Below are 288,358 nucleotides of genomic sequence, written 5' to 3'. Positions count from 1 at the left end.
CTGTGGACCTTGCGTTACTCACACTAGCTCACATGCGCTGTAGTTTATGTTTGTGTTTTTGGTGTGAACAATTGCTTCTGAAAATTATTTCTGATGCTGAAACATCATCAAGATTTGTTTTGTCACTGTCTATTTGTGGCAAATCCAACCGTTAAATTACTACATTGTTTAAATAGTTGTTTGGTAATCATTATTAGAAAATAACAGACATTTTCTGCTAAAGTGCTTGAATGAGCAAATATAACCTCTGACCCTTATTTTCTGGTTGCCGTGCTACTAGCCAGTAGCAACCAAGCCTGTGGAGCTTCCATGCAGTGCAATATTTTGCGAGGCGAAGTCAGCCCAGCCATCAGGCACTAACAACAGAGCCAGGGTTTGCTGATGCTGATTTAAAAAAAGTCCTAAATAAAGCATTTTGTTATTATCAGTTTCTGCCAAGGTAGTGCTGACATAGCATGTGCTCTGTTCTCATGCCAACAAAGTTGTTGTTTCCATCTACATCTGCCAATGAAGATGCAGAATGATGATAATGATGATGCTGAGTAAATATCCAAAATGCACGATGTACTTCTAGTTATTTAATCATCTCTTTTATGTACTTATAAATACTTATAGACATATAGCAATAAACGTCTGACAGACTGAAAGTGAAACAATGAGGGAATAATTGTTGGAAGCATCTGCTTTGAATGTGGTGGTGATACGGATTTGGAACCACTTAAAAGCAAATTGTGTTATTTTGTTGTTATTGTGAGGTGGCCACACTGGATAGCCCTGTTGCCTTACCACAAAAAGACCTGGGTTCGTGATGCAATCCAATTGCATGTTCTCCCAATGTGCGAATGGGTTTTTTACAGGTTCTCCGGTTTCCTCCCAAAGTCCAAAAAACTTAATCAATTAATCTAAATTGACCGTAGGTGTGAATGGTTGTTCATCTCAATATGCCCTGCGATGCTAATGTGGAGGATAAAGCGATAGTTGTATATTAACACTTTACTAACCTTAGCAGAGGTTTGTAGTCTCTGAGTGTGTTCTTTAGGTGAAGCCATTCCATTGGTCTCTGATTATACGGTGTTATGTTAATGTTGTTGTGAAAATGTGATTTTCTTTACGTGATTGGAGGCGGGGCTCTGTTTAAGGTGAAGTGGCCCCTTTATCCGCTACACCCTTCTCTGTCACTATGCAGATATTCCTAATTCCAACAATGTCTTTCTTGTTGTAATTTGGAAGTTGCATGAATTTGCGGAGTGAATTAAATGCACAGCTTGACTCTCCAGGGAATGGTGGTATTTCCCTGTCTACAATTGAATGTTATACATAAACTGACTCATGCAGGTTTGAGTGGAGTAAGAAATAAAGATTCAGCACTCTCGATGAGTTTCTTCCATAAATTAAGGAAATTAGGTTATATTTTCAACCCAGATACATAGTAACATTCACTGTTCTCTCAGAGGCAGTTACAACAGTCATTGCTCTTTTTATTCTCTACTACTTTATTTATTTATTTATTTTTTTTTCTTCAGGGAAAGGAGGACAACTTCAGGCAGGGAAGAGAGAAATGTCGAGGCAGATGAAGTGAAGGACGTAAATGGACAGGATTACAAGTAAGAAAGAGAGATTTTGGCACCAATCTGGTTGATTTGAGGCCGGTTTGGACAGCTAATCTGGCCAAATTATCCTGTAGTGTGAGATTTCTGTGTGAGGACTGATTCTATGTTATAATTAGTGCATGGCTCATGGTGGATTTTTTAAAAACCTGTAGAATATCAATGATTTAAAACGTTCCTTGGATGCAATTCTTAGCCCCTCCTCTGAAGGATCAGTGGCCATATTTTACATTATATGTACAATCAGCCAGGGGTGGAGTTGAACTTGCGACCATTGCGACCATGATGTCTTTTGCACAGAGGGTACCGGTCTTAACCACTGAGCCACTCCTTAGCTGTCTGGCCCCGATCTGTCTGATTTGAGGCCAGTTTGAACAGCTAATCTGGCCAAGTTATCCTGTAGTGTGAGGGGTTAACGCACATGATTTAAAAGTCATCGGATGACTCTGAGTCTTCCCAAATTAGTATCAAACACGTTGGATATTGAACAGTGATTGAGGGCGTGATCAAACCCCTACTATGAGTTGACGGGTAAACGGATGTTGCTTACTTCTGTGTAGAACTGAAACATGGCTGAAAAAGAGGACAAACTTGTTGATTTATGGCAACAGTTTGATTGCTTGTTTAACAGGTCCTGCAAAACGAATGGAGAAGTAACTGATAACGCAGATGGTCCGCCACCATTGCTGTTTACATTCTGAAGTCATGTTTTATTACACAAGTACTAGCTCCAAATCCCTGGAATCTTCACCATGAGATAGTCTGATCAAACACCAAGTTTGCAAATGGATATTCTCGGATTAAAACATTGAAAATCAGTTAAAAGTTCTTTGTGTTTCTAGTTTCCCAGTTTTTCGAAATCAAAAACAAATTGAAAATCCTCAATATACTGTGGACCTTGCGTTACTCACACTAGCTCGCATGCGCTGTAGTTTATGTTTGTGTTTTTGGTGTGAACAATTGCTTCTGAAAATTATTTCTGATGCTGAAACATCATCAAGATTTGATTTGTCACTGTCTATTTGTGGCAAATCCAACCGTTAAATTACTACATTGTTTAAATAGTTGTTTGGTAATCATTATTAGAAAATAACAGACATTTTCTGCTAAAGTGCTTGAATGAGCAAATATAACCTCTGACCCTTATTTTCTGGTTGCCGTGCTACTAGCCAGTAGCAACCAAGCCTGTGGAGCTTCCATGCAGTGCAATATTTTGCGAGGCGAAGTCAGCCCAGCCATCAGGCACTAACAACAGAGCCAGGGTTTGCTGATGCTGATTTAAAAAAAGTCCTAAATAAAGCATTTTGTTATTATCAGTTTCTGCCAAGGTAGTGCTGACATAGCATGTGCTCTGTTCTCATGCCAACAAAGTTGTTGTTTCCATCTACATCTGCCAATGAAGATGCAGAATGATGATAATGATGATGCTGAGTAAATATCCAAAATGCACGATGTACTTCTAGTTATTTAATCATCTCTTTTATGTACTTATAAATACTTATAGACATATAGCAATAAACGTCTGACAGACTGAAAGTGAAACAATGAGGGAATAATTGTTGGAAGCATCTGCTCCTGTCACTGTCATCATCACTCTTCCACTAAATATTCTTTCCCCTTGTCTCTGACTCTAGGACAAAAGCTGCAGCAATAATAATAATTATAATTTATCATGCAATTTCATTACTCCATGATTCACTTACCGTGCATTAACAACTTCCCAGCTCCACTTAACATCACTTATTACTTGCTACTACGTCCTGTTTTATAACTATAGACACATTATCTTAATATAAAAGCAATGTCCTCACTGTCCGTCTGTAAAATTCCATCCAAAAATGGGCATATATCAAGTATGTGTGAATGGGCAGACATGTTTGGCAGTGCCAGAGGACAATCAAACTTCCGCTTGCTCTTCCTAAATCAGTTTGACACTTACATCATCATGTTTTCTGCTTCCTCTCTTTAATCTCACTATTTTTGGTGTACTCCCCACTATCATAATGCTCTTGTGTACCTGGGGGACGTAGGGAAATGAATGAACGGACGACTGAAGACAAAACAGGACAGAAGACAAGACATCATAAATCATTGAGCAGACAAGAACAGGTGGCTCTCTCCTACCCCCACATCATCTATACTTTCAGTGGGTAAAATATTTATCGGGCTGCCGTGAAAGGAGGCACTCATAATTTGGTTTCCATGCATGGCGGCACTAAGGCTCATTACAAGTAAATATTCTGCACCGTATGCGTTAATTGTTACCGAAAATGTCTTCATAACTAATGTGCTATTACCAGAGGTGGGTAGAGTAGCCAGAAGTAAAAGTCAGTCAGTCATCATCTAACCGCTTTATCCTCCACCAGAGGGTCGCGGGGGGTGCTGTGCCAATCTCAGCTACATCGAGCGATAGGCGGGGTACACCCTGGACAGTTCGCCAGTCCATCACAGGGCCACACACAGCCCCCAAACAACCATTCACTCTCAGTCAGTCCTATGGTCAATTTGGAGTGTCCAATTTACCTAATCCCCACATTGCATGTTTTTGGACTGTGGGAGGAAGCCGGAGAACCTGGAGAGAACCCACGCACACACGGGGAGTACATGCAAACTCCATGCAGAAAGGCCCTTGTTCCAACCGGTGCTCGAACCCGGGTCTTCTCGCTGCAAGGCGAGAGTGCTAACCACTACACAACCGCGTGTCCCCAGAAGTAAAAGAAATAAGTAGTAAGTAGTAGTAAGAAAATAATTGCTCGAGTAAGAGTAAAAAATATGCAGTGAAAAGAAGTATTGAGTTTCTCCGGATTTATTTTTGAAATATTCAGAGCAATGCAAACAGTACAAAATAGACATAATATAAAACAGCTTAGTTTAAATTAAGATATGTTAAATAATAATGTTTTAAGTAAAACAATAAATACAGTCTTAATAAAATAAATAACCTTTGAACTAAAACAATAATATATTAATTATTTGGGCAATGAAATACATTACCGTTTAACTAAAATTTCTACAAATTAATAATATATTAATACTAAATAACAGCTGGTGCCGCGGCATGTGACTCAACTGGCTGCATTTGATTGGCAAGTTTTCGTTAGCCATAGCCAACAGGGAGAGAAATAGATCACACATGTAATAAATAAAAATAAAAATAAGAAAAGTAAGTCACTTAGCCAAAATGGAACAGCGTAAAAGTACCGTTCTTTCTTTAAATATATACTCAAGTAAAAGTAAAAGTACTGTATGTTGCAGTAAAACTACTCCTAAAATTACACATCAACCAAAATGTAACGGAGGATATGTTGCATGTTACCTCTGGCTATTACTATGGGAGGACATTGGATGAAAGAGGAGGGTTGGCTTTGTTAAGACAACAAAAGAAGGAAGGAGTGGCAGAGAAAATGACTGAGTCAGTAATCCCAGTCAGCACTAGTTGGTGACAGTCGGCATGGCTTGTTGGAACAGAAATCTGTTAGTAGGTGAGGGAATTGGCAGGTGTAGATGCAATAGGGAAGTGTCATTAGCAGTTGCCAATAGACTGGACAGACTAATGACTGGTATGTCCAGTGTCATTCAGTGTCTGCAGAAGTTACCAAAAGTATTTTGCGACTCATTATAGAATTTAGCGGAGGCTGTGCACAGAGGGATAATAACAATACTCATACTAATAACAGCTTTAATTTATAAAGTGCCTTTCATGAAACCCAAGGTCGCTGTACAAGTAGAGAAAAAGACAAAACAAAAGCACAAACAAACAATCAGGTGGCAAAAACCTGCAGGAACAATTGTTGCTTCAACATTGATTTAAATGACTTGGATGCAGCAGTGCTCTGCTATTGTCCCCTCATGATGCTAAAATGTCAATGCCTTTTTCATTTTAAGCCATGAATCCCTCAACAACAACTAAAAGACATTGTACACATATTTTATCGATATTGAAAGTTTTAATCGCATAGTACAAGTTTTCCCTTACTGAACAATAGTTAAGGGATTGGTTTATATTTTAGCTAGATAGAATAGAACAACATATAATAGAACATGTCTACAAAATAAGGGGAAAAAACAACATATGAATAAAACCACTAGGTTTGTGGAATAAAATAAAATAAGCCAGGATTGTAAGGTGCAGAGGAAAAGGGTATTGTGTCCTTGGCTCTGAGTGCGTGTCCGTTGGGTTGTGGATGGGATTTGTTCAGGGATTATTGGTAGTCTTATTATTGGTACTGGTGGCGTGGGATTTGATTCACCTGAAGTGCTGTCCAGAGGGCAACAAGTCAAACAGGTGATGGGTGGGATGTGAAGGGTCTCCTGTGATAGCCCAAGGTTTTGTGAGGCAGCAAGATTTGGATTTGTCATCCGGGGAGAGCAGAGGGCAGCCGACCCTCTGCACAGCCTCCCTGTCCTCAGTTGAGGAGCCTGTGTACCACACACCCAGACAGTATGTCATTACACTCTCCTCAGAGGAGTAATAGATGGCCACCAGTAGCTTGTTGTCCAGCTTTTTCTTCCTGAGGACACGGAGCAACTGCAGCCACTGCTGACACGTCCCCACTAAGGCCCTCAATGTTATGAGTTCAGGAGTTGTGTGTGGTGCTGCGTGAATATAATAATTAATAATAAGTGTACCCAGGCATTGACAATTTTTTTTTTTTTTTAAATAAACAATACAAATGGATGATCTGACATCACAGTACAGTTGCATCATTTAGTCTACAGCTGAAACTGTCATCTGTGTGTGCCCAATCTCAATTAAGACATGTTTTAGTCATATTTAAATGTAACATCCCATTACCATCCATTTAGTAGTGCATAGTTAAATTAGAAGGCAATAATCATAACATGATGAAGTGACCCTGTCAAGTATCATAGCACTTGCTGAAGGATTGGGAACATACACAAATTCAAAATCGAGAACACATCAATTATTATGACTCCAGTCACTAAATTGAAAAAAAATAAAAATAAAAAATACATTTTAAAAAAGGGTAACTTTGAAAGTGTGTGACTTTTTTAAATGCATGTCAGTAATACTGTCCATCCCTGATGGTACCTTTGCTCTCAACTTCTAAACATCATCCAATGCTGGACGTATTAATTACCTCAGCATTAGAAGTGTGCATTTGATTAATTGTTCCCAATCCTTGACAGATGTCTGGATGGCCTCACTATTCAAGAAGTTATTTGCCTCAGGTCAAGTCGGCCTGTGTTGAGAAATGTTATATTATGGATGTGAAAGTATAAGTGATTCTTGTGTGTGTTTGAGTTACACAAATATTTTCTGACCTCAAACTCTGCTCAAGGTCCTCATTTATAAACTAAGTTTGCCGACCTAATATTCAAATGAATGACCGTTTTCATCTTTCAAACAGAAAGCCTCTCAGCCTCTCACTCTTCCGGAAGTGAACTTTTCTTCTGGCTCGAGGACTCTTCTAAGGATTCTAGGGTCTTTATTTTTGGATGAGAGTGAATTGATGAAAACATATAAATTAAGTACTGTAAGTATGACAGCAGTAATCTGGGCTGTGATAGATGGAGGGCCATCATCAGGAGATTGTGAGCATCAAGCTTTTGTCTTGCTCATATGGCAAACTGCTGAGGTGCACAAATCCATCATCTCTGAACAACATTAACAGTCATCAAACAACTTCAGAGGCTTTACCATTAGTGTCTGGATGGGGGCGGGGTACAGCGAGGAAACCATGGAAGATCATTTACTTTAGATAGAGTTCTGCACTTTTTTTCATATGAGTGGTGGTCGATGAGTGGAGCTCACTAAGTATATCTGTGCCAGAAGCATTCACTAATGACAACTATTAGACAGGCAATCGATGAAAGCTCAAAAGAAAGGTAAAATGGTCTTTGAACTTTGTGAAGAGCAATCCTGAAATAGAGAGATTGGATGTGACAGAGTCACAGTAGAAGAACTGTGAATGCAGAAATCAAATGTGTCCACTCATCTGTACCCAAAGGGCATTTTGAGTTGAGGCAGTGCACTGATGTTGAATATGAGGACTAATTGACTCATTTTACATTTGAAGCAGGCACTGTACATCCTAATTAATATAGTGATACTGCACCACTGAGCCTCTTAGCCAGTGGACAATGGGCAGTTAATGGCTTCTACTGTAAAGGTGCCAAAACCAACTACTGCTGTGTAGGAATTAATTTTCTTCACTGGTGTGTCCCCAGGAAAAAAATTGAAGCTTCGGTTGTCACGTTGCCTAAATACATTTACATACAAGACATTCTTGCACTTGCAAATTGATGGAGGTGGGGTGTTGTAACATCTCCAAATCCCCCAAACATCTGTTTACAGTGAAGGTTGACAGCTGCTTTAAGTCATTTAGCCATGCAGACCTTTGAACAACTGGTCTGGAACATGCTCATCCCAGGTGAGTTTTTCTTTTTTCAGCTGCTGCACCAGTGTTTTTGCAAGAAGAGTGAATGGAGACAAGAATGAGAATGTGAGATTTTATAGACCACATCGTGATAAGACTAGCTTGTGAATCACAGTCGGTTGTGGCTATGGTTATGGCCTCACACAGCAAGAAGGTCACAGGGTCATATCCTGGTTAGGAACTGGCCTTTTTGTATGAAGTTTTCCCCTGTGTGCATGTGTGCTCCCTTGAGACTATGCATGTTCTAGCTGTTCATAGCTCTAGCTCTCCGTGTGCTGGTCCTGTGATTGACTGGTGACCTGTTTACCTGTGCACATTTTCTCTCACCAAGGTCTACTGGGATTTACTTCAGTTCCCCTTGCAACCCTCAAAAGTTAAGTAGTAGATAATGAATACATGTTTGGAAACAGAACTGCTCAGGATTTTACAATGATTTAACAGTAAATGACAAATGTTCCACTCCAAAAGAGGCAAAATCAATACAGGCACTCTTTAATTTGTGGAAGAATTCTCTTTTCTGTTTTTTTTTTTTGTTCAATCAATCATCACTTAATATTATTTAGCTGCTATGAAATTGGTACATCATTTAGTATTGCACTAAAGCACCATTATATGAGTTGGTGAGGGATATCAGCCCCTAAGATGCAGACACCTAATAAGGGTAGGTTGTTCCAATGAAGGTGCATTTGGAATGAAATAACAAAGTTTTCCAGAAAGCTACTAAACCAAACTACACAGAGGAAAATGAGGGAACAATATGTACACTATACAATAAGTAACACTGTGAAGATAAATGCATTCAATTGAAAACACAATTCAGTGCATTTCCATGCACAGTCAAATCGAGACACATCCACTGTTCAGTTGGGCTATTACCTCTGCCCTGCTGGGACACACACAAACACACATACACACACACCTCCTTCCAGCTTGTTAGTACGGTGATCTCTTGTTTAAAATTGTTGGCTTGATTTGATTTATTTGACAAAAATAAAAAAAAATGACGTAGAACAGTTATAGGACTTATTATCAGTACGGTCACCTACAACAAGACAAGAGGGTGACACATGATACAGATGCTCCACTTCATTGTTAAGAAAAAAATAATATAAAAACACGTGCACAGAATACATCCTCAAATGTTCAAAACATTTCACAGTAAACCAAACAAAATAAATAAAAACATGTAATTCATAACTAACACCACCATGGATGCAAGCATGCAATGAAAACTGTGACTTCCTGGACAAAATTCATGCTTTCTAACATTCAGTATCTTATCTAGCATCACTATTCCTTACATGTATTACATATTAAAGTACACACATAAATCCAGGACAAAAAAGGCAAACATGTAGTGAGTGGCATGTCAAGCACCATGAGTCTTCCTACCATCCATTAACTTAAACATATCCCTGTCTTTAATCTCTGTCACTGTTGTCTTATTTGTCTGTGTACCAGCTTCTATTATTTAAAGCTATTAGATGGGGATGGGGAATGTGATGCATGTGCAGAACACAGCTTGAATCTGATTCTGACTGAAGTTAAACATGTTGTAGGAGCACAACTCCAAATCCCATCTTGGGTGTGCCAACTTTGAGAAATCATAAAAGTTTAGTATGATTTCAGTGAGACTGACATGTTTCTTTAATTTCATAAGTCTGGTACAATATTTTGTTATTTTTTCCTAATGTAATGCAAACATACTGACTGTAGGACAATCAGGCCAATGTTCCCCTCCTGACAATCAATGGCAGGGACGTTACCTGATTCAAGTCAATCTGAATAGATTATCTTTTGTCGGAGGTTCACACACACACGAGATACTGTTTGTTTTTTTTCCGTTTTTTTTAAGTGGAATTATAAGGGTCCAAATAATAACAGTACAAAGAGTCAATGTGGAATCCATAGATAACCTCGGACCCCAGCTGTTAGCAATTTATCCTGTTACAGTTTGGAGGGGGCCAAACCCAAGGCTAAGTACTGCAACTAAATACTAACACACAGGTCAAGCAGCACTGACTATGTGTCAGTACTTCATACAGCCACACTTCAAAAAGCTGAACTACGACATTGGAGTCTGTCATCATGCTAATTTCTTACTTTTTCCATGTGTCAGCCAGTCTATTAACCCTCCTGTAATTGCGTGGCACCATTCAGCTAAACTGTAAAGAGAATTCTGTATTTCGAGCTGGCTCCTCATCAGTGGAAGACATCAATAAGTCATCTTTCTTGGCTAAGAATCTTCGTTGCATACTAATTGTGGTGATATGTGCCTGTATGGGATATTTTTACTGTGAAATTCATGCAATGTAAAGTAGCAAATCAATCTTGAAAAAATGCCATTTCTCTGATCTCATACAATTAATATTAAAGAACATGGAAAAAAAAATCCACAGAAACAAGTGTTTAATCTCTGGTGAGATGAAAAGACCTATTTTTATTGCATTATGGACATGCTTTGCCACAAGAGACAAAAAAATTAACACACTTAAATGATGTCCCATCTGTCACTTCTACAGTAAAAATATATTTCACCACATCCATTTAGAGTTTAGTTTCTCACTGAGTCAGCCACTGAATATCACTGTGATGTGTAGGCAGTATGAAGTCATCAATGGCTGACAATGGATGTTGTGTTTTCCAGGAAGAGGACTAACAAGTCATGGAGTTTTCATGCAGTGCACGATAAACATGACAGTAGGAGTGACCAAGAAACAAGTACAGACTTTTATTTTACACCAGACAAAATTATTTTTGTCTGGTGTCATGAGAAACAAAAAAAGAAAAATGTGAATTCCCAAGAAAATATATTGTAACAATATTAATAAAAGAGAATTATGTGTATATATATATATATATATATATATATATATATATATGTATATATATATATATATATGTGTGTATATATATATAAATATATATATATATATATATATATATATATATATTATGAAAATTGCATATAATTTACTTACTGACCTAATGTGGCCCTTTTTAGAAGTGCATCCATTACCACAAGGTGGCAGCAGCAGTGAATTCATTTTTGGGCTCCTTGAATGCATCTTGTAGCTAGTCCTCTAAACAGAGCAACAGATCACCACGTATTGTGTATCCAAAAATAATCATAATTTACGATCGATGACAAAAGCTAAATGTATTTCAAGCAATAACATCAGACATTGTCTACATCATGTGGGTGAGAACCACTGACCACTGACATATTCTATGAAAAGGAGGTGTGTTAACAAATGGGGGAGGAGCTGGTACAGTATTGTTGCTGCTTGGATTCTTCAAAAACTGCCAAAAAAATGTGTTCATTGATGACTAAAAAAAAAAAAAAACACACAATTACTGTACTGCTCCAGTATTTCACATTCCACAACGCAATAGTGCCACACAGTGAGTGCAAGCTGTCTTTCCCCTCAAAATAAAAATAATTTTGTCTTGATAAGAGTGATTTATTTCATAATGCACATCTTAAAATGTGTTTAATTATGAAAAACAAATAGACTTTTTTATTACCACCCACTAACTGCCCGCATTGCCCATGTGAATTCATTATATAATGTATTATATAACCCATAACACCCATTACATTGCCTTTTTGCAGGTCACCTGTGCAGGACACCACATGCAGTCATAAAAATATCAAATTGATGCCAGTAAACAATTTTCCCGTTTGCTATTAAATGCATAATGACTCCAAAAATACCAAAATCATGGTTAATAGACAGTCAGACAAGACGATTGAAACAGCTTTGACTTCACTTAAACTCCGCCGCCCCAGTGTTGTTTATCTGTCCGTTCCGTCTGCCATTTTGTTATTGCTTAGGGAGCCATAATGCCCCCTTATCGTCTCAAATTTTTAAAAGCTCTGGAGCATCTCCCCCACTAAGTTTCAAAACTTGTATTGATTTGGTCTAAAATACTTGCACTCGTTGTCTTTTTTTAACACAAGGAGGATGTAAAAGAAATTGACCTGTCCTCAGCTGGTAAACCTTTATTGATCTGCGAGCTCTCAATCAGGCAGAGGTTAAGTGATGGAACAGGAGAAATACAGTCCTTCAGTTTACTGTATTTGATTAAGTAGCAGTGCAGTTGATTTATGCCGCCAGACACTTCAATGTTTCACTCAACTCGGAGTAGTTCTTGTACCAAAAGATAAATCAGTTTCTAAACAGTCCACAGCATACCAGGAGCAGATACAAAAGCTAAGTGGCATCACAAAGCATGTCATTTTTTGGGGATTTTTTTGAAAATTGGAATCATTGTTCAAGAAGAAACAATAATTGATTTGAGTTCAAGGCAAGATCCAGGCAATCCAAACAAAATAGCAAAAGCAGCTTTACAAGGCTTTTTTTTACTAATAGCTAGCTCATATTATAAATAGTCCATATTTCAAACAGAGATCTTTATCAGGGCTACAGTCAAATCATAAGCTACAAAGAAATGAGGTGAAATTGAAGTGAGTTATTTGACTCTTCCAAGAGTCTTGCATTTAAACGTGTTCCCTTGTCACTTTAATAAAATCTGTGAGAGTCTAATGACTAATGATTTTCAGCACTGAGTCAAGGATGAACATTTCTTCCCTCTGCAGTGGTTGCTCTCTGACAACTGCTGTTTATTTTTTTTCTGGCACTGCACTCCACTGTTATCACATCCACGTCTTTAAATATGAGGGATAAAAAGAAAGAAAGAGAGAAGAGTTCCCTGGGACAGGTCAGGAAGTCCTGCTGAGCAAAATGATCCCTGCAATTGGCTGAAAGCTACAGTTGAAAATGGCTCCTCTCTGAGCTAATGTGTTCCGCAGTACACTTTGTCTGGATTGTGCCAGATTTACTGGGGCCGCACTCTGTCAGACATCCTGTAAAAGCAGTGTCAAAATTCATGTCAAACTGACTAAAGCTTGGGAAATGTGTGTGAACTACTGTATATTGTCAGAGTTTTAAAGCCATTTGCACTCTAGTTTTGCAGCACCTTGCTTTTTCCCCTCCATCTTCTACCAGAAAGCTTAATTTTCATCAACTCCGTCCCTACATCTACATTTTGAAACTAGCTGATGGTCAATCCCATCCTCTTCTTCAAAGTCACCGTCAGACTCTGAATATTTAGAAATGAAACCTCTTCCTCTTGATCATCATCAAAGGCTTATCTCTCTTCCAAAATGAAGTGCAAGACCATAGAATATTTTGGCCTTCTTGATCAGTCGAATATCCTGTATGTAATGTAAGTGTGTGTGTGTGTGGGGTAGGGGGCTGGGTGTACAGTGTGTGGTTGATAAAAATGCGTTCAGATGTTTTTCAAAGAAAATGAGCCAAGGTCAATGAGTCTGAGAAAAAAATAAAGAATCAAATCTTTTGATAAAAAAATGATAAGACCAAAATCTAAACGGAAACTCATAGGGGACAGAGCTTTTTCTCATGCACCTACATTGTGGAACGATCTTCCTCTGCATGTTAGACAGGCCTGTTCACTATCCATTTTTAAAACTTTGTTTTTTTTATTGCTGTTTTCATATTTTCTACAGTATTTTATTGTTTGTTTTTCAGCTGTTGTTTATGAATAAAGTTCGGTTGGATTGGATTGGATTGGACTGGACGTTACCAGTATTGGTACATTTTGATATTGGTATTGAGTGTTTTCCACTGCAGTTAATGATAGGGCTTTAAAAGTGTGCAATATTACTACTCCATCACCATAAACTAATTTACAGCAGCAGAGATTTAGGGGTTGTCCACATAAACACATGAAAATGAGTCTAGGTGAATGTGTAATTTTTTTTTATATTGCCATTTTATCCACATGTAAACAGCATTTCGGGAGCCCTGAAATGCTTTTTTGGCATATGAACTGCAGCGTTTACAGTTGATCTGGCATTGCATGTGGATGAAGAAAAAGATTGTTTACCTTTTGCTCTGTTACCGTTTTTTTACCTGGATGTGTCTCACAAAAACACAAAAGAAGTAGATATTTAAAACAAATATATGTACTGGTATGGCCAAATGCCATTTTTAGATTAATAAATGATAATAACTGATCTTTATCATTCTTTTGCATAGTGTATTTTAAAACCCCATGTTCTATCTGATGGTGGAGGACTGTGACAAACCTTTCATAGCAAGGTCCTATGAGATGCAAAATGTTTTGTCCTGTCCTGTCTTCTCAAACATACCATTATGATTTGATGTGAATCCTCTGTCCATACCACATTTGGGTCTTGAGCGAGTCGGCGCCACAGGCTTACCTCCCTGTGGAAAAAAAGTACTCAGCAGGCTGTTCCTCATGCTCTGGAAGGACTTTGTGCTCATTCAGGGGTCATTATATGAAAGTGAGAGACAGAAGAAATTCTGCCCCATCCCAACACTCATCAGTTTGAGTTTAATACCGCCATGCCTGTCTCTGTCAGTCTCAAGCTCCTACTCTCTCTGTGGTTGTCACTTACAGCTCCCAACACTCCCATTTTATATATAGTGTCACAAGTGCGGTGGTTTGGAACATAGATATGAAAGACATAAAGCTGTGTTTTATAATTGGGTCGTTGAAAGTGCTTGAATTTTGTGCAAGAACAAAGTTAAGTTGATATTTAAGTAAACGTCTCCCACCGGCAATGTGCCCTTGTTTTTACAACACCACCTACTGTTCTGTGCCCTGCATTGCTTGATGAATTGAGTAACACCAAGCAAGATAGAGCAAATTACTTGACGCTTAGGAAATGCAAATTCCAAGATCTGACTCACCAAAGAAAATGAAAAAGACTGACTTGCCCAAGATCTCAAGCACAATCACTTTAGAAAGTCAATAAAAGTGGACACCATGGGTTAAGTGAATCTTACAAGTTGCCCTTGAATTTGAGAAAATTGGTCCTGGAAAGTACTTCAATTTGATTTCAACCAAGGTGTGGGAACGCTTTCTCTTGTAAACTACAACAGATACAGTAAATATATATACTGTATCTGATATACAGGACCACAAAGTGACACTATTCTGATTTGAAAATGATAATTGATCAGGTTTCTGTGTCTCCAAAGCCCCAAAAAATCACATCTGAATCACATCAGCAGAAATACAAATGGCATATGAGTTACTTCAACCTGGTAATCCACATATAGCCTATCACCTTCCTTTCCCTGCCCCCTTTCCATCTGTAACAAACACCTTTTTACGTCAGCTTGGCTTGTCTTTCTCTTCCTTCACATCGTTCTTTCAGTCTCTGTTGTGCGTCGACCCAAGCCTCACCCTCCACTTCCAACCCACCCATCTGTCTACCGCCACACTCGCAATCCAACGCACCGCCTTGGCCCAACCCTCTCCCGGGGCCTAATTAATTTACTGAAATCTCAATCAGCCTTCCATTTCATTAACATAACCCCGTATCTTGTTTGATACTCTTTGCTCTCTGCTGGGGGGCATTAGGATGATTAAGTTCAGGATCTGATCTATCTCTTCTACAGTGATGGCATCGTCGCGTTCCTTTAATAAAACCACACAATGATGGGATACACGCCCTTCGCTCAGGTCAGAACAAATTGAATGTTAATGCCGTAGTTCTGAGGCTTCCGAGTTCAATCAGAGAGAACTCTGTGTGGGTGGTGAGTCTCTTGGGTAGACAATGAACTCATCTGAAGTCAGGAGGGAGAAATAGAAAAGGGGAGATGGTGACGAGAGATAAGGAGAAATGGGAACAGGGGGAAAAATGGAAAAGGGCAACAGAAAGAAAGATGGCAAGAGAGCAAAGTTGTGACAGACAGGAGGAAGATCAGGAGAGAAGCAGAGAGACAGGAAAGGCTTTGAGGACACATGCTTCATGTCTTATTCATACATCGAGGCAGGCTCTCCTACATGCTTTCAATACATTCACATAATAAGCCAGAGTGAGCTGGGGAGATGGCCAGGGTAAGTGTAGGAATGAAAAAGGAAGACCCAGAGGAATCAATGCAATCAGAAGAAAGGAAGTGAAGGACAATTAGTGAAAGGGTCAAAAACAAGAATAATAAAAAAAAAAGGTCTAAGAAAAGGGGATTGCATTGACACTGCATTGATATTAATATTCATGGCAATATCAAAAATGTACAAAACCAAGCAATGTTTTATCACAGAGGTAGAAGAGACACTATTGTGCCTCTTTGATGACTCCTGTGGCGTTGAAGGAGAAGGACAGGTCTTCAGCTAGGTGTACGCCCAGGAACTTGACACTGCCAGCCCTCTCCACAGCAACACCGTTTATGGTGAGATGTGTGTGGTGATGTTTGCCAGATTTCCAAAAGTCAATCACCTTCTCAATCTCTTCTTTGTCTTTTCCACATTGATTGCGAGGTTATGGGATCTGCACCACAGTCCGAGTTGCTCCACCTCATGGACTCATCGTCATGATGATGAGACCAACCACTGTGGTGTCGTCCGTGAACTTAAAAATGTGGTTGGTACTGGATCTGTCAGTGCGCCAAAACTTGAACAAACTGATTTTGACCTTGGAGAAAAGTAAGGCATTCATCAAAGTCACCTGCAATATTGGATCTCAATAGAAGGTTGTAAAGTGTTTACTCTCCCGTACCAAAGTCCATAGACAAAAACATTTTGTCTTTTATTTTTTAGCTTTTAATTATTTGACAAGACTCTCCAAAAGTGACATTTATGTGATTGTCCTTGTACCATTGCTAGCAGCCATAAATCCATTGAGAGCGGTCCTCAGTATGTCAAGCTGGTTCCAGGTTCAGGTGGTTAGCCTTTAGCAACAACTATACCACCACTTTTTCAAAGACTTTGAACTGTCCCTTTCTTGTGTGTCAGCATCAGAAGAACCAAGCACAATATACTTGGACATACCCCGGTGGTCGCTGTATTTAGGTCTTTGTGCAGGTGTCTCTTCCATCAGCGGGTTGTCTACTAAATGTCCTTCATCTTTGGAAGGTCACTTCAGGTCCATTAACCTCAGGTCAAATGCAGGAATAACCTTCAGCTATGTGATGTTGGTGCAGCTCTTTTGTTTAGTTAGCTCTGTGGGGAAAAATAATCTTTTTGTATTCACCATATTAACTGAATAATCTTTGGAAGCCTCAATAATTATGAACAAGTGGCATAGGTACAGACACTGTATATCAGCAGCACATCTGCCAAGAATGAAATATCTCAAACATTTCACCAAATAGATATTAATTACACACTCTATGCCAGCCTGTCTGTATTACACTCTCTCACACTAAATCGCACACTTAATCCGAAGATTAATCCTGTCAAATATGTAATATTCTACACTTAAACTCCAGCATGTGAGAGCTACTGAGAGTCGGTGTGTTCACATGCATGACACACGACTCTCCACTCTCTTCTTTAAAAAAACTTAGTGAGGGCAACAGTGTGTGACTAGTGCACCTGCATTATCCTCTTTAACTTCATACATGTAATTGCTATGCATGCTACTGCTTCTCCTGACACCTTGCAATAAAAGAAGCACCACAAACATTTTTTTTATCAATGTAATAAATAATAAAAAACTTTTTTTTTCAGTTTGTTAAATATAATGAGGGATAGTAATATTTACCAATATACCTTTTATACACAAAAAAGACCTTCAATAATCCAATATTCAAGAACAAGCAGTAAACCCCAGCGACCCTTGAGCTGCATTTTTGCACTGCTATAATCGCAACTTGGGGAGAGGACAGCTCAGTTACATGGTGCCACTCTTTGAGAACCACCACCAACCCAGGGACTTTCACAGCATCAGAGATAAACAGCATTTCAAACAAGAGCCTTCTTGCCTTATTCGGCGAGTGATTTGTTGCATGAATGTCAAAAAAGAAAAATTGCAATTTTTTTTTTTGTTTTTTTGGCAGTGTTTAATAAACTATCATAAGAATAAGAATAATGCAAAACATGAGCAACTCCATGATTGACAAAATAATACTTTGGTAATTAAATACAGTTTTGCAAATATGTTATGTTTTATTTTTTCTAAAAATAGGTTTTCCTGTTTTGGTTTTACATATTTGAAATTAATTGCAAAAAAAAAAAATAACATTATAATGCTAATTGATTTTGGCAATGCTAATGCATTTACAAATTGACAAGTCATAACTTAATTTGGTATTTGTAGATAGAACATTGGTGAATTAAATATTTTCCTTTTTTAATCATGTTCCATTTGGTGATATTAAAATAAGTGGTAATTACTTGAGACTGTACCACACTGCAGATGTTTTATAGGAAGCACATTACAAATATAGCGATAGTTATTTGCAACACATATACATTATGTGAATAAAAACATATTTAAAAAAGAAACATACAGTAGCCTTAAAGAAAGAAGAAATAAAGCCTCTTTATTACTCCATTTATTCAGACAGAGGTTTTACTATGGGGAGGAAATTAAGTTTGCTGCATTGGGAACATTCAAAAGGCTTTGTATTATGGCTGAAAAGGCTCTTAGTCTGAGTCATTCTGCTGGAAAATATCAGACGTATTTGTCCATTTTTCCAAAGCAGAACTAGTACAAACAATTGCATCAACTCATCAATGTAAACCTCCCTGACAGCTTAGCATGTGTTCGTCCATCATGCATGACTAAATGAAGGATGAGTCCAGCCGTTCATTGGTTTAAAGAAGACATTCCCATGATGCCTGATCCCTCCTGTCTGAGGTAAAACTTTGAGGTAAAGGTACAACTGTTTCTGTTTGATCCTTCAGCCTCGATCATGGCTGCTGCTCCACGCAGCGATTTAGACATTTATCTAATTGCACTTGGATTGGATCCATTGTTCCAATGAAATTACATTTTTGCTCTGCTCTGTTATGATAAAAGGAACTTCCAACTAAACTTTATGTCCCGACTATGTGTAGTGTGTCTTCTTATATATATATATTGTTTTTTAATTAATAGATGTGGATGTTTCAAGAATTTTGTTTTTCGTAAGGCATAGCATTTTTGTCCTGTTATTAGAGGTTCACCCACCACTGAGATCCAGACTGAAATTACTTAAATTTCAAGTGTTTACACATATTTAGCACTTGATGAACTGTGCCCCTGCTGCACCCTGCACTAAGAACCAGCATCACAGTCACTCACTCATTGTCTACTGCTTTATCCTACACACAAATGTCACGGCGGCCAATCAGCTGATCAGCTGACATTAGGCAAAAGATACACGTCACCAGTCCATTGCAGGGCAAACATACAGAGACAAATAACCATTCACACATTCACACCTATGGTCAATTTACAGTCTCCAATTAACCTAACCTGCATGTATTTGGACTGTTGGAGGAAAGTGGAATACCTGGAGAAAACTGCACACATGGAGAACATACACACGCAGGACAGCCTTTGGTTGAAGCGGGATTTGAACAGGTGACTCTGTTTCTGCGCTAGCCACAATCCCACCATGTGGCCACCATATCCACATATGTCAGTGCATCTGCTTGTGAATGATCTCATAATAAGAGGCAATGGCAAGGCGACAATACCTAAATGTAAAAGAAAAAAAAAACATATAGGAATAAAATATCCACCAAAAAGTGTATTAAATACAAGGGAAGTGAGAGAGAGTGCATTAGGTAACCTTGGCTGAAGTTCCCCACATTGTTTCCCTGTCTTGGAGAAAAGTATCCACATTGTCTTTCACTGTGTGTTGTCAACTTCTCTCATTTCATCTGTCTATATTTTAGACCCTCGTTTTTCATTTTGTCTGGCCAAGACACTTTTAAGAGGGCTACCAATGATTTTGAGGTCCAGTATCATTCAGTATTTGTGATGGTGCTCTCTGCTCGCCATTCAGGCATCCAGTGTGTCAAAGGGCTATGTGATGTGTTATTGGTTTAGTGGGGGTTGTTGGCGGCGGTAAACAGTTTGCAGTCTACAAATTCAAATTTATTTTGTGAGAATATTGTACTGGCTACACCATTGTTATCAGTGAATGTTCTGTCTTAATACGATACATTTATTAGGGTAAACCTCACTCAAAAATCAGCACTGTTAGTTCAAGGGGACCATAGGGACTGCTGATCAAGTGTTGCATCATTTGGTACTTTAACAACACATGTGTGTGATGCAAAATAGAACAGAGTGCATACTTCAGTGTCTACAGTAGTTGGAGAAGACAGACTACATATTGATAAGATATTATTACTGGGGGTGCAATAATGACCTCTTGGTAGCAGCCCCAAGCTTGGATGAATTGAGACAGGTATCAAAATTGTAGATAAAAGGTGTAAGATGAAAAAAATCACTATTGTGACCCTATTCAGGAGCAAATCAATGACAAATAAGTTTGTAGACTTAAGCAGGTGTATGTTTCATTTATTTTCATGACTCATGCAACCTCGAGTAAATCACCAAATAATGAGTCATGACTTCATTTATCCAGGACACGAAGGTTATGGATGGCTATTATGTGAGCTGAGAAATGTAAAAAGCCCAAACCACACTTTTACAGAACATTGTTGAATCTTTGTTTCTACAGAATAAAAAAACAACAATCTTACTTAACAAGTAACTTTGTTAAAAAAAAGTGACGCACAATTATTTTTACACTGAACTGAAAGGTTTGTTGCACATAAATGTGTCTTTGCTGCAGCTGCCAAAACTGTAAATAAAGCCTCTGTGTTTTTTGTACGTAAGTACACCACATCCAGTTGTTCAATCTTTTATTTTTAGACAGAGATTTGTTTATTTATTTAATTATTTAAATGGTTACTCTTCAAAGCTTTGGTGACTAATTATTTTTGCAGTTGTTTTCTGTCTGTAATGGAGAAAGGACACACATGCAAAAACACACACTTATTTTGCAAGAGTGATTCTTGGGACAAATGATAAATTATAGAAAGGATATATGAATATATATATATATATATATATATATATATATATATATATATATATATATATATATATACATATATATAAAAGTGTGTGTGTGTGTGTGCCTGTGTGTGCACGCACCCGGGGTTATAGTTCTTTATCTCTTTTATAAAAATGATATACAAGCTCCAAGCCACCCCCTTATTAAGTCCACTAATTGCTAGAGTGTAAAATAAATGCACATGCTTACTGGCTCCTCATTAAGGAGATCATAAATGACCACTTGTAATATTTTACTGCTGCTGCCCCGCAGGCTGCCCTCTGAAGTGACCTCTCGACAAGCTCATCAAACCGCACCGAAGAAAAGGAGAGCGTCTCCTCGGTCTCCGCTCTCACTTTAAAGATTCAGCAGCGCTTGTGTGGCACAAATTACAAAGGTGGGGAGAAGGTTGTTTCTGCAAGAAACTTGAACAAGCACATTTGCACTTGTATCATCTGCAGAGCAATAGCAGGTAAATCAGTCTTCAGAATCCACAGAAAAACTTAAAATCTTGTAAAAGGAGATTAATACACTACTTGGCACCTACAACTTCTTAAAACCCAATGTGTTTCATTTGAAGATAAAAATGTTACATGTTATGGCTTGTGGGTCTTATCTAAAGGTCCTATTTACTCAATCAATTAGACCATTGCAACCCAACTGGTTTCTTCAAAAAACAATGACTTGAGGTTGAGGAATGAAATACAATGCCACCCTAGGCGCTTCCAGCCTGCTGAGACGACCCAGCCCAGTTCGGACAACCTCGCAGCCTTGTGAGAATTTGGTATCGTGTGCAGCATCAATGGTATCTGGGCACGTTACCGCATTCTTTGATACACTGAACGCCATCCATAGTTTTATGACAGGAACCTGTAGACATGCAAGGTTTGTGGAAGTGCAAAACCAGCTCCATCCAGAACGGCCAAGCTTGGAACTTGAGTGATCCATAGACATGAGCTGGAGCTCCAAAAATGAAATCACAAGCTGGGACATCACAGCTAGCACCAGAGGTAGAAGGCCTCCGGCAAGGCTAGTGGGACACATGGTCATAACTAGTTTGGGGAAAGCAACGTGTGAGAAATGAGGATGACCTACAACACATCTGGAACGATATCTGTGACAGACAGCTGACAGAGCTGGACAAGTCGTTTCCGGGAGGATCAGTATGGAATAATGAGGGCAGCAGCAACTTTTCTCCCACAGTCTAAGACAGTCTAGGATGGGGTGCTGTGAGTGGATCTTGACTTTAGGGGTCTCACACTCAAATTACCTGTAGTTCAAAGAGCACACTGGTCAGGACGGGACCAGTCAATCAACAAAAGTTGTTTTGATACCAAAATGTGTGATATTTCACAAAATTTCAACATAAATGTGTTAATTTTTATATGGTAAGATATGAAGTCCTCAATAAAAAGGAATCTATAGATATCAAAAAGAGACTGCATCAATTCTGGATGCCTTTCTGTTGTACATGAAACATAAGACAGTCATTTTGTTTCAAGCTGTCTTGGCATGAAAATAGGTGACACAAGCAAACTAAACCATTCTCCTGAGTGGAAAATAGAAACAGTTAAGTATCTGAAATGTGGCCCGTGAAAGTCATTTTGGTTCTGTCTGTGGACATGCCTGTTAGCTTAGCTGTTAGCTCCACCTGACTAAGGCAGTGGAGGAGGCATCACAGAAGGGCAGTGCAACAAGTGATAAACCTGTGTGTGAGCAGGGGATGTGATATCAGGCAGGGGGATGGGAAATCCCAATATCTCTGTGGGAATAGCTTGTAACATAATATTTGTTTAAATTTAATTTCTGGAAAGTGTTACATTCCTGGGACTGATGTATACAGTCCATCATGTTTGTGAGCAATCCTCTTCAAGTCGCCTAAGGGTTGGAGCTGAAGCTTGTAATGAATTGCCCCACGGATTGGTGACGTTCTGAATTTTGCAAGGGAGACAGGCGATTTGACAAGTATGCAGTATGCAAAATGTGAAGCAGCAGCTCAGCTTTGTGCTCACAGCTGAGTTAGCATACTCAAAAAAGCACATCCATCTGCTGGCAACGCTAACAGCACAGCTCTCTGGGCTTCACTGAGTTTCTTTAAAGTTGTTAAATGGCTTCACTGATAAATGCTTATAGAAGTTAAAAAGAAAGTAGTGAAGTACAAATATCACTTTATTTTATAATGTAGTGCCTGCTTTACCTCAATTTCTGCTCTTTAACTGAACTCCTGACTTTAAAAACATCTATATTTTACTTAAGGTTGTCTTTGAATATTTTCTTTAATAATATCATCTTAGATATGCCTCCCTTCTCAACCGCAAGGACTCAGTAGTCAGTATGAAGTTGCACATGTTCTGGTCCTGCAAATACTGTATGTTAAAATAAATGAATGGATTTAGGGAACTGAAAAAATTGGAGTGCTACAGACGGTGTTGTACTTGTATAATGTCAATATCTGTCACACATGTCACATCTTCACTCTATAATTTGCCATAAACCGTGTGTGGTTTGCAGAGGAAATACCCAAGAGCTCTTTGCTTAATTTAGTTTATGTCCAATTAAATATATGGAATCATTGGCAGTGTATCCAGACATGTGTCACATAGACGTCAGTGATGGATGCACACATCCCAGACGTTACTGTACATAACCACCTCCTGTCTGTGAAGGTCCTTGGTCATCCAGGTCATAGTATTCGGGAGATGGACTTACTTTATTTTTCTTGAACCACCTACTGCATATACTGTAAAATAACTTCTTGCATGACCTGTAATGCTTGTTTTAATGGGTTGTATGAAATGTCTTTTTCTTGTCTTGCCGATGTGTCCTTTGGCAAGACACTTAACCCCACATTGCTCCTGACGGCTATGCTGGCAGTGCTTGAACGGGTATGAAAGATAAGAAAAATGCATTATGTAAATGTAAGTGTGAATGGGTGAATGGCAAAACTAAAGAGTAAAGCACCTTTGTGTAGTCATCAAGACTAGAAAAGCGCTGTATGAATACAAACCATTTTCTATATATGCTGCTGTACTTTTTACGAGCTTGGAAACAGCCAGGGAGGACATTAGTCAGTATCCTTCAACTTCCTGATTAACTTCCTTTCATCTTACTCTAGAGAGTCACTGAAAATTTACAAGAGTCTGGGGGGAAACAAAAGGACAAAATCAAGTTTTGTGACAAAAACTCAACACTGGAGTCAGGTTTTGGTTCTCTGCTTTGGTCTTTTGCACCACCTACTGCCACCCATCCAGTAATGCAGCTTGTCGCGCATTGACTCCCGGATTTCCAGGAGAGTTCCTTGAACACAGTGAGCTGCAGACGTTGGTCAGAGATGCTGAATGTTAGCAAACCTAAAAAGCCTCATAACCTGTCTCAAAAACATCTTGACAGAGGAGAAGACACATGATTATTTGCCCTGGAGATGCACTCAAATATAGATGAGTGAAAGCAGAGAGAAAGCTGAGCTATGGCAAAGGTTAGCTAAGTCTCTCCCTCTCTCTGGTTGTTGGTGAATATTTAAGTTTTCTCTGCTTCTGTGACTCACTGGCAACCATGCCCTACAGTGTTTTGAATTTATATTGCTGTAAACGCTTAAGCTCGCTGTTGTACGTATTTTACATATATCCCTTCATGAAGCTGATTCTCGTTATAATCATCAGGGACATGATATGATATTGAAAATGAAATACCGTTTTTTTATTCTGATCACCTTTTTCACAGGAGAGGTGAAAATCAATGGTAGAACTAATAAAACTACTGCAAGCCCCATTACTTGAAGTGTCCCATTGATCAGTTTTAGTGATAGAGTGCGCACCAAGCTTTTGGAAGATGAGGCTCACCAAAATGTAATGCAACCACCACCATCTATCACACGTGTGCTACAATATCTGCTATTAGTACTGCAGCAGGAGAGTAATGCAAGTGGTGAATCACAGATTACAGTCTGCATCTGTTAGGAGCAAGATGAGGAAAAAAGGTTAACACACTGTTTCTCCATTAGCACATGTATACAAGGGAACATTTAGAATGACTTTGGGGGCTCTTGATATTAGAAATATGTATCTATATTTGATCCTTCCAATTCTTAAGTTTAATTTTCTTGAAATGTATATTCATATTTAGTTTTTTCTCTGGGAACCCCCTGGGACCTCTTCACCCTTGGGATCTCTAGACCTGCTATTGATGACCATTATGTCTTATGAACAAATTTACTCTGATTTAAATCGCGATTTGGGCCCAGTCGTCCTTACAAAGTGAGGGTCTATATAGGAAGTTTGAGAAACAGTTTGAACATGCATAGCAACATTTGTGAATTTTCAAGTTTCATCTCTTGAAACTAAAGTGATGGGGGGGATACACATTATTTAAAACTGATTACACCGGCCATGATTTGTGTCCCCCTTATAAAGGTCAGATGTTGCAGTAACTTAATATTTTTAGTGATTTCCAAAGACTGGGTCGGGGCCCACAGATGAGTCTCATACGGTTTTCAGGGGATTTAATTAATGTACTAAACATCTTGTGGAAATTATGCGTTTCCCAATTCAAAGTGATATTAGGTTTTAGAGATATGGCTGTAATTAGTTGCTAGCAGAAATTTGCTCTTGTCATGTGATTTGGGTCCAGGTAGTTAGTCATCTATAAAAGTGGGTCCCTATATAAAAAGTTTGGAAAAAAAAACACTGTATTAAAGTACAAAATTATTACATTATCCAAAATAGTGCAGAGAATAACCTTTACCCGATAGCTGCACAGAGAGTGTGTAAATATTGCCTGGCTAGTTCTTGTGCCTTTGATGTTTGGAAACAGGAACGGTTGCTCTGGGACAAGATGATCCTGTGTGTCGCCTTTGTAAAGGAACTGAATATTCTTTAAGCAGCTGTGTCTGCAAACTGTAGCCCTTAATTCCAATTATTTAGGGTCCCAAAAATAAGACAAGGTGTAAGAGGTTGAGCTGGGTGTTCATGGGAGCTTGAGTTCTGAGATGTATTAGAAGAACTTTACTGCAGTTTTTCAGGTGGTTGTGGGACTGAGGGAATGCACTGACTGACAGGTTTCATACCATAGCAACCCAGTCATTTGTTTGAGAACCGCTGCAGTCGGCGCATATGGCAATACATCATTTTATCCTGAGTTGTGCATTGATTTTTCTTGTGTGTCTAGTGCAGCAGAATCAAACTAATTTGGACATTTGAATAACACATGGGAAGACAACTTCACACCCCTGCCTTCAAGCTCTGCATACATGGATGAGTTAGCGTCCTTTCTCAGTCAAAAAGGAAAAAGGCTTGAGAGGAAAAACTGTGAGCGCTCGTGGGAGTTACAGTTCTGAGCATAAAGGTTTTGATACGAATGCTGCTGCTGCTGCTGCTCCTGTTATGGAGGAAGGGACTGAGGGAATCCACTGACTGACAGGTTTGCACTGGAAAGGAGCAGAGCTGTTAGCTCTGTGCTCTGTGCCCGGTGTGCTGCGGCACACACCACAGTGCTGGGGCAGGGAGGTTAACACACACACACACACACATCCCTCCACACACAACAGATGTTCACACACAGGCTATATACACAGCTTTTTTATGAGTAGTTGCAAAGGTTTTGCAAATCAGGACAAGATAACCTTTAGCTGTGTTGAAGAATGTAATTTGGAATATTACCAATACAAAGCTGCAGTCATTAGGCAGTTTAATGTCCAATATAACACATATAACAGGTAAAGCAAAGCACTTGGATGCATTCCACTCAGGTGTGAAGTTTCATGGCCCTGTACTGTGACTGCCTGCTCAGTTTTGTTGGCAAACCTCGTTGAAATTTAACTTCCATTATTGTTGTTAGAGCGTGCTTTTCCTTCAATGCCGAAAAGTGATAGTTCTGTTTTTTTGAAGTGTGGTTCAATGAAGCTATGACATCACTGTTTGTGCCTCCGACTAGCTTCTGGAGCTTGTTACTGAGAAGCTCACTCTCACTGAAAACTTGTCTGCCAGCAGGGACACAAGGAAAATCAGACCATGCCACTTGACAAAAGGCTCAACTAAGAAAATCGACAAATGCTTCAGTCCTAAATCTCAAAAGAATATGTTGGCTGCTTAATCTTGCCATTATAGACAGCCTGTTCCAACTGGAAAATTAGGTCTGTAAACAGCTCTCTCCCTCCCATACCAAAGTCCATAGAGAAAACCAGTGTTTTGAGCTCATGGGAACACAGTGCTGTTCTACTGCTGTCTCAGTTGATACTTTTGTGCCACTGAGATACATTCGAACACATGATTTCAGTCACCAAAGTCTCAAAATAACACATCTGAACTCACTTAGGAGGCAGAAGTGGATCAGCATCTCCTTTGGGCCGTGATGTAAAATCTATGATTTCCTCTATGGATTTTAGTGCAGGAAACGAGTAGTTTGCACAGTGACACCAATTTTCAGTAAGAAATGTCTATCTGTGAACATAATCCTTTAGATAGCATGGATTTGACCAGGCATAGATTTTGTTCACCCTCCTGTTCACCCTCCTCAAATTTACTAACCTTTGAGGCTCAAGACATGTGTTAAATAGTTTCCTAAGTTTATGTGACAGGTATTTTAGGTGTTGACTACCTATATAGCCCTTTAAATAAAATATAACACAACCCCTTATACATCCAGAATACCTATTATGCGATAAAGAAAGAGACATATGAACATTACAGTAATTTTACCTAAACCTGTTTTAATCGCATTACATTATTTATAAGTACAGTTTTTTATTATTATTATTATTTATAACATTTGGAAAGAAAAACAATGTCAAAATATGTTTTCATGCTATTATTGAGAATTAGCATTTGTCTGTCAGTAAGCGCTACTAACCATATGAAAGTACCTGATCCAAGCTCGCTTAAAAAAAAAACTGAAACTATCCCTTTAAAGGGTTTTGGCAACAATGGCTACACTAATCCTAGGCAATTTTTTTTAGAAATTATTTGTCATGTATAAATAGTTTTTGTATTAGACTGTGTGCAGGATTTGTTTGCTGTGTTGGACCCTGTTTTTCTTGGGAAAGAGCTCCCTATCCCTGCATGGTTTTAGAAGCAAGCAAGGTTTGCTATAAAGCATGAGTGACACTGGTCTCTATTACACACAATCTCTGACAATAAGTCACACCATTTTTACAGTTGTTTTTTTTTGTGGTTAAATGTAGAGCGTAGCTCCTCACTTAACTGAACCCAGATAATCTCGACATGGCTTTCCCCCTTTGGACCCTGGGATGACAGACATAGTTAATCTTTTAAACCACCATAATGTCATGACAGCCTTTCAATTCTTGATGGACCTCACAAGCTTCTCTCTGGAGAGGCTCTGTCAGAAAGTCATAATGGATCCATCACATTAGGGTGGTACACCAACGGTCTCCACAGCACAAAGCACTGTGATGGGGTGAATTTAATGCATTTTGAGGACGCTGTCATACAGAATTTCCTGACTTTGACAGATATGATGCACATTTCTGATTCCCCTTTAAAATATATTTCTAGGGAAATTAGAAACATAATACTGAATGCAATTATGGATCATTACGTGGGCATAAATGAGAGACTATTGAAGTGCGTCTACTCTTATCCGTTATAACTTTTTGTATAGGTTGCTTCAGTTTTGTCAGACAATCTGTTAACCTCTGTTTCCTAATGGTCTATTTACTGTGTAATATCAGGATCAGGTTGTGTTTCAACAATGGCAAGTACTTTTGCCTGTCAAAAAGTCACAGAGGAGGGTGTAGAGTTGTGGAGGTCAGAGTACAGCAGGAACTGGCAGTGGTCCGGATCTGAGATCTGCCAATTGCTCTGCTCAGCCAACTCGAAAAAGGAAATTTGCATCACAGTGTGTGAAGAGCAGATAAAGGCACCAAATTAAGTTTTCAGACATATATATCTAAGCATCCAATCATCCCAGATAATTGTTGTGTTTTTGTAAATAATTTGTGTTTCTCTTTTTTTATTTATTTTTTTTACTCCCACCCCTTGCCCTTTGGAAGGCCTATCCCCTCATGGGCAACTGTTTTAAATCCATCCCTACAAAATGGGACGCCCTTTCAAGAATGTGACTTGAGTCCAGTGGCTTTAATATAAGCTAGCATGACTATGATTTTTTGAAAATGTCTTCATCAACTGGGGATAAATAAGTCTTTACATGGTTAGCATAGCTACAAAACAAGCAGATCAATAGCATTAAAACATTTCAGAAAAATTCAAATGTAAGTAAAATTTTGGCCAACACTATTTACAAAGAATGGTGGACATATAACAATTAATTAACACCTAAACAACAAGACCAACTCTGAGACAGAAGCACAAGTTCATAAACAATCCATATAAGCAGATTTACTAAGTACATGCAAAACTATCAATTTTATTAGCCCATGAAAAGACACAACACAGGGGGTTTGTTCAAGACCTCTTCTGCCATCCCCATGGTCATAAATGAACTAGGCCAAATCCCAAGTGACACTAAATCTAAAATTAAAACAAGGCAATCAGAAATGGCAGACTTCACCCCATTCACGCAACAAGCCTCTGGCGGCCTCTGTTTGTCATATTGGCAAGTGCAAGTACGGAAACACAAAGCAAAGCAGAGCCACCAAAAACAATACTTCACTCCCACTCCAGGGGGTAAAGTAAAAAAAAGGTCGATAAAATTCAATAACCTTTCTTATTCTATTATATACATCATCTACAATCAATACAACACGTGTAGGAGTAAAACTGTGGTGGAGCTACAACTAATTACTATCACAGTGTGAAAAACACCAAGCTCTGCTTCGCCTGTAAACCACCCACTGGGAGGTTTAGAGCAGGTAATGTTTCTGTGGTGAAATGAATGTGTTCACTTTGTGCGGAGTTGCTAAAGTTTGTGGACAGAAATCAGAATACCTAATGGCTTTTAGAGAATAAAAACCCATTCCAGTAGCCGGGGGTACATCTGCCTTTTACCATCCAAATGCTCACATTGGAAAAAAGAGGGGGCAATTTTGTTTGTGTAGTGTTTTGATTATCACTGTTGGCTCCATTAAAAGGAGAAAACTGCATTTAGCAGAGTCATTGATTGGTTTCCTCAGTGGACTCAACAGAAATGTTTGGCCTGTACACTTATAGAGTAAAAAACAATGTTACTTTAGCATTGGAGGCCTCTCTCATCATTTGCAATGTTTCACTAATTAGTAATTTAAAAAAAATCAAATTATGAAATGACAGTTTAATTGGAAAGATGCCGCTCATAATCATCAATGGCAAAGGGACAGATATCCAAATGTCTGCAAGCATAAACAACAACTGCACCATGTCACATAATATAGCACTGTGCCTCTTTACAAAGTAGTTCCAAAGTATGGAATGTATGCCAACTTTTTTCTTAAATAGAAATTTCCATTGATAACCTTTTAACTTTGAATTGAGATCAAAGTTAAACAATTGTATGTATAATTGTACTTCAACAGCTAGTAGACTTTCAAAGAGAACACAAGAAGAGATATGAATCTATTTCAAGAATTGAAGGTATGCTGAGTAGGTTGCAGTCTATAGCTGGAGCTCAAAACCGTGCTACTGTGGACTAAACTCAGAGCCTCATATTGAAAGTCCTTTCATCTTACAAAAAAAGTTAGTGAGTCACAATTTATAAATTTGAAGGTAATGGAGCAAAGGGATGATATTACCTTGAGGCATGCTTGCACACAAAATACTAAATGGGGCAAATCAATAGATTCTTAAGTTTCTGTCATTGTCCTGCAGTTGCAAAAAAAATGTGTTGTTATCATCTACACCATTAGTGCCCTTTGCTTCGGAAATGTTATCAATAGTTACGGGGCATTCTGCTCCTGCTTGCTGCGTTTTCTCTTGCCATCTCTTTCTAAAGACATTACTTAGCATTTAGCTGGGGATCTGTAGTTAAGGACAACATTTTTGGACATCCTTTTTTGGACAACCAGGATTTGGTTGGTGAAACACTTTGACTGAAATACATCAACTCTTACCATTTTCATTTATATGCATTCATATGCTGATAGCTAATTTTTGATTTTAAAGGCGACATAGACCGGAATCTCCAATTAACGCTGCACTTGTGTGTGTATCTGCGTCATTACCTTGTTTATGAAACCCTAAAGTTTCAGAACAAACAGTTCAGCCACTGCTGAGAAAATAGGCTTTTATTGTATTCCTGGGCTCTGCGAAGCAGAGCGGCACTTCCATAGGTTGATGTTGTCATCAGTATACCTCACCACTCCTCTCACCACCGTAGCACCTCCTGGTGCGGGCACTAGTCTGGGCACATCCGGTTGCGTTCATTCAAACGCAGAAGAAGAACTACTCTCGTTGTAGCTGCTGAGATGCAGAGCATCCACCGTACCAGAGGGGGAGCTGTGTATCTGAGAGCTGGCCTACCAATTACGTCACTTCCAGATACCTGGCCAATCACAGGAAAGTGGAAAGCTCTCATTGGCTGGCCAATCACAACACAGTCCACATTGTGGGCGTGTGATTTTGGTCTGAAACAGCGCGGCTGACAAGAGCGTCAGTGAGGAGATATTTTGATCGGCTCGTTTGCAGCGACTAGGAGGTTTTTAACCATGAAAACAAGTTAATATATGTAAGTGGACCTCCATAACTGACATATATGTGCGATACAAGCATTCAATGTCACCTTTAAGTTCACAGTTCGATTCAATACTTGATCATTCATACAATTTTAACTCTTCTTAAATTTCTTAATTCCCATTTCAATTGTCTCCAAGGTGTCAAGCGTGATATAATGTCCATCATTTGTTTACAATGTACCACATGAGGTCTTATTGTCAGACAAATAATTAAATAATTGATGAACAATATGAATGTAACATAACCAGTAAATACTTATAACCACTCAATAAGGTTGCATGTCTGATGCTACAAACACATTTTAAATTTATTTTAAACTTGCACAAGTATCCTGGGCATAACCTGATAAAGTTATGTGAGGGTATGACATACATAGTTCTTTAGAAATGAAACAAGCTATGCCAATCAAAACTTAACAATCATTGTATTGTATTATCAGATTTTTTAGTAGTTTTGAATCCGTTTAGAATCCATGAGCACAACCATTTTTACATGAATCATTTTGTTTTACATCTCTACTGTAAACGGATTAAAGTGAACTGTTTAAGCCCAGCTCGGGGGGAACGAGAAGCAACATTAGATCAAGGTTTAGGTTTGTTCAAATAAAGAATTTATTTTACAAAAGGAGTGAAAGGAAGTAGTAAGTAGTAATAAAGTGGCAACAACAGTGGATACTGTTAAACAAAACAAAATGCAACCTGAAAAAGGACCCTTCAAAAAAAGAGGTAATCTACTTCATCAGTCAATGAAACAAACCCAAAAAAAACTCATAATAACTTCAAATCAACCCTATTTGGTTAGTAGAAAGTAACAAAAATACAGTTGGGAACAGCATCAAGAACATCATCATACACCCAGTGTATCTAGATATGAATTACAATCTGGAATGTTAAAATCCTGAAACTTGGCATGCTTCAAACACAAATCTCAGGATTAGGGTGGAGAGGATGCAGGCAGCGGCCCTAACGTGAACAAAAAACAGAAGTCTTGGACACTGTTTATTGTGAAGCCTCAAAATATTTGCCCATACCCTGGGGGCAAATTTTTCATCACATGATAGTCACTGGTTTCGAAGATTGAGTTTAAATCAAGCAATCAGTTGATTTATTTTTCATCACCTTAGATGAATTTGCAGTGTGAGCAAACTTTTGTTTTGTTTTGTTTTTTACAACTGACTCTGTAATGTGACGTGACACATCAATATCTGGACCTGTAGCCCTTTTTCTGCTTGCAAGACGTGAGCTGCTTCTGTGAAGTGTCCTGGGCCTTGACCCTGAAATGCCTCCTCCCTCCATGGATATTGCAGAAACAATCTTGGAAATAAAGAAATCAGGAACTCAAGGTAGTCAACAGGCGGAGTCATTCACCTTGCCGCCCCTGTGGACTTCTTGGCCAAGCACTGAGCCAAAGCACTGAGTGGCAGCAACAAGGAAATGAGTTTCACCCTGGTACCACAGTCTTAAAACAGGCTCTGATTCATGTTATTCTTTTTAAATTAGTTGGCAATGTTTGTTGCCCATGATGTGATGCCCTTTAGTTTCACACCAGGGAGCTGTCCAACAAAACCAGTCTGAAACAGAGAGGTTTGGCTGTCACTACACTTATTTCATGGCAGCACCTGGTATATGGTGAACTTCTCCAGTGAGACAAGTGCTTTTTTTTCCTAATTTCTCCATCTAATTTGATGTTTTGGTGATTCACTGTGAACTGGAGTGGGATGAGACACAGCAGTAAGCCAAGCTGTGCAATGTCAATCTGGTGTTGGAGATGAGTGGGATTTGGACTCACGCTGCCTACCCTGCTTAAATATAGTTTGTTGCTTTCACAAGTCCTCCAAAGTTTGACAATAATTAAGATCTCCAGTTTGTGGTTGTACCAAAACAAAATCATAAAAAAGAATGCCCAATTTTGTTTGGATACATAAAATGGCTGATGTTTTGTGTACAGATCTATGCAAACCCAAATGGACTTTGTTAGCCTCAGTAAAAAACCCTGGTCGTAATTTGTGATAAGCTAAAAAAAAATTCAAGGTTGTGCAGAAGTTGGCCGATTGCTTACCATGCATTCTGGTATTAGCAGTAAATGATGGTTACAGAATGGCACTAAAGACCCAGAGTCCTAGAAATGTAATATTTGTTTTATCTTGTAATAAAAAAAATACTTATCTTGGGTGCTTAAGATCCATATCAAACACAATAAGATAGTGGTGTTTTTGGAACATGTTGAACTCATCTTATTCTTGCTAAGAGCTAGGGTAGCAAGAATGTCTTTGTCCCTTCCTCCAGTGTTTGTAATCTGATGTGTAATCTGACCAAATCAACAACTATAAACTGTTAACTACTAATATAATGTGAACAAAGAGACCAGCAGTGAATCCAAGAGACATCATTTTCCAAAGCAAAGTAGCATGTTGGTTGTATATGCTACTTCATTCTGGGACCCATTTAAGGGCTACCAAAACACTGGTTCCTTGTGGATGAAAAGCCCGAATGATACATCTCTTCTCATGTTTACAGGCCCTAAGTGTCCATGCACACCTCACAAGGTTTGATTGTCAGATCCTGTGTCTCCTGTTTCCACCCCCAGGTCAAACACAACTTCCATTGCAAATCAAATGTTAGTAACAAGAACCTGTCTCTCTCTCTCACACCCACAGATGTTACACAATATTGTTTCATATTTGAAACAATATGAACAACATGTAGTGATGACATATGTGTGTTGGTTTAAGAGCAGTAAAATATACTGGTGATATTTCAGGGTTCCTCAATCCTGGTTTTGGGAACCCACTGCCCTGCATGTTTTAGATGTTTCCTTGCTCCAACACACCTGCTTCAAATGAATGGATTATTATCAGGCTTTTGCAGAGCTTCCTGATGAGCTGCCCATTTGAACCAGGTGTACCGGAGCAGTGAAAAACATGCAGAGCAGTGGGCCACCGGGACCAGAACTGTGGAACCCTACCCTTTAATGACATTCCGAGGTGAAAATAGACTTTTTTTAATTTATTTTCACAGAGTATGAGGGGCTGTATAGGCCATAATCCATAATCACTAGTCTATGTGAGAGGTTTTACTAGTCTATGTGAGAGGTTTCAGTAGTTTATGTGAGAGGTTTCACTAGAATGTGTGAGAGGTTTCAGTAGTATATGCAAGAGGTTTCAATAGTATTGTTCTTTCACTGGTGAGAGGTTTCACTGTGTGAGAGGGTTTCACTAGTCTGTGTGAGGAGGTTTTCAGAGGTTTCACTAGTATTTGTGAGAGGTTTCACTAGTCTATGTGAGAGGTTTCACTAGTATTTGTGAGAGGTTTTAGTAGTATATGTAAGAGGTTTCAGTAGTGTATGTGAGATGTTTCAGTAGTATATGTGAGAGGTTCCAGTAGTATATGAGATGTTTCAGTAGTATATGTGAGAGGTTTATGGATTATGGGTTTGGATTATGGCCTATATGGCCCCTCATACATATTGATCTCCCTCTGATAATTTATGTACTTATGATCACTGTTACATATAGTTTATTTTGTTCAACAAGAAAGCTTAAAACAGAGTTTTGTTAAATAAGTAATGGTTGTAGGTTGTATCCCCAATCTTTGCTTCCCCATCATCTTCTGTATGACATTTAAGTCGTAAAAAATTACAGCAGATGTGGTTTCTGTGACCTCCCCCTCATAACTACATCACCCTGTGAGCCTGTGTTTTCATTAAATGTGACTTCAATTCATCAGCTTCCTCTGCAGCACAAAAGTCACGATGTCAGCTCACTGTCATGCGACAAGAAGTAGAAAATGTACAAATTGACGGCTTTTTTTCATACATTCCACCCCTGCTGCCTCCAGCAGTACGTGTCAGGCCAGCAGCAGTCCATTTCTAAAGGCACCTAATGCCACCAGCTGCTATACAGCAGCTAATTACCACCTGACCCTGTCATGGGTCAGAAGGGGCTCCTGCTGAAACGACTGACCCTGTCGTCTTCTGATGGCGATGGCGAACAGAGGATGGCAGTGTCATCATCGTTGGTTAGAAGCAGACGATATAAAGCCCGATTATAATGACATTACTCTGGAACATAATCACTTGTTTCGTGTTTCAAAGAACAACCCCCGGTCGGAGGTCATCGAGCTATTATTCACTGTTAGCTGGTTACTATTTGACATTTTGATTCCCATTATATGTACATATGAAACAAGTGTCTGGACATTTTTAGGTAAATGGTGATTTCTTCCATTGTTTAGTCATTTAATTTGCACGTCTTTGTGTTTTCAGTCATACTTCAACCTGTTTGCAGCCATCTGGCTTTACTCGCACAAGGTTAACGTTGCCTCCATCTGTCTGTAGTGACATTAAGCAAATCACTTTCCGTCTGCAGTGCTGGGAAGTCACTGAATGACATGCCATCTAAACACAGCTAAAGTGAGAAACTCAGTCCTATGGAGCTGAAAGGATTAATAAGCACTATGTGACCTCATTTGACAATTACGGAAGAGGATTAGGGCCACACCGGAAAAAAGGAGTTCTTTAAACTCAGAATTTCTGACTTTATTCTCAGAATTCTAAATTTATTCTCAGACTTTAATCTCAGAATTCTGACTTTAAACTCAGAACTCAAATAGATTTTTTTTTTCCTGTGGCCCTAATCCTCCTCTGTAGACAATGGATTGATTGTACAGTAATAGACAATTTATTTTTTTTAATGTTATGCACCACAGTGTTTAAATAAATGTGCACGCACTGCAGTGTGGAGAGGACAATGTGGACACTGTAGAATAGAGACATATTGTTCATTGGCTGCAGTGATTTCTAAAGACCTGAGTCTACCATAAATCTCATATTGATCTAATAAGATCTAATAATTTTCAACTTGTCCAAATATTTCCCGCTCATTATCAACATTTTTCGCCATAATGCAAATTACATATGTCTAAAATCTTTAATTAAAAAATATGGGACGAGTGATTCACATGTTTAATTTGTTACGTTTATAAATTAACTTGTGACAGATAGTCATGGCAAACTGATTGGCTTTATTAAGCCCCCCCCTCCCCCCACACCTTGTCTGTTTGCTGGGCTCTGCAGTGCAGTGCTGGCTGTGTGGCAGTATGCAGGCTGCCCTCTCTCTGACTTGTCTCTATTAAATGGATGGTTCTTTTGGCAGCAGAGACTGTGTGGCTTGCTTGCTTGCGCTGGATATAAATGATGTCTGGTCTCCTCAGCAGGCTACAGACACTGCTGACTGCTCATTACAGAAGAAAATCCGGCCCAGCACCACAACAGCTAGATGGATTTCTATGATCCATTAAACCAAAGGGGCCTCACATGCTGTTGCTTTGCACCAAAGATGACAAACGGACAGCTGTGATTGGGGAAAAGTCATCTTTTTGCAAAAGGGAGGCATTGTTTTTGTCTACTTTGCATTATTTCCCCAAAGAAAATGTTACAAATTGCACATCTATAAAGCTATTGTTCTCACATCTTGAGTCAAAAGGAAAGAAGTAAATAAAACATGTTTCCATCGCCCTTTCTGTCTTCTGTGCTTTGTCTTGATCGAGACTTGATTCATTCTGATCACAGGCTTAGAAGTGTCACAGACTTGACTAAAGTTAGGGAAGGATTTAAGATTGAAAGACTTGGCTCAAATTGGTCACAGGCTTGTTATTTACCTGGAGCTTATCTAAAGCTGGTAACAGAATCGAACTCTGTGGGACTTGATTTACTCTGGATGAAGACCACGCGGTCGTTCAAAGGTGAAACCTACAGGCAAACTTCCTGCTCGATATGGGACGGATTACTTTACTCTGCAACAGTATCCGCCAATGATCCACCAATCCCTTCATTCCAATGTTCGTATTTCTATACCTTTTGCATTCTGTTTCCATGGAGAGTTGAGTCGAGTAGTGCTATGATGGAAAAGCACCCGAACCTGAAGACATTCAGAAATTCCTCCGACAACCATTTTGCTGAGTTATAGTGATATTTCAATGGAACTAGACATCAATTAGATATAAATCTGTGAAATCCCAGATTATTTCCTTACGAGTCAGTGTCGGTGTTTCCCATATTCGTGTGCCCTGCATGTTTTAGAAGTTTCCCTGCTCCCCACACCTGATTCAAATGGTCAGCTCATCATCAAGCTCTGTAAAAGCCTCATAACGACCCATTCAACCCTGAAAATGATGAAGAAGAATTGAGTCAGGGCGGAATCCTGCTTGCTCTTCCTGCGTGTGAAAGCCTGCTGCGTCAGATTGCTTTAAAACGTTCACAAAATCTCAGTCAAATTACAATTTACGTTAAGTTTGGCGAGTTTTCGTGCATGGCAAGGTCTTCAAAAGTTCCCCTTAAAAAGTAAGTGAAAGAATGATGATGAAAAAGAACAATCAGAACAGATAAAATGGGGCCTTTTGTACCCATTGGTGCTTGGGCCCTTGTGCATCTATATCAGTAATCAAGAATCTCAATGTGTCTGCTGCACCATGAAATTGTCTTTGTTGCACAGTCGGAAGTTTGATATATCGTTTTTGATTCAGTTTTGACTTTACCAAATAATTTAAGGAATTTACCAAAATGTTAGCAGTGATTTGAACCTCAAAAGGAAGAAATACAAAAAAAATAAATAAATAATAAATAAAAATAAAGATCACTTGTTGTGAAATCAGTGCATGAAAATTCTTGATGATGACAATTCAATAGAGGTAAGCCGAGTTCCACATTGGCTGTGTGGCAGTAACAATGAATGCTTTGAGCTCAGCTCAGACACGTTCACATCCTTCACTGCCTCCTTTAGACAGAAAGAGAATGAACAACGCTATTGTTGCTGCTGGAGGAAGGAAGCTAACTGACATGTTTTTCTTTTCCACTGAAGGTGTCAGACAGTAATAGTAAACATCCATACCTAAGGTTTAGACATGCACATATGAAACCATTTTAATGTCTCAGAAATAACTTCTTAAGGTACATTAGTTAATTAAAGCTGCAAACACAGCTGTGCGCTAGTTCAGGAAACTGGACAGACAAGGGAGATGTGATTTCCTTCTTGTACGCCTTTGATTTGGGTTGCCGTGGCTACCCAAATAAGGTATTTCATCTGTCCTTGATCTGTGCAAGGCCAATCACACACAAGGTCCCCAGTAGAAAAGGGAAAAATGGAAGTTTAATTAGCCTAAATGGTACTTTTTTCAGGCTTTTGATTTTTGAAACAAGAAGAAAAAGAGGAAATAAATGATGAAGAGACAAAGAGAGAGAGCATTACACTCATTTTCAATGCTGAAACCATCCATCTCATTATGTTTATTAATCAATCAAACAACGATATGTTGGTTTTCAGTGTGTGTGATGAACATATTTTGTTATTATTATTATTATAAATAACAAAATACGTTCATCAAAATTTCGTCATGAAATTTTGCAAATTAATTGTGTATCTTGTAGGCGAGAGGATGTTGTCATCAGGAATATTGAGTTTCATGCAACAAAATACAGGCCTGTTAATAAATATTTGTTCTTTTGTGTTCAATAATTGAATGTGTTATTGCATTGAGATTTTTCTTGAGCGTGTTTTATGAAATGTTGGTATAAGTATTGCGATCAATTGTCCTGATTGTCTACAATCTTATCTTATTTATGCCTATTAAAGTATTTGTGTTTGAAATCATGCTCAAAGTATTTTTTTGTAAGGATTTGTGCATCTAGCCGGAGTTTATTTATTGACAAATGCCTCTTTTTTTAATATATTTTCCTGCCTTGACTAAAATATGCATCGCAATTTGAAGAAATGGCTCACTTTGGGAATTTACTGTTCCTGGCCATAAAACCATTCCTCCTTGGCCGGCATCAGGAGCTGAGAGGGGGTCGGGACAGACAGGCCAGACAGAAATTCAAATGTTGGGACTGAGCAGATGCTAGAAATATTGGTGGAGAATACCAATATGAATACTGTGATGTTGCCTGGCAAGGTTAATATGATTGCAAAATTATTGGCAAGGTTGGATAATGGGAATGGCACTGAAATATAAGTGGTGAAATGCAGGAAACAGTAGCCAGACCTGGTGTCTTTGTTTTCTCTGCTGTCCTTTCCCATCACTGAGGTTATTCCTGAGTGTTTTATCTCTGTTTGGCTTGATGGATGAGTGGACAGTTGTGGAGACAGCTGGATGGGTCAAAGATTCAGACAGTGGTAGGCACTCAGTGGCGTGCTGTGACAAAGCCAAATCCCCCACCTACCCTTTTTTTAACAGCGCTGTTTCATTTTTAATAGCAGGGTCTGACATATGTTTAAGCTTTGTCTGCTTTTTTTTCAACACCAGTTCCATAACTGCAGCAGCAGCAGAGACAAAATGTGAAACCATGCATAAAAGAAGGGAGCCGTGTGGTCCAAATAAACAACTCAGACCACAAAGTTCCCTCATGCTTTTTCCTTCCTCTTGTCCCCTTGTCTTCCACCTCCTCCTCCGTCAGCACAGGCAAACTCAGCCAGCCAGCCGCCATCCACTCCTCACATCTCCTGGGCCCATTTAACTGCCAAGAGCCTCAAACACTCGTCTGAATCTTAATTAAGGGCCATTTTGTGTGGAGGATTTTTAACAACATGAAGTGAGAAGAGAAAACACTCTCAGGCCAACACTTAACCTTCCAGTGTGTCCTAGTTTATCTGTGCTGTAAATTCCATGGTGGTGCAGGGAGGTGACTGGCATCTATAGCTACACTACTATGTGTAGTATATAGTCGTGGAGACCAAAACCTGGTCCTAATGAGCCAGAAGCTTCTTCTTTTTTTTTTGGTTTCCTTGAATGCAGAGTTATACATAAGTGGGTACCAGTGGACTTCCTCATATAACCCGGGTATGAACTACTGAAAAGAGTAAAGAGAAAAGTAGTGAAAGAAGTGTATTTTCATTCTGCTTTGGTCATTCAGTGTAATTATTAATTTTCATAATTTCATTCATGTGGAGTCAGAGCCAAAAGAAGCTTGTTTTTCATTCCTTTTGTTATGAAAGTACTGAAGTGGGCAACGGTAGCTCAGTGGTACAGCGAGTCGTCTTTCAACTTAAAGGCTGTGGGTTCGATTCCTGGCTCCACTAGTCTACATGCCGATGTGTCCTCAGGCAAGACGCGTAACCCCATGTCGCTGTGTGTGAGTGAATGTTTGAATGGCGAAACTTTATCGTACAGCAGCTTTGAGTGGTTGTCACGACTAGAAAAGTGCTATATAGATACAACCCACTTACATGACGAGTAATGTAAATGATTACGTTTGATACCATTTAACAAGAAACATTGTGACACCTTGCTATTATTAATATTGTTACCCTTTTCATTAAGTGATTTATTATGTCTTGACTATGTGTATATTTTATTAATGCCAAAAGAAAATGTCCCTAAATGTGACAAATGTGGACCTTGAAATACTTTAAAGTTAAGGCCATAGATCTTAGGACCTAAAAATTCCTTTCATTTAACAAAATAAATGAATGTGTGCACAAAGGAGAAGCAAGTCAAACAATGCTGTATTGTGTATCACCAAATAAACAAATACATCTAAAATGATAACTTTTTTTATATGACATTGTCCCACAAGCTGTTTATCACCTATTTCATTTTAATGTGTTTGCTGTCTTAGTACTTATTGTTCACGGTTCCTGAAATTGACTACGTTGTGCAGTTCAGCAGTTATGAGAATGTATATATAGATATATATAACTATCTATCTATCAGTGGCATTCAAATCTTTTGGTGCTAAGACTCCTCACAATGATGGAGTGGGTTCGGGGTCTCGACACTGGTGGTGGTTCAAGCACATCTCAAAGAAAAGGCCTAGAATATTTTTGAGACACCTACAAGTTTACATAATGAGCGAGCACTTGGTGACACTTGTGAGAAAAATCCTCCCTTTTAACAGCAGGAAATCTCTGGCAAATTACACTCCGATGTAATAATGTCACAGCAGCGATGATAGCGGCACGAATAACGATAATTAGAGTGATATCTATTGTAGTATTATGCTGACGTCTAAGCTGGTATTGATGCAGAGTCTGGTGGAGACGAGGGTGAAGGAGTGTCACGGCACATCTGAAATGACAGCTGACTGTGGAAGAGAGGAGCGCAGACTTTACATTTGACAGCAATGATGAATGTTGATTGCCTGATTAAAGTTTGGCAGGGGAATCTGATAGGGTTACTGAAGATGTCTCATGTCAGTTTATTAGATTTCAAGAGCGAGTTAAGGGGGGACTGTACACATGTGTTGTTTAGAAGAATCTGCTAAAGTTATGCATCTTTTCTGCTTTTTAACCACATGGAACAAGTGTTTTAATAACCGAAATGCAACTTGGCTGATTTTGGAGTCCTTATGCATTTTGTAGCAAACATAATTATTGTTTACTGGCATCAATGTGTGTGTGTGTTTGTGTATGTGTGTGTTTGTGTAACAACACATTTAACATGTTGTGCAAGTGTAGTAGATAACAAAAACAAACAGACAAAAGATTAAAAGGTGCTGGCTCTGGAGAGGGGCGGCGGCAAGAGTGAAAGTTGAGTAGGTTGGACTTGAATGGTCTGCTGCAGCACTGGCTCAGGTGCTCCACATCAGGCTGCCATCACAATCAACCAATCAACTCCTCATACCTCAGAGACAGACCGAAAAACAAAGATGTCATCCTCACACCAAACAAACACCTGCTGGAAACAACAAGGCTTAGAAATAAGCATCTCCTGGGTGGTCACAGAATGTGTGTTCTGCCAATAGAATGCAAATAAAAATCCAAGTGAAATGTGACTTCAATATCAATCTCCTGATAAAATACTTTTAGAGCATAAAAAACATTTCCAGAGCAGCAGAATCCTGTAAACACATGGAGAAAGCCAGACGGAGTGGTGTTGTGTTTAGTTGCCTTCAGCTGTGTTCAGTGCACCGTCTCATCTCGACAACAACAAACACAGAAGGGTTGACGGGGGGGTCAAAGGAAAGGGAGGGGTAGATGGATGACAGGTAAAGACAATGATAGAGTGGGAGTGTACATGCATTCAGCCCTGTGCAATGTGCTCAATGCTAACTGCTTGACTTGGTTTTCTGCCAGAGGCTGATTCAGAACCAAGGACAGCTCCCCTGCTCTCTGAGCCTGCTCACCGGGGAGCGACGCACAACGTCTCCCCTCCTCCTCGTTTTCTGTCGCCCCCTTTGTCTCTGCTCCAAAGAGCGCTCCGTCTCACAGGGGGAAGCCCACATTTAGCTATGCTCTCATTCTTTGTCAGTCTTTCTATTCAAACTCTGCGCGGAATGTCAAATTTACCGCCGACCTCACCCTCTTTCTCCCTCTCCATTTGCGTCTCTCTGCTCAATTTCCCTTTGGTCGCTCAGCAGCCAGGCAACATTTAGAGTCTGCACCATGGGGGGACACCGTGGCCTTTACCTCTTTTTTCAATTAAGCTCTGTCTGACACACACACGCATGCAATTACAGCCTACTGGTGTCTGGAGACTAATGGTTCAGAGATATGACCTCAGAGAAATAGGCAAAGAAAATGTGCTTCAAAGAACATGCACACACAATACAGCTGCTTGATTTCTAAAGTAATTTTCAGATAGCGAATCTCTGCGGTAATTTATAACAGAGTTGTTTTTTTCCGGCTTTCTGAGCTTTTTTCTGCCCCTAATGGGCCTGAAGTATTTAAGTTAAACACACACGGGCTGCAAGCACACTTTGTTCCACTGTGTTTTGGGAGGCGATTCTCATCAGGATGAAATTAAAAGGAAAAGCCCACAAAGGCAAGTAGTGTGTTCTTATAATGAACAAGAACAAAAAGGTTGGGGGATCATAAAACCTGCAAATCACCTGTGCAAAATATCAAAGCAGGCACTCACAATAGAATCAGAATCCAGTCATGGGGTCTTATTTCGGCAGATTTACGAACATGTCTGTGTCCATTTCAGACATTAAACGTGAAGACGTGGAATTGTATGTACAAAAACAAAGTACACAAGTTTAAAATGCAGACAGAGCACAGACAGGCAAAAAGAAGGAGAACCTCGTCTTCAGTGTGTAAATAACACTTCATAAATTGCAATGTGCTCATGTTCTGCAGCTGTATTTCAGTCTGGAATCTCAACTCTGAACTAAAGATTTCAAACACGAAAATCACAATATGACACGTTTGCTCTTACTGATCCAGGCAGCAGTGGATAAAACACTGCTTTGTAAACAGCAGTGGCTGTTTACAAAGTAAAACAAACTGCATTTTCCAGTTGAAAAAAAGGGCCCTGTAACAGTGAGAAAAAGGAACTAACATATTGTTTAGATTTTTAAGACTCACGCAGAGATGACTCAGACTGCACACGGTATTTTTTTTTTTTTATAAAGCTGAGTGGAAGAAAAAGAACACAGCCAGCAGGAACTAAACTCACTGCATATTCAAAATAACAGGAAAAAGAGTTAACAGGGAATGACAGAACAGGACAGGAGGTTTCTTTGTGAATCTTTCTCTCGGTGGTCAGATCACAGCCGCTTCTGTACCGCTGCCGACAGCTGCTGCTGGTTCAGCACTCTGGACAGAGGCCATAACAAAAAAGCTTACTGAGTGTGTTTTAAAACTCCATTAATAACCTGACAGCAAATCACTGCATGACCATTGTTTATAAAACTGGACTATATGGAGCAGCTCAAGAAGTCGTGGCTATGAATCAGCACTAAGGAAGCTTACGCTGGCTGTAGAACAATTGTTCTCCTCTGACTTTGAAATCAGAGTCATTATGAATGCTTAGGAGAAGATAAGGCATTTTAGCGCACACGTTTTTTTTCAGCTTGGCACAATGGCATATTTCTATCTGTGAGACCATTTCGAGTTTATCGTTAATGGTCGTACATTCGTCTTAGAAGCCGTGGAAATGATTGCATTCACTTCCAGGATTTCTATTTTATTAAATGTCCCAAAAAAGGTCTGGACTGAATTGAATTCACTTTGCCGCTCCTTCAAAGACACCTGATCTCACTGTGAATAACGCGGAGCAAGACTGTGCATGTTTAAACTGATTCACGCTGCCTTGTTAAATCACATTTAGCACATTCTGATACTTTATTATTCTGTGTTTTAGTCCTCTTGAATGAATCATTATTACAGTATTTCATGTTGCTGTGAATATCATCTTCAACACTGAGAGAGAAAAGGCAAAACACACACTCACACACACAACAGCCTTACGGCAAATCCACACGAACATACTTTCCCAAACACATCAGCCAACACGGAACAGTTACTATGGTTACCATCAACCTTATTCAGTCAAAACAACAAAAGCACCAACGCATTTTAAACACTGGTCTTGATATGCATGTCTGAATACATGTGAATAAACAACATCATTTAGGCTCATTATAGTTCCAGTGTCGAGCTACTGTCCCCGTGGAATTCCGGGCAAAAACATTGGTAATTGCTGCTTCACTGAATTGTGACTTCACTGGAAGAGTCAGGAGTGTGATGTCAGACACAGGAATTAAACCGAACAATCCCGGACTGTAGATTAGTTTAAAAGACTTAAAAATCCTGAGGAAATTTATATAATTGCAATTTTTAACAGAGGGTACTAAATTGAGTAGAGTAGAGCCGAGTAGTGCTAGAACTGTACAATGCAACATTCATTATGAAATGTATTGAAATTGCACTAAAACTGTGCAGGCATATCATTTGTAAGTGACCGGGTTTCTTCCTGCAGTTGTTGCTTGTTACCTGATAGGAGTCTTTCAGCTCCTTGTGCCAAGGTGAGCCAGTTTGATGAGCTTCAGCGTCATTATGGAAGAAGCTAAACTGAGCTGTCATGTGAGGTTGCCAGTTCTTTCAGTTCTTTGTGAACAGAAATTATGTAACATCATTTGTATTCTGTGTCCTTCATCTGAAAACCGGCTCTGTAAAGAAAAACTATCAGATTATCAGACCTGACGTGTATGTACCGGCAGTGCAGGTGTGGGAAACATCTCTTTCAACAACTCTTCTGAAACACTCTGTCATACGTCAACCTCTTTGCTACTGGCTTACATAACTGTTTTGTTGGGCTTTGTTTACTGTTTGAGAGTTGTGTGAACTCATGTGACACCGGTTCCACAGATTTGGATAAAAACACTTTCATTAAATACACTTAAGATGCCCTCAGACGTGCATTGAATTTCCTGAAACTCCCTTGAGTGGTTGCAGGTAAATGTCCACAAAAGTGGCACTGGACAAATGCCAGACCTTTTCCTGCCAACTGCCCTATCACATTTCCATATAATGCCTGAGTGAAATGTTCCAGGTAATAAGAAAACAAATTTAAAATATTGGCCTGAGTCAACACAGATGAAGAATATTAACTTGACATGAATAAAAGAAGCACCTGTAGGTGTTGATACATGCCCGTGTTTTGTTTCCTTTGTCTAGACCTGCAGTATCCTGACATCTTCAGCTTCCTGATTAACGTCCCTTCATCTTTCTCCAGAAAGTCTTTGAAAGTTTACAAGAGCCTGGAGGGAAACAAATGGACACAATGTGGCTGTGTGACGTCAGCATTAGCAGCGGGCAGTGTAACATAAGTAATTGCTGCATTAGAGACAACAAATCATGGACTCAGACTAGATTTACCAAGCGCTAATCACAAAATGTGTTGCTTGTGGGTTCCCATCGCTCCGTCTTCTTCTGCTCACTGTGAACACATTGCATGGCAGCAGTTCACCGATGGTGAACCACCATCTTCACAACAGCCGATGAAGATATCGCCTGGTTTCGTTCCCTTGCTAGAGAGTGTTACATTGGTTGTTTGACGTCATCGACGAGAGCTCCATAGCATGCAATGTAATGCTTTTTGAAAAAAGTGACAGCCCTAATGGAAACCCATTTAAGTGAAGTTGAGGAACTGAGACGCGAGTTGAGAACAGTTTCTAAAGCTCTAAGTCACGATGATACTCGGTGCGAGTGCGTGACGGTGTCTCATTATAAAGCCGGAGTCCTGCAGGTTGACTTGAGCTCGCACTTCATGTAAATCAAAGTTGACTCCGTTTTCGCCCCTGCGCGTCAGAAGACATTAAACGCTACGTCGTGACAACCAGGTCCAACAGTCAACACTGTATTTTGACAGCCAATTAACTCCAGCCAGTTGCCAGAAACCTTGTAATGCAGGTGGCTCCACTGTATTTCTGATTATTGAGCAAAGAGCTCATGTGTTATTTATTCCAAGGTCACTCTGGGTTCAGGGAATATCCCTCCCTCTGGTAACATCTCTGGCACTAACGCGCCCTCTAATGGTCCTGGGTTTTATTCATTTATGCAATTAATGCAATTTGGCTGCTGGCACCAGGAAGAGGTCGAAGTCCCTACACACTCTACACACACACACACACACACACACACATATGCTCACACAGACAGGCAGACCTTTTTCCAGTCAATTCATTGTTGCTTCTCCAGAAAGGTTCCCCATTAAATAAAGTGGCATCCAAACACCGCAGCACCTACTTAGAGTGAGAGAGGGAGAGAGAGAGCAACAGATAGAGAGCGAGCCAACGTGGAGGTAGAGAGAGCAAACAAATGAGAGGAGAGAAGATGAATTGCTTCTCGGCTCAGCTGTAGCTCTCTCTTTCTGCATGTGTGTGTGTATCTGCGTGTCTTTTCAGCTCCCACTCTCTGACTCACATACTTCATTGTTCATATGCCGAGTCCTTTAGCACGTTGATACTGATTGCTTCACACACACAAAACAAACACACTCTCTTTCTCTCTCTCGCTGTATTTCACACACACACACACACATTTGTGCAGGTGCAAACTCACAGTCTGCTGAGAAGCGTCGTGATTCATTCACACACAGCATGAATGTAAAAAAAAAATGTAATGAATAAAAAACAGGGACACACTGGCATACACACCCACAAATTCACAACATTTTGAGAGTGAGAGGCTACTTTTGTCCTCCTCATGGAGACTAAAACCTGGTCCTGATGAAGAGGGCCTTAGAACTGCTTAGGTTTAGGACTAAGATTTGAATTGGGATTAGGTTACGATTAACTGGTTATGATTAATTTTAGGGATAACACTTTGTACAGGCTGTCTTGAATGTAAGTCAATGTGAGTCTTAAAAATATAAAATACACATCGCATCAGATATACAGTATACATCTGATGTGATGTGTATTTTATAGCAGGAATAGCAGGAAAGAAAACATGTCATAACCACACAAGGTGTATGGTTCACCGCTGCTGTTCATTCCAGAAACAATATCCTTTTTCTTTAAATCCCTGCATCTTGCTGTTTTTATATGTGACCGCTTTCCGTCTCAGAAGATCATTTTTACGTTGAGCTTCTGAGCACAGATATACCTGCGCTGCACTTTCTGGGTCACCACAACTCTTGAGGTGAGGAAATGAGATTTGAGCTGGCATGGTCTAACCTGACCCCTGCACTTGTGGAGGTGGCCTGTATTCTCTCCGTGATGAAGGCTGGCCTGAAGACACACTGCTCTGTGCCAGACTGAAGATGAAAACATCACAAGCAATAACACTCCACCAACTACAGCATCTCTCACATTCCTCACTTCTGCCCCATCCTCCTTCTTTACCCTCAGATATAGTTACTCACGCTATTATACCCTGTATTTTCTTGTCTTAACTTTCCATTTTCAGTCTCCTTCATTCGCTGGGATGTCACATGTCCTAATGAGATCTTGCTTGTCCTTGATGAAGTGTGACTAAACCCCTAAACCACTTTCTTTGATTGCAAATCTTCACAGTATGATGTAAAGTATTGAAACCATACATTCAAAAATTCAGTGTATCTACTGCCTCTCTGGGGCCAGAACAAGAATTAGATTTTGGGGGCCCCTCCCACCACCTTTGAGTAGCCAATAGGGCTGGGCGGATCGATCTAAAATATCGATAGTATCAATACTAACATTGGTATTGGGTATTGATCGATACTTGTGTGATGAGATTGATTCTTAAGTACAACTCCAGGCATTTACAGAGTGACCGACTGGCCGTACAACACCGCTCTTCTCTTACTTCACTCATGCTCAATTAGCTCCTCCACTCCCCTTTAGTCCGCTGCCAACCCCTTCCCCCCTCCACTGCACTCACTCACTGCGAGGCGAGCAGGGCACTGTTGTGGCTGCGTGATGGCAGAGCAGAAGAGGAGTGCTGTTTGGAGGTTTTTTTTACAGCTGTAAATCAAACCACTGCAACCTGCGATGTTTGCGTTGTTGGTAATTGCAAATGCAGATTACCATCGGAAAAGGGAAATTTAAGTTTTAAGTTTTCTATAAACATTTCTGAGTTACTTAATAAAAGTATTTTTTTATATATATATTATCATCATAAACATGGGCCACAAGGTGTAGTGGTTAGCACTCTCGCTTTGCAGCGAGAAAACCCCGGTTCGAGCCCCGGTTGGAACAAGGGCCTTTCTGCATGGAGTTTGCATGTTCTCCTCGTGTGTGCGTGGGTTCTCTCCGGGTACTCCGGCTTCCTCCCACAGTCCAAAAACATGCAATGTGGGGAATAGGTAAATTGGACACTCTAAATTGACCATAGGAGTGAGTGTGAGAGTGAATGGTTGTTTGTCTCTATCTGTGCGTGGCCCTGCCATGGACTGGCGAACTGTCCAGGGTGTACCCCGCCTATCGCCCGATGTAGCTGAGATTGGCACAGCACCCCCCGCGACCCTCTGGTGGAGGATAAAGCGGTAGATGATGATGATGATCATCATAAACATGATTAATTAATGGAAAACTTACAAAATAATTAAATATTCATGAAAATTCAATTGTTCAGTCAAATTTGCATATTGATGATGCATTCACTTCATAAATTATGATACATTGCTCTCCCCTACACAAAAGTAGATGGTAGTAGTAAAAAGTATCGGTATTGGTATCAGTATCGGCAATACTGGCCCTGTATTTACTTGGTATTGGATCAATACCAAATTTTGCAGTATCGCACAGCCCTTGTAGCCAATGCTTGGAGTTTGCGTTATTTATATTTATGTTACTTTGTGTCACGCTTTTTTTCTCTTTTTTTACCATAGATTAAAGGGGACATATTATAGCCTATTTCCCCCATTAAAATAGTTCCCTGGTGTCCTAATGAACATGTCAGTGACATGCCTTCTTCAAAATACCATAAGGATAAAGAATCATAGCAGTTCAATAACCCTGCTAAACCCGCCCCTTTCAGAACACTCGGTTTTCGTACATGGTCCCTTTATATGCAAATGAGACACAGGCAAACACACACCCACTTCTTCCAGGGGGTTTCTGATTTGTCCTCTTTACAGCGCTTTACAGCTCTGTTCGTCTCCCCCTCCCTCCACAGCACCACTGATCGACACCGCTGATCGCCAGCGGCGCACGGCGAGCTGAATATACTGCCACTGTATGTTACTGTATCAGACCGGAGACTGTGCGCCGGAGACCTCGCCACCGCTGATCGCCAGCGGCGAGTTGCATAAACTGCCGTTGTATGTTACTGTATCAGACCGGTGACTGTGCTCCGGAGACCTCGCCAACGCTGACCAGCTCTGGTGCTCCGGCGAGCTGGCGATCAGCGGTGGCGTCCCTAAGTATTCATGTGTCGGAGGTCTGTTCCTGTGACGGCGCTCACACATACAGCGACAGTTTAGGCAGCTCGCTGCTTGTTGCTCGCCACTGGCGATCAGCGGTGGCGAGGTCCCTATGCCCTTAACTGACTTTCACAGAGAATGCAGCACCGCTTCACAGAGAGTGCAGCACCGCTGATCGCCGCCGCTGTATATGTGACTGTATCAGATTGAGTCTGTGTTCCGGTCATGGAGGACGTACTGAACAAATATTTTTAATTAGGACGTGTCAGAATGGTCAGTTATGAGCTCTGTGTGACCTTTTCTTAACAATGTGTGTGTTTGTACGTCAGTGAAATATGTTCACTGACTAAATACAGCAACCGCTGGCCGCAGTCTGATGTGAAGTGGTACGAACACACGAACACACGTTTGCTGACTTTATCCGGCACATTAGCTTCATATATAAAATCCTCTGCGGCTGGAAGTTTGTGTAAAACACTGTGCTCCACTGTGAAGCCACGAACAGCACACTTGTCCCTCGCGTTGACATAATACCGCTCTTCCTCCCTCACCTGCACTCTTGCAGGGACAAGGTGAAGCTAAGGTGGAGCTCTCTAAGTAAACTTACTGGTGGGCGGTAACATTTGCGGTGAAATGCGCATGCTGCCGTCATAAGCACAGGGAATTCAACATTGAGTGTTTTATCGCCTATACTTACACTAAGGGGGACCACGAAAACATGACTGAGAATTCTTTTTCCACACTTTGGCGACTGGTAGGGCCTCCAGAGTCCCAAATATAAGTATTGAAATGGTTAAAAAGTTGATTTAGCATAATATGTCCCCTTTAATTTGCACTAAGTACTGTATGTGTGTCCAGAACTGTTGGTACTGGACTTAAATCAAGCAAGTAACCCAGTTTACTGGCTTTGGTTTTTAAAACTTAGTGCACATTTGCACATCTGTTCTGAGTGAGCAATCTTAACTTAAGCCAAGCGGCATGGCCAGTAATGGACCAGTGCCACCCCCCATGACTCACTGGCCCACTCAGCCATCTCGTGTCAAAGAAACATTTTCTTCCAAAAATGAAATGTTAGAAAGAGAATAAATGATTTTGTAACTTGTTCTGTGTTTAATTAAAACTGAACCACTGAAACGAGTGGTCGGACAACTGGGGAATACTTTAAAAGAGTTGAGGAAGAAGGTACACGGCCTACTCCATCGACTAAGCCAACCCAACCCATTTCAGACACATTAGATCACTGCCTGTCGTTGTGTCCTCTCCAGGTCATGCTGACCCACCAATTAATCTGCAATTGATGAACCACCATCAAAGCAGCTGTGAGAGCATTTACTGTTATTCATGAGCTGTTTGGTGATATTTAAGCTGCAATGGCTTTAATAAATGCACGAGTCACGATATCACACATATCCGGTATTTCAGTACAATTGGCCTGTTTGTTTTGCGACTTGTCCGTGGTTCTGAAGCTGCAATGATGCAGGAACGTTGTCTGCTGTATCTCATGCTGCATATTCGTTAAAGCATTATCTGCTAAGGCCTTTGACAGCACCTCAAATCAGACCTTTTTCTAGACAATGTCAATATGGACACACACATATCAGATTTGATCACTTGCAATATAAAACAGTCGTTGGATGATCAGATTCTGATCGGATATGCTCACTAATCCAATTTGTGTTGCAGTCTGAACAAGGCTGAAAAATACTGCTCTAATAAGTATAAGTTGGCAACAGCAGCAAACATTTAAAACACAACTAAACACAACAAAAGAAGTGATGACATGTTTGAGATTTCTCAAATGAATAAATACATTTACCAGGGTCTTTGAATGCATCTCTTAAGCTGCTCCTGTCAGCTGAACGCGTTGAGCACCGCATTACTTTCTCTTGTTCTCATGTGCTAGAGTTTATATTATTTGAATATTCTACAAAATGTATTGTTATTAAAATAGCATTTTTGCTCGGAATGGCCATAGTTCACAATAAGATACTGCCATCATATATGGATATTTAGATTACTTTTACTGAGTTGCTATTGTTGCAGTGGTGAATTTGGGTGGGCTTCAAAAGTTGTTTGATCTGTCTTTGTTCCTGGATTTCTCCGTTGTTGTTTTTTCTTCATGATGTCTTAGTTTCCTGTTTTATTTCATAGTGTCTTCCTTGTGTGCACCTTGTCTCCTTTTACTTCCTGTTTTCCCCTCTGTTGCAATTGTCAGCCCCGCCCTAATGTGTTTCACCTGCGTTCAATTAGTCCTGCCTCCCTGGAGCATTTAGTCCCTGTGCTCATCAGTCTGTTGGTTCATCTGTTCCATTTCCTCGTTCCTGCTCCTTGTGTTTCTGCCTCTCATGTTCCCCCAGGTATTTTTTTTTTTTTTCTGTTTGTTTTAAACCCCGACCTACACCTGCTTCCTCATTTACTATTCTAAGTATTTTTGCCCCTTGTGTTTTGCTGTTTTAGTAGTTTCATTAAGGGCACTTTTTGTTTAAAAAAAAAAAAAACAACTCAACCCTGTATTAGGGTTTTACTTGTGTTGCAGTCTGGCAGAAACCGGAAATGTCAGCGTCTAGCCAATGATTAGCTGGTACTTTTACTGAAGAAAAAGAAAATCAAAGAAATGTCTGGTAAAACCAACACTGACAAAATTACAGCTACCAAACATAGATTTATTAGTTTTTTTTAATGTCACATCATTCAACAACACACACTCTATTTGCTTAGATGTTAACCTGTCATTTCAACAATCACAATACTGAATACAGTACAATTTGCAAAGAAATCACACGTTTTGTTTGCAGAGGACTTCTCTAATTAATCTTTTAATCTTTTTATTCATTTATTTGTTTGTTTCAGATGATTGAGGCCCCCTCAGGACTATATTATGCCAAATCAAGTCAAGAAACTACTCCGGTACCACACCCTCAAAGACTACAGAAAACCTACATCCAAAATTGAAGGTATGACAGTGACCACTAATCAAACACTGCCAGTTCAAGGAAATTGATATTTAACAAATGGCTGGCTCACTGTTAATATGACTTATTTATTTAGCCAGTTTAAATGACATTTTAATCCTAAAGGGTCTTTGGATAATATTCAGTGATGTGTCAGTTTTGTGCCATAGTTTTATTATATTTTAATCAAAATCATGTCTCCTTCTATAATTTGAGCACTAGACTTTTTTTTTTATTGACTGACATTAAAGGGTAGACATTTGTTTACAAATGTGTTTTCCAAATAGAGTTTTCAAAATAAAATTAATGTGCATATGTAATTTGCTCCCCCTGTATCGAGAACCAAGATATTACCTACTCAACAGATGGCTCACCCAATAAATATATTTGTTTTGCGTAAATCGAGGATATCTTAAAACTTTGTTTGCCACTTTACCTGCAGTGAGACAGAGTGCTGAAGTTTGTAAACTACTCTCTCTCTCTCCCACACCAAAGTCCATAGAGGAAATGTGTATATTTAACACCCAGGGACACTAAGTCCTGGTCTTCTGCTGCCTAGTTTGGTAAGTCTGTGCCTCTTAGGTAAATATAAATGAAGGGTTTATAACACTGAAGACACTGAATGAAACATTTGCATTTCCTGATGGAGCCAGCAGTGGAGCAATAACTCCTGTGTGCCACGATGTAAAATCATTGATTTTCTCTATGGACTTTTGTGCAGGAGAGAGCGCGAGAGAGAGTGGTTTACAAAGCAACACAAAACAACCACTCTGGAAAAGAATTGAATTATGAAACTATTCTCAATAGAATTTAGATTTATTTGTGATGGAAAAAGTTTGAAAATATACAAATGCCTAATCCCTTTAGTGCATATTCTTTGCAGTGTTTCAGACACTCCGTCTGACTCTTTAAAAAAATCCCTCAGATTGACTCTTTTGTGTGTGAGCATGAATTTATTTGCATGTGTATTTGTTGTTTTATTAAAACCTACTCTTTTACATAGGAGATCAAACGAGGAGCGTGAGAGCCTGCTAATTGGAGGTAGATTTTAGTGTCTTTTGTTTTCACTAATTCCCTCCTGTGCCCAGGTGTACAGAGAGGAGCGGGGGTGGAGTTGAATAGGTAACAACAACATTTGAGTGGTTGATTAGCTTTGCTAATTTCCTCTTACAGGTGAGATGCAGGAATTAGTCAAACTAATTGTGAAGGGAAGCGTAGTATTTAAACAGCTAAAAGATTAAACTTGTATTCACTTGGCAGGAATAAGGGCATACAATAACACTGATCAAGGAGAGACATAGGGCAGAAAAAAAAAGAACGGCTTAATTAACACCTCCTCTGCTGTGTTTTGAAGTTTTCATGGCATAATTATATGTCTAAAAAAAAAAAAAATCAAAGGTTAAAGAGTCGTGTGGGGAATTTGGGGTGCTATATCATTTATCAAGTCAAAACACTCGCCCACTCAGATGACTGCGGGTCAGCGTGGCTGGCATTTACCAGGCCTGGAATCTAAGTGGGCTGAGGAGAACGATGACTTGTTTCATAACACAAACATAGCGGAGGGAAAACATGCATGAAAATATAACGGTGATTTTTTTTTAAGGATGTCCTGTTTTTTTTTTTCTGCTAATATGAAGTCCAGTGCAAAGACAGAGGGTGGACATATTGATGAGTTAAATATATAGCAATAATGATATTAATAATTAATAATACTGCAGCTTATTCATTTAATGCTGCAGATTTAAAGAGGCAGATGTTGACATGTGCCCCTTATTACCACACATCGGGTTGCATGTAGCGTCTCTGTCGCGGTGTTGGAAGTGAGACACATCCACTTTAGTCAGTGTGTACCGACTCTGGCATCGTGCTGTGACTCCGTGTTGTGCCTGAACATAACGGAACAACAGGCTTCAATTCAGCAGCATGAGCGTGACAGGAAGTCAAGCATTTTACAGAATAAAAGGCCCCGTGTTCCCGTGTTGACACCATATCCCTCACTTAGCTATCAGCGCCACCATTTCCACAACTCACAGCAGCTTCTCTTCTGATCATAGCAATGGTCTTTTTTTGGTGCTGTAGAAAAACAAAAAAAACACTGTCAGTCCATCAATAAATAATTTCTATTCTTACTTGTGTTGATCCCACAACAGTGAAGGGTTACATGACTTGATGTCAAAGGTGCAAAGTTAAATATCGAATTGTCGACCCCCCAACCTTCAACCTGAAAATGACAGGTGTATGGATGGATGATTTTACTAGTATTTGCTGGACAAAAATGGAACAGCCCTCATGGGCAATATGTGCACAGTATGCCATTTCTGTCACTAGGGGTCTCTCAATCAAAACAATGACAAGACAGCATCGAGAAGCAGCGTTGGATCTTGACAGCAAAACGTACTTGTGTTCCATGACACAGGTACTGCATCCTCCATGTGCCACTATTTGGTGTATTTGATCGCTTAGTGATGTGTTTTGACTTCCTGTTCTGGGGTAGACGATGTATAGTTTTTAGGATGACTCAGGAAAGTGTGTTGCGTGATCTATTTTGCCAAATTGGCCCTGATCTTTTTGCTCTCATTGCCTTCTGTATCTGCTGTATTTTTACTTGGATCCACCTGCAGTGTTGTTAAGGCAACAAATTGGCACTGCTCTCACTGTGTGTGTGCTTGCGTGTATGTTTTGCTGTTCTCTTTTAAGGGATAGGGTTTGGAAGGATGTACACAGCGCTTTTACATACACGGCACAATCAAGCTACGGCCATAATCCGGGCAATTTGGCGAGTTTACATGCAGAGAGAAAAAACTCTGACTGAGTATTGAATCATTTCGTGTTGGCCTCTGCGAGATGGATCGTGTAGTGCATCTATATGTTCCGTATACAAATTAAATCAAGCATGGCCCTTGTGGTTGCTGTGTTGTCTAAAGAAAGAAGCCGCCACTGTGTGATTTCCGGTGACAGTACTGCAGTTTATACATTCTCTCAATCTACTTCTGGGTCAAAGACCAGGGAGTAAATTTTGGTGCCAAGTCCGATTCCAGTCCGACTATACATGCAGGAGTAATCGGACTATGAATCACATGATCCAGGTATGTTAGTCCAACTTAGACTAGCTTGATTTAGTCCCTAGACTTTGGGACAAAATTGGACTTGCATGTATTTAAATGTGATACCAATTACTTATTTTCAGAAAGGCATGGTTAATGATCAGTGGTCAACTTGACTCAGTAGGTGTAGGTATGGACTGACCTGAATTTTAACAGCCACATAAAGATGATTACTAAATCAGCCAATGAAGATTGCTTTAAGACAGCAAGGGAAGCTTCCTCTAAAATGTTGTCAAATATGTACAGTGTTGTATTTACATCAGCAACCAGCCACTGAAATCAGCCAAGAATAAAGGGATTTCTATTAAAACAAGACAGGAAAACATGTTCATGCCTTTATTTTCTGTAGGTTAAATTACTATAATGGTGTCTTCACTGGTCTCAGTTCAAAATGAATGAGGCAGCTCTCATCCAAAATCCTGCTGCCAGAGTCCTGTACAAAACCAGGAAAATAAATTGGATCATACCTGTCCTTGAGGCCACACGGTGATGTAGTGGTTAGCACTCTCGCCTTGCAGCGAGAAGACCCGGGTTCGAGCCCCGATTGGAACAAGGGCCTTTCTGCATGGAGTTTGCATGTTCTCCCCGTGTGTGCGTGGGTTCTCTCCGGGTACTCCGGCTTCCTCCCACAGTCCAAAAACATGCAATGTGGGGAATAGGTAAATTGGACACTCTAAATTGACCGTAGGAGTGAGTGTGAGAGTGAATGGTTGTTTGTCTCTAGTTGTGTGTGGCCCTGCGATGGACTGGCGAACTGTCCAGGGTGTACCCCGCCTATCGCCCGATGTAGGTGAGATTGGCACAGCACCCCCCGTGACCCTCTGGTGGAGGATAAAGTGGTTAGATGATGACTGATGACCTGTCCTTGAATCACTGTCTTCTAGTGTGTAAACAGATGGATTTCTACATCCTGTTATTGGCCTACAAGGCATATCTCAGACTTACTAGTTAGGTATACAACATCTAGACCTCTCACATCATCAGTGACAGGTTTACTCACTGTTGGTCAGAACCAAGCAGGGTGAATCAGCGTTTAGTTTCTGCTCCTTGTCTGTGGAACAAACTCCCTGAATACATGAGGTGTGCACAAACAGCTCATATAAATTAGGGCCAAACATTGTTTAGTTGTATTGTCTGCCTCTGTACAACACTGTTATATAAATGTTGGATTCAAATGCTTTACACTTTTGCAAGTTAACACAGACGGACAACTAAAAATATGGCAAATCAGGAAATTCCAAAGTGCTTTCAGTGGTAAAATGTTATAGTGCTAATTGTATTGCATCTTGTTTTGGAATAAATTGCACATTGCTTTGTTGTGTTAAGCTTCAATATTAATATGCAGGCACCACAAAACCTTTGTAATAAGATATGTTAACAAGTAAGGTTTTTAATTTGACGCACAGAACCAGTCCAGGAAACATCAGTTTCACCAAAACTGGCACATCTCCCTCTGTACTCTGTAATTCCTAACAGAGGATATGAAGGCTTACATATTTGGAGTCAGTGCAGCTTCCTTATCCACAGTGAGGGGCTGCATTTATGTAGCACTTTTTCTTTTTCCTCTCCTTCACCGTGGCAGCCAGCCACTATGCAATTTAGTGTTCTGTGTCTCATCAAAGGACATGTGGAACATGTGAAGCCAAGTGCTAGCCTTTGTGATGAGTAGATCAAGCAGTTTGCCACAGTGACAGTACTACGGTCATGACCTAACTCTAAGTATCAATGGATCAGCTGACAAAAGCACAATCATGTCTTGCTCGTTTTCTCTGAACACATGTTCAACATGACTGAAGCGAATGTCTCTTTGTCCATACCCAAGGACTGTTTTCAAAGCCTCCTCCACATGAGAGTAAATGTTTACTGTGGTTGTTCAGAAAGTTAATAAATTGGGTTTTGTGATAATTTTACGAAAATAACTGGCCCTGGTTTGTAAAATTATATTTGGATTTTCATAATTTTGATTCTGCAGTTTAGTGGTCCAAGGTTTGAACTTAGATTATCTACATGCCTGTCCCTTGCCTACATAGATTTCCTGCTGTGGTAATAGACATGCAGGTTCCCATAGCAACTCAGGAAGTGTTAAAGCAAGGCTGTGCAAACTTCTTTTGCGATCAGCCAGAAATGATCATGTGAAAATATCTGAAAGCAAATTACCCTCCTAGTAATAATAAACACCATACTTACAATTTGTATTGGTCTTTTGCTCAAACTAACATCAAGTAACTTGCTGAGCAACAACTGCCGTTAAAGCCACAAGTGGTTACTCATTCTGTATGTGGTCATCTGATGAGAGAAGCTCAGGATAAGACCCAACAGTCAACTACTTTCCTAGAGATCCTGCCTGCTAACACTTTAAGGCAGACTTTTTTAGTAAGTTATATTTACATAAGACTGAAAGTTGTTGCTAAGTTCTCCACTTTGGGGCAATGCAGTAAATGCATCATTTACCTTCACATTCCAAAGTCTCTGTGGCCACATGTACCGTTTGCCTTCTATCATCGGTGTGCATTCTCACGCTGCCCTTTCCAGCAGAGCAGCTGCAGGATCAGTGAATTGTTCAAAGTCACCTTGACAGCATTAAGGGAAGCTGGGGCACATAGCTCAGACTCTCTCTATCCACACTTGCACTGTTAGCCTGAGCATTTAAATTGGACCCAAGGGTGCTGAACGTCAAATAAGTTACGGCGCATGGCTTAAATCAGCTGAATTGCCCAACCCTACTTAGATAGATCAGTGACTCACTGTCTGACTCATGGGTAAATGTCACAAAATATAATTTTTATGTCCAGGAAACTTGAATGAAACGGGGATAAACAGAATGGAGAAGTTGGACGCTGGCCCTTATGTAGCAATCATATCTCAAACTATGAAGGGATGAGTGAAATTGCTGAAGACAATGAATGTGAAACAATTACAGGAAAGTTTTAGATTGGGAACTGACCACTGCCAGCTCCAGGAACAGCCATTCGGGGTTGAGCATAGGCATTCATTGTTCCACTCAATTCGAGCATGCAATACACTCTGGTATTCAGGATTCTAATACAATTCTATGTTCCTTTCTTTCCCCTGGCTTGGTTCATTCGGTCTCTGCCTCAGTGATGATATAGATTTTAATGTGTATAGCATCTTCTCTATTTTTGGTGTACTGAGTTGTGAGTCATTTTTGGGGTTTTTGTGTGGATGGAGACAATTCCTGAAACAATGCTGTGTTCATGGAAAGGTTTCGACAAAGAAAAAGATCGTTTGGATGGCTATATCCTGTGGTGTGCATTGTTGTGTTTAAACTTCAACTTAATTGCTCAGAAATTTTGTTTTTCTATAGTTTCTCCCTGAAAAAGGCTCCCATATTTTCTCTTATTGACATTTTTATATTGTTTACAGTTTACATCTAATGTGTACAGTAATCTTAATTGCATATTCTCTATCCCTGACATTCTGAAAATCATATGCCACTCAAAGATACTGTAGTTTATTGGCACTGTGGTGCCACAAGAGGGAGCTGTAGAGAGAGACTGAACTGTGTTCAGTTTCGCTAAAGCACTTTTACACCCAACAGTCCGCTAGACTCGGTACGATTGGGGACTTGGTTCAATAGGGGGTTTGCAGAGTTTGCTTACGCCTGAGACAGTGCTGCTTCAAGAATAAGAAAAGAAGGAAAGGACAAGACAAACAATGAAAAAGAAAACACGTTCATCTGTTTCCTCCACATAAGAGCCAAACATGGAGCTGCGTCAAATCCTTTCGTGTTTTTGGTTGTGTTATACCCACAATGCCCTGCATTTGGTTCACTTAACGCGAACCGAGACCTACGTTTTTAGGCGAACCAGAGTTCGCTTCTTTGTTGAGCGTTCTCACCTCCCCGAATGCAGTAGACTTTCCAAGCAAACAAACTAATATTTGAAGTAACATTTCTCTTGTTTCTTTTGGATTCATTTCACTGTGTGCTAATGCCAAACTGACCGTGAAATACTCTAACTAGCCTAAAACTAAAAACACTCTTGTGAGATCTAGAGAAAGTTAAAAACCTCATGTACATCCCTTCTGGGCCTCCTTAGACCAGTCAGAAAAAAAAAGTTGCTCAGTCAAACTCGATTCCACCACAAAGCTAGCATTGACAAACAGGCGCAATCCACATGCATTGCACCAAAACTAAAGTTCTTTATCTGGTTTGACCTCCAGCAGTTTGTCTTCACAGTGTCTACATGCCTATATACACATGAAGTTGCTACTTTGCTGATTTATGGCGTGTTCATTAAGTTGCATTTGAACTAGTACATGGTACAAGGTACTTATTCCTGCTCTGGTGAGGTTCCAACCACGCTGAGTAGGTACTATGCATGATGGTACTCTGGCCAATCAGTGGCCGGCAGTCTGGCGACTGGAAGAGACAACCGACACAAAAATCAAGCCGAACAATTCCAAACTGTAGATCAGTTAAAAATACTTAACAATCCTAAAAATGTTGGTTAATCTCCAACAACTACCAGGGAAATGTCTGAAATTTCAAGGAGGAGGAGTCTGGTTGCGACCGCTGAGAGGCGAGCTGCATAAACCCTGCTGCTGTATGTCAGTCCAGCAACTATGTCACATGTAAAACAAAGTCACCGCACACACAGCCGTGCAGTGATGACTCCGCCCACTTTGAGTAGGTACTCTTTTTGTAGTGGAGATGCAACCTGTGTCAGCCATTATATAGAGATCTATATTAAGTAATTCAACACGTGTACCTAATGAGTTGGCTTGTGGGTATATTCTGTCAGTTGTAAAAAATACATGATTTTACAACTACAACTACCAAACCACCAATTTTATACGCTCATTATCAGTAGACTTGTGTGTCCCATGAGTCATAAGTCATAATGTCATCGGCATATTGTGAAATAATTACAGGAATGCATATATAATAACAATGAAAAATACAGTGTATTCTTTATGAATTATTACTCAAGGAAAGTTCTCTGGAAGTTGGTGTGAGAGAAGTGGAAACCAGTGGCTGAGTGGAGAAGTATCCAGACAATGGAGAATGATTGACAGGATGGTGATTGTTCAGCCTTTTCCTCACAGAATGTAGCAAACTAATACAAGTTAATGTTTGAATAACCAAATCTCATTTTTCAGAACATTCCCTTGATGTGTGATTAAAAAAAGAAGAAGTTAACTTTTTTTTGTTCACCTAACTTTGCTCCCTCTATTGTACGTATTGTAAGTGTCTATAGTTGAATGAGCTAATATTCAGGCTGGGAGCAGAGGGAACAGTGAGTTTCTATTGTCATGTTCAGGGACCGGTTATATCATCACCGACAGAAGCTTCCTCCTTCAGCTTCTCTCTGGCTGTTTGTGGCTGGTGTTACTTCTGGTTTTTAAAGGCTGTATTATTTACAGTGTTGTCGAAAAAAACTTGTGATGCTTAAACCTCCATACGCATATGGAGGTTTAACAATAACTAGATGGTATAGTTTCTATTTGTGTGACAAGCTGGCAACTATTCCAAAAATAACGTTTAAGAATAACTTGCTGTCACAAGGCAATAATAAGAGAAGTCCACTTTAAACTACACAGTTCTGTAATTATAGCTTTAATTAATTAATTTATTGCTAGAAAGTAAAACAACATACATATATTTATGTGTATGTATATATATATATATATATATATATATATATATTCATTCATTCATATTAAGATTAATTCGCTTTGTGTATGTGGATGTCACAGTTTTAACAAACTAATGCTAATGGGAACTCTTATGTAACAGAATATAACCAAGTGTCTTTAAAATAATTAATATTTGTGCTTGGTTTAATTTGAGCTGTTACATAAATCTCACCCTTATATAAATATGCATCACTTACAATTGTGTGGGTTGTTAATCTCATAATCTTCACGATGTTATATTCAATTAAAATTTCATTTTGGATGTTGTTTTCATACGAAAACAACATTTTTAAAGTAAAGAGGAAATGCCACAAAAGCAGCAGAATTTGACAGATCCCACGCATTTGATGAAAGTAAAACTGTCTTAAGTATCAGTGCAGTCTTCCCAGGATACGTTTCCAGAAAGCAATGTGTTGATTTCCACCATAAAGAAGTGTAATTATGGCACTACAGGGTGCTACTGTTAAACCCTTTATGCTTGTAAGCACCGTGACATACAACAAGACTTAACTACATTGAGCCGCATAAATAACTTAAATAATGAGCTGAGCTGCTCGTGATTCTGCCGACTGTCCTTACAAAATAGGAAGTAACAGTTGGTGATTTAAATATGAAAGGGAAACAAAATTGATTTTGATTTTGATGTCGTGTGCAAAATAAAACCATGATTTATGAATGACTCAATTCACCTGATGTGAACAACCATGATTGACTATAAATCTGTGCCTCTTCCCTCACATGTCTTGAGGAAAGGAGGAGGATTTTTATTTTTATTTTTTTTAAAAACATGGAAAAACAAATAAATCATATAAAAAAAAAATGAGCGATTGTTAAACCTGTATTTTTATCACTATATTGACTCCAGGAACAAATAAGACATGACGAGAAAAATCTTGCCTCGAAAGAAAGGGAAAAAAATGCCCTATCTTCATCGTCGTAGTCATAATCATCTGTGTTTGGAGATTGTTTCCAACTACTCTATTAATGAAAACTAACTAAAATCAGGATGAAGATATGTTAGATATCACTAGAACTGGCATAAAAAATGTACAGCCTACTTATTTTGGTGCATATATGTATGTATGTATGTATGTATGTATGTATACTGTAAGATAAGGGTACGCACATAAAATCTTAAATCTAAAGTCTCTCTTCATGTAATGACTTTCATTATATATGTTATATGATTATACATATTCAGACTTTCATTAAAAGTATATAAATTGCAAACAGCTGCCTGTGCTTTATGTTGTTTTGTTACTGCGTTCATAGACAGTGTTTTTTTTCTCCAAAATATGATGCAGTCTGAAAGGAAAAATCATTAAATTTAATTATTAAAAAAAACACACACAGCTAATGCATATTGGCAGGAGTTGACTTGTAAAAAAATGTTGCTGTTATTGCTGGAGTGCGCTGAAAATGAAACTGCACTGTCCTCTAACTGGTCGTAAGTATTGTGAAATTATCCAGCGCTTGGCCTCCTGTTCGGCAATCACTGGACTGGGGCTCTTTTAATGCCACGTCGCAGCAATTTGAGGTTTTGGAGAAATTTTCTACATCTCTGCTTTTCAACCTTTTAGTTTCACTCACATAGACTCTCACACACACAAGTCGGTGTAGCAATTCTTGTCGCTGTACTGTAGCATAATGTGACTTAATTTGAGTAGCCTAAACAAAACCTAATCCCATTAATCCCACTAACTACTGTGTAAAATCTAATGGTGAGACTGCATGATGAGGGCTCTTCTGCTTACCCCTCCATCTCCCAATCACATTATGAATCAACGTTGGCCTTCATACACCAGAAAGGGCTTAGTAGGCTCCTATACTACTGTACATCCACTGCAACCCAACCACAATTTAATAATCTAATCTATAAACAGAGCCTCAGACAATATAGTAACAAAATATTAATAAAATATATATATAGTAACTGACTATTTTTTTTAAAAAGACAATTGACACAAACCTTTGCACTAACACAGTAATTTTGTCCAAAAACGTGCACATGGACTCTACCCAAATGCCTGATTCATCCATCCTACCACCTATTCATCACTCTTCACCTTAAAAATGCATAAAATATGATGTATATTGTCTCTCATCTCTCTCTTTCTCACACACACTTAGCCACCATCTTCAAGATCTCCGAATAACGAAAGTCGGCTGCCCTCATGAAAATCCCCTGCTCTTTTTCTTTCCTTAACGAGCTTCAATCAGCTAACATCCCACTTTGAAGTAGTGACAGACTCAAATAATTAGAGCACTGAGGAAATGATTGGGGTGGGGGGGTATGAGGCACAGAGGACTAAAAAGGAAAGGAGGATTAAAACAAGAAAATAGGCAGAATTGGTAAAAAAAAAAAGTGAAAAATGAAGGATTATTTGTTTTCCATCCTGCATTTTTACAACTGTTGCCTCCAGGAACAAGCAAGAGAGTAAAATATGGCAATGAAGACCGAAGGGGAAAGAGGGAGGAATGAAGGAGTGTCTTGGAGGTGGAGGGAGAGAGGGAGGATGCTGCCAAAACCGTTTCTCTTTAGTACACGGGAAAGGAAAAGGAAAACGCCTGCAGCAGGCAAACGAATAAACACAGCAACAACACGAATAAAGTGGCAGAAAAGGCAGACCTCCACTGTTCTGTATGTTCACTCATGAGGGCAAAAAGGCTTCAAAGTTGAGAACAGAGCACACACGTGTGAGTGTGATTGTGGGCGGATGAAGCTCAGGTATGGTGACGATCAGGTAGAGAAGGCAGGAGGGTGGTGGGAGAATGAAAGTGAAAAATGAATAAAGGAGAGACGGTACAGAAATGAATGAAAGCACACTCTTATCAGCTGTGACAAATAGAGAGAATAGTTTTATCTTCATGGGTCGTATTTGAAACGCTCCGCTGTTTCCATTCTGCAACGGTGCAAACGTTTGACATCGGTCGCCATGCCGCTGACAGCGTTTCATAAAGGGAATTAATGGCTGAAATGTATCATCTTGTATCGTGTCACAGCAAAGGGAAGCTCACATGTTGATTTCCTGCTTTTTGAAAAAGAAGGTATAATCGTTCATGGTCAGAAGCAGAGCAGAGGATGTGAAGGTTGGACTTGGTTTCAAAAGGGTCACATTGATGTTTCCTGCTTCATGTCATAGACATGAATGTGTCAAATCTGCTATTTTAATGAAAAGGAAAAATCAAGTAACCAAACCAGGGATGCACATATTAGTTGTTTCCCCATACCATTTGATGTGTGGTTGTATAGGTGCCGACACACGTACACTATGTGGTGGAAGCATCAACAGAAACATTGCTCAATTACTTTGAATGGACAGGAAAAGTCGAGAAGGTTTGGTCACATGCAAAGTAGAGATAGTGATTGTGTTGGGCAAGGACGTTGAAAATCGGGCAGGAGGAAAAGAGGAAGAGCACAGTGTTGAGCAAGCCGGCGTAGACTTAGCCCCCTGTGCTGGTGAACCAGTTTGAGACTGGGATGCTCACTGTTGGAGCATAAGGTCAGTGACCTCTTAAAAATATGTTTGCCACTTCGTTTGTGTCCCTTTAAACTTCTCACTCCCTGCACCAAATTCCACAGAGAACATCTGCAGTTTTACATCATGGCATACAGCAGTTGTGGATCCACTGCTGCCTATGTCATTATGTCCAAATGTGTTATGCAGAAAAACTGACAGTTTGGTTGGGATTGGCCCGTGTAACCCTGAAAGGATAAGCAGTGTAGATCATGGATTGACATTGATGTAAAACAAGCAAGTGTTTTTTTTTTTCAGATCATTTCTACCTGTGGACAAATCTCTGCATGAATCATAAAAAACAAAAACTCCACTGTTTGTTGTTTTCACAATGTTTACATGTATTATAATCAACTGATTGACTGTTTATGCAGAGGAACGTGTGTGTCTGCGTGTGTTGCATTTTATGCAGATCTGCAGGTTATGTTACGCTCCGTGTGTAAACAAGCCCCATGGTTTATCGCAACTGTTCATCCTGTAGTTTGGCAATGCTGCTGCGTGACGGTGTGCTGAGCTTGTGCTAATTAAAAGAGCCGGCAACTCATCACGCTGCGCTTGTCCCACTGCTCCATTCCTGCAACAACATACTGTGGCAGAGGAAAACAAATGCACATTTAATAGGCCAATGGTAGATGATGTAGCGTGTGTTTTATTTAATTTATTTTTATTTTTTTTCCCTTTTTTGTTTGAGTTGAATAAAATGAAACAATATCAGCAAAAACAGTCCAAGGTCAGCAGAAAAAGAAAACAAGTGATAAGGCATGCAGACCTTTATTATTGCTGAGCCGTGACCTGGCAGCAACTGCTAAATCAAAACAAAACACGAAGAAATGCAAAGGGCTTTTTTAAGCTTTTCAGCCTATGACCTGAACATTTTAGAACAGAACTCATTAAAACATGTCTCCTCTTACACAAAGCAGCACAGACGGGCATTATTTTTGGACCCGCCCTCTCAATTTTAAAAGTGCAAGTTAGTGATTTGTACATCAATACCATCATTATTACATCTAAACTCTGAGATACTGGTAGATGGTTTTGGTACAGAGTAGTTGCCAGGACAATTGGCAGCAGAATTGAACACATTTTTTACTTTTTTTTGGAAAACATTTTATTTATTTATTTATTTATTTATTTGGCAGGCCATCATTTAGTCTTCAATATGGTACAAACAAAGAGAATAGAGCTTTTGTCAAAGCTGTCAAAAATGACTTTTTTTATTACTTATCTTCATACTTATATCAGTATGACGATTGTCAAAAAATTTTTTTAACATTTTTGATTTAAAGGTCAGTTACTGACTACATACAGGCACTGATAAAGATATTTGAATATATATTGCACTATCATGGTTATAGCTGTTATATATGTTTCATACCCTTACTTGTTTGTTTTTTTTTTCTCTATCTGCAGCTCTCCTAATTTAAACCTTCAACCTCTGCTTTAAAATCTTCAAAATGTGTACACTGTGTGAGAATTCACCTTAAATCTCCATTCAATTACATTCAGTATCGTCAATGTATTAATGGTTAAAATAATTAGTTTACCAAAAACCCAAATGGTTGTTACACATCCTACACCTTCACTTCTTTAGGACTATTCAGTGTTGTCATTCCCCAACTCACTCAACCCATTTCCTTCAATGTTGCACTCAATCACAAAAGGCCTGAAAACCAAAAAGGTATACATATCATAAATAGGTGTATAAAGTTAGTTTTTAATTAATCCCCTTAGGGAAAGTATTCCTCTGCATTTTGACTCATCCTAGAATTAGGAGCAGTGGGCTGCCACACTGAGTGACGCCCGGGGAGCATTGGGGGTTGGGTACCTTGCCCTTTTTGGCCAGGTGGGGATTTGAACTGGCGACTCTCTGGTTACAAGTCAAGTTCCCTTTCCACTTGGCCATGGGCTGCCCGTATGTGTGTCTACCAAAAGCCTCCAGATGTTTGGGAGTTTGAGTATAGATCTCATGGATAGAGCTCTCAGATTTTGGACCTGTTATCTGCTGCAGCCACTCTCATTTACCACTGGCACCACTGCTGCCTTTCCCCCCCATATCTTTTCTAGCTCTAGTGTGCAGTGCAGTATCATGGTCCAGTTGGTCTGCCATCACCGGTTGCTCAGTTTTGGGTCTGGAAGTGGTGTCATTCAGTCTTACCTTGGGAGTTCAAGGCCATACTCAGAGCAGATGTTTCTGTTTACTATTCTAGCCACCTGGTTATGGCATTCCATGTACACTGTTTCTGCTTGTGTCTTACATCCTGCTATCTCCTCAACTCTTTCAGAGGCCCATTTGTACAGTGTGTACTTGGGTTCCTGTCTCTTGTGGTAGACCTCTGCCTCTATTGATCATGTACTTAATGCTCTTGTGCAGCCATGATTAATGCCTCTGTGGTCTTTCTATCTAGGCTTTTCTAGCCACTGTCTTGATTTCTTGATATTGACATATTTTGTCTCTATCAGTGGTACATACCATGTACTGTCTTGTCCCTCATGATGGTTCATCCTCTTCCTTTGTATTATTGTTGGATTTCTGTTGTCCATTCAGGTATTCACTGAGTACTTCCTGTTTGGCGGTCATATTCCTGATGTACCTGAGGGGTTTCACGCTGGAAAGTGTCAATTTGAGGAGCTTAGTTTAAGTGATTTGTTTGAATTAAGTGACATCCAGTTTATTAATCCAGCATGGCATGTGATGTGTTGATGGCGTTCTTCCTATTCAGCTGACCACATCAGAACTGGACCATGGAGTAATGAAAGAAGGTGGCCTCGTCTGATGAATCATGGAAGGAACCACTTTGTGTGTATTGTGTTTTTGATTATGATTTTAATTGAATCAATGACTTATGATTACATTTAGTGGTTCCCTCTTTGGTCACTCTAAAGTGTCTCCTAAAAACCTGTTTGCGTTGGATCATTAACACATGTGAGCCCACTTCAAGCGTTGTGTGTCACATGGTCTCAGTGCGAGAGGTGATTGAGTCTGGGTGGTTCATTGTCGTATACCTCCGATGATTTAAAGGTCTTCAGATTAATTGTGTCTTGATGCAAATTTCCATTTGGTAAGTATTTGGGAGTGTCTAGGTATGTCCTGGTTGGATATTTAAGCAAAGAAAAAAGACCCACTCTGGGAGTTGAACTGCTTACCAGAACTCCCACACACCAGATGTGTTGTAATATCCATTCATTCTTGATATTACATTGCTGTGATTTTATTTGAGTAGCAAAGGATCTGTTTTCTGTTATTAAGTCTTTAAGTTAACATGTATACACTGTAAGGAGGTTAGACCTCTTTAAAAAAGTGACATGATGTGTTGCATCTGTGATGACGGAGGGAAAAAGATCACTCAACTCATCAGATACGTTCTCAGAAAAAGCTGAAAACCTTAAAGTCCTCACATCTTTCATCTGAATATAAGTCCTTGTTATCATTGCTACAGTTCAGGAACTGATCCAAGACTTGAGCAGCAGAGAGGCGGCTGTGTGCCATCGTCCTCATTCAGTGCTAACTGCAGGAAAACCCCCAAACTGCTGCTCAGCTACAGATGTTAGTGAATTATTTTATTTGGGGCAATCAACAGCTGCACGCAGACTTAGAAATTGCACATTGTTCTTTTTGTCCCCCCTTTACACAATACTACAAAATAAAAGTACTTTCTAACTATGTACATTTTTGGGGTGTGTGTGTGTGTTTGTGTTTCTAGGATATAAACCCCTACCTTTCATCCTCAGATTCACAGTTCTTACCCAAGAGGGTTAAAATAAAATAAAAAAAAACACATAGCAGCAGAAGCAGATATCTCATGTTTTTTTGTGCCATCCATTCTTCTTACTTGTCAAAACCTGGCATCTACATTACCCACAGTGCACACTTGACTGCTGACAGTTCACTCAGACATTCAGTTGGGTTAAGCTTGTGAGCTAATGTAGCATCAACTGCGAGGTATTCCTCTATATGTCACAGTGTTGCCTTCATATGTCATATTGTTTTACCCAAAAAAGGAGGAAAAGAAAGTTCTTTTTAACATTTCAGAGGCTTTTTTTTCTTTTTGTAAGACACTTATAGCTAGGAAACTGAGTGTTCACTGGCTAGAATTGTGTTTGTTGTCTGGCAGCATCAGCTCATCCAAAATTCTATCAGGTTGCATTGGGAACTGGAGGCTTCGCAGACTTCGGTGGCAGATCTGTTTTAGATAGACGCCTCTAGCCCTGGCATATGCAAGAGTTTTGAAAGGGGAAATGGAAAGTAAGCAGAGAGCAATAAATAAGTAATTGAGTAAATTCTGTCTCGCCCTCAGACCCGGGATCAGTAATAGCACGGTGTGCCGAGATTCAAACAGCTTAAATTTACTCTTTTCCCCTGTGAACAAAACCCAAGGCAACTCTAACCATCAGGCATATGTATTATCCGAGGGTGGTGAGTACAAAGAGGGGACATCATTGCCACAACATTGTTCCTTATTATTCTACAGTCACTTGTCTTTGAGAGTAACATGCCTCTCTGCTGTAAGAGCCATAAAAGAAGCAATAGAACAGAAAACTAATTTTCTCTTAAATGTAAAAAGCACAAGACAAGAATAAGGTCTCTCTCTATATGTATAGGTGTGTGTGTGTGTGTGTGTGTGTGTTAAAGTACAGATGAAGTTCCAATTTTCTATCAGAACAAGACCCAAACCTGGAGCAGTTTAATGGTTTAGTTCTTGTAACCGAATCCTTAAACCACCTTTTTATAGGTGTATACTAGATACCCACTGGTTATGTTATTTGTTGATCCCAGTGCAAATCCTCACAGTTTAGTGTGAAGTATTAATATGTTATGATACAAATTTGTGTACTGCAAATGGCTTTTTAGTCACTTTTGTGTCTTGTCAAACTCGTGCAAGGCTTGTTGTCCCAGACTCCTCATCCTTTAATAGACGTCTGACCTTTTGCTTCGTCCTCTTCCTTCCACCGCTGCTTGGAGTGCGGTGTGAGCAATTGAGATGCTCACCTCACTGAGCACCTCACTCGGCTACAACCTGGTGTCAGATTTCACTACCAGACCATGTCTCCTGCACCGATTCCCACTCTCTTTCCCTCACTCACGCTTTGTGACATTTTTCAAAATAAGGCACTGAGCGAAGTTATCCTAAGAAGAAGGGGTTTAGTTACCCTTTAATTCATTTGCAATTGCATCAACCTCAGCTGTATGTCCTTCTGTCAGCTTGGTTATTGTATCTCTATCTGCTACATTTTCTGGATGAATGTGAATCCCAGTACATTGGTTGAAACAATCGCAGGGAGAAAACATTTCGGTTAAGGAAAGGCTCTTTGCTACTAATGACACATGTCCATCCGTCACGACTATAGTTTGACAGCTGAAGATTAAATATGTACATGAAAACAGTGACTGCCAACCTGAGTGTGTGACTGTGTCTGTGACACAAAAAAATTACTTTATTTATTTCAATTTGACTCCTCCTAACACCCCCACCTGTCTTCAATTCTCAGTCTTTGTTGTTGTAAAAACCCTAAGACTAATTTTAGAATATAATAACAGCTGTTGGGAATAAACTGCATTTTCATGATGACACATACACACACATAAATTTGGAGCATTTCTCATCTCTAAACTCGGGCCTCCATAGAATAAAATTCCAAATGACTCATTCCCTGCATTCATTTAAAATCAGTGATGTAAAAAATTCCTCCTTGTCATTGTAATACGACTGCACACATCCCATTTCATGTGATCTATTACGATATGCAAAACATGCAGACTGAACTTAATGCATGTTTCTCTCTCTTCTGATTAAATTCATGCATATTTGCATTACAACTCACTTTAGATTTATTTCTTACATTAAATTTATTTTGTGCATGTTAGTGCTTCTAAGACTGTAGCCGGGACCAAGGGCAATTTGAATTTACTTGATGTTCTTGCTTTGAGAATTGCCTCATGATTGCATAGAGTTGTGACGGCAGAAAATGGTCAATTATGGTTCAGGATGAATGGAAACTGTCACAGAATCCATTCACAACACACAGGGTGTAACAGCTTAATGAATGTGCACAGCTACCCCACTAAATGTTTCATGTATTGGTTTCACTTTCTTTAATGGTGTTTATGCCCAAAAGTCTGGGGCTCATAACTCCAAAAAAACACATACTTGTCTCGTAATTAATTAACTATGAGGCGTGGATGCGACACGGTGGCATGGGTGTTGTTGTTGTTGTTGTTGTTGTGGTTGTAGAGGCACTCACTTGTGAAAATCATGTTTCATTGCAGGGGTTGTATTTAGGGACATTTACAAGCAGCGTCTACCAGAGCTGTTTTTAGCCAAGGCACGTGTGACGTGGTTTCAATTAAGTTTTTTTTAAAAAAGAGGTTGGGTCACCAAAGCATCCAGTGAAGCAGGTGTTGGATGTGTGTCCTGTAGCTCGTCGACTCAGTCAGGTTTTTATTTTAGTAGGTTGAATCTGAGAGATAAGTAAAATTGGTGTGTGCAATCATTTTGGTTCTGTGAACAGATAATTTTCGGAAGACGTTTCGGAAATGAATTATAAATGATAAATGATAAGTTGGCAACTGATATATTCAGTTGCCAACACAAAGACAACAGAAAGACATGTAAAAGCAGAAAATACATCCTTAAGGGAGCTTAATGCCTTGCTTACTTCCAGCACCTCATTGGATTTGTCTCTATGTAGTGCTTTATCTGTCACACATCTATCACACCTATTAACATGCTGCTAGCATAGCTGCCAGGAGCACTTTTGGGGTTAGATTACAGTCGAGGGATCAAACCACTGACCTTCCAGTGAGAAGATTATCCTCTCTAAGTATGATCCACAGCTCCCGTTTGTGCTTTTCTTTTTGTCTACTCAACTTCAGGTGCTGGGCAGCAGAGAAGAAGACATTTTTAGTGCTGCTGTTGCTGTGAGAATAAAGGAATCAGAGTGGCACAGCAGACATAGGTTCTCAGACTATTTTACACAACCCCCCCCAGCAATAATTGTGTGGAGCACCTGAGCTGTTTGTTCGCAGCTCTATGTGGAAGTGCTGTCCACAAGCTGACTTTTACACTTCTCAGTGCTTGTCACAACAGTGATCACCACAGTTTTCTTAATCCTCATGGTAAACATTTAATTGTATAGTAGCACAGTCTCTCAGGATCTAATGGTCCAGTGTGTAAAGCCATGGTAAGATATTTAGATTTCTCAGAAGTTTTGTTTCTTTGTCTTACAGTAGCCAACTAAACATACTTTTGAGTTTTGATGCTAACGGAAGGCTACCTTTGTTCTCCACCACACCAAGCATTGAATTGTGAAGAGTTTGAAGGGGAATTTGGAATCCCAAAAGATACTGATATCATGGTCTTATTAAGATTTTGCCACAACACTGTTCACATTAAGGGTGTCAAGATTAGGCAAATAAAATATATTTAAATGTACAAATACTTAGAATTAGACGTTTAGAGGACATGTACACTATTTTTCTGCATTTGGAAGCCAGTTGACAATGACAATAATATATAACCACACACGCTGTTGCATCAATATAATCTGACAAAGCTGCTACAGACCATTTGTGTTGTTTTTGATACAAACATGAAATATCCTTTGTCCAATTCCAGCACTGTGATTTAAAAAAAATAAATAAAAATACACGGCACATATTGTAATCCCATCAGCCTCAGCTGTGGAAATAAAACACTCACGAAGATAGCCAACATGTAAAAGCAGCATGTTAGCATCTCAGTTGTGGGCACATTAGCATGCCAATATTCACAAATGGCCTAAAACACTATCTGGCCTACATTTGCCCCCCAACCCCCCCACCAAAAATCACACACTATGATCATCGAAAGCGCCTGACTGTGTGCGAAAGATTAACAGAAACACTCAAAACAAATTAGAGACGTTAGCACCTTCCAGCTAACAACTTCCACAGGCTCTAATGCATGGCACACTTCTAATAATTGCTAATTTTACAAGCGTGAAATGTTGTGCCGAGCAGAGTTTTGCACTCATAGCCTAATTACTGTGTGTTGTGAAAGCTGGTAGTGGGAATTGATAAGAGGAGAGGACAATATAAATAACACCCAGATTGACATTAACTGTCTCTGAAATTCCTACAATATCAGCAGTGAGCAGCAACAGGACGACTCCCGGGGATGTATAGTTCCATTTTATCTCATTACCGCTTTTCCTTTAATGGTCTAATTTTAAAGAAAGAAACAATAATGTGTCTTTTTCTACTGCCGGAAAAGATAACCAGAGCTCATTTAAGTGGGGCGGCATGTCCAAACATAGATTTTTTTTTTTTCAGTAAACTTGCTGCCCTTTCCTCATTACAGCTGAGCAAGCCTTTAGGAAACGTGGTGGCTTTGCAGTCTGAATAAGATACACTTAATTTTCCCAGCCTAATTAATCATGGCTCATATTTACAAACCGCAGCCAGAGACAATTCTTTATCTGATTATTCATGAACTAACCTTTGAGGATACATTAAACACAGTAAACCTACAATGAAAACTGCGGACTAATATGTTATGTTTCATCTTATTCCCTTTAATATATGCTGAAGTCCCAGAGAAAGTGTGTCTTGCGCTGCCCTCGTTTACATCAATCACAGGGGCTGTTAAATTGGGTACAAAAATTAAAGACATCTGCCTGTGCCAGTGTTTTAGTACATGGCTCAAAGCCCTTTAGAGGAAGTTTCTCTATCTCTCTCTGTCCCAGATCCATTGAAGGGACCAGATCCTAGTGTTCATGCTGGCATCTGGCATTAACAAGTGTCCTGGGTGTTAAGACTGTTGTTCAGACTGAGCACAGACACATCAAACACGCAAATGCACCCAAGACGCGCTGGAGGTACAAGTAGATTTCCTCTTGGAGGCGATCTGACTGAAAACACAGATTCATTACAACACGTCCTGAAAAGGGAAAATAAAAAATGCTTTTATTTAAAGGTGACATGGAATGCTTGTACTGAAACTTTAGGGTTTCATAAACGAGGTAATGATGCAGATACACACACAAACGCAGCGTTAATTGGAGCTTCCTGTCCATGTGGCCTTTAAGTAACGTCTGAGACGTTGTCTATTTTGTTCCACTGAATTTATTGTACATTAAGTTTACAGTGCTGCATCGATATGTATTTATATCAATTCTGCTTAGAGGGTAAAACATCAACATTTAAATTGCAATATTATATCGTATATTGCATTGTCAACATTCTCTATAGATTTATATGCTTTTAAATGGTTACTTCAATAATTCAATTTTCCTGTTGTTTGAGAAACACAAGTAAAACTAAGTAAATACCGTCAAATTGTTGCGTTTTATGCTTGTCCTGTCATCCCTTAGGAGATGCTCTCCTGTTATAAGTTGCAGTGGGAGATAGATTTAAAAAAAAAATATATATATAATATGCCACTAACCTTTAAATCTCTGAGAACAAAACAATTGTATTGAGTAAAGTCTGTTTTATGTCTTAAGTGGCAATACTTTAGTCTTTAGACCTTTTCTCCCTAATGGGAGATGTGGTTTGGGGCAATAAGCCATATAATACAATAGACCTCAAATACATTCAAAGAAACTCTCAAGACATAGGGAAAAGAAAGAAAGAAACATCCATTTAATTGAACTTTAGAGCTTTTAGTCTCTATTCTTGGCTCCTCACTCAGACATGTATTTTTATTCAGGGCATTAATGGTTTGACCTTTTTTCTTACTTCTTTGGGAAGTGATGCTGACTTTGTCATCTTACGCACATTGGGCAGAGTGAACAGCGTGGTCAGGGTTAGAAATGAGCATATTTGAGGGAAATAAAGTAACAGAGTCAAGGTTGACATGGTTTGGTCAGAGTAGGGATGTCAGTATTGGACAAAGGGAGTTGAGGATGACCACGGAGGTCCATGAATGTTGTGAAAGAGGACATGAGGACCAATGTTATAACAGAAGAGGGCACAAGGTAATTCACAGCACCTATTTGACAGTGCCATTGAGTTATTTTTGCCCCACGGTGGATAACTGCTACTGTGGAAGACAGTTGAAGGACTTCAGAATGCTCTTAAAAGTGCCATCTAACTTTCACACAATGCTTCCTCGAGAGTATCTTGTTGGGGAAACACCCCAGCCTGGTTTTGGAATGACACCAAGCAGGGCCAAAGAGCTCTCAAGAGGGTGGTGTGTTCACTAGAGCGCATTATCCACCCTGAACTCCCTGACCTACAGGATATATACAACAAGCCATGTTGGACCAAAGCCAGAAGAATAGTAGAAGACATTAGCAATCTTTACAATGGACTTTTTTTTCCCCTGTTGTGGTCAGGGAAGTGCTTTGGCACTCTGAAATGCCAGCACAGAGAGAACGAGGACAAGCTTCTTCCCGTAGGCCTTTCTGGCCCTGAATAGGGTCTGACTGTTTTATCACAATAACACTGACTGATGCTTCTCTGCACATTTGCACTTTTAAGAAAACTGTCTTTTTGATCTATTTTTTAGTGTTTTGTCATTTTAGTGTATTTTCTAATGTTGGGATTGAGACATACTGCGATATGAAATAAATAGAATTTAAAGAATTCAAATTTTGAAACAGGGGCAGCTGTTTCAGCAGAGCTGCTTGTCTTCTAACCTGGTGGCCAGGGTTCCAGGGTCTGTCCTGGGCACCCCAAAGTTTTCTTTCTTTGCCACAGAAAGCTTATATCTATGTATAGGGATGTCACAATCTTGATTGTAAATCGAATATTGATCGAAACAACGTCACAATCTCAACCTTCCTCAAAAGCAAAGGTGGAATAGTGGATTTAACCGGACTTAGACGTAACTATGAAAACAACTCCGTAAAAACAGGCAACTCTTCTGTCCTCATTTGGAGCGCAACATCCTCAAAATTCAACTTGTGCTAAATCGATAACTCACGCTATAGGAGGTGTGTTTGTAGCATCAGACATGTGACATTATTCAGTGGTGTAAAACCCTGGATTAAAGCATTCAGTTAACATACTGGAACCACGCTGCGAAATGCCAAGCAGGTCACATCTTACTACAAAGGCATTTCCTTCCATGTATGATAATGTTATTGGAGGTCAGTGCAGATTTAGTGGCCTTAACGACAGATTGCTGGACCTTCAGAGCTACATGACTCTCTTTGATTTATCTTCTTTTTCCAGTAAGTTTCCAATTGACTGGTTATTGTTACATTCATATTGTTAATAAATTATTTCAATTTGACAATACGCACCTTGGTGTGGTATACTGCCAACGAATGATGGACATTATACTGGTCATGATACCATGTAGACAATCAAAATGGGAATTAAAATAATACATTTATTTTATCCTGACATAAAACCAATAATTGTATGAACCTCACAGAGCAACTGGCATGGTTGTATACATTTACCAATTCCAATCTTTGAAATGTGTTGGAAATGTAGATGCATAAATAAGGTACAATTTAATTACATTACACACACAGTTTTGTATAATATCTCTTGATAGGACACTTTTTAAAGAAAGCGTTTTCTCTAACCATAACCATAACCACTTCCTTAGAAATTAGGTTTTGCCTCATTAGGACCAGATTTCTGTCATAAAAAAGGCCAGAAAAAGGCCCTTAAGAGGTAACACATAACAGAACATGCACACACACACACTAATATAGAGTTTGCCCCGCAGAAGCCCTTTACATCTGTTCATGTCTACATCTGAACATACAAACAACCTCCATTAAAGCTAAAGCTAAAACAAACAAATCTGACACTGATTCAACACTTTACAGAGCTATTTATGATAAACAGATCATGAAGCCACGTTCTGTCGGATGACAGTTGGATGTAGGTGGAGTCCATCTGTATGTAAGGACTCTGCCCTCAGCGACAGGCAGCTGCCAGCTGGCAGACAGTAATGTACAACCCTGGACAACACACAGCACTGGTGAGGCGGGGGGGTTGGCGGGGTTGGCGGTCTCACTGGGTGGGTGAACAGATGCAGGGCAGTGTCAGAGACTTCTGTGTGTGCAGCAGCATGGATCAAAGCACAGCCACACAACATCACCGTCACATGCATCTGCTGATATTCGATGTTACCTTCCCCATTCCATTGGTCTTTTTCTTTCTCCAACCTAATGGCTTAATATTGTCTGATATGTCTAATATTGTGTGATATGACACAATATCACAACCTTGACTATGTTCTGATACTGATATACATTAAGCTGTTTACAACAGATATATATCTTCTGATGCCTTTACCACCGACCAGCCAATATATAATTAATTCAGTGATTCTGACCAGTATCTGACCAAATCTAAGTATTGAATCAGCTCATCCCTAGTCCAAACTCTTTTTCCAACTAAAGTCCAGTGTGAAAATTATTAATGGTGAGACTGCAGTTTCAAGTATGTCTAATTTCTTACTTTTTCTAGTAGTTCCAAGACAGAGCATGAAGTCGATGTGCTGCACAAAGAGTTTATACCAAGTGCTTATTCAAAACTCCAGTCCCTAGTTGGGCTTTTGAATGTAAAGTACATTTTGAAAGCTGCCAATATACATGACAATGCAATTCCTCACAACAGACATATCACAAAGCACACATACCCTTAGACCATACAACAATTAAAACAATTCAAAACACATTTCGAGACACCATTTAACCTTATTCGTGAAGTATTTTATATCTGAAATTGATTTGATTTCATGTGGTAGTGAGTGCCATAATAACACTGGCCTTTGCATCAGAAAGATGTAAACTATATTTTCCTTCAGTGTCTATGAAAAATAATGGATTTTCATTTTAAGCAGATTTCACACTGATGACTAGTATATTCCAGTAGACCATACTAAATGTTAAACACTGGCGCTTTAATCTGTGGCAACAGTGGAAAGGACATAACTAGAGATAACCCTGTAAAATAATAATAAATAATGTAACTTGTGTTTGTACGTTGGTGAAATACGGTGGCTGACTAAATACTGCGACCACTGGCCGCAGTGGTGCGAACACACATGTAATACAATTTTATTTAGATTTTTTTTATCTGTACAAAATATACATCAACAAAACAATAAATGATAACCCACAATTCTAACAACAAAACAGCTGCCCCTCAAAATCAAACGTACAGCATACAGCTACCAACAAAACAACAGAAGGACGAACAACCTCATCTTGTTGAAATAAATAACAACAAATCATACATAAATTAAAGACAAACACATAAATGCACCAGATAAGAAAAACCTTTCCTGTGGTTTGCAGAAATGTTATGGGACACGCAGCTAAAAGATGCATCACCATTCTAACACATTTTTAAAGGAACATAAAGGAGTGTTTGGTCTTTAAAAAAAACCTTTTTTGACTGTGATAATTGCAGAGTCTTATCCTCAGTAAAAATGTGATTCTCTCTTCTCTTGACCTTTACTTATCTCATGTGGCACCCTACACCTCCCGGTGGCCTCAGCGAACAGATCTGATTGTCAGAGACAATAATTGTGTGGTGTTTACTGTCTCTTTAGTGACTGGAGGAAACACAGTGAATGTATAGTAATAATCTGAGTCATCACTGTGTATCCAAGAGTCATGTTAACACAAGGATACAAAATAACAATGTTCGAAATACCCATCATTACATCACAGTAGATGCCACAAAATTACCTCCAAATTACCTCCATCCATTATGTTTTCATCGGCGTAGGTTTTTCTGCAAGTTTGTTCTTCAGTTAGCAACTTCCTGTCTACAGTTTTTGACAGATCAATCTGAATGTTGTTCTCATTAAAGTTTGGTAAGAATCTACCCACTGATAACGTCACAATCAATTATCACATTTTCAACATTCAGACTTAAATACTGCAGGATTTGCAGTATTATTTAAATTTAACACAGGGAGTCCCCATCTAACAAGTTCAGATGACATCAGTGACATCTCAAAGTTGAACTTTGCAAGTCTGCTGGCTTTTTTACCTTTTTTCTCTATGGAGCTCCACCTACAGTTTCGGAGTAAACATTTTTACGACATAAACATGAGCACCCATCCATTGTCTACCACTTGATCCTCACTATTGTAAACATGCTCCCTTGATCTTATGGCCTGTACGTGTATGTGTGTGCATGTAGTGTTGTGTAATCCATGTTTCTCGTGAGACCCACAACTTCTTCCTGGTGACCGTGATCTTGCAAGGCTGGTTTCCCACTAACATATGGTATGGAGAGTGGTGACAGCCCCCAAATGTCCCCACAACAGGCCATTTAACCATCACAATGACTCCAAAGCTGTTTAATTAGGATGCAAATCCCCCATAGTTCTGGTTTTTGTCATGCATATGTATGATGGTAATAGCTATAAGCAGGTAAAGTTCAATACAAGTCCAGAAAAGATTTCAGGTGTTGGCTTTTAAAACACTGGTGACAAAGTGTTTAAGCCTTGGTCCACACTCCCTGACTGCTCTTGTAGATTATTTATAGTCATCCAGACATGGAACGGAAGCCTGGGAACTGAGACGAATGGACAATACATGCACAGTTATATGAAGCTCATGTACATGAAACCACACTGAGACCATAAGCGAAGCACTGGTGGCCCAAAACCCCAGAGTCATCCATTCACTGTCACCTTTAAATGGACTTTTGCCACTGGGGCCCCTTGGCTTTAGAAAAGCCTGTCTGAAGTAGTGAGTCAGACGATGAAGAGTCTTCATGTGTACGGTATATTTCAGTGAGTGCTGAACAAACCTGCTATTACAGAGTTACAACATTTTCTATCAGTGATTTTTTTTTTTTTTTAACTGGTTGCTAAAATGGATTTTCAGCTGAATATAAATGAAAGAAAATATATGAGATATTATCCGAAAATAATACACTGATTGCAATTCAAGTTGAAATACGGAACCAGCTAATTACTGACATTAACTTTCCCTGCTTAAAGGGATAGTGTGTGAAATGTATTAAAATATATTAGTGAAGCTGTATGGTGCCGCTGAATATTGCTCACCTTTCCCTTGCAAGTTTGTTGGAGCACTTATTTAGACTTAGATGAGCTTTGAAACTCAAAAGTTTCAGCTGACCTGGTTTCTGATATGAATATAAAAGGCTCGTTCTGACTGTACATTTACAATTCTTCTTACAAATCTTATCTTCAAGTCCTGCCCAAAATCACACTGGGCCCTTAAAGCTGCAGTAGGCAGGATTGGTATATAAAAAAAAGTTTTGTTGACTCTCGTTCTTGGACGAAAACTCTCTGTCCTGAGCTGATCCCACCAGATAATCTGATGCAATCACTCCATCTTTAAAACTGATTACCCTCGAGACAGAATGGCGCCTCTATGAGGTGCAGGAGCTTATTTCTCTCTCACAGCGACTTGAATTTACATAATGCGGAAAGGTAATTGTGGAATTGTTGATTAATTATGCCAAAAATGTGTTGCCTGTACTAACGGGAAGGTGTCCACACCTCTGCCAAAATTAAAAGTAGTGCTGCAATCCCAACATTGACATAAAGCTTATAATGAACAAACCAGCAACTTACAGTATGTAACTACACATACTGAAAGTATTCAGCAAATATCATAATTTTAAAGTAATTTCAATAAATATTATATTTATACTGCACTTTTCAAGCTTTCTAGATTAAAAAAAGAAGACAACAAATAAGACACAAATCCCTTCTTAAAACCCACCTTTTCTCTTTGGCCTTTGATACTTCATGAGACGTTGATTTTTATTTATTTTACTTATTGTAAAATTCTACTTATTGTTTTTTTATGATTCTAATTTATTTTAAGCTAGTTTATCTAATTTTGAACCTTTACTTATTATGCCTTTTATTTATTCTGTACAGCAATTTGGTCCATTGTGGTTTGTTTAAAGTGCTTAACAAATAAAGTTGGATTGGTTTGGAACTCAAAAGTCAAGTCCCCATCCCTCTGGATGGCAGACCAACATGAAGAAAATGAAACCACATCAAGCCCAAATATGATTAGAAAGAAATGGTCCAATGGAAATAATCAACCATGTCTCCATTTCATGATTGATGAGAAAACCTTAATTGTTTAAATAAAAATCTTCTTGGATGTATCCATTTGTGTCACTGAGCCAAAAGTCATTGTAACTTTTTCATTTTATTTATATCAACGTAAAAACTTAGTTAGTTCAAACAAAACTAATCGTTGTCTTTTGTGGCAGAAATTTAAAATAAAACAAATAAAATAATTTTATTAATAATAATGTCCAGTATAAACAGTTTGACATCAAAATAATGCAGGTGTCAGCTGAAGTATAATATATCCAACAGTATTGTAACTGGGTCCTCATTAACTGAAGTGATTGCATCATTAGCTGCGAATCTAAAAGGATTGGTGAGGAAAACAAGCTGAAAGCTGGAGACACGTGAGTGAAAAGGTGCAAACAGAAGTGCGACGTGTGTCTGACTGAGCGTCCCTGTGTCACACAGCAGCATGTTTCCGTAAAGTAGAGGAACAGTCGGAGCCGTCAATCAACTTAGCGCAATTCATTAAAAAGTAATGAAGTCATTTGGATGCACGGCCCTTCAGTGACACATTCTGACACATTAATACTCCCCCTGGAAGTTAGAGTTGACTGAAAACAATGGAGGAAAAGCTGCTTTCATATAGCTTTCAGGTTTACCATGAAGATTAACACATTTTTGCCACAGTGGTAAAAAGAGTTGGGTTAGAAGAAACAAAAAAACAAATCCGTATGTCATGATTTTTTGGTTTACACTATTTTAAAGGGGCCACACGGTGATGTAGTGGTTAGCACTCTCGCCTTGCAGCGAGAAGACCCGTGTTCGAGCCCCAGTTGGAACAAGGGCCTTTCTGCATGGAGTTTGCATGTTCTCCCCGTGTGTGCGTGGGTTCTCTCCGGGTTCTCCGGCTTCCTCCCACAGTCCAAAAACATGCAATGTGGGGATTAGGTAAATTGGATACTCTAAATTGACCATAGGAGTGAGTGTGAGAGTGAATGGTTGTTTGTCTCTAGCTCTGTGTGGCCCTGCGATGGACTGGCGAACTGTCCAGGGTGTACCCCGCCTATCGCCCGATGTAGCTGAGATTGGCACAGCACCCCCCGCGACCCTCTGGTGGAGGATAAAGCGGTTAGATGATGACTGACTATTTTAAAGAAAATTTTCTCCATCAGAATCAGGCTATTTTTAATCAGTAGCTGTGTTTTTGTGTAATCCAGTGTATTGAAAAGACATTTTTCAGTCTCTTTTGAAACATTGTCATTTTAAGGCTCATGTTCTGCCGGGATTTGACTGTTTAACTTAAGCACAACGCTCTGACCTGGTGATGAGCTGGGGCTGATTTTATCACCGTCTGTAGCATTCGAGAACGGTGCAGCTTCCATACTAGGCCATGATGTTCCCAGTCAGGATACTCTCAGTAAATGTTTGTAAGGTCAAGGTCAATTTTATTTATATTACACATTTAAAAACAACCCCTGTTGCCCCTTGGTGTTTTACATGCTTGAATGGAGTTAGAGGAAGGACCGCAATAACTGCACCCGTTAAAAAAACAGGTTTAATATATAGTATATAAATAAGAATGAATAGATAAATAAAATGCAAGCTCAACTGGAATGAAAAGCCAAAGCAAATAATTAGTTTTTTTGGCAAAGACTTAAAACTTTAAGTATCCTGTGTCCATGCCAAACCTCAGTTGCTGCAGGAGGAATAGACACCGTCTTGAAGCAGCTGCCTCTCTCCACTGCTGCTCCTGCAATGTGGAAAACACCTTCTGTCGTCCACAACCATGTCCTTGGTCTCATTGTCATTGAGCAGGAGGTTGTTGATGTTGATGTTAGAGCACTAACCTCCTCCCTGTAGGCCTTCTGACCATTGTCTTTGACGCAGCCAATGATGGATGTATCGTCGGCAAATTGACTGCTATCGATGGTATAAAACTTAATAACACAGCACGTGAGGTCCAGAGAAATTACACGGCAACAATGTGAAACCGACATAATCGGTTGATTAACAAGGGCATTTATAATACATTAAATGTTCAAAGTCTCAAGGGTAATCAGCAGACTAATGGTTAATTAGTAACATCCCCACAAAGAATAAGGCCCCTGAACATCTGAACAAGGTCACCATTTTCAAGCACCGACTGAGGCTGTAGTAATAGTGATTTCACACTCTGAGCTCATTTTCATGTTGTTATTTGTGTACATTTTGCTGCACCATCATGTGTGTTTAGTCAAACACGACCTGCAAAACGAAAAAAAGGGAGGAGGAAGATGGCTGCCACCCCAAACTGAAGTTTGTGTCACTTGTTGAGCCACTGCTTCCTCTTAGTCAGTTCAAAATCCTTTCTTTGGATCTGCCTGTGCAGCACAATAGTAGATCAACAGCTTCTCTGTACTCTTGAGATAAAAAACAAGTTTTCCTTTGTTGACTTTGGTGCAGGAGAGTGAGCAGAATATTGTATTGCAGCAAGCATTGTAGATATTGTAGACGTAAGGACTTGAAACACTTGAAATATCTCTTTGCTGTACTCTTATGAAAGCAGCTTATTTCATATTTGATATTTAGCTCACCTATGGTAAATTGCCGTGGGAATAATACACAACTCCTTATATGGACATCCAGGCGGTGTGTGTCCTTAAATGTGTTTTTTTTGTTTTTTTTTGTCTGCTCATGTGTTGTTCAGACCAAGTTCTGATTCATTTGATATTGCAGTTTTAGTAGTGATATAAAGTAGCAAATATAGCCTCTGTGTACTGTCCCTTTTAACATAGTAATAAGATTAATTTAACAGCACCTCATAGTGGCTTGCACTGTTGCCTTACAGAAAAAAATACTCCGTCTGACAATGCACTTTTCTGTATAGAGTTTGCATGTTTTACCATGAAGAGGTTAAGTGGACCCTCTAAAATGACCATAGGTGTGAATGTGAGAAAAAATGGCTGTCTCTCTGTGTGTTGGCCTTGTGATTGAACCCTCACCCGTCGCTATGTTAGCTGGGATTGGCTCCAGCAGCCCTGTAACCCTCATGTGGAGCACCTTCCTGTCTTGTGATACAGGTCTGGACCCTGTATCCATAGGTGTCCATAGGTGTGAATGTTCCCTTTTACCCATTTTCCTCCCAAAACAAACTCAGTTGTTCATACTGTGTTTGAGAAGAAAGAGATGGCTAAAATTCCTGTTTGCAACATGGACATGGGCACCGATCATATTGCAAATATGGCATTGCCTTCTTTCTGTATTTTGACAAACAAATGTTTTAAATCAACCTCTTTGACAGGTTTGCACAGCTATTCTTGTTTGGGTAATGCATCAGGTTTCATTTGTTTGGCAAGCCTTACCAAAACCGTATCCCTAACCTTAACTGAAACCAGTTAATGCATAACCTTACCAACTTATAGAAATAAGGTTTTGTCTCATTAGTGCCAGGCTTGGTTCCCATTGGTCAGGATTTGTAAAGAAAAAAAATTCACTCAGACTCACACAAATCAGTTTCTCTGCAGCAGCTGCTCGGTTTGCATCTTCTTTTCTGCGGTATTGATTTCTTGCCCTGGCATCACGCCCTGCTCATCCCGCGTCATTATGCCTCCTCTGCCCAGAGCAGTGCGCAGAGCAGCCAACGCTGCCACTGGACTGGAGGTTGTGTTTGTTGCAGATAAACAGGAGCCGATCAATATATTGTAAACTGATGAAAATTTTGTTGTACTACACAAATGCATGTCTCTTTTGCTCCCCACACAGTTTCTCTCTCATAGCGTCCTTCGACTCTGGAAATGATGAACTAATGTACCACCTTAAAGAGGCTTTATGTAAGATTATTCATGCATGGATCTTCCTTTAATGATAATCAGTCAATGATTCTTTATATTGTGATAGATTTAGGATAATGTCATATCATAATAAGATATCTATGATGAGTTTTCCTCTCTTTAAAGGCTGTTGCGTTTATAAAATGTGTTATCCATCCATCTTCTACCACTTTATCCTCCACATTGAAAACATTGGTGAAATGCTGTACACTAAATAGTATGCATATAAATATAGATAAAAAATACATTTTTTTTGTTCACAAATGTATTTATTTTAAGTGAAGCCTTTTTTTTGATCATGTTCATTCAACATTAATTGTAGATATTTTATTTGAGTGCGCTTATAGTGTAGTGTCACTCTCTTTTCAAGAGTCCAGAGACACAACCTGTCTGCAGCTTTGTATATCCATAGCCTTAAAATATCCAGATAGTATTTATAAGCCACATTGCCCAGCCTTATCGTCCACTTATGAGTTTCCCATAGATACCGTAGATGTTGTAAAGTTTCGTCATTCTTTGTTTGCTTATTGTAAACACACCCTCTAGCTGCTTTGTCCATTTACACTGCTGTAGACAGTGGCAGCACAAGATGGTGGACTTTTGATACACTTATACAAACACACTTATGGTTAGTAAATACCCAAAATCAGACGTAAACCCTCCTAAATATTACACACTGGAATGTTTTACTGCATAAGCCCGATTTGATTGATTAGCTAGCCTTGTGCTGTAATATTTGCATAAACGTGATTGGATGGTGCATGAGCTTCCACTTGGGAAGCAGAACATTTCCAAACATCTGCCACACAAAGCGAACAAAGGAAGACAACGGAGCCACAACCCTGACACTGTCCCATTCACAGTGAATGAGCATTGTTTTAATTGAAGTCTGAATGCATTCGCCAACACTGACTGACTCACCTGTGGAAAAGCAATCACCTTCCAAAAAATGAGGTTAAACCTTTTTGAATATTCATGAAACCATCAAAAACTATGTTAAATATTTAATCCTGTCAGTGTTAGTCACCCTCAAATTCGCATATTACAGGTGTGGGAGCCTAGTGCAATTCTTCAAATTATTTGATGTGTATTTCTGATATCCAGGCGACAAGCAACTGCCCATTTTCTAGAGTTGGGCGGTGTGCAGTTGTCCAGTTTAGTAGGAAAAGTATTTGCCTCTTTATCTGAGATGTGATTGAAGCTGTAGTGGGAACAGACATCTTCCCAAACAGCCTAACCGCATGAACAGTAGGGATTGTCTGAATTTAGACTGATTTAGCACATAGTTTTACAAAATAACTTCACTCATAGCAGCTTTAACCACTGGGAAAATGTGGTAAAACAAAACATTGATATACATCCTGCCTTTCTGCAATCAACTATTAAAATAACAAAAATACAAGGCTAATGTTTTGTGAGCAATGTACTTGCATTGGCCAAATAGTTCCCAACACTTAGAACTATTCTATTGAAGGTAATGAAACTTGTTTGCCTTTTATTAAATCACCTTTTAATGTTATCATCCACTTTGAGGAGTCGATGCATTGTTTTGTTGCATAGTCTTATGTCACACAAGAATATGCTTTTTTTTTTTTTTTTTTAAGCTGGAATACAAACGCAACCTCAGGAGAAAAGGCTGAGAGGATCACTCACTTAATCAAGACTTGAGCTGAAACCCACACTGATCCCTGACATCATCAAACTAAGTCCTTTGACATACGGAGAGAGAAAAGGAGAGCCATAGCAACATAGCTGTATGAAGAAAACTTAAGCAGTCCTTTTGAATATTGTAAAATAGACCATGTTTGCATTACTTCCGCATTTGTCTTGGATCTGTTTATTCTAGGCAGGAGCAGGCATTTAAATTTAATATGCGCAGCGGGGCCCCTGAGGGTTGTTTTTGTTACCTGCCATAAACCAGTGATCTGGATTCTGACCAAACAAAGACACAGGCAGAGGATTGAGTCATACCTCCAGCTGCTACCTTCCACTACCACCTGCCATGGACCCAAAATGGTGACTGTGCAGCAGCTCACAAAGCTGCTCCTAGAAATTAGGTACTAAAATTGACAATGTAACTTCTTCCATTAAGCAACCATGTTATATACACTGGTGCCCTTTTAGAAACAGGTGTTGGTGTCCAGCCCATTGGTTTAGAACTTGAGTTACAAAGAAGAGAAAGTACTCAGAGACTGCAGACCGCTGCAAAGGATGTTCATTTTCATAGTTCTTCACTTTTGTTAAACCTTTTCAGACAAAACTGAATCTGCATGAGTTGAATTAACATTAAAAATGACTCTTATAATATGTTTCAAAACTGGTTGTTTTTACTTTTCTGAAGATGTGTCACTTACACACACATTTAGCATCACACACAGCGGCAGCGACAGGAGAATCATTTATCCCAACCATTTATCAAAGCAGCTCTAGCCATAATAGAAAAGAGGTGCATTTGTCCTCTGAGTGTTCTTTTCACACCAATCATGAAGCCCTGGGTTCTGGAACTGGAGGACTTTGCCACTCGACTGATGCACTCGGCTCGTCTCTTGTTAGTGAAGCGACCATTCACTACCTGCACATATTCTCTTTGAAGTCTTCCCTTCCCTTTGAAGAGAACGGACACGTCGCACACGATAACTCATCTGCATAAACATGGGTTCATGCGGTTCACTTATATAATTTCCTCCGACTCCCACCTTGTTTGCAGGCAGGTTGCAGAAGTGGCAAAAACAATCGCTTTCTCTCGGTGTGTTCTTGTTGTTTTGTTGTTCGCTCAAGGTCGAGCCTGCACTCCTCATTTGTGAGGATCATTACGGCAACTTCTTTGATTATTTTCTGGAGGGTTTTCCCTCAAAGACTAAAACAAGTGATCTCTGTTTTTTGACTCGTTTGATTTTAACCTTAATGGCATGGGCTGCGATTTATACCGTTACGACACAGAAAACCTCAAAAAACAAAGTGGATGCTGTGGCTTCCCACAGTGGTGATGCTGAAGCAGCACTATGCAGGGTTTTTACCCTATTTTAACAGCTTTGGAGTCATTCTGATAACACCAAGGGCCCTATCCCAAAGGCTGACTTCCTGTTGAGTTGAGGGCATGCTCTTCCTGCCAAGTTTTTGGAAACTCGGTGGAACTCGAGCTATGCCGTAGTTATTGGGCACTTACTGTTTCGTGGCGAATGGTCAAAATTCGCCAAAATGCCAAAGGTTGCTGTGAATCCGCAAAACCTTTCGACAACTTTTCATCTTTGGTGTGTCTAGTACAAATTGGATAAAGCCTCTCATTTATGTGACCGAAAAATCGGAAGGATTACAATAGGTTACTGACACAAATTCGTGCCAGGGGCCACTGCCAAGCTCATTTATATATGTAATTGAATGTTGTATGTGATACATTTAATAATGTTATAATTATGACCCAATGCCTTATTATCAGTGTTATAAAAACATTGCTAGCAAACATGTATTATATTATATTCTATCAGCTACACACTGTGTTTAAAAGACGGTGAGGTTGTTGGCAATGTTTTTTATTATAATATGATATTAAGTGGGGGGCCGCATGTGGTCCGTGGGCCACCAATTTGACACCTGTGCTGTAGGTGGAGCGTTTAAAATAATTTTCTTTTTAAAAAATCTTTCCTGGAGGGCAAAAAAACTCAAAAAGTAATAACGTCAGGGAACGTCAGACACTCACGCCTTTACAATGTCTCTCTCCTGTCACACAAAGTTGTTCTGATGCCGACAAAAAAGCCATTCACCCCACACTAACCCCCACCACGCTCATCCAGTCCAGCCAATAAATGAGTCCCTCAGATCAGTGTGAAAATGTCCTAGAAGCCTTTGAGTGCCTTCCCCTTCAGGCTGTAAGTTATAAACACAGCACTAACACAACAGCTACACAACATTAGAACAGATGGAAAGATAAAGGTGATGATGAGGTGATGTTAACAGTTCTGTGAAAGTGTTATCATTGATTAACAAATGAACAGATCTAACAGCACATTCCCGCAGCGATTTAAACTAAATGCTGCTTTGAGCTATCTTAACACGCAGCTACGCTAATGTGACAGTAAACCCATGGGCAAACGAGCTCTCCTTAAAGTGATAGTGAATGGCTTTTGAAATGTAGACACACAGCAATTGCTCACCTCACCATGAACTTTCTCATGTCTGATATTATACCGTTATCACAAACTCAATATTGGTCATATACAAGCTATTTCAGACATGTGCAGTGAAGCATGTAGTAAAGTCATTTTTGGATTGTTTGTATTTTACTTTGTTATCTGTCTGATTTCCTGTCCAGTGACTTTGCCCGGTATTGGACAGATAGCATTGGATCAGCTCATCCTGACCAGAAACCAGTCTGAGAATCACTATCACTGAACGCACGGATGAATTTCAGCCACTTACAGAAAATTGTAAAAACTATGCTGAAGTTCCCAATATGTTACCAATATGTGGGTCAATTGATTGATTTAATTCTTCTTAGTTGATTCTGACTGGAAAATAAAGCCTGTAAACTAAAGGCCATAGAGAAAAACAGTGTTCGGGAGCTGCTGGTGTTAAAGTTGCGTGAGGATGAGTGATTTAGGTCTTGTTTGTTTGCCTGCCTTTAAATTGCCTTTTGGGGAATGACTTAAGTCATTTTGAATTGAACTCTGAATTTCGAGCACGGAAGTCGCAAAATAATACATCAACAACTCATGTATTCTGTGATGTATAATCTCTATGGGCTTTAAGTGCTTTCTTCCATAAGTTATAGCAGATAGGGGTGAAGTGGATGACATAATTAAACGGCAACCAAAATGAGACAGTTCTGTTACATTGAATATACTTTTTTCTATGGATTTAAAGAGTATTGGAAACATTTTGGCAAATGTAAGTGCACTAGTCAACAAAGTATACAATGGAAGTGTCATTGGCGGCTTGATGGTGGCCCAGTGGTAGAACAAGTCTTTTAAATGGGAGATTGTGTTCGATGAAATCTGAATGCTGGCGAATGGCGAAACTGTAGGGTAAGACGGGAAGACTCGAAAATTATAAATGTCCAATTTTTTCAATATCCTGTCTGACTTCGAGGTAAAGCAGCAAGCATATACTTAGATTAATGTAGATTCAAACAGGAATGTCTTTAACACTTTTAGTAGTAGTAGTTTTAGGAAATCTACCTATTTTCAGAGAAAGCTCGTGTCCATGTCAGAAGCTTGGACAGGCCGGACAGTACTTCATACAACCACTTCAGAAAACCTTAATTATTCCTTTGATCATTAAAGGGCCACCAGTATTGCACACTATATCCAGAGTCGTGACCCACTTGAGAACAAACGGTTAACATGGATTCAAACGCAGACAACGCAGCATGTGTGTCAGAGGGAGGTGGAGCTGAGATCAAACATCCAGATGATGATGTTTCCACTGACAATGTCATACATAGATTGAGGAGAGGGCGAGCGTGGCAGATGGACAGAGTGAGGGAAAGAAACAGAGCCTTGTTTAGAGGAGAGCTGATCACACAGGCAGCTAGAGGAGGCCGAACCCCTCCGGTCTTTAACATGGACCTTCAATGGTCTTCAATCATAAACTGAGGAAACAAAGGCATTCTTCACAGACGTAGCAGCATGATGCCGTTGCATGTCTCTGTGCCTCACAGAGCATGTGCACATCACAGACAAGTGAAACAACACTCTGAGCTTTTGCTCTGACATGAAACATGAGGCACCTCCCACCTGCGCGTTTTTCCCCGCCACACTGAGATCAGGGAAACGGAGCAAAAAGGAAACAACATGGGAGTCGTGCAGGTTACCTGCAGAGTGACATCACCACAGCACAGTCTGTGTTAGAGCCCTGGCTCGCGAGATCAAAAATCTAGTCTGAAGGGAAACTTAGTCCTGTACTGAACATTTGGCTACTGGCGATGGTGGGTCAGTGGTAGGCTGAGTCGTCTTTCAACTAGGAAAAAAACAGTGAGCGGCAAATAGATAGATCGATCATGTGTGCTGCGCCTGCTTTTGAACTTAAACATCTGGCCTGAGGTGGCTCACGCCAACATCATGTGTGGAGCACGACACAAGGGCTCCATAAGTTGGTGCAGCCCTACATCATACACCTCTGAGTTGTGCCTACATCATACACCTCTGTCCAGGCTGATTTTTCTCCATAAGAAACTCTATTAAATCAGGACTGACAATCACATGGTTCTGAGTTCTTGGAAAGAAACAATTATGGAGTAAAGCAACACTAGGAAAAACCTACATGTGAGCTAAATAAACTCAGTGTGAGACACAGAGACTTCCCGACATCTATTACACATATCCTTTCTGCTTTAATTGAACTTATTAGATGTGTGAGGTGTGAAAATGAAACAAAAAACAACAATTAACTGTTTGTATTCTAATGTTGGCACCATATGCATGAGCAGATGTGACATATCTAGTGATTCACTATTGATGTGCGTTGCTTTCCGACCATAAACGCCTCTGTGGCTGCTGTGCATGCCATCTGCAGAGGTCCATACTGCAGTGGCTCACGACTAAGGCCAGTTTTACTTTGGATAGCACGTTTTGGCTGTGGTGCGTCTCTCTTTTCATTTAATCAGCCATGTTAACTAATAAGACTGTTCACGCTGTGAGAAGGGCATGAGATGCACATCTGGAATAGAACTCTCATCTATTTTTCATGCATTTCACGTCAGTAGTAAGTCGGCGTTGCATAATGTAGAGCTCCATAGTCAAGACTCCTGGCGTTTGAAGGTTTTAAAAGTATGTTATTTTAAAAGTAAATGCTATGTTGGGCAGCCTGTGGCCTGTGGCCGAGTGGAAAGAGAACTTGACTTGTAACCGGAAGGTCGCTCGTTCAAATCCCCGCCATGCCAGAAAGGCTTGGGGTACCCAACTCCCAATGCTCCCCGGGCACTACTCAGTGTGGCAGCCCACTGCTCCTAATCCTAGGATGGGTCAAAATGCAGAGGAATACTTTCCCTAACGGGATTAATAAAAATAAACTTTATGTAAAAGATAGTACAAGCTGCACAGAAGGTTCACGGCAGGTAAGCAGGAGGCACGCACCTGATGTGAACGACAGATGCATGCGAGGCGCATCACACACTGCACATGCATGCAGTGTGAAACTTAGGATTCAGTCTGTCTGGCTATTAACTGTAATGGCCCTGAATTTATTACGGCACATGAATCATGGTGTGATATGCTGTCTTCAGTGCCGTCGTCCTCTGCTCTCACTCTCGAGTCTTCGCGAAATGTCTCTCAATGTTGCTCTTGAGAGAGGCTCGTCACCATTCATTTTTTTCCCTATTTCATTTTTTTCAAAACTACATCTGCTCAAACCATCCATTTCGTGTTGGATGTCAGTCGGTCGTTCAACTCTGCATAAACATGAACAGACTTAAACTCCAGTTTTAAAGCCTTGAGATTCCTGATAATACCAGATGTGTCACACTGGTGTCTACTTATATGTCCTGTGCATTATGGTCTATTTTCCTTTAAATGTAATCTACAAAATGCATATCATGTTGTATTGAAGACCTGGAACTTTTGATTGACACCATTAACTCCTCAGGTAAATGTTTACTAATGATAGTGAGTGGTGTATTTAAGATGGCAAACTATTTTGACCAAAATAACAATTTAAATCATAACATGAGCACATTTTTGCAGGAAGTAGTGAGTAATTTAGAGCTTTGTGTGACAAATGAATTCAAAGTTAAATGTGCACTTTATTTTAAACATACAGCCATCTGTGGGTCCTGACCCAGTGTTTATGTCCTCACAGAGCTCTGTTCTCCATGTATTCGTATCATTTTCAGTGTAGCCTTTTATTCTAACCTTTTCCAGACTGTTTATGTCCATCTCGATGCAAAAAGGTTGCAACAGATAACACAAAAGTGTCGACATCAACATCACAAATGCAGTTTTAAAGTCGATATCTCAGTCTGGTGAAAAGGGTTGGTTCTATTCCAATATAATGAAAGCTTTTATATTACATATCGTATAAATTAGAACTGCTGATTGAAGTGCTTCCAGAGACGGGGGCGGGTGTGGAGACACTCACTCCTCCAAATCCACAAAATCATATTCCTGTCAAGTTCAGCCAGCAAGGCCACACCCTCATACCAGCCCCTGCTGTATACTGAATATATATATCACGTTATTCCATCATGATGTCACGATATTTGTGATATCTCTTATGCAACGATATGGAGTTGGCAAATAATACACTACATTATGCAAAATAAATTTGTGAATAAAAATAATAATACTAATAATACAGAAATATCTTGATATTCAGTGACAGCCTGCATGATATATTGTTGGGCTCTTGGCTCTACAGTAAACACAAAGATCTTTTGTTTTGTTCATATTTCAAAGCCTGATTTATTAAATCCCACTGCATTATCTGATCAAGGGAGTTTAAAATATTTTTAAATCCCCTCTTCAAAAAGAGGTTTAATATGTTGACAGGTGTTAAAAATAGGAATTTAGAATCTGTATGGACCTGTAATTTGCATATATCTGTACTTCTAATATATCTAACTTGCTAATCTGAGCATATAGTTTCAGAAAAACCTGCAGTTCATACTGACTTCAAATAAAAAAAAAATCCAGAAAGTCCTGAAATGAACCAAGAAGGAAAAAACAAATAATAAAAAAGTGTTGTTTAGTGGTAGAGCTATTTGGTTATTGAATTATGAGTTCACTTTGAATTTAATCAATTAGCACCACTGTGTGTTATTGTGCTGGCAGGCAAGAAGCTCAAAAGCCAGAGCAAGGTACATACCTCACTGTTTTGTGAAGCGAGAGGGAAATGCGAGACAAATAAAAACATTGACTGTTTACTTTTTAATTAGTCTTCTAGGAGTCGCTGGGATGTACCGGTCTGCAGCTCTCTTGTTATTGTTGCAAATAGACAAAATAAGGTTTCGGTCGTCACATGTTTTGTGCTTAGCTTCACACAGGAAAAGTTGACTGATTTCAGTCACGGATAAATGCACACATTCTCAGAATCAGTGATAGACACATGGCTGCGGGCGATCTCCTGGGAGCGCTTAAATCTAAAAAAGAAGACGGCTTTTATCTTCCCCTCTCATTTGCTGCTCTGGGAAACTCGGTGTCGAGCGTGAAAATGGCCTCAGTGATGTGAACATAAGTGGGAATTGCTCAAGAAAGAAGAATTAAATACATAAAGTAAGTTATCAAAACTAAAAACTAAACTTTGGTTTAAAGTTTTTATTGCTCTTAGCGGCTAGGATCAAGTCTCTTTAAACTTCAAACTGGATTAAAAGATGTCAACTAAATATGAAGCCTGCTCAGCAAATACTGCTTAACATTAACACAACACACAAACACAACTCCTTCCCAAAGACAAAGAAAAACTAATAAATACGATAAACAATAACAAAACATCTAAGCAAAATGTGCACGTGCTAATAAGAACACGGTGTGGTGACAAATGGAGCAACAAAAGGAAATTTTAAAGACAACACGAGTGATACCGATGTTTGTGTGATGCCAGTGTGAGTGAATACCTTGTCTGTTTTAAGTTAGGCACTTCATTTGACTCTAATTATGTTTCTTAATGTGATTAGGTTTAATTGCGCTCCTTTTTGTGTTAATTATTCCATTTGTTTATTTAAACAAGCAGAGAGCTGTTTCTTAGGTGTACAGCTGTACTGTGGCACGTTCGGAGATGCTGTTGTTGATGTTGTTGTTATTATTCTGCCTTAGTTTGTTCTTCGAGAACAGAAATGATGCAACAATATTTGTATGACGCGCAAAAACAAGACGTGTTTATTCCGTCAAACAGCTGAACATTTGAGTATTTTGACCAGTGTAACTCACTTCTGACACATTCCATGCACACTTCTCTGTTTGCAGTCATCTCGCTTTACTAGCCCAATATCGCTGTTGTCTCCCTCTGTCTTTACGGAAAAAAGAAATCACTTTGTTGCTTGCCTGTTGTTGCTGTACTGAGAGTTGTGTGGCGTTTTCAAAAGTGTGAAACATGTTAGGCTTGTGCCTCTACAACACTTTCTGTTTCGTCCCCGCCTGGTTCCTCATGTGTGATATAGCAATTTATTATGTTTTCTCTGACCTTTCAGAGCTTGCCAGTGACCTTAACAACAGACTGAAGTGTGTCTTCGCTGCTTAACGGGTCCCTGCCCTGCACAGTCGGTGACCATGCAACAGCCCACACCAGGTAAAATGTCTCTGTCCTCTATTAATGGCTGTAAAACGACCATTTACACTCAGCTGTGCATGTCCAGTGTCATATCTATTGAGCAGCATTCTTCCCTTTGCTATTCTATCACCACAAGTCTCATTTTTGTTGTGGTGACAAATAGAGATGGTGACAAAGGAGATAAATTGGTCTAAGATGTAAAAAGTACTTTTGCAAGGTTTGCACTAAACTGTGTTTACCAGCTTCAAAAACCCCTTAAATGTTGTTTATTCAACTTGAAATTGTATGACTTCCTTGAGCGACCCCAACATGTAAAGTGTGAATAAAATTTAACAAAACACAAGGTTGCAAAGTGTTTCGACAGACGAAGCAAAGCAAAAAAAGAAAAAAGAGAGCCAGGACATCACACAAAAGCAAGGATGCAAAATAAAAGTAGGAACAACACAAGATAGAAATAGAAAATGACAACATCACATAGGCAAGGCCATAAAAATAGATTTTACTTAATGTAGTACATGCAATTGCACAATACAGCTATATCTGCAACACCTAATTATAATTTTAATCAGTAAACAAACCATTCAAAAAGAGATGTTTGGTGAGTAAAATAAAATGTTATTTAATACATATACTCAAATTTTTGACTAAAAGGTTAGTAGAATTCAACAAATGTCTCCTGCGATGCACCTGTGGGCCCCGACCCAGTGTTTGGGAATCACTGAAATCAGTGATATTCTTGTTGATGTTAATGTTGTTTCATGTTATTGTTAGGCCTTAATGAGATTTCTGTGTGTGTGTTCCATCATCATTTACTCTGACCTGGTAATACACAGCCCAAGGCAGGATCTGACCTGCGGACCAGATAGAGCTGTCTTCAAAGGAAAACCAAATGACCCCTAAAAATCAATAAAGGTCAGCATTATGAACCTTAGAAACCGGGTGACGTTATTGGCAAGCAGCAGTTTGACCAGTTGCTGATTACACTCGACGTAAGGTGAGACAACGCTCGATATCTGTGGTCTGCGATATTAAGCTCACTGCTGCATTAAATGCATTAAAACTTGGCTTTTATTTTGAAGTGGTCACAAATGTGATCCAAGTGAGGTCTTTGGTTTACTTCTATTTGTCAATGTGGCACATCTGCAGAAATCTCACAAGTGTTGTCTTCAGCAGACTTCTAATAAGTGGTACGGGTTTGAAAATGAAAGGAAAAAAGTAAAACAGGACTAACTGTTTCATGAGAAAGCTAATCCACTCTCCCACGCTGTACCTTTTTCTCTTCCGTTATTATTTTATGCAATGGGTTCATGTGTAAGGAGACATTCTAATGCATATGGATATGGAGCCTCTGCTTGAAAACACCTGCTTTGGCTGGTTTTGTCTGTTCAGGCAGCTTTAGAAACACAGTGGCACAAAATGGTGGCCATTATACTACATATAAAAGGCTAAGGCCATATAATCTAAATTATGTTCCTTATTTTAAAGCCATTAGTATGTTTACAAACAAACTCATGGCTAGTATATTCTGCCAATAACAGCCCTACATGTTACACACTTTTCTATGGCTGTACTATTATTAAATACATTAATTCTCGTTCTCAAAACCTTAATTTTGAACTATTAATTTCATTCAATATATATTTTTTATTTCATTTTTTCTTTTTTCAATTGCTTTATATCCTACAGAACTTTGAATTGCATTCATTGCTTTGCAAAATTGCTATGTCAATGAATTGTAGGGTGACCTTTCGGTGCTTTTTCTATTCGACCCCCAAAGGTGAGATGTGCATTGCCTGGAGAAAACAATTGTTTCAGAAAGAAACATTGCTGTCAGTTTTAATGCAGTTTTTCTTTTGCGTGTGTACAGCACTTTGAAATTACAAGAAGTGCACACAATAGTAAAATAGCTGATTAACAGTCATTTGGCTGCTGACTTGTTTATTTCATTGTGTTTGTGCTGACTGTGCAGAATTTGTAGAAAATCTGTGGCGCAAACATACTTTAAGAAAATCATTACTGGGGTGGGGCATCAGAAACACATAAGAGCACCAGCATAACACACACTTATCTGTAACCATAACCAGTTAATTCCTAACTGAACCATAATTCAAAAATATAGTTCTGCATTAGAACCAGGTTTTGATCTCCATGTGGACTACTCCTCTATGTTAATGCCAGGTGAGCTCCTAAACAGGCAACAAATGCAAGTACACTTCACCTCATACACACGCGCACACACAAAGCCTTTACAACAACTCTGAATCAGCTTTCGTTTTTCTGCCTAACTGCTCGGAAAGGTTGAGCGACGCATAGTGAGAAGCCTGAGGTGCCATTTTATTTGACAGCCATGTACCCACCAGTTTTAAAAAAAACACATATCTTTAATATTCCTGTTCTTCAGGAGCAGAGAATGCATCACCACACAGTTGATAACAGATTAACAAGGCAAGCAGAGACGGTAGACTTCACCCCATTCACACATCAAGCCTCTGTGGGTCACCTGAGAGTCAGACTCTACTATTGTGTGGCTTAGAAGAGAGCTTGCGACAGCATTGTAGGTGGCTGATAGTTGGGGTCTTTGTCCACCTCCTCTGTTGAATCATGGTTTCTCCAGTCTAAAACACCTTGATGGATGTCTAAATACATCCCAATCATTTTCCTCTATAGAAGTTGTCCACCAGGTGAACTTTGTGACCACGTAACGTACCCTTCGAAGCCTGGGTAGCTCAGTTGGTAGAGCATCAGACTTTTAATCTGAGGGTCCAGGGTTCAAGTCCCTGTTCAGGTGGAGCTGTGATTTAGTTTAAGTTCCCCTTCGCAACATGTGCTGTTGTCGTCTTGAAAGCTCTGGTGGCCTCTGCTGGTCATATTGGCAAGTGCAGAAACACAAACAAACAGACAGACACACCAAGTCTCTACAACAACAATACTTCACTCCCACTCCATGGTGAAGTAATTAGTCCTGATTGACATTACGGAATAAAAAACAGAGAATGACTCTAACCTGTATATGAAAAAAAAGAAAACAGGTTTCTCAAGATTCTGGACATTATTTAAATTAACTGATTGCAAAACCCTGAGGGTGACAGAAGTTCCCATTGTTTCCCACTTCTTAATTCAACACACCACCTGACCTTGGTTGTCCCTAAGACCAGGCTGAAGCTCAGAGAGGATTGTGTATTTGCAGCTCTGGAATACGTTGTTTTTAACTGTTAGGCAGGCTTCTTCCCTTCCTGTTTTAAAATCTTTTTAAAGATACATTTGTTTTCATTAGCTTTTACCACAACATGAGCTGAACTTTAATTTGTGTGGTTTCACTAATTGTGTGGGTATTGTCAGAAATCAGGAAATTGTTATTGTCATTGTAACCGGTACTACAAAACATTTAAGTGCAACCCTATTCAGTGCAAAAATAAAGTCTATAAAATGGACTTACTGGAGGTCTATAAAATAAATATAAAAGAGGGATTTTAGAAAGGCCGGACTTTAAAAAAAAAAAAGAACAGTGTATATATAGAACATAATGTGTGTGGAAAAAGCTGCCTTTATCTCGTGATATCGCACTGGACCCTTATTTATGACGCTGATATACAATTACAGCCTTAACGGCAGTTGGATAGAAGCTGTTGTTCCGCCTAATTTCAGCAAATGACCAGGGTGGACCTCCGAAGGCAGCGAGAACCATGGAGGTCCTCCAATGTGGGTAGGGGGCACCTGGTGACCTTCTCAGCCATTTGAGTGACCCTCTGGAGCTCCTGCCTGTGAGCCACCATACAGCTGGAAAACCATGCACAGTAGGTGATGATGCTCTCCATGGTGGAGCAGTAGAAGGACACAAGCAGTCTCTGGTTGATGTGATTCCTTCTGAGGATTCTCAGGAAGTGGAGTCCTCGTTGTGCTTTCCTGGCCATCTTGGAAAGATGGGACGAAAATTCTCCTTAAAGCAGTTTAAGGAGTGCTTACTGAAGGGCAACCCATGGCCGAGTGGAAAGGGAACTTGGCTTGTAACCGAAAAGTCACTGGTTCAAGTCCCCACCAGGTCAAAAAGGGCTGGGGTGCTCCTGAGCAAGGTACTGTACCCAACCCCCTTTGCTCCCCGGGCACGACTCAGTGTGGCAGCCCACTGCTCCTATTTCTAGGATGGGTCAAATAAATATAGAGAAATAATATTCCCAAGGGGATTAATAAAGTATACATTCAAATGGCCACATCTTGTTCAAATATTGCCATATTTTATACATTGATGGAAACATAAACATCATCTGTTGATAGCTCAAAATGTCCCCCCACCTACTTGTTCCTCTGCATTTTACCCATCCTCTACGAGTAACCTTCCTAAATCTAGGAGCAGTAGGCAGCCACTGAGCAGTGTACAGCATCTTAAACGTTTTATATTATTAAAACAGTTTTTATACCAGCTCAGATATGGGCACAGAAATCCTCTTGAGACTACGTTCATGTGTGATTCTTGAAATAGTCATATCTCACAGATCTCAGTGAAAAATGTGGCAACTGAAAACAATAGTAATTTAAACTAACATCCCTGTATATTCACAGTTCAGAGTTTAAGACATGTAGACATTCTTCCCATCCTTTGGTGACTGTCCAATACATATAATAAACGTTATAAAGTGAATAATACAAATTGCAAACACATGTTGCAAAGTCACACTTCTCATAGTGTATACAGAGATAATCTGTCGACTGTGCCTCAAGTCCTACTGTAACCTTAGCTTCTCCAACTTTAAATATGCCATTACCTTTACCATCCAATGGCTGTGCATATATGAGAGCTAGATTTCCAGTTTTAGAATCATAAAATACGTAATATACGTGTATAGTTAATAGCCTCACATTAACTCACATCAATGTGACGGACGAGCACGTAGCACTCAGTAGTAACGTTTATTGGGTTCCCATCAATTCTGGGCATAAGTAGCAGAGGAAACACAGACGCACCTCTTGCAATGATTAAAAAAAAAAAAAATATATATATATATATATATATTTGCGTAGGCATTTTAATAATAAGATCTGCATGTTCTCCCAGGTGCGGTGATGTTCTCGCATTTTAATAGCAGTGGTGGTGGAAAAGAAAGCGCCTTGGGTGTGTTTTGTAGAGCTCCCCCTGCTGATTTAAGACAGTGACCCTTAACCCAGCACCTCGGCTCCATCCTGATGTGAAAACCTGTGTTCATGAGTTCAGACTTGATGTCAGATTTTATCATTGCCTCCACTCTTTCATACTGATAAATGCCAATGGAAATGACCGTATGCATAGTTTTCCGTTCTTTGAAAAATGAGGGCTATTCAGTGCAGAGTGCAGCACCTAAATGAATAATCCATTATAAGTAATGGGAAAACTCCTACCTGACTTCCACCAGTGCACAGTATAGGTGAAATATGATGTCTGAATAACTTCATTATAATAACAGAAATGCCAAATGTTAGCTGATCTATCCTGTTGTGTTTCTGCTGAATATGCGCGTCGCTTTACTTTAGAGAAACCCTGAAAAGTGCACATGCAGGGTTTCCGCTGGGGAACGTGAATGTGCCCCCCTTTTTATGAGAGATTGAGTAAAACACGGGGGATGAATTTGCCGTCAAGGCAGACGACCACTAAATGTCCACGGCGTGATGTGGTGTTGTAAAATATCACATTAAAAAACAATGGAGAGTCATTTATTGAGCAGATGATGCAGCGACTGCAGCCACAGATGTCTTTATTTATATATATATAACACGCACACACACACACACACACACAAACTCAGCCACCTAATTAGTTCTTGGCGTTAGGTGGTTTGTTCATCAGAATTGAAACTACATTACGAAGGTGTATGTGCTAAAGTTTGTGCAAATTGTGACACACATTTCTCTGTAACTGACACACAAGCACACACACACACACACACAAAAAGAGACTTAGCACAGTTTACAGGCAAACATTAATAATGAACTGACACAAAGTGAGACATTTTCAGGGAGCATACATGGTTTGTTGTTTGTGTGCACATCCTGATATTAATTTTGATTAGTGTGTGTGCAATACCAATCGGCCAATCATGTGGCAGCAAATATAGGTCAGGTTGTGGCACCCGATGGGCCTGGGCCTTTTGCACTGCAGCCAATTTGACGGGCAGTGTAGGAAAATCACAGGGGTAAATAATGAAATTCCTGATGGCTGAGTCCTATTGAGCTTCTCCAGTTTCAGGGCGCATGCACTTCACCCTGTCCTGATTTACATGAGCTGAACGTCAGCCATCATTAATGTGATCAGTAATATCGGAGCTTTTCCCAGTAAATCATGCCTACATGGCCGCTGTTCAAAAGGCCCGTTGTTTCAGAACCAAAGAGGCAACTCTGAAATGTCCTCTCTTTTTTTACCTAGTCATTTTTCCTCTATTAAAGCAGAAACACTCTTTGCTGTGTTTGTTTTTATGTCCAGACAGTAATGTGAAAATTGGAGAAAGACTGTCTGTGAGGGTTCAACAATTAAAGGGTAACTAAATCCCTTCTCCTGTAGCTAACTCTGCCCAAAGCCCGATTTTGAAAAATGCCAAGACATGGGATGAGAGCTGAGGCAAAATTTTAACGCAGAAGCTGGTGTTTGACCAGAGCGGCAGTAGATACACCGATTTTTACAACAACATATTTGATTTCAATATTTTACACTGTTTAAGGGTTTAAAGGGGAGAATGCCTTGCATTGTTCTGCTGCAAAGTTTTTATTCTCCATTTCTTACTGTTTTAGTGTACATGAAGCTCTCTTTTATAAATTAGTCTCATGTCAAACATCGTTAGACTTGATAGTCGTTCATAACACAGTGCATCACTGCTGATCACATCAATACTGGCAAAATCAAGTAACACCTTATAAAAGCAAATTGTTGAAACAAGTTCATTTGCATTGCAGATACTTTTCTCCCGGCATTGACAGACTTGTTCTCCGCTCGTTTTAATTAAACAAATGAAGATTTTAGGACTGAATGGGAGACTAATTACGACACCTCATTAAACGGCTTGAGAGGCAGTGTCCCTGGGACGTGCTGGGTTTGGACACACTGTTATTTTTTGCTGCAGTCCACCACAAGCTCCAGCCTTGGCGCTAAGAAGTGAACTGTGCTGTGCTTTGTTTAATTTAATTGGTTTGCATAGATGATACTGTAGTTACTTTTAAGCTGCCGTCTCCTGCCCAGAAGCATTACTTCTGCCTTTACACCTGTTTCTTCTTCACTCTTTATTACACTTGGCTAATCCTTTCGAGTTTGATTTGTTCAGTCCTGCTCCGTTGTCTCCTCCTCTCCTCTACAGTGCACTTTAAAATTGGCCTCAGCCTCAGAAAGACACATCTTTTCTACCTTTAATCTTAACACAAAACTAATGAGGCTTTGCCTACTCCTCCTGTATAGCTCCCCCTGTCTTGTATGTGCCCCTGTTTTTTTGCATCTTAAATGAAGTAACATGAGGAAAAATAAGACACCACTGTAGTAATGTACACACCTCATCAGCTCTCACCTAAATTTTCACTCTCAATTTCAGCGCAATTAAGGCCTGCAAGGGGTTTAATTTCAGCTGGGATATTGAATTCTGTCAAGACTGCGTCTGCGTTAGTATTTGCACAGAGCTGAGAACACTGTAGATGTGTATGTGCGAGTATGTGAGCGTGATGGAGCTCACAGACCATTTTATCACAGTCTGGAGCAATAATGAGATTGTGGAATAAAGTCAGTGATAATGGCATCTCAATACGAAAGCTTCACACTTAAAGTGGTGACGTCATTGTTAAGAATCTTCAATCATGGACAAAAATGACATACAAGTGCCAGCGCCTATTTGAATTTTTGTGTGGAAAAAATGTAGAAGTTAACAAGCTCACAGAGTGAGATTAATTATTAAGTGTCTGTGGTTGAAGTAGAGAAAAAAAAAAAAACCTTCTAACACTTGAAAACTCCCCAATTAACAGTATTTCATTTATTTAAAAATCCGGATTTAGGAAGTAGGGTTGTATGAGATACTTGAAAATAGAGTATATGTTCAAAAGCCATTCCAAAGACGACTAATTACAGATCAGATTTGTATGGTTCACATTCTTAACGACTAATGTTTTACATCTGAATCTGACTGACCTTTAAACATGACATGCAAACACACAAATACCTTTTTGCGTGTGTCATCAATAACAGAAAACATCATATTCGTGAGACCACTTTATATTGAAGCAGGAGGTATTTAAATAAGATACAATTAAGGTTATTATAGGGGAAATCAGAAACAGAAGCTATAACAGCCAATTTGTGAATGAAGTTTACCTCTAAAGCATGATACTCTACTTTGTTATTGATTTTGCTGTGAATTTCATTGCAGGTCAGGTCATGTAAAGTTGAATTGGATTCTGATATGACCATTCTCATTCATGTCACATAATGGCCACACATACTTTACTGTACATCTGATCTACGACCACATACTGAAGTGACAATTATGAAAAGTGAAAACTGGAATTTGGTGACTGGATTTCTGTCCAGAGCCCTGGAAAGATCTGATCTGAGTCAGATACGAGTCACTATTACCGTAGGACCAAGACTGCATGTTCTTGGTCCTACAAAGCAGCCAGGGAGGGTCTGCAGTGCCTGTGAAAAATCTGTTTTTTTTCTGTGTTTTTAGTAATTGTTGGTTTGGTGTGTTGAGTGCTCGTTATTAGACGTTGTTAGAGTGGCAAGATGCTATTCTGTCTGCCACTTGTCGTCTGTACCTGGTTATGTGGGATTCTTAAATTCAGGGGCCCATTGTCGCTCGTTTAAATTTGGGACCTTGCAGTCAGAATTGTCTTTTGTTTATTCAAATTCTAAAAACTGTCAAAAGTCGGCAGGGCTATTTGAAGTGTCAGTTTATTGCACATCATGTCTTACGTAGTTTTGAATAGCCACTGCATACCTGTGTTTGTTGGCATGTTGTTGCAAAATCCACTGACTCATTGTAGTGCAAGCAAACCACATTCAGGGAGTCGTTATTGTTGAGGTCAGAATTCTGGCCCGCTTATCCTCTCAGGTAGCCCACAGTGCTGTGTGAGTGAGAGGGGGAGTGGCTACAGTAGAGCAGCGAAAGCCAATGTGTGCTTCTTTTACCGATATATATTTAACGATATCTTTTGCATTACTTACCAAACAACGTCAAACTTCAATCGATCTGACCATCACTTCGAGAGATATGCAAAGATACAAAAAAAATTATGGATGGATGTTTATGGATGGACTGTTCCGTCTTTGAAGTTTTTCTCTGCAAACATTAACTGAACAATCGGCAGAGCGTGATTCATCTTCTTCTACTCTTTAGGATTGGCACATGTTAATGGCGTACCGACTTGTGTCTCAGGCGATGATGTTGCAAACTTGTTTCAAAGCTAATGTATCCAGTAGGTGTCGGCATCATACACAGCGATTTATAATGATATTCTGTCTATAATGATTCCTGAAATCTCCCAGTCTGTAGTAGGCGTAAGTGTGTGAAGCTCGGTTCAGGTTCTTCATCATTAAAAACTGAGCTGTGGCATTCCGAATGTAAAAAAGACTGGTACGAAAGTCCAACCAAGGGGTTTCATGAAAGTGTTCATGCTGCAGTACCTTTTTAGGATAATGGCAGAGTTATTTTTAGACCTGAAACAATGGTAACACTAAGATTTTCTATCTCATACTGTGGTTTTAAGAGGACACAAGACTGAGTCCGTCTTTCCTTAAGCAGAGTAATTACTTGTTAGTTATGGTCAATTGCTGTAGTGAGCGCTCTGAAAACAATCCATTGATTTCATGCCTGTGGTCAGTGTGCATTCTGTGAAAGTATCTTCTCCTTCAGATGACATTTTGGCCGACACATCTATCATCACAGAACTGAAGATTGTTTTTTTTTTTAATAAACTGGTCTAAAACGGTCATTTAACCAATGGTGGATGGCACGCACATTAACAACTGGTTGACCCATGGCCCTCATGTATGCAAATTTGTATAAGCAGCGATTAATCATACTCAATGTACCAATTATAGCTGCGTCATGAAGTCACCTGGCTACTACAGTCTTGTGAGCAGGATTACAAAGGGATTCAGACAGAATTAACCCAGGTCATAGTGCAAGTGCTAAGGTAAAATCTAACTGCAGGGTTCTAAAATCCACAAAAGCACTACCTTCACAGTGAATATGCACTAATGTTGTCAGGCAGAATAAATGGTACCAAACTTGTAAATAGGTATAAAAATATTGTTTGTTCCACTTACAAAATATTGATTTTATTAAGCTATGTGTGTTTGTTTGTTAAGGCCAACCTGGATGTAAGATGTCTGTGTTCATAGGAAAATACATTCACATTCCTTTTTAAGACAATAACTTTGTCCATATCAAAAACACCATAAAAGGAAAAGAGTGTAAAAGCTGCAACTAACGATTATTTTCATAATCGATTAATCTATCGATTATTTTCTCGATTATTCGATGAATCGTTTGGTCCATAAAATATCAGAAAACCATAAAAAATGTTGATCGGTGTTCATCAAACCCGGAAATGATGATGTTCTAAAATGTCTTGTTTTGTCCACAAACCAAAATGATTCACTTTTAATGATTTCTTTGTTATCCAGAGCAAAGAAATTAAGAAAATATTCACATTTAAGAAGCTTAAACAATCGAAAATCCTGTTTTAATCATGAAAAAAGCTTCAAAACCAAAATAGTTGTCGACTAATTTGGTAATCGATTAATCGTTTCAGCTCTACACGTGGGTGCTTGTTCCTGTGGTCATGTATGTGGATTATTAAATGTTAATTATCGTTTGATTGCGTACAGTATGTACAGATAACTGCGTTTATACCCGTTTTTTGGTTGCTGTTTTTTGGAATTCTCAAAAGGAATGTCTCCCAAGAGAGACAATTATGTATCAAACACTAATTTCCATTCTTCTTTTGACCCAGTATTCTTGTAGACTAATTTGACACGATTATCTTCCAGTTAAAACAACAACAACAACAACAACAAGTCTTATGTTCTTTAATTGAATTTGAATTTGCACACAACTAAATCCAATTTATGATGCTTCCTGTTTCCTTTTCAAAACTTCTGCAGCTACAAAGAACCATTTACACCAAATTACCTTGGATTACTGTTTTACGAGCTAAAATGACACATTCATTCTGATTCATTAAATGAAATTGACGCCAGATACATGTGTCTTTGTTTGAGTAGCAATACAGATCGTTGTTCATATTTATATTCATTGTTAATATAAAAACAGTTAAGATATTGATTGGAGTTGCTTTAAAGAACTAACTGGCACAATGTGGAGGTGGTTGATCAATACCAGTGACATCATCAGGTAATCACTTTTCTGTTTTTCTACACTTGGCTCAGATGGGTCTGATTAGGTATCATTAGGTTTTTATAAATGACGTAATACTCATTTTAAACTGTAATTAAATCAAGGTAACGATGATTCATGCCCTTCATTCCTCTCTCTCCCTCCCTCTCTCTATGGTTGTTTTGTTTTGCAATCATTTAAAATGGCGACATGTCCCCATGTATCTCCATTTATCCACATTGATTCCCATCCCACACACATTCATTCCGATTGATCCGCCTTCATTGTCTTATTCATTCCTAATCCCTTCTCCCTAAGCCTCTTCCCAGTATTCTGTATTCACAGAATACGAGCAGCAGTGACATTTGTTTAAATCTCCAAAATACATCATAATCTATATGTGTGTGTGTGTGTGTGTTGGCCCACAATCATCAGAAATCTAGCAGTGCTTGCTGTTGTCCCCTGTTGCCCTCTGTCTATCCTGTAACCCAGACAAATGGTAAATATAACCTTTATAGGCCCAGACACACTTTTACACCAGAAACAATTCAAACAGTGTTTCCAAAAATGAGTGTGCAAACTTTCTTTCAATGGCTCTGCAGTATTCATTTCCACCTGCTGGCCATGTTTAATGCATTAGACCTCAGATTAGTCTGGTGGGTAGGGAGACAGCCCATGTAATTAGTGAGTTCCACTTTTGATCCCTTACGTATGGAGATGACTGAAGTTAAGACAAATGGTGGGCTCAAACTTTGAGACATTGTCTGAGTATTTAATCTAATTAACTGGAAACCATACTTTTAAAATGTAAACTGTTAAGTTAATTAATGAGCATTGAGTTAAAGCAGCACAACCTACGTAATCTGAAAACAATTCATTTTCATCGACTATATAAACACAACTGCGCAAAAAGTACTCAAAATGTTTAAAGATTGATTGAATTTGTGAAATTTGGAAACATTTCAGTTCAAAGTTCACATGGCTTGTTTTTTTTATGAACAAAAAGACAAGAAAAACAGTCTATTTTTTGACTTCTGCACAGTCCTTGCTACTTTATGTCACTACGAAAAGTGAATCATAACTTTGACTCAACAACACATCAAAACATTTTAAAGCCTGAACCTATACCTAGGCATATGCTTGATCCTATGAAAAAACACCTCCAGGATATCCATATAAGGAGTTGGGTATTATTCCCACAGCAATTTACCATAGGTGCACCTGCGGCACAGATTTGTGCTGCATGAGCACTAAGGGTTAAAATCATTGAAGGGGAAAAGGACCTCCAATTTGAGTTTAGACTGAAGATCAGAAAAGTTTGATTTATCATGTCTGTTGTATATGAATGTAAACTTCACAATGGGCAGTTTATAAACCGCAGCATTGGTTCCCTCATGACACATGGGGGAACCAATAAGAATCATCATTTCAAAATGTCTTTGTTTCAGCCTCTACTGACTAAAACACGTGTTTAAAACAAGAGTGGAGGCAGCAGCAACGTTTTCTGAACTCTACCCCACTGGTTTGAACGGATGGCAGATACTTGATGCAGACTTTATGCATGTGTCGATGTAGAAAAGGAGTTGTGTGGATGTAGCTGCAACCTGTCTCCTGCTTCTTGTAGCTCACTCTATATATTTAGGTTTTTGTCTCTGTTGTAAAGTGTAAGGTTCCTCAGCTCTGTTTCCTACTTTGTGTTTCGAGTTCCTGTCACTATAAAGTACGTTCACTTCACCAGCCTGTCCGCCACACCGTATGCATTTGGGTCCTCAATCTGATTTCTCTGCATACTCTTTGATGGCTGTGGACATCCCATTAGACAGACTGTTGACAGGTTGTGTATGACTGCTGGTTATTTACCATTTCCTTTACTCCCTTTATAGAACACCAAGGATAAAGAGAGGCACATCGAGTTGTCAAACAGTGGGAAAAGAACATGTCAACACGGTTGAAAGGAAACCTGTTCTTTGTCTATATTTTTAGATGATACAAGTACATTTCGTAACAGACTTCAAGTCATTTTCCTGAATCGCAATGGGGTAGGCTCAGCAGGACACATGGGAGCAGTCGTACATTTTGCCCTCACTGTGTCTGGAATAATCATTTTAATAACACCTGATTTGTCGGGCACCCCTGCTGTTTTTGAAATGGTTAAAACAATATATTTGTGGAAATGTCATCACTGCTCCAGTTTCCTATTTATAAATGTATAAATAAATACATACAGAAATCAATAAATAAGTGCATAAATACATGTATAAATAAATACAGAAATTAATAAATAAATGCATGAATACATTCATACATGATAATAAAGAAATGCATAAATAAAAAAAAACTTAAATGATAAATAAATGCTTTACGTTTAATTCTACATTTCTGTTCACCTTCATTTATTTATTTCTATATTTGTATATGTTAATGAGGTAGGAGGCCCTAATCTCAGTCAACAGCACATTTCTCCAAACGCAGTACCAGTAACACGACATTGTTGATAATTCTTAGAGAGCTGACTTAGGCAGAGTCAGCGAGACACACGTTTAAACGGTTGCTTTAAACACTTTGCAACCACCTCACTGAGCTTTTTAATTCAGTTTGAAGCCTCAAAACACATGTAACATTGGGGATAATGTGGCTTTCTTTCTCAATTTCTACGTTTAAAGGAGATGTTAATTGAGCATCTGCTGTCATCTCTGTCAATGATATTTTCCCTGATTAAGATACGCATTTTCAAGAATCTGGAGTTTCAATACAAAGTATGACTTTGCATATTGTCATCTTCCGTGATACAAGCATAGCAATATGGACTGAAGGATTTCAAATAGCTGAGGAGAGATTATAACACTGCTATAGGGTAAACAAATGGAACCACTTTCTGCCAAAAAGACACGACCATGTTACCATTTTCATCATAGCATCCTGAAATTAAATTACCCTTAAAGTGATACTTGCGTGGTTGTGACTGTATCTTAGAAACCAATACTGCCTCCCACTTATCCGTCCTCTGCTGCTAGAAACTTTAATAAGTGACATTTTATCTCCTTTCTTCTATCCTCACTTCTCATTTCAGTAACTTTAAAACCTTAAATGGAGCAAGTCTCGACTCTGTCTTTGTATTCCTCTCATTCTGTCGCAGAACCACTCCCCAATATCAAATTTCCTTCTTCACCTCTTGTCATCTGCTAACCCCCTTACAACCTCGCTCTTCAAGTTTAGAATAATTGCGAAGAAGAGAGGTCTCTGAAAGTCTAGAAACTACATATCATACCGTGACACTTGTGAAGAAGGGATAGGGAAACCCCAGATGTGTGAAACATCACACATCATAACACAACATTTTTGATGATTCTAAGGCAGAGTCAGTGAGACACAAAATTAAACGGTAGCTTTAAACACTTTGCAACCACCTCACTGAGCCCTGTAATCCAATTTGAAGCATCAAGACCAGTTTCTTGGCAATGCAAAAATGTAAAATTGGGGATAATGTGGCTTTCTTTCACCGCAGATCAACTTCTACATTAAAAAGGGGACCTTAATTGAGCATCTGCCATGTTCAATGAGATTTTCCTTGATGAAGATGGACATTTTCTATAGTGAATGGAAAACCTCTTCTCTGGCAACCAGGGGTAATGAGTGAACTGGTTGCATGGGCATAAGCACCTCTCATTGTTATTTCAGCTGTGCTCTAGTGCTGATGCAGTCCAAACTCCAAACAGCAGAAAGTGCTGTTTAAGGGTGTACAGGGTATTGGGAAGATTCAATGCTGAATGGTGGTCTATGGGAAAAGACAGGGAAGTATTTATAAGAAAACATCTGTGGAATAAAATCAGGGCAGTGTTTCCCCCTTGAATTTATGACAGTGGTGGTGTTGTTTTAAGCTGCAGAAAGAAAAAAAGTGCATTTACAAATGCAGTTAAATGTAATTACTTGTGTGGTATGTAGAAATACAGCATACTTCAAGCTGTGATTTTATAGTTAACTAAAATAGCACGCATATAAACATAAATAAGTTTAGTAAGGACCATATAATCCCTGAGTAAATGCGATCATGTCCCCCATGTTGAGTCCTAATCTAAGGCAGATTTTTATAAAAGTTAAAAGTTTTTTTATTAATCCCCTTAGGGAAAGTATTCCTCTGCATTTGATCCATTAGGAGCAGTGGGCTGCCACACTGAGTAGCACCCGGGGAGTGTTGGGGGTTGGGTACCTTGCTCAGGGATTTGAACCGGCGACCCTCTGGTTACAAGTCAAGTTCCCTTTCCACCTGGCCATGGGCTGATCATGGGCTGATCATGGGCTGATCATGGGCTGATCATGGGCTGATCATGGGCTGATCATGGGCTGATCATGGGCTGATCATGGGCTGACCATGGGCTGGCCATGGCAATGTCAACCAAACAACCAAAATCTAGCCTGCTTGAAAGAGGTTTGTCGTTTGCCAGTGAACTCTGGCACGTTTCATAACCAGTGTGACCTCTATCCCTCTTTCAGTGGAAGCGAAGTATTAACAGCTACAGCCTCAGTGTTGGCAGTTGCCGGTTTTGCAGTGGATCGTGGTATCCGCCCACTGCCCACCTGCTGACCTTCGGGGTGCTGCTCATCAGTCCTTGGACTCGCATCAGTAAAGCAAAGTATTTCAACACTGGCGACCACTTGATTTTTCTATAATGCATATAATCTTTTTCATGTTACAACAGCGTGAGTAGTTCTTGGATTCACTCATTTACACATTTTTTAAACAGAAATTACACCTGTGTTTATTTCCTCCTCAGTTCACTTACCTTTCCTGTCTTGACTTAATTTAGATCCTGGTCCCTTCTCACCACGTGTAGTTAAATTTAAATTTGCTCCAGTCCCAAGTACCTGGATAAATCTCTGTCATGGGAAAAGATATATACCTCAGCATTCCAACTCACTGCCACCTCTAAGGCTGTTTTTATCCTGATATAACTCAGAGGCTTTATTATGATTTGGGTTTGGAAACCTCCAGTCCATGTGACAAACTTTGATGGACAAGTGCTACCCGAAATGCAGTAATTGGCTCATCAGCTATATGGTAACACAGATGTGCCTTGGGTGGTTTTTGTAGTGCAACGCATAGCGTACATATGTGCTCTCACATGGGCCTGAGGGGAATACTGCAAATGTATAGTGATATAGGTAGGAGGAGATAGTAGATTCGCCCTGAAGGGTTCTGACATAGTTAGTCTACTGTCTTCTTCATGCAGTATTCAAGTATAAGAATAAGTTCAGTTTGAAAGCCAGTAGCCTGCAGGAAAGATGACACAGCAAAGTGACTGTAATCCAAGACTCATGACTCATGCTCAAGTATAGTCACTGTAACCTCTAGAGCAGTGATTGCCAAAGTCTTGTCTACAGCCCCCTGGTGGGTTGTGGAGATACTGCACGTGGACCGCAAGTGGTTTTAAAAGAACCAAAAATCTACATTTTTGTTTCTGTAAATAAGCAAGTTATTTGAATTAATCACTATGGACATGCAGACGCCTCATTCAAATGTCTTTTTCTGCCTATTTATGACACAAATTATATAAAAAGTAATTTTTAAATTGGTGGGATGCAAAGGATTTTCAAAATTATGATTGGCCACAATACGATTCATTTTGTGTGTAGCATGTCTAGAGCCTTCCTGACATCTGAAATGTTTATTGGAGGATTAGAATGCATATACATTCGCAGTACTAACAGTCACCTAACTTGAGGGGGGAAAGAGCGCTGTGTGCATTACAGAGAGAGATTGTGTATGGTTGAAGTGAAGTAGCGTGAGGCTTACTGTCACAGTGCAGATTAGAGGATAAAGGTGCGCTGGCATTTGCTGCGAGCATAGAGACAGAGGCGTGTTAGTTGTCTTGTTCTATGGAATTAAGCCCAAGTTGAGAAACTACATGACAGTGCTAGAGGCGTGAACAAAGCAGAACAAATACAGTTCAGACATTGCAGGGTCAAAGTGAGGGTAACGTACAGTGTTGGGCATCTTACTTTAAAAAAGTAAATAGTTATATTTACAAATGACTTCTCCCAGAAAGTAATTGAGTTGGTAATTCTGTTATCACATTGTAAAAGTAATTAGTTACTCAGCAAAGTAACGGACATTCTTGTTTATGTTCTTTAACATCCTATATGTCAAAGATGTTTATAGAATAAAAGAAGAAGAGAAAAGAAAAGAAGAATAAAACCCCTATGTACAGTATTTTAGAGCATTTGGTATGTATTTGAACTTTGAATTGAAGGGCACAATTGACACACAAATGTTAACTTGGGTAAAGAGAAAAAAAAGGAAAAATTTGGCCTTCCAGTAGTGCAAATCTCTGTATCTGTATACCAATGCACAATAAAAAAGGGCACTATCCAACTCTTATTTTGACTTAATTTTCCATCTGCGGGCCACACAGCAGATTTGTGGCTAGCTCTGTTGCCTTTCAGCAAAAAGACAAGGGTTTGTCGCATGTCCTCTCATTGTGCAAATTGTGTTTTGTTTTGTTTTTTTTCAGGTACTCTGCTTTCCTCCCACAGTCTAGAAGACATGCAAAGGTTAATTTGAAACTCTAAAGTGACCGTAGTTGTGAATGTGAGATTGAATAGCTTTTCGTCATTGTTGGCCCTGTGCAGGGTGCCCTGTGTCAGCTGGGATTGGCTCCAGTGGCCCTGAAAAAACCCTCATGTGGAGGATAAAGAGGGAGACAATGAGTGAGTGAAGTTTTCAATCTGCATTTAGATGTTATGCTAAATTAAATATGCTTCGATGAAGTACCGACATGTATCAGACGGTCATCTCTTGCTCCAGGAACCTGTTTGAGTCACAGTGGGTCTCTCAGTGGGGACATCAGGAAAAACATGTGTAGCCACATAACCAATCTATCCAGTTAACTATACTTAATGTAATGTCACTGTTAGACAGCCGTTTCTGACCAGAAACTATGCAGTTATTTGTCTTTGGTGTCGTAGAATGAACGTTTTACAAACTCCAGTCTCCTGTAGAAAAAGGCTGGGGCTAAGTGGCAGACGTATTGTTAAGATAGAGACTTAAGCTGGTGTAGATTTTATTTGGTGACACATTAAACTGTTGCTGGTACATTTGATAGAAACATTTCTTTGCCGTGCTGATAAAAAGTTCAATTAGTGCCATGATTTATTATACGTCTTTATTATTCTTTTTCCGTCACAGAGAGGAGTGAGCGCAGAACTATTAGGCTGATGTGTAGCCATCTTTCCCTCATCCCATCTTCATCAGTCTTCATTCAAAACTATATTTCTCTCTGTCACCTCTGGCTCAATATAACTCTGTCCAGCCTTTCACCGCTGTATTTTCTGTCGCAGCATGATTCACTGAACAAGAACCAAGGCAGTTTTGTTGCTGCAATATATCCTCTGTGTGTGTGTGTGTGTTTCCCTCCAATCAATAGCTTTATTGATTACATGGAACAGTAATTGAAGGTATTGTGTCAATACCAGAATTCCTCTTTTTTTTCCAAACTCACACACAAATAAGAATGAGACTAAGAGAGTGTGTTTGCTAATTACACTTCAGTTCAATTGCTGGGGCAGAGCTTATATTATGAATGTGACTTATGCGTCATTTGCAGGAACTTTTACAAAGATTAGAGTCAAATTCGTAATGATAAAAAAAACAACTTATTTTCCAATTAGAATGTCCCAAGCTGGCCCTTTCATCGTCCCTCATCTCTCACAATGACCTCTTTTCTGCAGCCTTCCTCCCTCTTTTCCTACAGCCTCTGTTTCTATTAGTTTTCTTTCTTGTTTCCTTCTCAGTCAATGGATCTTGTGTTGTTCAATTTAAGTCCCTCCATTTCCTCTCCACACACACACACACAAGCACTCAAATTCACTTCTGCCCTTGCACGGCATGTACGGTGCATGGCACGTATATAGTGCCTGCAAATGTGTGTGTGTGTGTGTTCTTGTATTTCTTAAAAAACACTAACCATGCCAGGACCCGTAGTCCTCATGGTGCTGTGCAAATCTGTGTGTGTGTGTGTGTGTGTGTGTAGCCAGCATCAGTAAAGCACGGGTCTGTTTTTTGTTTTTTTTTTCCCCCTCACTACTCACTTACATAAATTAAAAAGCATTAATCAGATTAAGGTCTGAGTGTCAGGTGTGGCGTAAAGCCAGCAACTCCATTTTCTTCCAGAGCAAAGGAACAAGAGGAAGGAAGAGATGGATGAATGGAGATGAAGAAGGGAAAATGTGTTTCAGATGATAGGAGGGGAAAAAGAGAGAGGACTCAGATCCATGGAGTGGTAAATCCAATCCAACTTTATTTATAAAGCCCATTAAAAACAACAACAGCTGAAACCATTTGCTGTACATCAAAGATAACTAAAGCAAATAAAATCAGGAAACATAAGACCTAGTAGACCTAAAAACAAACAATAAAACAAACAATAAAATAGTGTAGAAAGTATAAAATAAAACATCAGGTGAAATGTCAATTTCATTTGTATTTCTAATATTTAATCCGTTTATTATTTTTTTTTTGGACATTACAGCAACTCTGCAGACACAGGATGCAGAAAGTATGAGCCAGGTCAAACAGGTACACAAGCCTCGTATTGTGTTTGTGGTATTGATAATAGATATCAATTCTGAATCCGGGGTCAAAGTTCATTTCACTGTCTAGTTCTGTACGAGCTGAGTACACTGAGGAAACAGGTGGGAGCAGCTTGGCTGAGACCTACCCTGAGATGAGCGTGTGCAGCATGGCTGTTCCACTCTGATTAAAGACGTTTCACACTAACTCTAAATGCTCTACCCAGCCGAGTCTGCCAGTGTTTTGATGTCGCTCTGCAGACAAAGAATCGCATAAAAATAAAATCACAAACCCCTGTCACGCTAGAGGTGGGCTTAATGCAGCTTTTGTATACATCCAACATGGCAGCCATTGAAGAGCAGCTGCCTTTCAATTCGGCTGTTGCTTCCTTTTTTTAAGCAAATTGCTCCACAGATCTCCCCCCGTCAGTAGTCAATGGACTCCATTACTTGATCGCCATCGCTCCTTTTGTTGACACACATTTTTTCATCTCTCTTCATACATCATCTGGATCATTGGTTTGATTGGTTGTAGGCAGAGGCATTTTGTTGGTCACACTCCTGAAAGTGGGAGGTGACGACACCGTTTTCAGACTTCGAGTGTATACATGTTATAGATCTGGGGTGTCAAAATCAAATGAAAAAAAATCAAGGAAAAAAAGTGGAAAAAACAACTATTTAGTAGGTGGGCAATATAAGATGTTCATTATGATGTTAGACAGAATTGCAAAAGTAAAAGTGCTTGTTTTGATATAAAATGATTCACAATAAAAACATATTTATGATGCACAAAAACGGAGAATTAAATTGAAAATTTAGCAAATAATGATGAGGATAATTGTGATTAAAACAGCTCAAATATATGTAATTTATGTTGCGAGTAATACATAATGATTACAACTGAATGTCTTACGGCAGTACATTTAGTCTTATAGCATGTCTCTATTCCATCACCTTACACAATGGTGGGCGGGCCGCATGTAATCGATTAGAGGGCCACATGTGGCCCCTGGTCCACCAGTTTGACTCATGTGTTAGAGATGATCAACTAAAACTGGAGCTGACAAAGTTACTTTCTGAATATCATTGAATTGTATTTATTTAGGTGGATCCCCATATTTTCTTGGGAACTCACACTCAACCACTTTAACACTGTTCTCTTTTACCCCACAAATGTTGTCATATCTCGTCCGTATAAAGAGATGTGTGGGTGAGAGTTATTAAGAGAGATGAATTCACAGACACACTTCCAGGCTGCTTCATGATTACACAGTACACACACACACACACACACACAGCACACACACAGAGACCAAAAGGGGTTTTATCAGCAGTTCCAGAGACACTATAAAAGCGAGATAAAAAACAGTGATGGGTGGCAATATAGAACAGGCCACACACACACACATTCTCTAAAATGCTCACCGAATAAAACACTTGGGATAAATGACCATTAATCCAGTTTGTTTTCATGCAACAACTCCGGTGTCACTTCATCAGGAAGAGAAATACTTCCGCCTCCGCCTTCGTCCATCATTCATGTGTTTAGTGATGAGGAGTCCAGAGAGAGGAGGAGAGAGTGAAGGGAAAAACAAGAGGCACAGGCTTGATGGAGAAGAACACTCCTAACCTCTCTTTTTGAACCAATAACTGAAAAAAACCCTTAACTGTCAAGATGTCCTGAAACCAAAATACAACCTAATAGTTAATTTAAAAAAAAGGTTAGAGGATGACTACATAATATATTATAATATCACCACAAATAACAATAATTAGAGTCAACTTATCTCTTGCTCCACCTTAATCTAATTTCACTATACCAGTGTGTGAAGTATATGTGAGGAAGAGGAGGATCTGTCTTTAGACCACCTTTCCTGACATGATACTGAAGTTTATAACCCACTCAATAGTTGCTTTGTTTTTGTTAATTACTGTATAAAGAGGCAATATCGGGGAGTTTGCTTAGCTATGAGGCTTGATTGAATTCAATGGTACTGCTGGGCCTTGGCTGAGGTATGCAGTCTTTTGAGTACCATTCTCGTTTGTCTGTTTTATTATTTTTTTGTTGTTCATTTGTTCGTTTGTTCGCGGCATTACCCAAAAAACTGCTGATCCAATGTTCCTGAAACTTGGTGCGATGGGTGATGTAGGGCCAAAGAGAGACTCGTAAAATATCAAGGCAGATCCGATTAAGGGGGTGGATGGTTTTCCACTTCCTATAAAAATTGTTTGTTTTCTCAAGAAATAATGCCCATTAAATAAACATACAAAGTGTTAGTGTCTATGAACAGGTACGTTTGGGTGAGTTTATGGGTAATAAGTTTAGTTTTGCAGAGGTATGTGCACTTGGAGCACTGAAAGTTTTGCAAATGTAATGCAAAGTTTGATTATTAGCACTAAAGGTTATACTGGGTGTTCTGGGGCCTGTTGCATGAAACTATGATAAGGGATTATGTCGGGTTATATCAGTTATCCTGGATGAATTCAGCTGCATGAAAGCTGTGGTGCATAAGTCGAAACATAAATGTTTCACATGTTTCGCGATCTTCTGGATGTATTTTACCTCAATTTTATGAACCTGCATTAAATATTACGGTGATTACATGTGATTAAATGTTATTTTAATTCTGATAATAGGCACCTGGTGTGTGTGTTTTAAAGCAAACTGTATTGAGTTTTTGAAAAAAAGGGAAAAAAAAAATCTGTACTAAACAATGATGAAATGACCAAAACCAAAGGATGTATTCATTAAAAGTCAGACACAAGAATCAAGCCAAATAATGCCAAACTGTAGATCAGTTAAAAATCCCTAATAACCCTAAAAATGTGGCTTAATCTCCAATAATTACCAGGGAATTAGCAATATTTAACAGAGGAGTTAAGTCCAGTGACTGTGTCAGAGTCTGTGCTCCGGTCATGGAGGAAGTACTGAAGTAATATTTTTTTAATTAACTGATGATTCAGTTACACTGAAAACAACTGCTTTATGTAACCGATGTAGTTTTGCAGTCTGCGTACGGTGAAGAATTTGCCGTATGCTGGATATCTTTTGGAGGCAGTCTCCGTTTATTACTGACACAAGGCAAGTAAAAGTAAACTCCCATCAGCATGTAAAACACAGGAAACTTGCCCTCTATAAAATAAACATGTACAGCTTGTCAAATTTAGCATGATAATCTCCATATTAGCATAATGACAATGCTAAACAATACAGAAATCACACAAACGCACATCACGTACCTCTCCCACAACATGCAGCAGCAGAAGGGGAGAGGTGAGGGCAGACACACCCTTAAATACTGGGTGGGCACCCCAAAAGTGAACGTGGGGAACAGAAAATCATGAAGGTTCCACATGAATACTTAACCTGCCGTGTCAGGGTAAAATATACAAATAAAAACTTAAAACATACATTTTGTGTAATTATGAAATAAAAAGCCAAATAAAATAAATATCAGCTGTTCAATAAATTGCAGTACCCTTAAAAAGTGGAATTAATGTCTCCCTCTGGCTTGTTGCAGTTTCAGCAGGAGATCAACTGTCCTACCATTCTTTCTTTTTCTCTTCATCTGCTCTGTAGATGTTAGCAGTGTAAAAATGTTGCCCTAACCCACCAGAGTCCATTCATCACAGACAGGCATGCTGACACTAAACAGCTCCTTGTTTGACATTTACCTCCAACCCATTTTTCTCTTCCTCTTTTTTGTTCTCTTTGAAAATGTCCACCCCTATTTTCCGTACTTATTTGCACCTGCCATCACTTTGAATACTTTTATACAGATAAACCTTCTAATACACTAAATACCAATATGTTTTACACATGCACATGCCAGTTCTGTTGGTTTTACATGGCTTTTGAAAGAGAAGGGATAATATATTCACTTCATGTGTTAACCGGGGTCACATACTGTACATACTGTATATATAGAAACATAAGTCGCTCTGTAACATACTCACTTCCTATAAAATATGTAAATCTCTCTATTGGCAGGACCAACTCATTCATTATAAACCAAAGCAAACCCTCTTCTCCCATGACACTCAGCTGTACATTATGAACCAGCATGGAGCATAGATGACTTTTAAACTTTAAAATATGGCCAATGTACACAAGAAAATCTTCATTACGGATAGTTTTGTCCAGTTCATTCACCTTCTTAACTCTTTTCATCCTTTCATTAATTCATTTGTTTGCCATTTATTGGGGGTTGTGTCCGTGAGGGACCAAACTCTGCATTTTGCTCGCATTCCCTTATTGTTTCCAGGCCAAACAAGCTATACGATCCCTCCAATGGCTTCTGGATCACCCCAGGGTTTCCTATATGCACTTGGAATACCTCCAAATGAAGTCATCCGGACATCCTGACCAAGCAAAGTATAGAGACACTAAGTTGCGGCTGATGCTTAGAGCTCTCTGTCCTGTGTTGATGTTAGCAGTAAGCAATTCACTCTCTTCACTGCTTTGTATTGCCGCCACTATTTCTGCCATAACATTGTCAGATCTCGACCCACTTACTCATTTGCACCTTTTTCCGATGTATGCATACAGCCTCCTTAAGCCAAAGTCAGGTCTTTCTCTTCTGCTGGGGGTGTTTGTTACCTCTGCAGCATCTTGACTATGACTTGTAGAAAGGAGGAGATATTCAGAATCACAGTTCCAATGCAGACTTTTCATAGACAAACATGGAAGCATTACTCATTGCCTGGAAGAAGAAACACTCGGGCTGATTTACCGTCTTGGAGACTTGTCTCAATGAATCACACACATCAATGCCTCATCTCTACATCCATCCATCCACTCATCCTGCCAGTTACATCCATCACATTCACACAATACCTCCTGCCAGCTGGGTCCATGTACACTGCTCTAATCAAAAGGCAAATGAGGAGCGTGGGTCACATATCACGGACAGAAATTGACTGAACTCTATGGATGCTTTCAGATTTAGAAAACCATGGAGTGTGCGTATGCATGGGCTCTTTAGATTAAGGAGTCAATTCTAATGACAGAGAAGACAAGTCCTAAGGAAATACTCTTCTGGACCGATGCCACCCAGCAGACTCCTCTAATTAAGCTCTTTGGAGAAACTGGGTTAGAGTGTCTTGATTAACTCTCATATTTTCCATTATTGGATTAAATCCCTTTGACGTGCCACATCACACATTTTCCTGTGGGTGTGCTCCAATATCTCCTAAGCAAGGACCATATGCCAAGTGTTGTCATGCTGTGTTCTGGGGGCAAACTCAGGATGCAGCAAAGTCATATATTATTATCTCTTAGACTGAAATAAATAATAAGTATCCATTTCAGGCAAAAATGACAGTTTCTGTCTGATAAATATGAATGCACATTTTCATGTAGTAACTTTAATTTTCAAAAGTACAACAAATATGTGTTTGACCTGGGTTAGGAATCAAGAGTTAGAATGGAATATCCATAAACTGAATTGACAGATTTATAATCAAAACAAAAAAACAACAGGACACAGCCTGGTTAGTAGGTTTTATATTTATATATTATAACACAGCACCTGTGTTTTGATATTAGCTAGTGCTTAGCTTTACAAGGCTAACATACATGCTGCAAAGTCAAAATAGTCAGAGGCTATAAGAATGTGCAATATAGAGTGTCTTATATTCTTTTTTTCAGAAAAGAATAAATAAAAATTCACCAAATATGTAAACACACCTGAGCAGAAAAGTCTTAAATGTTTAAAATCCGATTGAATTTGTGAAATTTGGAAATACGTCACAGTTCAAAGTTCACGTGGCATCGTTTTCATGAACAAAAATAAAAGAGAAACTGTCTATTTTGTGACTTCTGCACAATTGTTACTACTTTATATCACTACTAAAATGGGATATCAAATAAATTGTAACTTTGACTCAACAACACACAATTAGACTAAAAGAAAAAAACATTTTTAAGGCCTGAATATGTGACCTATAAAGACACACCTCCAGGATGTCCATATAAGGAGTTATGAACTATTCCCACCATGAGTACACCTGCGGCACAGATCGGTAAAGATCCATGAGCACTAAGGGTTTATGATTCCCACTCTGAGACCTTTTTTATATTGATGCGTACGACTTGTAGAGGATGAAGTGGTTGGCCACACGGTGAAATAGTGACTAGCACTGTTTCCTCACAGCAAGAAGGCCGCCAGTTTTAATCCATTTTGTGTTGAATTAATTGGACTTAAATGATAATGACCGTAGGTGTGAATGTGAGAGACAATTGCTGTTTGCCCTGAGATGGAATGGTGACCTGTTCAGGGTGCACCATTAGGGACCCCGCCTTTTGCCCTGTGTCAGCTGGGATTGGTTCTGGGATGCTCACCCTCATGTGGACCATGAAGCAGTAGAAAATGAGAGTGCGATCCCATGTAAAAAGGACAAATATGATGGTTTTTCTTCCATAGAACTGACTGGCTGTGTACATGTGTAACATACGACTATATGCGCACTGACTTTTTTTTCCTATGCTAAAATAAAAAAATCGTAATCAATCTGAAACCAAATCAAATTAAAACAATATCCATCCCTAGTGCTTCACACTGTGCATCTCTCTTCTACTTTGCTGAAGTGCTACAGTGCTCAATAGCGCTGGGCCCCAAGCCAGTTCGTGTACTGTAAAGCTCCAGGCGAGCAACATATAGGACAGATGGCACCGTATCGTCATTACCCTTCTTGGCGTGTGGCCCTTGTAACAGCGCAGGTGGGTATGAGCAACCTGTATCATGCTGTGCCCCAGTAGCATGCCACCGATTCCAGCACATTCATTCAGAGTGGAAGGAAAATGACTACTCCTTTTGGCAGCAAAAGAGAGAGAAAAAAAAGGATGGATTTTCATTAATTAATTCATTCATTACTGCATGTCTGCGTGCAGGTGTGGGTCATTTCTGAATTGCTCTAAGAGTGTAAAACACATATATCATGAAAGGGATCATTGACCTTGATCTTGTAATTTAGTTAATTTAGTAGCAATCATAATTTTTACTGTCCAATTAACTTAAAAGGTCACTTGAATCATGGGTAACGCTGCTAATAAAATCTCCGTGCATTTAACCTACTGAGGTGCTTATGTTACAGATGGTTCAGTCCAATGATTATGAATAACTTCAGGCAGATAATGTTTTTCTCTAATGTTCTTTCGATATACTACTTAAATCCCTATAGACCCAGGTGAAAGTTCCACACTAAAGGACATTCCATGGTCTCAGTGTTTCTTTATATTCTCCTATGCTTAAGCACACATGCAACATATGTGTTTTAGTAAGTAAAGATAATAGTTTGCGAGTGCCATAACCTAGTAATACATTTAAAAAGGCATCATCTGAGCTGGACGTATTGGTCTTGGTTGGATTCTCAGTCATAGGTACCGTCAACGAAGTGCAACACCGAGGAAAAAAAAAAAAATTCAACAACTCTATATGCAAATTAATTCCACTCAATGGTCTAACGGTGGTTACAAGTTCTTATCTTGAGAGAAATTTGATTTTGGGGGATTTTTGTTGTCTATTATATTCAATAACTCTGATTCCCAAAGAGTTGGTTGGTGGAGATTTTTTTGTTGGTGTCCCCAAGCAAATGTTCCGAATCGTTCCCAAACTTTTACAGTAGTTGCAATTAATTTGGCAAACATTTATTGGAAATGATTAGTCTAAATTGTATTTGGTATTACACGTAAAATAGGCATTGAATTATGCACAAATTTGTTGATTTATATTGTGATTTGGGTCACGATTATTGGACATTTTTCCCCATTCCCCAAGTCCCCATTTTGAAATATTGGGAAGTGCAGTGTCCCCAAAGCATTTCCAGATTCAAATTTTGTTCCAGATTTCAATTTTTCACTTTATGACAAGTCATGGATTAATTATTTACAGTTTTTCAGACAGAGATAAATATACATGCACTTCACGACCTAATGATTAATCCATTGATTGTAAACTAAACTGAACTAAACTGTGATTAGTTGCACCAAAACAAAACAAAAATAACTAATCAGTGACACAGTCAGCTCCACCCTTCAGTATTGTTTATTGTCTGTGACTAGAATGCTTACACTCAAGATATATTTAAATAATGCACTGAGGATAATACACAGTGGGCCTCATTTCACATTTTTGAGTTAGTTCTCCCTTATCTGTCAGTGCATGTTTAAATCCCTTTTCCTCAAGGTCCCATGCATTAGTGATGAACTTCTGCAGACAGAATATTTTTGTCTTGTGCTAAAACTGTAAGTGTTTGAAATGTGGGTGATCTGTTGTCATTATATTTGGTCCCATTAGAGTATTTTAGGTAATGCTGATTTCTTTGAGGCACTGGAAATATCTTTGCTTCTCAAGGAAATTTGAACTACACTGCCAAGACAGAAAAAAAGAGTTGGAAGCGGAAGTATTTCCCCAACTGTTATGTATATGTTTGTATAACCCACAAGTGCAATGGGTTGTATTCTTCTTTAACATGGGTTTCTTTCATTACATGTAATCTGAGTCTATAAAACCCTTTCTCCCCATCTTTTCCCCTTTTCTGTCTCTGGGGACTTGTAAAGCTTTGAGTCCAATTTCATACTCGCAGTTTCCTCTTGTTTTATTACCCTTGTGCTCCCTTTCTCACGTTCACTCCTACTCTTTCTTCCCACCCCTCATCACACAACTTGCCCCTGCAATAACCCAGAATGTTGACAAAAAAATCTGCTCCAAAGCTTCAGTAAGCGTCTTACCGCATGCTTACACTGCAGAGCAAACATTGGAAAATGAAAAACCTAGAGTGGCTGGAAATAGCTCTCTATTGTAACCTAGGAAGGACGCTGGTGAGTCAATGCAGTAACAGGGCAAAGTTTCTTGAGACCATCCCTTAAGAAAGAATAGTTTGGCCAAATTTTATACTTGGTGGGTATTTGTGCATGCCGCCAACAGATCTGAATACTTTTCATACAATTCTTCACTTTCTTTTTGTTCTCCCTTAAGAGGTCACCACAGTGAAATATTTTCCTCCGTCTTGCTCTATCCCTATGTTCTCACCTATTACATCAACTGTCATCATGTCCTCCATCCATGAACCTTCTCTGTGGTCCGTCGCTTTTCCTCCTGCCCTGCAGCTCCATCTTCAATATCCTTTGTCCAATCGTTTTGTATCTCACAAAACCTGACACAACTGTGGTTATTCAAATATTATATATACATACATATATCTTGAGTAGTGTACTTACAGTATATCAGATAAAGTGTTTTCCAAACTCTAAACTCTAAATCCATAGAAATCCGTATTTTTATTGGAGGTAATGAACCGCTTTATTCATTGCCTTTAATGGCGTCATCCACTTTGTAGAAATGCTGTAGTGTTTTACACAAGGTTTGCCTTTGAGTGTCGCCATAAACAATTAACTTTTAACACTCTAAAAGCTTCTAGGTACTTAATAAAATGCAGGGATTCTTTAGAGTGGCGTGATTTGCTGGTCTTGCAAATATTTCACAGTAAAAGCATTTATTTAAAATAAATAGATAATGGAAATCGGAACAGAATGCTGAATGAGGGCCTTTACTTGGTAATGGGTATAAGACAGGCTGCATTAGTGATACATGTGACTGATAAACCATAATTACGTCCTCCCAAGGATTCCTGGCAAAACCATTAAATGCAGTATGAGCGTATCATTTTGCATATACATGGCTGATGTACCTTGGTGAGGTTTAGAATGAGGCACATTTCAGATCCCACCCCCACCCTTACCCCCTCTCAATCTGGTAGGTCTGGGGATGACAGCTGTGGACCATCAGCAGTCAAGTTTGACCTGTTTAATTCCAGCCAGCTCAGTCTTTCTTCACACGGAAAGCTGGATGCAAAGATGGCTGGCAAGCTTTGGGCACCAGAGATGTTGTGGTGGAACGCTGACCGAGGCTTGATGTTACAGTGTCTCAAAGTATTTGCCAGCTCATGTGATGGTTTTTTTTTTGAATTGCCACTGGACTGTGATCCATTCCTCATTTTGGCTTGCTAATTAACGGGATGCTCCCAGGAACAGACTGGAGGTGGAAGATGACAACGAAAACTGGCTCACGGACATGTCGACTTGCCAAATGCCTTAGGAGACCCCCCCGTCTTCCACATCTGCCTTCCCAATGCTCATTTATTTGTGAGTTCATGCCTGGGCCTGTAAGCATTTGCCAGTTTATTTTGCAGAACTCATATTTTTAGAACCAAGTGTTAAAGTGTGCTTCACTTATGCACGGCTCTCTCAAGATGTTCGACTTGCCATCACTATAGAGCAGTATTCTTTCTTAGACCTTGTCATAAACATCAAGTAAAAGGGAAATGTAGCCTTTCTTATATTCTGGAACACACTACGAGCATCAAATGCATTGAGTTGCTGCCATGTGGTTGGCTGATTTGACTTTTGCAGGTGTATCTAATCAAGTAGCTGGAAAGTGTATGTGTCCTTTGTTTGTCACAGCCCATGAATAAATCAAGTCAAACACAGGTGCAGGATTGTGAACCAATGTCTTGCAAAAAACTCCAGTCGAGCTCCTGCTTTTTTGTGAATTTTATTAAAGCCGCTGTTGGCAGAAACACAGCACAGGCATTTCCTGTAGTCGCAGGTTGCCACAGCGACTGATCAGGAATCACAAACTCTCACTCACTCCACCAACGCATCTGCAGCACAATCGATGCCACATCCTTCTACAGTCTCATCCAGTGAGTCCTAAGCAAAAATACTTAATTCAGGAGATTTCTAACAAGTGTAACATTGATGTTACAACAGGATGACAGATGTTTATTTTCAGGGAAAATGGTCAGAATTCCCAGGGGAAATTCTTTTGTAGAGAATTCCCACACTTTCATGTTAGCAAATCCCATAGTTATTTTCATGAGTGTAATAACAAATAGGGAAAGGTGTTAAAGCATTTAATTTACTTGTCGAGTGAATGAAATGCTTTAATGCTCTTCCCTATTGTGGTTTGACTGTGCATCAACACACTTGCAACTCTTACAAATTAAAACAAACTCTCTCTCATTGATTTATTGTCACGTGAGCAACATGGCGCCTTGGATATGCAGTGTGTTCGTCAGTTGGTCAATCTACCACTTAAGTTCAGACTATACCTGAAAAATGACTGTATTAACTTTCATGGATAAATTGAAAGAATTTTATTAATTGATTATTTTTTTTAACTTTTATGTATTCAGTAAGTTCCTAGGGGGTGAAATCTGTTTTACGAGTGAGAGCTGCAGTTACATGTGCACAAACAAAGTGCTTCAGTAGACCAAATCTAGAAGGTAAAGTGTACATGAGGCAGCATGTATACTGTATAAATATCACCATATAGTCAACTATTTTAACTTTAAAGACTTATTGAAAAGCTTGGACAAAAGCTGAAGCTACAAATATGTATGTTAAAAGAAAGTTTGTCATCCAACTGAAAGACATTTGTATGATGACACTTTTTCAATCTTGACTCATCAAGAAACAACACCACAATAGCACTGTTGCGGTAAATGTGTTAGCATATAGGCATTAACAATTAGTTTCCTTCCTTTTTGACACTTTCGTCCACATGGCCCCCAAAATTGTCTCGTTTGTGAGCACAACACAATCACTCATACTACAAATTAGCTCATTGCATCAGTGTCTCTTCCCATCAGTGTTCGAATTAAGGCCCTGATTATTTGTAGTCCCTGAATGTAAATGAAGCTGTGGGTCTTCCACAAAACTTTTTAACGTGTCTTCGGTGTGATACAGATCAGATGTTGAGTTTATTCTGGTATCAATGCCTGCCGAAACTCGATTAAATAAATGCATAATCACACCAAAATCTATGATCATTGCTTAAGTTAAGTCATAGATCTAAAGAGTGAAAATCAAGTTAAACCATGTAATAATACAGTGCATTGTTTATTTATTGAATGATCTAAAGAAGATCACTTTTATTTACAAAGTAAATTAATCAAATCAGATTCATATCCAATCTATAATATTTATTCCAACCACTCCCCCAAAAACACCAGATTTTCCCAACTCAAATTAACAAGTCTACACAATCTCATCACATTTCCAATCCAGTCCAAAACTTATTTTCAATATTTAATAATCCCCTCCGTTCACAGACATAATTCTGCATTTGTTATGCAACCTATGCACGGCATTCAACACTGTAGAGGGAATTGTTATGTTATGCAATAAAAGCACAATATATGTGACCAAGTAAACAGCTCAAGAATCGTTCAGTATAACCTTTTTCTGCCAATTAAGTAACTCAAATAAAGTCAAATTGAACACAAATCATATTTTGAAAGACTAGAGCCGTTTATCAATGACAGTTGTAATATTTCTTTTCACATACTATTTGTGTTAAAGTCAGCCTCATCTGGGGTAATCATAACAGCACCCTCAAGAAAGTGAGGAGAATACCATCACCATATCAGAGACAACCAATCAGCTGCAATCTGTTTATTTTTGACTTAGTCAACTGCATGTTGACAGCTCTGCAGTGTTCATACCATTAGATACCAAACATACGCCATACACACATCACATGTCACACACATCACCAAACCATGTCCCTGTGGGAGGGGTCTGAGGTGTGAGCATGACTGCTTTCCCAGGTGCCTGTTTCCTGTTTGCTCCTCAATTAGGTTGGTGCTGGCAACACTGCATGGCCTAGGTACTGGACAGTATAGGTTTAAAAAAATAACTTAAAGTGGACATATTATACCCTATTTCCCCCATTAAAATAGTTCCCTGGTGTCCTAATGGACATGTCAGTGACATACTTTGGTCAAAATACCATAAGGATGAAGCATCATAGCAGTTCAATAACCCTGCTAAACCCGCCCCTTTCAGAACGCTCGGTTTTTGTGCATGGTCCCTTTATATACAAATGAGATACAGGCAAACACACACCCACTTCTTCCAGGGGGTTTCTGATTTTTCCTCTTTACAGCGCTTTACAGCTCTATTCATCTCCCCCTCCCTCCACTAGTTCTCTGACAATATCAACATGGCTGCGTGCGCAGAAAACAGCGAGAGTGCCGTCACAGGAAGAGACATCCTACATAAGGATCGAGCCGAACAGTGCCGAATTGTAAATCAGTTAAAAACACTTAGGAACAGCACCACTGATCGCCACCGCTGAGCGCCAGCGGCGCACGGCGAGCTAAATAAACTGCCACTGTATGTTACTGTATCAGACCGACCAGTTATGAGCTCTATGTGACCTTTTCTTAACAATGTGTGTGTTTGTACGTCGGTGAAATACATCCGCTGACTAAATACGGCGACCGCTGGCCGCAGTCTGATGCGAAGTGGTACGAACACACAAACACACGTTTGCTGACTTTATCCGGCACACTAGCTTCATATGTAAAATCCTCTGAGGCTGGAAGTTTGTGTAAGACACTGTGCTCCACCAACAGCACACTTGTCCCTCCGCATTGACAAAATACCGCTCTTCCTCCCTCACCTGCACTCTCGCAGGGACAAGGTGGAGCTAAGGTAGAGCTAAGGTGGAGCTAAGGTGGAGCTAAGGTGGAGCTAAGGTGGAGGTAAGGTGGAGCTCTCGAAGTAAACTTACTGGTGGGGCGGTAACATTCGCTGTGAAATGCTCATGCTGCCATCATAAGTGCAGGGAATTCAACATGGAGTGTTTTATCGCCTATACTTACACTAAGGGGGACCACGAAAACATGACTTTGTATTCTTTTTCCACACTTTGGTGACTGGTAGGGCCTCCAGAGTCCCAAATATAAGTATTGAAATGGTTAAAAAGTTGATTTTGAGTAATATGTCCCCTTTAATATTAAAAATGGTTGCCAGATTTAATGATTTGAAACAATTCTGTAATTTAATCAATTTTCCAACTAAGTTGTGAAGTTTTTCCTCTAAGGATATGTGATGCTACTTTATCCAAATGCATTGCTCTGGTATCACATTCATCTTTATGCTGATTTAAATGCTGAACCAGCCTCATTTGTTTCTCAGTGATAGGTGGAGCAGTTGAAATTAACACCCTTGTCCTCATGTCCATTTATCTCTGATTCATTAGCTGCTGTTTAGCTACACTCAGAGTCTCCTTTTGTGTGGTCCAGCACATCCCTAGGTGCACAATTTGTCTGTTATTGTCAGTCTATGGGGTCAAGAATACCGGGCCAAAAATAGACCCCTGAGGGGCACCACCTGTTACATTTGTTGTATCTGAGCAGTGGTTGGCAATGACCTCAGTGTTTTATCATTAATTTGTTGTTATACACCAGAAAATGTGACAGAAACCAACCCAGTGTTGCAGCCTGTTTAGCGTAAGTCTTAATTGCTGTAGTAAGGGTCATAGGGTTCAAACTAAAATGCAGGGGGCATTCTATTGGCCACATTGGAAGTAACCGCAACAATGCAAATGTTTAAATGCTATTCTTTATAAGCCCTTCAATAACGATGTCTTCTTTCCCCACTTGGTTTTACAACTTTTTATCGCCATCGATTAGTTACTTTTGCCAAGTGCCAAGGGACAAATGCGGAGACATTTTTGGCAGACATCCACTCTCAAGAGCGTTGCCAATTTTTGTCAATGAATGTGCTCCCATGTGACTCAATCGCAAGGTCGATGAGAGGAGGGGTCAGAACAGCCATAATGCAACCTAAAAGGTCCAATATCAAAATAAATGCACACGAGTTGTTGTATTTTAGCACATATATGTCAGGACAAAAAAAAAAAAGATCATGGTCAAGGCAGGTGAGTCTGTCAGGAAAAAAAAAAAAAAGATCATGGTCAAGGCAGGTCAGTCTGGTTCTGTCTTCCTGGTAAAAGGGAGTTTTTTCTCTCCACTGATGTCTGTTGTCTATGTACAGTGCCTTGAGATAATGTATGTTGTGACTTGGTGTTATACAAATAAAACTAAATTGAATTGAAATTAATTACAAAAGTAACGTGTAGGAGTTTTCAGCTTACAAAGGAGACTTCCAGAATTGTGACTACAGCCAGAAATCTGTGAGGTAACTGCAGTGTTTTAGTTTTGACCTTTGTGGATGCATTAACAAGGTGGCTGGGCCACAGTGAGTTGTCAGCAATGCAGCGCTAAGGCCTAATCACCTGCATTAACCTTAGTAAGAGAGAAAAACAGGAAATCTGCAAAAAAAAATAAAAAATCTCCCTGATCACCCCGGGGCTGCGGCAGTTTCTCTGTCAGCAAATGCTCTTCTCAAGTGTCCTTGAGCCAGGTTTGGAGTCAAATTGTGTTCCAATTGGCCTCTTGTTTCCCGTGGTGGGAAACAAGGGACAAGAAGATTTATGAGTAGAAATCCCCCGCACACACACACACATACCATTGCATGTGGTTATAGATGAAAGATAGGACTTGGACTGAGCAACTGAGAACTCCACTTGACGGAAGAGAAAAAAGAGCAAGTGAAACTGAGGCATGGTAACTAACCAGCCAGTGTTAGTGCTGACCTTTCCCAGTGGCTGTGCAGAGCCAGTCACAGCTGACACAGGGACTGGTGATACTCTGCTAAACGCTTGCATGTCAAAGCCTATCTCGTCAAACCCTTAATTCAACCTTTTCTTTGCCCCAATGGGCTCTAGACTTAATAAGCAATATCTTTATAGCACTAAAAAAAACCAGGCTTTGTGTGAGACTGTGAGAAGGTGTGGTGTGTGAATGTGTCCATTTAACTGCTGCAGTTGTAGTTGTATAATTTTACATGGTGAGAGGTGTAATATCGAATAACATGACCAATAGGGAATGGCATTTGGGAAGACATATTCTACACTGTTTGCACCAGGTGGAAAAGAGAATGCCAGTGACTGACAAGTATGCTTTCCAGTGGTTCCACTGCAAAATGTAACCCTTAGAACACAGAGCATTTAGGCTGCTTTTTCCATTACTTTATTAAAATGTATATACAGAGGCAATACAAATGTGCAGTGTAGTCTTTTTTTCAGCACAACCTATAGGCAATCTGATTTTTTTTTTTTTTTTCATTTTCACCAACTATATTAACTATAAAAAAGTACATTTTCTTTTGTTTAAATTAGATTAAAATTTGTGTGGTTTTTATGAACAAAAATAAAAGAAAAACAGTCCATTTTAATAACATAAGAATGAATCATAACCTTGACTCAACAGCACATGAGAACACAAACAAATAACTAATTTTATAAAGTTAAGTGGGTTAAAGTAAATAAGTTTTATTTTCTGATTTTAATGACCAGGTAAAAAAATTATATCCAAATATATATTAGTTCATCTTCATTCAAACACATTTGGTTTAGCCTATTGAATCACACTGTTTTAGTGATTTAGCAAAAGTTCCTGAACTGGAAAGATTTGTTGAATCAAATGAAAAAATCAGTCTTTTGTTGAACAGTTTAATTTGACTTTGTGTGTCACGGCTCTGTGACGAATGCGCATTGAACACTACGTTATTATGAAGGTGGGGGATTTTTCACATACTGTGGACAAACTGTCCAAAGTGGTCGTAAGACCTACATTGATGAGCAGAAGGCAATCAATGGCCATTAGAAAGCAAAGCAGTCTTTTCAGCAGGTTATTATATTTTTCAAAACATGTGTAAGTGAAGAGCACAAGTGAAAGGAGGGAGGGAACATGGCAATATAAAGTCAATACAGCAGCAATTTTGAACTTAATCCAAATGGAATTTATGGACGATTTTCTGCATTTAGAATCTTCATGGCCTAAATAGTTTTTGTAAGTAGATTATGAACAAATGCACATAATTTTTTTTATATAATTTATGATATTATAATTATTATCTTACTACTACAACAACAACAACAAATGTGAATAGTCTTTGGAACACAATGAATTGTTTGTTTCTTTTTCACTTTCAAATTCTTAAAATAGAGTCTACCTTTGGCTTCCATCCATACCGTACAAGTGGTTGATCTATTTTATGTCAGTAATTAACTGTTTGGCATTTGCCGGAAAAGGAATACTCTGGGAAGAAAAAAAGAAAATATCAGCAATTATTGATTTTGTGGCCATCTGTGTGTGGGGGAATCGAAAGACGCCACAAACACATCAATGGCAAATTATTACCTTGTTATATAAACACTTTGTCCAGCAGCCATGGGAGTAGATTAGTTGTCGATTATCTGTTGGTTAGATGTCAGTAGGTTTGAGAGAAGTGACAGTAAAAATGCAGGCTGCAAAAACCTCTCCACTTCAGAGTTGAGTTCATCGTACTATGAATTGTGCATTTAATGGCACTTAAATGAATTCCTTTAAAATTCCGTACATTAATGTGATACTTGATAATATGAAAATAAATATTGGTTAGAACCTTTTTTTTTAATGAAATATCAAGTAAAACATATATGACATGTGATAATAATGTATTACCATATAGGTGATATATGGTATCACTATCATTAAGTATAGGGATATTTACTGCATGTCATACATTACATTACCTGCCGTCCTGACATTTCTATCTATACCCCTTGTTCTATTTATATGGGTTTCCACCATCAGCCTATATTTATGCACTCTTATAATTTGTCCTCTTTTAAAAACACTTGAATGGGAACATTCTTTTTTTTTCAAACTTTGAAACATCACTTGAGGGAGGTTAAAAACTTGCCATTTCAAAAATAGCGGAAAGAGTGGGCAAGAGGAGGAAGGAAGGAAAGGAGGACGGAACATTCCACGACAATAAGAGATGGGAAGCGGCAACGTTTTTTAATCACACGCTTTTGATCTCTCTTGGTGCTATATTTACATTAAGTTGCGCCTTGTGCAGTGGTGACCCAATTTGCACTTTCTACTGCTTATCTTGGTGAACTAACTTAGAATATTTGCTTCACAGCAGTGGAAACGCACAAACATGTGCTATTTTTAAACCCAGTTTTTTTTCAGATTCTGTTTAGAAAGTGGCTTTCGGAGAAGGCACCAGACACACTGGGCTATTCAAGTATCCAACCCTTTATCGTGTGTGTCTCTGGTGTGAGAAACTGTCAATCTTCTTGTTCAACAAACATTTTCAGACAGAAGCACAACCATCATATTAGATACAGTCCTGCTCTCTGTCTCCCTCTTTCTGTATCAGTGGTACCTGCAGCCTCACAGCAGAAGTCTTTACACCTTAATTATTTACTCAACAGATGTCATCGTTTTTTCCTGTCTTCTGAGCCTCTATTTTCTAACATATATTGTGTGAAGAGGAGAAACACTCTGCATTATCTTTTCAGGGTCTGTAAGTATGATATGTACTCCATAGACCTTCAACAAACCCATTTATCAAAACAGACTGATGAATGTTTCATGAACAGTTTAAGTGACGGTCTCATATTCTCTCACCTTCTCTCTGTCTCAGTCTGTGTAAAGCCTCAGTTCCTTGCGTCAGCTCTGTCGCAGGATCCTCCACGGATGACTACCCCTCTCATTCAGTGGCCACATTTTCATACGTGGTTACATTTCATCTTTTCATTCCTCTATTTTATCTTGTCATTTGTCCCTATCTATCAGTTCATATACCTGTCTCTAATTTCACATCTTCCTCTATATGCAATAGCTCGGTTGGCAGCATGGGTCACCTCATCAGTTCAATGGGGCAAGGACAGTTAAATGGCTTTTACCATTAAATTTAAATACAGAGGGTGGATTGTGAAGGGATACAATAAAAGAGAATAATATATTATCATAAAAATGTGTATAGGAGAGAAGCCAGATTTACTTTCAACGTTTCAAACACAAGTTAATATGTTAATCTAATAAAGGGCAAATCCCATCACAAAATAAATACTTTTGTTTTTGTCTTTCAATGTTGCAGTGGAAAACTAAATACACTGGTTTTGGAACGGTTGCATTGAGTCCAGTGGCGCCCGTCCGTAGGGTACAATATGGCGCCGCCCCTCCAGTCTCAGAAGATAGGAATCATCTCAAATAATTTATAAAAACATGGATAATTTAAATAAATGTGCTACATGTTGTACAGGCGGTCACTACCATCTGTAATCTGCATTCAAATGTAGTTTAACAATGTTAACTTCTAGCAGGTCAAGTGACGTGATTACTATGCCGGACACCGAACAAGCCTGGATTCATATGGCGCATATGGCTTCAGCTGCTTAAGTCACATTTCTGTTCAAGCAAAACTTGGTCAAGCGTTGCCACAGCAACTGAGTCTTCAGTCCATAGAGTGATTGCAAGTGCTTCTTTTTGCCCTCTCAGGAAATATGCAGCGATGTTGATACAGATAAATGAGAGGATGACTTTGATCCATTGACCTCTCAGTTTTGATCTCGGCACACTATTTTAAACAATGGTCAAAATTATGCAAGAATGGAGAGAAGAGTTTACTGCAGGACAGGAGGCCATGACAGGTTCTGAGAAGAATGGAAAGTTTTCAATATGGCTGTCATAACGAGTAGCTTTCCTCGTTATCATTTATTGGCAAGTGAATCTCTGATGGACACTAATTACAACCACTTTGTGCAAAGATTATGCACCATGTAAATAGCAAAATTGGAGTTGGACACGTCCTAATGTGATTGCGCCACACACTTAAGACCATGCGTTTCAGATTATCTAAATAGGGTCCCATGTCTGAATTCTGATTTATTTTGTCAGTCTCTTTAAATGAAGTGCAGAGGTGAATACACTTCACGTAGCAATTGTGTGAAGTTAATGATGCAAAGCCCTGGACACAATTCGGAATCATACAGCCTTTTTAGGTGTAGCACACATTCACACATCGATGGCTCAGCCTTCAGCAGCAAAATGGTGTTCAGTGATTTGAACACAGATACTGTATTTAAGGTTCATTCAGACATAATATTCTGCTCCACTGGTGATCCAATTCCAGTTGAAGATGGTTTTGCTTTGAGACTGCAAATTGTGAACTTAAGTTATTTGTTCTGCAACACATAAATTAGAACATACAATATGTAGTACATAATGACATAATTGATAATGTAATTAGCATGATCTGGTGCTCTGTAAAGTTAAGTTGCTTTGATTGCTGAATGAATAATTGAGCAATGGGGCAGCCCATGACCAAACGCAGGGGTGTCAAACTCAAATCCATCGCGGGCCAATTTTAATAAATTTGTAATGGTCACGGACCAAAACAAAAATGTATTAAAAAACCTGTTTTAATAAAAAAAAATCCATTAAAAATCTGTAAAAAGACTATAGTTTTATATTAAAATTATTTCTAAAATAAATAGATAAGTTTATTAATTAAAATTTAATTTAAATTTGTCTGATTAAAATATTGTCTAAAAATAAAAATGTAAAATGTGTATATGGTGTAAAGGTAGATTCATACCACAAAAGAAATATGTTTTTTTTTTTCTTAAAGCACAAACATATTTGGCCTTTCCATTTTTCATTTTTTTTTTTTATCTGTATCAATCTTTTACCTCCTGAACATTTAAGGATCATTTGTGGATATTTCTCAATCTGCTTAATCTCACTTGTAGTAATTTAACACTGATGTAAAAACTGCGATCTATTGGCGGGATGCCGTCATTTTGCAGATAATAACATAATTGCCATGCATTGTGAAAATGTAGTTTATAGTAGATTTATTAAAGTAACTTTTTATTAAGCACTCGCAGCCACATAAAATGACGTGGTTGGCCACATCTGTCAAATTTGGCCCACGGGCCAGAATTTGACACCCCTGGCCAAAAGGAAGAAAACTGGAATTGTAAACCATGGGGTCACCCATTGCTCTGGATGTCTTGATATTGCAGGCTAGTAACTCACATTTGTATTTTTAATTTTCATTAACTGTGAACATTCTCCACACTGTAGTTGCCCATTGCTCCTGTTCACTTCTTCATCTTTTGGTTTCTAAGTTTTTAAGGGGTCACCACCGTAGATTGTCTGTCTCTGTCTTGACAGTTTCCTGTGCTACAAGTATACAATTGTTTGTACTCAAAAGAACATCAGAACAACTAAAGGCTGGAGGAACCAGATATCAAACCACTGGCAAGTCAGTGAGCTAAAGCTATTATGCCGCTTCACTGTTTTATTACCGAAAATAGGTTCTATAGATGATTACCGCTTCTCTGATTGAATGCGTTCACCTCCATTTGAAGGCAATTTGTTTCATAATGGCGCTGGTTCAATTGGCGCAATCACACATCCGCAACGAATGCTGACTGCTCGTGAAAGTCCGATGAGCAGAGGCATGGAGGGAGAAAGTGTTTATTGGTCTCTCTCTATCATTAAGGCCATAAATGACACAGCTGCCACATGGCTCAGCAAGGGGAGGAGAGGAGAGAGGGGAGGTTGAGTGGAGGAGAGTAAGGGACAGATAAGAAGGAACTTTTTTTGTTGTTTTTTAATCAACCTCGACAGAAGAAAGAAAAACACCCACTGTCAGGGACAACAAAAAGGTACGAACAACATGTAATCACTGTCTGTCAGGAGCATAATAAAGTCCAATATATTAATATCTACACAAACACACAGTGGCACATTTACATTACAAAGAACTAAAAATAGCAAATTCAATTTATCAGAGAAGCAGGACACAAATTAATTCATTATAATTCGCATTGATGATGATACAAAAAACAGTCAGTCTTTACATCTAAGACCTGGGACAAGCTGCCTCAATGGTTCTAACTTCAGCAGAGTGAATCACTCAAGATGATCAGGATAAGATACTCTGCTGTGTGTCCCTCTGCTGAGCTGCCGGTGCCAATAAGCATCCTTAGGAAAAAAAAGAGAACTTTATTACTTTTAAATTTATGCCAGCTGAAATCTGTGATATTTTAGGAAGATCTGTGCTACTTTATAGTGCCATTAGACAGCCTTTTACTATTGGAGAATCACATAAACCACTCACTCCACATACCAAACTCATAAAGCATCATACACGTGCGTATGTGCATATTTTATTCGGGGAACACTTTGTTAAGTGGCTAAATATCAGTTTTTCAGTGAGAACAATCATGTCTGTCTAATCCTTGAACTATCACAGAAAACAAAGGAAATCAAACATGTGGGATTCGGTTGTAATTTAGTTTTATAAGCACAGTTATTTTAGTTGAGCAATTACATTTCCACTATAAATTTGTCAAGGCTGGCAACTGAATAAAAAAAAAATATATACTAATTAATCCCAGAATGTGCTGTGATTAATTGCATCTTTTCATCTTAATACTCAGATGTAAGTTCAGATGTAATATCAGAGAATTCATGTAGAATTGACCCAAAGGAAGCATATTCAAATGCAGATGCTTTAGTTCAAGAGCTTCTTTACGCTTGAACACAAATTACCTCTCTAAACTCAGAGACTGACGAGTAGTTTTATTGCTGAATCACTCCCTCTATGGATCCAGTGTGACATATTTAGGGCTTAGAACACCTTTCAGTTTGGACTCACCTTCTGTCTCCAGGGAGTCGAGTCTTATCCCCGAAGACTTTGTTGAATCTCTGCTCTTTCTGCTCGCGTTCACACCATAAGGCAACACACTGCACTGGAAACTAAATGGGTTCACACCAGCGTTTAGAACGGTTAATTGAACCCTGGCGCGTTTACCCCCTTAGTACGGCTCGGTATGACCTTGCAAGTGAACTCTGAATCAGGGGAAGAAAAGGGCTCACAGACCTGAACTACTGATACCATTTGACGGCATATCCTTTGACTTTATTCTGACTTTTCAGTGATTTTCTTCCATTTCTCACTGGGCAATGTGGATGGAAACGCTGAGGATGTAGCCCCTCCACCCTCATTACCACAGCAGCAGAGCAGATGACCATTAACATACAGTATACACATGTGACCAATAGATGAGCGGTATTTCTGATCACATGACTTCACAATTTATAGTGCGTTATTAGGTTTGTCTTTGTGAACGTAACGCAAAGCAGCTGAAAAAGTTTCAAGCCGCATGTGTTAGTAAATGTGTTACTGCTGAAGAATTCAGCAAAACTAATGATGTCTAGACAGAACTTTGGTCTCATCTACAGATTTCTGGCACAGTAAAAGGTGAATTCAGCAGATACAGCTGTGACCCTGTATTTATTCCAACGCTACCGGCATGAAAGGCAGGTTTGGGGGATCAGGATAAGTGATAAAAATTTGATTTAGAAGCATGATTCCTCATATTTTAAACAGCAAAGACAGTGCCTTGAGAGTAGCAGCATTTCCTCCTCATATTTCTCCTACCTGTGGAGAAATCTCAGTAATGATGCATTTATATATGCCGTGTGAAGCCATTGTTTGTCACCGTCGCTATCACGAGTCCCCAATTCACATGTTACAGCCCAGAGGACCACATTAATTTCACTCTGCCATGTTGTGCCAGTATGTTCCAGCGTTGCTGAGCACTTGGTTTTCCTTCAGATATTTGGCTCTGAGCTGATTAACATAAATTTACATGTTAAATGAGATGCCTCAAATAAGGGCAACATTATGCAAATTCATGGAAACTAATCATGAGGCGTTTTTTCTTTAATTCAATTTTTATCCAAGCCTTGGTTCACTTAGTGCTAGACTGTATTGTGTAGCCCTGTCATTGTCACTCATTTATTGAACCTGATTAAGTGCCCAATGTGAGTAATAGCTGGAAATGGAAGCAACACACAGCAACATGGATAAATGCATTTTTACACAATTGCATTTACAAATAAATGTTACATATTCCTGAGTATATTGTTATTTAGTGATGCATTTGTAATATTGTGTGTGCCAATTGTAGAATTGCAAAAAAAGGAATTTCAATACAAAATGTTTTCTTTTAATACAAAATGTTTTCAGGCTACTTTTTGAAAGAAATGTGTTACTTGAGTAAAAAAAAGTAGTAGTAAAGAAAAAGTTAAATACGTAAGTTAAAAACACTGAAAGTCTCACTCTAGACAAAATAAGACTATAGTCTTATGTTGGCATCATTATTAGCAGCCTGATGCTGCCTCCAATTCCAAAGATCTGTCCTCAAGGTGACACATATTAGCAGGAAGACACAAACTCTCTCTGGAATAATTTGCCCTCTTGTTAAGCTTGTTAATTATCTATATTTTGGTTTACACCAGGCTTCTTACTGGCTTGGACTGAACATATGAGTTTCTCTTGGAGCCAAACATAAACTACTGTAGCTCACGTCTGTACAGTGACATGTTCTCCTTACAACTGGACTAGCAATGGTTCTTTGTTTATAATGAATTATATTAATAATGCTTAAAACTGACGGAACGTTAAATTGCATAATTTCTGTTACGTGAAATAGTTAGCTGTCTCACATCTCATCCAAGAAGCTTATTCAGTTTTGACTAACTGGTAGAAAAGAAACTGGTTTTCAGCCTCTGAAGGCTGGACACCTGCCAAGATGTGTTGTGTTGAGCAATGCATATCGGTCAACCCTCTGACCCAGATTCAGGTTGTTAGTTTCTTGAGTCAAGGTGTGAATAAAGTCGCCTGAAAGACACTATTGTGCGAGTGTTGGAGTTCACAGTGCAGGACAGCATTGCAGGTGGCTGATAGTTGGTCTCTTGAGCCATGTTTCCATTATGGTTTGGTTTAGTACAGTACGGTACAGTTTGGCAACAGCATCTTTACATGGTAGGAGGGGTGTGGGCTGTGCCTGATGGCCGCTTCAGAGAGACACGTAGTATGATTTTACTCTGGTATCTGAAGAGAAGGTAGGTGCTGGTTATTTTGGTACTATTCCTACTTATATGTACTATACTTCCACTTGATGGAAACACAGCATTAGTCCACTTTCTCTGTTGAGTGATGGTTTCTCCATGTTGATGTAGATGGCTTCCTTCACTCCAAAACCATGTGTCTTCCCTGGCCAGAAGATGAACATTCTCATCATCAAAAGAGTGCCCCTTCAAATGTAGATGGACAGCTGAGTCCTGTCCAGATGAGCTGTTTCCCCAAAGAAGAGATACTTTCAATCATGTATTTTGTGCCAGAGATGATGCTGTCTTTCTTTATTGGTTGTTTTAAAACTCTCGCAGCTGAGTTTTTGATGAGTTGCAGCTGTCTGTCTGTCTACTTAGAAAGGCAATTTTTTGTTGCAGGCACACAAATACAATCATAGTTAAAATCATACAGCAGTGCCTATATAGTTCCCTTATCTTCCACCTCCCCAACCCAGCACATAGTTTCACAATATACACAAACAGAAATTGAACAAATAAATCATTGTATAGTGAATGACAAAAATATGTACCACAGAATAACCAAGAACTGTAGGAATATGTAAATAAAAATAAATGAAAAAGAAGGCAGGAAGTGAGATTACACCTCATCCCAGACAGATGCAGTTTGTCATAATAGGCAATGAAAGGAAGCCATATCTTCCAGAATTTAAAGAACTTAACATCTTTCAGCCATCTATGTGTGTGCAGAGAGGAAGTCCTGTTAAAAGTCCATTAATTTTACTGGAGTTCAAAACATGAATAAAATGTTCCAGTTCTGAGGTGCTTGGTTTTTGTGATGTTTTCCACTTCATAAAAAGCTGGATTATGTGATTGCTTTTATATAAGACAGTTAAAACAGAAGGGAGATATATACATGATGCTCAAGTACAGCATGTGCCGTATTCACATGTCTAAAGAAGGCTTGTTATTCAGCGTCAAAAACGCGATTAAAAGCTTAGTGGTGCATTCGCGTTCCTGTGTGGATGAGCTTTGATTTGTCATAGCTGATGGTTTTGCAAATTAATACAGTAAAAATCAGTGTAGTCTAAGCTTTTCTTGTAAGATGTGCTCACGTGTATGAGAAGGAAAGATGCCCAGTCTCTGTGGCACTTGTCCTCAAGACAAGAGGTTGTAGGTGCAACATAAATGTGATTTAACCACTTTTTTTTTATCTTGTTGCAGTGTGTCTCTTGTTTTTTATGTATGTATTTTGCTTCTTAATGATTTGAATAATTGTCCGAGTTTAACTTTTTTAACGTGTAGATGAGATGTTTTCATTAACCTACTTGCAGTTTAGTCGCTGTGCTTTAACTGTGATCGTGGTTTCTAAAATGGTAAATGTTAGAAGTAGACTTATGTTGTGGTCCGTGGGCCATATGTGGCCCTCAAATCAATTTCATGCGGCCCATCACTTAATGAAGTTCTGAGTTACTTCTGTATGTTTTTGAAGCAATAGATTAATAAAGTAACATCATAAATACTTTTTTTATTGTGAACTATACACAATAATAAGACACTCCTACTGAACGGTTGCCTTTTCCCAAGTTGAAGTTGTTTTCCCCTGACCAGCCAGGTCTGGTCAGACTAGGTTTGGGTTCCAATCTAACGTTTACTGCCCTTCCTGTCACTATTGTTAAGTAAGGTTCTACAGCTTTTCTGGGTCAGCTGGAAACTCTGACTCCAAATTCCAGGTTGTCTGATACCCAGCATAACAACTGAGGGCATTATGCGTTTGGTTATACGCTAAATTTGACCTCACAACAAATCATCAAGGGAATTAAAAATTCACATAAACCAAATGTCATGCCAATTCATCCAAATATTTACAGAACATTTCACTCACAACCACAAATTTCAACCTTCGGGGGTGCGACGATAAAGGTCAGGTTCAAATCTGGAGGCTCTGTCCTCTGGGCTCCATTGTTATCTCTGTAAACCTTCTTCATCGTCCATTCTACAGCCGTGGAACTATTTCAGTCCAAACCAAATCAGGGAACCAGCTAACCATCTCGCTGCTAATTGGCTATACACACTTTATCATCCGCTTCCACGTAGTTCTCAACCTACTAATTCAGCTATAAAAGCCAATAAAGCAACAGTGCTGAGCTATAAAACTGAATTGAGTAAGAAATCGAGTTTATTAAAGTACATGAGCAGAAACATTCCAGGAACTCGGCAAGGGAGATGAAGGTGCATGGAGCTGGAGCTCCCACACATTCTCACCTGGTTATACTGGAATTCACATGAGCAATGACTCAAAGACAAACAAATGCTGGTCCTGGCACTAATGAAAACAAATATGTATTTACTTATTTCATGAAAAAGTGGAGAGACAGAGGTAGAACAGAGGATGTCCTGCCCATTGAAGATAATAGCCAAATAATGGCAGTTACAGAATTGTCTGAAAAAGATAGCATAAGATTAAGGCCAGTAAATTAAGGATTTTAACTAAATGAAATGCAAAATAGAAAAATAATATATCCCAAATGACTGGAATATACATTCATGTGGTCACTTTATTAGGAACACACAAGTGGTTATTTGAGGTACTGTGGCCCGTCTATCATCTCAATCCAATCTGGTTATCCTCCTCTGACTTGTTCCATCAACCGGACATTTAGTGTGACAGAGCAACATAAACTACCTCTCAATCAAAAGCAGGATGTTAGAAAAGGAAAGGTTAAGATGATTTTAGTTTAAACTTTCACTGGGTTTGAATTTTCACATTTCAGAATCAGAATCAGAATCACCTTTATTGTCATTATACAGTGTACAACGAGATTAAAGGACAGTTCTAGTAGTGCAAGTGAAGAGATAAGAGTAGAAGAAGAAAGAACAAAATAGTACACCAACACTGTCAACAAAATTAGAAGGATATGTAAAAAAAAATAAATAAATAATAATAATAATAATAATAAAGTATTCAAGTATTTACAGTGGGAGCCAGTAAGGGAAATATGCAGTATATGATACAGTACATTGTACATTGTACAGCAGAGTGGATGTATGTGGGGTGTGTATATTGTACGGGTACGAAGTGTAAGAATATTGCACAGATTGGAAGAGTTACTTAGTGTTAGGCACTCTTATTGCACTTGGATAAAAGGTGTTCGCAAACCTAGAGGTACGGGCTTGCATGGACCTGTACCTCTTTCCTGAGGGCAACAGTGAGAACAGGCTGTGCCCAGGGTGTGAGCTGTCACAGGTAATGCTGGTGGCTCTGTGCAGACACCTGGTGTCGTAGATGTCTGCTGACAGAGAGGACAGCTGCACTCCTATGGTTCCCTGTGCTGACTTTCTGACTCTTTCCAGAGCCTCCTTGTCAGCCTGAGAGCTGCTCCTGAACCACACCAAGATGTTGTGGGTGAGGATGCTCTCCACAGAGCACCTGTAGAAGGACAGCAGCAGGTCCCGGGTCACATTGAACCTTCTCAGTGACCTCAAAAAGTACAGGCGCTGCTGTGCCTTTTTCACAAGGGCATTGGTGTTAGTCCCCCATATGAGGTCCTGAGAAATGTATGTTCCCAGAAACCTGAAGTCACTGACCCTCTCCACCAGGTCTCCCCCAATGATAAAAGGAGCAAGAACCTCATTCCCTCTCCCGAAGTCCAGCACCAACTCCTTTGTTTTTGAGGAGTTGAGTGCCAGGTTATTGAGAGAGCACCAGGTAGCGAGGTTCCGGACCTCCTCCCTGTAGGCTGTCTCGTCACCATTTTCAATCAGCCCCACCACAGTGGTGTCATCCGCAAATTTCACGAGGACGTTGCTGCTGTGGATTGGTGCGCAGTCATGGGTGTACAGGGTGTACAGCATTGGACTGAGCACACAGCCCTGGGGAGCCCTGGTGCTCACAGACAGGATTGAGGACTGGTGGTCCCCCAGCCTGACTGACTGCAGGCGATCAGTGAGAAAGTCTCCGATCCATCTGCAGGTGTGCTCGCCGATTCCCAGACCGCGCAGCTTGGAAAGCAGTCTGCTCGGAACAAGTGTGTTGAAAGCACGAACAGGTCCACGAACAACATCCTCGCGTAACTGCCAGAGTGTTCAAGGTGTTTACACACTGTGTGGAGGGCTGTGTTGATGGCGTCCCCTGTGGACCTGTTGGCCTCTGTACGCGAATTGGTGCTGATCGAGGCCGGGAGGCAACAGGGATTTTATGTACCTCAGAACCAGTCTCTCAAAGCACTTCATCACAGTTGAAGTGAGAGCCACAGGTCTGTAGTCATTCAGGCCACTGACCGACGGCCCCTTGGGGATGGGTACAATGGTGGCGGTTTTCAGGCAGATGCAAAATATTGTACACCCGACTCCCCACTGACCTTGACCACCTTTCTGTCAATAATAGTAAGTAAGCTCAACTCATTATTTTTGGTGCGTCCATTTATTTTCTATAAACTTTCCTATAAAGGCATGTCTAACTTTAAAAGACCTGTTTATGAAATGTCCTTGCATGTGTGAGTTTCTTTGAAGGGAGAGTGAACTGCAGTTTGCATATTTATTTTTTCTTCTCGGACTTCTCACTGAAGGTGACACAAACTGTCAGTGAACAGCCACAAACATGGACTTGGATGAAATCATTGCGCCAAAGTCTGAACTTGAAACCTAAATTTTTGGCATTTCATTCCTCCAATGTGACAATGTTATAGTTGTATTGCAAACCTCACTTATTGGATTCCTATTTGGGAATTGAGTGTAACTACTTATGCAGTTATGGATTACCCTGATACTGTTAGTGATTTTGCAGTAGACTCTCAAACTTGAGTTAATTTCAAGTCATCTGACCTACAGTATTTCCTTCTGTCCCTCTCTTACTCCCTTTGACATTGTTACTGAAATAAGTGCTGAAATCTATCTGTTGTCTTGGATCACCAAACAAAATGTCCTGTCTCTGACTCTTTCTCTGTTACCATTCATTTCTCCAGCACATGCTGTCTTGCTCTCTTTTTAAGCCAAGTCCTACTTTCATACTAGTATCCATAGCAACTTGCACCACTGTCCTTTTTGTACCTGAAACCTAACCGATGAAATCAGTTCAAGGACCAAGCTTTCACAATATACTTGGTACATATACATGTATACAGTTTCAACCATTGACAACGCCATTTAACTGGACAACTGTCCTTGTCCACTATAAGTAGAAAATTGATTTATTGAATCAAATGTATCTGCTTTTATTACACAAGATGTCAATATGCGCCCTTTAAGCCTGTGATAGAGCATTTTCTGATTGATCATTAATTGTCTCTTTCTAACGTCTGTTACCTTCAGAATATTTGATTCTTCACTCTTTTGGATGTCTAGTGTGTACACAACAGTGTGTAACACCTTGTCCAGTGTGGGTCCAATTGGATGTATACATGCAACTTTAAAATGTATTATCTAGGTATTTTAGTCTGTACTTTTTCACTCCGACAAACATTTTTACATTTATTTTAAAGCAAAACTTTCCAAATCTGGTCACTTTTTCAGCCTGCTCTATGGAGCTCCCCCTAGAGTTTTGGAATATAATACCATTTTACAACATCCATCCATCCATCCACTGTCTACCACTTTATCCTCACTGTTGTAAAAACTCATTACTAAAGCTCTCCCCTCCCTTACCCTCTCTTGGCCATGTGCATTTGTTTGCACTGGAGCCGGCGAACACAAGCCATGGAGCCATGGAGCCATGTCCATGCTGGTGGAGAAACAGACAACCATCCACGGAAAACAAACATGTTTGCTCGCGAGTGCATACCTTTACAACAATAGCAAACACAGAGAAAGTGCAAATAAACATAAAAGTGTAGAGAACCGAGAGTTCATCCCAAAGATACATAGTCCAACAGCAAGATTTTGTATGTTTTTGTGCTTCCTCTGCCTCGCTTCCCCTACTGCAGTTTTATCTGCTTCTAAAATAATGTACCTGGCTACGGAATGTGTGTGTGTAAATAACATAACTTTGCTTAAGAATACATGTGAATTTAAAAGCAGGGTTGAAATAATACATGTTATTCCTTTTTGACTGTGTGAGGGTAATATTAAATGAAAACAGCATCTCTGTAGTGTTGTGTAGCTGCAGAACATCAGACGCACAGCTACACAACGAAGGGTGCGCACGTCCTTCGCTGAGGCCAGAGCGTACGCATTTTGATGCATTGCCAACGATGCCATATTTCCACTATGAATGGAATTTATTATGATTGACTCCAATTGCAATGTAGTGCATTTCGAGAGCACAATGTAATTTAACAGAATGACATGTGATGCAATGCAGTTCAATACAGCACACAATTCCTTTCATTTCCTTCCTTCAATGAAATGAAACAAAAGTGCAAAACTGACACTGTTTTATATGCATATTATGTTTTTTTGTATTAGTATTTTCTGCAGCAACGTACTAAGAAAACAATAAAACATGACTGCAATCTGCAAAGTGCATTGTTTTTTTGTTCTTTTACAAGGGTGAGAACAGAGACCAGATTACAGATGCAGAGTAACAGAAAACACGCCATCTAACGACTTTTGCAAGTGGCTTAAAATGGAAGCAGCCAAATCTAAAGACCACCAAAGCTGCTGGACGTTGTTTCTCTGTCACGTTAAACTAGCCTCTAGTGCACCAGGGGTTTGTGATTGGTTCCCTTTTTTCTGAGATGCTGAAGTGTGCCAAAACGTCCTTGGGTTCACCCAGACTTCCAACTGTTGAGGGAAGGGAGATTTTACCCTATACGGTCGCTTGTACTTCATGCAACCACACTTCAAAACTGAAGAAAGAACAAGTCGACCAGATGTGTCTGCAGAGATCATGTTTTTTTTTTTCCCAGCAAGCCTTGTCTGGGTGTTGTCCTCTGCTGCTCTGGCCTCTTCGGTGTGTGAACGGCTTGACAGCGGCTGTGTCACACTGTGCTCTCCCTCTGTGTATGTGTGGGTGGGTTTGTAGACACAGACTACTGAGTGTTTATATGTCTGTGCTACATCCTTGTTATCCATGCCTGGAAGACATGCGTCTTGAAAATAGACATACTTCGTCCCCTTAAGTTGAACTACCTCTGTCTCTGCACCTTATATTGTCAGGTTGGCTGTGGATATTGGCCCATGCTGCAAAAAATAACTTAATACTTAGGGTTTCAATAGCTGTCGCCATACCTTACATCACTGGAGCCATTCCAAGGGAACAGAACAGAGGAAAGGTGCAGTGTGGCGGGAAAAGGCAAGGAGAAGGAAAAAGACATGAGGTGAGGTAAAAGGGTTGAAGGAAAAATAACACCAAAATAAACATAAACGCAAAGGGTAAAAGGAGCTCAGCCGAGGGTCAAAGGCCCTCCGTGTTCTCTCTATACATTTCCGTCTCATTTGTCTCTGCAGGAGTCCAAGCATTCACTCTGTCAGTCCATCAAACAGTTCCTCTTCATCAATTATTTATCCTCAGCCCTTGTCCTTTCTGCTACAGATTGCAAGCGTATTGCAGAGACCTGTAATCACATCTCCACTGAGCCAGCGTGGGTTGAGAAAGTAATGGGAGTGGGATACAAAACATCCAAAGCAATAGCATGTTGGGTTGTCATCCGCACTGTCAACACCTACAGGGTCACACGTCCCATTGTGACTCACCTATATTGGCCTTGACTTTAAAATAACTTATTATGGCCTGCAGACAGGCTCATAAACTAGGTCACATCACAAACACATGCACGCAAGTTATGTAAGCTGAGATGAAGGCGGCCATCTTCACAGCATAAAATATAATTAAGCAAAAAAACATTTTATTGTTTTAAGCAGTAAGTCACCCATGTGAAGGCCAGGTAAGACCTCTAACTGTGTGGACATCTACCAAGATATGTTTCTTAGACCAGATTCATACTTTCCGTGTCTGCAAGTCTACCAAGCTCTTGTCATGTCACCCGTGTTTGTGACCCTGCAAACTATACTTCACATGCTCCACTGGGCATGTTCCATGTAGCCCAACTCGGTAGCTTTAATTCGGTCAGTGTTGCAGTATTGTTTTGGACACAAAATACTATGTAGAAGACAATAAAACATGGATGTGTGCTTCAAAGAGAGGTTTTACTCAGAGAATACAAGACCATACAAATACCACTCTTTGGCCACCTGAAAAAAATATCATGAATATTTTATCCACTTTGTCTTTACTGCTAATTAGGCAAGGCAGCTTGATTTATACGGCACATTTCATACATGGGGGGCAACTTATTGTGCTTAGTCTAGGTCCAAACCTGAAAACAAGGCTTCAATAAAAACAAAAAGTGAATTTGGCTTTCTTAAAAGAAAAGAAATAGACCTTGGAAAAAGCTGTACTTGTAGCAGTTTGTCTCGCACATTGGGACTTCAAATCTTTTACCAAATGGGGGAGACCGGAATTCACTAAAAGGAGCATGGGAGTCATCAATAGCAAAGTAGCTCGCTAGCTGCTGTTACTGTTTGGTGTACAGCCCCTCTAGGATCAGCAGTGACTGGAAAAGACCGTTTAATAAGTTCACTCGATCCTTTATAGCTCAAACAGATCCAGGGACATCGGTCTTTAAATCCATTAGAGCGCTGTAAAGAGGAAAATAGCTAATTTGGCACATGTTCTAGCATTTTCATGTGAATCTTCCCTTTCCCTAGTGTGTCAGGGAACTACAATGGCCTTTGAGTTCCAGAAAGGATGTCAACACAACTCTCTCTCTCTCTCTCGCTCTCCACTCTTCTGCCCTCTTCTTCCTTCCTGTATAATGCATTGGGTTTCATGGGGAAAGTTGTTGAAGAAAAACAAGCTGCACATTCACAGGTCCACACAAAAGCTCATCCTAAAGGCCTTTGCACACCGGATGTGTTTTAAAGTACGTTGGGAACATGTGTGATTCACACCGACCACGTAATGCAATGCCGTGATGCAATTTTTCTCCCCCCCGTCCTTATATTCTATTAGTTGTTTTTGCATCATGCTTGATATGCATGGGAGGGTGCATCATACAGTAGTTTGCATCCGGATAGTCGCAACTCGTCTGGTGTGCAAAGACCTTAAGGCTAAGAATTTTCATTCTAAAAAGATTCCACACTTATACAATCATACTAATGGGTAATGTATTCAATGTATTCAATAAACCTGCTAAAAGTTACACGTTGGGCTTTTAAAACACAAAAACCCAATGCACCCAAACACAATCCTAGCTAATTTTGATTTTATTAAAGCACATGTGAGTGTGTGTGTGCAGAGGCTACATGTATGCATGTGGAATCAGCTGATATGGTCAGTGCAGGGTTACAAAGTGATTGTTAGGTGTGTGTTCAGGCTTTCTCTGTGTAACTTTATATAGGCCGTAAGGTGTGTGAGTGTCCATGTCTGGAGTAGGATGTGAGGACAAATTTTGGTTCAAATCTGTGTTTGTGAGGACATTTTGGCCGGTCTCAGAAGGATAGGGTTAGTTAGTATTGGGTATTCAGTAGGTTAGGGTTAGAAATTGAGTTGGGATGGTGGTTGTTGGTCTTTGAACCAGGGGAAGCTCATTTCAGGCCCAGATATTTATACATACATAACATACGTTGATAAAAATGAATGAACAACTGGAACAAGCCTACCCTACTTCCCCATTCACTGTCGCTGAAGCTGAGGTTCTGTGGAAGTGACGTTTTGGTTGCATTTGTCCGATCACTGTCGAGCTCAGTGAATACAATTCTGTGCCGTCCCATAGAGAACGGTTGAGACTGAGATTCATGTGGTTTTAATGCGGAGCCTGCTACGAGAATAGGAAAATCTCGTAAGATGATCTGTCTTAGTAACTAGTCAATCTCGTAACACATGTTCTAGTACACAGTACATATTTGACAACATTTTAGAAGAAGCTGAGCTTCTGTCGTCTTAGAGCAATCGCCACTGGATGGTTAAGGTTGGGGTAAGCATTATGTCTGAGTGTTTCTCACTAAGAATGCTGTGTGCCTTTTGCTGTAAAGTGCCATTCTCATTTTTTTTAAGTTTATGGCTCCAGTCGCTGTCCAGTTCCAGTTACAAATTACACTCTCAACAGATTTGTCAACAAAATATAGGCTGTCTCTCCGCCTTTTAAAGCCATAACGTTGCACATGGCACGTTTCCTCAGAAAAAGCGATTGCTTTGGCAAAGCAGCGGTGTCGGTGTGGCACTTAAAATAAATAAATTCAAAAGCAAAGTGAAGGAAAAAGTGCCAGTAAAGGAAAAAGTGCTGAGGGTATACGTGCTTGGGGATAAGTGTTCCATCTTCTAAACACAAAGATTTATCATCAGCATAGCGATGACTTCAACCTCTTATCGCAAGTTGTTAACCTGTTTAGAATGACTGAAAAACACAACACACCCAAAAGACATCCTGTATTTTATCAGCAAAGAACCACTTCTCCAAAGTCACACTGTCAGTCACATTTATCAAGGTAAATGTGCTTGATTAATGATCTGAGGTGAAAACCTGATGTAAGAGCCTCAGTTTCTCTCTCACACACACACACACACAACTATTCACAGGAAATAAGCCACAATGTAGTGTGAAGGTGAGTTAGTGTGGAGGTGTTCATACAGAATAAGCTGTTACACAACTGCAGCAAATACAAATCATATGTGAACTGAAAACAGTGGTTGTGACCACACATACACAACATGACTGTTTTGCAAGATTGCAAATCTTGAAATGAAATGATAAAATGTGAAAATGAAGGATTTGTTTTGTAGCCACAGGTTTGTCGATCAGAAAAACAACGGTCGTGTCACTCATACAGATTCTTGTTTTCTCAATCAAAACAGTAACAAAATACCTACTTATGAAGGGAAGCATCATGGGAAGGGCTGTTTTGTTGTCTCGCTTGATTATTGTGCTTTACAGTTAGAGCTTCAATAGCAGAACACTTTTTTGACTCCATTAAGACCTAAAAGGTCACAAATAAGGTATAAAAGTCTTTAAAGTGCATGACTAATTTTGTTGTTTTACCCCATATATCATTACACCGACATTTTTTCCCCTTGGGGAGAAGGGAGTATTAGGGTTGTGCGACAATGTCCATCGTGATTGGCTGACCGACATCCCGATGGAGAGCCACCATCGTGATGCCACACCCCCACCCTGTCAGCCACAAACTATTACTAAAATATTGAGATTTTTATTTCCCTGGTAATTGTTGGAGATTAACCCACGTTTTTACGATTGTTCAGTCTTTTTAACTGATCTACAGTTCAGCATTGTTCGGCTTGATTTTTGTGTCAGACGTCTCTGGACTCCATCTGACACAGTCGCTGGAGGGCACCAGGGTTTCTTCCTGTGCCGTGGTGAGGCGAGTTGAGCCAAGTGTTGCGTCTGACGAAGTAATGTGTGCCGTTCTTCAACGCAGACGAAGTCCCGTGGTTTAATGTGTTTTTGCCGTAACAAGCTAATCCGAGCTAAAGGAGGTAGTGGTCTCCTGAGGTCTCCTTACTACGGTTCGGGGGTCTGCTAGCTTGGTTGGTAGATTATGAAATCCCCGCAATATCATGGTCCATCACGATGTTTTACTGTAAACATCATCAACTGCCAATTTAGGGGACATCGCCCAACCCTAGGGAGTATCAGCCAGTTTATTGACTATTGGTTTTTTCATGCTTAAAACCTTCAATATTCTACAAGCATAAAAATACATATACACCCACTTTATCTCTCTTGACTGGACATAATGTAGTCCCTTGAAATACTCCTGGTTATGTTTTGAAAAAGACTGTTTTTCAGGGTGAAATGGTGATGTGGAGAACCAACATCAGCCTAGTCATTGTGGTAAAATGAAAAAAAACAGCGACACGCTCCCTGACCCAGCTGTTCAACCCAGCGCCCCCTGACACAGACCTGGTACATTACCAGAAGGAAGCAGGGGGAAAAAAGTGGAGTAAAAATGGGATGTGTAGTGTAGAGGGGAAGGAAAAGACGATGGGAGAGGACAGGACAGGTGAGGTGAGGGAAAGCAAACACCTTTGAGGCTTAAACATCTTCTTCATGTTCCTCGTAACCCAGACTTTGTCACTACATCACCTGACTTCCGGCTCAGCTCCTGTCATAAACAATAAAACATAACTATGAGTCATAATAAGCTGCTGGCATAGATGACCTATGAGGAAAACAGCCTCTTTTGTGCATGTAGTGAACTTCATGAATTTTGTTTTTAGTCACATTCAGTCAGCCAAACAAACAAAAATCATGCACATGTTATGGGTGTCACTGGTTTGATTAATGGTCAGTGACTGAGTGGGTTCCGCATGCAGTAGAACCGAGATTCACTTAATTCACTGCAAAAACAAAAGTCAATATTTCTAAGAAAATATTTCAATGGGTGGCCTTCAAAGCATCCATTCCCACAAATGCTAATGAGGCTGAAAATGTCCGCAGTGAGTTAGTGAAGCAATTTAAGTTGAATAAATAAAGCCCGGAATATGGAAATATATAAATATGACCTGTCCGGATGTGAAACGTGTTCCTAACTGAAATTAATTGCCAGGCAGTGGCAGAGAGTAGAGTAAACCATTTTAAGTGTGAGTCTGCCGCAGCTTCAGGTAACAGGGCCGTGACATTCTATAAAGTTCAGAGGCGCCTTAATGAGATTGAGGTCTGTGCACTGGGCCGGCAGGAGGCGAATGAGTGGGTCTCACACACACACTCATTGGGAGAGGTGTGGCTACAAAGGCACAAGATAAGACAGGAAATGAATTACCCTCTGTATTGTTCAGTGTGATTCAACACCTCGCGTACAAAAGTGGACACACGCACTTACTTGACGTCCCTCCATTGGTATCACATGACACGCTAGGAAACACAGCTGGTCCATTCAGTTCCTTTTTGGATCAGCTTCCACTGTGAAGAACGATGTGTGTGCGTGCTGATGCAGTGTAGGTGCGTGTAAACATGTGGAAACACGCCGCCTGGTTGTGGCTTCGCAAAACTGCGCCATGACGATTTAATGAGCGGAGTGAGTGGAGCTTGTGGATGGATCGTGTTCAGCTTGTCACAGCTGGTGCGAGGCCAAGAAAGACATCAAACGATGGCTCGGTGGCAGGTGAGACTGCACGGAGATGTTGTCACATTCGAGAGGAGTGACTGGGAGTACACCTGCTTCTCTTTTCAATTACTCAAGGAGCTTGTTTGCCTTTGCGGCACACACTCAAAGAAATGGCGACAACAAAGCTTTGTTCCAGAACATGATATGTCAACCAAGTCTAATGAGACTGATTTGTTTTTTTGCTGCTCACTCTGTGTATGACTGTTCACTGATTTCACCAACATACTCATGGCAGAGATATTAAGGAACAAATTATACATTATTTTTCTCCCATTTTAATGTCACTGCAGAAAGACCTCGGCTTTATTTTATTGTTCAATTTTAGGTAGAAGTATGTGTACAAGCATCTGTGGCCTTAAAATCAAAGAAAAGTATACTGTATGTATGGTTCATATTTTATTTAAGTATGTTATTTTCAGGTTAGGTTATTCATTGTTATTTGCTGGGGCCATACCTTTTTGAAAGACAATTTACTTCAACCGTCAAAGCCAATTGTTGTGTCTTATCAACCAGTGTAAGTACAATTTAGGGTTTCTGGGGACCCACTGTCCTGCATGTTGCAGATGTTTCCCTGCTCCAGCACACCTGATTAAAATGGTCAGCTCATCGCTGCACCGCAGGAGCCTGGTAACGACCCATTTATTTGAATCAGGTGTGTCGGCGCATGCAGGGCAGCGGGTCCCCTGCAAGATCGAGAAACCCTGCCCTGAAGGACATATACTGTAATGTTCTGTTTTAGTCCACACAATAATTACATTTCGACTGAACTGGATCAGGTGCAACTGAGTTATTTATTTATTTTCTAAATTCAATTAACTTTTTACCCTTTCTGATAGCCATAATGTACATTTCTGGCTTCTCCAAGCACAATATTATACTAGTGAGGGAACATTCTCCAGTGTTTACCTGTGTGCACCATGTCACTCCCAGGCTCTAAACGCTTATTAGAATCCACTGTTGTCATTGGCTAAATCATGTCATTTAAAGATTTACAACACACACAATTGGTCTTCATTTTCTGAACATGTGCCATTTAGAACACAAATGCTTTGACGATGAATTAATCATTCATCTATTTTAGGTCCGGGTCCAATTGGATAGTGTTTGGGTTAAGGGATAAGGACGACAGTCCACATTTTAATGACCTTAGTTATAGAATATCAATCATCTATTATAACTCTAGATTTTTTATAGTATAGGTGCAGCTCCTTTGGTGCGTAAAGGATGATGGGTAAAAATGGGTTGATGATCACTGTAGTTTGTGGGTTTTTTTTGTTTGTTTTTGCATTATTGCCAAATTTATACTGTTATACTGTTACATTCCTAATATCCACCCATCTATTCTATTGTTAAATACAGCTCATCCTTTGAGGGAGCTGAGACCAATCCCAAAACACACTGGTCATGAGGCAGGGTAGATCCTGGACAGGTCAGCAGCCTGAGAGGGCCTGGGCATGAAACAAGTTGTGTGGCCATAAGCAAGGTAGGACATTTATTTAATATGTTATGCTATGTATTAGGATACATAAGCAGAGAGTGGTTCCACACTTAATCTATGTGGGCTGTTACAGTATGCAGCCTCTCTTTTGGTAGCTCGTCCACCTTGTAGCAATTAAGGACCCATCAGAAATACCAGGTCATGTATATATAAAACTATACTGCAGTCAAATTGACTTATTTACTGTATTATCAAAGACAAACCCTTTATACACTCACATTCACAACCTGTTGCATCAAATGAACACAACTGGAAATGTGTAGTTGCTGGAAGCAGAATGGCAGAAAGAAGTCATCATTTAGGGTTTACCTCCAAAGAAAATGCTTAAAATATGATGACGAGCGTTATGAAAACTCTCCAAAACGACTTGTTGTTAGCCCTTTACCTCCTGGACTTGCTAGTATTGTAGCATGCTTTTTTTATTAGTATTGTTGGTATTGCATTTGAACTTTGGACTTTTAACATATCAGGTTGGGGACTGGCAAAAAAATATAAAACAGTGCAATATTGATATATCTCTAGCAGAACATAACAAAATGGAAGAGTGGCTGGGTTGGTTGGTCTGAGACATGAAACTCCTGGGATGAAAATGAGTCTGGTTATATGTTATACTGGTAATGAATGGGTAGAGCGAGAGGAGCACATGGACAAGACTCAGAAAATCCTGTTGAGACCAGTACAACAACAAATCCCTGCTGTAGCTCACTGTACAGAGGGGAGCGGGAATGTCCACTGTGTTGCCTAGCAACATACTGACTGAATCAGCACTTAATCTAAGGCAAGGTGAACTGTGATTTGAAGGTACGTACATTTAAAAAGAAATGTAATCCTTGACGTTATCCCTGCTTGTCCAGTACTTCAGCTTTATCATCATCAATAATAGTTGATATTGTATGTAACCATAAAAAAACAGGTCCCTAACACAACCGTGCAGGTGTCATCAAGAAGTGCACATAAATAACTGTTTGTTATTAAGTGTTTATCTGAGAGCAGCGTTTTCTGGCAGTGTATTAGCAATTGTTAGGGCTATGCAAAGCAATGCACGGAGGAATTATTGATGTGTTCCAGTGATGCCTGTTGTGCTTTTGCTCCAGTAATCACCTAGCAACCATGTTGGACATCCATTAACTGTACATTAAAACTGGGGATGTAGAAAACACACATATAGCTCTGAAATGCTTTCATTAAATGTTGAAAAACACACTCTATGGGGAGTTTGTGTTGTGAGACCTTTCCTTTAGAAAAACTGGTATTGCCTTTTTTATTGCTGGACATGTTTTGTTTGTCTGAAATAGTTGGAGGGAAACACAGGCCAGTTCTGGGTCTTTCTCTCTACATCTGGTTCATAATTTATTAAGCGCACATTGGTATGCATGGCACTACTCTGCTCCTGCTTCATTTATATTTACCACAGTGATATATCAAGAGGAGAGAGAGACAGAGAAATATACAATATTTATAGTGAGACTGTTTGTGTGTGAGTAGTTGAACTGCAGATTGTAGTGAATAGTCCCTAGTATGATCCTTCTTGTCCCAATCTGTCCCGTATGAATTTTGTTTTCTAATACATAATATTTTTGTATATACATTAAAAGACATAAATCAATCAGACATTATTTATATACAACCCATTCATTGTCTATTCCGTTATCCTACACATGAGGGTTGTGGGGCTGCCGTAGCCAAACCCAGCTGATACCCTGGGGTACACCCTTGTCTTGCCCAAGGACAGACTAGTGGAGTCGGGAAGCCACAACCCACACTCAACTATCCCATCAACACATAACAAATATTAAACATGAAATGGAGACGATGAATTTAGGAAAATGAGGAAGGAAGTCAAAAAAAAAAAAATACCTGAGGAATAATCAGAACTCTGCAGGAATAGGAGAAAAATAAATACATAATAAATGTAACAGCTAAAAAGATAGCTGTGTACCTCCAATGCTCCCATATCAACTTTACGGGGTGTTACTCAGTCTGTGCTGTTGATGCTCTGGACTGTATTTGCTTGACCAGTGACACCTGCTGTTGGAAAATAGACACACGCTTCATCCATGCCAGATGACCAAGGAGAGTCTCTTTTTCTCTTTCCGTTTGCAGTGTAGGCAGTTGTTGGAAGTGCTGGAATAGAAACACAAATTTGCTTTACAGCACTACACACACACAAGCTCAAGACAGTGACAGTGTCATTTTAGACGGTCATTATGGCAAATTCGGCGAAAATGAAATACAACCACAGTTGTGTTTACATTGGGTTTTCTCCGGCTTCCTCCCACAGTCCAAAAACATGCAATATGGAGATTAGGTCAATTTGTCACTCTAAATTAATTGAATGGTTGTTCGTCTCCGTGATGGACTGGGGATCTGTCCACCCACCGCGACCCTCATGTGGAGGATAAAGCGGTAGAAAATGGATGGATGGACATATTATCTATGCTACACTTCTAATGAGGATCCCCGCAGTGTGTTTAACAGTAAAAAAAAAGCCCACCAAACATCCAAAACATCCAAATGAAACAATAAATGGATTAAAGCTTGGTTCAACCCATGATTTTACTGTTTCTTCAGGAGTGGAGCACAGAACACTTCAAGCTGGGCTTGATAGTCGGCCCCTTTGAAACGGATCATTTTGTTCTTTTGTACATGTCTGAACCTCAAATGACACGACGTTTCTACCTTGATGTATAAAGAGGTACCTGTTGAAACTGTGGCCACTCACCTTCTTTGTAAGAGCACACAGCACAGAGTCATGCTCCCTCTGGGGTAGAGCAATTCACTGGCTCACTGAAGGAGAAATGAATTTGCCTCAGTGCCACAGAGGGTGGGAGGCTGCTCTACCAACCAAAAGAGGGCCTGTGGCATTGTCAGGACATGCGGTCCCACACTGTTGTGTGATTAATAATGGACTTCCCTTTCTCTCTGACCTCCACCAGCTCTCAACCCAGCAGCAGTTACCTTGCTGCAACAACAGCTTTGGCTAAGTTAAATGGCAGCATTAGCATACTCCTGTTATGACTGAGAAAAGTAGTGGACAGGCTTGATTTCTCTTTCTTTTCTTTTTTTTTTACTTGAGACAGCAAGGCACTAGTTGCAGTTATTTCACCTTTTTATATCCCTTTGCTCCCCTCCATGATTCTGTTATGACGTGTCCTTGTGGCCTAAAGTTACAGTGCAGCGGTATGGGGGCAGTTTGACAAAACTGCTGAAGCAGCGGAATGGAATTCAGACATCATTCATCTTACTATTTACAGCTGTGTTTCTCCTGCTGTGGACCCGTGAGTGGGTTCAGAGAGAGATGTTTTCACACATTGGACGCATCAAACCAATACAGCAAGTGGTTGAGATGTAGAAGATGCAGAAGATCCAAAGTGGGTCTGCTATTACATGGCATCGATCATTCAATCGATCAATCATCAATCAATTAATTAAATAAACTTTATTAATATAGCAGTTTTTGTATGGCATTGTAATGCCACATATCACATCAATAAACTTAGCAAATAATTATGATCAAATGAGTACAAACGTACTTAAAAATAATTGATAATATAAAGATTCAAATGACCTAGGGGCCACTAAATGCACAGGGTCGTCAAGGTCGTCAAGGCCACTCAATTAAAAAAAAAAATCTATTAAATATGAGCTTAAAATAATGTTGTGATATTCCATTATGATGTCGCAGTTACAAGATGTTTCACAGCATTTCAAAGTAAAAGTGTTTGTTGCCATACAGAACAATGCATCGGTCATTATGATATATATTTCGTAATAAAAACACACTTATGATGCAAAATTAATAAATAACAAAAAACGTAACACGGACAACTACTTTAAACACTAAAAAAGCAATTTAATGTTAAACATAATGTATTTAATAATGCTGTGTTAACAAGAAAGAGCGGGCCACGGGCAAGATTTAATTATAATTTCCCACACAACTAGACTGCATCCTTGAATAATGTTTGGTAAAGTCCGTTTTATCTCCCAGATTACTTGATTTTTGAGGCAAAAAATATGATGCTGTCTGATGACTAGAAGATAAGTTCGACAAGAAGTGTTGGATATTTGGGTTGTTGTGGACTTGGAATGGCTTTTTACGTGATGTGTAATTTGGAGATGTCGACACTATGAGGAGAAACAATGATCTTAATCCAAACCAGGTGCTACCACAAGTTAATATGGTTACCCAGGTTAAAAATAGCTGCAATCATTACCAGGAGATGGCTATTGTCACCCTTATATATCCTCATTTACCAATTTAACATTGCTACAAGTGTTTAAAGGTCCAGTGTGTAATAAACTGTGACAGCTAATGGTAAGACTGCAGAGTGCAACCAACGGATGACTCATCCACTCACCTCTGCCTTTCTCAAGTGACTTTGGCATTAGAAAGAACGTAAACCCTCTTTCACAAGGCTGTTCCTTCTGCACTCTCCCACTTTCTGAATGACCGTCTCACAAATATAAAGCATGTATGCCCAAGGTCCCGACTGGTCTGGCCATGTTTGGACAAAAATCCAAAAATGATGGCTGGGCTCAGGTTGGGTCCAGTCTTGTCAATCGACAATTTTCAGTTCCTTTAGTGGAACATAGAGGAAGAAATTGTCAATTTAAATGCTTTGTTCTTTGTTAATTGCTTCAATTCAATTATATTTTCTTTGTATAGCGCCAAACAACAACATACATCATCTCAAGGCACTGTACATAGACGTCTGCCTCGACCAGTTGGGGTGCAAGGAAAATGGGGGACAGCGGAGAGGTGTGGGACAGAAAGGGGGGAGCGAAAGGACAAGAGGGAGGTCAGGTAAAGACAGAAGGGAGAGACCAAAACAATTGTATCAAGGTATAAGTTTAGACAAGACAGTTCTGAATTAGTGATGACATTTTTATAGAACTACAATATATACAACCAATCATTACCAATCAATTACCCGGTGAAAAACTTTGCCTCAACCCCAAATGTTCACCCAAAGAAATACCTACTCGCAACTGGCAGTTTTAGAGGGGCAGGACTGTACGCATGATACAGGCTTATCAGGCACATTTCACGGCGTAATCGTGCTTATTTGGCCCTCAACTTCTTCTTACCGCCACCTACTGGACTGGAGATGTAGTGCAGTTTCTTATACTACTCTCCTGTACATCATCAGCCATGATTTGAATACATTTTATGGAACTTTCCTGGAAATGTTGGTGGAAAAGGGGCTTAAGGTCAGGATGACGCATGCAGAGCAGAAAACGTGTCAACAAACGTGTATGTCGTAGTGTTCTAGCGGCAATGGCTAACTATTTATGGGGTCTACTGGGTTTTGCTTGGGGGAGCGCCGTGGAAAGCTGAATGGAAAGACAGCTGCTCTTCGGTGGCCGCCAAGTTGGATGTTTACAAAAGCTGGTCGACGTCTAGCGCGCCAGGGGTATGTCATCGGTTCCCTCCTGTAGGTGATTCTGTAGTTGGCATAAATGGTGTCCTCACCAGATATGTATACAGGCTTATATTGAGTACAAATACGTGATAATACGTAGAAAGTGACGATTGTGTCTGTTTAGAGCCAGGGTTTACTAATTACAACAATGACATTGAACACATCACACAGGCGGTTATCCTTTTTGCTCCACAAAATAGACCACAGTGGTTGGATTATGTAAATCAGTGCTTACTGTTCAACATGAGTTAATTAAGAAGAACTGATGGTCATTAATGGTGAGTCTGAAATTGTATTATACACTTAATTGCTGGTGATAACTCAAAAGGTGTGTGTGCGTGACTTGTGTGTATTTCTGTGTGTGCGCCTGGAGGTAAGGATAACATTTATCGCTTGCCGCAACCATAAATAAAGGTAAAAGTCGGACGTTTTAGCTTACTCTAACTGTGTCCCGTACTTGTCAGGGTGAAGCGAAAAACAGAAAGAGGGTGTATGTCATGTTTGTGTCATGTTCAGTCTATTCTCTCTCTCAAAAACAATATATCTAGTACACTTGCCTGCTGTGGTATCTGCTGTGAAAACCCCCCTCTTTCAGAAATATTGTGAATATATTCAGTGAAGGTTAGTTGGAGCAAGGTTTTACACTGAAGATGAAAGGAGTAGAAGAAGAGCAAGTGGATGAGTTTAAATACCTGGGGTCAGCCGTTCCAAAGCAATGGGCAGTGCACAAGAGAGGTGAAGAAGAGAGTGCAGGCAGGGTGGAGTGGGTGGAGACGAGTGTCAGGGCTGATGTGTTGACAGGAGGATAGCAGCAAAAGTGAAAGGGAAGGTCTACAAGATAGTTGTGAGACTTGCATTGATGTATGGCATAGAGACAATGACGCTGTCTAAAAGACAGGAGGCGGAGCTGAAGATGCTGAGATTTTTGTTGGGAGGGACCAGGATATTTGAGGGACGGCTCGGGTTGAGAGAGTCAAGGTTTAGATGGTTTGGTCACGTGCAGAGGAGGGATAGTGATTATATTGGACATACGATGTTGAAGATGAAGCTCCCGGGAAGGAGGAAAGAAGGAAGACCTCAGCGAAGGTTCATGATGTTGGTGAAGAGGACACAAGGACATATTCTCTTTTTCTTTCTCTTTCTAAAACATATTTCACGTGACCAATCTAGTGCACTGGGCATGCATGTCAGTTTGTACAGGAAGTTGATTCTCTCTGCAGTTGTTTGCTTATTTTCAGAACGTTCTACTCATGGGAAATGAAGTGACAAGGACTTTTGTCATGACACCAATAATGAGGTTTACTACAACTGCCGTAAATGAATTTAGACGCTCAAACAAGCTCTCTAATTTTTCAGGTTCATTTTTTTTTTCTGTTTCTCTGACCCGTATAACACAGAAATCATTTAAACTGACTAAGTTTGGTTTGTGGCCAATACAAGACATTTGAAAACATCGCTTTGAGGTTTGGGATACAACAATCAACATTTTTCAGTGTTTTCAAGAGATTTTATGGACCAAACACCTAATCTATTAATCAAGAAAATAGTCAACAGATTAGTTGCAGCCCTGTTTATTTTTCCACCTCACTCTTTTCTTGCTTAATCTCCTCCAATAATAAACGCCATTCAGGTTGATTAAGCACATTTCAGCATCTATGTGTGACTAATTGAGGAGCGAACATGTTCCTTTCTGCATAATTTGTATGTTGACTGACTCGTGCTGTGATTCATAAGCAGGTTAGCATAGTGGTTTATTAAAATGTGATTGATGATGAACATTTTTCTGCTTCTTAACCTTTAATCTATACATAAATATTAAACTTTTGGGTTGCGCATAGAGTCACTAACAGTTCAGTCCACCGGGCTTTCATGGCATTCCCTTACTTGTCTGGATGGATGACACAAGCAGTGGAAAGTTTATCTCCAAGAATTGAAGTGAATTTTGACACCCAAACTCTGACAACAACAAAGTGGCAAGTAACTGCATTTCCTGGCTGCCTCTTTTCTTTTCACCAATGCATTGGGGGGTTTCTTTTTTTGGTAGATCAAGCTTACCCCTAAATTTTATAGTTCTCTTTATTTTGTTCTGTTTTTTAAATCCTTCCTTGTAACCCTACACAAATGTCAAAAAAGTGATGAAAAATTTGTATCCACTTTTTCCATGTCAATCTCAGTTTCACTTGAGGCCTGTTGTATCAATGTGTGTTGTGGTGTGATATATAGTATGAATAGTAAGCGTGTTTTCCCCCAGTATTATAAAGTTATATTATATTTGGTTAACTGCATAGTTTAGTTTAGTATATCTGGTTTGTGTGTATAACATTTTATGTTAGATGAAACAGATTAAAAGCTCTGCAGTGTTTGGGTTTGTTATACTAAATTATATTTAACACTTATCCACTCCACAGTTAAATCCAGCTCATGAAAAATGACCAAACTTGAAAGCCGTCAGAATACTAGGGCCGACCCAATACATCTATTATTGCTTTTTCTTTTTCTTACTTTTTGAGCACACTTTTGAGGACCTTGCCGATAACTCACCAAACGTATTGTGCACATCAGGACCTGCGGAAATTGCCATCTGATGGAGTTTACTGGTGATGTGATTAATTTTGTAGAAATGTTCACATTTTGTGTTCCCACTAGCCACAGATCGGACGCCCACCCAGACAGCTACCGCAGCAATTTTCATCATCTTTTCCATTATTTCTATAGGCCCAGTAGGTCAACGACGAAGACCTACAAAGCCAGTCATTGCGCCACCTAGTGGTAACAGGACGTTTTCCTTCTGTAACAAACATTGTTTCATTTACATGTAACTTTCAGGGTGTGTTCTACATTTGATATACTCTTTTTTACGACATTTTCTGACAATATTATAATTGGTGGCCTGTCACCCCACAGTGCATGAGGGCCCATTAAGTGCTGCTTGCATCACTGAATGCAACCAGTGACAATCTTGACAATATAAAATCAAAAAAGAGTTCCGTTCTTTTATATATCAAACAATAAATGTGTAAAACTATAATTTATATAAAAATATATAAATATAAATGTATTCATTAAAATTCAGTGTGACAAAGTGTTTCTTCCAGTCTTCAACCACCAGAGATTGTGGGATGGCATTATGTGTTTTCGCTCCATAAAAGATGGCCTATTGTATCCTGTGTTACAGGGGATATGAAAGGAAATAGTAAATCATCTTTAGTATTTAGAGGATTCGACCAGCTCATATCATGGCTGCCAAACAGATATTACTAGTTTATATCACTCAGATAGGAACATTCTGAAGCCAAAAAAAAAAAAAAAAATCTCATCTTCCAAACGTCAACCATTTCCTCAGAGAAATGTAGCGTGCTAGTGTTAGAATGTGTCAAACTGGCCAGGTGAATAGAGTTCAGGCAGAAAAGCTCTTTCTCTGGCTGTTTTCTATACCCACTGAACCACCACCCTGATGTTTTCTGTACATTAAAACAATATTAATATTCTTTTTAATGAAATAGGATTTGGTGTGCTAATTTACTCTAATTTACTGATCTCAATGCATGTCTTGTGTGAGGAGAGTCCAGTTTCTAGGAATTATAGTCTCATTTGACCCAGTTAAACTGAAAGTTGAGTGAGCTGACTGAGGGGTTTGTGCCCATTACTGGCCCACTGACTGATCGACTATGAAAGGAATACTATAGAAATGCTATTAATGGTAAAAGAAGCAGTGTTTTGTATAGGGGCCATCTTGGAATCCTAACTGAAATAAATAACTGGGGGTACGTGGGGTTACTCCAATTTTCCAAGCTGGAAATTGAGAGTTCCAACTACAAATGGAACAGACCATAAGACAGACATGATGGAAACATGGAAAGGAAAAACCTAATTATGTCAACTGCATGTCTTCTTAAAGCTATGCAAGCTTAAGAATATTTGCTGCTTCATGTCACAGTGGGATGTTTTTCTTCTGGAAACTTGTAAACAGCTTATTTGCACATACCAAAGACCATAAAGAAAATTGCTATTTTCATCTCAGAGATGTGACAGCTAGGTAAAATAAGTATATAAGTCAACAATTAACAATTGTTTTAGCTATCATACATACTGCAGCTTTAATACATCCTCCTTAGCAATGCTGCTTCTTCAGGCCTGGATGTTAAAGTGACTGGGAAAGTGATGAAAACCGACCAGTGAGCTTGTGAGTCACTTGTTAGCGTTCTACTTTCAGTAGAAGCAAATAAGTGATGCAAAAATAAAAGAGAGTAGTTTTGCTGTTACTACAGGCGGCGGCTTTTGCTAAGTAAATGAAGGAAGTCTGATGCTTAACTGGAGGAAGATAATTATTAACCTCCACCCCCCGAACATTTTGACAAGGATTTCATCATTAGCATTTTGCCCTGCAACCTTGTACCATTATGATGTGTCATGCAGAAACAGAGGCTGTCCTATTGAGCCCAATGTTTTTTTACATGGTGAAGACTAATTGGTCTAAGGAACGTTTGTAAATGAAAGAAAAAGGGAGGATCTTTGTCTTTCAAACGTTCTCCTTTTGTTTTCAAAATGCTGTGAAATGTGTGGGGAAAAAAAAAAAACACTTGACATGTACTTTTGAATTAAATGTAAATGAAGTGACTCCATGGCTCCAGTTATGGCTTTTATGGGGATTGAATATGTGATGTGAGATGGGGAGAAAGAAAAATCACTCCAGTGTGTGTGTGTGTGCGCGTACATGATTGTGATAGACATCTCTCCCTGATGTGAACCCTATGTTAGCGTAAACTAATGCCTTTATTCCACACACACATTCACTCACTGTGACCCAAGGTGTTTGTAGATTGATGCCAGTGACGGAGAGAGGCTCAAATATTTATTCATTGAACTTACCAGCGCAGGAAAACATATGGTGTTCCTGTCACATGCACACACACACACACACACACACACACACACAGGCCATCTGATGCAGTTGCAACTTAAACCTGGCAGTCACTTGAAAGTGTGTATTCCAGCAGATCTGTCTTTATCTGCTGCCTGTGTGTTGCATACAATATAAATCTCCTCGGTGTGTGTGTGTGTGTGTGTCACTTTCTGTCACTAACTGTAGTAATGTGAAGTGGCAGAAAGCTTAGGAGGTTTCCTTTGCTCTGCTACTGACCGTATGTCACTACATACACTGATAGGGACAGAGACATGGAGAGGAGGGAAGAAAGGAGGGAAGAGGAGGGAGAGTGGGAAGAAAAGGGAATGCCGAAATGGCAGAAAAGACAAAGTAGGAGAAAGGAGGTAGTGTTATCTGTTTCTTCCCCCATTCTCCCAGTATATTGCAGTAGCTGTTGACACTGGTCTACAGTTTGAAAGTGGTAATGAGCAACAAAGATGCGTGAACAAATTGAATTTTGCATTTTTCTGAGGTTTAACTCTCACTTTCACTAAGAAAGGGATTGGTAGAGAGGAATGAAAGAAAAAAACAGGTAGAGGAGAAAATGAACATATAAAGGAGTTGTCAAAGGAAGGTGCTTAGAAAAAGGGATGTGACACCCCAAACAAAAATAAATTAAGTCCAGAATAGGGGCTATCATCTCCAAAGTGTCATGGTGTCTCTTCTTCACATTCATCTTTCAGCTCTTCCCTTCTGCTTTCTTTGTCGAGACTCACACACACAGTTCTAACAGCCCTTCCAGACAAGCTCTGTTATACAGAATATCCAGCGATGATGACTGAATTCACAGCTTGTTTTCTCTTTGATATCTTTGGCATGGAAAACGTTTAGGTGGTTTTGTAATTTTGTGTAGTCTACATCGGGCCTGAAAATGTCTCAAACTCAAAAAGCAATGGTTTCAACAGTTTCCATGGTTCAATGAGTTTCTTCTGTACGTTCATTTAGGTAAACATTAAAACAAGTGCTTTGAGTTGCATCAACTGCTGCACAAAAAAACAAATACAATCACATGTAGGGATTAATTTTGGTTGGTCAGGTCCACAAACATCTCTGATCACTTCATTTCCTCATGGATTACCATTTTGTTCATGACATTGTCTATCTGTCTATTTGGCTGTCAATTTTAACCCTTGTATACATGGTTAAAATGGTAATAACATGTAGTCGGTGCCTCCAGCTCATGCTTATGTTGTCAGGATGTCTTGCTTTTGACTTATTGTCAAATATTACAATACACGGCTTGCAGTTACTTTTTGTTCCTTGGTAAATTAAAAGCCCAAGAACTATGATGTGGATATTCCACTGCTGCTGCTGCTTCCACCATTGTTGTTGTGAGTTGACACATCATTTTAAGTGTCAATTCTGACAGCTGATTAGAGTAAGAAGCAATTAACAAATTCTGGAAATTCTTGGGTATGGATTACCGAAGAGAGAACATTGGTCAGAGAAAAAGCTACAGAGACAACAGACACAACAGGGGAGAGTGTAGTGAGCTGTTGGTGTCGATTGTGGCTTGTTGTCCGGCACCACTGACAGTCTGGAGCCAGTCACAGCTTGTTGTCCCTACTGTACTATCTCTGCCTCAACACAGCCAGACCTCTGACCATTCACTGATGTCCAGCCTCTCCCCACTGTTCATACGCTGTCTTTATTTCTGCTGGAGTAAGCTATACTTCTTGTGCTGGGTTTACTGACTGAGACATTATGGATTTTTTTTTTTTATTAACATTTTTATCACTGCTCTGATGGAATTTTTTCCATTGAATGTATTCAATGCAATTCAATTCAGTAGTATCTGTATAGCGCCAACTCACAACATAGATCATAGAACATCTTTAAGCTTCTTTAGTGGTCACCACATCGGATCATCATGCCATGATCTTGTCCTCTTCCCTGTGTCCTCCTCTGTTACATCAACCTTGTCACCAACATCCATGAACCGTCTCTGTGGTCTTCCTCTTTTCCTCCTGCCCGTCAGCTTCATCTTCAACATCCTCCTCTGCACGTGACCAAACCGTCTCAACCTTGCCTCTCTCGCTTCATCTCCAAACTGTTCAACCTGAGCTTTCCCTCAAATATGCTTATTACTAATCCTGTCCATCCTCCCAACTAAAATCTCAGCATCTTCAGCTCTGTTACCTCCAGCTCCACCCCAAGCCTTACATCAGCGCAAACCTCCTGTCCCCTACTTTTACTTAAGATTACAATATCATCGTCAAAGAACGTAGACTGAGGACCTTTCTAGGATTCTAATGTGTATTAAAAAAAAGTTTTCATGTTCAGTCAATACATTTTGTTATCTAATATTTGACCAAATCTTTGTACCGTGGTGGAATTAAAAAATCCAATCAACAAGCAGAATTGACAGAAACATAATCAATACAATTAAAATGAGACAAGTGCACTGCAAGTCTACTCAAGTGCAATTTTGACAAAATTGGACTTCTCTAAATGTATTGTGTTTCTGACACTTATTGTTTTCCCATAAGTGAAAACCGTGACACTGCAAAATCATAAGATTCCTGCATATTTCGTCTTGTTAGGGGCTTGTAATCAAAGGGTTACCGGTTCAAATCCTGGGATGGTTGCCCATGTGCCCCTGTCGGAGCTCACTTTTCTGCAGCAAACTGACAATTGTAAAATAAGATAATGATAACAATTGGTTTGTTAGGTTTATACACAAAAGGCACCTGATTAGTTTTTTTTTTTCCCTCAAAGCTTAATTATCATTTATATAAAAAGACCTCAGTTTAAACAAATAATTATCATACTACCTTAAAAATCTGAAACAAACCATAAAAACATTTGATATTTGGCCTTGAGACAACTGCCTGCTACTTTCTCACTGTGTTATGTGCCACCACCACAGACCACTCCACCTCCGGGTGAGACATTTGCTTTAGAGTACTTGCAAATTATATCACTTTAATGTGTCAATATGACACGTATGGAAACATAAAGTAACATCCACACTTCTTTTATGCACAGAATGTGTAAATTTAACCATTTTCCAATCTTTGCTGAAAAGAAAAAATAAATGAATATATATATATATATATATATATATATATATAAATATACATATATATATATATATACACACATATATATATATATATATATATATATATATATATATATATATATATATATATAGTATATATATATATATATATAGATAGATACATATGGAAGACAAGGATTTTGAAACAGTCTAAAACCACAGTCCAACTCTGTTGTTTTGGACTCAATTCAAATGTCTTCATGTTGTGTTTATTAAACGGACTAATGTCAAATTTGTCACACTCAAGGTCACCGTTGGATGAATCCTAATGACTTTATTGATCCCCTGACTTTTGATGTAGTGCCAATGTCACTGTCACAGGTTGCCATTTGTCATGATCGATAGTAGGACCTGGATTGGGACCAAACACAAGCGAGAGTAGACTTAAGAAAAAAGAGGTGACTAACGAGAGTGATGACCCTGATCTTCAAGTCTGCATCTGTTTGTGTGTCAGAACAAGACAAACTAGGACCAATCATTTATTTTTGGTCTATGTTTGATGGAAATTAAAAATTAATTCATATATATAAAGATACATATCTTTAAATGTTGGGTTCATTTAAAAAAAACAAACACCTTTTTATATTATACTTACTGAAATCCTCTTCATGTCCATATTTCATCATCAAGATTTTTTGATAAAGTAATGATAGAAAAGATTGTGCTGGAAAACGATTATTTTTAAATCAATGAAACCATGCAAGGAATACACAACATTTTTAATAGAAAGCAATTATTTTAAAAAATATGGAGCTAGTACTATTACTTGATAATTATTGTAGACATAATATAGTATATCTATCTATATAAGATAGTGTGTCTTGCTTTTTTATAACAAATTATTACCACACTATCAACTGTTGTATTTCTGCCTATACAATGTTTTATCTCAATTTAAAAAAAAAATGTAATGCGTACTAATTGAAAGAAGAAAGCATCCACCCTTGCATTTTGACTTTGACAAATCCCAATGCAATATTTTCTCTACATTGTGTGTTCTTATGGTTACAGAGCAAACAGATTAATTACTAGTATTAAAAAAAAACCATGACCTGCAGTACTGAGGGCTCCACCAATGTTGTCCCATTTATGAATTTTGAAAGGAGTAGAGTTTAAAACCAATATACCACTTATTTCAATAACATTGGGAGACAATTATTTTTTGGCATTTTCATCACCATTCCAATATCTTTAAAACTTAACATGAATGCAGTGTGTGATGAACGTCCTTCCAGTTTGTCTTGGTAGGTCCTGTCTGTAGCTGAGAAGTCAGTCACCTGCTGGTCATGTGGTACCAGATTACAGGCTTAGATTAATCAGACCTTCCCTCTTCTTTTTTCTTGATGTCTGCCATCAGACTACTTCCGCATGTGTGCCATTCAAGCAGACACTACAGCACCAATGTCAAGCCTGAGTGACTTGTGACATGTTGTATAATTCTGATACTTAAATCAAGAGGTCAAATATTAAGCACAACTCATCCACCGAGCTCTGTTGCTAAGGTTTGGCGCTTCAATTGACTGAGAGCAAGCAGAAGAACAAGAGAACAACATGCAATAAAAGAAATCCCAGCACTGAATCAGGGTGGTTGATTTAAACCGTCACTGCCTCCTCCCTTATCCCTCACTGCCACACACTGCTGTTGACTGCTTGTTGTTTACGCCCCTCCTCCTATCCCGTTTGGATCCCTTTTCGTCAATATCTACCATATGTTTCTGCAGACCTGTCTCTTGAAATGATGTATTTTTCACATCTCAGTGATTAATGTCACTGCTGCTCCTCAAAATATCCCTGGGGGGGGGGTTGATCGCTCTCTCTGCTGAGGCCTTGCCACTGCTGCTGAAGAGAAACTGTGCCAAATGGATAACTATCAGAAGAGCAATTACTTCAACTTAATGAGAACAATTGTGCTCGTAAGGAAGCACACCTGTGTGATATATATGCTGCGAGATGTGTAATGTTTATCGGCAGAGAGGAACAGTGAAACACAAGCCAAGTAAATGAGATCTTAAATGTTACTGATGTAGAAATGTGGAACATATGGAGACAGATTAACTCTATTTTCCACTGTTTCTTGAAATGTGAGAGCGACAGCAAAAAAATATATACAGTGCGTAACATGTTGCAGGCTTTATTGGCAGAAATGGAATATACCCCCATGTTTACTTAAGTGTATAACTGCTTTACAATATAAACTGTTTGGTTTTCATATGTCTGGAATGATACTTTATGAATGAATTTACATTGGAACTTGGAAGTCGTAACTAGGAGTGACGTCACCCTCAAATTCGAACATAATGTATCTCAAGCTTGTCATTCAACAGAAGAGCTATTAATGGTAAAATAATCTGTGTTAATATGGTGGCAGCCAATCTTAGAATCCCATGTTGGGGTTGGTGAGGTTGCTTCAAGTTTCTGATTTGGAAATCAGATTTCAGGGGTGTTCCCCTGTCAGGAATGTCCCTTGACTTTGAAAATTCAACTACAAATGGAACACACCATAAGCCTTTGTTTTGTTTTAAAGACAAAGGTGTTGCTTTAAGTGGAGAATGGATCTGCCCACATAAACCCAATGCATAATTCAACAAAGTAGGAGGAATAATCAGCAGAGACTTGTGAAAGAGTGTTTATATCCTTTCTGTTGTGGGAAGGCCACCATAGTGTCCTGACACTCTTGAGAGAGGACAAGTCCTCCATGTGTTGCAATCTGCAGTCTCACTATCAGATGTCACTAATTCTCATACACTGGACATTTAGCAAAGGAAAGCCAAACATTGTATCTGTCACTCTCATGCAGATTGTGCGATTTGTTCTCAATGTTTCACTTAACACAATGGATGATCTCTATACAATAGAGCTTATGCTAAAACATCCGTGGTCCAAATACTTTTTGACATAAGGTAAAGGTGCTTTGCAAAAAAAACAGATAAACAGTGTTTGATTAACTACACATATGATGGTGTAATGCATTGAGTTACAGTACTGTATGTAACTAAAGTAACATAAATAAAAAGAAGAGGGTGAAAATGTTTGATTTAACAGGGAAACTAATTAAAAGCGATACAGACTGCGGTGTCCACTGTATCATTTGTCCGTTTTTGTCCTAGGGAAGAAATGTATCCATCAAATGAATGGAATTTACCCCAGCATGAGTTTCACGGCGCCTAATAGCTGCTGGAGCATTCCAGTCTCATCTAAAGTCGTGGGAAAACCAACCTTCCCAAAAGCCACACCACTAGCATGGCTCAAATAAATTCAAGCAATATGGTGGTGGCAGCTGGTCTGGTTCACCAGAGGCAACTCAGAGTACAAGAACAACAGCATGTAAAAAACCACAGAGGAATAATAGAGATTGCACTCAGGTGATAGATTCAAATATATGCAGAACAGATCCTGCACTACGTCGCAGATACAGCATGCTGTTTCACATAAGACGCACCAACCCTGTAGCTTACTGCATAATCGCTGTGCATCACTGCTGTTGCAATCAAGAACATGGATACTCCACCCAAGCCTATCTTGACAGTTGGGCATCAATTGGGCTGCTGATTTTCCATACACAATCAAACAAAGATTTATAGAATCAGATGCTCCATTTTATGGTTCCCCTCACATTTTTTGCACAAAACCCCCCATTTCCCTCTCTTCTGAAAGGTTTTTTGAAAGGAGTTACACATAAGTACTGGTTGCTAAATTAAGCTACATCTTCAAACATCCACAAGCATGATTGATGCAGTTTTTTTCCTTTCCCTCACCCTCAGAAAAACTAGAATTCCGGGAACCTGGCCTGGTAGATATCCTACTCCAACATATCTAAAATAAGATCTTTCAGATTTGGGACTTGGGATCAATGTTGGATTGGTCCATCCTCGTCCCACCTCTTCTGGACATTCTCCCATCACTGAAAAGCTTTCCATTGCTAAAGCTGCTCTATCTCCCTTGTGACAGCAGCAGGAGTGGCTGCAGTAATCCAGTTAGAGCAAACTCGCTCACTCTAAATACCAGCCTCAGAGATTATTCCTCTGGGTAAAATGGTAGTGTGTGCACATTGGTGTGTGTGTGTGATGGGGGTGGGTCCTGAGGGGACACACAAAGTAATCACAGGAAGCGATTGCTTTGTAGCAGTCAGGTGTGTGTTGGTGTGTGTATCTGCAAGCAAGTCCTATGAGAGTGCCGCAGTGTACTCACATGGGGCTGTTACTGAATGGCTGTCAGCTATGTAGTGTGTGTGTATGTGTGTGTGTGTTTTTTACATGATTTTTGTGATACAAATGCATGCACACATGCACAAAGATACAATAATGTTCTCCAGATAAGGTCTGTGAGGTTAAAACAGCTCAAAGTACAATTCTCTCTGCAGTTTGGACTGAAAGGTTCTGCAAACGTCGTCTACATATTCACTAAATTACACATAATAGGTTTATATGAAGCCCAGCTAACAGGATGTGTGCATGTTGGTGACACAACTGTTATTTTGACCACAGCATTACCGGCCAGAAAAGTTTGTTAGCTTTTTGGAAAACAGGGTCACACGGTGGTGTAGTGGTTAGCACTCTCACCTTGTAGCGAGAAGACCTGGGTTCGAGTCCCGTTTGGAACAAGGGCCTTTCTGCATGGAGTTTGCATGTTCTCCCCGCGTGTTCTCTCCGGGTTCTCCGGCTTCCTCCCACAGTCCAAAAACATGCAATGTGGGGAATAGGTGAATTGGACACTCTAAATTGACCGTAGGAGTGAGTGTGAGAGTGAATGGTTGTTTGTCTCTAGTTGTGTGTGGCCCTGCGATGGACTGGCGAACTGTCCAGGGTGTACCCCGCCTATCGCCCGATGTAGCTGAGATTGGCACAGCACCCCCCGCGACCCTCTGGTGGAGGATAAAGCGGTTAGATGATGACTGACTGTCGCACAACCCTCCATGGACAGTTATTGCCAAATCATTATTATTATTATTATTATTATAAGTATTCTTCTACAACAATGTTGACTTCACACAGATTTTGTTGAGGAGGTGAGCCTCCTTATTCTCAATATACATTTAACTTTGAATAATGTGAGTCAGGGAAATCAACCATAACCCTCACACAAATGATCCAATCACACCTCTGCTGAGTTCTCGAAAAGAAGGCCACACCAAATCACCCTCTACATGAGGTTCAGTGTTAAATTACACAAACATATCATGAGTGATATCTATCATTAATCATTTATTGCGTTTGGTGTGTGAAGAACGAATGTGCTTGAGTTCCTGAAAGACCCACATGGTATTTGTATTAGATGTTATGAGATAGTGAATTTTTAATGGCCAATAGAATAAAAAGCAGATGGCTGATTAATCCACCAATGGTCCCCTACCTCCCCGATCCAATAAAACCCTGTTAGAAATTAATCAAATATCAGTCAATGTCATAATAGTCAATCACAATACCCATTACAATAGTAAACACATACAAACATGATTTAAAATTGGAGTGCATTTCCTTACTTCTCCAGTGACCTAATTCCTAATTAGTACCTTATTAGTAGTGCATCTATAAACGCGAGGTGGCATCAAACATTTGATCAGTGAACTACATGTGATTTTGCATGAGTGATGAAATTTATAGAGGCCCTTCGATGCATCTTGAAGCTGCTTCTCTAGGCTCAACATGCTGAGGACCCCACCTTACTCTCACTAGCTCTCATGCACTTTGTTTTCTTGGCGAATTGTCTCTTGTAGCTAAATTACACTTCCTTCCTTCCATCATAAAGACTGCAGTGGCGATAGTTTAAAAGACAAGTAAACCAACTTGAGAGTAAGTTCACATTCACATTAACATTCACACAGTTTGAGTAAGACTGCATGCCATTTCATGGTGACTTTGTTGTCAGTCACAAACCTTAAGAAAATGTTGTCACTTGTGTTCAAAAAAAGGTGTCAGAATATAATAAATGACTCACAAAAGCAGTACAATCATCGGCAGTATTTAAGCCAGAGTCTCTCGATCCTACGAGTTAGGTTGCAGTGTACTTTGTAGCATCCGTGATAAATGATAACCTACTTGAGTTCATTGTAGTCAACATGCTGTGTGCATAGAGGTATTATGGACAGACTTTGCGGTTTTAGTACTCCATGCACCACAGTTGGCATCTCAATGTGCAGCAGTTCATCCTTTAAAGATGAATTTCATTTTGAGTTGTGGCCTTATGGCTGCGTGAAACTGTATATTTCCTTCATGCTTCGAAGCAGATAATCCTATCACTCGACCAGAATGCAGTGTGTGCACAATAACCCTCCAGGTTTCTCCTTTGCTATCTACTACAGCTTCAACCACTGGTGATGTAACCAGAGGGCACTGTAGTGAGGGAAGGATAACAAAAAAGGAAAACTAAAACTAACAGTGAGTGGTGAGCAGCTTGAAAAATAAATACCAGAGCATCAGGTAGATCACGAGTCACAGATGGCAACAGTGAAGCAGCTTCTTGCTTCTGTGTTGTGTGGAGATGACAACAACTTTATGATGGCAGCATTCACATATAACTGTAACTCTCACGTCACATCACAGCAATTCTGTTTTCTTCTTCCCTTTAGGTGTGTAAGTGCATAAGTATAGTGTGTGTTATTTTGGATTTGCAAAATTCAAAGCCATGAAACCTGACTTCATAATTGTGCATTCCAGGTGCTGCAGATTCCCCTCAGCCATGTCTCTGTGGCGCAATCTGGTTAGCTCGTTCGGCTGTTAACCGAAAGGTTGATGGTTCAAGCCCACCCAGGGACGGTCAAATTTTTTTGGGCAGCCCACGTCCAAAAAGGAAGGTATTGGTATTCGCCCATTCCAGTTGTTGGTTCAAATCCCAGGACATGTGAAGTGCTGGGATGCCCCTTTGCCATGTCTCTGTGGCGCAATCTGGTTAGAGCGTTCGGCTGTTAACTGAAAGGTTGGTGGTTCGAGTCCACCCAGGGACGGCTAAGTCTCTTGGGCAGCCCACGTCCAAAAAGGAAGCTATTCGTATTTAGCACATTCTTGTTGTCTGTTCAAATCATGGGATATGTTAATTGCAGGGATACTCCTTTGCCATGTCTCTGTGGCGCAATCCGGTTAGCGCGTTCGGCTGTTAACCGAAAGGTTGGTGGTTCAAGCCCACCCAGGGACGGTCAAGTTTTTTTTTGGGCATCCCACGTCCAAAAAGGAAGCTATTGGATTTTAGCACATTCTTGTTGTCTGTTAAAATCATGGGATATGTTAATTGCAGGGATACTCCTTCGCCATGTCTCTGTGGCGCAATCTGGTTAGCGTGTTCGGCTGTTAACCGAAAGGTTGGCGGTTCAAGCCCACCCAGGGAAGGTCAAGTTTTTTTTGGCCATCCCACGTCCAAAAAGGAAGCTATTGGATTTTAGCACGTTCTTGTTGTCTGTTCAAATCACGGGATATGTGAATTGCCAGGGATACCCCTTCGCCACGTCTCTGTGGCGCAATCTGGTTAGCGCGTTCGGCTGTTAACCGAAAGGTTGGTGGTTCAAGCCCACCCAGGGACGGTCAAGTTTTTTTGGGCATCCCACGTCCAAAAAGGAAGGTATTGGTTTTGGCCCTTTCTAGTTGCTGGTTCAAAGCCCCTGACACGAGAAGTGCTGGGACATCTCTGAAACATGTCTCTGTGGCATGTTAGGGTAGCCCACATCCAAAAAGGAGGCTATTGGTTTTGGCCCATTCCAGTTGTCGGTTCAAAGCCCAGGACACGAGAAGTCTTGGGGCACCTCTGAAGAAAGTCTCTGTGGCGCAATCTGGTTAGCACCTTTGACTGTTAACCAAAAGGATGGTGGTTCAAGCCCACCCAGGGACGGCCATGTCTTTTGGACAGCCCATGTCCAAAAAGGAAGCTATTGGTTTTGGCATTTTCTAGTTGTCGGTTCAAATCCCTGGACATGTGAAGTGCTCACATCAAATCATATAAAAACAATACAGTTTTGGCAGCAACAGTCATTAGAACAACTTTTGAAACCCTTTCCCCCCTTTACATCAGTTATAGTTGACTTGAATCCTCAAATCAAATGTTCAAAACTATCTGCGTGGTTTTGAAAGAAAGAAATAAAGAAAGAAAGAAAGAAAGAAAGAGCTTCACTTAAAGTTGGGAAGAATTGATTCGATTGCTGCACAAAAAGTAATAAAAGTCACATATAAACAAAGAGGCCTAGTAAAAAAAAAATAAATAAAAAAATATGGAGATTGCACAACTCCACAAGATAAGCTGCAGGCAACAAGACACAAGTGGAAGAAGACAAAGCAGCAGCTGCATGATGACATTTTAAAGGACAGCCTTGCAAATCTCAGTATTGGGCTATTACAGCTTCCAGGCGAGCATACTTCACCTCACTGCAAAGGCTTTATTCATGACAGCTTATGTCTGAAGGCTCACTTTTCACTCTCAACAGAAGCCTTGTTTTTAATGACTCCGCAGCACCATTGTTACACACTTCTCAAAGAAAGTTCTCAAAGCATTAATGTACTGTATATCCTGGCAACTCAGTCACAATGTTGGCTCTGCAAGTACGAGCAACACTATGTAATTTTTAATGGACACTGCGTAGCTGTGTCAAACACTCCACAGTGAAAGCAAATGCTTGATGACTTCAAAGTCAGTAAATTCCTTCAAAATAAGAGTGCAACTTTGGATTTGTAGTTGTTGCTCTTCTTTAATTTTGTAGCATATGTCCTTGTGTACTTTATTTTCCTACTTCCTGCATGCTGCTTTACTTCCTGCCCTTGTGTTTTCCCTGATTACCCTCATCTGTTTCACCTGTGTCTCATCTCACCTCCCTGTTTGTTTCCCTTTGTGCCCAGCAAGTCATTTTCTGTATCTGTGATTACATTTATTCAGTTTCATCGCTCATAATTTGTCTCAAGAATTACTACTTATAAAAAAATATTTAACTTTTGGCCACTGAGTGCTTCTGAACACAACTCACTCAAAAGCCATGGAGGATGAGCAGCACTGTGGCTTGTGCTGCTACATGTGAATGACATGTGCAGCAACTAAGACTGTGATGAGCAGGAGAACTGAAGTCTGTTGAACTAAACCTTTTAGGAGCACACCTGTGGAGAGAATGGAGGAGCTGTTATTGCCACTGAAAAGAGGAGATTTGTCATGAAATTCAGGAATACAGCCAACAAGGAGGACTTTTACAAGAAAATCACTGACTGTACATTAAGATCATCTATAAAAGTAAGTGCCTACTTTAAAAAAAACCTTCTTCATCTATTATGTTTTAAAACACTGGAATTGGCTTTATGGTATGTGATGTTTCACTTAAATATTATGGTGTGCTGCCACCAGAACTTGAATTTGTGTAACAAAGAAATCAGCTCCGAGCTTGCTCTCTCGTTCTTGAACATATAACGTATCTGTGCGATTTCCTTATCCGACACATATTGGCCGTAGGTCCTTGGTTTCATGCTGTAAATTAATTTAGGTTGCTGTGGTAATGGATGTGCACATGTTATAGGTCACTGCCTAGCCAGGCAAAGGTTTTACCACATGTTACTGCTACGCATAGTACACATATTCCACTTGACCTGCCCCAAAACACCAACGAACCAGTGAAACATGGAAGATAGACTGATGTGGACAGAGATTTGGTTTATTTCAGTGCTGTTTGCCGCCACTTTACAGGCATTCGGTGAAGGAAGCATCAGACGGCAAACTGAGAAATTCGCATCAGTGCAACAACCTCCCAAATTTACTCGTGATTGCCCTTGCTCATCCATGTGAGAGAGCAGAGTTACACCAAAAAAGTGCCAACTACACACACACACACACACACACACACTGCACGTCATTCGTCACAGTACCCTGAAGGTGTTCAGGACGCATATGTCCATTTCCTGCAGCAGGTTGTCAAGTTATTTTTGGGATAGTGTCATCTTTTTAAAATATTTACCTGGGGTAAAACTGTGGTCACGAATATATAGAACTTTTTAGGCCAACTCACACTATAGTTTGTTGCTTCCTTCCCAAGTGTTTGGATTACAAACCCATCTGCACAGCCATTGTAAAAGTACATGTGAAATGAATTGATCTTGAATGTATTTGGTCATAAACCAACATAAAAGACCTGGAAGTACCATTAGCCACCAGGGGGCCAACTTGTTACTTATTTATTTATAACTTCAGCAAACATTTTCCTGGGCAGTTACTTTTGTCAGTCATAGTTTTAGGTCTTAAATAGCACGTGATGTTTTTTACATGCGAGTGGACACCATTGTGGTTGGCGGCTGGTATTCAATGGGAGCCTAGCTGGTTGCAGGTGACACTGCTGAACTTCCTGTTGCAAAAAGATCAACATGGCACAGGCCAAAATGATGATTCTGGAGGTTTCAAAATGGTTACGGGTGACATGATGATCATTTGCTACTAGCCTTATGCTTATTGAATGTACTATGGGAATACAGTAGTGGCTAATTCTGCAGTTCTCTCTGGGTTCTCTGGCTACTCCTCACAGTCCCAAAACAAGCAGAGGTTAGTTAGCAACTCAAAATTGACCATATATGTGAATGCTTGTTCGTCTCTGTGGGGACCTGTCCAGGGTGAAACCCACCTTTCGCCCTGTGTCAGCTGGGATTGGCTCCAGCCCCACACAACCCTCATGTGGACGATGCAATTATAGCCAAGTGAACATTATAACACCGAATAAATCAGAATAGTATATTTCAAAGGACACAGTGGACGTATTTAAGTTCCTTCCACAGAAATACGACACTGCAATACAGACAGTATTACCCTCATTTTTGCATCAGTGTTAGTATGACCTGTAATCCCTTCCCTTGTCTTTCATCTTCCTCCCTGCCAGATCTGTTTGAGTTTTCCTCCCACCGTTCTCTTTGACTCCGTGGCTTGTTCTAAAAGTCGCTGCCAATTATCACAGACGCCGTCAGAAAATTGCAGAGTTATTTGCTTTGCAGAAAATAAGCAGTAATAATTTCCACTGATTCGTGACAGGTTGTGGACTGATAAGAATAACCATCAGTGAGCAGGAGGCCAGTGACGGCAGGGCGGACACTGTAATAAAATTTGTCAGGGTTGAGGTACAGTAAATATTATGGCTGACATGTAATTACTATGGACAAGACAGAGGAGTGGTTGGAGGTGGTATTGATGTGTGAAGGGGCAAATACAAGGATGGGAGGGCCAAAAGGGAGTTGGTAGAGAATTGTAATAGGGGAGACTGATTTATGTAATTGTAGGAGACATAGAAAATAGGAGACTGAGGAGAACGGAGGGTAAAAGAAGAAATAATTGAATGTAAAAGCAAAATGTAAGTTATTTTCTGTGTTGTTTTTTTTATTGATATAACACAAACAAACATGACAGTCTGACACACTCTGCCTGTTTGATCCACACTGTTGAGCAAATCAAGAGTAATTCCTGTGTTGTGTTTGAATGCATAATTTCTTCACATTTGTGGCAGCTACAAGGCTTTGCAAATGTTTTTTGGGGTTTTTTTTTAGTCAACACCACGGCTTGTCTTCCCTGCAATTACTTCCTCCGCTTCACTGCTGATACAGTGACACTTTAGAATTCACTTTTTTTTTTGTGCAAAACACTGATTGCATTGTATATACTGCCATATATGCCTTTTTGCTGTCTTTACAAACGCTAAGAGTGGCATCAAAATCAAATACAGTATTCCTTCTCTTTCTACATAGGCCAACATGATGCTGTGAGAGCAGTAAGAGTCGTTTTCTTAGTTTTTTTTTCAGTTCACACACTTGGAACACAATTACTTTAGACTGAAGGAGTCTCTTGGATGAAGCATCTTCAACTTTAGTCAAACAAGTGAAGTTTCTTATATCTATACAGTGCTCTGGATGACTCCCTTCACAGACCTGTCCTCATTAATGAGTTACTGCTACTGAATTATTTACAACTGGGTGTTGTTTATGTGTTGAGGTTGATGTGCAAAGCTGAGAAGTTCAATCAGAGGGACAAATCAATGAAAAAACAATTCATTATTACAGAATGTACAAATTAAATACAATGATTTTAAGTTTTTATAGAGTCTTTGGTGCCTTGACTCAGTGGGAGACTGCGTGGATCAAAGGCATCTGGCCTGAGCAGCAATTACTGTACTTACATCCCCCTGAAGTGCAGACACAGACTGGTGGTGATGGTGTTTCATGGCCTGCTGTGAACGAAGAGGAGAATGAAGAATGATGATACTGTGTGGACTGGGCTGTGGAGGGAGAGGGCATGCCTAACAGCAGCTTTAATGGACTTACAGCAGGAAGAGATGGAAGTAAAATGACGGGTTCACAAGGACGACGTGTTGTGCTATTGATCCGTGCAGTCCTCGAAAATGATGAAAGTGTGCAGAAGAGTCTTTTTTACTCAGTCACATTGAGCTTAATTTACAAATTAAGGTGATAAGTCTGTCAATGCATCATTTGCATCATCAGTTTGTTTTCACAAAGTTATTTCAAATAGGGCAATGCACAAAAACCATTAACTGTAAAACAAGCAGTGATGTCTCGTGATTGCTTTTAGCAAACGTGTTATTTTCTGCCGTTGTATGAATAGATAAATTAGGATGATGTACAGGATATACAACAGAAGGTTGCTGGTTTGAGTTCTGGTTCAGCTAAGGAAGTGAAGTTTGCATGTTCTCCTCGTATGCTGGGTTCTCCGGTTTTCTCCCACAAGCAGAGAGTGCATGGTTGTTGGTTTCTATATTCTGTATTTCTATATACACTGCAATGGACTGATGACCTGTCCAGGGTGTACCTCCTCTGGGAGTGGAGGATAAAACGTAGACCATGAATGTATATAACATAAATAATTTCCAAAGGCTCCAAAGGGATTTCAAATGTGATTGGGCACAGACCCCTATGTAATGCTGATGGCCTCCTTGTGTAAGAGGTGATGCTGGAATACAAAGCATTATTCATCCCCTGCAATTATATAATGCACCCTTAAGTGTGTACTACATAATTATTTACTGTGATAAGTGTATCTTGAGCAAAAGAGGGCTTCGTACCAATTCCTCAACCTCACAAGACAAGTGTGTGGTAAGGTGTATTTGGCTTATGTTTGGACTCGGGCTCTGAAACACTCATCAGTCATTGTTTCAGCACATTTTCATCTACACTAAATGTTCTTGCTTTGCTGCATCTGTGGTTAATATTTTGTATATTTAATGTTCGTTGGTCCCCCACGACCCTCATGTGGAGGATAAAGCGGTAGAAAATAGATTTTTTGGAGATAAAGGTAGTGATGGTTTGGTCACATGCAGGGGAGAGATGGTGTTTATTTTGGACAAAGGATGTCGCTGCTTGCAAAGATGGAGCTGCCGTGCAGGAGGAAAAGAGGAAGACCACAGAGAAAGTTCATGGATGTTGTTAAATGTTTAGAAATGACTATAGTAACATCCTGAATTCACTGAAAATGTCAGAAAAAAAGAGAGCAGGCGAAGAATAAATGCTGCTTAAACACGTTTCATTTAGTTGCATAATAATTCTGCACTCTATTCTCCGGAGACATAACATAACATATTCAGGTTTGAGGTTTATTAACATTTTTGGATTGACTGAAAGAACGGTACTTTTTTCAACAATAAACTTTATCCTCAGGAATAGAATTTGCCTAATTATTGTGCATGCAGTGCCTGCCATCAACATTACCCCCACATTAGAAAATTGAGAAGTGAAGTGCCTTTTAGTTTGACAACTGCAGGGTTACATTTTATTAAACTCTTGACATGAATATTACACTGAAATGAATAAGAAAATAATAATACAGAAGGAAATGTTTAAATGCAAAAAGAAAAAGAAAAAAACAATAATACTTAGACTTCCTGCAGCAATCAAGAGTCTTAAATTGGGACTATTTTTTTTTTTTATAAATGATGAATATATTTCTAATATAGTAGGTTAAGTAAGGGTTGGTGTTCTATGTATATGATTGTAGAAATGATGGGTTCCTCAAGAAAAAGGTTGCAAACCACTGCTCTAATTGGCTGGATTACTGTAACAGTCTCTATGTTGGGGTTAGCCAGGGTAACTTTTGACACCTTCAACGTGTCGAGAACGCTGCTGCAAGCCTATTTTACGCAACTGAGTTGTTTTAAATGTGCTTTATAAATGAAGTTGGATTGGATTGGATTGGATTGCATGATGCTGCTGCTTGTCGTCATTGCAAAGTGCCAGTCACTGTGCTGTGTCATGTCTTTTCTGAGGCTGGCTGGAAGGAAGAGTCAACTGTCACATCCGCATGCTGCCCACTCATCCGGGGAACACCACTGTCATGTCCGTTCAGTGGGAGGAGTGGGTACAGACATGTCGTGTCGGTGTGTGTGTGTCTGGCCAGTAGTAGATGGATGTGACTGAGACACAGCGGTGTCAGAACTGCACGACTGCGTTATTAGGCCTTCAATCTGCTGCTCAGCGGTTCTCCCAGATGAGGTGATGGGTCTGTCCATCATGTACTTTTCTGGCATAAACACTGAACTTGTCAGGACCAGTAGTCCTCATGGGGACCAAAACCTGGTCCTAATGAGGCAGAATCTAATTTCTCAGTAACAGGTTAAGGTTAGAGCTTAGATTTAAATTGCGGTTAGGCATTAACTAGTTGTGGTTGAGGTTGGGGTTTTATGGCAGGTGGCATCCATAATGCTGCACTGCAAAAAAAATGTCTTCAAGAAGATAAAATAAGCTTCGTTTTTGGGTGATAGTTCTAATTGTTTGCCTCAAAAGGTTTGTGTGCTTGCTGCAGGTGTGTATGAGGTATGTGTGAAATAAAGTAAAAATAGTCCTAGTCAAGTACAAATTTCTTACATAACATAATTTATTTGCTTGTAATAAGTTTAACTTTTAATATTCTCCAGTCTTCTCATGTTCCTTTAGGCTTGTTTTTCTTACTAGTTTTAAGGTGCATTACAGTGTGAAAGTGGCAAGATTCACAAGCTATAAATAGCCACGTCATTTGCATGTCTAAGCATCTTATCAAAAATAAAATTTAAATTAAATTAATAAAGATTCTAGTACTGCTGATTTATTCATCTGCTGTGTGTTGTTTTTCTTTGCCGGTTTTGTATGGCCGCTACTTTTAAATCATGCAATTTTCAAATTAAAGATGTTAGAAAACAAAACAGTATGCAGTATTTTTTTTTAAATCACAACATAGCACTTGCTTTTCTCCAACCCTATAAACCTGAAGGAACATGAGATTAATCAGATTTAAATGGCACACTGGGCATTTCAATTACATGTGTGTGAGAGTTACCCTTAGATGGACTGGTGGCCTGTCAAGGGTTTGACCCCGCCTCTCGCCCTATGTCTGCTGAGATAGGCACAGCGCCCCCTGTGGAGGATAAAGTGGTAGAAGATGGATGGATGTGTTGCTTTTGTTGTTTTTCGAGACTTTAAAGAAACTTTGCACCAAACCTGAACTCCTAATCTCTTTTCTTCGGCACTAATTAAAGGAGACACTATTAATTCAGTAAAGGTGAGTTGTAGCCCACCACTGGGTATTTATCCTCCTTCACCTCTACACCATGTGGAGACCCACAGCAGGGGAGCACAGTCTTAATGAACCAGTTAATTCATCAATTAGTCACTTTAATTGGTTTTTTGAGATTCTCCTTTGTCGCAGTGCCTTTTTTGTCTCACGCTGGTGTATTTGGTGGGAATTGTACATGTATCCCAGCTAAGACAACAATAAAAGTTTAAGCCTTGTTTTCTCTGGTACATGTGCTAATAGTGCTGCCAGCTTGTTGATGGGCAGGATACTGGAGGCCAAACAATGTTTGAACCAAACCTTTTATCAGTATAAATGAGTAGTATTTTTCAATGTTGCTTCCCAACCTCAGTTTCCTCTGAGTTGAGAGTGCTAGGACTTTATTACGCTTCTATTGAATCTTTTCAGTAAGTGCAAATTACATTTTCAATCATTTCAGATTAAAAATAAACAAATTAATAAAGCTGCATCATATCAAGTAAATACATTAAATGTTTGTCTGCAAAGTTTCTGCTCTTTCCTGGCAGCATCCAGGAGGTTTTTTTTGTTGCCAAGGAACTTCTAGTACATGCAAAAGCTTCTTCAATAAATTACATCATGGAAAGTGTATTGGTGGCGTATATGTTTTTATGTTTATCTGTGGAAACGTGTTTCAATGGCCTTGTTTGCCTTTTTAATCTATCAAATATCAGACATATTTGATAGATTTCAGCCAATTATGTATTAGAAAGTATGCATTCCATGCTACATCTCTGTACGATTTTGTTGTTTGCATCCTGCTTTAGCAGATGACAATGATGTTTGGTCCAACAGACAGATTCAAGCTGAACGAAGTTACATTTTGGAACCTTTGATGAACAGGTGTTTTCCTACTTTCTCTTACTTTCTTTCCACTGTGGAGTTGTGGGAACAAAGTAAAATAAAAAAGTTAGGTTGTTTTAACTTTCAATCCCCTGGACAGAATATAATCCTTGGAGCAAATCTACTTTTTCTCTCCCAATATGGCCTCCCCATGGAATCCATATTGAGGGGTTTGGACTCAGTTGTCTGGCACTCTATAGTCCCAGTGACTGAAATAGTGCTGGTTTTTAATTTCTAAGGGATAGTGGATATTTTTATGTTATTATTGGGTGTCATTGTTTGCCAATAGCTGTACTGGATGATGAAGAAGGATGGTTTCCTTTAGTTTGGAGTATGGTAATGTGGCTGATGAGTGGGGAAGCCACTGACAGTATTGGAAGTTTGCTGTCTGCGTGTATGTAAGACTCCACTGGTGGATTTTAATTTAATTTAATAGTGCACTAAACATTTGTGCATCTAAAGGGTAACTGAGACTTCTTTTTCAAACATTTTTGATAATTTTATCTATACCAAACCTAAAGTCATTCACCATTTTCAACTTTTAGTTTGGGGAAAGATGTCAGTCATCTCATGGGTAACTGCACACAGCTGACATATCCTTGTATCAGCATGTTTAGTTGTATTCACTGTAAAGTTGCTGGGTCAATTGTAGAGGAAGAGATTTTAAACACGGAGAAACTGTATAAGCCAATATTGTCAAGCGACACTTTCATCCGTCCAAAATACGTCAGTTCTGTTGCCTGACGTGTCAGGTGACAGTATAAATTAGACTCTAGACGTGTTCCACATGATTGACTGGAAGAAACTATTTAGGCAAACTGCAGGGAGCTTGTTTACAGGGAGTTATCAGAGTCATACTGTGCTGGGACGACACCAGACTGAATGAAAATGAGACACATTAACATGCTGTGTTGGATGAAATCAAAGGCTGAGTTGAAATAATGACTTGATTCACTCCGAGACTGCATGCTTTCTGGTTTACCAGAACAGAGATTCCAAAACAGTGGGTCGGGACCCACAGATGGGTCACAGGTGATTATTATTTTTTTTTTTAGCTGAATTTCCCCAAACTTTTATTGAAGATTTATGTGTATGTGTTTTAAATTATTGTTTACTGGGTTGCACTATGAACTGTCCAGGGTGTACCTGGCCTATCGCCCTATGTCAGCTGAGACCTTCCTGTGGAGGATAAAGCGGTAGGAAATGGATGGATGGATGGGTTGTAATAGTTTGCCATTTCTAGATCTTTTCTTTTTGTAATAGAATATCTTGTATACTGACAGGTCATACATGTTCTCACATCTCCAAAATGTTTTTATATCAATCTTCTTTGATATTTTTCAATCTCTGTTTTAGATCAAGACACTTCACCACAGTCTTGTTTACAAAGTAAAGTTTCCCCACAAGTTATACATTAGTATAAAGTAATTTCTAGTATAACACACCATCCTCCCATGCAGAGCTGTTGGCTGGGTATAAAGGTAAGTATGAAGGGATAATAAAAGTAAATTGATTGCCCTTTATCTATTTTCAAATGGCTTTCAGGGATAGTTAACCAGTTGTAATAGCTATGCTGTAGCTGAACAAAGCTAAGTTATTTTTCTCTTAAGAGTTGCCAGTGATGGGGCAAGGAAGTTTATTGCAAATTGTGTGGGAATTTAGCATGAGAGAGGATTTATTGATGAAATTAGACCAAGGGTCAGTGCGATTGTCCAGGTGCATGCTGTCAATGCGGAGGCTATGGGCAGAATGTGGAGACATGAAGTCCCATGGTACAACTGAGTTGGAAAAGCTTTTTCCCTCAATGAAGAGCCATTTCAATGTTTATAACAACCCTTGGGAGACAAAACTGCACTATTGAACAAATGTATCAAACTAATCTCTCTGAAATGAGGGTTGGAACTGCTTCAATTTGGTGAGGGGTCTGATGTCACATGGAAGTGATGATGATATTGCAAATCACTGGTAGTTTTAGCCAAAATAACTTCCTACAATAGCGTGGTTTGCAACACTAGGTACATACTCTTCAGTGATGTGCTCTGTGATGTTCTTCAGTGTGTTTTAGGGCAGCCCGTGGCCAAGTGGAAAGGGAACTTGACTTGTAACCAGAGGGTTGCCGGTTCAAGTCCCCACCCGGCCAAAAAGTGCTCGGGTACCCCTGGGCACTACTCGGTGTGGCAGCCCACACCTCCTTCTCCATTCTAGGATGGGTCAAAATGCAGAGGAATACTTTCCCAAAGGGAATTAATAAAAAACGAACTTTTTTCTGTCTTCTACCACAGTGCACATCAACTTTGCAAGTTCCAGACCAAACCAATTAATTACGCATAAATGCAGACACATTTTGACATTTTCTGTTCCCACTAGCCATGTAGCAGTCTTCTGCCCAGACAGACACCACCCTTAGCTCCAAGATTTAGGGCCTTTGCCACCACACTAGGGATGTTAATTATTATTAACTATCTTTTTGTGATTGAGAGTGATTATATTTTACAGTATGTAATCATGATGTAATTCACTAAATATGAATAGTGGCGATGCATAAAAAAATCAATTCTGATATTGATGCACAATTTTTATTTTTTTTTTAAATAAACTGACGCTGAAACAGCACTTTCCCTATACCTTTCCCTTTCTTTGTCCTTTTTGTAAACACAGCATCATTTTGAAGAAAGGTCATCGACACACATTTTTATTTTGTCAAATAATTTCAGTTTTACGGTAGAGACGCAACCTTTAAATTGTCTCCTTCTGGATGAGGTTTAAGTTTCTTAGCTGTTCGCTTGCTCACCTCATGTGGTTTTTGCTTTTATCTAACGGCCTGTACATGCACACAAGAACAAGTTTAAGACAATGCACAAAAGTTTTGTATCGACACAAAATTGCCGTTTTGGGAGTCCTTAAATGCTTTTAGAAAACAGATCCCAGGATAAATAAATCTCAAAGCCGCACCATCGTGTTTTCATGTAGACAATCCTTAGTCGCTCTGACTTGGTTCGTTCTATCTCTGTATCTGTGATTGTAGATTGTCTTTCTTTGGCAGCGTTACAGCACCACATACAGGTTTGGCATATGTACTACAGCATTTAGAGACCCTTTGGAGGATTGTGTCCATTGATTGATTGTGACCTTTCTTCAAAATGATGCTGTGTTTACAAAAAGGACAAAGAAAGGGAAAAGTATAGGGAAAGTGCTGTTTCCCTGTGGATAAAGCCTTAGAGCATATGTCTATTATCTATTGCTTATATTTTGAGGATCATCGGGGAAGCCGTAGCTGGTCCCAAATGACTTTGGGTGAGAGGGTGGGCATGGATAGGTCAGTCTATCACAGGCCCACATACAGAGAGAAATAACCACATTTGCATTTATAGTCAATTTAAAGATTCCAATTCACCTAACTGCATTCTGCAAATTATGAACATTTTTCAGTGCTGAGAGTTATGGGTATTTCAATTTGGTTTGGCTTTAATTATATAACACTAAATGTTACTAAAAGTTGAGCTAATGTGTTGGTTTTGAACTATTTGAGTTAACAATCCCTAGCCTGAGCAAACAACCACACATTTTAAAAGAATTAAGCGAGCCTCTGTACTTCAATGCACACCAATGATGCAGTAAATCAGATGAAAGGGTTGGAAATCATATTTCTTGTGAAAAAATATTAATTTGGCTAAAATATCAAGAGTGTTTGCTGCAGTTTAATGACCGAAATTGGCTGCTAACAGTCTAATGAACAGTGCAGGGCAGATGTGTGTGGCTCTCAACTCAACAGTGTGCAACATTAAACTTGCTAAAACAGTCTAATGAAACATACCATTATGTTGTTTAATGGCACAGGAGCATAATGTGTTCAATCAGCGTGATGATCTTTCCCTCTCTTACACCCACACAGTCACAGTCCCCAACTAATAAATAATGAAGATTACATTCCAGTCTGTGGGATCTCAGACAAGAAAAAACACCACTGGATGTGGTGCTACATCACTTTTACATCATCAAGATAAGTAACACACAAGAAATCCAAACACAGACTGACCATGCACTCGCTTATGCATTATAATGTGTGCTCATGGGGACATGAGAACATGTAAATGTTGCATAAGTGTTAATATCACATGTTCATTATGTCACATTGTGCATTTTAGACTGTTAAATATTTATCAAAGCAATGATGCTTATACTCTGTATCTGATGAGTTTCTATTATTTAGCAGAAACACAGTCATGCTTTAACACTTGTAACCATAAACCAGGGGTTGTAGGACATTTTGGGGCCAGGGAACCCTTACAAGAGAGGATATTATACAAGAACTCATGTTAGCCTGGCTAATGTATCAGCCTGGAAAGGGTGTAATCCCATCCCACTTCCAAGATGTGCGAGCAACAGATGTAGATATACTACTTATTTGTTAAAATCCATGCATACACATAGATGTGCTGTATGAAAGTGTGAGTGAATGGGTGAATGGCAAAACCGTGTAAAGCAGCTTTGAGAAGTCACCAAGGCTAGAAAGGCGCTATATAAATGTTAAATAAAAGGTTTATTTACAATAACAACAACAAAAGCATATTGAAATCCATATACTTTGGTTTGATAGCATCTGTAAGTTTAAACTTACTTTATTTACATACTTTATGCACTTATTTGCTATAACAAAGACAACTCAAGCCAAAGAGCCATCATGGCCATTAAAAGTATGTAGAAGAAGATCTTTTTTCTCCTGTGTAATCATGTTATGGTGCTTCTCTGGGAATTTGAAGGTCTGCCGTTAATAAAGATTCCATCAGATGAAACCTGACAGCTCCACAAGTGTGATAAGAGCTGGAGTCATATCAGCTGTGATGGCAAATGTTTCCCTGCACATTGGTCTGCATGACTCTTAAATTCATTTACAGAGACAGAGCAAACGGGTTGGGTTGGGTTCTGTTATGTTGGGTGGGCTTTCTATTCTATATGTGTATATGTGTGCTGACTACACATGTCCTATCCAGGGTGTTCCCAGCCTTTAGCCCTGTGTCAGCTGGGACTAAGCCAAAGTGGAGGGGAAAGCCGTAAACAATGAATGAATTGATTTTTGACCACAATGCAAGAGGAAAAAACATAAACTGCTAACCATGGTACATGCTGTTGACCATTTCAAAAAGTTGTTACGCACAACAGAATAATCGGGAAACATCAAGCAAACATTAGTTGGCGATTATACAGATGAACCCACGGAAATGACTCACCACCATGCGGTGAAGCTCGTGTAATTCCATTACCTGAAACATTATGCAAAAGACTAAAAGTAAACACAGTAATGGCTTGCATCAGCACAGGTTTACCTTCTAATGTTTCTGAACTATGGATTATTACCATCAAGGTTAATCATCTGAGCAGAAGGCACTGACAAATTATGGATGTGCATTAGTGTTTACTGAAAGAACAGCTGATTGTCATAAAAAGAGTAAATGGCTAACAGCGTTGTCTCTGGTTTGTGTGTATGTAAATCTGCTGTGTCTTTATAGTATGAGTTGTAACAAAGGTGGTACACAATGAACATTTATCAGTCGTAAAGTTTATTGATAAAAGCAATAATGCAGTTGGTGGCAAGTAGTTGTACATCCACCTTGTTTTGTCTACAGAAATGAAATAAAGTCACTTTTCACACCAGTGAGCCTCCGGCTGGCATTTAACTTTCAGAGTTACAGAAATGTCCCAAAAACCACCTTGACCTTTACATTTTGCTCCATCAGACAGGAAGCTACACTTTTATTGTTAAACCACTGTATTTCCACATTGGTTATTATGCTTTTAAATACTTTTCCATCCGGAACAGGCTTGGCTGTGAAAGCACAAATTAAACCTTCAAGGCGACGTCCGGAGCCACTGGTAGAACCACAGCTAATTATGATTAAGTGTTGTTAGTGCCTGAGTTTCAGTTCCAAGCAACTGTTGATATTGTAATTTATACCAATTTAAACCCACATTAATTCATTATTTGAGTCATTCATTCAACCATCCATACTTCCTAATATTGCAGAGATATAGAACTGACCTTCAATTAAAAGTGTTTGCACAACATTGTAAAAAAAAAGCAAAGTTGCTTCGTTCACAAAATGCACCTTACAAAAAAAGGAAGGAAGTCAGAACCTTAGTTACTTCCACATTCAAAAAATAAGGCCTGTTGTATAAGTAGCTCTAGCTGGATTGGGTGGGTTCAAACTCTTGCAGTGAAAACCCATTTGAGTTCAAAATATACAGGCTGGAAGGACAAGAGAGGTGTTTTGTCCCAAGCTGTATATCCCCAAAATCAAAGAAAAACAATTGACTCGTAACACTAAAAATGTGTAGGCTTAAAAAAAAGCCTAAAAGCTGCCTGACTGGGCATTCAGTCTCTTTAAGAGGGTGATATAACAAAAGGATGACTAATGGACAACTTTAATGGACCTTCAATGGTTGTGCACCGAGCAACAACTATAGAGAAAACATCTGACACAGCAAATATGCTTTGTTAATTGCTATATATGAGGTACATACAGTATATAATGATAAAACACCCAGGAGGGCAGTCTGTGATGCAGTTACAGCAGCTTCAGAACCCACTTGCGGATAGTAATGTATGAGGCCATACGGTTGTAAATCACCGGCAACACAGGGACAGGCATTATTAAGATAATAAAGGAAATTCCATTAAACAGCAACATATGGCACCGCTCCACAACACCATTCACATAACTCATCTATCCCATCAGAGCCAAACGGTAATTATTGGGATTGTTGTGGAGTTAAAGGTGTCAGTATGCACAGCTGCAGTCCCATGTGCTGTCTCTAGTGTGACACAAAGGACCAAAGATAATCAAGCTTAAGAGCTAAAGGTAGGCTGATCGGGTTTCAGGGACCACAGCAGAGAAATGGCTGGACTAAGACTCATGGTGTAGGTTTTCTCCACTGGAAAAGTGTGAGGTCAATTTTCCATCATGGTATGGTTTGGTTTGGTACAGTAGGGGATGCTCTGGAATGGCAAAGGCTTTCTTTTTACTGAGAAGAGTACCTTTACTGGGTCAGTGGGTCGTACCAGTGCGACGACAACAATTGAAATCGGGGGACAAAAAAGGGGGTTTAACATTTTTCTGTCACCCAATCAGCTGACTGTCGTGGGTGGAGTCTAGCTCCACCCTGACCATACCATTTTACTCTGGTACCCCAAGGAAAGAGTGCCAAAAAATGGAACTGTGGGGCTGGTTATTCTTTCATCTTCTTTCATCTGAAAGGTTGGGGGTTCAATTCCTGGGTGAAAGATGAGTGTGAATGGAAAACCTACAAAGTTTCATGTAAATTATGTAGCTATTTACTCTAGTTATTTTTCCCTTCTGAGTGCACTGCAGTATAGCTCCACCCTGAAGGAGCCGTATCACTGTGCTTGGTACCTCAACAGAAATGTACCAAAAACATGGGACAGTACAGATTGGGTATTTTGGTCTTGCCATTGTTTCACAATGGTATCAAGCTGAGCCAGTCTGTATCAATTGGTGTAAACTGACTAAAAGTACTGATTCTTTTGTTCCACATCTGGTGGGAACAATGTGTCCTCCAATTTCCTGTGACCCATATTTATTACCTTAGTGCAACCAATCCTTCATTTATTTCTGTAAATCCCATTTAATGACCCCTGTGTATGATAATGTATTATACCATCCTACATCTCCATTTACTATATGAGTATCTACAATATTGTCTTTGAGCTGCGGATGCAAAATCGAAATGATAAGGTGTTAAAGTGTCTAATGAAAGATGACGTTTCACTTGATATTGATATTTTAACAGTGTTATCTCTACTTGCAAACACTTGCAAGTGCATAGGGCTTCTCAGCTGTAGCTCAAAAGGTTAACACAATTATTTTTGATCAGTACTGAGTTGATTTAAATTTTTTACGTAAAGGTCCAGCGTATTGAAACAAATGAAGGACTCCTACGCTGACTCTTCTCTTTCCAAAGCATGTTGGGGAATGCCGACAGAATTTGGCATTTGTAATTATCATTACTGTAACTCCTGGACCGTTTGTGATATCTATAAAATTCCAAAACTATGGACTGGCGATCTGTCCAGGGTGTGACCCCAACTTTCGTCCTTTGTCGGCTAAGATTGGCACAGCACCCCCCGCGACCCTCATGTCGAGAATAAAGTGGAAGATGGATGGACACCGGGAAGCAGTGAAATACAGCTTGTGCCCATATACTTGTCATTACGGTAGCCCTCGGGACTTTTGCGGAAAGCGACCATATTCCTAAACGGTTGAATAACTTCCAGATATCAAAAGTGAACGTTAACTTGGATAAAGTGGCAATTCGTTTGACAATTCTATGGCCATAAACTCAACATATATCCAGGCGGCTTGATTATTATGATGGTCATAAGAGGGTTGCTCAAAGTTTGTATGAAAGTATTATTCCAAGGCTGCAAAAAACAAACATTTATTCATTCATTGTTTACTCAAGAGTGACAGAATCATGTGTGTTAGGGTTAGATTTGCACATTCACAATTCAGAAACCCTCTCGTTCTCCCCACGATTTACCATGTATAATGCTGCTACTTCATAATTGTCATTGACACGGTGGGGATTTCTACGTGCAAAGAAAGTGCCAAAACACTTGAAGGCCCGGCTGTGTCTGCGTCACTAGCCTGAAATTCGCTTAATCTAAGTTGGCAATGCAAATGTCGCCTGTCACATGAGAGACTGAGGGACATGAAGAGAGGGAGATAGATTACTTGAGCTGACATCCTTTCATGTCATAGACTTTTGTCATCAAGTGAATGATCTTCTACACTGCAAACCTCCCACAGACACACACAGAGAGAGAGAGAGAGTTATCTGCCTGATTGTCTAAGCCCTATGGTTTAAGGCTCGAAAAACCTCAATATCCTTGTAAATCTACATAAGCCCACAGTAATGAAAGAACAACATGGATATGGCATCGCTCTCAAGAGACCAGTGATATGATCACATGCACACGGAACCACACAGCAGAGAGAAATAAATAGGCAGATCTAACTCAACGGCTTTTCATCATGAATGACTTTATCATACTGAGAGCGTGCGTGTGTGATTGTACATACACAAACCGAATCCCAGCTGTCTTTACATAAGGTCACACAGCTTTGACTTTAACTAACATAGGACTGGTAAGTCGTATTATAATAAATGGCATAATTAGCAGTGAGTTGTCTCGGCTGTTGTTGTTGTTGTTGGAAATGATTTGCATGAACCCACCAAGTGCCAGGACCACTTCTTAAGGAGTGGGATTGAAGGAAGCCTCAAAGATTCAAGTGAGGTAAACAGGTGGGCGGTGGTAAGGAAGACTGTTTGTTTGCTTTGTTTGCAAAATGGAGATTAGTATTTACTTCACCCACCAGGCTGGAATGCATTTTCTGTGAAATAAACTTGCAGAATAATACTTGAAATAGCAGAGCGATGAATGAAGTGATTGTGATCGATGTGATGTTGCCTACCAGTGGCTGTTTGTCTCATGATAGTTGCAGATATTACCAGTTTTGTAGTACTGTTATACTATGTTACTGCCAGTGTGGTTTTTTTAAGTGGATCATCCGCCTCCATCTTACCTTCTTCTTGTCCTCCTCTGTTACACCAACTGTCCTCCATTCACAACATCCATGATCCCTCTCTGTGGTCTTCCTTTGTCCCTCCTCCCTGGTAGCTCCATCTTCAAAGTCCTGTGTCTCATATAACCACTAGAAATCCATCTCAACCTTGCCTCTCGTACTTTATTCCTTACTTAAAATATGCATAAAAGTTTGAACAATTTAATTATTAATACATTAATAAAAATACATTACTAAAATGGTGAATTCAAATGATTAGGATTCTGTAAATCTTGTATTTAGGGGATGGCGCTGCTTCAGGTGTCTTCGTCTTATTTGGTAACATTGTCACTTGAGGTTACATTAGGATTTTCCTCATTTTCTCTTTTGACTCGCTCTCAATTCTGACGTGTTGGTGTGCTTTTCGTGTGTCGCTCCACGCTGGTGGAATGACCTACCGCGTGGCGTCCCTGTCCATCTTCAAGAGGCTCTTGAAGACCCAACTCTTCCAGGAGCAGTTACCTTACCCCCTCCTTCTCCTTCAGCACTTGGATCCACTTCTGCACTCTCACCCTAGTGGAGTTCTTTCCAAGAAAAAAGCGTCTGCTAAATGCTTAAATGTCTTGTCTGCTTGTCTTACACTGAATGCCAAAGCATTCATCATGATGGCCACACCACATTATTCAATTTCTGGATGATTCAGTTATTCCCTCCTCAGCAGTGATAACTCTGGCCATGGTCAAGTAGCGAGTGATTTTACTTACTGGTGTGAATCATCATCCTTTTCAAATATTAATGTGGCAAAAACAAAGGATCAGTATCCGTTTTAGGAACTGGTGCAGATGCAGGTGCAAAAATCATGCCTGAGCCATCATCAGGCCTTGATAAAATAATACTGTGGCTGTGGATTGTAATTTGAATGCCAAGCCTGATGGTAACAGTGAGTATTTCACTTGCAAAAAAAGTGATTTGGGCTTCTACCATGTTAGGAAAGGGATGTTTTTGCTTCAGAATCATTAGGTCTCATTGGCGTGTGACATATTTTAACATTATAGACCGCTCAGCCTTATTTACCTGTTGAAATATGTGTAAAGGGCTAGTGCAAATACTAAATGTTAATGTTGAGCAAAAAAAAGCACATCAGCATATGACTGTGAGCTTCTCACTTTTCATGCAGATACCACTTTTATGAAAATGGTTTTGTCCTGTTTTATCGAATGTGCTCTTGCCTTTTCTGCTGTTGGCACAGGTCATTGTCTGTTTTTTATACGTTGTCAATGTGTTCCGCTGCTGATAATAAAGACACCTTGAACCTTGTTAGACTGGAAACTGAGGTTTGTGTGGCTTTGTAAAGCACTGCCACACCAAAGTCCATAGACAAAATCAGCAATTTTAAATCACAGCACACAGGGTTTTTTTTTGTGCCACTGCTTCCTCCATCTGTAAGTTCAAATGTGTTATTTTTTGCATTGGTGTTTAAAATCTTTTATGAAAAAGTGAGCAGTTTAGAAAAGTGAGCAGTTCAGAATCTTCAGTTAAAGGTTTTCTGAGGACAAGGTACAGAAGAAAATATATTAGCATAGCATCTGTAGCATCTTAATTATATTATTATTATTATTATTATTATTATTATCATTATGATATGTTTCTCATTCAGTAACCTCATTTAAATATAAGAACAATTTATGTTTATTGCAAAAAGACTTAAGAAGGTTATTGGTTTTTATTGTGTAGTGCAACCAATGTTCTTATGGTGTTAGGGGGCGGGGCTTTGTTTGGTTGTGCTGTGTTTATATGTCTGTTTTATTCTTAATAGATTAGGTTAATTGTTAATGTGCTTGGTCACGTGATCACAACATGCCAGTTCTTCCCTGCTCGTTTTTGAATGTTGTTTTCTTTAAATGTGTAGATTTAACAATTGATTTGTGACATTTTGATGCAAATATATTTTACATTTGTGCTTTCTTTTGTTATTATTATATTATTCTCTGTGAAAAGCAATTTGTTCTGAGACTAAACTTTTTTTTATTTGATCTAGTCCTAGTGCGATAAATGCCCATATCTAAAGATCACCTTGTGTCTGTGATTCAACTTGAGGGGAGTTGCAGCATCGGCAGATTTTATTAGATGAAATGCCTGAAATCTGTTTTTCCTTGTGTCGCAAGTCTCTTTCATTAGCACGTCGTGGGTCAATGTGTGGCATAAATGATATATGGAGCTGAATCACTGATCACTGGATGTTTGAGTTGATTAATTTGGCCAGAAGTGAGCAAATAAATGAGTCCTTGAGATCTCCATTAGTCTTTATTTACGTTGTGACTTCACAGCTTTTGACTCCTATCAGCCTGCCTCTGCTGTCAACTCCAATAAGTTGACCTGACTGTGTTGCCCATACCCACTGACAGGTTCATTTCAGGTTTTAGCAACACATTAGTGTTCCACAAAGGAATCTTTTTTCTGAAAATATCATCAACACTCAAGTCAGGCAGTCGGATCAGTTGCAGTATCTTGTGATTTCTGCTGCAGTTTTCTATAGTGCACAACAGTTGTTTCTGAAAGACAGGGGCAAGGACAATGAGATTATGTATGTGTGTCATCATGAGTCATCAAATCATGAGTGCTTGTTCATGCTGCATCTAAAAAATAATTCTGAACATTCAAATATTCATTCTAAGATTACCAAGCAGTATGAGTTTCTGTGGGACAACGAAATCCTGTTTGTTTACCTTCTTGTGTTCACTGCCTCCCAAAAACTGTCCCCGCCAGACTACAATGCACTCTCATTCAATGAAAAATTAATAATAATATCATGATGTGACAGAACAGGAAAAAGTTATTTCATTACAGTATTTGCATTTATTTGCAACAAAACATATGTTTCAAAGTCTTAACTGTGCACTTCTATACAATAGTGTTTTTGTTATAATCGACATTATAGAAGAGGTCTCTTGTTTTTATGTTTATCTGTGAAAACACGTCTTTCATTGGCAACTTGAAAGTACTTACATCAACGTTACAGCAGAAAATAGTGCAAAATCCAGGCGACCTTACTACTGTTCCTGACAAAGCCACACTCTTTTTTCACTTTTTGACCTTTCAGAATTAAAAGACACGCCGGGCAGGGTATCGAAAATCCGGACTGTCCAAAAAAGCTGGACGTATGGCCGCCTGATCTCCAGTTTGCCTGTCTCTGACCATTTTGGCACAACACCTATCCACGCTCCGCACTTTTATGATGAAAACAGCTGGTCTCTCTCTCTCTCTATATATATATATATGTATATATATATATATGTGTATATATATATATATATATATATATATATATATATATATATATATATATATATATATATATATATATATATATATATATATATATGTGTATATATATATATATATAGGTATATATATATATATATATACCTATATAGAGACTTATATAAGTCTGTAGAAGTAGAGGTGAACAGCATTGCTTTCTGCCTGAGGGCATTACCTCTGTTGTGTGACTTCAGCTACTGGGGCTCTACAGTCATGTAGTTCACAAGTACTTGAGGCAACATTCTCATATGAGGTGGATATAGATGTCTACTGAGCAGCAGTGTTTTGATACAGGGTAGCATTTAATGTTAAGCCCCAGAGTGAAAATGAACCATGGAAAACAACTTTTAATTTAATTTTTTTTTTTTTTTTTTTTTTAACATTAAGATACCTGTTGTGCACAGAATATAATTTAGATATCACTTATTGAAATGTTTGTAATGTTCTATTAAAATTCAATTAGAAGTTGTTTTTGCCATGGAATATTTGCCCAAACTGAAATGTGACATAAAGTTAAAAAAAAAAAAAGAAAAAAAAAAAAAGATCTAGAATCGAAAAAAAAAGATCTAGAATCGATTGGCACTGAATTTATTGGCACCTGAATTTACAAAATTCCACATGCAATGCTGAGCTCAAATGAGGTGTGTGTGTGTGTGTGTGTGCACGTGTGTGCTGTGATTAAGAAGGCTTTCAGCCCCAAAACTCATTATATATCTGCAATTCCAGTCACGGGCTTTCCAGATAATTAGTGGTGATTCTGTCTCACAGGCTGTTTACTCCATGTTTGCGTGTGTGCTGGTTTGTTGCTTTGTTTGTACAGATGTGTGGGAGTCTTTGTTTTGCAAGAGCGAGGACGGAGAGAAGGCGCTCTCTCCAGACCTCGATACGCTCGTAGAGTTCATCCTTGCCTGAAATCATAAAGGTCCTTCACTTGAGGAGGCTTCTGTGTGTGTGTGTGCGTGTGTGTACCAGTGAACCACGTCCTCTTTGCCAAAAGGAGACAGGCAGGTGTATGAGTGTTGAAGCGTACACTCAGCAGTGCCTCTTCTGGCTGGATCAGGGATTTTAACCACTCATCTCATTCACACCTGGGTGTTTGTGTTGTATTTATCTTGATCTGTGACTGAATAAGTATATGTAGGTAGTCTCACATTGAAAGTGGTCTCAGAATGCAGACTACACCCGAGTGTGTGTCTGTAAATACGAGCACTTGCATTGGCATTTCCTTATGAACGCACACTCCCCTGCAGTTAATTTCAGCGTTTCCTGTAAAGCAATTTGTTGAGCAGACGGGTTGAGCAGATGTGCACGAAACTACAGCATTTCCATAATTACCAAGAGTAATAAAAAAAAACACACACTCCCCACAAAACAAACTCAGACAAACACAGTATTTCACAACCTCAGTTTAACAAAAGAAATGTATATGTATACCAGTATCAGATTGGTAAGTCAATTTGCTTGCTGGAAATTACTTCATTACATCATACTGGTACTTAGGTAAGTGATAGTTACCTTTTCATCTCCCTTTGCTTCTCAAAATGTCTTCTCCCTTCCTGGTGTTTTACTGCAGTTGTCATCGGTTATGTTGCATTACTTTTCCCCGCCTCTTCTCTTTCTTTACCTTTCTCTCCCTCCTCCTCCTTTTCTTCTCTGTCTGGTGTTTTATGGCAGCTGGCATCCATAATGTTGCATCACTGCCATACATACATACATCACGATGCACTTCAGGGATTAGAAATGATCGTATTTAAATGTCAGTGAATTAAAATGCACTGCGACACTGCAGACACATAAGGTCTATAATAAAATAGTTATAGAGAAATATTTAACTTCCACTTTTTTTACTCCTTCACTCACATTCTTCAATCCCATGCTGAACAAAACTCATACAGATGTCAAGTGTGTACACAACCACCCACCTGTGTGATTTATATTGACATAATGTGCAGGAAGTGTAACTTTTTTTGCCTTTTAAACAGTTTGATCATAAAAAGTCAAGCTCCTTACCTCAGGTAAACTGGAACACACACCTCCTAATGTACAAAGCAATTATCTAAAACCACATGAACTTAATAGGGAAGTGACTGGGGCTGCTGCACACAACACACACCCTGTGGTGCCATATCCATCTCCTTTTTTGTTTTTTGTTTTTTTTTCGCTCACGTACTTCCTCTCCTCAAGCGTAGTCAAAATAAGATGAATTGTGAACAAGCAATTTCAAGTGTTGGTTGTATGAGGTTGAAGGACAGTGACCCTCATTAAAACACAGCTGCCACCGTGGACACAAGGACTAAGAGATTTAATCCACACTTTCTAAAATCTATCAAAGTCGTGGCCTCATGTATTGAGGTAAAATTAAAAATGTCTGTCTGTTTGACACACTAAAGTCCAAAAACATGCAGAGGTTAATTGGACGCAAAACTAGGCCTGACCAATCACGGCCCTCGGTCAGATTTTGTACGGCCTGCAGCTCAGACTTTATAATGTGTTATTTATTGGCCCCCTAAGGAGTTGCACTTTAGACCACAGTTCTGGATTCAAACCCACCTGTCATTTGAATCCAGATGTCGAAAGAAATTCACATTTCATTCAGATTCATTTTTTTCCACTCCTGCGTGGCTCAAGATTTGGTTACATCGCCGTTTCAAATGATAAGTGTGACAATGCCACTTACTCTGGTTCCCGAGAACCAGCCTGAAAATGCCTGTAAAATATCTTATTTTGAAAATTGGTGAGAATAGTAGGTGGTTTAGAAAGAGTTTACTCTAATAGTCAAATAATAATAGTGATATAAACTGTCAAATGGTCAATTTCTTAAGGCTTAAGCAGCCATATGTTTTGTTTTGTTTTGTTTTTGGTGAGCCTTTTGTTTGGTGGCTCCAAACTGTTTTCTTCTTTTTTCAGCCGTAGTCCATTATTCACTCAACAGCAGAAATTAAGGATCAATACCAATGACTGTGCTTTCAAGTTTTTATTGTACTGTGAAATGCACTGCAGCTGTGAGGTAACATAAGGACATTGTTGGGTTATACTTAATTTTTAGTGTATCGTCTGTGTGTGTTACTAAAATACAAGGACTTAAAAGAGGCAGTTAGTCTCCAAAGTACACTTTGTTTCCCTCTTTTTTTGCCATGACTCCTTTCTCTTTTCAAAGACAAGTTGGGCTAATCTGCAAAGCACTTTGAGGTTCGCTCACTTACAATATAATGAGCAGGAGGAATAAAAATTAGGTGAATAAAGCCAGAAAAGCCTAAAATCTGTTCTCCTTTTTATTTTTTTCCCAGACATTGCTCCTTTCTTTCACGCTTCAGTCTTGGTTCTTTTGTTTAAAGAAATCTAGGCTAATCTCTTCACTCTGTGGGCTGAGGCACCCGGCCACCAGCTCCAATTCTCGGCCAAGGACACTGTCACACTCTGTCACCGCGTGAAGTAAATATGGAGTTGTTGGAGGGGAGGGATCGAGTCACAAAACAGCTTGTTTGTTTTGGTGTTGAGCTCGAGCTTTAGGCAGAGACGTAGCAAGTGTATATATGTGCATAATAATAAGTTTTAAAGTGTACAGTTCAGTGCAAGTTCAAGTCCCTGCAAAACAAAACCAGTGTAAATGGATTTTTATGTATTTAAAGAGGGGGTTTAGTTGCCCTTTAATGCTAAATGATCGATATTTCATTTTATTTTCATATTTTGATGTACACACCCAAAAATGGGTGATGTATGATGGATTTTCATTGACCAGATTTACCAGATTTCACCTCCTGAGATTACATTTTGGGTTTCATGCACCTTATATTTCATCATAATTAACTAAGACCTGTTGTCCTCATTTGTGGACACTTTTCTCTGCCATCTGTGGCAGCAAAAGCACATTACACTGATCAGTTGACACAAAAGTGGACAAAATACTGCATTAATACTGCAGAAAGAGGAAGGACTATGGTCATCAAACATCTGGACATTTATAAGTAGTTACCATAGAAAGTGGGGCTTTGCATTGTCAGTCCACGACAAGGCTTCCTGTCAGTTTGAGTCAACTTTAACAAGCAATTCACCAACTTGCATTGACAGGGGGCTCTGCCAGTACTGCTCTGTTTGTGTCACGGCATGCTCGGAGTAAGCCGTACCATTAAACTTTCATTAAGACCCAAACAGCAGCGCTTTTTACAATCACAAGGCAAATGTCGTGGTTTGGCAGCAAAAGCCAATGTTTGGGCTCCGAAAAAAAAAAAAACACACTGTCAGATTTTATTTAGTCTGCCTGCTGTAGATATACCCTGAGACGCAGCCAGCTGTCTCGTGAAATAAATGCTCAATATTCTAAAGCTTTGGACGACCTTCATTGTCAGAGGAAATAAAAGCTCGTCTGATTAACTGATGTTAAAGGGACTGTAATGGAGACAAGCTCTTGAGTCGTGACATATATGAGGGAAGGAAAAAGGTCAGCGCGAACACTTTGAGCTTGACTTCACATTGTGTGTGTTGTCACGCCGCAGCGTAGCGTTCATTATTCAGGCCGATTCCTTCCGGAAGGAATTCGATTCTTCCCCAGCATTTAAAATCACATCAGCTGTCAGACCCGTAATTTGCTACCTTGCAAATTCCTCAGAGAAACTCGCACGTCCCAGTGTTTCATCAGAGGCCTGCTTTGCTCAGCCCTTCTGTTACGTGACGGATGACTGGGATCAGCGGCAGTCTGACAGTGAAGTGGCATGGAATGAGCAGATGGTGGTGCTGTAGAAGACACCGGGGACAGAGTTGTGTTTGTTTTGTCTTTTTGTGTGGCCAGGGAACATATTGGAAACACATGTTTCTGTACTACTAGTATCGCTAGTAGTATCTAGTGAGTCCGTGACCAAAAACCTAACCTTTGAGATACAGTGCATCGTTACGCTCTAAATTAAAAAACACAAAAAACTTGAATTTTAGGCAAGTACTTATGACTGTGTCTAACAGTTAGGCAGGTTGAAAGGCAAAAGTTCACTATATTTCCCATGAGTATGTTAAATAAGTATACATAATGTTTTTGGTTTCCATGAGAGAAGCCAAAAGAAGAAGAAGAGGACAAATGGTGGTGCCCATATGAATCTAAACTCAAACAATTAAAGAAGAGTTAGTTATTTTAGTTGTGCTGAATCTTTAGAATGAGTTTACTAAATATATGACCACATCTTGTAGGTTTCAACATGCAGCAGGAGACTATGAAAGGTGGTGAGATTTACATAGTAAATTTCCACCCCTGTCCTTATTTATTAGTGGAAATTGTGTGTAAAATCATTCTTGTGATATTGAGTTACACCGTCCTCACCCGGTCATGAACGAACCAACACTGCAATGGACTAGTGTCACATACAACTTCTGCTAAAACGTTGTCTTTTAATAGTCGTTTAAGCAATCACTATTTGTTTAGAGTGATTCTTAAGTGTTCTGAGGAGTCTCCGCTAAATTAGATAATTCGGTAACTTCTGCAGACGCCAGCTGTACAACATCATTGTATATTTGGCTGGCACCCGAAACCAGGAAATGATGCATGTAGTCAATTGTTAGTTGTTAAGCATGTCAAGCACCATTCTTGAGTCGTCCTACTATCCATTAACTTCAGCTGACAGAGCATACATTTAAAAAATGCACAATGTGGACTTTGCCGAGTTGTTTTGCACAGTTGTCTTCTACCAACTTCAAATCCAATGTGTCACAATTGTATGCATTATATTATTATAATATTGGATGTCATTAATGTTTACATACTGGGTATTTAATGCTGCAGTAGGCAGGTTTATCAGAAAAAATAGGTTAAAAAAGTAACATTCTGGAATTGCAAACCTCAGTCACAAGCTCCTGTCAACAGATACAGAACATTGACTAACACTCAAATCAGACAATCTCTCCATTTCTGAGATGATTCACTGATATTGTCATGTTGTTTTTTATTGTTCTTTTTTTTATGTTGCTTTGTCAGCAGTTACTTTCAGAGCTGCCAGTGCTTGCATATACAGTACTTACCATTTCACTGGAAAAAAAATAAATAAAAAAGTATGCCAGAGGTGCAGAAGTCAAGTTTTCTCTCGTATCACTTTGTTTGCATTAAGCTGTGAAAGTGATTATGGAATTATTGTTCCATACCACCAACAATATGTGCTTATCCCAGCTTAAATATGTGATGAAAAAGTTTCCTTTTCACACAAACTTGTCTCTCCATTTCAATTCATATTTAATTCTAAAAGATTTGATGAGATGTTGTTGATCCACTTGCTGCGCCTTATCTGAGAGTGATGAGGATACAACTCTCCAAGATAAAGGCAACACATGTTATGACAATGGCTTTGTATTACAACATTTAGTTTTCTACAAAATCTAATTTTGGCACTTTGACTCATATCTGCACAGTCTGGGCCCAACAGGTGAAAGCAGGTGAAACATGGTCTAGGTGGTCCAGTGACAGATTTTGACAGGCATGAATGAAAATTGTGCCTCACATTATATAATTTCAGCAAAAATCTATCCTGTGCATCCTTATTAATGTGTAATAAACACTGTTCTTTTACTCATATACACGTGCATATTGTCACACAGCTGCACATTAAAAGAAAGAAAAATACTTTTGGTAAAGGTGTGCTTTTTATATGAAGAATACAATTGAGGGATATAAGAAAACAATGACTGCTCTCCCCAGTTCCTGTCGTATGTACTATTTCATGCTGTTTATGTTTACAAATTCAAAAACCATTTAATAAATAGCATTTAAGATATTTTACAGTGTAATGGCGACAGGCAGACAAACAACACCTTCTGCATTTATCAGTCCCCTAGAAGTCTTGCTTTGATTTAGTTTTTCTGGATCTTTTTTTCTGGCAGAGACAAACCTGATTTACATCACAAAGTAGCTGCAATATACCGTAAGAGAATAGCATCCACCCAGTGTCTATTGTGACTTTTCAAGCAGGTTTGCACAACAGGAAAACTTCACAGGAACCCCTCGGGACATGAAAGTTGTCTGTTGTGTCTTTACCAATGTTCCACGTTTCGATTTATCCTTGCTAGGCCAGTTTGAGATCAATTCAACCTGTTGCCACAGGTTTGTAGTATCAATATGGTGTGTTATTGATTAATAATTCCATAATAACCTCTCAGTGCACTCGAAATCAAGAGACCTGAGGGAGAAGTACAAATATGAGCCATAAAATCTGACATGTATTGAGCCAGAATTTAAACCGAATCTAACGATGTGGCTCGAAATGTTAATGTAGTCCTCTGCCTCTCCTCTGTGCCCTGTTTACAGCCTCACGACTCCATCTGTTGCATCATGGGAGGCTTTTACCAATCATGGTGCAGTTCCGAGAGAGAGAGAGAGAGAGAGGTTAATATCAGCAGAGTTTTAGATTAGAGGTTGTCTCATTTGTTGCTGATTAAATTATGAGGGTGGGCTGAAAAGTTCATAGGCTAACCCATGATGCAATGGTCAAATTTGACCAAATGTGGTTTATTTTTCAACATAGTCGCTCTGACAGTCTACAAACTTCTTCCATCAGTGTTGCAGCTCTTGGAGCAGATATTTCCACCACATGGACTGTTTCTTTTTCTCTGGCTTAGGAAATGTCCTACAAAGCCAGCTTGTTCTGCTTCCAAACGTGCCAAGTTATACTGTGACATGACCTGGTGTGCTTATGATCAAGGGTCAAAAGCTGTGGCGCCCGCTGAACGGAACCCTTCAACATGCCAAGTTTGGAGTGCAGAACCTTCGCTACTCCTTCACAGGTGATGCTCACAGCATTTTCCATCTGATTAACAGTGAAATGTCTGTCGTCCATCACTAAATGGTGAACACGATCAATGTTTACTTAGGTCATGGCACGTCTGAACCATGAGTCATCATCATCATCTCCCTACCCCTCAAGAATTCACCTGCGTGCGCACTGTTGCTGGAGCTGATGATGTCCTTGGGGGCTTTATTTCTGCAGATGTTTGTTGCCAAGTTCACAAAATCTCTCGAGTACCAACTTTCAAAGTCAATCAGCTGTCAAATGTGGGTCTATCTGGAAGGAAACAATGCGGTATCACAAAAAGGTTGAATTTAATGCATGCCAAGTTTCATTGCTCTGGTATGAACTTTTCAGCCGACCCTCATAGTGTTTGTGGTCTTCTAATGAGAGGATCTGAGGACATGGAGCTGCGAGCAGTACCGTACTTTAATAACCTGCAGATAAAACAACAATAAACAGTTCCAACTACTGCAGCTCTTGCTTCCTTATGCATCAAACCTGTCTGTGAGCATCTCTCTCTTCCTCACTCTCTCCCAGCTACATGATTACCTGATATCTTGTGCAATGGATCAGCACATCAACGCAGCACAAGATTGGGTCTTTGGTTTCCTTGTGCCTCTGCGTCCTCCTGTGCATACCCACCTGCTCCTCACCCTCAGAGCACTGCCTCGACCCTGTCACCATCTTCCCCTGTTCAGTGCTGCCCTGTGAACCTCCATTTTCCACTATGCCCTCCACCTTCGCCTGCTGGAAGCCTCACACATTCACACTGGAATATCCAAGCCGCTTGCCATTAATCTTAATTCAACCACGTTACAGTGAGCGCGTCTTATGCGTTTGCGCTCACCCATCCAATTTGACGTCAAATGGGCTGAAGGTCAACATCTTTCAGAATCTTTGGTGGATTTTGTGTTAACACCCACACTGTGAGTGAAGCTATAAAAGCTGTATCATAAGCAACCGAGGAGGATTTCTCTCTTCTTGGCTCCTCTTGTAAATGCAGTGACACTTCCCATATTGCTGATGAGACTTTTCAATCAGCAAGCTGTGCTTTGTTGCCTGCCAACAAGTCCCAGTGTTATGAAATTGCCGTTCACTGGTCATGGGTTTGAATTTCCTTTTTTTTTTAATTTAGTGCTGTCATTAAAAAGCATTTTTTCAGAAAATAGAAAGAAACACAAGGTTTATGTGCATTGTGCGCATGTTGTAGACAAAACATTAAAAAAAGGATGGGAGGGCTGCGGGGGCCACTGGTTTCTAATGCTCTGACCTGTGAATAAGTGCTGACAGCCTGTTCATTTCCTCCACATTGTCAACTCAAAGTTAAATTTATTACCGTCAGCGTCAAAGCAGAATGACTTGCACTTGCCCATCCTAATACTTGTGATTGTATTTACCATTAACAAAGATATTGGTTTCCCTGAGCTATAGACAAAGACATATGCTTCTGTCAGCGGATGACATAGGCTCATTATTAAATGCCTATGGATTTATGGTCAGTTTATGGCCAAGTCAATATGGCAGTAAAGGAGCTCAAAGCAATGCTCTCACTGAGCTGAATCACTGACTCTGTAGGATGTTATCATACCGTTCCACAATTTATTTGGTAATAAAATCTCCATGAGTACGCCATATATCTGTACTGATCCAAGTAAAATGCAAAAAAAAAAAAAAAACATCATTGTATGCATATTTATGCAGATAAAAGCAAAAGGTTACAGGGATCCTGCATAGTACTATGCATGCATATACGTATGTTTTGCTTATCAGAAAACCGCTGTGTGAAGATCCTGAAATCATATTTTCTTAATGAGCATCAGCAGATTAGGACAAGAGTATACTGCATGGACACATGACCCACCTGCCGGAACTAGTTTTGATTGTTTTACAGTGTATTTATCAAGCTGGTGATACTTTCATTGGTTTTAAATGGTTTGGGCCAAGATAAAAAAGGGTAATGTCTAAGATATGTGGGGGTCTGTCAGGGTCTTAGAAGAAATAAATAATTATTAATTTTGATTAAAGACTGACAAGCTGGTTATCCAAAATCATTTGCTGTGCTTTCTGGTTGGTAATGGTTATCAATTATATTAATGTTTTAATTTGTATAACTTCTTGCCCTGGAATGGATGGGAATCCAAAAATGATAGTGTTATTTTCTGCTTCTCATCCATCCACAAATCAACTCCCAGTGTCAGGCAATTACCTTGCACCGTACACTCCTATGGCATCGCAGTGCACAAGCTCCTTGAAAATGTGGGCAAATTCTGCCAAATTGAATGAAAATGCAGGGACCATTAAATATGCACACTAGCAACCCTGTGGAGCAACATTCTTCCAAAAATGAGGCAGCAAAGCATGTTTGACTATGTTTGACTACTGTAGCAAAGCTAACATCTCCACTGCTGAGATAACTGCAGTGCAGCCTCCCAGTTCCAATGATAATAGCAAGCTGAATGTAACCTTCATATTTTTTCTTCTTCTTCTTCTTCTTCCTTCTGCCTTTTGTACAATGTTGCCATCTTTCATCATCATTACACCACTACAGTCCAAGTTCCCCGCCATGTGTAGGGTATGGGCTGAACTAGAGGTGGAAGAAACAAGAGCTGCACAACCTACGTCATAAAAGGAGACCAGACCCTCAACATAATTTACAAACACCCCCACATTTCAGGCTGAGGCGTCAGCGAGCGATGGACTGGGTAACCAGCAAGAGCTCCATTTCTCAACCAAATTGTTCAGTAACCTTTCCAAACTTAAGATTGATGTTTCCCTTGCTGTTGATCAACTCATTGGTCCCCTCCACGACATCAGTGTGCTTGAGGGAGGAAGAGGGAGGCGAGGTAGAGACAGTAGAGAGATGATATATAACCCTTGTATCAAGTTATAGGTTGAGACAGGAGTTCTGAATGGGTTGTGACATTTTAATAGCACTACAATACCATGAATGAAAGGATATTATACTGTTATCAATTTTAATCTTACTACTACTACTACTGCTAATGATAATCAAAACAACAAGAATAATAATAATAATAGCCTTGCAACTGGATGAGGTTCCTGCAGCCCACAGGGGTGAGGACAGAGGGAGAGAGGACAGGAAGGAAGGAAAGGCACTAACTAGGGAGGAAAAGAACAAAGTTAATGACATGCAATCATGTCAGATTCATACCCTATGAGTGTGAGAGAGCGCCACAGGAGTCTAACCTAATGGCTAGCCTTGTTGCCTCGTAGCATTGAGGTAACTGGTTTGAATCCCGGTTTGACTGTGGCCTTTTCTGTGTGGCGTTTACATGTTCTCTGTGTGTGTGTGTGTGTGTGGGTTCTCTTAAACATGCAGATTAGAGTAAGGGTAATTGGTCACTGACCATGGTATGAATGAGAGAGTGGAACCTGTCCAGGGTTCGACATAATGTCAGCTGGGATTTGCCCCCCTCAACCACCATGTGGAGGATAAAGTGGAAGACACTGAGTGAATAAGAAAACACAGAAAACATTATATATTTTAAAAGGTATGAACATTTAAAATAAATCGGAATAGTTGCAAGAATATTTGGAGCAAGCCTTACGTCCACCTCCAGTCCATCTGCAACCACAAACCTATTGAATGTACTACCTGTCAATCACAGGGTGTTACACCCCTTCAGGTGGTTTCTAAAGTAACACAAATTGAGAGATGTAATGAGTCAGGGTTTCAAAAAGGGGAAGTTTTATTTGTGAGCAACCAAAAAGAACACCTCTGTGGGTTAAAGGTGCCAAAGAAAACAAAACACAAACCAAAAACGAAGCCTCGCCTTCACTACTCACTAATCAAGACAAACTAAAAAGAAAACCGTCTCGTCCTACTCTAAAACACATACACCCACCACTTGCCTAGTGTTTCTAACATCTTTTCTGCTATCTAGTGTGGAGGTAGAGTGTATCCTGGGCTGGCCTACATCCTTCCTCCCACCACATACAGTACCTCAGAAGCAGAATTGAGTTCAAGTGGTCTAAATGCTGCAGGAAGTCAAACAAAAGACTCTTCATGCCTTCTTTATATAATCAACTCCTAGTGGATGAGTGGCTGCCCAAATGACCAGGAACCAATCAACTCTCCTCCCTCCAGCAGTACAGGTGGAAACCAATCATTATAAGCATCTTTAAGGAAACCTAGGTGAAGGAGAGACTGGCAGAAAGAGAGGAGGAGAGAAAGGGACAGAGAGAAACTATACCTGGCAGGTATGGGAGCACAAGTTACATCAAGAGTGAGTCCTTGAATTCCTCGGGAAAATATGTACTGATGTTATTAATCAAGTCACCTGTCGACTCATTTTCTCATAGACTTAGACATACATAGTCATACAAACCAGCGAAAGTCCCTTTGTGGCCATTTAATACAATTTAGACTAAAAATAGTATAGTATAGTATCGCCTCAGCACGCTTTTAACCTTGCCAGAGCAGGTACTAAAAAAAGTACCTGGTACCAGGTACTATGCAAGTGGAAACGCAACTTAACCATGCCGTGCCGAGGCGAGGCGGTGGAAACGTCCCATATGTTCCAACATGAACTCATTCCTCTATTTTATTCTTTTGAAAGTCCAGTATAGCAGGGATTTAGCTTTCACTACTTGTATCAGATGTAATGAAGAAATCCTACATTGAGCAAGGATACAAGAAACATCTTTGGGGATTATTTCACAGGCAGAGACGTTTCCAGTGCAGTCATCTCTGCTTTGGTTCTGTAAAGTCCACTGACAGCCACAGAGGCGCAGCAAGTCTTACCTTGATATCTACAGAAAAGGCCTGGCATGCTTTTCATTTTATAAGCAGCAACAGTGTCTTACTAGATTTTAATGCAGGGAAAACATGACTATCAGTGTAGCCTTGCTAGCAAGGATCTGCTCCAGGCTTTCATCTTGGGAGCTTAAGCAATTTACATGGTGGACTAGTGCGTAACACTTTAAAAGCATCAGACAGGGGAAATAATGGAAAATGCAAATCGAGAAGGATCACACTGGCTTTAGAAAGTGCACAGAGACACATCTAAGTATAGTCATTAGAATGATGCATTAATGGAAGTCCTACATGTAGAGGAATCACTTTCACTGTGCGCTAGATTATCACATTGAACAGCATGTTGCTGTACTTGTTACGCTGCATATTCACAGCTTTAAACAACAGTGTCTTACAAATGAGAGGGAATAAATGTAGACACCAGCAGAGCCAAGTGCGTCAAACTTTCATTAAAAAGTAGAGTCACTGCAGAAGTGCTCGAAACACATTTTAAAGTCAAATCCCATCGTAATAGAATTATGTTCTAAATGTCAAACGCTCGCCTCCGGGGGTCTGTACCTATGGAGATAATAAAGTGACAAAATTAAGGTTAAAAAATGTAAAACAGTAGATGTAGCTGAAAGCTGCCTGCTTTTTTTTTGTTGGAAATGGCAGCTTTGAGCAATCAAAGTCGTATCAACCACAAACACCTCACTGATCTCTTCTGGATATGGAGTCACTCGTGTATTGAAGTGCTGGTGTGGATGGCCAGTTTGTCTGTTGCTGTTGGGAATTTGAAGCCTGTGGGTCGGTGGTAGACTGGGTCACCTTCAGAATGATGCTCCTTGCTCCTGTGATCTACATGTCAATGTGTCCCTAGCCAAGACACTTAATTGCTCTTCATGGTTGTGCAAGTAGCATCCCTTTAGGGATTATATGTTTCCACAACTGGGTCGTGGTTCATCTGAGGAGGTTATGCAACAACTTGACTAAATTTCAAAGGAGAGCCTGCAAAGGTTGCTGAATGACAATATTTGAAATATAAAGCACATTTCGTACAGTGAGGTTCACTACAATTTCAATAAGAATCATCTAAAAGCTTTATGATACACATCTTTTTGAACTTAATAAGGCCTGCAGATTTCACAGGCGAAAAGATAAAATAAATATAATTCATAAACCTCCAAATCATTCACTTCCTTTTGAAAATCACACCTCAGAGTGAAGTTTTTAATCTTCAGAGCAACAACCCTTAAGAAAAAGTGGCACTTTACTCAATCTATCACAGCCTGCAGACGGTAATTTGTGGTTTCTACCCGCAGAGATTTCCTGTCTCTGTTCACCAGCAAATCCGTCATTCTGTCAGGTGTGGAAGACAAATAACTCGAGGGCAGAGTTTAGACTCCAGTAGAAATTGTATGAATAGAAACACGTCATCAAACAGCTCACCTGTGGTCAGCGAAGGACTCGTCGTTCTCCGTGTTCAGTGTGCCGGCAGAGGCAAACATGATGGTGGTGTCCAGGTCAGCGATGATACCAGACACTGCACTGGCTGCTGTGATGCAAGCTTGTGTGCCCTTGTTGCCTGCCTGGAGAGCTGAGAGCACCAAGGACACCTGGAGACACACGCGGACACCACATCAGTGAAGGTGTGCTAAATGAACTAAACGTGCATGTATTCTGAATGAGTTTGCACTGATTTCTGACTCGAAGTTAGAATGACTGCGTTTTGTTCCGTCGCAGCTGAAATGAACACACATTTGTTGGTCAGAGCGGAGCTGAAACAAAGCAACGCACCGCTCTACATTGTGATGAATGTTTCCATTTCGCTTGTGATAAACAGCTCCCTTGAAAGATCATAAATGTTGCATTCAAAGTCGACGCGGCAGTCGTAAGAGGATTTGAAAATCTGCTGTGATTGCAAAATACTGTGTCGGTGCAGAGCAGTGAGCAACATCACTCACTCAGTGAATTAGTGAATGTCAAACTGGACTCAAATACATTTGTTTTCCGCACAGAGGCCCCAGAGGCAGCCAAAACTGAGGGAACACGACATGTTACATGGACGTTATTTTCATCATGACGTTCAACACGAGTGACACTAGCTTTCACATTAAAGCCATTGACTTCCCATAATTAAACTGGGGCCTCCAGAAGAATTGTTTACTTTCACAGGCCAAAATTGAACAGTGTTGCCAGAATGATTGGATATGATACGCGCTCTAGTCAGGCATGAATTATTAATGGTATTTCGCCAAGAACTACAAATTAAAGATTCCACCTTTAAAGCATAAATGCAAGGGCTCTCTTCCAAAAAGAGTAAATAAATAGTGCTATAACTCATTATAAAACTGAATTATAGCTCCCAAGTCCCTTTATACTACTGAAACTAGGACCCACTCAAAGTTAACTACACAACTAGAGAAACTGTTCTTATGTTACAGTGAAGACCAAAACTGAACAGACTTAAGTTTAACGTGGATAATCAAGGTTGAGAGGGAAAATCTCACCAACTATGAGCTACAAGTTCTTCTTGTTGTTGTTGTTCTTGTTTAAACTCAGCTGCACAAAAGTAGAATAAAGAAATTCAGAATATCAGAGAAAGTGGGCCTTAACCTATGCAACAGATTAAATGGGAAACTTATGAAGAGGTGAAACGCTTAATACGTAAAAACATACAATACAGCCACTTTTAATAAACCTGGCAGATAATTTCAGACAGACTCAATGTAGTCCAATAGAAATAATTACTCAATAATTTGCTCATTTGATCAAAATAACTGTTTTTATAATGTTCTTCACTGAAAGCACCTTTTCTAATAGCCATTTCTAATCATCTCAACAACATTTTGATCACATCTATATAATCCATATAAGAGTAATAAGGACTATCACAATTCAAATAACATAAAAACACATGCAATCATTGTAAAATGTTAATACAAAGATCATGATCAGAGTGACGGCTCACTGAACAGACTAGGAACAGCAGGTTTAACCAATCTTTGTTCTGCATAGAATAAATTGCCATGGTGATTTATGTGCAACCGACTCAAGGCTAAGTTCAGCCAGGATAAGCGACATATCCCTTATCCTAGTTTCGTGTAACACGAGTTGTTCCTTGTTTTGTTCTTATCCTGTCAAGCTTTGAGTTGCACTGCTATAAGGTGCAATGAATAATGTATGATCTAACGATTCATTGATTTATAATAATTTTTGTGATGTTGGGATATTACCTTCTCTGTGACTGCACGGGCACAATCTATGAGTTCTCGTTTAGTGAAACTATCTGAGGGTGTGATCTGCAGAGCTCCAGCCTTCTGGACCAGGAAGATACAGCCATGGCCGAGTTCCTGCACTCGAGTCTTGATTTGGAAACCGATCTGGATAGCACGGAGGAAACGTGATTACAAGGTGAAACAGGAGAGGAAAAAGGTGATAACAATTTACCCATTTATGATTGGCAATGCTCTTTCATTATTGCCTCAGTGAGATTTACCAATGACCTACTCACCTCCTCTGGCTCAGCTGTGTGAGCAGCCAGTCGACCCTGGACGGCCAGCTGGCTGTAGTCCACGGTCACCTGGGAGGCCAACCCTCCCAGCTCATCTGGACATGTCACTGATTTGGTCATCTGAGGGACAAACACACACAGAATGTTAATCCACACTAAAACACAAAATTAAAGTAAATCTAGGGCACATTGTTATTGATACTGTGCTTTATGGCAATAATACGCAACTGTGTTCGATGACTGATCTAGATGTACCTTAACAGGATATTTGTTCTGGTTTTTAATACTCTTACCAAAATGGGAGTGGATAAATATGTTTGCTTTAAGCAAATATGTTATAATATTATTATTACTAAAACACTTCCCATCTCAATTGCCCTCTAACAAAATGACGTCTAAGGTAGAAACATCATTTACAATCGGTGGCCTGCAGCACACTTTTTCTTTTTCTTTTCTTTTTCTTCCCTTATAAAGACTGTGGTGAAGTTACCATGAAGATAATAGACTGCTAAATAGTCGTTGTGTGAGATATTCAACTTGAGACCAAACTTCACAGTAAAGCATCATTTGAGTGTCTTTAAATTATCAGGAGAAAAATTACAATCACAGAACATGCGTATGTTAATCGCAACTGGAAAAACATTAGTGGTGTTAAAAGTGTGAACGCGTGTTAGCACATTATTATCGCGTTCATTTTGACAGCGCTAATATAAAACCTTATTTATGCTATTGTGTTAAGAGGCGATCGTGTTAATTCACTGATCACACACTTTAAACACAACCAAACAAATCGTGTGTATAAAAATCAACCATCATAACGTTTAAACACAACACAGTTCTAAAATGGTTCAGTGGTATCAAATGCAAATCTGAGAATGTACCATTTCCTGAGCAGTGACAGCAATAGCCTTAGAGTGTTTCACCATACTGGTTTGGTAATCCACGAATGAACTCTCAGGTTCAGGTGGTGTACCTTCATCCAGCTGGAGACAGACAGACAGACAGAAAGACAGGTTTTAGGCGAGGGTGTGATTTCATTGACAAACATTATGACGATCAATCACTTTTTTTTTTGACATGTTGAATCTAATCTACCCCTCAGTTTTAATAGATCTGCCACTTTTGTAGCTGTAAATCAATATTAACACAATTTATATTCAAACAAATACTCAGTGGTAATGCTAAACACTCATTATAAATGAAAATCCACCAAATCTACTCAGTAATTACAGCTTCAAAACAGCTGTCCGTGCATTTCTACTAAATTGGACTGTTCTCAACACATCTGAGTGGTGAGAAGAGACGTGTGGGGAAAAGCATGCATATGGAAAGGCCTCACAATATTGCAAGTACATGATGTTTACTTCATCTTCTAATTTAAGTGTCTGGACTACACATAGTTCTTTAATTAACCTTTGAAACCACAGTGTTGATCCAGTGGAGCTCCTACGAGGATTACCTGTTTCTGTTTTTAACCTAATACTGTGCATACTGACAGACACATATACACTCAACCTGCAGGCTTAAAATAAACCACTTTCATCAACTATTCATGAGACGCTACACAAATGTGAGTTGCTGTTCCTTCTGTAGAGCAAACACAGGAGGGTTTTTTCTTTTTTACTTTTTCCATAATTGTCACTAAAGGAGGCAAGGAGGAGGGATATAATTAGTTAATGCTTTTCTGTGCCTGTGCTTAAGATTAAGGGCTTTTGTTTTGTTTGCCAACCGTCTGGCTGGTAATTGGAAAGATAGTCCAAATTGCTGATCAGTGGATGAGAGGCACAGACGTCAATTTTCCTCTGCTTCAGTGGTTTGTGATTTACATTAAATTGGTAATCATTGCCTTTTTATGGGGTCTCGGAGACACTTTGTAATCTGGATTTTGCACACTGCAAAGGGAAATTGTGGCTAAAAACAATCAAACGAAATCCTCATTAAGAAATGATGGTTACATAAGAATCCTTGTCTGTCAGTAAACCTGTACCATCAACCACAATGAGCCAGATTATATAGAATAACCACAGTTATTACAGAACCAAAATCCTGCCAAAGGAGACCTTCAACAGAGTGATCCCAGAAAGTGGTCACACTCATCTCAGGATAAGGTTTAGAGACATGAAGCTTTACTGTCTTGTAAAACTAATAAAGACAGAATAGAGCCGTCACCACCTGATAAATGACTGTAGCTGGGTCTGAAGGTCGTAGAATTAAACACAGACTATGTGACATCAATCAAAACAATACCAACATATCTAGTTTGATGATGTTGGGAAGCAGCATGGGCTCACAGGTATAAGGCAATTGTACAAGTCGTGATCAATTACTCACACATACACACATTGATAAATGTTATAGCAGACACAGGTGGATTTAAAGATGAGCAAAATGAAACAGTCTGCTACCCTGAACAGACATTTGACTGATCACTATGGATTTATAAAGCATTGGAAACATGTTGGCTAATGTAAGTACACTTCTTAATAAAATATATAACATCAGTTTGATCACCTTTTAATACTATAACGCAGGAATCTCACATATATTATTAAGACACAGTGATATAGACACAAGATCAGAATAGAACACCTGTCTTGAGTCATTTTCATCTGTGCACAGACAGATGTTTCCTGTATCCTTTCCTCTGGAGAGACTATTTTTATCCCGCCTGACCTGGGAATAACCCAGAAAACTATGAGAACATGGGTGAGGAAAGGATGTCAGGCAGTGTCTGTCTGCAGCTACGGTAAACTCTCATTCAAAGATCTGAAACTAATCTAGGTCTCAAGCACGGAAGTAAAGTTAACAGGCATGTAGATAACTGTCGTTACCCAAACATCGGATGAGTTACCTTGGCCATGGCGTCTGCAATGGACTCCACCATTCCTCCCACCATTCCCACTTCACTGGCAGCTTCATTCAGTGTCACCATGATATCATCCACTGCCTCCTTCATGAGCTGGGCTGCCTCGGCTATGGCATCATGGGTATGAGACGCCTGTGAGGTGCGACACGAGTCAGGATGAGCACACACATGTGTATGTCCCTGCAACTAAATGAACCCAATATTCCTGCAGGCACACACTGAATTATGGAATCAATGCCTACTTGATTAGGATTCACCAGCGGTTCTCAAACTTTTTTATTCCAAATACCTCCTGAGAAAATATTGAGCTCTCCAAATAACACTATTATCGGCAAAGTTACAATACAGTGGCGTAAATAGGCCGAGCAAAGTCTTTTCACAGGATTTATTCCCAATAAGATTATTTGCTTCTTCCTCACATATACTTCAGACACTAGTATAGTGAAATTAGATTATTATTATTTCATTTATTATTATTTCTCAACTCCACTTTGATCACATACCCTTTTAGATACAGTAGAACAGCATTTCTCATTGGAGCGTACCTTTGGGTTTCCTCCACCCTCCTTGGCAGCGTAGAGCATCTGCAGAGCAGACTCAGCCAGTGTCTTGGTTTGGTCCAGGAAAGTCATCTGCTGCTGGTGGTCCCTCAGCTTAGACGCCACGCCCACAGACGCTGCGATCAGTGGTTCAAAGTAACCAGCAAGTTGAGTCACCTGAGGGGAAAAAGGTACGGCAGAATTTCTCAAAACTGGCTTTTTGTTGTCTTGTCGCCACATTGGGAGAGGACGAGAGAGAGGAGGGTTGGCTTTGTTTACATACGGCACATGATTTGTTTACTTGCTTTGAATGTATTATTATGAAAAATGAAAAAAAATACTATATTAACAAAAGATTGGTGGATGTATCTATGTGTAATTTAGTGTGGAATCAATACTCCAAGAATGAGTATTAGTATATTATCCATAAGTGATAAATATTAGATAAATCTCTCTCAATGAAATGAAGAAACACAACACGACACACTGGCTAATGTACTACCAACATTTGGTTTAATATTCCCGTTCACAATTTGATGTTTGATGGGAATTTGTCCCAAAAAGTATAGCCGTTATTCACAGTAGGATGTTTGAGCTACAGACATGATGCTAACGAGAAGTTATTCAGGTAGTGCTGTGAATACATAGGAGAGTATGTATGAATGTGGAGAGCTGCGCATGTTGTTGCTCATTCATTTCTGTAAAGCTCTGTAAAGGCTTCACGGTCATTTCATAATAGCAGAGACAAGTGGATAAAAGACAGAAGAGAAAATGGTGCATAACCCCGAATAGAAATTACACATTGCAAGAAACAGTCTGGCTACTGTAAGTACACTACTCAAAAATGCATACAGTATATAACATTAGTTCAGGGGTCACATACAACGCAATTTGATCTCAAGTGGGCTGGACGAGTAAAATAATAGCATAATAACCTATAAACTACAAGATCTCCACATGTTTCCCTTTGTTTAAGGATCTTTTTACAAAACTTATTACGAACAACCGGAAATGTCTTGAGAAGTGCAATTTCAACAATATTATGCTTAAGTTTACCATTCACACATGTGCAGAACAACTTACAGATCACAGTGGATCTACAAAAGGCACGAAACATTTAGTCACAGGTATCTGAAACTGACAAATATAGCATTTCACATTAAATTGCATTTTAACAAATTCATCCTGCAGGCCGGATTGGACCCTCAAGTGGGCCGAATAGTGGACTTAAATGTCACATTTAATGCTGTGATAAAACAACATAGTTTTACCAGTGAATATTAATGATTGCTAAAAGTATCACTCGGTTGCTCCACAGTCACAGCATTAAAGTAATTAACTCCCTGCCCTATATATACCTTGTGTCCTAGTTGGGAAGCCTCGCCTCTGGCAGCAGTGGAAATGGGGTCAATTAGGTGGCCAATTTCTTGCACAGTGGACGTCAGCTGCTCTTGTAGTGCCTGAAGAACAAAAAGAAGTTTTTGTGTTGGAGAAAGAAGTGGCTTTTTATGAGTCAGAGGAACCCTTAAAAAACTAAATGACACATTAGTTAAAAGGATATAAAAATACAAGAAAATGGAAAGAAGGGAGGAAAAAAAAAAAGGTGATAAATAACGAAACAAGAACAAACATCTGGACAGAAATGGAGTAGAGAGTAGAAAATGGCTGACGGTTGCTTACTTCCAGTGAAATGTCGTCCCTGCTGGCTAAGTTCTGGCTGACCACTGCCAGAGAGGCCTGTTCAATGTCCCGGATACATTTGTTGATGTTATCAATTGATGAGTCACACTCTCGCTGGCCTGGGGCCTTGTCCCTGAAAATAAAATGGGAACAGGAAAAGAGGAGAAACAGAAAAGGGCAAAAATTGTTGGGAACAAAGTGAGAGAGAGTTGACGGAGGAAGAAAGAAACAGATGGCGATGGGGGAAAAAAAAGAAAAGAAAAGATACACACAGGAAGAGAGATGAGAAGAATAAATTTGAACCTAACTAAAGCTTATCGTGACGCAGACAGAAGCCAGGATGTCTCAAGCGTTTTTTTTCCTACAATTTCCCTCATCTCATTGACGTTCAGCTCACATCTGCTGACATGTGGCCTGTAGGGTCTCATCTCTACAGAGGGACATCATGCCGAGGAGCCGAATTAGCTGTGAAGCCGCCGAGTGGTCAGTGGCAGTGGCCTCGCGGGGTTGAATAAGTTTAGTTAAACATCTATTTCTATGCACAGTGGCACACTGACAGTGACACTGAAATAAAACCTCACCTGTGTGCGTAATGAGAGTTAAAGTTATGGAGCTGGATTTTTACAGGACGGATTGACTGACACCGCAGTGTATCACTGAAAACCAAACTCCCACCCCTCCATTTGCAGTCTTAAGAGAAGAACGGTGATAAGGGCAATAGAACTGAGAGACATGACAAGTGGGCTCCGTGTGAATGCTAATGTGCAGATGTTCCGCGCAGAGCAGGAAACTTAGAATTCTGTGCGTTTGACACTGGGATTTGGCTCCTCGTGGACATCAGTTTTGTTCTGATCAAGGTCAGAAACAAAGGGGATTACAAAAGGTATGACAACAAGTGTTTGTCACACCAACGTGTTGAATGGTGAAAATAAAGGGCTTTTTATTTCTGCTTACTCAGTGGTCACTGAGCTAGGGATGAATGCAGCGCCAACATAACAAACGGCCTGTGTCAAATGAACAGGATCCAAATGAAATTGAAAAAATATTACCTGAATTGCAGGGAATACTGATTAACAGAATTTCCAAACTGGCAACTGTTACTAAACTCTGCTGATCAAGCTAGTAGAAAGATCATGATTCGAAAGGAGAAAACTATTTCATTATATGATATATTGTGATATGTATACAGATGGGAAAGAAAGCTGTATAACTAAAAAGATTTCATTCTCAAATTTTTGATTCTTAATTCTCTAATTCTCTTCTTAATGTGAAACTGCTCCTTTCAAAACCTTGCTTTATTTATCACTTTATTTGAAATCTGAATAAAGGCTTGTTCACTGACCGGATGGCCGTGATGAGGCTCTTGATGGAGTCGGAGACGGTGCGAGAGTGACCGGCCAGGACAGACCAGGTGGGCGGGTCTTTGGGGTTGATAACCAATGAGCGTGCAGTCTTGAGCAGGTAGGTGGAGCTATCAAGCATGGAGCACGCTGACTGGAGGATGGGCTCCTGAGCAGCAGAGCCCTACAGAAAAAAAACCCACAGGATAAGTAATGTATGCACCACACATTTATAAAGGACTTGTTTTTGTGGAATAATTGCTAAAATCACTATGCTGATGTCAATACCTCGGCGCTGATTTGAGCTGGGATGCTGGCAAACTCCGGGTTCGAAGCAAATGTTGTCAGGTTCTCCACAGCCTCGATTAGAGGACCCGTGGCAACCCGACACTTGCTCCTGTTCTCATCTGAGAAATCGCCATCTAACGCCTAAACAGCGAGAGAGACAAGGTACACAAAATCTGCCCTCAAATGTGACTTAATGTGAATCACTCAACCATCAGTCCTTCAAAAACAAGGAAATCCTACCTTAATGGTTTTGACCAAGTTGGCAGTGCTGTTCGCCACCTCTTTGGCCGACTGCACAAAGTGCCTCTTGGCAACTGGGTTGGCCGCTCTGGAGGAAGCCAGGCGGCAGGCGTTGCACAGCGCTGAGGTGTGCTTAGCAACAATGGTGGCTGCAGACAGGACCTGCCACATTATGAAGAAGAAAATGAGAAACTGAGGTTTCATTTCCATGCAAATACATTTTCATGTTCGACAAACCACTGTAAACATTCTGGAGAATATATTGGTGGACACATACACAACAACTGTTAAGTCTTGGAGATTGCGGCGATTATGAAATGAACTCAAAAATTAGACTCTCACGCCTGGAGCGAAAGCGAAATCTGGCAACAAAACATTTCTACCTGGTGTTTGCAGACGGTATTAAACAGTTTTGAGAGCAATAATGTCAGCATGAGATAATGGATCAGGGATATTTATATTCATAGTGAACCCAACAAACCCTCTGTCAGCAATAGAGAAGGAAATAACCACAGCCACATAAAAATATTCATCTGCAGAGAAGCCAGGAAACTGTTTAAACAATCGTGCTGCAAATCCATAACACAACACGATTGAAAGCCTCACCAACAATAACGTTGTTTTTATAGTGTACCTGGGAGGGACTGCTGTCTGGGTCAACAAGGTTCTGACAGGCCATCTGAATTGCCTGATTGGCCTTTGCAAACTGGATGGGATCCACCAGCCCCTCGTGCCCCGCCTGACTGTTTGGGTCAGACACACCCACCAGATAGGAAGCCTGAGATAAAAAGAACAAGAATAATAATAATAATAATAATAACTTGCATTACTATTGGAACTACTGGGTAACTTTGTGCACAGGTTGATTGAGTGTACCTGTCCTGCAGCTTCAGTGAGGCCACACAGAGCCTTGGAGGCTGATCCCACACAGTCTCCAAAAGCAGGCACATCACCGGTCTTGCAGTTCTGAGAAATCCCTGCCATGGACTCTCCGAGAACCTGGACAGAGCGTGAGCAAAGCAAAGACAGAAGATGCTTAGCTGCACAGGGCGTTTGATGCTCTGGGTTTTAAAACACTTGGTTGTAAAAAGAAAAAAAAAGCCTACCTTGGAGTTCTCCATCACACTCTCAATGCAGTCAAAGTAGGAGAGGTCACTGACCGGCTCATTGGGGTTGTCCAGCATTCCTCTGACAGCCTGAGCGATGAGAGTGCAGTGAGAGTTTAACATAAGTATTAAATTCTCAGAACTAAGAGATACTAAGAGGATCAGACACTCCGCGTTTTCAGCAGAGAACGATCTTTATGTGTGTAACAGAATAAAAATATTATCACGGATAAAATGACTGAAGATGTAGATAATTGGAGACAATGTTGCATCCTTGCAAAAAGATGTTCAATAGATCTTCTGATTACGCGAAGAATTATGCATTTATTGTACACCTCTGCATACGCCACATTGTGGACAAATTACAAATAATTCAGCATGCAGAGACGACAGGTGGCATATCATCACAAAATGATGCTCTCAGAATCGACTGAAGAGGCCAAGATGGTGCAGAGCCAGCGAGTCGTTTGTGTCAGTGCGAGTGAATATTCTTCAAGCTGTTTTCAGGAATCTTCAGCTAATGATCAATCACTGTGGTCCAGTATCAGACTCATTGTTCGTTATCACTCACAGTTGTGGAGATATTAGTAGAGATATTAGTGTACTTTTTAGTATATTAAGAGTTTTGGTTTATGAGTCCGTAATCAAGTCTAAATTGAATTGAATTGAAATTAGGTCCATTACAATCATTGTTTTTATTTGGACCATAACCCTACCGTGAACGAAAAGGTAGAATATTAAAGTTGTCACTTTGCTGCCAAATGTTCCCGTTTCATTAGAAAGTGTCAGGGGTTTTGTTTACCTCCAGCTCTCTGAGAGCGTTGTCACACTCCTTCTGGCCAGGCGCCTGCTGTGTACACAGTGTAATCAGCTGGTTAATGCTGTCAGTCACTGCTCTGAAATGAAGAAGCAAACAGAGAAGTCACACACACACACTAAATCTTCACATGTATCAATGTTCCAAATCCTATTATACTATTTTATGTCTTTTTGAAGATATTGGGGATTCCTTTGCTATAATTACAATGTCTGAATGCAGGTTTGTTGATAACTTCATAACATGATTGCCATATTCAAGTGCATTCAGTACAATGCAATGCAAACAATGGTTGAAAACACTGGAAAGAGAGGAAAAGACTATGGTATTATAATTAAATCTAATTTTTGTTCTTATATTTAATGGTAAACGCCTGGCATTTCTAAGTATAATTTAAAAATAGCAGTTTATTAAGTACATTAAGTGGAATTAAGTGGCGAAATATGTAATTCTTACCATTAATTCCACGTTTATGAAGGTTCACTTTGTTATATTTGCTCCGTTTGGAGGCTGCATTTTAAGGTGCCGTGAAATGTAATATTATTTTTAATACAGTTGAAATAATTTCACTTAAATCTAAACATTTAAACGTAGGCGTGGTACCTCGCGGCAGCAGACAGCAGGTTCTTAGCGTTTGCCGCTGCGGGGTCGACGGACAGACTCTTAGCAGCCAGCAGCAGCTTGCTAGACGCCATGGAGATGTTCTTCAGATTACCAATCACCTGCACCTGGTCATCCTTTTTCTATAGAGGGTGCAATAGCGTAACACTTTAACATCGTCAAAGATGCCGCTAAGATGTGAAAGTGCGGAGCTACAAACCTGAGTGTGTCCAGCCATCTCGATTCCAGCATCCAGGAACTCATCAAAGTCTTGACTGAACTTCCCAGAAGCCATTGCGAGGTGGTTGCTGGAGCCTCTGGAGGCGTGGACCACGTCGCCCGCTGACTGGTTCAGGCCTGCTGCTGTTTGGTTCAAATCACTCTGGGCCTCCTGGAACGACTTAGAGGCCGGAGGGATCTGAACGGAGCAGAGGAGACGAGAGGAAGTTCACTAGGGAAGGCGACAGAATCCGGTACCGCTTTTCGAACTGTGAAGATTTGGTAAATCAACATCCAATAATAACCCTTATGCAAACTCACAGTTTCAATCAGCAGTTTCTTGCTGGCCTCCCCGATGCTTTTGAGAGCCATGTCCACATCTTTTTGGCCAGGCAAACAGTTGACGCAGTTATTCAGGGAATGAGACACAGCTTTGGCCACCTGGAACACACGACGCGCCAGACGTTTACCTTAGCCTGGCTCAGAAAGTGCCATCTATATATAAAATAGTGATGATCGAGGATATGGAGCATCAGATTTCACCAGTCTATTTGTTCTGGCCAATAAGTTTCCCATTACAAAACGCACCATCAAATACTTTTTATTTTTGTGTGATCATGAATTGTGTGAATTTCCCTACATTGCATTCCAGTATCATATCATTTATTCATTGTGAAGAGAGAAAAATGATGATGACAAGGCATAAATAAATAACATACTTGGCCTAGAAATATGGCTCCAGGCTTATTATAGGAGCCCCTTGCACCATTTGACAGGTGTTGATTTCATGTATTATTGAGCAGCACCGTTGGAAGATTTGGCATGAAAGTAATTTATGCGCAACATCTATGTAAAAACACATAGAAGTTTGAGTCCTTGCAATAGTTTCGCATCTTAACCATTGATTTCTGTTTAAGGCTTTAATATGATTTAATGTTGTTGACACAGGTGCATTCACCTGACAGGAGAATGAAGGTTATACTGAAGATGCCTCCCAGGCTGCAGCCAACAGTTTTGAAAAAGAAGAGACAAGCAGAGTTCACTCAATCCCCCCCGAGCAATCATCAACAACCTCACCTGTGCGAGCCTTTGCTGGCTCTCGGCATCTCCAGGGCAATCCAGCGCCTGCTTGGCCTCGTGAATGAGAAGTGCTGATCCCTCCATAACATCACGAGCAGAGTCCAGCATGGCGGCTGCAGCCTTGGGGTCCGTGGTGGAAGCGGCGACACCGCGCGCCGCCTGCGCCAGTGTTTTCAGTGCCTGAGCCGTCTCCCTGGCTGCTATTCCTAAACAGAGGAGACAAGAGGTGGGACAACTGTAGTCGTGCGCAATGACGTTTTCATTTTGGCACCCAATCGTGAGCGAGATTTGTTTCATTTACTGAAGGTAACTCCTCCGTCTTCGCAAATGAGTTACAACACGAACAGAACAAAATCAAAGGTTTGGCTCCCATTCAGGGATGAACACAATAAAAGCTTCATGAAAAAATACATCAGAAGATGGGATAAAAGCAGTGGAATTAAGTTATTTAATGTTGCCGGTAACAGGATGACTGGAGGAAAGTAGAACATGTTCCAGCTGATCAGAGCACTTTTCTCCACTTCTATTGGAAACCATGAACGTCTCGTGAAGGATTTTAGGAGATAATAAAAGTAACTGTGGTGATCCTGTGTATTCCAAAAAGGGGCTCACACTGATTCATTCACCTTCCTTTGGTATACTATATCATGGCTGTCAATCAATTAAAAACAACAGACACAACAGGAACAGAAAAATGAATATGGATTTTCTATGCTACATATCCATCCACAGGACTGGAAGTCGTAACTGCAACATGAACTTCGAGTTAGGAAAGCAGTGACCTCACTGGGCTCTTTAAAGTATTAGATTACAATTCTATGAAAATCAGTTTTTGTGCTTTTGTGCACTACAAACCTGTGTAGTGTTCATTTCCTTGTGCTGCACAGGTGAGCAGCTGAGCCATCGAGGATCCCACTGACTTGGACGTGCTGCCCAGGTCCTGAGCACACTTCTCCAGCTAAGGCGGAGGCAAAGCACAGTAAAAAAAATAAATAAATAAATAAAAATAAACCAGAGGATTCACTCACACGTCAATTAAAGCAGTAAGTAAACAAACATTCTGTGTCAGACAGGACACTAATAAGCTGTCCTACACTTTCACTCCGTTTTCCATGCAATGTTTGGAAGAGTGAAACTTGGGTTGACCCTAATTGGGTATAAACAGCCTCTTACGGTTTCTCCAGGTAGAGGTTTGAGTTGGGCATTCACAGCAGCCAGCTTGGCATCTTGCAGCTCACTTCTCAGGGTCTGGATGGCAGTGAGCGCAGAGTCGATTTCCATGGGGCCGCAAGCTTCATGTGCCTAGAATGTGAAAACAAAGTAAGTCTAACTATTGTTTCAGTTTAAGCAGTTTACAAAAGTTATGTCGTGTGTGTTACATTATGTGGTGGTCTTTTAGACAAAACCTATTTCACGACTAGTTATAGTTTCAAATAACTGGTTGAGGAAGTACACCAGACTGTCACAAGTCAGGTGATGTCACTTGGTTTAAAATACACACACAGAGGGATTGAAAAGCCTTGAAAACTGCAGTTTACACCTCAGACACTAGTCTCGACAGTCACAATGTACTACACGTGGGTCAGGTGGCTTTATTTTGGTCCGTATATCATTACGCAAGCTTTTGTTTATGATTGAGATAGGCACCGGGTCTCTGTGAGGCCATGCCATGCGCGTTTAGGTTGTAGTTGTAGTCATGATTTTGTTTCCGCGCTCTACCTTCTGTGCAGACGTCCTCAGCTCAGCCAGGCAGGTAGCCAGATTCTTTGCACACTGACCAAGCTGCATGGCTGCGGCCTGATCCGTCACCGTGGGAACGGATGACTTGGCCGAGGTCACCATCTTACTGCCAGGCTGCAGAATGAAGAATAAAGAAGTGATTAAAGCCAAAAAATAAAAAAATAAAAACATTTCCCTTTGAGGCATTGTGAAATGAAAATGTTGCTCTGAGCAACAACTGAATAACAGTGCACTCATTTAATAATATTTGTATATATAGAGCGATTAAAGCCTTACTGGGGTATTTAACATATATTATCACCACATCAGTGATTCTTTAACAGCTTGCTTCCACCAAAAAGAGGCTACAGGCCTATTTTAATGCCTCCACCTAATAGAGAACACTATTTATACTTCGCACAGCCTAGTTCCCAAAGCAGAACTGGAGTTACTCAGCTTCACGATGTGCATATAAAGTTTTTACAACCCGTTTTACAGATTAAGTGAGAAAAGATGAGTCCATGGTGTGAGTGAGTGTGTTCTGCACCTGCAGGAAGTTCTGACTGGCAATGATGAGGGCTAGCTGTGCACTGAGGTCCTCCGGTTTGGCCTGACTCCCACGTACGCCCTGGTTGAGCTGCGGCATGTGGTCCGCCACGGCCTGTACACAACAACACAGAATACAGATGCTCTTTAGTGTATATACGAGATTCGAATACACATTTCAACAACAGTTTTCTATGAATGAAGCAGTTTGAATTAACAGTGGCATTAAATAACGGACAAACTGAGCCCTACAGCCCCAGAATGTCTTATCATTATTTATGTGAAAGGACGGCATATACTGTATTTCTTGTAGCATCATGTAGACTCCTATAAAAGAGGTGCCAGCTCCTTTAATACAGAGTGAAACTTCAGGTCATAGGACTCAACAGGGACACATGTGGATCCTGCTCATGGTGCAGTAGTGGGATTTTCCCTCGTCATTTCCTCGACCCCATTCAGTGAGTCAGGAGTTAAAATAATAGCATATGTTATAGCAATGTAGCCACTAAAGGTTATAAACACAACTTATCCATGTGGCCAACAAGCTACAATCATATCATTATGCCTTTATTATGCAGCCATTTTCAAGGTGTGTCCAAATGTGTCTTGTGTGCACAAGCGGCAGTTGACTTTTTGGCTGTCTGTCATTTTGACAGATAGGATTGTAAAAAATCCGTTGTCTATCATGTTAATTTAAAGTTTTCAGGCACAGAACTTTTATTCAATGCTTTAATGTTTGACAGCGGAGGGAGGCCACGAAAACAATGCAGCGCGATGTCTCGGCAAATCACAATGAAAAGTGGGTAAACAAGCAATGAAAGTGTACCCAGCTGACCATCTGTAGCCTGCCCTCAGTGCCCTAAATGAACTTTAAACCTTCCTCCTGCTCTGCTGGGACTTAAACATTGTGCTCGCTTCAGCGTTATCAAACACATCACGGGAGACTGCTGCAGAGGCCTCTATGATCAATCTGTCAAAATGACGGACAGCCTTCAAATGTTCCCGTCACGGTAGAAAAATATCCATCAATGACGGACAATGACTCCTGCGCACCAGATACAATATATAGACATGATACAATATAAAACAAAAATGGAGCTCCGTAGTTCAGCGACTCTTTTAAAAAGAAAACACCAGTCGATGCTCACCTTACAGCTCTGCACAAGCTGCTGATGAGCAGCGGTGTTCTTGTTGGACGCGGCAGCATTTTGAGCAGCAGCGATGGTTTGCGTGGCTGCAGCCGCGGCTTGTTTAGCAGCATTCTGAGGAACACAAAGTACATAAACACAGATGAACAATGGCATTAAACGGTAAGTGTCCACTTACGGCAAAGGCTGCATGTTCAAGACTCCACGAGCTGTGAAAGGAGCGTTATTCAACATTTTTTCATAATCGTGCGGGTAGGCATTTACGCATGTAGGGCACTTATTTGTACTCGTTTTACTCGACTATTCATATTTACATTTTCACGAACATTAAAAACCTAATAAATCACTGTAGATAATAAGGGAAACTGGACATAACATTTAGTTAATTAACAATGAGCTACATTAGCATGAGGCTGTTGAAGACAGACTGATATTTTACATATTCCAGGACCATTTTAAAAGATAGACACTACAAAAAGCCTGACATTTCAGAGTGAAACACATGCTGATTCCTAATCCTCACTAATCTTGCCTAGTAATGGTGATACGCTGTCCTGAAAACTGAAATGAAGATGGTGACATTTAGGATTGGCTTTGGTGGAAATGTCATTGGATCTTGTGTAAATATTTTTAATACTTTGTGAAGGTTTTTCCCCAGATAAAAAGGAGGCTTTGGTCAGCATCACTCACCTCCAGTCTGTTGATCAGTTTCTTCTTGATGGCATTCTGAGCTGCAGCGTTGGTGGCCACACGCAGACCCTCCGCAGCCTCCCTCAGTCTCTGCTGCTGGTCCTCATTCTCCGGGTATGCTGCGGCCCCCTACAAATACACACACGGGTCATGAAAACACAAAGATCGGAAAGGTACCCGTGCATACAGGTGAACTTTATGGCTTAGTACATACGAGTGACAGACGAGCACAGGTTTCCTGACTTTCCACAATCATCGCACCACATTCTTGTGAAGCTGGGGACACACGACACAACAGTAGACACTAAGCGACTGATCAAACTCTCAAGCGAGCGACTACGTCTACGTGAGTGGCGGTTTAAAATAGGTGATGTTTGACTGACTGCGACTGAGGTCGGGTGTGTTACCCTCACACACACTTGAGTCTTCACCTCTCACACACCATCTTGAGTGCCTGACGACCTAGGCAGCACACACTCATCACCTCACACACCTACTGATCGAAGCAGCTGTCAAACCCACTCACCTGCCAACAATGAACTCTGGATACTCAAACTGCACTCATATTTGAAAACGACCTAGACAAAATTGACTTCTCTCCACTCCACAAAAAAAAGAAGAAGAAGAAAAAAAAACAGTTTTTTTTTGTTGACTTAGCTCTCCTGTTTTCCAGCATCACAGAACTGGCGACTCATTTCACTGCGCACCTCCTCGTCCCCTGCTGCTGAGAGACAGCGAAGCCTGCTGCCATTAGGTTAATTAACTGGGAGGTTGGGAGCTACACATGCAGCTACACAAAGAGGTTGGTAGGTGTTCGACTCAAAGTGAACACCATTAATGTAGCGTTAAACCCCACGGCTACTACGGACAGGAATCACATGAACAGAGACCACTAACAACAAGGCAGACAAAAGGAAAATAAGATTTTTTTTAAGATGTTTTGTTGAGCTTCAAGTCACCACAGCTTTCACCCATCATTTGCCTGCTGGCAACTGCTGACACCTTTAAAATAGAATAACCAATTTGCATAATATTAAAATGAACTGCTTTGAAGAACCAAATGTGTAAAAAGATATTGTAAAAGAATTCATCACAGGAAAACAAGTCTGGCTAAAACTCGTGTCTGGTTGAAGTAAATCCTTACTGGCCAAAGGCTCTGAAGTCAAAAAATGCACATAAAGCTGTAACGCATGTCCAAAACATAAACTGCACATGCTCAATTAATCAGTTTCCAAGGCAACGGCTGGTTGAAGCCTGTGCCTACACTGACAGATGAATATACAGCTGTGACAGCAAAATGCCTGGCATCAGGCTCGACGAAACAGCTGCAGGGCATCATTTAATTTTCAAGGTGGGAGTGGGGAGTTATTAATATCAATGTGTGATTCTGTAGACAGATAATGGAACTAATGTTGAGAGATGAACTGTTTGGATAGAAGAAGCAGCAAAGCTGAGCTGCTCCTTCATCGGTCTGTGAAGAAACTGTTGGCGTTACACGGGAAAGTTGAGACGGAAAAAGAAGACGAAATAGATCACAAATGTTTTGTTTGTTGACAAGATAAACACAGGCAACTACATGCCGTTTACCTTTGCTGCCTCCACCATCCTGGCAGTGGCGTCAGCGAGCAGTTTAGCAGCTGCCAGTAACTTCTTTGAATTCTCAACATCCACCTCGGCCTCAGCGTCTGACCTCATGGCGTTGACCAGATCGGAGGTTGCCTGGGCCAAAACGCGAGCCTGGCGGACCATCTCTCCTGAGAAGACACACGGTGGACGAGAGAGGACGGAGGTGAAGAAAGTGGACGGGGGAAAAGAGACGAGAGAATTATGAGTCGCATTAATGACACACTTTATCTCATTTTTCTTTCTTTAGTCTGCATTATAAGAAAGAAAGGAGAACGTTTCTTTTTTTAATTATGAGCAGCACAATGATTTTAATTATTGTGTAATTAATTCTTTCTATCAGTCACAGAGAGTTTACTTGTGACTCGAGTTGTAACTGAAGTTGAAAATAATTATGGGCTTCTTCAGTAGGGGTTGGAGTGTCTGCATCATACATAGAAAATATTTAATGGGGGGGAAAAAAATGATTTAACAACCAAAACATAGTTGAATTTCTTACAAATTCCTTCCTGATCATAACATAATCTGCATAACGTCACAACATCTCAAGGAAACCTGTTCAGAAGGACTTGGACGTTACTATTTCACCAGCTTCTTTGATTCAGACTAACAGAGAAAGACAAGAACGATGGGAAAGAGACCGGCGTTTCTGTTCTCGCTGTCAAATCAAACCTGGACACACTGAGCCTCTTTAATTCATGGGAATGTATCGGCTTCACTGCAGCGGACTGACTTATTTCTGTATCTGACAGCCAGGGGTGATGCGGCTCGACATATCTGACACCAGTTCAAAGGTTGTTTTCTCGCCCTGACTGCATTAGTTCAGACCGCAGCAGAGCAAACAGTGATTCTGCTTGTCCATCAAGCCAATCAGTGCAGCCGAGCTGAACCACCACTGCACGTCCGCTTCTCTCTGTTTCTCCAGCGTGGCTGACAGCAGTCCGTTCAGACTCACCACCACGCCAAGCTCTTTCAGATCAAACCTCAAGATCGATGGCTGGTTTTTAGGAGTGTGGTAGACAGATCCGATTCATGATTATCCTTTTACAATTTATTAATGAACAGCTCTTTAAGGAGTTTGCATGTTGTCCCTGTGTGTGGGGGGGGGCGTCCAAAAACACGAGGATTAGGTAAATTGGACGATCGGAATTGACCACAGGTTTGAGTGTGAGAGAGAACGGTTGTTTGTCTCTATGTGGCCCTGTGATGGACTGGCGACCTGCTGGGATTGGCACCAGTGCACGCCGCAAATGTGGAGGATAAAAGGTTAGAAGACGAGTGAGTGAGTGAACAGCTCTTTGAGATTAACCATCTAGCCTTTGAGGGGGGCCCAACACAAAAAATACACTACAACACATTGACAAAACGTCTAGCAAGTGACGCACAACCTGACATATTTACATAAAATTACATAAAGGCCCTAATTTCCTCCTCATCAAACGAACACACTGGTTTGTTTAAAGTATACCACAGAAGCTGAAATGCTTTAAATAGAATACAAACAAAACTCAGTTTCAAAGTGCCCCAAAAATGAAGAAATGAGGGCAATCAATAGGAAACAATGGTAAATTGCAGGTCACAAAACATTAAGGAAAATTTCAGAAAAGCAAGTCATTGCCGTGCTGTGTGTCTGAGCCACCGACTCCCTCATGAATTGCTTATTTTGGCTTCATTCATTATTACAGCATCACCGGGGCAAGATGCACTGCAACCATATCCACATTCTTTTTGTACAGAGGGAAGCAGTGGAGATCCATGTTGATGTAATAATATGGATGTGATTTAATGGTCCATGTGACCGAAACAGCAAGCATGTGTACTCAAACACTGCCCGACTTCAGTCAGTTGCCTTCAGTTTGGACAGAAGGGAACCTTTCATAAAATGTCTATTACATCCTAATTCCCTACATTAGCTAACGGTGCTGCTGCTGAATCCCTTAACTGAAGTACTTTTCTAATGACAGATAATTACAACTAAATTGGCCTGTTTCATAACATACTGTACACACTACTTCCTGAATCAAAAGGCGCTTTCTTCTCCGCGTTACATCGCGTTTGGGACTCACCTGCGTCTCCCATCGAGCTGAAGATGTTCTCAGTGACCATCATGATGGTGTCTGTGGCCTGGTCGTAGCGTCCGATGGGCTCTCCTCTCGCGGTGTACTGACGGACGTGTTGCAGGAGGTCTCCCAGAGACTGACTCACCACACTGGCTGCTGCACTCACCTTCAACACACCAGAATCACATCATCAACATAAGTGCTGAGTCTCTTAAGCTTTATTATTCCACGCGACTGTGAAGAGGCCTCATCATCTTCAGTGCTTCTTAAGCCGGGTGTTAGCACACAAACTCAGCTGCTCAGGTTTAAATAGAAAAGAGACTGAGGATTACTATTCTAGGAAATTGTGTGATTGGCGTTTAGTCGGCGAAACCTGTGATACAACTTGTTTTCTGAGCCGAAATAAAAACAAATAAAAAGGAAAAGAGGCCAGGTGTGCTCTTTTGTTTGTACACAGTAATGAGGCTGACCTGTTTAAGGAGCTCGCCATCCTCTGTGGCTGAGAGACAGGCCTGGACACAGCTTTCTACCGATCGATCCACAAGCTTTCCTGCTTCAATCAACTGCTCCTGGCAAACTGGAGAGCTGATGGTGGGACTCACAACCTACAACAAGGGAGGGAGGGGAGAAAGATTTATCTCCAGCATTATGGAGAAAAAGAAAGCAGACTAATTATGCCAAAAAAAAATCTTTTTATGGCTAAATCACATATCACAGAGAACAAATGAAAGGAGGGAAGGATTTAAGATGGAGTCAGCAGATGCTTCTCATCACACTGACATGCAGAGAGGTGAGGAGTTATTTAGTAGATGGTGATATTCAGACTGGGAGCCAGGAGAGCATTTAAACTGATTAGAGGCACATGGTCACACAACTATGAGTATACAAATATGGTAGTGAGGGAGTATTTCAGAGCTCCTATGTTCATTCTGATTCATTCTGCTTGAAAATGAAGGTGTTTCATGTATTTGAAAAATATAAATCTCTAGTTACAAATAAGATGAACCAGTAAATTAAGTAAAAAAAGCTTCTCTAATAAGAACCTTACACCACTCTGAGCGTAACACTGAAATAAATGGAAAACATCATTTCCAAGCATTTGCATTTAGTTTATTGCAACTGGGTGCATGTTGTACAAATACTGACACTATGAGAGTCACTGAACATCAGGCTTTTTGTAATCACAGTATAATAAATGTCCTGGATGTTTACTGCTGTACCTTTGCACATGCCACCAGCTGGGAGGTGGACAGTGCACACTGGGTGGCAGCTGCAATGACCCGGTTCTGAAGCACCGTGTCCTCGGCAACCTGAGCCACATTCTTGGCCTTGAGCACCAGCATGGCTGCAGCATTGGCCACTGCTTTGGCCAGATTCATCAGAATGTCCTGCACAACAGGAAGCAAGTGACATAAGAGCATGATTAATCATCAGCAACTGAAAACATGGCCCTCCCTTTTACACAGGACCAACCAAAGTGGGGTCAGTGGACCAAAGCTTTCCAGCTTTGGCTTTGTTTATGTTGAAATTACCATTAAAGAATCAATAAATGCTCTTAAAGTGTGTAAAGCGTTGGTGTAAAGGCAGTGTAATAGCTGATATGTAATATAATGGATGCACCTAATGCCTAAATAATATTTCATTATCCCAGTACTTGTTTTCATCTTAATATAATAAAACATAATATTATATTACAGTAACAGCCAAGTACGAGATCCAAGAAAGACACATTTAACAGCCAGAATGGTGTCCAAGCCAAATAAAAACATCTATTTAAGATATAAAAAGGAGAATATATTCCCTCAATGTGTTCTTGATTAAGTGAGTGGCAGTTCCTGGGCACCGCGTTTCCTCTGAATGCAGTGATAATGATAAATGGGCTGAGTGCAGCGTTACCTGGAACCTTTCGTCTGTCTCATTCTCTCCAATCTGGCGCAGGAGGTCTCCACTGGCCTGGCCGATGCTGCCTGCTGCTGTCAGCACAGTCTGTCTGGGCTGTGAGCACAAACACACACACACACACACACACAAGCATCAGAATTTGAAAATGCATTTAGTCGCCTGCTTTGAAAAGTGCCTCATCCTGTATGTCGAGACAACAGAGCTGTAGCGATGACGTTCTTGTTGCAAATCAAACGGAATCGGGTTTATTGTCATTCTTCTGTGCACACCACAGACGTGCAAACAAAAAGAGGCGGTGCTTCTCTTGGGATCCACATACAGGGCAATAATAACAACAGTGGCAAAAAGAATTCATAACAAAACATCCCTGAGACGTTATCAAGTAGCAGCAGCATTTCCGAAAATGCAGAGTGCATATTGTGTATGTCAAGTTAAAAATCTCATTTAACCAGTACACTAAAAAAATAAAAACAGCCTCAGTTTTTCTTTCCATCTAACCGACAGGTCATATTTACAACAACCTGCATGTATAATTTACGTGCGCATTGGTCCAAAAGCAACGTAGACCTATGCATTATGTAGATCAGCACAACACTGTAGCCCACACTGCATTTAATTCTGAATAGTTCTTCCACAACAGGACAAAAACAAACCGCTACAGTGTCCTCTACTGTATTTTGGAGCGGTTTCTATCAAGAAAAATCAATCATCCCGGCATCCGCCTGAGGTCTTTATTCAGACTGACCGGAACAATTGAGTTGGCAGAGGAGCGCACTGGTATAATTAGGTTTAATTAGCAGAACCAGGAGAGATGCTGTGTTATTAGGAGGCGAAGCATTGTCTCAGGGTAGAGCTGCTTTACAGAAGACTTAATTAACTTTTTCGGCTGTCAGTTTAGACGGAACAAAACCCTGTGGAGACGATGAAGCGCATTCAAAATCTGGCTTTTCAATTCATGAGAATGGTGAAAGGATTTGTTTTCCGCTCCGGCTGGAACTGAAATGGAAAGAGTTGTGCTGGAAATAAAGTTACCATCGTCTTTCACACATCAACATGTCACACACGATGTACTTCATCATTCATTTCGGGAGCAAAATGAAGAGAAAAATAGAAAAAGAAACAATTTCTCTGCATATTTTCTGTGCAGATCTGCATGAAAAACAAAACTCATGTCCAATTGAAGACAGGCAGAAGCTCATGGTTCCTCTGCTCACCTCTCCTGAGGCTGGCTCCACAGCCTTCAGCAGGTCAGACACGGCCCCTGCTAGTGTCCTGGCAGCCTTCATTAGGTCGTTTCCTCCTCCGACGTCATCCTCCATCAGTGCAGCCAGCAGCTTAACACCCTTTGACATTTCCGTCAGGTTGGAGGAGATAGTGGTGATGGCGCAGCCCACCGCTGTGTAGTCCGTGTCAGTGGGATCACCTGAGTATAATGAGAAAGAGCAGAAATTGCCTTTGAGAAGTCGAGAAAACAAACTCTGTAAAATGTAACTTTTTTTCCCCCCCCAGGGACTGACTCATGCAAAATGACTAATAACCAACAAAGATTAGAGGCTTTGCATAATCAGAGCATTGGAGAATAAACAGGAAAATAAACAGGAAAATAAACCAGTGATAAATTATTATCAGTGTAAATTGCAGATAAACTGGAAAACCAACTAGTAGGCAAATTTGACAATTCACACATTTATAAAGAGAACTACAGGCGAGTCATAGAGTCTAATGGGATCATTTATTACCACCTCGGTCATTAGTTTTTACCTGCATTTGTTTGTCTATGCGTTTGTGGAAAGTAGAACTCAAATCTAAACTCAAATCGGAGGATGTAGGTTATGACCCTAGAGATTTTGGACATGGATCTAGATTCAGGATTTGTTAACCTTGCAAGAAAGGGAAGTGTATCAACTCTATGGGAAACTATAGGAGAGCATGTTTTGTGTTCTCTGAGATTGTAGTGCCACTGACCAGCTGTGAGGTTGACCACAGAGGCTGTTCCTGCAGTGATGGCATCAACCTGGGAGTGGATCTCGTGTTTCGATTCATCCATCTTGTTCTGGATCCAGACCTTGGACGCCTGGGTACACAGAGAGAAGCGAACCACATCACCATCACCATCACAATGATTTCATCTTCTTATGGGGGATATCATGAGGAGATGTGATGGAAATAAATTGAAGTGTGCATGTGCAATGTACGTTACCATGTCCTGTCCCAGGGGTGGCAGGTTGTCAACCTCTCCCAGGTCAATCTGGGCTTTCTGCACAGCTTGCATACTGGTGTTAATGGTTCCCATCAGAGCCTGTTGTGCTGAGCTCTACACACACAGGAACATGAACAGAGCGGAGAGCCTTGAATGTTTCTTTTAACAAACTTAGCAAATATACCATCATCTTTAGCATAGGAGCCACAAGACGAGAAATCAACTGCTTCCTGCCGTAATTACCAGTGGTGGCATGTGCCCACGGTGCATCTGACCCATTGTGATCTGCTGCTGCGCAGGTGGCATTGAGCCCATGCTGAGCGACTCTGTGCCAATGGAGCCAGAGCGGATCACACCCGGCAGCGCCACTGAGCCATGCTCCACCTGGCCCATGCGGTTAAACTGCTGCTGGAGGATGGTGGACCTGCAGGTTCACCAGCGCACAGTTAATACTGGATGTAGCAGTTGAATCACCTGACGTGTAAAACATCATACTGTCTTACGGTATATGACATACGGTGTAGACAATAGTTTTGATGAGGTCTAATGTAAAAAACACTGGGACAACTCTTACAAAGAGAATATAATAAAAATACACAGCTGTATGACAACAACAAAGCAGGAGCCAAAAACATGGTAAAGATGGGGATGAGTATTTGAGTTTTCTCTTCATTATAAAAAGTCGATCAGTTTCTGTGGCTTTTTGTAATTCAGTATATTAAAAAGATACAAAAGTAATGTTTTACCAATGATTACATTAATAAAAACAAATCTTTCCACTCCAATAACAGCAGCCAGTATGTAATCTGTGGTGATGAAATTTAAGAGATTTCTTGAATGCAACTTGAAGCTGTGCAACAACTATATGTGAGAGAAAGTTGTAACATTTAGCCAACTTTAAGTTTAATCACTCACATATTCTTATAAACAGACCTGGTGTTCAATATAAATGAATATTAACAGCCATAACGTAAGATGAGACACAAACTAGGCGCCTTTCAAGGTTCCCTCCCTGGATACCAAGGCCCTAGGCATCTGGACCTGGCTTACTAACTAGATGTATCAGACCTGGCACGCTGCTCGCCAGAATCTGCGATGATGCCTCACTGTTCAGATGTCAGGCATCGTCTCACGCAATGGAGTTTGGAATATTTTAATATTCGACAAATAATACAATTCAATATTTGAATAGTATTTTGGCTTGAAATGACCATCTCTACTGCATAGTAAAGACAAACATAACAGGGCGTCTGTGAGTCTGTGTTTACAAGAGACATTTAACGCCAAGCGAACTGTGGTTGTGTGAATATGTGACAATGGGCCACTAACAAAGCAGCCAGACACTGCTGAGTCTTCCCTCTGTGTACTTCTGGAATACAAAACTAAGCGACGTGTGTGTTTTCTCCTCGGATAAAACCTTCCAGGGTTTAGTTTGCTATGTGTTTAGAGTATCAAAGACTTTTTGCCTTCACACAAGACGAGATAAAACTAAAAGTGGAGAAAACAATGACAATTTCAGAGAATACTATAAGGTAAAAGAGAGAATGCAATATCAGTGGAGGCTATACGGGAAACAGGGGGCTTCACTTGCACGCTGCGGATAAATAAATGAACTCATACACAGGAAATGTTCCGATAGAGCCTTTCCCTTGTCCATTGCGGCAAAATTTCCTCACAAAATGATTATCTCTCAGGATAAAATCCAGCTAAGGAAGTGCTCGTGTGATGAAATGAGGTCCTGGAAGATGAATGTGTGAGCAGTAGTGAAGGGCAGGAGTGAAGAGGAAATTGAACCAGGACCCAGACTGATATTATGATTGCAATAACTGTGTTTTTCTTCTGCTCCAGTCATTATCATGCTGCCAATGTTATTGGATTGTAGCACGGTCAGTCACAAGGAATGAATGGGATGGGATTATTCTTTAGGGCCACACAGTTCATGTTTCCCCGGCATAAAGAAGCTTATTTATTTTTCCTAGATTTTTCAATACAAAGATGACAACAGGCTGTTGGGGAAAATCACAAGTGTTAATCATCAAATTAATGAAGCATCCTGAGTTCCATTGAGCTTCCTTGGTTTCAGGGTGAATGCGGGTTCACTGCCACACTGTCCTGACTCACACGATCTGAACACAGCCCTCAATAATAATGAGCTCATTAACATCTGGATTTTTCCTGCTAAAACGTGTCAAAGTGGCTGTTGAGCAAAGAGCCCATTATCTGTGACGGTGACCCGCTCTTCACAGAGTGAAATAAACTACAACAATAACATTAGTGATACTACTTTTCATACTTTTTTGGGGACACGGATTCCTCAAGCATGGTCGACTCCTCGTCCCCTTCTAATCCAAAACGGTCTTTGCTTTGCTTCTGCAGGAGAGGAGAAGAAAAAAAAAATTATTTCCAAAGAAACTAAGAGGGATTTCTGAGATGCTTCGTCATTGCTAAGTATAAATAATGTTGGTGTCAGTCGTAAACATTTAAAATAAATTTGGTTGCAGGGAGGAGAGGATATTGGTTTCGTCTTCACACAGAACTATCTTTGGGCTAAGGACATATCATATCATTAGAAGTGAAATGTCATATGACAATAATATGAACTAAACCAGCAGAGTGCAAGACGTCGGTGTTTATTTATTTTATTTAAGTTGCATTGCCACCAGTGTATTGACTGTATATTTTTATTTTACCTATTGAAAAACTGAAAAGTCTTTTACAAGTTTTAATGTCACTGAAGGTGATAGTTAATCATTATTGACTCATTATTAAAAGGTCAGCTGCTGTTCTCACAGTATAGACATGACCTGGATGCTTCTTGTAATTTAACTACATCTGTATGACGCACAACCGGAGTCCATCAGATTTCTGCCTAGTTACGACTCATCAGAACTAAACACGGAGATAAATGGCTCACCTTTTTGAGGATGATATCAATGTAACCAGCAATGAGCTGCGAGATCTGCTCCCCTTCAGTGGTTTGCACCGAATAGTAGCTCTCCTGGTACTCCCCAAAGTCCTACACACACAGAGACAGACAGACAGACAGACAGACAGACAGACAGACAGTTCCATCTTAATCATACACTTCATACTGGACTGTGAGAAAAGTAGTACCTGCAAACATTGTGCTATAAACCGCATGAGGATTTACTCGGAGGGTTATAGTGAATCCATGGAGCCTGTTGGATTCAGATGAACAATACATACAGTGCTGGACGACAGTGAAGTGCTGGGGCACACAGACAGTCAGACTTTTACAACATTCACTGCAATGTTTTCCAGCTACAACCATGCACAGTATACTGTACCCCGTATACAAATGAAAAAAATGACACAACCTCCTACCTCCTTACTCCAACTCATCCACACTATGCAACCATCAATAATCTATACCTTTATAATAAATAATAAACGTCAAAATGACCCCCGCCACCTTCCGACTGATCAAAATGTGCTTACCAGAAAAATATTTACAACTGTTTCACCACATGGTCGGCAAATCAAACTGTACACTGTGAAGAGCACTCTCGCTTAATTAACAGCACCAAACAGAGCATGTGCTAATTGAATTAGACGACTGCGGGGCTTCACTGCTAGACTGTCCAACGTATTTACGACTTATGAAGTGAAATAGGAACACATGCGTGACGCGTCTTACCAGGGTGAAGCTCTTGGGTGACGCTGCCCACCTCTTCACGGTGGTCAGCGGCCACTCCTGAACCACATCTTTGGTCTTCTCTTCCACTCTCATCACAGACTCCTTGGTGATGCCAAGGAGCCTTGGCACCAGCTTGTTCTTACTCTTCATCTTCTCCTAAAAGAAGAAAAAAACAAACACATAGTTGACTTCAGAGGACATGACAGAGACCATTAACATCCCAGAGAGTCATTATAACTTAATTTCTGTTCCCACGTGGACGGCGATGTCACCATAATGTCTCTGTGTCACAGATGTAGGTCCCCACAACATGAGGCGTATCGGGGAAAGCGGTTTGGTTTTCGTAGTCTTAAGATAAATCTTTTATATTAGTTTGAGGAGAAAGCCTTTTTGTTCCGCCATGTTATCAGCCAGCATGCATTTCTAGTGAAGCTAACGAAACATAAACAAACGCAGCCTTTCTGGTGTGCAAAGGCCACCACAGTTACCTGACGCGTTTGAAAAGGGGAGGGCTAAGTGAAGGAGTCCGCTGTTCACCATTCGGCGTCACTTTTTCTTAAGCAATGGACCATTACAGTCAGTTATTTCCTGTCGAATACTGAGTTTGGATCTAATGTGATCCATTGGAAGCTTTATAATTGTCTGAGGGTTCGATCCCCGGGTACGCTGGTCTACATGCCAGGGCGAGACAATTAACCCCAATTTGCTCACAGCATGTGAATGGGTAAGAACTGTAGTGTAAAGCACTTGTGTTGTGGCCAGTATGACTAGAAAAGCACTATATAACTATGGGCAGTAAATTGAAAGTTATGATCAACCACAAAGACACTAAACCTCCAAACAAGTCATTTAAAACGTCACTTTTATTCCCATCAGCAAAGCACTCAGTGAGAATTAATGTCCTTTACATTTCACGCTCCTCTGCCAGCCGAGGGTATTTCTGGAACCACCGAGAACACGTTACAGATTCACTCATTTCACAGCATGTACATGTAAAGTTGCTGCCACAGTGATCGGCCAGGAAGGAAAAAAGGAAAACTTTTTTTCTTCTCGGTATGTAATTAAAACGTGACGTCTTAATCGTGCCTTTAGCTGGCTGTCAACAACTCTCATCCTCCCCTGGTTTTACTCAAACGTCTCCATGCTCCAGCTGCTCTCTGACACACAGCCCATTCCTTTCGTCTTCCCCTTGCGTGGCCTGAGCAAATGTTTCCGGAGCAGCAGCAGTTGTGGAGCAGATGGACAGAGCGCAATGAGCCGTGACGTGAGGGCAAAGAGGTGAGTTGTGTAAAAAGTCCTGGAAGGCCTGTAAACTCTCGAGGGCCTCCAGAGGTTTATGGGTTAGAACTATAGGCTGAGCTTTTTTTCTTTTTCCATACATATTTTTGAGATGTTTCTGCTCCACGCGGTTACGCCGGAGGATCACGGGAATGATAAAGGCGCCGCGTAGATAAGAAGTCAAACTGATTGGGGAGAACTCAGACCTGAGGCTAAAGAGCGGAACCGTTTGGGTGTTATAGGCTTAACAGGGTACAAGAGTAAAGGAAATTAGGAGTGACTTAACAGGATGAGCTGTAATTTAATGAAGAACTTGTATTTCATAGACTGCACGACTGCTCTTATCCTGTGGTGGTGATGAAAGTAAGAACTGCCGGGCAAAATGTAATGGGACGTTCTCCTTTATTTCTAGCCGATACCAAAAACCAGAGAAAGCACTCAGAGATCATAAACCTCCATCAAGTCCGCGCAGTTACCCAGTGTCAATACAGATCTCAAGCAACACCAAGATTTTTAATTATTAACAAAACTGTTTTAAATCATTTTAAATCCTGAAACTGAATCCCGATCACCACTTAAGTTATTTCATTAAAATCACATGGCTTCCTTTTCTGAGCCATAACCTCAAAATCTGTCCTTTACTTTTTACAGATATGCTAATCACAAACAAACGGACAAATGCAGGCAAAAACACAACCTCCTTGACAGAAGTAATGATCTTATTTTCTGCAAAAAGCTCAGCACTAAACTCAGAAAAACTAAGAGCAATTTATAGGAGCAGACAGGGAAGGTTCCACTACTTCATGATGTGGACGCCCCTCTTGTCAAGAAATGTGTAATAAGGAAAGAAAAAATAATATCTGTCACTAATGTCATAGAGCAGCTCCACAGATACTAGAAACTGGAAATCAGCAAATAGTTCCTGTCAGTCAGCACCACAGGCAGTGGAATTAATTTAGGAGACTCAGTGTCTCAGGTCTGTCTGCGAGTCGTCCACCACTTCGCCCTCATTCCCGTCCCTTCACTCCCACTTGCTCTGAAATAATCTGCGCAGGCAACATTTGGTTTCCATCCAGGAGGGCAAAGGGTTTCCTGTGGACGAGGTGATGTCACCGCAAATGAGTGAGTCAGTGAAACAAGAGCTGTGAGAGACGTACGGCGGAAAATGGACGTCTTCTGGGCGCAGGACAGTTTCTTTGGTCACGAGAATTTGTGACGGGACGAAATTGCCTTGTCAAAGGTGAGATCATTATAACTTATTCAAATTCGAATTTTATAAACCAACAAAGGAATCCTTTCGACTGCAGTCATGACAACATTTGTGCAACAAGACAGCAGTAAGGAATATTCTGAAGATACGAGCACTTTACTGATTCTCCAGTTTTTCAAAATTGGAACTGGAATCAAATATATCTGATACATCACCATTTTTGGGTGTAACGATTGATGGAACCTTAATTTAGAAACCTCATATTAGGAGCATAACCACAAAAATCGCCATGGATGATGGTATCAAAGGTAAATCCCATCATCCAATGGTTTATCCATACAGTAATTGTTAAATTGTTTGCACCAGTCTCAGTCTACCCAGAGCCAATATATAGTCTAACACAGAGAACAATAAGTTGTGGACAAAGAAGTGCTTCCCTTTAGGCACCGTTTGATCATTATGCTGCCCTCAGTGTTTATCAAGTGAACTGTCTTTTCATTTCTACACAGTTCATTAAGTAAAATCACTTTCCTCTTCCTTTCATCACATGTGGATTCAGCTACAAACAGACTGTCGCATTCAAAGTCTGCCTGTGCACTTTTGCAATTTGTCTTCACAGCATTTTAAAAAGGACTGCGAACTCACTTCTGTGCTTACAAATTAGGCTTTAAATAAATTGTTATAAATTGTTATCTTGTAGTTTTATCTGGAAAATTGCACTTAACAAGAGACATATGACTGTTTGATTTTGGTGCGTGACTGTCTGTGCCTAAAGATTTTATTTATTTACTTGTGTAGTTTCTGTAAAATGCCCCTAGAGGGTTTTTAGACTTCTCAATATGTATATTTTTTTTCTATGTGAAGATACAAATACAAAATAAAACCACACATTGTTTTGTTAAGGCTTTATTATCTATCCATCTTTCTTTCAGTGACTCTTTTGGTTTTGCAGTAAGGCATTTTTTATCATGCGTATAATAGAAACAGTGACTCTTGGTTTTTGGTGAAGCTTCTGATACAAATATTTTCCCCTCCTGCTGAGTTTTGCACTCAACCTCCTTTATCCGGTGAGCAGCGACTTCAGAGAACAGATTTCACACTTTGGAGATAAAAGGCTCCGACTGCAGTCCGACTAAGTCCAAAAGCTGCTTCCTTGTTTTGAAATTATAAAAAGAATTTTAAGAGAAAAGTACCTTCAGGCTTCTTCTTTTTTTCCCCCCCACTCTGAGGGTGAATAATCTTTTCCTTTTCTTTGAATAACATTTTACAGTGATTCTCTATTATGGGTTTTTTAAATGCAAGATTTTTCCACTTACTTTGACCAGAAAAAAGGAGACGCCGTACGTCCGCAAAGACCTCGCGAGCTTGACATACTTCACTTTCGCTTCTATCTCTGTCATCTCTCCACAGTTTTTGTGGTCCTGCAGACACAGTTACACAAACATTGCACACAGTGAGTGAACAACTGCACAGCTTCCACATCAACACAAACTAACAATGAATCAAAAGAACAATATACCTGGAATATCTTCTTCTCAGCTCCTCTCTGCTTGATGTATTCTTTGGGTAGAAACTCCTTCAAACTAAGAGCGAAACGAAGCAGGAGATTAATTCAAAAGATGACCTTTGACTTTTTCTGCAACCTTAGAGGTTGAAGAGGCGTATAGAGGTATATGCCTCGTGTTTTCAAATAAACCTGGACTAAAGAGACAAGACACGTACTCCAGAAACCCAGGTTTGTGCTTGTGCTCTATGTGAGGTCCAAACTGGATCTGGGCCTGAATGCCTCCAAACTCACAGGCCTTGTCAAACGATACAGGGTGAGAACCGTTCAAGATGTCATCTCGAGCCTGAAAGAGAAAAAAAACCCACTTAAAATGAACAGAAACAAGAAAGTGGACTAAAATCAAGATTGTAAAACTCTGTAAAAGCTTTGGCCAGAGACACACCTCAGGCTACAGTGTCAATATATAATAATATCTGATCTAGTTTAAGGCACAAAATGGCACCAGTCTGCCTCGACAGGGAATAAGGAGGAGGTTCTACGAGTCAACGAGGGTCAGACCTGTACGTAAAGCAGATTGAGTTGGACCGGGTCCCGCGAGTCCACGTTCTGGTCCGAGTAGAAGAACTTGCGTCTGAGTAAAAGTGTCTCGCTCTCTTCCACCCCCTGCTCCCTGAATGTTCTGCTGTGGTCCAGCCAGTTCACTGTCGACACACAACAGCAGTTGTTGTTATACAAACATCAGGTTATGAATGGTTTCGCATTCACTGCCACAGAATGAGCCCTTCATCTAAAGAGGATTATATGTTTCAACAACCCATCCTTATCAAGCCAGCGGGGTTATTCTAAAAGCCTCGACTACTGTCGGCTACAACCATGAAGTCAAATGTGATGCTGCTGTAACGCACGTTCATCGTCCGTGTGCAGTTTGGCTTTCAGCTTCTCCATCTTCCTCTCGTCTCGCAGCAGCGTCCTGTCCTTCTTCAGCGTGCCCATCCCATCGTCCTTCTTCTCCTCCACCAACTCCTGGATGACCGAGTACTCTTCGTAGTTGGTGATACCTGGAGTCGCACAGAGTATTAACACCCACGTGTCCTTCATGCAGCAACACTTGTGTTTGACGTGTGTTGGCAATGACAAAGATGAAGATAAACCATGCACCTATTCTACTGCATATAGTCACAAGAAGCTCTCCCACTGTTTTGGAATCATCCACCATGATGGTTTTCACGGCCCCATCCAACATTTTGATTTTCTGTGGCCTCTGCTTCTTCTTGTATTCAAGGATATCCTGCTCACAAACAAACAGAAATGAGAGGGAAAGGGTCAGTAAAGAAGGAATGCATTAAAAAAAAAATAAAGAAAAATATAGACTTTGTATAAGGGAACATTTGATTAATCCCTGGAAAAAAGTCTCACACGCATATATTCAGTAGGGGAGAAAGAGAGAGAGAGAGACGCGGAGAGTGTCCTGGTCCAAAGTGAGAATATAGGCCAGAAAACCTCATTTAACGGCTGCCTCTCACAACCCGCTGCTCTCTACCAATCACAACAATGAGGAGAGATTTGGTTCAGAATAATTGGTCACGGTCACGCCTTCTACCTGGCATGCCTTTGGTGGAGTTTAAGAGGAGAAACCATTTGGGAGCTGCAAAACCAAAAGCAGAGCTTTAGAGAGAGGGAAAGGCCTCCCGGGTACACGAGGAACCGGAGTCGGGGCTTCAGCAGCAGGAATCACGACTCGAAAAACAAGCAGGCAGAGGATCTACAGCTGAACAGAGCCCTTCTTTAAACACACTTGTAAAACGCTCCCTTTGATGTTCCCGTTTTCTTCCCATCCAATTTTATCCTGCCCCCTTTTTTTTTTTTTCTCATTTCCTCACTCCGTTGTGCTGGTTTTGTGCACCCGTGAGATTTGCATGTGAATGATACTGGACGCCACGTTTGTCCACGGCCGCTTCCGGAGCCGCTTGGGTTTTAATTGTCTTTGGCGGATTAATAAACATCTACAACTGTAATATTGGGTGAGAATTTGACTTCCTCCGCCACCATAAAAGCGTGTAATTAACAAAAATAGACGGTAATACCCGCCAGTAAACACTTCGCAATAAGCACAGCTGGACTCGGGCGTTAAAGTTTATGCAACATCTGGTCACGTGATTTGAATGTATACACATTTGAAGTATGTGTATGCGTGTGTGTGTGCATATAAGAAGCTCCTGTAAGTGCTGCTAATGACTTCATCCAGGTCAATATAATTCATAAATGTCTTTCAAGGGTTTTCAAGGTAACTGTGTGTTCTGTTGATGAAGCTTTACACATATCTCTCTCCAGGGTTTTTGGTCACAGTGTCTCGGTGTTATTCTTCAAGTGTTTAACCTTTGCCACACATCTCTCCATGGCAACGGTCTTTCATTCACGGCACATTTGAATGTGTATTTACCCCATTACGGAGCATGTAGTAGTCCAGTGTCCTTCCAGACTCCAGCCAGATGCCTTTTCTTGGGTCTTCATCGGACAGAAACAGACCGTAGTCGGAAGCTGGAGGAGTGAGGACAAGCGTCACAGATACAGACACTACTGTGGTGAAAGATGTTCCATGAGGAAAGACCAGACTACAGAATATCATAATGCATAATAATCCTGCCCTAAAGAATGATATATATTTCACCATACCTCACAGAGGTGACACGTTTTACACGGTGCTTTTGTGATGTTAGTAAATCGGAATGCTGAGGGCTCGTCCGGCCAAGAATTTTCCCAAAGAAAAATACTCTGTAGTCTGATCTTGGCACTACTTTATCAAACAATATAACATGTTATAAAAGACAGAAAAGAAAGCATGTGTCGTGACAAGCAATGATAAGCATGACTTAGCAAAACGGTCACATTCTGATCAGCAGCTCTGGTTTTTAGCCGGAACAAATAAAGTCACATTCTCAGTGATCAGTCACAGATCCAGCTCCAACCCCAGCTACATCAATCCGATGGCTGTCACTCCACTATTTGTTTTCCCTTTGCATCCCATCCTGCAGTTCCACAGTCACTCTCACCTTGTCCAGTCTGAGCCTCCGGGACTCGCTCTCTGATGATCCGACAGGCATCGTAAACGGCTGTCGAGGGCTCGAACTGCATCGTCTTTACAACGTTGCACTGGCGAACGCAGATTTTCAGCGACAACGCCACCATCTTTGCAGGTGGGGTGGACGGGGGCGGCAGCTACACCTGCAGACAGACGGAGGACAGCCGAGTGGCACAAATTCTTATTTTATTTTATTTATTTTTGTTAGAAATGCAGAGAAAGTAATCATTTGTGCATATATATCCCTTTTTTTTTGTTTTTTTTTTTCTTTAAAGGGCCCATCTGGTCCTTGCTGGGGACAAAGAAAGCCTCTGGATATTGCTGAGGGAAAAAAAAACACTTAAAAACAAATAAGGCAAAAAGCACCTTACAACAGCTGGACAGGTGGAGAGTGGACTCTCCATGAAAGAGGACACGAAGCATCCTAATCTGCCGCTTCACCCATGACAAACATCGACGAGGGCCAGAACAAACATCATAATCCCCACGTATACAACAAGCAGCAAGACATGTCCAGCGACAGCGTACTCTGCGTTCTCACACGAGCTATAAACTTAACCACAAGCTGCCATTCATGTCCCCCCGCACAAAATAATACAAACGATAAGCAAATAAGCAGCTGCATGTGTTTGTTTAAGAGTAACAATGTGACAGAGTTCACAAACATCAGCTGAATCTGCAGCTGCCTCAGCTTTATGAAGCTTCTTACGGAGCTCGAGAGCAGAGCTTCAGCACTTTGTTCAACGGTTACCATTTGGGGCCGTTGTCGCCTCGTGTCATTTTGAGTCGTCGCGAGCAGCAGTTTTGAGGCAAAGCCCCCAATAAAAGCCACTTCACCTGCAGCTGGAGACGCAGCAGTGTAACTCTTTCCTCCCTGTGCAGCCATAGTGAGCATGATAAAAGGAAGAGAAGGGCCTTATGCCTGTCACTGACTTTTATCAGCAGACCGTACTTAATTCTATCTAAACGTATCCTTATTTGTAGAATGTACAAATTCACATTTTTTAAATGCAAAAAAAAAAAGAAGAAGAAGAAAATGTAAATGTCCTTGAAAAACATCCAAAATGAAAACAGAGCAAGAAAAAGAGCTTTCTGGAGTCATGCGTGCCACACAATCACTTTTTGAGCTTAAGTAACCTCAAGGCTTCTGAAACGCGAGGTCTGCACTTGCAGTAACTCAACCTCTATTTGACATCATCCCGTGTGTGCGCCTAAGGTACCACAGATTCATAACGCTGCCTTTTATTTTATTTTTTTGGTAGTCACTTTCAGTCACACGACGTTGGATGAAGCTGGTCTGGGGGCCAGATTAGGCTGTATTGCCCATTCAGATTAAGGACGAGAGATTAAGACACTTTTTTCCTCTTTTAAATTGTTATAAATCATGATTGTTATTGATTGTGGGTCAGAGATCTGAGACCGTCTAACAATAGGGAAATTTGTTCTTTCTGATTGTTCTCTTACGTTTCACACTGAAATTCAATTTCACTTAGTCTTGAGGGAAAATCTCTACTTTAGATTTAGAACAAAAACATCTAGGAAAGGAAAGTTTGCAGATGTTAGGGTTCAACACTGCTGTGATTCACTAAGACTAGAAAACAGAGGAAAAAAGGGAGAAGAAAGAGTTGACCTCCCTAACAGAGCAGCTCCTGTCTGGGGCCAACGCAGACACCGGTCTCCTCTGTGTCTGGGGAAAGACCAAAGGTCAGAGTTCAAATGTGCGGGGCCGTGGCTGAAGTACACAGACGGCCCCTCGTGCTCTGCTGGCTTCTAACCCCGACCGAGACCTTCAGAATCTTGTTCCTACGTGAGATGTGTTCACATACAGGAGTGAAGGTGTTTGTCTGGCACACCCCCTGCTCTGTGCTACCCTGAAGCTGAAATGTAATATAATAATCCAGCCGGGAATAGACTACATAATGAAGGCAAATGTAATGTCACATTCATTTTAAACAACAGAAACAACATTTTAGGCACGCTTTTGAAGACAGCACTAAAGCACATGATATTAAAATCCACGTCTGATCTTATTGTGGATTGAATCACTGCCTCCTTTAGTGCGTAACATTTGGGTGCAGCCTGTACATTTCTCAGTTATTGCTCAAGGCTCTGTCTCAGTCAAGCACTTCCATGAACCTCCCGCTGATAGAGGCTGGACAAACGCCAAATACTTCCCTTACAATCGGCTTCAATTCACGCCATCAGCTCCAAATAGAACTTTAAGCTCAAGTACTGCACTAAATCACATCCATTATGACGCTACGAGCATATTATTCTTATTGTTGATGTTCCGGTAATCACGTACTGTGAAGAACTAAATTTGTTCTTCTCAAAAGGAACAATCATGACTGTAAAGACTTTTAGAGACCGACCCCCTCAGAAGATAAATCAAATTAAAAACAACAAAAGCAACTTTGTGTGAACTCTGACAGCCCGACGGTGATTTATGAAGATATTTTTTTGAAATACTACAAGTTCTCCATTTGTACGAATCCAACAAAGCATCAGCATCCGTTTGAGGGTCACGGTTACAGACTTTCCTTTTCTTTCCTCTTCCTGTCTTGATTTAATCACAGACCGGAGCCTCCGCGATGCTCGTTCACCTCCGTGAAAACAAATTGCTCAAAACCACAGAAATAATGCGATGTTCATCTTTTAGACCGCGACTCCCGTAGCATCGGCCGCAACAATCCAGATTAATGGGCAGACAATCAGCGGGAGGAAGTAGCGAGATAAGAAGGAAGCACAGAGAACAGAGTCACATACAGTCATGACATGATGAAATGGTTATCAGTGGAAAAAACAAGAATTGTAGAAACTGGACTGTAAAGAAAAACTTATGGCCGTGAAACTACAAACTGAAAAATCTCTTTTCATTGATTTCACCATCATGCTACATCATGCTTTATCATCTGTAATGTGAACAGCATCGTCTCAATCCACCAAACCCTGAGGTGCCTTTTCATTTCACTGTAATTGTATTTGTAATGTGAAACCAGCAGCGCTGGGGTTTAATGAATGTCTGACTTGTTTGGTGCAACAATGTCCCTCCATCACGCCTGCGTTAGAGTCAAAGTGAAAATAATACATTTGATCAACAGGTCGTACGATTGCGGGAGCAGACTTTAAAGCCTGCAGGAATACGAGGCCGACCGTTCCAGTGCTCTCTCATTTTGTGTACGGCTGAAACGACAATTACTAATCCACTACTATATTAATTGCCATTTTCTAATAGTCAATATTTCGTCTTTTTTTTTTTTTGATAAATAAAAAGGTTAGCTTTTTAAATGTCAACGTCATTTTGAGGTAATCAATATTATACACTTTTCTTTTACCTTTTACACTGAACCAAACCATAATCAACAGATTAATCAATAATAAAAATAACTATTTTTTTAAACCTTACTTCTCTTTTGAAGCAGGCAACATAAGAGTGGCACAGAAGGGAAACAGGATGTATGGGCTTTAAAGGTGTTTCAACATTAAAAATGTGATATCAGAATATTATAGAATGTTTTTCCATTCGCACCACATACAGGCCCTATTTGCAATTTTATGTATTTTACTCTACTTTTACTCCACTGTACCCAATTAGTTTCAGCCGTCCAGCTTTCACAACAAAAGCCAGTTTCGGGTTTACTTTTCCAAACCGTGCTGTGTCAAGCTGAAGCGCAACTTAATAGTCCAACACTCTGCAGCTCTTTCCAGATAAACCCTGATCCCCAAAGACTCACCAGAGGGGCAGCATGTGTGTGTGAGCACGACTGTCCCTCTGGAGATTCTCCTGCTGGCTCGCAAGTATAATCTCTGGTTAATGTCAGCAGTGAATGGGTGAATGTTCTGATTCTCACTTGGGACCTCCAGAGATTCTCCTGCATGTGAACGTATGGCACGCAGATTATATCACCCCGTGTTTGTCATAATGTGAACAACAACCTCCCTCTTTATCATTCATATGCAGACCTGTGTGTATAAAGTGACGGGTTATTCATCTTTCCCTTAAACCCTGTTCACATGTGTCAGGCGTAAATCCTCTGTGAATAATAGGTTTCTTCTTCACTCGCGGTCTGATTCACAGTCGCCATGATGATCATGTGCAAATTAACAGTGCCAACATCTCTAAACTTCCAACTAAACTTTGTTTCCAGTTTAATATTTAATAGGTTATAGATTTAAAACTAGATGGAGCATTACCACATGAGATACTACACTCTAACTCAGGGGTGTAAAACGGAGCAATTTGAGCTCCAGTGGGCCGGACCAGTAAAACAATAGCATAGCAAATTGTTTTGAATTTAATAAAGTATCTTCTTTTTTTTTTTACAAAACATATTATGAAGCTGAAATGTCTCGAGGAAAATAAGTGCAATTTCAACAACTTCTCACAGATCACAGAGGATCTACGAAGGCACAAAATGTTCAGTCACATGTATCTGGAACTGAAAAATACACTATTTCACATTATCATTAGAAATTTTCACAAATTCATGGGCCAGTTCTGGCCCTCGGGCCGTATGTTTGACACCCCAGCTCTAATTCAAGGATGACAAATGAATGAAATGAATTGTTTCAAACATTTACGTTAAAAATATAATATGAGCAAACGTAAACAGAACTAAATAGAATTAAATTGCAGCTTTCGCAATTCGCTAATTGTTAATAAAATTGTTCAGCTCTACATGGATAGAAAAATTAAAAGAAATAATCATGAAAATGAGAGAAATAGAATAATGTGCCAAATTTCATGACAATCCCTCCAATGGTCTGACCCATAAATTGAAGGTGAAATATTTCCACAGTTGGTCACAAACACAACTCTGAAAAGTTTAATAACTTTATGTTGTGTTTGACAGTAACCAACAGTCATTCAATAAATATAAAAAAGTCCTGGATTCTTGAGTCACTTAAGATTACGTTTAAAGCTTCAGGGGGTTTAAACATGACAAACGGCACTCAGTCAGTTTTATTTATACAAATAAAGCGCGGCAGAAACACCATAACACCATAAGCAGCTTCGGGTTCCTATGAAAAAAGGAAAAGCTACATTTACGGTAACGACTGCAGCTGGGTAATCTCATCTACAGGGACCGGCTGCATCACTCTCATCTTCATCTCCCTCCGTTAGTGGTATATTCATCTAGATTCTAGACACAGGCCCTGTCTGTTTGCCTGCATGTTTTATTTACCTGCCCGTCTCCTTTATGTGACCAAACAATTCATCCACCTGCTGCACCAGGATGTTGTCACCTGATTCACTTGTCTACATCCCAGCTTTGCTCCTCATCAATAGCATATCCTGCCTCAAAAGACAGTTGGAAGTCGTGTTTTTTTTTTTGTATACACATTTGTCCAAAATCACAAAAACCATGAAACGGAATAAAAGGAGTCCTTGGAAGCAAACAAGGAGGCTTCTAAGCCACAAATAACACTCACACGGAGTGAGAACACACAAAGCCATAATCATTAATACACCGAACGCTCCCACACTGTAATATACAAGCTCAACGCTCCCTCCCCCTCCTGACTTTAAACCCAACTGCACCAGTTACACCTACACTGCTTTGATCTACTGCAGGCTCAAATAAAGAATATTCAACAGAGCCATTTCTGTGCGATAGCAGAAACCCTTTATATTCAATGAGAGCCCTGGTTAAATATGACATCCATAGATCCCAGAGGGTGACTTTGGTAATCCTCCGACAGATGGATTCCCACAAAATGTACCACATATTCCACATTCCTACACATTCCTGCACTCTTTGTTTACACCTTGACAACTGTAGGATGATATACAGTATATTGGGACTGACTTCAGTAAAATACACGACAAAAAAAGAGCATAAAACAAATAATGTGCACAATATAACGTCACTGACTCAATTTACTAGCATTTCTGTAACACCTAGGGTGCCCTTTTGAAAAGTACCCTACAACAGATATAGATCTTCAGTAAAAAACAGAAAAAATATCTTGTAAATGTATAAAAAAAATCTTCTCTTGTGACCCATCTGTGGATAGCGACCCAGTGTTTGAGAATGACTGATTTAATACACACATTCATTAACCCCAGCGTAATAACGTTAACCTTCTAACACCTTTAAAACCTTTAAATGCTAATCTATCAGCCTTTACTTCATGCAGTAATAATAGCGGTTAACATGCCAATACATCAACTGAGCAAGTGCACATTAAGTAGACATTTCTTATATTATGTCTAATATATAACAAGTTAGTGCAGACAATGATTACATTAGCATATCAACAAAAAAGTATGTTTGATTTCAATAAGCACTGGGCGCTTATTCCACTTGCTATAGCGAGCATAAAATTTAAGAACAAGAAACAAATCTGTCGGATTCCCTGATGAATATATCTAAAAAAAAAAGAATAACTGATGCACAGAATAAGAGCCCCGCACGGTTCAGCTGGAGCTGAATACATGCCGTTACAGGAGAAAGCTTTGCTTGTGAACAAAGTCAAACTCAGCTGCATTCAAGAAGCCAAGGCCTCGAGGTTCTTCTTTTCTCCTTCATGTCAAATTGACCCTGCAAAGAAAGCACACAGTGAAGATGTAGTACATCTACTTCAAAGACGCTGCAGCGGTGAGGTCACTGGGAAAGATGATACGGTTGTTTTGCTAGACTCTCACAACCCAGTTGGCAGGAGCAGAAGTGACGTCGCGCTGAAAGGAAAACTGCACTTAAATCATACAACATATATGAATACTAACTTAACTGATTGTGTATTTTATTGGATTTCCCACTGTGGAGAGCCTTGATGAGTATAGACGGGGCTCTGTTTGACATACATGGGGCCTCACACACAGACACGTTAAAGCTTCAGAGACATGGGCTTTGACATTTGCAGATGCACAGATATCGCACCTAAGGCAAAAATAGGCATCGCACAGGGAGCGGCAAACGCAGGTTTTCCCACCGTGTGTGCACAGGAGTCGATTTCATTAAGAGAAAAGTGCCATAGAGTTAGACAAAAGCTCACCAGATAAAAGCAAAATGAAAGTGGACAGTGGAACATATAGCCATTGTTCAATGGATCAATGAGACAGAGCAGTGCCTGCTGGGAATGCCTGGGCCCTATTACAGTAACACGCTCTCTAGTCCAATAGTAGAAGTGTCCACAACAGGCCAGTCCCACATGAATTCTGGGACATGGGCTATATTCAATATTTGACCAGAGCATATTGGTCGCCTGGTTTCGACACCAGGGCCAAACTGGGTCAACAAAAAGATGCTAATTAGGCCATCTGCTGTATAATCTACAGCAGAGGGAGTAACCTTTGTCAAAAGCCCCTTTTTTCACCAAGTAGTACAGTTTGGTATGTTATGTTATGTTACACTATTATTTGCATTTCCATTGTCAAATGCTGCAAGGGCACTATAATAACCTCTCCGTACCGTCCCAGTTTTTTGGCACACCAAGCACAGTGGTCCAGCTCCTACAGGTGGAGCTAGACACACATAGCTACTCTTCTTCTTGTGATAAACAGCCACATGTCCAAAAGAAAGAACATAATTGTTCACATTGTTCACAATGTCCCATTCTTCATTTTCACAGAATTTGTTGGTGACCTCCTGTGTGTCTCCATCCAGCTCACACACCCCTTCCCGGAAAAGTAAGCCAGATCAGGGTTCACCACTCCAAACCGCACCGTGGCGAGCTGAACTGCACTGTCACACGTGGTGGAAAACAAGGTTTAATTTAGCAACTTGTTGCCTTGTTGCATGGAAAACCACACATGCAAGACTGGAGAACGCAAACCACAAACAACACAGTGTTGCCCCCATAGAGTCAACACACACTCCTATAATTCAAGAAAAACAATGAGTCCGAAAACAGAGCAGAATCTAATCACATCTTCCTTCAGTCATACCAAACATCTGCAGAAAATGTAATCAAAATCCACCCTGAACTCCCTGCAGCCTTTTTTGTTTTCGAGCTGTGCTGCTCACAAAGAGACAGACAGACGTTAGCAAAAGTAACAATACAACCTCATCATCAGATGACAGTGGCTTTCAGTGTGACACACGCTATTTCAAATACTATGATGCATAATGAAACAAGATGATTTTAGCAAATGATGTTGCTCTGGATCCGACTGTGACTCGGGCTTCAAATGCACAAATTTGTTCTGGGCAGATAATACACAGTACTATGAGCCCTCCATTTTTTAAGGCACTAAATATTATTAGTATTATTAATATTATTATTGTTATTATTATTATTATTATTATTATTATTATTATTATTATTAATAATAATAATAATAATAATAATAATACTATGTTGTTGTTGTTGTTGTTTATGAAAAAAAGAAAAAGTCCCTGTTTTTCATTGTATGTACTTTTGCCTGTCAATTGAATAAAAACATTATTAAAGAAATTTATAATAACCATAATAATAATAATAATAATAATGATAATAATGATAATAATAATAAGTCCGGAAATGCACCACTTTGTCGATACCGCTCTGCATGGAATACGGGTTATTTAGGTTCAGGCACAATTAAGACTTCTTGCTTCTTTAGGGCCAGAGGATGTCCGTTGTCATAGTTGCAATAATAAACACACAAGCTCTGTTAATGAACAGCATCTCCAGCAGTAAAGTTCTAGGTTTACATAACTAAATGGAGAGTTTGGATAGAAGCAGTGGTGAGATCAGTGTCTTGGTGTTGTTTGAGTTTCCTCACAAGGGAGAAGATGAAGAGTGGGATGAGTAATAATCATGAGTTTGATAGAAGGAAATGCTAAATGATAACTTAAGCTTAACTTTAGTCTGTTACAGTCACACCATTGTCAAATGAGGTCACACAATGCTAATTACCCCCCATCAGCTCCACATGACGCTCTCCGTGTTCCTCAGTATAATGGTGTTTAGACCTTGTGTTGCCGGGCAACTTTCCCGCACTGCAACCAGGAAGTGATTTGCTTTATGTCATGACAGACAGAGGCAACAGCAACATTACACCATTAATAGGAGTGTGACTGAAAACTAGAACACAGAGAAATAAGCTGCTAAAAAACAAAACAGGTATTTCAGCAGTTAGCACAGGTGTAAACACAAAAATACACATTACAGATATAATAACAGAAATGAGACAGAATAGACCGAGCCAGGGGAAAGAAAGGAAATAATGTCGGTTTGTTTAAATGTACGTTTCTGTGTGCATATTTAGCGACTTTACACACCTCTGGTGACTTTTTTTAATTTAAAAATCTGGCAAATTCTGTCATAAACTTAAATACTTTACGAGAAGGAAATGCACAATTCACGATGCACGAGTGAGATCCATCCAACTGTATTTACTGCGGAGAGTCAGACACACACACACACACAGCTGACTGTGTGCGGAACAATCATTGTTCCGTTTTGTTTATTCAAGTAAAAATAGGTTTTGTTTTCTCCTCTGTTTATTTGACGACTCATCACTTTTTTTAACCCCCGTGTGTGAAATCTCTAAAGACAAGACGTGTTCTAGTGATATGTAGTGTCTTTTCCGACTGACCTTTCATTGACAGTAGTTGGTAAAAACTGACAAACAATCTCCAAACACAAAACAATGAATGACAGCGCAAGAGAGAGCTGGGAATATGACGTTTTCCTAAAGTAGCGTCTTTGCTGTCTACATGGAGGCCGGCGTTCCCACTCTGGGAGGCGTTTTCAAAAATGACCATCTCAGGTCCCCTAAAACACCTTCTCCGTGTGAAAACCTCTCCGGCAAAAAAAGTAAGCGTATTCACGTAAACCTGTTGCCGTGTGGACAGCCCCTCAGTCAGGTCTGATAGTATTGCTTGACAGAGCCTGTTTTCAGATGAAGGACACAACATGTACACATTACTCTCCCTCGGTCTGGTCTTTTGTGAACAGACCAAACAGAGATAGAGTAATATCAACAGCATTGACACACTGAAGCTTTCAAACACACCACACTCTTGTCAGAACCCAGATGCACAGATTCCCATTACTCTTCTCGAGCGGTCGTTCAAGTGTTTAACTTTACTTAACCAGTCAATATTTCCTTAAGTGAACAACCTCCCCATAAATGCATAGATTCCTGACTAATAACATAATGCATCGGTTTATTTACCAGTTCATTGAGAGAGAACAAGTGAATAGACTTCTAACATAACCTCATCTCCGGATAAACCATTTTCATATCACCACTCTTGTCAAAACCCATGCAAACGCGGGGTAAACAATCCCCTCCAGACTCGCCGCGTCAGTTCATCAGGCATAAATGGAACCGATCTAAAACACACAGTCTTAGTCACACATGAGGGAGCGGGCTTAGTTCAAGGGGAGGTCATCATCAGCCAGGCCAGACAGGCTGGCAGTGGCAGCCAGGAGGTTAAAAGCGTGCACAAGAATCCACGTGCACACACACACATGTACACATGTCACTGCCTTTTCTAAGTGCATTCAAGCCAGTCAGTGACATTCTACTCCTGTTCATGGTGTGTCTCACACAGTGCGTACAGGCTGCTCAGGTCGACTCCAATTAACGCTTTGCCTTTAAATAATTTCTCAGGCTGATTAATATTGAAAGTCTTTCAGAGAACTTAGGGAGACAAATGGAAGGACGTGTTTCCATATTTTTTTTGGCTTAAACTTATCATTCTGGTGTTAAAAATTGCCTTCAAAGATATAAATGATCTTTTTTTTTTCCCCCTCCATCTTTTAACATACACCCGTTTCATAACATACAGAATTGCCCGATTTAAATAAACACTTACGGTCCGTCACTTATATTTTTTTAATTTAAAACGTGTATTTTTTCCTAAAAATATAATAAAAATTCGATCAAAACTGTCATATAAACTTGTGGATGAAACACAATCATTTTAGTGACTTGTATCAGCATTCACAGAGGATCCAATAAAAAAAAAATGTGCAAATATATAATAAAATAATAATTGCCTGGTGCCAATCATTTGAAAATAGCAAAAAACAGGCAGATTATTAGAGAGAGAGAGACCAACAGAGCACTAAACAGCAAGAGAGTGAGAGAGTGAGAGAGAGACTGGCAAATAGTTGAGGTGAGCAGGTGATGCATTTGTCAGCAGCAGCACAGGTGTCGAGTTTCATGCAGGGAAGAGAAGAGAAAGACAAACAGACCAAATCACTCTCTCTCGAGTTAAACACAGGGCTTATTGGTGATGCTTCATTCAATTTATGGTCACATGCCGATTAATTGTTATTACCTTGTTGTTGTGTTGTTGTTGTTTTTTTATTTAAGTGCACATAAAAGAGAACATAAAGCGAAGGGAAAAACTGTCTTAAGTTAAGGCAACGTTTCCAAGAATGGAACGCTGAGTAAGGGACAGGTCTGGGACCAATTCATCCTCTGATCCACAAGAGGGGACATGGATGAATCCACATTACATGCACTTAAATGTGCAGTCCCTGCTTCTTCTTTTTTTATGAGCCATCACTCAGAGTTTCATCACAACCTTGAAAAGAACAGTGACTTTGTAGAGGATATGGATTCAATCTTACATACAGGTTGCCGTGGTTACAGAGGCTGGCGATGGCCTTACAAATATGTGATACATTATTAAAAAAAAGGCATGGAATGAGAATACTAGTAGCTTTGCAGGTTGACGTTGCTTCTTTGATATGTTGCAATGGCAAGGTTTTTTTTTTATTCAAATAGTTCAGCAAAGCCTCTACAGCTACATTCAATAATGGGGCTTCAGGTTGACTGAATCTTCTTCTGGCTGGGCTTGTAGTGCGTAGTTGTAGAGAGTGAAGTGGAGCAGCTTCCACTGCTGAGTTCTCCTGCAATATTGTGTTGCAGAACACACATAAGACAATACAGACAGCATGTCAGTCATTCGTTTACAGGACGAACAGCACAGATCCTGTAACTGCCCTCGTTCCATCGTTTTAAGAACACCAACTAATCCATCAGTTGCACAAAAAGGCGGCAGTCACCAAACCAGACCACGACACCAGTTACTCACCGTCACACATTTGTGCTACACTATATAAACCACCCTGTTCAACAACCTTCACAATGTTTTGGGACACCTGAACTAATGAAACATAAACACTCTGAAAATGTACTTCCACATATTCAATCTTCTTTGGTCTGTTGTTAACAATTAAGGACAGTATCTTGCATATCGTGGGGTTCTCTGGCTCAAGGGACTCATTGGATTCATTATAATGGCTATTTGGTAATTAACAGTAAACATCATGTTATTAATTGGTGGCGCTGTCATTGGGTTGCTGTTCATATCACCATGGTGAAGCATGACAGCAGGGCCAAAGGGAAACCACGGAAATGACTAACCACAGATCATGTGTCAAAGGGCTCTGAAGTCCGTCATTAAGAGCACATGTGTGACTGCAATCTTTAGCCACTTCACTGAGGAAAATATCAAGCATCACTCGGTTCATGAGAATCGAAGAAAGTAAAAATCCAGCCACAGTGATTTGAATACCAAGCAGGCCAGTGGGTGGACACCAAGTCCTGTTCTATTTGGCAGTGATGAAGGCAGGAGAGACCCCCCCCCGATGGCACAGCCACACTGCCTGAAAAAAACAGGTGATTCAGCCAGCTGCTGCGGTTACTGCAAGTCAGTGCTTACCAGTAAAACGTCTACAAGTGGAAAGAATGCGGCGATAGTATGAAATATTTAGGACGAAATGTTTTCAGCAGTTCCATTTTCAGCAAATTTCCAAACTTAGAAAGATGCAAATAAATGAGCAGCATGTCACGCTGCAGACCTGAGCCATCACTTCCAACTAGGACGTGCATTTGCGATTGATAGGGAGGGATAGCTGTGAATATCTGTTTTGACTGGCCCAAAATCTCTCTTTTGAAGCTCCCACTTTCTACAAGCTTGAGATAAGACGACTGCAGATGTTGGTACTTCCCAAAAATACCAGAGGCAGCAGTCTTCTGGGACTTATTATGCAAAGCTATGCAAAAATAAATGAGCTACACCATTATCTTCCATTTAAATCAGGTGTTCCGTGCTTATTGTTGTGTAAACCTTAGTGCAGCACGATCACACCAAGGAATCATGATTTGAATATGTGGATATATAATCTATCCTGGATATGCCTCGAAGAAAAGTGTCAAACATTAAAGTTCTACATTGAAAGAATTACAAACATGTTTTAAGTGTGACATCAGCGTTTGCTACAGCACCGCCAATTTTATTCCAGGAACAGCTGACGGACAAACCACATCCCCCCCCTCAAGTCCAGGAACGGTTATAACACGAACAGCCGAGTAACAGAGCTCGTTGTCATCAGCTCTGCTTACTACACGTAGTACAACGCTGCTGATTACTGATTACACAACGCTGACTCAGTGTTTCCACAACATCTGGTCAGAAACAGATGTGACGCTGCCTTTACAGTCACCAGAGTGAGTAAAGCCTGTGTAAACCACAACATGTTCAACGCAGAGGAGAACTATACTCATGACATACGAGTGATTCAGAGGCACAGAATTCCTTTAACATTGTGCCGTTGGCAACTGAGGACATTTAAAGTTCGGTTTCATACATCGTTGTGTGTCGTTTGTTTTGATGATGAAATAATTGTGTAACAATCTATTACACTGAGCAGTCGCTGAGTGGGATTGACACTGGCTCAGATCCAAAGTCATAAACTCTCCGTTAGGAAGGTCTTAACATAAGAGTGAGACAGGAGATCGACCTCTTTGCCCACCTTTATTAATTCCTCTGCCAAGTCTCACTAGAAGGTGAATTGAAACTGATCTTGTTTACAAGTTCAGCGTTAACAGACATGACCAATAAAAATCCCAATAAAAAAAAAACTACTCAAGGATAAGCTCAGCGGAAATGTTTGGGTTTTAAAACGTCAACCTTAAAACAGTAATCTATAGCTTATAAATGTATGAGGGTCAGGATACACTCGTCCAATTAGCCTCTGCATGTTGTTTAGACTGTGAGAGGAAACCGGAGAAGACCTGCCAGGCAACAGAGCTAGACACTACTCCACCATGTGGCCCGTTCTAAGATGGATGCAGCATAATGGTACGTATAATTTCTGCTCACAAAGACCAAATGGAGGCAAAATAACAACATCAACAACAATAAAAATCACCTACACATATGCACTGCAGCTTTAACCAGAGGCATAATAAATTAACTTGCAAGTCTTGAAGTATTTCAATGAGATTCAAAATAAAAGCAAGCACAAATAACAACAAAGAGATGCTCCATATTGACAACACTGTGCCAGCAATTGAGTCCACAGATTTGTCCGATCATCCAGTCCATGACTGAACAGCTGAGGCCCAGATGAGAAGGACAAATACAGCAGCAAAGCAAAAAGAAGTTGAAAACTTTAACAGTAAGACTGAGGTAGAATATTAAAAAATAAATAAAAATAAAAAAGTACTACTTCTTGTTCTACAGAAACACCATGAGTTATGTGTTTCCCACTGGCAGCTGAAACTATATTCCACCCCATTATACTTCAACTGTATACTTTATAAGCTTTGGACTGGAGATCTGGCTGTGAGACAACTAAATTCATTAATTGTTGGAAAAGTACAACACACAGCAAATGGATCTGTGGAGTGCAGCGTGGTTTCAGTGGAGGTTACGTGCTCTACCAAGTTTACTGCTCTCAGAGCCTAAGCTTAAAAATGTACATTAACCGTCAATGGAGAGATGCAGATGTGAAGGCAATGACTCGTTTGCATTGAAGGTTGCAACATTCAGCCTTGTTCAATGAACAAGAAAACTCGGTCATCTGGTGGTTAACGCAGAGCATCTTCTGTTTCCTCCACATAAGAGCACAACATGGAGCTGCATCAAACGATATTGGTTTTTTATTTTGTCTTAAGCAAACATGCTACACATATATACTGTATATATACGCTGCAACAATGGGCTCACCGGCACTTTGAGGTGGACCAGAGTTCGGTTGTGCATTCACACCTCCCCCAAACGAACCGGATTTTCCGAGCAAATAAACTACAGTTAGTAAGGATTAAGAATACACCCTTAAATGCAAAATAAAGCATAAATCATGAGCAATTGTGACATCACCCATAAGAGTCTGAAGTCTTGTTTTGAAATCTCCAGAATCACATTTTTGTCGTGTTGACGTTTTGCAACAGGAAATTCATGAGCTGCTCAGAAAAATGTTTACTGACGTAATAAATAATGTACCCACAGACCATCACTTAAATGGACAACTTTTTGCATCCTGCAGTCGCCCCCATTTGCTATTCAATTTATTCTTATTTCCTGGTTGGCTTTGGTAGGAAACAAGAAGACTAAGTAATTGTTTATATTGTTATATATAATTGTTACATATACACATATATATATATATATATATATATATATATATATATATATATATATATATATATATATATATATATATATATATATATATATATATATATATATATATATATATATATATATATATATACATACATACATATATACATACATACATACACATATATACAATTATATATAACAATATAAACAATTACTTAGTCTTCTTGTTATATATGTATGTATATATGTGTATATATATCTGTATATGTATATATATATACACACATATATATACATATATATACACACATACACACATACATATATATATGTGTATATATATATCTGTATATGTATATATGTATATATATAGATATACATATATATACATATATATATACACACATATACACACACACACACACACACACACATATATACATATATACTGTATATATATATATATATATATATATATATATACATATATATGTTTTATGATAGGTCCAGAAAAACAGAGGGAGAGAGAGATAATAAGGCTGCTGCTGTAATTAAGAGAAGAACTGCAGCATGAAAACTACGATGAAGAAAGCTTCCTGGGATTAATTCTCCGACACTGCTCCCAGGCGTCTCCCTGGCAGCAGCAAACCGCTCCTTATAATGACAAACATGTTGCACACATGACAGAACGTACAATTAAGACTTCCACTGACATTTATGCATCTACGCCTGTGGAGGCTTGCTACAGTGTAAATGTAAAGCCAGGAATAATGACATGATGTATGCAGATGTCAGATTCAGTGACTACCGAGTGAATCTGTGCGTCAACGCCGTCTCCAACATCATCACCGTCGACGTGCAAAGTTTCTGCAAATACTCCAAAGGTGTGATTTCATTTGCATCTGTAGCAATGAAAGTGCAAACATGCAAGGGTCACATTTTTCCCGAGAGAGACAGAGACCTGCAATGAATTTCCCATTTTCCATCCAGTCCAAGAGTCAACGTGTGTCAGTATGTCCGTGTGTGTGTCGTTAGTGTCTTACCTTATTGCTGAGAGAAATGCAGCCTTTGATGTCTGCTGGTCTTCACAGCTGAAAAGACAAAAGACAAGTGGCGGAGATTTAAAGGACAGAATATGAGAAGTCAATAAAAAGAGGTTTAATTCCCTCTTAATGCAAAAACAGCTCTGCAGAGAGGTGAAGGCACAACATGTTCAGCACTACATTTTTAGGTATGTGCATCAGGCTATGGTGGGAGAAATTAAGCTATGCAAAATAGCTATTAGCTTGTTGTGGAGACAAGACACTTACAGTTTGTTAAGTGGGTGAATGCAAATGTTGAAAGTCGCCTTTATCAAACACGGCAAAAGGCATTACAGTTCATTCCAACCTGGTGCTCAAATAAAGAGCAGTGGAAATAATGTTTATCTAAACAGACATAGTCGATATATAATTGTGGTATATCACACTGTGATTGCATTAATCAATAATTCAACACATAATACATGGATAACATGTCACATTTCAAAATAGTATTGGTATTGATTTATGAAGAACACGATACCTACAAGTAATATGTAATATCAGTCTACACAGTGTGTGTAAAATGTAATGTGTTGTTAAATGGGATATAATTGGTGATAAAATCGGAAAATGTGACATAGTTAACAACATAGAGTTGTTAGCAGCAATAAAGTGACTTTTTATAGTTCTCCACATCATTGGCTTTGGCAATACTGCATTACAGTACAGTAACAATATGGTAATAAGCTAATACAATCCTTATTCTGATGCAATTTCCAGCTTTGTAATAACAATGGTAAAATGACATAATATTACGTGCACCATGGACAACCTCATGGTCGGGTTGTCACTTCTAAATGTTTTGTACCACAAAACAAAAAAAAATAAACGTATCACAATTATTTCACAAATATTGCAATAGTGATGGGTTTCCCAATTGGTGCGTCTGGTTATATTTGCATCTTAACTGCCATTTTCGCAAAAAATATTGTTATTTGTTCAGTAAAGTGCTATATAAATAATTTTTGCTGTTTTTTGTGGCATTTCTCTAATCTGTAGAGCAAGATTTAGAGCCCTGTGGCTTCATGCACCGCTGCAGAATTTCATCAGGGTGCTTCTATCGCACATTTTATCAATTCATTGCAATGTCGTCTGATTTGTATATTGTATGTGGTCATATTGCAATTGTGATTACTTTGAGATTAATTGTGCGCCCCGACATGAAAGGGCTCCTGGATAATGTGGGGGGAAAAAAACATTGAGAGGAACTGATTATGTGATATGTGATATATATATATACACACATACACATATATACACACATATATATATATAGATACACATATATATATATATATATATATATATATATATATATATATATATATATACATATACATACACATATATATACATATATATATATATATATATATATATATATATATATATACATATATATATATATACATATACATATATATATATATATATATATATATATATATATATATATATATATATATGGTTGAATTATTCTTTAAGAATGCACTATACAGTAGAAATTCACATGATCTTAGTAGTAGATCAGTTCTCAGTTAGCGCAGAATTTGGCCGCAAAAAAACAACACCTACTGTTTACCGATGCCATGTGCTTGATCACTGTGTGAATTGTTCACTCTGGGTCTCTGTCTATAATGCAGTAAAGTCTTATCCTGGCAAAGTAAAGTGTCTTAAGATAATGTGTGGTTTGATTTGATGCAACACAAATAAAATCGATTTGATTTTGTCTGGTCTTTGCTCTCTAAAAGGTTGTGTCGAGCAACATGTCTGCATGCTAATGAAGGAAACAACGACAATAAAACACCATCAGCCACATCTATAACAAAAACATCATGGAGCACATGTGATGTGGTAAAGCAGAGCGCGGTCTAGAGTCAGGTTGTCGCGTTTACGGCTTCCAAATAACAGCATAATCATTTGGAGGACAAGCAGAATATTTCCCGACAAGTAGTGTGGGTTTGTACGACTGTCCAGGCCGTACTCATGCAGCCAGATTTAATGACACGCGCCGCTGCAGCTCTGCTGACAAGCTGGAGCCTGATAGGAGACAAGTGTGAAACACACTCAATGTGGATCATTGGAGAGAGAGGCGTCACACCGCAGGAACTCCCCATTATGCAGGTCCTCTGCCCGCCGGGAGATTTCCCCTCACACATCAATGAAAGTTTCAGGGAAAATATCAGACTGCAATTTTTTCCCCGACAGATATTTTGACCTCAGTTTCATAAAGTCAAGCTTTAATTCAATATTCACCGAGTGTGGATGTAAAACAAATGGTAAAGCATTACCACGCAACGCCATTCAAATATGAACTACTTGTTTTCATCACGTATGGCGTACATTTACATTTCCATACCGATAATAAATGGCAACAATCAAGAATAGAAAGAATGAAACTGCAGCCATGGTGTTTTGCTTTGTTTCACTCTGAAAGACTGCAGCAGGAGACAGCAATGTAACAATAGTGGGCTGAATCCAAACTGCTGCATTCTGATTAGAGAAAATACTGGCCAGAGCCTCTAAAAGATGCTCAAATGATCTCTATCTGGCTTCTGATTACCTGCTTACTCATCCGACTCCCTCTGAGCTCAGCGTCACTTCAGCTTCAGCTCAGGCACCTAACAGCGACAACCTGTCCCCCGAGCCTCGCTGACACGCTGACACTGGCAGGTAGCGAGAAAAGGTTTTAGGTTTCTTACTGGGAGGCACTATTCAGATTCCACTAAGGAGGTCAGAAATGTTAGACTCCACTAATAGACCATTATGTCATTGGAGAGCAATGATTAGGGTTGTGGTTGTAATTCTGCTTCCATGCTCTTATCACTTGAATCCTCGTGTGCAGAGGTGTTTACAGTTGGATAATTTAATTAAAGTTTTTACACTTGAGGGTGGTGGAAAAGTTGCAAATGAGTGCAATGGAAACTGTTCATGCAAATAAAACATTTAGAAACCACTAGGGACGGGGAATCGGTATCTATAGATAAAAAAGTCAAATCCGATAAAATCCAAAAATCCTATACCTCACTATGCACAGACTGTAAAAATGTAAATAAAGAGTCATGCTAGGGTTGTTTATTTCTTCTTTTTGGGAGAAGAATATTTGTTACACAGTTGGAGAAATGACTCAGCTTCATAGTTCATAGACGAACATCACATGACTGAAAACTTCTCTCTTACTTCTGCATTTTGCTGAACTGGAAGAATAGTGAAACGCGTGGATGAAGCAGGTGAGAAGGAACGTGTAGGTCAATGAGGTTTTCACTATTACGTTATACTTTAACTAAAGCGGGCAATGAAATATGAACATATGAGCAGCTGTTGGTGCTCCTAATTTACGCCAACAAGCGGCATCCTGTCATCCTCCTATGTGGACTGTTGACATGAAGCCGAGACACAGTAGCACTTGAAATAATACAACAGTGGGGTTGCACCAAGTCTTTACCCTCCAGGCAAACAAATGTGAGAACCCAGATTACACAAAACCCCATTGAAAAGAGGGAAACCTTATCTGATACAACTTAAGTGACAAATGCATTCCTGTAATTCTTCCATCTGTGCCTGAGGCCACTGCTCAGAGCAAAGTTCCTCGGGGGTGAAAACAGCGAGACACACCAGTCGACAACATGTATATTAGCATTTAATTCATTTCATTTCATTTCATTCAACTTTTTCAAAGCAACAAAAATAGTAAATACGGCTGGTTCTCTCTCAGGGGCACATCGCCACTGGTGATCTTTAGAAGCACAATATGCCATTGGAGACTCCATTGTTCATCCATCCTGCAGTTTCATTAATCACACAATGCAGAGGAGGACAGAGTGGGAGAGGTCAGACAATGTGGTGCCTGGGAAACACCTAAGTCCGGCCCCAAAAATTAAGCTTTAATAACTTTGCCCACTATGGCACCTTGACACCTCGCACCATCAACACAGCTGGATTAGACAAAGGTCAAAGTGGCAACTCTTTATTTTTGTTATTATTTACCGAAGGCATGTGCGTCGGTGCTTGACGGAGGGAGGAGTGTGTGCATCTGAGCACATTAAACATCAAACTTTAAGCCACCCCATCAAGCTGGAGCATAAATTTAAATTCATTACATTAACCCTATTTATCACACAGTGGATGCCGCAGTAAAACGAACGGTGGCTGAGTATGTCGTCTTCTGCAGGCCACTTCAAAGATCAATGGCAACTGTTTGCCGAGAGGAAGGCATTACTCATTCCTATCTGCTTTTTTTTTTTCCTCCTGAAGAAGAGATTGGAGAAAATACTTGTATATAAACTTACTCCTCTTAAAAGGAATAGTTACAATTTTTTTATATACATTCACCAGGAGGTACACCTGTTCAACTGCTCGAAAACACAAATATCGAATTAGTCAGTTACACGGCAGTGAGATTTATGGCGCGTTTGCACGGCGCGGTTATTTTGCTTTTCCATTAGCGATCGTACCTGCGACTTTTTTTTCAAGCGAGCTGAGCCGATACCGGCCACTGATTGGTCAGAGTGATGTCACAGGAAGAGTCTGGCGTATTTAGCGAAGCCTGCTATTGCGAGCGGCATCAGAAACCCTGCTACTGTGTTTAAGTGAGTCTGTGCTCCGGTCATGACAAATCTTTTGAATTAACCGGTTCTAACGATTCAGTACATCGAAAACAACTGCTTTACAAGTCACTAGTTTGTGTGTGTGTCATGTATGAGTCACAACAGCTTCATGCAGCCGTTCTGATGACCTTCCCCATATAATTTTAATGGAAAACCAACCAAACGGTGTAGGGTCAAGGTGGAGGTATGCACACATCAAGAGTTGAAGCAAATGGGCTACAGGAGCAGAAGACATTATTAGACGTCCCAATGAAGTGGGTGGTAAGTGTATATTCTCTCCTAATGTGCAATTAGACTCATTATTATCTAAAATCTTGTCAGATCCCACATTCATAGAACAATAGGCTAAGTGCAGTCGATCTTCTGAAAAGCAACTGTAGCATTAAGGACAATACAGTGATTTTATTGCCACAAAATCAGCAAAATTCAACAAAGAGGCAAAAAAAAAGAAGTGACAGAAAAACAAACTTTGAGAAAGGGGACTTAAGGACCCGACTCATGGTAATCTCAGCCTTGCAGCGCAGACTGACCAAAGCCCACTAACTCTCTGTTATCTCCCGCCGCTCTCATATATAAGCAGCAGGCCCAGATATGCAATTAGCTAAATGGGTCCAGGGGATCTAGGCATAATTACTCCAGGCGGGGGAAGTTCTTTGAGTGTTAGGGGATTCATTACCCACTGCCCACTCATGGAGACACCTGTCCACAATGGCACTCCTCATAGAGTTTATTACCCTCTGGAAAATTCAGACTCGCAGAGAAGTAATGACAAAAACTAATGAATGTTAGCATTTATGCCAGAGACGGAAGTCCAAAAATCTGGAAAACAAGAGATGCATTCTCATTGTTTAACATTTCAATGCAGATAAGGGGACCACAGTCGCAGACAGAGCTGGAGATTAAACAATGTAGACTTAATGGCATGTTTTAACCAGAATACACTACTGCACTGCACCAAACAGTGATAATGCCTGCATCTACAGTATATAAACATGTGCCATCTGCTCTTGCTGTGTTTATGAGTCGAACACTCAGAAATATATTTGCTGCAGCGGTACAGACAATGAGGAACTCAGTATTGAAGCAGTGATGCCATCCTGCATCACAAACCAGCAGTTCTACACTAAACACAATTATTCAGTGATCACATGTTAATGTGTCATTGCATTAACAGCAGAAGCTTTTAACAAATAAAAGTACCAAAATTCCAATAATTATCAAACGTTGGCTACAGCTTTATCCAGATTTTTGTTTCCTCCAATAGATTAACAATTTGTTTGCAAAACAACATATGGTCCAACCCTTTATTAGGGCTGAAACTATTATCATCAACTACCTACACTATTAGTGTAGCTGAAACTATTATCATCAAAACCTACACCCCAGCCCGCCCACTTCGCTCTGCATCGGCAAACCGGCTCGCTGCCCCCTCACTGAGAGGATCGCAGAGGCACTCGCAGAACTCGAGACTGTTCACTGTCCTCGCTCCCGAATGGTGGAACATTCTCCCCATCGACATCCGGACAGAGGAAAGCCTCCACATCTTCCGCCGCCACCGACTAAAAATACATTTCTTCCGACTCTACCTCGACTAAGACGATGACAAAAAAACAACAAAAAAAACGTATACATATCGCACTTATGACTACTACTTCATAGTTTGGTTTACTTGAAGCTCTTACTTACTTCTAGCTCATGTTTGTACCCTAATGTTTAAATGCACTTATTGTAAGTCGCTTTGGATAAAAGCGTCTGCTAAATGACATGTAATGTAATGTAACTAATGTTAAGCCCAGAGTGGAGTAATCAAATATCATTTAACCCTTTAACAACTAAGCGTCAAAATGTCTAACCATAAAAAGGACCAGAGAATGTACATTTTTCCCAGAATAACTTTTACAATTTACTGCATCTTGAAATAGTGTATTAACAATTTAAAAAGAAGAAAAACAAAACTGTTTATTTAGGAAAAACTCTGGCGACACCAGATTTTGCACGTTCAATTCTCTCCTCTCTGGCGACAAAGACACAGATTTTTCGGCTTCCTGAAAGAGTGCGAGTGAAATTACCATAATAACCACATGTTGGATTTGATGTGCAGCTCAGTCCCATCGTTCAAAAAACGTGGAATTTGCGTAACTGCGGTACTGCAAAGTGCGCTCGTGCAAACGTGACGTCAGTGATACGCTCGGGGGTTAATATCAAATGTCATCTTGCTTGAAAAATAAAATTAATGAATTGATCATTCAAATTGTTTATATTTACATTGATCTAAAAATCATGCATTTTCCTTTCATTAAGTCTCGTTTCCCTTTCGTGGTTGGGGGTAAGGGGTGGGGGGTATTGAGGACATCTGGACAACAGCTGTTGCTCTGCAGCACAGTTGAGCATGAGCGCATGCAGTCATACATGCACACACACACACAGTTAAAGGGTTAAAGGGTCAGGAGCCCTGTTTCCAGATAGATATATTATTTTTTCTGGTCAAGGTATATGGACAATCAAACACCACGCGGCCACACAAAAATGGACATGATGTATACACACACACACACACACACACACACACACAGCAGACGTAGCCCCTCTCGTCTCTCTTCTATACAAGGCAAATATTCCGACCCTCTCTTGGGAGGGCAGAGATTCTCAATGATTAGTCCTGCCCTTCCACAGAAGGGGGAGGTTACACAGCTCCTAATTCAATTACACAGACCCTCATCTCTGTTTCGGACCCGGTCTCAGTTCCATGAATGGTGTGAGGCAGGCCAGTCTAACAATGTGCTTAAGTTTGTGATTTACATGTGGTTTACAGTTGTTTTAGCTTGTGAGCGGGAACTCATACATGAGTGGACGTGTGTGTGTGTGTGTGTGTGTGACTGGACACGAGAATGGGAGAAGTTTCTCTGACAAGAACATAAAAGGTGAAGACAGTAATTATTAGGGGTGTAAGTAAAATATCTATAAAATGTTACAATATTTCATGGTATAGTAGTGTATAGATTATTTGAAGCGCGAAATATTCTTGACAGTGGTATTGTGTTGTTGTCGGCACAGCTTCTGCTTTTCCCCCCTAAATATAACCTTGATGTTTGACAGCTGACTAGGAAAAAAAATCACAATAGTAAACCAATACATCGGCATAAGTGTGCGCAGTCTGTTGCTATTCAAGCAAAATTCTGTTTTATGTAAATGTTACTTTATTTCATACTATGAAATCATGAAAAATATATAGGCCAGTTTTAAAGAATTTAAGAAATACTTAATCTGTGGCTTTTAATTTACTTTTTTCTTTTCTTTTATCGGACCTAGTATAACATGTATAGCAATATTGTGACACTGAAGTCTAATATTTCAGTATTTGCACCCAATGTTAAAGGAATACTTCTCTGATTTGCATTTAGCTTTGAATTACTAGAATAGGGGTACTACCACTAAGTAGATAGTGGTTAAGTAGGGTACTACCTTAAAGTATTTTTGTTTTTTAAATTTGCTTCCCAACCTCAGTTTCCCCTAAGTCGAGAAATATCTTTATTGTTTTGTTTTTTTTTACGTGCCCACCAGTGACACTTGGTCCAGTTAGCGTAACTGTTAGCAAAGATGGCGGACACTGTTTACATTCTGGAAATGAGGTCCCGCCCCCTATGAGTGGATCTAAAAAGTGCGGAATTAGGGTTGCAGTATCAATCGTCAGACCAAGACCAAGTGTCACTGGTGGGCACAAAAACCACATGCATGTGTTGAAAGATATGCAAGTGCAGAAAAAACGTGGACAGATTATTATTCGGCACTGAATTTGTACATCCCCATGTTCACATGAAAACAATAATATATATGTATATGGGAATTAGTGATTCCACTCTCGTGTGTAAATTAGAGTCATGACTTAAGGTTTGGACCTCAGAGGATTTTCGGATTTCTTACGTTTGGAAATAGCTGCTACAGGCAGACACAAACACTGAATGCTAAAGGATCTAAAATGCAAAATTAACATTTGTGACCTCTTTCTGAAGCCTACATTCTGCATCAATGGTCCAAGAAAACTGTGTTTACAACGCTCATTTCATCAAACACAAAAGAAAATTACCACCATCAATCCCGTGATAATAAAGATAATTGATGAACTGTTTGGAGAGTTTATAATGTTAGAATGGACAACTTAACATTTTGAGACAGCTGACCATTTCATGACCCATTATGGCCCGAGTTTCCAGATGACATGATTTACTCGCTGTGTATTATTACCCATTTCCTGTGAGTTACTCATTAACAACCATGCAGCCCGCTAAGTAATGCTGCGCTGCAGAATTAGCAGAAGATGTGTGACTCCACAGGCAGGTCATGTCCTTCACCACCATCACAAGAGCGGAGGAGAGGAAGGGAGGTCTCACTCTCAGCGCCACCATGAGAAATGATGTTTAGACGACAACCAAAAGCCTTTTTCATAACGAAACTTCTAGTTTTGGGTCCACACTACAAAAAAGGACTAGAACGTTCTACTTTACGGCATTTGTTACAACCCTATAAAGCCCCACTCATTCATAAATCAAGTGATTCAAACTGTGTGCATACAATGAGCCATAGGTTATACAAGTCAGGTTGAAAACGCAAGCTACACTAACAACTGAAGCAGTATCGTTCTTTTGTTGTTGTTTTTCAGGGTTAGTTTCCGTATTTAAAATATTGAACAATAAAACAACGTAATCATGTTTGTATAAAAGGCTTTGCGCAGTAGAAGTCCTGCTTCAGAGTTCACTGTTGTACCAGATTATACCATTTACTGCTTAACATGGGGATGGATGAGGTAACGTACAGTCTTCTGGCTCCATATTTGGCAACAACACACGCTTTTATAAAACACAGCCTTGTAAAATACACCCCAGAAATATTAGAAACAGATATGGCACAACAGTTAATGAGATTTAGTTAAAGTGGTGGTGATTTATTTATGTATTTATTTATCTATAGAAGGGTTTGGGTTTTTTTTTAACTTAAACATTCAGAGAAAAAAAACAAATACTATTGATCAAGTGACCTTTCGTGCTGGCCCACACATCTGTCAGTGTCCTCACTCCTCACAAATGGCTCATTAAAAATGCACATGCCGCCTCAGAAGTGAACACAGCATTTACAAGACACAGTAAATCATCAAAGCCCACTTTAAAAAAGGCAGCTTCTTGGTCGAGCAGTCCTGCAGATTAGGATGCAGCGGCCCTCTTCATGAGCTACCAACCTAATCTTCTCTTGCATCTCAGCCGTGGAGATATGGCAGTCCTTTAATCCGCTCATTGGGTGAACAGCTGCAAGCAGACATTTAAACTGTCTGCCGCCCCGGCCGCTTTGGCCTTCAAAACCCAATTTAGTCAACAGAGAAGTGGATGGACACACATTTTTATTAGGACTTGCCCTGCAATTTCCTACGTTTTCATTAGCTGCCTTTCCAGTCAAGGTTTCCTTCATGTATAAGTGCCTCTCTACGTGTGACACCTTTCCCTTCTGGAAAGTCCAGGGAGAGTCGACATGAAAACAATTACAGGCTGGTAAGACAAGCGGTAGACAGGGAAACTGATATTGCACTGGAAAGGTCCTGGAGCATCACTGTCAGGCGAAGAAGAAAGGATCGTCTTCATCCAGGTCTTAATGGCGTAAGACCACAGAGTGAATGCCTATTAAATTAATTTCGACTGGTCAAAAAAACATTTAAACCTAAACTACAATGTGGGATATACATGGGACAATCCACCTACTCCAAGCTCAATATTTCTATGCCCTCTATAAGCTTGAGCTTGCCTCCTCCCTCTATTGTTGGCAGAAGACAGGAGCCACTCCCTATTCACCTAATACACATTAAATGCTCGGTATTGTTTACAGAGTCTGATGGCAGTGGCACACGAGTTAGTAAACACACTTTGTTGTTTACAGATCACACTCTGTGCAGATAACTTAAACTGTGCCTCAGCTGCAGGTCATTTAAATGGCAAATAACTCAACTTTGCATTTAGAGACACAGAGTAAAGAGAGCAAATCCACACTGAGGGTGTCATCGTACCACCCAACAATGTGCACCACCGATAGTCACATTTCACAGCTGTGCATTGCATCATTTTATATGTATATGGAACAAATCCCTATATAAAAAGACTCCAGTTTCTGTTAGTGAATACATTTTCCCACTCGTGTTGGGTTTTGACCCCTCCATTCAGCTCGAAACATAAAACATGAATCCAATCATTCTAGGTCAAACGCAGAGGATCCTCCCACAGATTTAGTGAGGTTAAGTAACATGACTTGCTACAACCTCTTTCGCACTAAAATAGCAGGTGTAACAGGGAGTTAGGCTACTACGAAAATATCAAATATCATCATCCACGACTGAACACCACCATAGCGCTCAGAAATGATGGTCTGGTGGTTATAATTTTCTGTTACTTTGGTGTCTGGTAAATCAATCCAATTGATCAAATATATAACAGTAAGTATACGTCGAAGCGTTGGTGGCAGAAGTAGAACAGACAAAGAAGAAGACATTAGCATGTTCGTCCAGATCTCACATCCTCACTAATCCAAGCCGAAGCCAATAAAAAAAACCCATGCGCATGTGAGAGTGTATTCTGATGAAAAACATTGCCACTGGCAGAAGAAAAGAAAAAAAGAACATTAAAAACTGGGATTAAATTGGATTTTTCAACACCTGAACTACCACATACCAATTATGTCTCATGCTGTGTCCTTGTAGGCAAGAGACAGTGAAACTGAGCCAGATGTAGGCAGGTGACCCATTTCCCCGTGACAAATCATCCACGGAGTCCAAAGAATTAAGAAACATCTAATGTCAGTGTGACTACTCCGTCAACCTTCCTTTCCTCCATTTACGAGGTGCATATGCTGCCGATTTACCAACCTGTGTCACTTCTCCCCTGTGAATGTGTTGCAGCTGAGGTGTTGACAAGCGTGCTTTGCACCAGTGTTGGGAGGAGATCGGGGTGAGTGGCGAAACAGAGATAACAGGGGAAGAGAAACTAAGCAGGGGATTGATTTGAGTTGTAAACAAAAAAAAAAAGGAAAAGCGAGCGAGATAAAGATGGAAAACTGCTGTTGGACTGGGCTGAAGGATTTTTTTTGTTATGATTGGGGAACTACTCGTGATTCCTGCCATGTCAGCATGGTGCGGCTTATTTTTAGCAGAAAACTCCACAATCGCAACAACAACAGGGAGGGGAGGATGGAATAATTCAATGCATGCTACAGAAAGCTGAAATGATCTTTTTCTTGATGATGTAATAGGGTGAAACCATTGATAAACCAACACCAAAACCATATAAATGTCATATAATATAGACATCCAAAAACTTATTTTTAGGATGAAGGAACTGCCTTTGCTTCAGGTGGAGACTGCTTAACTTACATTTCTTTTCAAATGACAAAATTCTTGATTTTTAGAATTTACTACACCATGTAGGATGAGATCATTCTATTTAAATCCAGGAGAGGATCATTTGTAAGTGACCCATTTTAATGTATTCTGAATGCATCACATGACCATGAGTTAGGCTACTTAATTAGCACTAGGTGGATAACAATGCTGAGACTGCAGTCACGCTTAAACCAGCAGTGCGGAAACACCGAATCTGGAGAATCATTACACTGTTGACATTTGTGCATCAACACTAATCCCCTACCACAGCATGCCAAGTACCACCCGGCACTCTGCACCCACAATCATTAAAAAGAGGAAAACAAGCGTCACGTGTGTCACATAAAGGCTGCCTTCATGGAGCATTGTGGGTACGAGGACAGTTGTGGAATGTGTGGCAGCGCAGGAATGCCAGGTTACACAGGAGTGTTCACCTGCAGGAAAGTAAAATCGGCAGATTGGCACCACAGCGAACAAAACTCCCATCAAGGAACAAGCGGCACTTTTCCATCAGGGAAAAATCCCATTTGCCACCTGCAACTGCCATTTAAATCCCCTGTTGTCCAAGCAGTGCATGTTGCCAATTTAAAAACACCACCAGGTTTCTGTATGAACATTTGCTTCAGAGCATTTACCACTTTAACCGTTTATAGAGTTGCCTGAAAAACACAAGACAGTCTTGTAGGTAATTGAGAGAGTGTTTCTGACAACAACTGACAAACGGGGACATCAGCCATCAAAGGAGAGACACAACTCAATCGTGTTGTCAAGAAGAAGGCAAAGGAGTTGGGTTGGAAGGGTTGGAAGCCCTCCTTGCCCCCTGGGGGTGTTTTCTGCACCAGGAAGATAAGTAACACAACTGAGGACAAGGCTGGCATTCTACCCCCAGTCCAAAAGACAAAACGCCCGAGTCCATCTAAAGCGAGGAATCCGACACTGCAGCATTTGTGTCTTTGCCAGCAAGAGAACAAGCTCCCCATAGACATGCTGATATGAAACATGGTGCCCACCAACTTTATGCTCAGAGGATTACTGTAATCATTTCTTTTTTCCAAATTGGCAAAGTAGAAAACACCGACAGTGGATTATCACAAATTCAAACTACGATTAGAATAAATTTTATAACCATTTGCCGAAGCAGCCTCAGTAAATAAGCATAATTATGACACTTATGAAGCATCATATCTCTAATTGGCATTAGTCCTACTCACTGCAATGCACCAGTTAGTTTAAAGTGAATTTGCGTCCAGCAGCAGGGAGTTCTAATGGCAATTATGTTAAGCTGACAACCAAACTTAGTAGAACCTGTATCTGAGCCTTTCAGTCACAATTTAAAAGAGTTTGCCCCTGCTGCTAAAACATAAGAGACCCAGGGTCAGCAGTATAGTCTAGGGTTAGTATATAAACTGTCTTCTTAGCTTTCAAACTCACATTTTAACTTTCTCCAATAACAATATATCAACAGATCAATACATGTGGTCAAAAACATCACAACATTATCAGTTGACGGTGATACTTAACACGATAAGATAGTTAAGGAATGAGTTTTGTTTCTGACAGAAAGTTGAAGAAACAACTTCAACCACCTCATACAGCAAGATGAATATCTACTCATGCGCCGTCATTGGACATCTGCAAATATCCAACCCTTTAACATTTAATCTCAATCCCAACATGTTCTGTCTTTACTGGACCTTGTAGGGGAGTCGGGGGGACGAAATACTGAAGCTGAGGTGAGAAGTGAACAGCCAGGACACACCTGCCAAACTGGGAGTTGAACAATAGCGGAGGATCCATATTGCAGCAGGTGGATGGCCCGTCTCCAACAATTTCCATGGCTCATAACTCGTCTGACAATGTCCACCAGACAAAGTCAGTTGGACGCAGCTAATGCAGCCACCGTATCCCTGTGGTTAGTGCTGCAACAGCGAGCCCTGCCCATAGCACATAGCACATAGCACAAATAAAAGGCTATTTTTGGCCCCTTGATTAACACCAAGCTTTCCACATGTAATGTAAACCAGCTGCCACACTTACAACACCACCATAAAAAAGGAGCCATGTTTACAGGTCTTGCATAGCAGAGTACACTGTGTTTGAGTGGTCTTTCGTCTTCTCCTCTCCGTCCCCAGTTTCTACTCCGAGGCCTGGCAACGCTCCCATGCACTCTCCCTTAACTAATAAACAAAGGATGCTTTCCCTTATATAGCTCTATTTGAACTCTGCGAGCAATATCAGAGGCTCGCAGAGAGGTGGGGGTGCAGAGCAGAAGTTTGTTCCAGGCAGAGAGGTTTGAGCCGAGGGCGAGGAACTCTGACACAACTATGATTGTGTAACAGTCATACATTAACTGCCACATAAAGGGCTATTTCTGGTGCCGTGATTTTTGCAGTGTCAGGTAGGATGTGTTTGAGAACTGCAGTATACAGGATATCTGAACTAAAGCACAGGGCCACAGGAAATGAAGTCTCTCGTTGGGGGTCAAAAACAGACCAAACATCATCAAAACTAGGATATTATCGGCAAAATATCATTATCGGCAGCCAAGATTGCCCGATATGCCTAATGACTATAACAGCGCATATAATTGGCTGCTACCTCCTACCAACTATTTTGTTTATTTATTTTGCACAATATTATGAGAATTTCATTACAGAAGAGATTCAAAGATCTCTGCAGTTGACACACAGGAATGAACGCATACCGGAAATTGGCCAAGGCATTTCCAATATATCGGCATTTCAGTTATAGGCAAAAGGTCCAAAATCGTACATCAAAAACAGATGAAGCTGACCAAAGTGCTGTGCAAAGGATATAAAAACTACAAACCAAAAGCACTGAGATATAGCATGATCTATATCATTAAAAAAAAAAAACACAGTGTTTCCCCTACATTCATTCAGCAATTAATCGAAATTTTGTCGAAATCGCATTAAGGCTTACTGTAATTTCAAATCGCAGGAGGTGCAATATTTCTTAAAGCCAAAATGTGCAAAGAATTAACATTTTATATTAAATATTGCCCTGGCCTATACACATCTTATTCTACAGTCTGAAGAAGACATCTTTGCTTCTCACAGATCTGCACAAATATCACACACTAATCATTTTAAATATGTCACTGAAATGGAAACGAGAACAATTATGTAAAAGGTACCATTCCCTCTCGTACTGTGAATCATATCACAACAGCAATCTTAGTCAAAACAATTGCAATTAGATATTTATTCAAAATGGTTCAGCCCAAGCTGCTGTAGTTGAAAATTTGGGTTGTGCCAATGTATCACCAATGTGCCACTAATGATTATCATTCAAAACTTGCACAAGTGGGCACCAAAAACCTGCTAATTAAGACACAAAATGAATCATCTCAAATGATGAAGCCATTTTATTCAAAACTACTTTCACTTGAATGAATATTATGTGCCGCACTGTCATAGCTTCCGCAGAGACACATGCACGACCGCACCACTACTAAAAAGAAATTCTAGGGGAAAGAGTTTTTGCGTATCATGAAATGGAACAACACAAACAATCGATATGTTGACGGAAAACACGGTTTTCGAACGGTGCACGTCAAGAGATTTGTGAAAAGAGGACCATCCAGCCTGCTAAAACTGTGAGTTACTGCACTTTGTACCCCGACACACTGTACGGTATGAAAAGAACACATGACCCATAAATAGCAATGCATAAAAGAAGGGAATGAGTTAGATTAGATCAGTTATCTCGTCTGTATTATCTTCAAATCTAATAATGACAACAACCACGTCAGAGAACAACACATTTTATACTTCCATTCCTAAGCTGTGTTGTAACCTTCCCACTAATTTTGTTCACAAAGATCAGTTTACTGGTCACGAGGTGTTAAAAAAACAACAACTATTTTTATGACACAGGATATTTCACAGTCTACAAAAATAACTGAGGTTAAATGAGCCTGGGCAAAGCTTTTTAACAGAAGGTTTAAAAGTTCTGGGTTCAAATAAGAGACGCTGTGACAGGAGACATTCATACATGCTGGCTTTCTGAACACTGAACCCTACGTTCAGTTCAGTTCAGTCCAGGCCTTTATTGTCCCTCAAGGGGAAAATTGATTCGCACTAACACAACACAACATAACATACAATCACAACGGTAACAAAACAACCACAAGGATAAATAGAACATAAAAAGAATAAGATATTCAATTTAAGTCACTGTTCAAGTCGGGACTCAGTACCTGTACCTGGTCAAGATCGACTGCACTTTTCAGACTGAGCAGGAAGTAGAGTTTTTGCAAGGCCTTTTCGCAGATTGCAGACATATTAAAGTGAGAATTCACATTTTTGTCAATCACCGTTTCCAGGGATTTATAGCACTCCACTGTCTCAACAAATGAGCCCTTAATAATAGTTGGTGAGGTTGAGAGGGAAGTTTTTCTGAGGTCGATGGCTCATCTTTAGGTTTTTTTTTGGACATTTAACTTCATCACACCACTCTACAAAGTCATTCAGGAGGGGCCGACGATTGACCTCTCCATCCTGGAGCAGACTGATTTAACAATCCATCATCTGCAAACTTCAGAAAATGCCTATCCTTGTATTTCCTTGTATAATATAATATAATAAAATATAATAAAATATAATAAAATATAATATAATATAATATAATATAATATAATATAATATAATATAATATAATATAATAAAATAACCATATGGTCAACAAAGCACACCCCTGTGGTTGACAGCCACTTCTGGGATAAAGCACCAACACCAATTTCACCATGCAAGCATCAAGACTAAAAGTGGACAATAAATTAGAAACTAATTATGCTTACACACAATTGCCATCACTGTCCATGAATTGTGAGGGGAAGAGTCTCTACCCCCTCTGCAGCTTTCTATTGGAGTATATTTCTCAATAAAGAAGACTGGGAAAAAGTCTGGTCCTCACCCCAAAAAGTTCCTTTCAAGAAATAAAATTAAAGAAGTCTCATTAAAGTTGCTCCATAGCTTTTACTGCACTACTTTTACAGTTGAAGTCTGACATTGTTTCACATCGATTCTGGCCTTGTGGATTCACATATCAACTTTGGAAATGCATTAACTCCTTTACAGTTAGCAATGTTTTCTGACTTAACTCTTTACACTCGACTGTTATGATTACTTGAAGGACAATGATGCATTTTTTTTCCCCTCGTCAGTCTTGCAGTAAAAGGTAATTTCACATTCATAAATGCAAATTCTCAAACAAGAAGCCATATTTCTTCAGAAATGGAGCAGTGCGTTTCAACAATTAACCATGTTCAAAAACAAAAAGTAGCATAAACTACTCATATGCTGGATGTATATCATTTTTCTCCCACCAGGAGACTATACTCCTCCTGAAATAAAGTTTTAACTTAACACCAAGACTTCTCCTCATAACCAATATTGTAATAAAACGAGTCTAATTAAGCCTCGGTGAAGTATTCCTTTAAGGGGAATACATACAATATTGCAAATGAAACTCCCTCATACATCACACCGGGACAATTTCAGGCCTCGGTGCTAGCAGGGTGGCCTTATACAGTGGGGTAACTCCCCAAGTTAGCTGCCAAACATTTGCAGCAAGAATTTATCCTTATGGGAAAACCAAGAATAGCTGTCCTGGGGCTGCAGGAGGGCAGAGGAGAGGGCGGTGGGTGGGGGTGTGGGGGTGTACATTTCCAGCACTGCCAGAGCGTTCGCTCACGCCCAATCAGCAAAGCTCTGAGCAGCTCCACAGTCACTTCCTGGGGAATTCCAATACAGGATTATTTTCACAAACCACAACGTCACAGAGACAAAAATAATTTGATGAGTGATACAAATGTTGAAATTTGTCAACAAACAACAAACCTGTTGAGTAATGAGCACATGACTTTGGAAATAGAAGTCGGGGAGCGTCAAATATTTTAAAATACAAAGCGGTTTCAAGACTATTGGTTGCAGATTCAGTAGTCACTTTTCTCTCACATTAAAAAGAGAAATATCAACAATTTAGATTACACACTTGCCACTTCCCTTGTACTCCAAGTATAAATGGCAAGAAACATGAATAAGTTGCTATAAATAACAAAAAATGTGTAGAGTTCATGGATCACATGCTGTCTACAGCCTCTTTAAACAATGTCTGGGGAAGCAAACCAGCTATCTCCATGTAAAAGGCATGCTCCTGTCATATTTCAACCTGTTTTTAGTTTTAATACAGTTGCTGCTTTTGACTGGCTATAGCAAGATACATTTAAAAAAATTAAAAAAAAAAATTACAATTAAGTTTAAAATTAGTAAATTATTAGAGTGTCATACAGTATTGTGTTCAATCGATGGGGTCTACACTCAGTGTTCGCAGTGCTGAGTGCTTAGGTCCAACAGACATCTGATGAGGTTACATTTCTGCCATGGTGACTTAAGATTCTCGAGGTGGCAGCCATGGCAGCAGGGATTTCTGTCACAGATACAGTCCAGTAATAGCTCAAGAGCTAAGCTGTAACCTGAAACATATTTCAGAACAGATACTCTTTCCGCCAAGGGGTTTTACATGGTGGTAAGCTGTGGCCAAATTCCCTCAAATTACAAGCAGGGGTTTTAAAACGGCACCTGGATCTGTCCCAAAAAAAACTGACCATCAAGTGATCTTTCCATTTAAATTGATTTTTTTTTTTTTATAAATGACAAAAGTCAACAGTAATCACAGCCCACTAGTGCAATAATAGAAAATACTGCAAGGAATCAATATATCAATGTCAACAATGATGTACAAATTCTAATAACCAGAAAAATGAAGGGCAGGTTTAAAATCATAAATAGCCCTTTTAGCTTGTGTTAAAATATTTATAGCCAAAAACGCTGTAACATATGCCATGCCGAGCAGTTTCAGGTAGCAAATCATAAATAGCTGGTATTAATTTCCCAGTGACAGACGTAAACAAGACCACTTCACATAATTTCATCACAGAGATCAAGTTTTATGTCATAGTTTAAACTGACATTAACGAAATGATAAATCAGTAACATTATATTTCACACACACTAATAAATCCTGCACATCCATCACAGCTCCTGTGTCCTCATTAAGCATGTGCTAGTATTAATGTGCAGAAATTACACACAGGTTTAAATCCATATTGAAACAGTAGACCTGAGAATATCCATAAGACATTATTTCTGCACCACTAATGAACATCGATTCAAAAGGCCTGTTTAGTAGTCGGCAGAAAGCCCCATCGATATTTATCCACCGCGGGGGCTAATGCTGCTTCAGACTGATCGGCATGGCCACAAATTTGTATTTTTAAACCTGACAGAGGACCTCCATCAACCACAGCACACACACAGAGGCTGCTGCAGGGCAACACTTGCTCAGACAGGCTGCTCCTCCTGAAACATACTTTGTGTTTAATTATGGACTGGGCCGGAAAAAAAAGAATCAGATCCATAATCGATCCTTGACTCACACGGAGTATTTAAAACCAATCAGTTAGCAAATGCCTCTTGTGCTGAACTAGTTCTTCATATTGCTGGATTGCATTGGCTTCTATTCTGTGATGTAATGTGCATTGGATGGTGGACTGAGTGGGAGGCAGGCAAACCAGAACTCAGTGGGAGGTGGGAAAAGTAGAAAGTAGATATGAGGTGCCAGGAAAGCAGCTTCAGTTACATCCGTCCAACAGTGACCAGGCATTTAAAACATTTGAAAACTCACACATGGAATTATTACCACTGATGGACTGAAATTTGTCATAATCGGCTGCATTCCGATTTGAACCCGGAGTCAGTTTCTTCATGTTTGACTGACTTTGCCGTCCGATCAGTTGTAATTTTGAGCATGACACGACTGAAATCCATTGCACCTCAATGTCATGTGGGCTGAATACATATTGCTAATTATAGAAAGCTACTTTAAAATGGAGAAGACAAAAAGGAGAGTGCAGAGTGATTCAGTGTTTATTCTGGGGAGACAGAGCCTCCTCCCTCCGGAACTCACTACGCAAACCCATCTGTGATTGTTCTGACCTCTCATTTAAAATCACTCCTCAAAACTCACCTTTTCAACATTGCTTTAAATGTTTTAACTTATTTGTATGTGGGGGTATGTCCCCCCTTTTTCTTCATTAATTATCTTGTTTGTTATTGCGATTTTAATGTAAAGCAACTTTAAGTTCCTGAAAAGTGTTATATAAATAGCATTTATTATTTCCGTCTGATAAAATCTCAGACTGTTGCATCCACATTACTAGGTTTTCATTTGGAACTGACAATTCACAGCTGACAGTTGAGTCGTGGCAGATAAGAACCACTTCGGATGTGAATGTGGGTAATTGCATCATCATTTCCAAAAATCTCAATTTCTGTCTGTCCAGACTAAAAAAAAACAGCCACATAGTTTTCATACTAAAAGAGAGACAATAGCATTTTCACACCCGAGTCTCTAAATAACCTAGACATTGTGAACAACAGGCACATCTGGAGCGGAATTTGTGCCTTTTTGAAAAGGAAAACGGAGAGTTGAAATACGAGCCACAGATAGCCCTCTTTTTCTCACAGGGAGACCTGTGTGGAATCTTGTGATTTAGGTCTTATGTTTAAAGTTACACATGCCTTGGCTAGGTCGCAGTGAAGTGTCAAATTCTGTGATAATGTCAACTTGAACTAGGCCAGATATTCTTACTTCTCCATTCATAGTCCCTCCTCTCACACTGCACAACTCTTTGTACTAAACACAACCCTTTGCAACAGTGTGATTGTGGCTCAACTCTGTAAGACCGTTCAATTGGAGCTACAACTAACGATTATTTTCATAATCAATTAATCTACTGTTTTTTTTCGCAATTAATCGAGTAATTGTTTGGCCCATAAAATGTCAGAAAATGCTTAAAAGAAAATGTTGATGAGTGTTTGTCAAACCTGGAAATAATGTGGTTCTCAAATGTCTTGTTTTTGTCCACAAACCAAAATCACTTTTAATGATATCTTTGTTATATGGAGCAAAGAAACCAGAAAATATTCACATTTAAGAAGCTGAAACAATCAGAAATCACCAAATTAGTAGACGATTCATTCAGAGTAACAAAAAAAGTAAGAAATTTTTTCCCACACTTCAAGACTTCAGTCTCTGAATATTTGGTAAAAACCGTTGGTTAACACAGTAAAAAAAAACTAAAGAAGCGATTCAATACAACAGAACACAAAACAACTGCATCTATTTACAGTGTGACCACATAAACTCACGTTGTAGGTGTGGAATGTGAATTCATGATGGGAAAGGCTGAAAACTGTCACCAACAGTTATTAGCAGAAAGTAAACAAATGTTACAGAAAAATGCTGACTTTATATAACTTAAATCTTGCCAATTGCACACATTTGGGATTTTTGGAATATTTGCCTGAATCCAAATTGAGAGAATTTTTTCTTACATTATCAATGACGATTGGGAAAGTTGGGTTTATGTTGAACAAAACATGGAGAAATTTCAACACTTGGGGAAATATTTAATCATGATATGGTGTGAGAAGTTGTCAGCGTACTCGGAGGGCACAGAGTTCACAGAGGAGAAGAGAGGAGGCAGAGTGCCATAAACAGGTGCACACACACACACACACACACACACACACAAGAGACTGATATATACAATGCTTCTAAATGTGAAACGTGCTAATCATAGTCCTCTGGGTGAACCCGCTTATGAGGCTTTAACAACAAAATACTTCATCTTAATTTCCTGATCAAGAGCAGCTCGAATGTGACGTGGCAAACAAACGTCTGGCAATTTAATGAGTTCACGATTCAGCCTCCAGAGATCTATCCTGAAACTGAATGTTCAAGTGTTTTTCACCATGATGATCGATAGTAGCGTTACTAGTCAGGACCATTATTTCTCAATTCAAAAAAAGAACGCAACACTTACTTTTGCCAATTTTGGCAACTCAACACCAACGCTTGGTTGCAAACACTTCCAAACACTTGTTTCAGACGGACATGCAGAGTCGACACGGGTTGGTGCTCGAATAACAACAGATTCATCGCATTTCAAAAGCCTCATTTCCACTAAGCACTACAGGGCAGCTCGCCACAGTGCAGTTAGGACCCGCCATGAATGTGTGTGGGCCAAGTACACAAGTTACGTAGCTATTGACGCAGCTGTGTCAGTCACGCAAATGACGTCGTACAGGCTCACCGACACATTCTACAAGAAGAATAACACAGTAAACAAAGAACAACAATGGAGGACATCCAGCATCCTGTGTTCTTTCTTCCTGACATGTGGCTGATAATCACAGAAAACAAGCTTTGTTTGAGAGAAGACTGCAGGCTGCACGGAAAAACACCGCCATTTTTTTCCATTTTTTTGATTGTCTGTTGACAGATCAATGGACATCAGAGGCGGACCACTGTGCTTGGTGCCAACAGAAGGGTGCCAAAAACTGGGATGGTACAGATCGGTTATTTTGGTGTCCTTCTCACCAACGTAAAAGCAAGTGATCTGCACGCCTTGGTGGAAACGTGGCTAAAGAAAATAGAAACCAAATAATCTGAGCATTCATTTTATTTCCTAGCAGGGTCATGGTACTGTACTGCCCCCCCTCCTCCATTTGCCCAGTCCATTAACATTGTAGCTCTTGTGATTAAAGTGTCATCACTCATTACTTCCTCTCTGTGGTCAAAAGTGACAGCAGACGCCCATTTCCATGCCGGACAAAGGGACAGATTAATAAATTAGTCATGAGTAAGACCCCCTCAAATACTGTACGAGATTGTACTTGATGGACTTCACAAGCCAGGAGCACATGGCCATTGAATGTTACTATAACTATCACAGCTTGGTCTATGATTCATGCTGCTTCTCCTTTCAGCACCAAATGACTGAACAGCTACACAATAGGAGAAAGTATGTGTCGATCACTCTGCTTTAAGAATATTAGTTACAAACTACTAAACAGCATTAATGGCTGTATCAACTCATGCTATTATGACGTAAAATATCTTTTCATTGTAGATTTATCACTGGTGGTGGAAGAGCTGCAGACCAAGTAGCAACAATAGGTAGTAACTTCTTATTATGGCCCCCTTTACACCATTAAAATGTGTTTTCTGTGATCGGATAGCAATCAGACAGCAGCTGACCAAATACAGTAAATAAAATATAAACCAAGGACTGATTGGTATCTGATCTGCCAAACCACTTCAGGAGGTGGTCGGAGACGCATTGGCCACATCGAACAGAAGTGTAAATGCATCAAGTCTCTGATGCCGCTTTTCCACTTGTCTTAGGTTAACCTGCAGTGAACATTGTTGTTGATATGGCAGTGCACAGGATGTGACACCATAGTCTCCTGCTGCAAATCTTTTCAGAAGAAGAGAGGGATGTGACGTAAGGGGGTGATCAGATAGCAATCGGATCTTTATGAGGACACCGGAGAGACACGGGTGTAAATGCATGTGGTGAAGCGCTATCTGATCACAGAAACACTTTCAAATGCCATATGTAAAGGTGGCATGTTTGGCTTCAGAAAACAACATTTTTACAGAGATGAAACAGAAGCATAGCCCATCAGTGCAAGAGAATATGAGCCTGGTTCATTACATGAGAGCTGCCATTTTAGAAGAATAGATTTTAGCCGTGGGCAACTTGAGGAAATGTGATGACATTCTCTAGGCCGCTGTAATTTTCTGTCTCCCCTATATTGACTAAGGATTTTTTTTTACGAGTGTAAAAATGAATTTATGAATAACTGCCGCGCATCCTCACAAGAAATGCCACCTCAACTGCCACCTCAACTGCACACACACACACACACACACACACACACACACACACACACACACACACACACACACACACACACACACACACACACACACACACACACACACACACACACACACACACACACACACCCCAGCCTTTAAGGTCATGTGTCTTTTCCTGACAAGACAAGGTCTAGGCAGCTGGAGGGGGGAGTGGGGAACAGCAGGGGAGTTGCAACAGGCAGACATTAGCAGGCCTGGGGCCCCAAGCTTGAAGTCCCCAAGATTACATTAGTCAACAGCGAAGATAATTTGGTCAGGAGCCCCTTAAATTCTATAATCAGCTAGGAGACTGCAACAGCAGCATGTGGGGAAACCCCCATCTAAACTCCATGCCACTACTTTGCTGCCAAAAGCTTCATAGGCCCAACTGAGACCTGGTATTAAAGGTCCAGTATGTAAGAATTAGTGACATCTACGGGTGAGGCCTTATTCACAAGGAAACTGAACATTCCCAAAACAATCTTACGACAATCCACACGAAAAAAGCCCGGAAACCAACTCTAAATGCTGTAGTACATATGCCAGGCATATACTGTATATGAAGCTGCTACAGAAATACACACAAATAAGAGGAGACATAAGGATCTCAATGCTCCCAAAACTCTGGTTCTCCAAACATTAGCAGATTCTCCTGAACAACCTCAATATAATTTCCATGTGATTATCACTGCTTATTTTAGGCTAGTGTTAGGGGATGTGATAAAAACTGGGACAAATTAGTTCTTAAACAGATAAGATTTGCAGTGATGAACTCTGTATTATCTGCTTGAACAGGTGACCTCCACAAAGCAAGGAGGAAAGGATCTTTATTGTCATTATGCAACCAAAATTGCACGTACAGTACGTAATTACATAAAGGGATGATCAGAGCCGCTGTGACAACGGGCCAACCTGACCAAATGGGTCTTACAATCATACATGTTTTGATGGAGGGAGGAAGCAGGAGAGCCCAGAGGAAACCCACGCAGACACAGGGAGAACATTTAAACTCCACACAGAAAGGTTCCAGACCAGGAATCAAACCCGAATCAAGAATCAAACCTTCTCGCTGTGAGGCAACCGTGCTAACCACTACCAGTGCCAGTGCCAACAACAGTGCCACATACGACCGTTCATAGCCGGCATTAAGGTGCATCCACACCGCATCTCCTGCGACCACTCCTGCAGGTGTGGGGTCATGGGAATGATCGCATTTCGCCACCAAAGGTCTCCCCATGAAGCACAAGAGCCACAATGGCAGAACTAACAGCAAATGGCAACGAGTAGTCATGATCCTTTAGTCACTGCGTTTACATGCATGTTAAAAGTGGGATTTTAGTCAGACTAAGACAATAACTTGGTTCATGTAAACACGTTAGTCTGACTAAAATTGAGCTAATCTTAGTCAGACTAACACACCTGGATAATGTGATTCATAGTCTGGTTACTCCTGCATGTATACAGACTGGAATCTGACTCCCTGGTCTTTGACCCAGAAGTAGAAGGAGACAACAACTGCGGCAGCGGCGGCGTCTTTCTTCGGACAACAAAGCAACCACCAAGCCATGCTGGTCTAATGTGCGTCAACACGAACGTGTACAGCAAGTATGAAACATACAGGACCACAGCACGATCCATCTCGCCGTGTGCGGTTTGTTTTTCTGCGACATAAAAGGTCAACAGGAAACTGATTCAATACACACTAGCTTATAGAGATATACAGCGCCACCTACGGAGGCGGAGTCAGACGTACACAGCCAATACATCGATTTTCTCCTCCGTCTTAGTTGGACTA

General features: G+C 39.9%; 1 protein-coding gene and 7 non-coding genes across 8 annotated transcripts; 7 read left to right on the top strand and 1 right to left on the bottom strand.

The window, feature by feature from the left end:
* The first annotated feature begins 97,949 nt into the window (after positions 1–97,949).
* On the top strand, positions 97,950–98,022 carry trnak-uuu. The gene has a single exon. It is a non-coding gene; the product is annotated as a tRNA-Lys (tRNA).
* A 44,809-nt stretch (positions 98,023–142,831) lies between these two features.
* Positions 142,832–276,545, bottom strand: LOC122778829 (talin-2-like). Its single transcript, XM_044040931.1, has 49 exons — positions 276,527–276,545; positions 262,711–262,758; positions 246,334–246,505; positions 245,724–245,821; positions 244,442–244,571; positions 244,189–244,341; positions 243,842–243,984; positions 243,499–243,626; positions 243,296–243,359; positions 243,093–243,197; positions 239,289–239,444; positions 238,545–238,646; positions 237,924–238,000; positions 235,874–236,054; positions 235,631–235,744; positions 235,396–235,504; positions 234,645–234,853; positions 233,425–233,523; positions 232,749–232,916; positions 231,999–232,133; positions 231,535–231,694; positions 229,433–229,599; positions 227,846–227,974; positions 227,156–227,269; positions 226,009–226,122; positions 225,462–225,596; positions 224,916–225,044; positions 224,598–224,700; positions 223,740–223,948; positions 222,984–223,103; positions 222,664–222,861; positions 222,447–222,586; positions 221,829–221,922; positions 221,027–221,116; positions 220,797–220,919; positions 220,555–220,698; positions 219,921–220,082; positions 219,681–219,821; positions 219,395–219,576; positions 218,053–218,185; positions 217,731–217,832; positions 216,379–216,549; positions 215,819–215,965; positions 213,849–213,950; positions 212,968–213,087; positions 212,690–212,836; positions 210,903–211,069; positions 210,770–210,812; positions 142,832–143,797 (listed from the first exon to the last, which is right to left on the bottom strand). Exons 3-49 carry the CDS (start codon positions 246,467–246,469, stop codon positions 142,832–142,834), a joined length of 7,059 nt encoding a protein of 2,352 aa, XP_043896866.1. The 5' UTR covers positions 246,470–246,505; positions 262,711–262,758; positions 276,527–276,545.
* trnan-guu lies at positions 174,375–174,449 on the top strand. The gene has a single exon. It is a non-coding gene; the product is annotated as a tRNA-Asn (tRNA).
* Positions 174,563–174,637, top strand: trnan-guu. Its single transcript has one exon. It is a non-coding gene; the product is annotated as a tRNA-Asn (tRNA).
* trnan-guu lies at positions 174,751–174,825 on the top strand. The gene has a single exon. It is a non-coding gene; the product is annotated as a tRNA-Asn (tRNA).
* Positions 174,942–175,016, top strand: trnan-guu. Its single transcript has one exon. It is a non-coding gene; the product is annotated as a tRNA-Asn (tRNA).
* Positions 175,133–175,207, top strand: trnan-guu. The gene has a single exon. It is a non-coding gene; the product is annotated as a tRNA-Asn (tRNA).
* trnan-guu lies at positions 175,438–175,512 on the top strand. Its single transcript has one exon. It is a non-coding gene; the product is annotated as a tRNA-Asn (tRNA).
* Positions 276,546–288,358: the final 11,813 nt, after the last annotated feature.

This window comes from Solea senegalensis, linkage group LG12 (assembly GCF_019176455.1).
Source record: "Solea senegalensis isolate Sse05_10M linkage group LG12, IFAPA_SoseM_1, whole genome shotgun sequence".
Classification (NCBI taxonomy): domain Eukaryota; kingdom Metazoa; phylum Chordata; class Actinopteri; order Pleuronectiformes; family Soleidae; genus Solea; species Solea senegalensis.
This window is presented reverse-complemented; position numbering and strand designations above follow the sequence as displayed.

Bases quoted from the DNA above. Each gene is read 5' to 3' on its own strand.
- LOC122778829 (XM_044040931.1), bottom strand. From the start codon at position 246,469: ATGGTGGCGTTGTCGCTGAAAATCTGCGTTCGCCAGTGCAACGTTGTA. The intron at 243,360-243,498 runs GTACGTGTCTTG...TTTCGCTCTTAG, and splicing joins CACAAACCTGGGTTTCTGGA to TTTGAAGGAGTTTCTACCCA. The intron at 221,923-222,446 runs GTACCACGCCTA...TCTTCATTTCAG, and splicing joins CTGCTGTCTGCTGCCGCGAG to AGCAGTGACTGACAGCATTA.